Source organism: Eschscholzia californica, unplaced genomic scaffold (assembly GCF_041429995.1).
Source record: "Eschscholzia californica isolate CP2 unplaced genomic scaffold, dmEscCali1.0.p SCAF_1, whole genome shotgun sequence".
Taxonomy (NCBI): Eukaryota; Viridiplantae; Streptophyta; class Magnoliopsida; order Ranunculales; family Papaveraceae; genus Eschscholzia; species Eschscholzia californica.
The window spans coordinates 49,451,411-49,739,768 of NW_028238198.1; the positions used below are offsets into that span (position 1 = coordinate 49,451,411).

At 35.7% G+C, this 288,358-nt stretch overlaps 15 protein-coding genes, 2 long non-coding RNA genes and 1 pseudogene across 46 annotated transcripts; 8 read left to right on the forward strand and 10 right to left on the reverse strand.

Moving 5' to 3' along the window:
• Window positions 1–1,150: 1,150 nt before the first annotated feature.
• LOC147567353 (transcription factor ICE1-like) lies at window positions 1,151–5,862 on the reverse strand. The gene is made up of 4 exons (XM_086653977.1): window positions 3,942–5,862; window positions 3,238–3,462; window positions 2,332–2,502; window positions 1,151–1,518 (listed from the first exon to the last, which is right to left on the reverse strand). The coding sequence occupies exons 1-4, from the start codon at window positions 5,085–5,087 to the stop codon at window positions 1,435–1,437; spliced, it is 1,626 nt and encodes a 541-aa protein (XP_086510103.1). The 5' UTR covers window positions 5,088–5,862; the 3' UTR covers window positions 1,151–1,434.
• An 8,718-nt stretch (window positions 5,863–14,580) lies between these two features.
• LOC147567354 (RAN GTPase-activating protein 1-like) lies at window positions 14,581–74,498 on the forward strand. Of its 5 annotated transcripts, none has more exons than XM_086653983.1 (3): window positions 14,585–14,689; window positions 71,839–73,484; window positions 74,346–74,498. In XM_086653983.1, exon 2 carries the CDS (start codon window positions 71,845–71,847, stop codon window positions 73,462–73,464), a length of 1,620 nt encoding a protein of 539 aa, XP_086510109.1. In that variant the 5' UTR covers window positions 14,585–14,689; window positions 71,839–71,844; the 3' UTR covers window positions 73,465–73,484; window positions 74,346–74,498. The 5 variants fall into 5 exon arrangements, with proteins under 5 accessions (XP_086510105.1, XP_086510109.1, XP_086510108.1 ...); XM_086653982.1 differs by lacking the exon at window positions 74,346–74,498 and adding an exon at window positions 73,580–73,773; XM_086653981.1 differs by lacking the exons at window positions 14,585–14,689; window positions 74,346–74,498 and adding exons at window positions 71,381–71,485; window positions 73,580–73,773.
• LOC147567355 (polyubiquitin-like) lies at window positions 36,555–39,015 on the forward strand. Its single transcript, XM_086653971.1, has 2 exons — window positions 36,555–36,643; window positions 37,273–39,015. Exon 2 carries the CDS (start codon window positions 37,273–37,275, stop codon window positions 38,875–38,877), a length of 1,605 nt encoding a protein of 534 aa, XP_086510097.1. The 5' UTR covers window positions 36,555–36,643; the 3' UTR covers window positions 38,878–39,015.
• On the reverse strand, window positions 40,063–42,726 carry LOC147567356 (uncharacterized). Its single transcript, XM_086657408.1, has one exon. It carries the CDS (start codon window positions 42,724–42,726, stop codon window positions 40,063–40,065), a length of 2,664 nt encoding a protein of 887 aa, XP_086513534.1.
• A 21,162-nt stretch (window positions 74,499–95,660) lies between the features above and the next one.
• Window positions 95,661–104,285, forward strand: LOC147567357 (ATP-dependent Clp protease ATP-binding subunit ClpA homolog CD4B, chloroplastic-like). The gene is made up of 10 exons (XM_086653985.1): window positions 95,661–95,838; window positions 96,412–97,030; window positions 97,321–97,436; window positions 97,523–97,645; window positions 97,764–97,949; window positions 98,498–98,713; window positions 98,877–99,094; window positions 102,166–102,241; window positions 102,354–102,443; window positions 102,747–104,285. The coding sequence occupies exons 2-10, from the start codon at window positions 96,442–96,444 to the stop codon at window positions 103,929–103,931; spliced, it is 2,799 nt and encodes a 932-aa protein (XP_086510111.1). The 5' UTR covers window positions 95,661–95,838; window positions 96,412–96,441; the 3' UTR covers window positions 103,932–104,285.
• A 1,133-nt stretch (window positions 104,286–105,418) lies between these two features.
• Window positions 105,419–113,541, reverse strand: LOC147567358 (dual specificity protein phosphatase family protein). Of its 8 annotated transcripts, none has more exons than XM_086653994.1 (11): window positions 113,292–113,541; window positions 113,162–113,212; window positions 112,910–113,052; window positions 111,466–111,665; window positions 110,983–111,159; window positions 110,723–110,883; window positions 109,131–110,220; window positions 108,479–108,625; window positions 108,170–108,397; window positions 107,707–107,864; window positions 105,419–106,151 (listed from the first exon to the last, which is right to left on the reverse strand). In XM_086653994.1, exons 4-11 carry the CDS (start codon window positions 111,577–111,579, stop codon window positions 105,728–105,730), a joined length of 2,499 nt encoding a protein of 832 aa, XP_086510120.1. In that variant the 5' UTR covers window positions 111,580–111,665; window positions 112,910–113,052; window positions 113,162–113,212; window positions 113,292–113,541; the 3' UTR covers window positions 105,419–105,727. The 8 variants fall into 8 exon arrangements, with proteins under 8 accessions (XP_086510120.1, XP_086510116.1, XP_086510115.1 ...); XM_086653990.1 differs by having other exon boundaries at window positions 110,980–111,159; XM_086653989.1 differs by having other exon boundaries at window positions 111,466–111,670; window positions 113,162–113,209; window positions 113,292–113,539.
• Window positions 113,542–115,583: 2,042 nt separating this feature from the next.
• On the forward strand, window positions 115,584–117,952 carry LOC147567359 (chaperone protein ClpC1, chloroplastic-like). The gene is made up of 4 exons (XM_086669350.1): window positions 115,584–115,693; window positions 115,779–116,183; window positions 116,286–116,503; window positions 116,595–117,952. Exons 1-4 carry the CDS (start codon window positions 115,613–115,615, stop codon window positions 117,682–117,684), a joined length of 1,794 nt encoding a protein of 597 aa, XP_086525476.1. The 5' UTR covers window positions 115,584–115,612; the 3' UTR covers window positions 117,685–117,952.
• A 268-nt stretch (window positions 117,953–118,220) lies between these two features.
• On the reverse strand, window positions 118,221–124,927 carry LOC147567360 (V-type proton ATPase subunit C-like). Its single transcript, XM_086653984.1, has 11 exons — window positions 123,332–124,927; window positions 123,164–123,232; window positions 122,954–123,081; window positions 122,767–122,866; window positions 121,359–121,426; window positions 121,035–121,176; window positions 120,661–120,777; window positions 120,322–120,447; window positions 119,522–119,605; window positions 119,372–119,451; window positions 118,221–118,550 (listed from the first exon to the last, which is right to left on the reverse strand). The coding sequence occupies exons 1-11, from the start codon at window positions 123,449–123,451 to the stop codon at window positions 118,448–118,450; spliced, it is 1,137 nt and encodes a 378-aa protein (XP_086510110.1). The 5' UTR covers window positions 123,452–124,927; the 3' UTR covers window positions 118,221–118,447.
• Window positions 124,928–128,958: 4,031 nt separating this feature from the next.
• LOC147567361 (GDSL esterase/lipase At5g03980-like) lies at window positions 128,959–131,369 on the reverse strand. Of its 2 annotated transcripts, XM_086653997.1 has the most exons (6): window positions 130,922–131,369; window positions 130,471–130,683; window positions 130,122–130,270; window positions 129,565–129,838; window positions 129,183–129,429; window positions 128,959–129,131 (listed from the first exon to the last, which is right to left on the reverse strand). In XM_086653997.1, the coding sequence occupies exons 1-5, from the start codon at window positions 131,181–131,183 to the stop codon at window positions 129,209–129,211; spliced, it is 1,119 nt and encodes a 372-aa protein (XP_086510123.1). In that variant the 5' UTR covers window positions 131,184–131,369; the 3' UTR covers window positions 128,959–129,131; window positions 129,183–129,208. The 2 variants fall into 2 exon arrangements, with proteins under 2 accessions (XP_086510123.1, XP_086510122.1); XM_086653996.1 differs by having other exon boundaries at window positions 128,959–129,429.
• Window positions 131,370–138,877: 7,508 nt separating this feature from the next.
• LOC147567362 (phytyl ester synthase 1, chloroplastic-like) lies at window positions 138,878–150,606 on the forward strand. The gene is made up of 15 exons (XM_086653995.1): window positions 138,878–139,499; window positions 141,655–141,706; window positions 141,853–141,908; window positions 142,903–143,061; window positions 143,542–143,646; window positions 143,971–144,080; window positions 144,228–144,349; window positions 145,395–145,503; window positions 146,311–146,441; window positions 146,951–147,320; window positions 147,929–148,042; window positions 148,207–148,295; window positions 148,900–149,009; window positions 149,136–149,346; window positions 149,423–150,606. The coding sequence occupies exons 1-14, from the start codon at window positions 139,100–139,102 to the stop codon at window positions 149,324–149,326; spliced, it is 2,118 nt and encodes a 705-aa protein (XP_086510121.1). The 5' UTR covers window positions 138,878–139,099; the 3' UTR covers window positions 149,327–149,346; window positions 149,423–150,606.
• Window positions 150,607–151,517: 911 nt separating this feature from the next.
• LOC147567363 (putative inactive shikimate kinase like 1, chloroplastic) lies at window positions 151,518–154,894 on the reverse strand. Its single transcript, XM_086653998.1, has 10 exons — window positions 154,212–154,894; window positions 153,352–153,392; window positions 153,185–153,239; window positions 153,029–153,101; window positions 152,825–152,912; window positions 152,423–152,505; window positions 152,235–152,340; window positions 151,999–152,077; window positions 151,843–151,907; window positions 151,518–151,753 (listed from the first exon to the last, which is right to left on the reverse strand). Exons 1-10 carry the CDS (start codon window positions 154,456–154,458, stop codon window positions 151,685–151,687), a joined length of 906 nt encoding a protein of 301 aa, XP_086510124.1. The 5' UTR covers window positions 154,459–154,894; the 3' UTR covers window positions 151,518–151,684.
• A 1,857-nt stretch (window positions 154,895–156,751) lies between these two features.
• Window positions 156,752–162,934, reverse strand: LOC147567364 (uncharacterized protein At2g33490-like). The gene is made up of 11 exons (XM_086653999.1): window positions 162,428–162,934; window positions 161,254–161,326; window positions 160,643–160,717; window positions 160,230–160,291; window positions 160,046–160,114; window positions 159,847–159,875; window positions 159,560–159,767; window positions 159,229–159,465; window positions 159,004–159,057; window positions 157,641–158,652; window positions 156,752–157,042 (listed from the first exon to the last, which is right to left on the reverse strand). Exons 1-11 carry the CDS (start codon window positions 162,536–162,538, stop codon window positions 157,029–157,031), a joined length of 1,944 nt encoding a protein of 647 aa, XP_086510125.1. The 5' UTR covers window positions 162,539–162,934; the 3' UTR covers window positions 156,752–157,028.
• Window positions 162,935–165,578: 2,644 nt separating this feature from the next.
• Window positions 165,579–173,235, forward strand: LOC147567365 (uncharacterized). Of its 13 annotated transcripts, none has more exons than XM_086654012.1 (9): window positions 165,579–165,972; window positions 168,893–169,056; window positions 169,263–169,416; window positions 169,905–169,969; window positions 170,240–170,341; window positions 170,484–170,639; window positions 170,941–171,066; window positions 172,860–172,980; window positions 173,050–173,235. In XM_086654012.1, exons 3-9 carry the CDS (start codon window positions 169,344–169,346, stop codon window positions 173,163–173,165), a joined length of 759 nt encoding a protein of 252 aa, XP_086510138.1. In that variant the 5' UTR covers window positions 165,579–165,972; window positions 168,893–169,056; window positions 169,263–169,343; the 3' UTR covers window positions 173,166–173,235. The 13 variants fall into 13 exon arrangements, with proteins under 13 accessions (XP_086510138.1, XP_086510128.1, XP_086510126.1 ...); XM_086654002.1 differs by having other exon boundaries at window positions 165,605–165,972; window positions 169,263–169,438; window positions 172,851–172,980; XM_086654000.1 differs by having other exon boundaries at window positions 165,605–165,972; window positions 168,902–169,056; window positions 169,263–169,438; window positions 172,851–172,980.
• Window positions 173,236–177,457: 4,222 nt separating this feature from the next.
• LOC147567366 (uncharacterized) lies at window positions 177,458–179,388 on the reverse strand. Its single transcript, XR_015237663.1, has 3 exons — window positions 179,101–179,388; window positions 178,256–178,454; window positions 177,458–177,880 (listed from the first exon to the last, which is right to left on the reverse strand). It is a non-coding gene; the product is annotated as an uncharacterized LOC147567366 (long non-coding RNA).
• Window positions 179,389–198,535: 19,147 nt separating this feature from the next.
• Window positions 198,536–233,161, forward strand: LOC147567367 (ATP/DNA binding protein). 5 transcript variants are annotated; one of them, XM_086654017.1, is made up of 5 exons: window positions 226,267–226,521; window positions 226,796–226,983; window positions 227,072–227,316; window positions 227,371–227,470; window positions 228,239–233,161. In XM_086654017.1, exons 4-5 carry the CDS (start codon window positions 227,440–227,442, stop codon window positions 232,984–232,986), a joined length of 4,779 nt encoding a protein of 1,592 aa, XP_086510143.1. In that variant the 5' UTR covers window positions 226,267–226,521; window positions 226,796–226,983; window positions 227,072–227,316; window positions 227,371–227,439; the 3' UTR covers window positions 232,987–233,161. The 5 variants fall into 5 exon arrangements, with proteins under 5 accessions (XP_086510141.1, XP_086510139.1, XP_086510143.1 ...); XM_086654015.1 differs by lacking the exons at window positions 226,267–226,521; window positions 227,371–227,470 and adding an exon at window positions 198,536–198,659 and having other exon boundaries at window positions 226,811–226,983; window positions 227,072–227,282; XM_086654013.1 differs by lacking the exon at window positions 227,371–227,470 and having other exon boundaries at window positions 226,165–226,521; window positions 227,072–227,282.
• On the forward strand, window positions 204,291–205,708 carry LOC147567368 (protein MOS2 pseudogene; annotated as a pseudogene). The gene has a single exon (XR_015230745.1). The product of XR_015230745.1 is annotated as a protein MOS2 pseudogene (transcript).
• A 5,990-nt stretch (window positions 233,162–239,151) lies between the features above and the next one.
• Window positions 239,152–240,966, reverse strand: LOC147567369 (NAC domain-containing protein 83-like). Its single transcript, XM_086654018.1, has 3 exons — window positions 240,363–240,966; window positions 239,962–240,251; window positions 239,152–239,569 (listed from the first exon to the last, which is right to left on the reverse strand). The coding sequence occupies exons 1-3, from the start codon at window positions 240,547–240,549 to the stop codon at window positions 239,285–239,287; spliced, it is 762 nt and encodes a 253-aa protein (XP_086510144.1). The 5' UTR covers window positions 240,550–240,966; the 3' UTR covers window positions 239,152–239,284.
• Window positions 240,967–263,510: 22,544 nt separating this feature from the next.
• On the reverse strand, window positions 263,511–266,252 carry LOC147567370 (uncharacterized). The gene is made up of 3 exons (XR_015237664.1): window positions 265,258–266,252; window positions 265,000–265,181; window positions 263,511–263,619 (listed from the first exon to the last, which is right to left on the reverse strand). It is a non-coding gene; the product is annotated as an uncharacterized LOC147567370 (long non-coding RNA).
• Between the last annotated feature and the right edge of the window lie 22,106 nt (window positions 266,253–288,358).

Below are 288,358 nucleotides of genomic sequence, written 5' to 3' on the forward strand. Positions count from 1 at the left end.
GGAGAAAATAAGCTCCAACACGGACTAATCTCCGGTGGAGCTCTGTTGAACTGCGGTTATATCATTCCTGAGAACACATGGTTGGTACTTAACCATAGCTAAGGCCAATTCACGGAAACGGACTTCCAATATAGCTCTGTTAAGTGAACTGCAAGTTTTTCTCAGGTGATACAATGTATTCAAGGTCGAGTTAACCATTAATATAGGTATGTTACCACAGGGCCAAGCGTCGGCTCGTGCCTTTGAGTATACTGGTATTAAGGAAACTATGCCAAGCTCGGATGCAAGTTGGTAATCTCTCCCGGAGAGGGTTTCAACTTAGGGCATCATGGAGATGGAAAAGTTAGAGGAAACAGAGGCACGAACCTGCTCAAATCCCTTCGAGTGCCTTTATATACCAGCATAAGAGGTCATTGTTCTCACAACTCCAACTTTAACGGAAGAGATGGAGTTGTTCTGAAACTAAAACTAGTTGTGAAGACTGAGGGATGCCTTAGCAAGAGCCTTAAATACTAAAGAAGTGGATATTGACTGTTTATGGAATCTTGAGTATGGGATCGTCGCAGCTAGGAGATTCAATGATTTTCAGAAAATGGACACCCCATGGTAACTCACCTGTATTCAACCGCCTGACGTGGAAATCAAGTTAGATGAAGGAGAAAATGCTATTGTGCATGTGTGATGGCATTCTATTGGCATGGTACCGAAAATAATGTCTTCGGGTGCGGCCTGAGAATGCTCTCTAATAGTCGCGGAAACGTCAACCTTGTCAGAAAGAAGACACTACATTTGTCTGTTCGACTAGGCCTGTCTACGAATATCCAAAATCCAAAATTCGATCACAATTCGTATTTGATAAGAACAAACTTATTCAAAATTTTGGATTTCAGAATCCGTATCCGGGTGTTGTTATCCGATGTAATCATCGATGTTAAAGCTACCATTTTCCATTGGAGTAGAATTCAGACTTCCCAAGATTTTCTTTCTTTTCAGGCATTGAGAATTCTTTGATATATAACATGTAAATCAATCGCCTGTAGTGGGATTTCGTTCTTATTATAAAGATACTTCGAACACATAAAACGGAAGTTTGAGAGAATCTTTTTCGAGGAAAGGAATGAGATAAATCAAACACATCTTAAGAGGATAATGAATCTAAAAACACGAGAATTTTATTCTAAAGTTAAAATTGCTGAAATAAGGTGTTTTCTGTGCTTCCAGGCTCTCTCTGATCAAAGGGAAAAGCTTCCCTATAACTACCACAAATTCAACCTACACAAATTTAAAAGCTTTTGACATCCTACTTAAAGACTTAACAGAGGAAGATTGCTCTTACATACTAAACTTAAGATAAAACCATCTTAGACTATTACTGCTTTTTCGGTATGCTCCTCTTTAGTTCTCTACGATTTCTCTGATATATGCCGACGAGCACTACATTGTACCATGGAAGCCGGCCGAATTCAAGAGTACTGCTTTGATTTCTTCGGGCGGGACATCTAATCCTTCTCTGCTTTGCTGTCGAATGATAAAAAAAGAGATATGCTTAGTTTAAAAGACATGAATCTGCAAAGTCTAATTCAAGATAAGAAGCTGAAATTCTTAGCAATCAAAACCTCTTGGAGTAATCCCACATCTATTATGGAGGGGGCATGGCTAGTTCATAAGTGTGCCGGGAGGGGGGGGACACTTTACCTCTACGACTATCTTTTTAGGTGAGAGAGGTCTAAGACCTCCCAGGCCTAAGAAGTAACAAGTCTCGGCACAATAGTCTATCAAGGTTTAAAAATTGATACGTAGAAGAGAGATTGTGTCCACATCGATTTTGGAATGCTAGCTTTTAGGGTGAGAGAATCCCAAGAGTACATAACCATGTAAGAAGGAGTTCGTAAAGGTATATAGAGTTGGTCATGATGGCTACAATTATTGGAACAAACCCAACATATGGTGGTACCACCACTTCTAATATTCACTGAAGCAACTTTAGTTTTGATGTGGACAATGATCTATAAAGAGGCCAAGGGGTTATTCCAATGCTTTAATAATGTAAGCTTTTATGAAAAAGTTGCAATAGCTGTTTTTGCATTGTAACAGTAAGGGCATAGTTATGGGTTTATGCGGCCATGGACTGCTACATTACAATTTTACTTTCTCTCAAACAGTGGACTAATCCCCCACCCACACTCTTCGAACTCGCTTTTTCGTCAGATAACTTCATAATACAGGCTGTTTTTCTCTATTTATGTCTTTGTTCAGCTTTCTGGTTAGTGGGAGTGGGACTATCTCCTTCTCCGATTACTTTTATATGCATAAGAGTTTAGAGTGTGTTACCTCAGCTCGAAAAACATCCAGAGCAAACCCATTAAAGCAGCTAATAACAGCTTGCTGGATATCTATCCCAAGGCCATCTAAAGCTCTCATTGTTGAGAGCAACAGACCTGGTTTCCGACCACAGAACATGTGAATATTGACAGCTCTTCCTTCTCTTACCCTCACTTCAACCTGCAAATTCAAAAATCAGAATTATTTAACTAAATAATGATGTTATCATGCAAGATAATTTTCGAAGGTATTATGCAAGATAATTACTCGACAGATTTGCCAAAAAGAACTTCAAAACAAAAAACGTAATTCTATCTAAAAATAAAAACAAAGAGAAAAGGAAACTTGTAAAAGATATATTGATGGAACATGATCAGATGTTTTTGTAGAGGAACAAGATCAAGTGATTTTTCAGCTGGCTTTGGTATCATACTGAGAGTTTCTTCGAGTGCCTCCCTAACTATGCATTATAGATAATCAGCTTAAAGAAAAACAGCTAGGAAAAGCACGATCTGATCTGATCTGCTTCCTCGAATCTACTTTGAAAAGCATTTGCTTATAAAGAAAAGCACATAACTAGACAAGTTTGAAATGAAAAAGAACAGAACTAAAACGTACTCTACGCATAATAACAATCCCAAACTCAATCTTAATAATATATTACGGTTTTGTACTTCTCTTTTTTTGTTACAAAGAGTTCATCAAGAAGGTGAACCTCACGATGAAATTAGACATATATGTACATATATAGGAAATTGATAGCATGGCTGTTAAAAGGGACCAAGATCCTCACCACCAAGAATATAAACAACGTTCAGTGGAAAGCTAAGCAACGCATGATACCATCCAACCAAGTTGGAATTTCTAAATGCAAATACTACTTTTTTTGCAGAAACAACATAGGTGGGAGATTACCCTTGGAGCTTGGTTGTTTGGGCTTGGCAATGAGCTTGGACAGAGTTCCTCTTTGACACGGCAAGGAAGGGTTGGTGGTGTTGGCGTCAAAGGGTTGAAGCTCGAAGAAGGTGGCAATGAAGAACCAGCAGGAGTTGACTCAAGTTCATTGTGAAGGTCATTGATCCTTTGGAGAAGTTCCTTTAAGTATTCAATCGCATCACCCAAGATCGAAGCTCTATCCATCTGTTGAAGTATGTTAATCAAACACATAGTACAATCATTTAATCGAGGATGAAATCGACCAAAATAAAGCACCCATTAAGAGACATAAAATGCTTAATACACCCACATAAAATGAAGCTATTAACACCATGAAAATTATTATCATGGATCAAGGATTCAATTTAGACATCTTGTGTCTTGTCTTCAAGTTTTCCGCGCAAGTTATTTTAAGTTATAGATTCTACTTAGCTTGATTTAGGTACTAAATAACTCATCTCATGGGCAGGGCAAGAACTTATAGAAACATGGAAAGGAAATAAATTTTGTCCTTGATTTTTGTTGAGATAAGCCGAAATTGCTTTTTTTAGATAGATCACATCACTAAGCACCATGAGATATACTGAAAGGAATACTACAAGCTTGAGAGAACAATCAATTCAAGTACAGAAACAACTTATGATAAATAACATTATGAACTACAAAACATGGAAGATTATTACCTTGCTGATTTTCGGAACGACAGACCTAAGCATGTAAAGTCTATCATTAAGCTTCTTCCTTCGCCGCCTTTCAGCCATTAAATTCTTTGCTGGAAGTCCTTTCTTCTTCCCCTTTTGATCTCCACCAGTAACAGTACTATTTGGGTTTGAATTGTTTCCTCCATTCTTTTTACTTTCACCAATCTTATTACTATTTTCCATTGCTTCATCAGTATCATAATTCAAACCTGACCCATCAATACTAATTTCATCCATTTCATCTTCTTCATTAATCATTCTCCATTTCTCTTCCATCTCTCTCTTCCCCTTATTATCTAAACTCAGAACCCCTAAATTCCCACCTTTGTTATCTGAATTCTGTCTAAGAGCAGCTCTCTTTTGGAAAAGTGTGGGTTGTGCACCAATAGGAGGAAAAATCTCTAAAGGTCTCAAAACTTTAGACCTATTATTGAGAAACATAGAATTTGCAGGATTTTCAAAACCAGTAAAACCCATTGCACTAAAACTAGTACCAACATTACTGCCATTTTCATTCCAAGGTATCAAACGGTTATTTGCAAATTGGGTATTAGAGCTTAAATCAGGAGTACCCATTTGTGTCTGTGAAATTAAATTATTGAGTTCTGTCAAATTTGAAGTTTGATTTCCCATGAGAAAACTAGGTTCACAACCCAAATCAAAACCATTATCAAAAGGGTTGTTGTTGTTGTTGTTATTGTTGTTGCAAACAACATTTAGAAGTGAACATAAACTAGATTTGGGTGGTAAAAACGATTGAACTTGTGAAGGATCTAGATTGAATACTGAAGATGGAGAACATGAAGAAGATGAATCAACAGATTGTAAGAGTAGGTTTTCAGGAGTAATGGGGTTTGGAGAGAAGGTTAAATCTCTAATATCTTGGTGATTTTGAATGGTTTGAAAATTATGATGAGATGGGTTTTGGTTACTGTTTAGATACCAGTCATCTTCAAGCATTGATTTGAAGGTTGAGAGAGAACCCATGTCATCTTCTTTCTGATTTTCACCATTACCTCCATCTCCTCCTCCTCCTCCTCCTCCTATGCTGTTGTTTCTTGTCCATGAAATGGCGTCTTCTTCTTCTCCTCCTTCCATCCAAACACCTTCATTTATCCTTGATAGCATCTTCTCTCTCTCTTTCTCTCTCTGGGTTTTCACTTAAAGAAGTAAACAAGAGAAGAACAAGAACAGAGCAGAAAAATGATACCCTGAGAAAGAAACCTATATATATAGAGAGAGAGAGAGAGGTACCAACAGCAAGACTGCAAAACAGTAAGAGGTAGTGAGAGAAACAGATAGAGGGTATGCGTCAAACAGTTTTAGAGAGAGAAAAGTTGAATGGCTTTTCAGAGAAAGAGAGAGAGAAAGAAGGATAGCTTTGAACGTTACTCTGAGAGATTCTCAAGAACTTCTCTCAATCTCATCTTTACTGGCTTTTGTCTCAGCTGGTTTTTATTTCCAACACTTTACGTTATAACAGTCTTAGCTAAAAGCCCTTCTTTTTCACTTGAATTACAAGCCACTTTTCCTTTGTTTTGGTTAGTGGTGTGGTATGGCAGGAAATTGGAATTTTGCATAGGATAGCCAAACCAAGTACAAAGATGATACATGTACCGTCCAAGCTCACCCTCCAATATAAGACAAGGGGTAAAAGTCATTTTATAGGTGCAAAAACTCTTTATTCTATTACTCATGTAGGATATGAGCATGTGCTAGACGGTCTGATCGACGTGTCACGAACCATTTTCAAACCAAGTAACCAACTACGATTTCCCGTTTGAGACTTGCATTTGTCTATCTCTTTTGAATGGGTAATTTGGGTTGATTTGTTTTAGACAATTAAGTTTTAGATAATGAGAAAAACACCAGTTTCGGAGATTTACTATTGGTGTGTTGCTTTATTGAGATGGGGGGTAAGCATATGTCAATACGTATCTATATGATGTTAGACAAGGAGTTGCAATTTTATCAATTTATTTAACATTCAAAATTTGAAAAACTGTCTGATGTGAGTCGGATATCTTAGCAGATTAAACGGTTAAGACTAATAAAACAAGATATCATCTATAACCTTACAAAAGAGAGCAAGAAACAAAAAACAACTCAATGAATTGTAAGACAATTGTGAGTTTGTACGTTCATCTAACTTTCTACAATTCAAAAAAATGTCTGACATGAATGTGAGTTTATTCGTTCATTTACTTTTCTATAATTCAGAAAATCGATTTATATGTATGTCATAAATAATAATTACGATGATGAGTGAGACTAATAAAACAAAATATAACATCTTCACTTACAAAAGAACATGCAAAGCACCATCCAGATGGGATGTAGGACACTTTGGAGATATTGTTTTTTAAACGGAGTAAACATTAAAAGAAGAAGGAAATGTGATTTTCTTAAGTTGAGAAAGAGGGATAAAAATAGCACTAATACCAACTATAGTGAACTTTTTGCCTAAAAAAACTTTGCAATAATTGATTATTAAAATTTGGCATTTTCTACAAAGAAAGACAATAAAAGTGTTTGGAGGGGAAGGGCAATGTCGGTTTAATCAAGAAAATTGCAGAACCTCCCGAATGGGCAATTTCTTATGGGTTCCTACGAAATGATGTAGGGTTTCACGTCCAACAAGTTGTCATGTTCTCTCATAGTTAGGTTTTTTCACTAATAAATCTGTCCATTTTCATATGCATTTAGCGCTGTCTTGGATTATAAAACTAAAGTTCTTTCAATAAAAAAAACAAAAATTTGTTATAAAGCAATCCCACATAGGTGGTGAGACGGAGTGGGTGCTCCTCTTAAGAGGTTAAGCACACGTCCCTAGTAAGACTTTTTAAAACCGTGAAGTCCAAGTATGCAAAGCGGACAATATCATTAGCAACCCAGAAGGTTGATCCCCATCATCCTATAACACATTATCAGCACGATTCACTCTACTGCGTGTTCGCAAAAACGGGTCGAGTCGACGCAGCGGAAATATAAGTTTTTCCCCTTTGTGTTAGTTACGAGGATAATATAGATGAATAGTATGAGCATTAAACAAAGAACTGAAAGTAAATAAGACAACGATTTTTAACGTGAAAAACCTCCTCAATATGAGAAGTAAAAACCACGGGACTCGTAGTCCAACCAAATCAACTATAATAAGCAAAATAGTTACAGACTACGTCCACCCGAGACCCAGACTTCAAAAAAGGAATCAATCTCAAACATGAAGAAACATGGAGAAACCCTCACAAGAAAGAACAAAACAACCCAGAAATTTGCAGTCCAAAACGACCCTCAATTCACTAGGATTCCGGCCACCAATCAACGATCCCACGGCACAAATACTAGATGAATATGTCAAGAACAGTTCTGTCAAATTTCAGCTTAATCGGAGAAGAACTCACCGTCGGATTTTCTGAACAACGAAGACTGTGCGTGCTGAAAAAAGTTTTGTCCCGCTCTTTTCGGCAAACTCCTTCTCTTCCCTCTTCTCTTGTGCGTTCCTAATTGTGCTCTCTACTTCTAATTAAGATTAAGGAAGTATTTATAGACTTCCCCTTAACTCTAATTCCACCGTCATAAGTAACCGACCCAAAGAAACTCGACTCGGGTCCGGGTTTGTTTCCTAAACCAAACCCAACTAAGTGTCCCCAGTAGGAGGAAAACCCAACACTGCGATGTGGTCTTAGGAGGGTCTGTTGCAAAACAATCCCACATTGATGGTGAGACGGAGTGCGGTGTTCCTCTTAAGAGGTTAAACACCCTTCTCTAGTGATGGGATGGGGAAAAATGAAAATAGGGGTGGTGACAAGTTGTGGTGGTACGAAGTTGTGGAATTGAAGTGAGGTGAAGGTGAAGATGATGATGAAAATTAGAGAGCAAGAGACAACTTAGTAAATGTTTTGGGCCAAAGTCTCGACCTTACTTTTTAGATATTGATCACGATAGTCATTACAATGACATTGATACAATAATACAATGTATAAGCACAACAACTACGAATTTATACCTTTATAAAGATAGGGCTAAAGTTCAACTTAACTACATGTTTACTCTCATAAAATCCAAATACACCAATTCATGATGCATAAGGTGTAAGTTTGAATCTTCTTACATTAATCGGCTCACCAATACACTAATTGGGGCCCACTCGAAATGTACACATGTTGGTCTGTTAGTGGATTATAATCACCAATATCAAATCTAAGACGAAGAGGAGGAAGTAAGAATGGTTTTCTTTTGCACTTTTAAGTCTAGGAATAAATTAGACATTGGCATAGAGAGAGAGAGGGGTATAAGTATATGCCCAAGTTTCTCGTGAACCTTTTCTTCTAATTCACCGCACCTAAATAAAAACTTCTCCTATCTACTTTCTAGATCTTCTTCTTCTACTACTTCAATACCAATACTATTCACTATCAGAGTTGTTCAAAAGTTACTTTCCATCCTTACACTTGTCTATATTGTTCCCTGTTAATTCAGACACTCAAAATAAAATAACCTTTTGGTGTTTGTTTAGACAAATAAATCATGAATCGAAGATTTTACTTGGTGTATTGATGACAAAATTCTTAACCAAACTTTGGGCCGTAAGCTAGCAATTTAGATCCAGTAAAAATGAAGGGAAAGTAACCATAGAATTTAGGATACCTGAGTTCCTACAAAGTCCTACTTTCCCCAAAATTCTGTGTGGACCTTCAAGATTTAACCATATTATAGAGCTAACTTTTCACCATTTTTGAAGTTCTTTTTGTATGGATGTTATTTGGTTTGATGGGTTAGTATATAAAAATGGGTTGATCTTCTTAGAATTGTCTTGTTTATAGTCTTGAATTTTAGCGTAAAATATAAATTTATTTATTTTTAATATTGGATTCCAAGAGTCATTATATAAAAGAGGTAAATATTTTTGTACATGAAAAGAGTTTGTCGAAGCGGTTGTAGGTCGTTTCGGGAGAACAACGTATGAAGATACAGGGGCTGCATTAGCAAAATTGCGACAAACGGAGTCCTACTATGAATATCAAGAAGAATTTGAGTGTCTTTCAAATATGGTTAAGGAGCCCGAAAAAGATAAGGAGAAGACAGAGAGAAAAACAACCAAAGTAGAGGAGAAGAAAGCTCAAAGAGAGAACATAGAAATCTCAGAGGAAGACGACATCGATGCCATCCTGTTGAATATACAAAAAGAAGAATCGAAAAAGAAGGAATTTCACATTGAAAAAAATGTTCCTAGACCTTCTCCTCGATCAAACTGTTCGATGAACATCAATCCACTAAAGGAAACAAAACTGATCATATATGGAGGATATTCCAACCAAGTAGCATCTACCAAGAGTAACTGCTCTGAGAAGGGAAGTTCTACAGTAAGAAGGGTGTCTCTGAAGTTATCTCCAAAGTACTATGGTCCATACAAAATACTAGAAAGAATCGGTCTAGTAGCGTATCGTTTGGAATTGTCAGAGGGAACTAAAATTCATCTTGTTTTTCATGTTTCTGTTTTGAAGAAGGCACTTTTCCTCAATATTGCGATTGATGATGAAATACCAATTGTCGAAGATGAGGGAGACCCGGTGTTAACTATGATCGAGAACATCCTTGAGGACAAGGATACTGTCAAGGGAGGAGGAATGTTAGAGAAAGATATTCTCTATATTTAATTTAGGAGTTTCTATATTTTGGAAGATATTCTATAGTTATTTAATATTAGGAGTTTCTATCTTTTGGAAGATATTTCATAGTTAATCTTAGGAGTTTCTATATTTTAGAGTTTCTAAGTAATTTAGGAGTAGTTCAACAAAAAAAAAAAAGTAATTTAGGAGTTCCTATACTTCTATATTTCTAACTATTGAATCCTAGTTGAAGTCTAATTAGGAGTCCTAGTTAGAGTCTAATTTGTCTGGTTGTAGCCTATATATATGGCTGAGTTCATGGTAGTTAGGATATGAATATAAATCTTGAAGTTATTAATAAAATTTTCTATTAGTATTACGTTTATCTTTGGTTGGCCTAGAGAATGACTTAGGTTCTTATCAGATACATCATGAATATAATATGCAATACATCATGAATTTGGATGAGCACTTTAACCGCCATATTAAGACATCTTGAACCCTAAAGGCCATACAAAGACCTTTAGAGTCATTGGCAGGGGCCTGAAAGCCCATCTGTTCCTAGATCAACTTTATTTATTGCTTAATTACATTGGATAAATCTTGGTGATAAATTATTTTCATCGAGACTCGATCCCAAGACCTCGTGGGCTTAAGAGGATGTCCAACCGCTACAACGAACGGTGGTGGACGAATTCTTTTTTCAAAAGAACTTTGACAATTAAATCCGTAAACAGGAGCTTGATATGAATGTCCTAGGTGTCTTAAGCTTTGTCTTGACTTTAAAATTAACCAGGTCAACCCCGGGAAGAGCTCTGTTGTAATAGTAAGGGAGGTCTATTGGAGTTGGTCCGACATCTTAAAGTCCCGTCTTGCCAAACGGCCCGGGAAGGTGGAAACGCGCCCAAATTTCCCAACCTATGCCCAGACCAAAACTGAGGCCTGGGGTGGAGAAATTGATTAAGCAAACACAGTTTGCCGAGCTTCAAGCAAAACCTGACAAGAGCTAAATGGCGTGGAAGACTAATTCACGTCAGAAACCCGCTTTCCATACACGATCAACCAATCAACAGAGGATTTGCTAGTGTCAGAAGATACACGATCTTGGGAAATTGTCCTCCTAACGAACACCAACACGTGGTTCCATCTAAGTGGGTCCCTTAACACCACATCATCTAGTTGCTTATCATAGTGGAAATTATCTCGTCATTGTCGTCGTGGAGTATGTCTCACCAACCGAACCATGTAAATCTTTTGTGTTCTGTGTGGTTAGTTATTTCCTAATGCTTTTCTTAGTTTACTCGATTCTGTCGCAACAACATATGAATATGTACACCCATTAACTCATATTCAAACATAAAATGAAAGCTTATTAAATTGGATTTGTTTGTTTTGTATATGCATTGTAGTTAGTTCATTTTAGCTCAAATTTCCTAAGTTAGAAACCAATGTTGTCTTGTATGGTTGATTTTGTGACATATAATCAATTTGTCCAGAGCATTGGAATTCAGCACTATCTGTGAAGGAATCTTTCCCCCTTACCATCTGATATCTGATCAATGAAGATCATTATCTGATGGTTGGATGTGGTTTGCATTAGGGCACGACCCATTTTAATGATCATGATTCGATGCCCTCGTTTTTAGTGGGTGTAAATTGTAATTTGTGAGTAGAACTTTCAAATCAAATATCAACTTGACTCTTATGGTGCCACGAAATGAAAGATATTAGTTGTAGTGGTACTATGTGAGAAATGTTATGTTTCCTACAAAAGTTTCAAAAAATGCTTTCAAAGTGTAGGTACACTTCATGTCATGTAGAAAAATATCAATAGCATACAAAAGTTGCCTCAACAATCAATTTTGAAGTTTATGGGTTATAATTGTTTGTCCACCTTTTTCTATTTAAAACCATTGGTCGATCTAGGGTTTACATTGAGGAGAAGCTAAAACTTCAGCCGAATTTACTACAAAACTTCATTTAAATTTGACTTTTTTACGACAAGTTTAATATGTCATAATCAATCACTTCAATATTTTCGATGATTCATATTTGGTCATTAGCGAAAAGCCAAACCCACCACTTGAACCTCAAAGGAAATCAAAATCACACCATTGAAGATGGCTAATCGAAGATCACTTGTGTTTCACAAAGAAAATTTCATACTTCCAGAAAATGAAGAAATTCCATCAACATTCGCTGTTGGTAATTTGTGCCTTAATGAGAAACAAAAGGAAAAGAAATAAAAGCTCCAAAATCCTAACATATTTTATGATTAACGAAATAAATCAAAAAAATGATTTCAAAAAGAAATTGAAAAAGAGAATTTGAGAGTCTTCATCGACAAAGTGAAGACCTTAAATTTTCAATTTCTTTGTTGCAAAAAAGCTCATAGTTCGTTTAGATTGTAACATGTAAACCCTAATTTAGAGCGGAATAGAATGTATATAATTTTGTTTAAATTGCATCTTAACTTAGAAAGAGTAAAGAAAGATAAATAGGCCAGAACTAAATATCCTTAAAAACTAAATTCTATCCTAGAGAAAGAGTTAAGAGGGAAGAAAAGATTTACGAGAAGTAACGGTGAAATTGAACTATTTAGATCTCCAACTATGTATACAATAAGTTCATAAAAAAAAGATTTGTCTCGAACTTGTGAGCTCACACTTCTTCCAAAATATAGTCGGATTCCTCAACAATTGGAGAAATATTTGTATTTTGTTATATTACATACACAACATTATTAATTCACTTTAGGGCAAACTAAATTTCTATCTCATTAAGAATTTTGTAAAGTCAGGGGCAGTTATAACCTACCATAGTGGTAAGGTAGATCCATCCCTGTCTATAATTACTGGAGAGAGTGACAACAAGCTACTTGAGTCGTTAGGGTTTGTTGTGGAATGTGGAGGACATAAGCAATGAGATTTGTCTAACAAATTAACCAAAAATTATTCTTGGACTATTCTAATATTTCTTGAATTTTAGTGTTGATTTATAAACATGTGGGCATAAACCATACAAAATACTAATTGTTGGGGTTTTTTTGGAAGTCAATAACACATAAATGTTGATGGATAATCAAATATGAATATGATTGTGAGAGTTTGGTTTCTTAAATATTTCTCATGTAGCTCGTGAAGCTGGGCCGAGGACTGACACTTTTCAGGCCTTACCCCACACTCATTAATAATTTGAAAATGGTCCACTAATATCATTTATTTACATTTAGTACACCCCTATTGACTTTTGACCCCACCTTTAGACTTATTTTCACCCTTCTTTTTTTCTTGGTGTGTTAGGATTATAGTTCGGTTTATTCTAGACCTTACAAGAATCCAAGATCTTATCTTTGGATTCTTGAATACTCCAATTATATTTGCCAATTTTTGAGAAGCATTATCATAGTTGTTCAGTTTGTTTTTAACTTCAGGACTCAACAAAGAACACAACCCAAATTGTCTTTATGAAAAAAGTACCACGACATATTGGCATGAAGACTAATTTTACCCATTGATTCTAGGTATAGTTACTCAATATAATTAAATAATTTTATATTAAGATACCGTAATTCGTTAGATCTGATCGAAAACAAAATCTCAACATAAACTGAATGGTAAGGTATATCTCTCAAGTAACTGACGATCTGTTTTAATATATGAGAATACGTGTTATTACATTGTGAGGTATATCTAAGGGTAATGTAGTCATACAGGTGCAATAAACGATATATTGAGTGATTTTGAACGAGTTAAAATGAATGTGAAAATTAGTATTTTAGGAAGTTCTAAACGAGCCAGTATTAAGGCGCCTCCTTTTCTCACATTTTCTCTCCAAAATTATCTTGGGGAGGTGCCTTTAATATTTTTTGGGCGTCTCTAAAACTTAATGGAGGTGCAAGTTAGGTGCATTCTAATGTTTCCAAGCGTGTGATTTTAATATATTTCGTCTAAGTTAAGATGCAGCCTCTCGGGCCAGTATTATCTTGAACTTGCTTATGCGGGCTAAGGGCTCATTTGAGACGGGCCAGACGGCCCATATAAAACCCTCAACTAATAAGAACAGAGAGATTTAAATGCACTCATTGTGTTGTTACAGACACTCACATGTAAGGTTCTTTTTGTTCAAGTCAAAGGAAATGTGAGTGTGGCAAGTAGAAATAATAAATTTCCTATATGAACATCCTTCCCTTCTTAAAACCATAATAAGTACGTGAAAAGGCCAATGTTTGGCTTCTTAAACCCCCAACGATTCTCCATTGTCTCGGACGTGTTGAGATATGTTTTGAGGCAATCTTAGATCATCTCGGATGCAAAATTTATAAAGTTGTTTTGTTTACTTATGTGACATAATCATTTCTATAAAGAAATAATTATTTAGTTTAAAGATACATGAAGACTGAGTTTTGATCTAAATATTAAAAACGAAAAGTTGGAAAATCAAATATATCTTACTACAGACATTTATATTTAACTATCGGTACATCATCTTAGAGATCTAAATTGAGTTTTGCATTCCAGAATTTTTTAAGAAAAAGTTCTTAAAATTTTAAGGATTTATAAAATTAGGTGTTGCATGTATTTTGTTAGAATTGTGTAGATAACCAAACTTTTGATTGATTGTTCATACTTGTATGATGGGAATTAGGGTTTTGGTGTGTGTGTTGCCTGAAAGTGTTTTGTTATATTGTTGCCCTAGGTTTTCCAACACTAATGTGTAGTTCGTCTTCTACTGTTTTTTTCCTCCATCCAACTACAATTCCATTTTCACTTTCTTTTTTCCAACGCCTCGGCGCTGCCAAGTTCTGAAAAGCGGCGGACCGCCTTCTTTGGAGGCGAGTTCCCCTAGTTGGCGAACCGTGGCCTGAGTGAGCTGAGCGCCTTTGCTCGGTGAGGGGAAACTCCGAGGAGATGAGAATTGAGGAGGGACGGCAGGGTGCCTTGAGCAAAATGGAGAATTTAGGTCCCAAGCCCACTCAAATATAGAAATCAGACTCCCTCTCTTCACTTTTGCCCTAATCGTTCAAAGAGAATAGAGAGAGATTCTTGTTCGACGGTCATCTTCTTCTACTTGTTCTTCTCCAAAGATCCAAGCTCCCAAATCAGTTCTCCAACTTATAAGGTTATTGTTGTTTTCCGTTTTCTTCTTCTTCTCTTTATTTTTTTTTTGTTTTTCTTCTCTTCACTGTTCATGGTCGACTGAACCCTCAAACTGCACCTAATATGTCCATTGCACAGTGAAATAACCTAGAAACCAAGTAGTTCTTGTCTTCTTGATTGAGATAATATACAAGGGTGATGCTTGTCTTATCGTTGTTTCTCGTATCTCTTTTTCAGGTGAACATGGAGAAAAAACCCCAGAATTTTGAGCAACAACGTTCACTTTCAATTAAATTATGGCCACCTAGCCAGAGTACAAGGTTGATGGTTGTTGATAGGATGACCAAGTTCTTGTCTACCCCATCTATTATTTCCAGTAAATATGGTCTCTTGAATAGTGAGGAAGCCAAGGAAAATGCAAAGGAAATAGAAGATGCGGCTTTTGCTACTGCAAGTGAGCACCATGAGAGGGAGCCCTATGGGAGTTCAGCACTACAACTATATGCGAAGGAAGCGAGTAAGCATATGGTTGAAGTTCTCATCCGAGGGTCCAGATCGAAAGAAGATGGTGAAGCCCCTAAATCTGAAAATGTTCTTGCTACATCGTGAAGATGTGATAAGCGCGATTGTCGCCTAAGTTAAACCAGTAATGAGAGAGGCCGAAAGGCCAATAACATGAGAGAGGCCGAAAGGCCAATAACATGAGAGAGGCCGAAAGGCCAATAACATGAGAGAGAGGCCGAAAGGCCAATAACATGAAAGAGGCCTAAAGCCGGACAAAGTTATTACATTGTTTATACTTTAATAACGCAAGTTCAATAAACCATACATTCCATCTCCTCCAGACAAAGTTATTACATTGTTTATACTTTAATAACGCAAGTTCAATAAACCATACATTCCATCTCCTCTGAGAATCGAACCTAGGAGGATTTTGAGGTTTATGTCTATACTTTCAACCACTAGGCCTAGTAAGTGTTGACAATACTGAGTGATCTTGAACAAGGTTAAAATGAATGTGAAAATAGTGTTGTGGAAAGTTTTGAACATGATAGTGTTAAAGGCGCATTTTTTTCTCACATTTTCTCCCCAAATTATCTTATGGAGGTGTCTTTAATATTTTTCGGGGCGTCTCTAAAACTTTATGGGGTTGCTAGTTAGGTGCATTCTAACGTTCAAAGCTTGTAATTTAGGCAAATAGATAAAGTAGAGGTAGGAGTAGATGTGTTTTCAGTTCCTCTGACCTTGGGGTTCTTTATATGACCTTTAGGGTCCAAGATGTCTTAATTGACGGTTACAGTGTTTATGTAAATTCATGATGTTTTGCATATTATATTCGGTCGCGTATCAATGCCACTGAATGTAATGACTTTTAAGTCCAATCTGAAAAAAAATCCTTCCAGGCGTGTGGCTTTAATTTTTCGTCTGAGTTAAGATCCAGTTGGGCCAGGATTATCTTGAACTTGCGTTTACCGGACTAAGGGCTCATTACGGCCCATACGAAACCTCAACAAATATGAACATGGAAATTTTAAATGCACTAACTGTTTTCTTATAGACACTCACATCTACGGTACTTTTTGTTCAAGCCAGAGGGAATGTGAGGGTGGCAAGTAGAAATGGTAAGTGTACGTAAGTTTTCCATGTGAACATCCTTCCTTTCTTAAAACCATAGTAAGTACATGAAAAGGCCAACATTTGGCCTCTTGAACCCCCATGTTGTCCATTATCTTATACTTGTTTTTTTCTTTGAAATCATTATCTTATACTTGTTGAAATATGTTTTGAAGCATCCTTAGATCGCTTCCAATGCAAAATTTCCAAAGTTGTTTTATTTACTTATTTGACACAATCATCTATATCTATATAATAAAACAGTAGGGAAACGCTGACTGGGACAAACATCCTTTTTTAATAAAGGATATTGTCTAAAGCCCTCCCAAATTTTCAAATATAGTCCTTCCTAGAAATAAAGTTACCTATTTAAAAAAATAAATATGTCATTCCTAGAAATAAAATAACTAAGTTAAGAAAAAAATGAAACAAAAGAAATTATAAGGGTTAGAAAAAAAAAATTAAAATCTCTCTCTCTCTCAACAAAATAACTAATTTAAGAAAAAAATAAATGACAAGATTTAAAAAAAAAAGTAAGTAAAAACGGAAAATATGTAAGCGCAGTATAAGAATTTCACCGTGCCACGGGCTATACCTTAGAAATAAATTATAGTCCTTCTTAGAAATAAAATAACATAAAAAAAATAATCATGTCCTAAATAAAATAACTAATTTAAGAAAAAAATGAAACAAAATAAAATGTAAGGGCTAAAAAAAGAAATTGAAAATCTTTATATATCTCTCAATAAAATAACTGATTTAAGAGAAAAATGAAACAAAAGAAAATAAGTAATAATTTGATTGATAGAACTGTCGTGCCCTAGGGCACATTTTTCGATCAAATCAACCAATTATGAACGTATTGTATATTCGTCTTTCCATTTCTGTATATCTTGTAGCATAGTCATTGCTTCAATGGGGTCGAAAAGCAAAACCACAAAAGAGTCGACATAAAATTCATAACTTTATTAGCCGAATTACAAATCTACGTGACCCGGCGAGCTAATTGTCCGGGTTTTCTGATTTCTTTGTCTCTCTTGTTATGCCATGTTGTTAATCGATTACAAAATGATCGTGGTCGGGATGAACTAGGCCCAAATACGGCCCCGGTTGGAATGGGAGGATTTGGAAAGCAAGAATGAGTTGATGGCTGGTACCAACCTGAACTCTGCAATTATTTACTATGACCAGCTTGTATAGTAAGAGGTGGTGTTGGATCTTGAAGCAATATCTTTGAGAGGCTGGGCGAAAAAGCAGAAGCTAGAGGAACACAACAACGCTGTGAGAAACTGTGAGCAGGTTGCTGCCGATCTACGACAGTGCTTCACTAACCTCTCACCGTAGTGTTGTGCAGTCAGTCACGCAAGGGGTATATTGAAAGATGCTATGACCAGAAGTTGGAGATTGCTTTTAAGTTGTGACTTTTATTGGTGAATTGAGTTCCGAATTAAACTCAGACTTTTGGAAACACCAATTATAGCTAATAGTGATTGTAGTGAATTTTTGGTGGATTGAATTGTTTTTTAAATAAATAAAAAATCACTACACTCTTCTTAATTTCGTGGTATTATTGAATTTTTAATATGGAAATTTGATTAGGTAATCTATAAATATTTTAAACATTGATTTCTTAAAGTATATGTTTTTTTTTAAATATTTCCTTAAAAGTATTCTATATTTATTTTTGGACTCCTTATTCAAACCATATACAATTTTAAATTTAAACTTTAAGAGTATCAGTAGCGTATCAAGGATTTACTTTAAGAGGTCTAAAAATCATTTCCATAAATTACAATCAAAGAAATTTAAGTTCTGACTTTTATTGGTGAATTGAGTTTCGAATTAAACTCAGACTCTTGGAAACACCAATTATAGCTAATAGTGATTGTAGTGAATTTTTGGTGGATTGAATTGTTTTTTAAATAAATAAAAAATCACTACACTCTTCTTAATTTCGTGGTATTATTGAATTTTTAATATGGAATTTTGATTAGTCTATAAATATTTTAAACATTGATTTCTTAAAGTATATGTTTTTTTTTAAATATTTCCTTAAAAGTATTCTATATTTATTTTTGGACTCCTTATTCAAACCATATACAATTTTAAATTTAAACTTTAAGAGTATCAGTAGCGTATCAAGGATTTACTTTAAGAGGTCTAAAAATCATTTCCATAAATTACAATCAAAGAAATTTAAGCGAATAATGATATTTTATTGATAAAATTAATAACCATAAATAATTGATACCAAAAGATTCAAAAACTTAATCTTTTAGATAAGTTTCATACTTTTATAACCTATATATTTATAAAGAAAATATTGAAAAAGAAAATCATGAGATTAGAAGATTAATTAGGATATTTTTATGAAATTTAATATTTTAAATCTTAATGATTTGAATACTAAATAGAATATATTTATAAAATTTAATATTTTAAATATTAATGATTGTTGTTCCAATTTTAATTTTGAATGATTGTTGTTTTAATTTTAATATTGAATAGGGCAAGTATCTATGCCGGTGAGGTATTGTTCATTTTTTTTTTGTTGAAAGATGATATATATTAGATAGAAATAAGAATTCTATTACAATACAATTTACAAAGAAAATAAGGTACTTGTTTCCAAACCTTCGATCTGTTTTTCTTTCTTGCCCATTTTGCCAATTTGTCCGCTGCTTGATTAAATTTCCTGCTTGTATGAGAGAATTTCACTATTTCTAATCTCTTTTTTATTTCCTGGATTCTTTTGATATGTATTAGGGATTGCCATTGAATATTGTTCTTTCCTTTCTGAAGATATTTTATGATATTAATGTTGTCACTTTCGATAATGATTTTTTTATATTCATGAGATTCTGCCCATTGTATTCCTTTGAGGATTGCAATAGCCTCACCTTCCTCCGCGTTTCTACTTCTTGAGGTGTATGATGCCGCTTCGACCAACTTAGATTCATTATCATGGACGATAAGACTGATACCTGTGATACTTTGTGTGTTTATAAAAGATGCGTCTACATTGATCTTTAAAAAGGACGTTCCAGGGGGGATCCATTTTCCTTGTTTTGTTTTGGTTTTTGTTTCATTCACTATTTGAATTTGTGGGAAAGTCGTAATGATGGTACTAATTGTATCTAGCGTGTTGATTTCGTGTTGAAAGCAATGGTCACATCTAATTTTCCATATGTTCCACATAATGGTAGCGTAATGAATGTTGTTAATTGTGTAAGCATTCTGGTCATTTATTTCCCAGGAGAAAATACAATCTCGAACAGATATAGTATTTTCAGAAATTATGTTAAAATAGAACCAAATATTTTTTGTCAGGGGACAGTGAAGGATAGCATGTTCTATGGATTCTATCTCATTACAATTCGGGCAGATTCTGTTGTTATCAATGTATTTTCCTATCCTATCCCTAACTGGGAGTGCTATAGTACAAATTTTCCATAAAAACATTTTTACCCTGGGAACAACCGGTAGGGACCAAAGGAAGTTCCAATTAGGGGATTGGGGTTGGGGTGTATTCATACTGATACATAGGTGTTGGTACATGGATTTGACACTAAATTTTCCTGATTTGGTAAGAGTCCATTTCCTTTGATCTTCACTATCTATAGAGATCGGGATCGCTAGAATAAGATTCTTAGTCTCGTTATCGAATTCATTGTTAAGGATGTTTTCGTTCCAGTTACCTTGGTCCATGAAATGTATTTTCCTATCCTATCCCTAACTGGGAGTGCTATAGTACAAATTTTCCATAAAAACATTTTTACCCTGGGAACAACCGGTAGGGACCAAAGGAAGTTCCAATTAGGGGATTGGGGTTGGGGTGTATTCATACTGATACATAGGTGTTGGTACATGGATTTGACACTAAATTTTCCTGATTTGGTAAGAGTCCATTTCCTTTGATCTTCACTATCTATAGAGATCGGGATCGCTAGAATAAGATTCTTAGTCTCGTTATCGAATTCATTGTTAAGGATGTTTTCGTTCCAGTTACCTTGGTCCATGAGCTGAGATACCTTATTTAGGTTAGAATTCTGGTTATAGGGAATAGATGGGAGCGTGGGGATCCAATTGTCAGTCCAAATATTTATACTTTTTCCGTTGTGTACTTCCTACATCGTGTAATTTCCTATTATATTGAGATATTTATTAATATTTTTCCAAATCCAGGAATGATGGGATTTCGCCGGGCCTGGGTTATCTGTATTATCAAAGTACTTGGCTTTCAAAAGCTGAACCCACATGGACTCCGGTTCAGATTTAATTCTCCAAGCTAATTTGCTCAACATCGCTTGGTTATCCAGCTCTGGGGGGTGGATTCCAAGACCACCCATGTATTTTGGAAGACATATCGAAGACCAAGATTTGGTACATATGCCTTTGGACTTACCCCACCAGAACGACTTTTGCAAAGTCGTAATGCTTTTGCATATGCCCTTGGGAAGGGCGAAGCATTGCATTTGGTATCGGGGTACGGTCGCGGCTATAGTCGAGATGACTATAGTGCGACCCGCTTGAGAGAGAAAACTGTGATTCCATTTGTCTAATTTCATTTTTATTTTATGGAGAATATCATTAAAAATTTGCTTTTTATTAGCACCTATGAATAATTGTGTTCCTAGATATTTCTCCGACGTGGAGGCGTATTTTACTTTTAGAGAACGCATAATCATACGTTTGAATTTAGGATGAGAGTTTTTAGAGTAAAAAATGTTAGATTTTGCGTAGTTGATCATTTGTCCAGACGCGTTGCAAAAGGTATTAAGGATAGTCTTGAGTGTATGGATATTATCTAGAGAGTTACGACCAAAAATAATGCAGTCGTCTGCGAAGAGAAGATGAGAGATGGAGAGATTAGGGTTTTTTGTAGGAAAACCTTTGAAATTATTTCTATCCTGTTCCTCTTTAAGCAGACGACTAAGCCCCTCCATAGCTAGAGTGAACAAAAAAGGGGAGAGGGGGTATCCTTGTCTGATTCCTATAGAGGGGTGGAAAATGGGACCAGGACGCCCATTGACTAAAACCGCCATTGAGGAGGTTGTAATGCATTGGGCAATCATATTGATCCAATGATCCGAGTAACCCAATTTAGACAAGATTTCTGTTAGGAAACTCCATTCTATCCTATCAAAAGCTTTGGACATGTCCAGCTTAAGTCCAAAGTAACCCGTAGCACCTTTCATGGTTTTGAGAGAATGGATGATTTCCTGCCCCATGATAATATTATCAGAGATTTTTCTACCTGGGACATAAGCCGCCTGGAAAGGGGAGATGATATTATGAAGCGAGTGTTTGAATCTATTAGCCAATATTTTCGTAATAATCTTATAGGTGGTGTTTAAAAGGCTAATGGGTCTATAGTCGGCTGGCGTTTGGGGGGTTGTGGTTTTCGGGATGAGGCATATATGAGTATGATTAGTGTCTTGTGGAAGCTCAGCTGTCTCAAAAAATTCTTGAACTAATCTGTAAATATTGGGACTAACAGTTTCCCAATTAGATTGGAAGAAGTAGGGGGGATATCCATCGGGACCCGGTGCCGCTTCTTTTTTAAGGCTACTAATAGCACTATTAATTTCTTCCTGGTCGGGGATTTTATTAAGCTCTATGTTTTGTTCTAGCGTGATAATTTGTTGGAAAAGATTGAGAATGGAGTGATTATTACTATGACCCTGAGAAGAACTAATAGTGAGAAGATGTGAGGTAAAAATAGCTTGGATTTCTTCTAATCCTTCCTGCCACTCACCATTGGTATCTTTAATGGCTATAATTTTATTTGTCCTATTACGTTGTATGGCTTGAGAGTGGAAAAATTTGGTGTTTCTATCTCCTACTGAGAGAAAGTTGTTCCTAGATTTTTCTTTCCATAAGGATTCTTGAAGCCTATACAATTCTTCCAGTTGATTATTTATTACGTTGAATTCTTTTTTTGTAGTTATGTTATTAAGCTGTGTGATTAATTCTTTAATGTTATTCTCTATGTTTCCAAAGACCGTTTTGTTCCATTTCGTAAGGTGTCTACTGAGATTTTTAAGGTTAACTTGAATATTCTGATGATTAGTCCATTTGTCCGAAATAAACTTGTGACAATCAGGGTGGGACATCCAGGTACGAATAAATTTAAAGGGTTTAGGTTTGTTGCAGCTTAAGTCTGTGTCTGCTAAGAGAATTGGTAGGTGGTCGGAACCTACAGTTTCCAGGTGAGAGATACTAGAAAGATGGAATTTTTGAAGCCAGGGGAGGTTGGCTAGGGCTCGATCTAATCTTTCCTGAATAAAGTTTTCTCCAAATTGTCTATTATTCCACGTATAAGGATAACCTTTAAAACCCATATCTGTTAAATTAAGGTTGTTAATATATGATTGAATTTTGTGAGTGTTAGAGTTCGAGGTCGCCTTGCCTTTATCTTTATCCTGGACATCCAGGATAACATTAAGGTCTCCAATGACAACCCAAGGAATCTCATCTTGAATTTTGAGATTATTTAAGATTTTCCATGGTTTAAGTTTGTTTTTATGGTATGGGCTACCGTAAAATCCTGTAATACTATATTCAGGGTATTTATTGCTATTATAGATTTCCGTGTGAATCATATTATTATCCGAGTATAGGATTTTAAGGTTAAGGTTGTGATTCCAAAACATCGCTAGGCCCCCAGATTTATTGGTCGGCTCAACGAAGAAGTGATCATAGTGTTTGTTAATTTTAAAATATTTTTTGATGTTATATGATTTTGTTTTTGTTTCGGCTATGAAGATGATGTCTGGGTTATGCCTGTTGATCAGGCTCATAAGGTGTTTACGAGTACTAAAAGTAGAGATTCCTCTTACATTCCAACTAAGGACTTTAGGCCCTAAATTATTGATCATCTTAGTCTACCTAGTAGTTGTACTGATACAAATTCTCACCCGGCTCCTGAACTAAGTGAGACACTAAAGGCACCTCGCGGGGTCGGCCAGGAGACTAATGAAATTTGGAGGAATTCTAGAGGCACCTGCTTGTTTGACTAACCCTAATAAAGCCCAGATGTCTAAGGCCTCAATCGAAGAACTTAAGGATGAGGTTAAAGAATTAGCGATTGTAAGGAAATCTAGGGGCGCCCTCTAGCAGGACTAACCCTTATAAAGCCCCAATTTTCTAAGGCCTCAAGCAAAGAACTTATGGTCCCCTACCCTAATTACTGCACTAAGTGAGATGCTAAAATCACCTCGTGGGGTCTGCCAGGAGACTAGTAAAGCTAGTAAGGAATTATAAAGGCACACTCTAGATAGACCAATCCTAATAACACCCAAAAGTCTAAGGCCTCTATCAGAAACTTATGGTCCTCTACCCTAATTACTGATGAGAATTAAAAGTTATTTCTATGTCCTATTAAAGCTAATGGTGGTAAGCTATCTTCTAGTTAGAGTGAAAGAACGCCTGGGTATCTAAAGGCACCAACAGTAGAGGTTGAAGAGGTTAGCACTAAAGAAACACGTTATTTCATGTATCTCTCCAAAAACTCTAAAGTTGTTACGATCCTGAGTATAACAGACAGGTCAATGAACAAAGGAAGTACTAAAAGCTTAGATTTTCAACATAAGCATAAAAGAAATATAGCTAAACAGATGACAAATATGGTTAGAACATTAATATATCTACTAATTACTTCCTTACATACTAAGTTGTTACTCTAGCATATACTAATTATCAAAGATCGAAATTACAAATTACTCTAAACACAGATAGTATGCCTCACATAAGCTACTCTAAGATTGATACAAAGGTTGTAAAAGGGACACAAGCAAGCTAAGAAAAAATGAGCATAAAATCGTTCAACGGGATGAACTAAAGAAAAGAACACTAAGAAATAACAAGAAGAGGCACTCGGAGAACTAGCCTAAGAAACAAAGATAACTATACTAATGAAAACACTAGCATCAAATCTACAGGCATGCAAGATTGAAGATATGAATTAGGCCCAAAGTTAAACAAAACCTAGAAACAGGTGATAAAAGCTAGGAACTAACTAATTAACTTTTAAAACAGAAATAAACATGTCTAGATTACGTCCCTGTCGTCGTCGGTGATTCAACGTTGACGATGAAGAACACTAGCTTAATTTTAACGACATGCAAGACTGCCGTCGTCTAGGAACCGACTTTGTCTTCTACTTGAAATTACCCCTTATTGCTTCATGGATTTGAGTTCCGGCAGATGATAGACTATACTTAAGGGTTTTAATTAAAATATGACAGTGTTCGGTGGAAGATGAGGTTTTATTAAAGATGAGAGTAGGTTTAGAGAGGTTTAGAGAGGTTTGTAAGTCAAAAAAGAAGATGAGGTTTTGGATTAAGAGAGATGGGTTTTATTAAAGACAGATTTGTTGTTGGGGTAAATCGATTGGATTTTGTTTTTGGATCTGGTATGATTTTGAGGTTAGGGTTTCAATAGGGAAAATAATGATATATAGAACTGTTAATGGTTGTAAGGTGATGTTCTTTTGCACATAGAAGTTGAGTTGAAGAATGGATTGATCTTTAGGTTGATTTTGAGAAGGTTTGAGAAGATTAAAGGCAAGATTTTTGCTGGGATTGAAGGCGAAAGGGAGAAAGGGAAAAAAAACGTCTTGAGTTGTATGACGTCACTCTGGACCCTCTCTCTCCTCAAAACCCTCAAATATATCTTCTTAAATTTTTTCCAATAAAGGTAAGGTATTGTTCATGTTATCTTTATATGAATTATAACGGTAATGGAACCAGAACGCTCATACTCGCATGATTCAATAGGTCAATTTAATTGTCTGCAAAAAAAAATATGACTAGTCATCTTATCATCTATATAAAATCAGTACAGAAAAAAATAATTTACAGAAACAATACAATGGGATATGGGGGAGATTCACTATTAGAGAAACAACTTTTGTTAGTACTAACTGAAATTTACTTTTCTAGTGTTTCATTTCTTTTTGTAAAATGTTTGATGTGTTCTTTTTGAGAATTCAGAACACAATATTAATAGTAATAAATGAGAGTTTCTTATCTTCTGTTGCATTTCTTATCTTTTGTCGTGTTTCATATCTTATGTTGTATTATTGATTACAAATACAAATCTTAAATTTAAGACACGAAGGTCCATAAGCATTTTAAGCAGAACTAATTTGCTAATTATGATGAGGTTTTTCAGATAAATTCTTTTCCATATTAGTCAATCAATTTTAAAAACTTTTGTCCTGTACAATTCAGTTAACGATAAAGGATACGCTATTATATATCTATTATATAAAACGCAATGTTTTTTGCTGACTGGGACAAGTCGAAAGACAAATCCGGTCGTTCGTTGCGTTTTCGATAGCATCTTGGTGGTTTGATCTATTACCCACCTAAGAAAATGAAAATTCGTTCACCCATTCAATGAAACAATGTAACAAACCCCAATTTCAGATCTATCCAATAGTCTCATCTACTTAAGAAGAATACGTTTTTATTCCTCTTTATTTATTGTTCTTTAAGAAATTTATTCATCTTTTTGGAGTTATCAGTTTTTTTTTTTCTAAAATTCTATTATATAAAATGCAATGTTTTTTGCTGACTGGGACAAGTCGAAAGACAAATCTGGTCGTTCGTTGCGTTTTCGATAGCATCTTGGTGGTTGGATCTATTACCCACCTAAGAAAATGAAAATTCGTTCACCCATTCAATGAAACAATGTAACAAACCCCAATTTCAGATCTATCCAATAGTCTCATCTACTTGAGAAGAATACGTTTTTATTCTTCTTTAAGAAATTTATTCATCTTTATGGAGTTATCCGTTTTTTTTTTAAATTTATTATTCTTCAAGAGATTTCATTATGCTAATCAGTTCTGAAATTCAATTCTGGAGTTACAACTTTTGTTATTTATTCTTTTTAATTTGTCATTTCATTTATTCTCTATACTCTCTTCCATTATCTTCTTCGCCATTTCATTTCAAGATTAACCCAAAAAAAGATGACTCCATTTATGAGTGGCTAAAGTAAGGGAAATCAATCGAGAGACCGCTTATGAATGTAAGTGCTCATGAAACTTCTGAAAAATAGTAATAAAGAAATTTTGAAGTGTTTTTCTTTCTATGTGTTATTCTTATGAAATATCCTATATTACTCATGATGTGTTCTTCCATAACTCTATTTCCTATTGAATGTAATTTTGATTCTTAACCGAAACGTACCACAACATGTTTTATTTAATTTTGCTTGTTAAAAATTGTTGTTTTTGCAGGTTCATTCTTATGAAATATCCTCTCATTCATGGCACACTATGAGCATATTTTACTTAATTTTGATGTGTCTTCATGAGATTCCGTACGAATATTGTTAAAATATCGAATCTTAAAAAATTTAATGTGTTGTGAATGTGTGCCCCATGTTCTAGGTCTAATTGGTTGTCATGTCCATTCATGAGGAATATTTTATGGGATTTTTGAGTTTAAGATCCAAAAATAGGGGGGTAATGAGTCATATATCCACTCCTAAATCAATAAATAAAATAAAACCAAAATAAACCGAAAATGTAAAATAAGTCCAAAAATTAACTATTTGGTGGGCCCCATGCATCAATCTTTTAATTATCTCTCATTTTTGCCCTTTCATAAATATTTTTTAACCATTTGTAAACCAAAGGTTTGTACTAGTTAAGTTAATAACTCTTTCCATAAATATTATGAAAGAATATTTATGTTGGATATTCAATACCAATCTTTATTTCCATAAACTCCATAAATATTTAACCAAATCAGTGGATATTTAACAAAACGAGTTTCCCTCTAAAAAAACGAGTTTCTATCTATGTAACTCTATATTCTTTGAATTCAAGAAAGTATATTATTTCTAAATCCGTTGCATTTGATTAAAGTAACCTACCAAATCAATGGATATTTACCTAAAACGAGATGCTCAATCCCAAAAACGAATTTCTCTCTCTGTAACTCTTTGTTCTTTGAACTTCAAGAAACTATGAAGTTTCGATTTGCGTTTTATCTCTACCTCGATCTAATTAGACATCTACAAATTCGTTTGTGAGGTATGTCCAACTTAAATTTATCGTTATGAAACTATAAATCTCTATTACTACAATTTCTATTACTACAATCTTCTTAAAAAAATTATTTATTCTAACAAAAAACTTATATGTAACATTTTTATCACTTTTTGATAAAAAGTGAATGTTGAAATCTCTATTAATTCAATATTTTTTTCATAAAAAAAGTTTTATAAAGTGAAATTGTGTTTGCTAAATTTTCTGTATTCTACTAGCATTTTCTACATTCTATTAGCATCTGTTATGAATTTGTTACAATAGGTTAAAATGCAAATACTATTTTGTTAGCATCTTATGAATTCTAATAACATTTTTTACATTCTATTAGCATCTGTTGAATGTATTTATTATAGTAGGTTAAAGTGCAAATACTATTTTTCTAGCATCCTATTGATTCTACTAGCATTTTCTACATTTTATCAGTATCTGTTGAATGAATTTGTTACAGTAGGTTAACAAGTACTTTTTAGTAATTAAAATGTATAAGGTGAAATTGTTTTTGTTACATTTCCCGTATTTTACTAGCATTTTATTGATTCTAGTGACATCTATTATGAATTTGTTACAGTAGCTTGTGTATGAGGTATGCTCATTTCCTACCCACTCTGTCAATCTCATTGATCTCACATGTAGTTGCGGTAGGTAGTCGATAGATGGTATCCCTTGTCAACATGCCATGTTGTGCATCAAGAATTATGATGGTGATACGACAAGTTTTTTTGATCATTTTCACCAAACAAGCGTTCGTCAACACTTATCAATATTATGTCTACCCAATTCCAAATTATGATGAGCCAATGGAGTACAGCGATGAAACAAGAAAACTAGCTCCGTTAACAAAGAGAAAACCGGGAAGACCAAGGACAGTAAGAAGAGAGAGATCAGGAAACATACCCAAAAAAATGAGAGTTTGCGGTCGGTGTAAAAAACCGGCTTATCACAATAGTGCCTCATGCACGACAGCTATATAATAACTAACTTAAATTTTGATTATGCAGGTTTACTTATTCTGCTAGAAACATAAATATTCTACTTATGTCTTTTATATGTTTAGAGAATTTGATCAATGTTACCAGATTATCGTATTTAAACAAGAGGATTTTCCTATTTTCCTATTTTCCTATTTTCCTATTAAATTTTATCAATGGTTACGATATTATTGTAGTTATACTCATATGTATTTGGATCAATGTTTCAGTTGGTATTATGATTTGGCTACAGTAAATTACAAAATGTCGAAAAACTGAAAAAATGCTGGTAGTGTTGGTGAAATTTTGTCAACATCTTACTGGTATCTTTATACCCATTGGACCATGCTAGAAAAATTTGTTTGATGTTTCTACCAATTTAGCAATTTTCAATACAATCAAAGCAGGCTGGTGTTAGCCTTTGTTATATTTTAATCAAAATATCTAGATTTTTGATACATTTTTGTACGAACTATTTGTTTCCTTAGTTATATATGTTATCAATGGATTCAACATTAAGTGTTTGAGTTCATCATGCCTTTGCCCTACCACGTATTATAATTGTATAGTTTCAATAGTGTCCAAGAGATTTGAGTAACATCTTTATCGTATCTATAAACCTGTTGAACGACATCTAAAATATAATATAATTGTGGTATTATAGAACATTGATAAATAATCTCATAGTTGCTTAAGATGTTATTCAAACTTAAAACATAAACATGTTTGCTACGTTTTATCACATAGCCTGTTACAAAATACAAGTTAAAGTACTTAAACATTTTTTCTCCATATATCCTTCGATTCATTCAGCAACAACCAAGTTAGTTCACCCCTCTTGTTTTACGCTAGTTTTGTCCAATCATCTTTTGGCATCTCGTTAGGAAAATGTTTATAGTTCGATTCGATATAAAGTTCTTCCATCTGCAAAATCACATACAACCGACAATCAGGCCTGTCAAAGTTCAAACAACAAACTAATTCAACATCTTTAGGTTGTAACCATTTATGCGTTTCTATAAGAAACTAAAAAATGCTAGTCAAACAAGTCATTTTTCTTATGAAAACAGTTTTGAACAGTAACCATTTCAAGGTTCTATGATAAACTTCAAAAATGCTAGGCAAAAATATGACATTGTTTTTACAATCCAATTTATTCTCTCATTTTTTTCCCATATTACACCATGTAATGTTCTATGGTTGTCAAAAAACCAGGTTTCACAAGTAACCATTGATAAAGTTTTATAAGAAACTTAATAATGCTAGACAAAATATTAAGTTTTTATGGAAAGTAACTATATTTTAGATCTAACACTACGCTTGAAAGTCTACAATACAAAACCCTAAATTAGATAGAACCCTAAATTGTCGGTCTAAAATAAAAAATTTAGGCAGAATATGTAGTAGTAACTACAATTTATAAAGAGATCAAGCTTCATATGTTATTTCTTCAAAGAAATTACACAACAACAGAGACAAGGTAACCATACAAATTTTTTGTTGCATGCAAAAAAGAAACATACTCTTCACTTTGAACTGATTTAGGGTTTTGAAAATAACTTCCATTAAACCACTTCGAAACAACTAATTACCCTAGAAATTTCTTATTAACTAATCAATTTCAGAAAAATAAATCATAGTTAAAGTTGTAAAAATCAAAACCTAATTCGTTTTGTGTTGTAGAAATCAATCTAAATCATAAACAAAGTTGAAGGAACAACAAAATTGATGAAAACCAAAATAACTTACTCTTTACTTTTGATGATGATGAACGAAGCCAACAATGGATTCTCCCTATCTCCTACTTGATGCTTTCTCTCTCTGTTAGGTTTATTTTGGGCGTGTTTAAGATAAGAGTTTCCATCTCTCTTTCTCTTCGATTTGATATTTGAGGAAAAGACAACTTTTTTTTTTTGGTTATTTTTTTGAAACAGAAAAAGCTACTTTTTTTGTTATGCTAAACGGAAAAGACAAATTTTTTCGGGGAAAGAAAGTTTGTTTTTGAAGAAATAATTTAATGAATCTCTATATATTATGGTATCTTTTATTTTGTTTTTTTTTTTTAACTCAGGATAGGTTAGGCAGTAAAAGAGAATAAGAGGATAGACATGTAATTTACTTTGAGTGGATTTATTTTCTATTTCAGATTATCTTTGGTCTCTAGACTCGTTGATCATGCGATTTTGGACTTAAATCCCATCCCCCGTATTTTATGTCCATCAAAGGTATACAGCTCAAGAACCATCTCATTTTGAGGAACTATGACAAAATATCTTCTTTATTTTCACATTTCATGGACATTCCCAAACAAAATATCTTTAGCCAAATATTTACTTTATTGTTGCTTTTCTTTTGATGTTTTCAGGGAGAAAATATTCAAAGTTAGAACAAGAACATTTCACGATTAACCCAAAAAACAGAGTTTAACAAATTTTTATGAATGTAAGTGTTCATGAAATGTCTATTTGGAATTCTTCTGAAAAATGGTAATAAAGAAATTTTATAATGTTGTTCTTTTCATGTGTTATTCTTATGAAATATCCTCTAATTCATGATGTGTTCTTCCATTACTCTATTTCCTATTGTATGTAATTTTGATTCTTCACTGAAACGTACCATAAAATGTTTTACTTAATTTTGTTTGGTGAAAATTGTTGTTTTTGCAACTTCATTCTTATAAAATATATATCCTCTAATTCATGGTACACTTTGAGCATATTTTACTTAATTTTGATGAATCTCCATGATAAATTTGTGCCTTCATGAGTTTCCATACGAATATTGTTAAAATATCGAATCTAATAAAATTTAACGTGTTGTGAATTTTTGCCCCATGTTGTAGCTCAAATTGGTTGTCATGTTCATTCACGAGGAATGTTTTATCTCCATCAAAGGTATCAACTCAAGAACCATCTCATTTTGAGGAACTATGAAAAAATATTTTCTTTATTTTCACATTTCATTGACATTCCCAAGCAAAATATCTTTAGCAAAATATTTACTTCATTGTTGGTTTTATTTTGATGTTTTCAGAGAGGAAATATTCAAAATTTGAGCAAGAACACAAGAATGACTTGTTTGAGTTTTTATTCATGTGCTTTTCTGTGGAAGGACTTTTAGTTATGACACTTTGAGATAGAGAAGCTCATGTAGTTTATTTCCTACTTTCTCTTTCACAAAATACAAATTCTCGTATGAATATTATAAGAATTTTTTTTACAATTTATAATAGAGGAGGTTTAGGTTTCAACTTTCCTCTTTGTGAGCATGTATCTCTAATTAATTTGTAAAACTGATCATTCTAAAAATTTAGAGAAGCTAATAGCTAATTAATTTAATTATAGTATTTGCTAAGAAAATCAACTAAAAGTGCATGAAGATATTATTTTCGGGAGTGCTACGTGTACAAAATTTTTGACAAAATTCTCGACTTAATGACTCATTTTCACTAAAAACCCAAAAAATTTCAAAGTTTGACTTTGATCTGCCCGTGTGACTCATCGAGTCAAGAATCTTGTCAAAGATTCTGTGTACACTTAGCATTTCTCTATTACTTTTATCTAAAAAATCAAAATAAACCATTAATTTGAATTTATTATTTTAGAAGACCAAAATATTCTTCTTGAGACTAACTATTGAAATGCTTTTTTGAGTTTGAAACATACAAAATCATTCCTTAAATACATTCTCCGCAATTTTACCATTGCATTGAAATCCGCACGAATGAATGAAATAATTGAATTTAACTTGTGTTTACTATCTTTCAAACTCACAAAAGCATTCTAGATAAAAATAAAAATTTTATTGGATAAATTCTTTCAGATAAATGAATCTGAATGTATTCTACTATATCTTTATGAAGCTTCTCACTCTCAAATAGTATTTTGTTTGGTTCATTTGCAATAAGAGAAGATCCAGTAAAGCATGATTAGAAAATGTCAATTTATGCCAAACAAATGTTAATTACTTTTGATAATTGACCGTTTACCACTATATAGTGCTTAAAATGTTCACCGAGAGCAACCGTGCCGGAGGCACGGGTTTACCACTATAATTGACTGGGACAAGTCGAAAGACAAATCCGGTCGTTCGTTGGCTTTTTTGTTAAATCTAGGCCACTAGATCTATTACCTACCTATAAAAAAATATTTAGTTCACCCACTCAATGCAACATAACTTTGTTCACCCTCGTGAAATACTAATATCAATGCACCTCATGAAATGAAATTGAATACCATTAAATAATAAAGGTGACAGTTTTTTTTTTCAAAGATTAAAGAGGGCTATTGAGGCAATACTTGGAAGTAAAATATTTGAACCATAACATTTTATCATACCATCTTATGCACATAGTTATACATGATGTTCATTTTTCTTAACCTAAAAATAAGAGTCTTAACAAAGGTTTAGTCCACGTTCTTAGAAACTCCATAACTTTATAGCCAAGTATATATGTTAATACAAAACCACAAACCATAAAATACCCTATTATGTATAATACTCACAAATCACATACCTTTATTATTCTTTTATCGGTTTTCCCTCTACCGGCATATATTGAAACCAAAATAAGAAGAAAAGAAGATTTGAGATCACTTGAAATGTGAATTTTGAGTTGACAAAAAAGTTCTTTCAATTATTCTTACAATCTTATGAAGTGTGTAACTCCTTCACACAATAGATACATCAAACTCTGCGAAGACAATCACAAATTTGAGAAAGTGTCTAGTCAAGAAAACTTGTATAGAATTTCTAACCGCCGTTGAATATATTGGTGAAAAGGATGAAGTTCACCTGTTATCATGAAAAGATAAATACTCAAATTAGAGAGAACTAAAGATGGTCAAGTTGAAGAACATAGATACAAACCTTCAAGTTGTTAGAAAGAAAAATAGATACGAAATATATTAATAAATCTCTCCAGACGAAATTATTAGATAAGATACAAGTGAGGATTTTAACTAACTATTCAGAACCAAATCTTCTTTAATTCGTAATTCAAGATAGATAGTGGTGTACTTACATACAGTAGTCTTTTAGGAAGAGCTTACCAAAACAATATTTAGAGACTCAAAAGATATAGAGAGGACCTACTGTCCTGAGACCAATATCCAAAAATTTTGATAAATCAAAGGAAAGAACTCAACCATGCAATTATAGAGAAGATAACGTCTTGAGCACAAGAGTCGTGGACAGTTGTGAGTATTAATGCTTAATTTTAATTTAGCAAGCCTTATAACTGAGAAGATGAGTAAAAGACAAGATTTAAAGGATAGGGTTTGTGTCAAACGGAGAGTTACAAAAATGGTCATTAGTATCGAATTAATTGGAAGAATTTTAACTCCCAATACACCATTAAACTCCCACATTATTTCAGGTAATTAGTGTTGTAATTAGATATATGGATCTAAAGACCACAATTGAAGATAAATCGAGATGGACGACTATGATATCATGGGTGAACGAAGTTTGTACAATAGATTTTAATGAGAGAGTGAACGAATTTTCATTTTCTTCGATAGGTAATAGATCTAATGGCTAAAATTTAACAAAAAGCATAACGAACGGCTAGATTTTTCTTTTTCTTTGTCCTAGGCATAACCCGTGCCTCCGGTACGGACGCTTCTGTTTATAATCCTGCGGTCACCAAAAGATTCGCGTAAGTTGAACCATAAAAAATAGTGTACAATCTAAAAAATCACCTAAGTATTAGATTGCTATATTCAAACAAAAAAAATTTGAATTGCTTACTACCATTATACAATTAAAAAAATTATAAAAACTATAAAATTTGTGACAATCAGATAGTCTTCAGCAATTTCCCCGGATTTAATTCTTCAATTGTTACAAAAATCTCATTCTGTGCTGCCTTATAAGTTCTTTTAGAACCTCATTCTTCAATAACTTAGGGACAATATTGAATTATTGATTCATGTTTTTATAAATTAAGCACTTAACGAGAGTTGATCACCCATGTAACTCGAGATAGGACTCAAGATGAGGGGTTGTCTGAATTGATCTCTAGTGGACTTTTAAGATTAAAAACTTTGTGAAACTCAAAAGAGTTATTTCCTTTTTGGCCCCCTACTCTGTGACCAACTTCCTTCTTGGCCTCTTATTTTTCATAAATTCAAATATAACCCATTTTTTTAATGTAAATGCCATAATTACCTTTCTTGTAAATATATTTTCAAAATAAAATTAATTAGAAAACATATCTTTCCACGTCACCTCTTTCTCCACCTCACCTTTGAAAATAGATTTTTCTAATTAATTTTATTTTGAAATTAATAAAATTAATTTTATTCTGAAAATAGATTTATAGGGAGGATGGTTATGGCATTTACAGTTTACACTAAAAAAAAGGTATCAAATTTGAATATATGAAAAATAGGGGGCCAAAAAGGAAGATGGTCACAAAGTAGAGATCAAAAAGAAAATAACTCAACTCGAAATAATTCGAATTAAATTTTTACGAAATACTAGGATTACTCATTGGATTTTTGAGAGGATGACCAGTCCACTCATATAGGTGAGTTGGCCTATGAAAACATATTTTAATCAAAAATTCAAAAGGTCACCTCAGCTATACAAGCGAACTAAGATGTTTTGATATAACCAAGTCATGTTTGGGTCGAATTGCTGAACTCAAATATGCCGGGATAGAGTATCATTAGCCTCTGGCGTTTTTATTTGCCCCAAATTTGCTAACTATTTTTCTTCTTGGGCAGGTCAAGCATGGGATCAATAATAGTTATATATTTCACTATATATATTGCAAAATTTGGTGGGAATGAAAGTGCTCTCCTTGAGTAGTTTTAAATCTAAACCTTGGAAATATTTGTATTTCATTTTAGTCTTGGTAAAATGTAAATAAATGGGTTTAGGTATGACTTGACAGAACTGAAAACACAAGTAAATTCATCAATCGGATCACTAGTTCGGATTTAGATTTGGATTCTTTCGTCTTCCCCGTTTTCTTAATTGTTGTTGTCGTCGTCTATTTCAGTGAAACACATGATTCACCAAGTACGCAGTTATTAAATCTTAAAATAAAGCATGCCTGAAAGGCCTCGGTATTGTTCCCGCTTATATTCATTTATATAATTCTACACGAGTTGTATTGTAAATGTTCCGAGCCTTAGCAGTTATCGATATTGTTCTCGCTTTGAGAATTTAAGTCCAAGTCTAGAAGCCCACTTGAAAGGCCTCGGTACTTACTAAGTTTGAGCGTACACTTATAGCCCAGTCTCCGGACACTCTCGCGAGCGATGTAGGACTATCATAATCCCCCACCCTCATCGAAGAGTCGTCCTTGGCTCTAATACCACTTTGTAACGCCTCAAGCCTTAGCAATTATCGATATTGTCCCCGCTTTGACCACCCAGACCAAAGTCCACAGGTACGGAGTTTTTTTCTTGGCGAAGGCACCACGATTATACCCAAAAGGCCTCGGTACTTACTAAGCTTGAGCGTGCACGTATAGCCCAATCTCCAGACTTTCTCGCGAGCGATGTGAGACTATCACATGCATATAGTAAAGTTTGCAAAAATTCACATATATTATACAAATTTACACGCAGATTTCTTAGAACAAGTTTAAACATAATTGCAGAGTTTACTCTAAGAGATGAACTGGAAATATCCACGAGTATACTTAACCAATACGAACAGATATTTCGACCTACTTTCGCTGTGGACTATGGTTCATTTATCTTTTTAGACACCCCAATTAGAACATTACAAATGAAACTTTGGGCCACAAATTTAAAACGAGGCAATAATCGTTGCAGAACTAAGATCGACTCTGTCTCTTACTGTGTTCTCCAAATATCAGAATCTTTCAATACGACTACGATCAGTAAAACATATTTTAAATTATTAACCGTTACAGTTTATACCTCTAAATACATACAAATTACAATTGACTCTTATTTATTTCTATAATAATCAAATTTCAATAAATCAGATTCAATCTTCCCTTGGACCACTAAAATTTTCGAGAAATCTATTACCAATTGAGCTAGTAATTCTTGGGTTAAACTACAATAATAGGAAACCCAATAAGGTTACCTAAACTTAACCTAATAATAGAAAGAGAAGTTTCTAGGTATTTGGATGTGTGGTTAGGTTAAGTGGATCCCAAGTCATATACATCAAACACGTCCTAATCCTAATCTAATTAGGTTTTATCGTGGTTGTTAAACCGACTTAACAACCCTATATAATCCAAACCTAGCCTTATTTTTCTTCATAATTCTATTCATCGAACCAAACTCTCTCTTCCCCAATCTTTTTCAGTCTTCAAAAACTCTCTTTCAAGGTTAGCAATCTATTCCTCTATCTTTTTTTGTTCTATTGTGTTTTATCTTCTTGAAATTCTGTTTATGGTATTTGATCGGTTCAAAGATATTACTTTATATTTTGATTCGAATTTGATGATTTAGGGTTTCTATTGTGCTTTTTCTCGTATCTGGTTGTGGTTTTGTGTTCATGTTGTTGTTGTAGTAATCACCTCGCATAGAGATTTCTAGGTTTTTTTGGTCTTAATCTTCTTGGAGTTCTGTTTTGAATCCACAAAGTTATTAGAATCTTTGTTTTGATTATCTATTTTGCCGATTAGTGATTCGATTCTTGCTTATAGGTTTATAGTATCTGATCGATCCCATAGATTTTGCTTTTATTTATCTATTTTGATTAGATTTTAATGATTTAGGGTTTCTGTTGTGGTTTTCTCTTTTCTGGTTGTTGTTATGTGTTCATCTTGTTGTAGTAATAGAGACTTCTAGGTTTTTTGTTAGAGATCGACCTTGGATTTTGAAAATTGATTAGGTCTCACGATGGTTTGTTCTTGGATCATCCGTCGATTTTATTTTCATTGTGTTGTTTGATCCCAATTTCGTTGAATTAGGGTTTCGGTTGATGGAGATCTGACCTTGTGTTTTGTTTCAGATGCAGATCTTCGTTAAGACTCTAACAGGAAAGACAATTACCCTAGAGGTTGAAAGTTCAGACACTATCGACAACGTTAAGGCTAAGATCCAAGATAAGGAAGGAATTCCTCCCGATCAGCAGAGGCTTATCTTTGCTGGAAAACAGCTCGAAGACGGCCGAACTCTTGCCGACTACAATATCCAGAAGGAATCCACTCTTCATCTTGTCCTCCGTCTTCGTGGAGGTATGCAGATCTTTGTGAAAACTCTCACCGGAAAAACCATCACTTTGGAGGTTGAGAGCTCAGATACCATTGACAACGTTAAAGCTAAGATCCAGGATAAGGAAGGGATTCCCCCAGATCAGCAGAGGCTTATCTTTGCTGGAAAACAGCTCGAGGATGGAAGGACTCTTGCAGATTACAACATCCAGAAGGAATCTACCCTTCACTTGGTCCTTCGTCTGAGGGGAGGGATGCAAATCTTTGTCAAAACCCTCACCGGAAAAACTATCACTTTGGAGGTCGAAAGCTCAGACACCATTGATAACGTGAAAGCAAAGATCCAGGATAAGGAAGGAATCCCCCCAGATCAGCAAAGATTGATCTTTGCAGGAAAGCAGTTGGAAGATGGACGAACCCTAGCTGACTACAACATCCAGAAGGAATCTACCCTTCACTTGGTCCTCCGTCTTCGTGGTGGTATGCAGATTTTCGTTAAGACTCTTACTGGAAAGACAATTACTCTTGAAGTTGAGAGCTCGGACACCATTGACAATGTCAAAGCAAAGATTCAAGACAAGGAAGGAATTCCCCCAGATCAACAGAGACTTATCTTTGCAGGAAAGCAACTAGAGGATGGCCGAACACTAGCTGATTACAATATCCAGAAGGAGTCGACTCTGCATTTAGTCCTTCGTCTTCGTGGTGGTATGCAGATCTTTGTGAAGACCTTGACCGGAAAAACTATTACCCTTGAGGTGGAAAGTTCCGATACGATCGATAATGTGAAAGCAAAGATACAGGACAAGGAAGGGATCCCACCGGATCAGCAGAGGCTAATCTTTGCCGGAAAGCAGCTTGAAGACGGCCGTACTCTGGCTGATTACAATATCCAGAAGGAGTCGACTCTTCACTTGGTCCTCCGTCTTCGAGGTGGTATGCAGATCTTTGTGAAGACCTTGACGGGGAAAACCATCACCTTGGAGGTTGAAAGTTCGGACACAATCGATAATGTCAAAGCCAAGATTCAGGACAAGGAGGGTATCCCACCTGATCAGCAGAGACTGATTTTCGCAGGAAAGCAACTGGAAGACGGTCGTACTCTGGCTGATTACAATATCCAGAAGGAATCGACTCTTCACTTGGTGCTTCGTCTTCGTGGTGGTATGCAGATATTTGTGAAGACATTGACAGGGAAGACAATCACTCTGGAGGTGGAGAGTTCGGACACGATTGATAATGTGAAGGCAAAGATTCAGGACAAGGAGGGTATCCCACCTGATCAACAGAGGCTTATTTTTGCAGGGAAGCAACTTGAAGATGGTAGGACCTTGGCTGATTATAACATACAGAAGGAGTCTACCCTTCACCTTGTCCTTCGTCTCCGTGGTGGTGGGAACTGAGTCTACCCTTCACCTTGGTCATTTGGTATTTGGTTTTTTATGAATTCTGGAAGTAAGTTTGAATATCTGTAGCATTAGTAAATGTCTGCAGTTGGTATGTTTTTAAAACTATAATAAATACAGTCCCATCTTTTATTAGTACCCTGTGTTACCTCTTTGTTACTATGTGATTGGTGTGGTGATTAAGTATTTTAAAGTTAAGAGATAGAGAGCAGGGAAGTTGGATAGTTTTTGCCTTGGTGTCTTCTCAAGTAGCATTCTCATTAGGAGGCACCATGATAGCCTTACTGTGACCCTTCACAAAGCTTCGATCAAGAATACGCTTAAAACGAACAATGACGTCGATTCCTCCCTTCTTTTGAGTAGTCTTTCTCTGGTTTTATAAAAACGAAAGAGTAGACATAGTTCATGAGCAATTTATTGGATCCTCTCTTCTAAAATACCTAGGAGTAATTCGTATTTCATCGTACGAGAATAAAATAATGCTTTTATAAACCTCTGCAACTAAATTAAAATCGGTAATTGAAATACTCCTAAAAACTATCCGTCTCCTACCCTTACGAGAACGAGTTCTGACTGTTAGAGCAGCAATTACATCAGTTGATAAATTCACAGAATCTATGGAGTACAATTTTGGAGCCAAAAGTATTTTTTTGTGTATAGTCAGTGTGCCTAGTCAAAAATGTATCTCTAGAAAAATTTAGGTATTTTTCCAAAACAGCTAACAGTTTTAAATTCGGCAAATCACTAGTTTTTTTTGTTAAGAGGGCAAATCACTAGTTATCCCTGGAGAATTGTTTTAAACCATTTTTATTATGTTTAATTCGTATATTATCAATTCTTCATATTTTATTTTAAGGAACATAAAATATATTAATATATTTAGTTTAAACTAGTGGTATAAATGACAATGATTTCTCTGAAAGTTTCGGAGTGAAAATCACAATGGATTAAACACAATGTCTTCAACCGTTTTTATCTCCCAATGTTTTGTGCTGACTGCAGGGCCGTGGCTGAGAATTCGGAGGCCCAGTGCAAAAAAATTTTTTGGGCCCCTTACATATCAAATGTAAAATAATATATTCTAAAAGGAAAGTAACAAACAAATTCAAAATAATTTAACCACAAAGAGATAATAAATTATTTATTTATCAAGTAACAATGTATTTTTGAAAGTATTTGTTTTCACTTGAAAACTTTTCTCCTTGCATTTTTTGAAGCGAAATCATCGATTAAACCTTCGTAATCAATTTTGTCTAAGAACCCACTTTCAATGCTAAGCAAGGCTAATCCATTTAGTCTGTCTTGCAACATGCTTGATCTCAAGTATGATTTTAAAAGCTTTAACTTTGAAAAACTCCTTTCTGCTGATGCAACTGTAACTGGTAAAGTTAATAATATTCTATAAGCAATGGTACTAGCTGGAAAACAATTCATCTTCTTCAAAAAATCTAATACCTCATTGGCTTTTGTAATTTCTACTGGCAAAATTGCTTGTAAGAGTTTTAGTTCCACAAATAAATCATCTGCTTCCACATCAGAATGGTCCCCTTTCTTCAACCTACTTGAAAGATTATGACAACAAGCTTTTAAGTCATCTACATTATACCTGGATAATTTTTCTGGTCTCATAAAAAATCCAAAATTTTTCTCATATTCTTGATATTGCTCAAATCTCTTCTCCAATGAACCAATAGCTTGATCTACTAATAAAATAAAATAATGAACTCTAAAATTTTCCTCACCCGATCGTGAAATCAATTGTGATGAGCCATCACCAGTCTCATCAAAATGTCTTTTTCGACGAATTTCACGCTTCTCGGAAAAAACCGGGTTAATTTGCAGTTCAGTAGCCATTCTCTTAGCTTCAACCATGGCCTCTTGAAATCCAGTTTCTCTATGCATCTTTAGATAAACAATCAAACCGTTTATCAATTCTATAGCAACATCAATGTGTATGTCCTTTGTCTGCAAACGTTTGCTAACCTTGTTAACTGCCACTAATAACTTGTACCAAATAGTAAGACTTAGTAAAAATTCGAAATTACCAAGTTCAAATCTTGCTATTGATCTTGCTTCACTTTTTATTTTTAGTTCATTGTCATTCTCTGCCAGTTGAAATAAAGCTTCTCTTATTTGTAGAGGTTGCGTTATAATCACTTTAATACTATCAACACGGCTCTCCCACCGTGTAGTCGACAATGATTTCAGCGTAAATCCTTTCAGATTATCTTTTAAAATCTGCCAACGTTTTGTGGAATTTGCGAACAAAGAATAAATTCGTTGCACTACTCCAAATAAATCTTTAGCTTTACCATGACAACTAGCTATATCACACAAAGTTAAGTTCAGACTATGACAACCGCATGCAGTGTAGAATGCTCGCGGATTTATATCTAAAAATCTTTTTTGTACTCCTTGTTTGCACCCTTTCATATTCGATCCGTTGTCATATCCTTGACCTCGTACATCATCAATCTCAAGATCAAAACTCTTTAACGCTGATTGTAATTCTTGAAAGAGTCCAGATCCAGATGTATCATTAACAATTAAAAATTGCACAAAATATTCTTCTATTTTGACTGGGCTAGCAGACATATCAACACACCTCAAAATCAAAGTCATTTGTTCTTGGTGATTGCTATCAGGAGTGCAATCAAGTAAAACAGAAAAATACTTAGCTTCTCTAACCTTTTTAAGGATCGCACCTCTAACTTTAGAAGATAATAGTTGTATCAACTCATTTTGAATAACATTACTAAGATAATGATATCGAATCTCACTGTTTTGAATTCGACGGAGATGTTCTTTCATCAATGGATCATGTTCTGCCAACATCTCAACAAGTCCCACAAAATTTCCATTGTTCTCTTGACCAATTTTGTGGTTGGTTCCACGAAATGCAAGATTAAACTTTGAAAGGTATTTTACTATTGAAATCAACCTTTGCAACAGTAGTCTCCAATGTTCTTTTTCTTTCTGAATGGAATCTTGTACAACTTGATCAATAGTACGATTCTTTTGAAATCGAAGCTGCAATCCAATCCAAGTGGCCATATTAGCTACATGGTCACTGCTAACTTCATGTTCTCTAAGCCTCTCAGTAAGATGTCTCCAGTCTCCATAACCATCATTTGCTAACTGGTTTTTTGATAGTTTTTTCTTAAACAATTTGCAGCAAAAGCAAAACACTCTATCAATATCTTTTGAGTACACAAGCCAAACTCTATCATGTTTCTCTCCATTGGATAATTGTCTAGTGTAAAATTCTGACGAAAATCGTCTATTTGCCTTATCTTTGGGACCTTTTTTTATTGATAGGTCTCTAATTGGACCTTTTTCAGCCAAGAGATCTCTTAATTTTCCATCAAGAGTATCCCAAATTCTTGGATCATAGATATTATCTGGAATTTCAGTAGTTGGTTCATCAACGAAGTCATTGAAATCATTATTAGGAATACCACAATCAACCACATTTTCAGCAATCCCCCCATGAACTGTATCATGATCATCATTACTTTCGTTTTCTGCATGGATTTCAGTTGATTCTTCATTATTTTTCTCAGTTACTAACTCTTCAATTGGGACATCACCATCACTTTCTTCGTGAACAATGGTATTTTCAGAACCCTCCCCATGAACCATATCATAATCATCATTACTTTCGTTCTCCACACGGACTTCAGTTGATGGTTCATTATTTCTCTCAACTACTAACTCTTCAGTCGGAATTGGTTGTTCTTTAATAATGAATTTATCGAGAGCTCCTCTTTGTGATTGAATAAATTTTTCTTCTTTTTTCTTCTCCTGCCTCTTCAAATTACCATATTTGTATTTTTTTGGTGCCATTAAATTGAAAAAGAGAAAAAGAAATCTAAAGCCACACCCAAATTCAAATTCACCGAACTAAAATTCTAACGATGTTGTTTCTTCTCTTTTGTAATGGCTATGTAGGAATTTGTAGATTGGAGAAGACTATTGAATTTCAAGATGAACAATAGCTATTGTTATATAGTAGTATAAACTTAATATTTTTTTTTCAAATATAGGAAGAATAAATTAGGGATTTAAGTTACAAGAATTTAGAAACACAATAAATTTAAAATAGTATGGAAACATTAAAAAACGCCTAACATAAAAAAGGAATCTGCACAAAAAAAAAAAACATAAAAGAAGGAGGATTTTGATAAAGGTCTCTACAGTGCTCTTTAAATTAAAAAAGAAACAAATCTCCCCATTAAACTAAAAAAGAAACAAATCTCTACATCTATATTTAATAGGTACTTCTAAAGGTGAGAGAGAGAAATAAATTTTGAAATTACCTTTTGTCTTTTCAAGTTTGTAATTGGTCACAGATTAGTACAACAAGAATTAAATTCGTGGGCCCCAACATCACTACCTTCAATTTCTATTTCTAAAAGTAAGAGAGAGAAACATCTCGTTTAATCCTACCTGTAGATTTTCCTATCACCTTATCTACCTCATTCCGTCAGAACTCAGAAGTTTATACAGACTTTGAAATCCGTGGGCCCCATTGATTTGGGGGCCCAGTGCGGGCGCCCCGCCCGCACTGGGCAAAACACGGCCCTGGCTGACTGGGACAAACCGTAATACAAATCCGATCGTCCGTTGTGTTTTTGATAAGATCTACACCCTTAAATCCGTTACACATCCTAATTTAATCACCCACCAAACGAGGGAAAGTAAATAAAATCTTTAATCTCTGACGTCAGCTACAGTCAATCAACCTTTAAATTATCTTAATTATGATTAACGTTGAGAATCTGTTATATAAATCATGACCGTTCTTTTGGGTACGATAAGAGGGTGGCCATTGGATTATACCAATAATCCCTTGGTAACTCCTGTCATTAATTTAAATAATCTCTCTCTCCATCTTAATATCAATTATTTCTCTTTCTAATATCTTCCTCTCCACAATTTAACCCCTTCACAGAAATCAATTTTTTTTTTTATGAAAACACAGAAATCAATTTAACCCTCTAATTTCTCTCTCTAATAACTTTTATTTCTCATGACTAAATTGTAGAATTTTTGGGTTTATAATCCAAAAAACGGATCCTAATAGGACTTTTAGTCCTCTCTAATCCTATAAAGGGTTTCAAAACCAAAAAAATAATACAAATGGATATCTAGTCCATTTGGTGTCATCTAGAGAGAAAACACAAATCCCTAGAATACCAAATAATTTATAATACCTAAACTAACCTTCCATATATATATAAGATCTAATTTAAGCTCAAATCAACCAATATTCGTTTCCCTTATTTAGCTCCCTGTTTCTCTCTCCAATTACCGACTTTAAAGGAAGAAAGAAATCATTTATCTTCCTTAAATTTCTAACCGAAACCTTCTCGTCCTATCTTTCTCTCTCTCTACATCTTCATCTTTCTGAAACTATCCTCCATTAAAACAAAAAACTTTGTAACCGAAACATTCTCGTCCTATCTTTCTCTCTCTCTCTCTACATCTTCATCTTCTGAAACTATCCTCCATTAAAACAGAAAACTGAGTTTCTAAGTTCAGGTAAAACTCAAATCAAATTTTTATGTTTTCTGATTATGTTTCGATTGAAAATCTTCCATTAACTTGTTTCATTATCATTAGAGCTATTAAAAATCATCATCTTAATTGTTAATCAGGTAAACAATTTTCTTATTTGATGATTCCGTTTCAGATCTAGAAAGTTATTATTGTCTTTCTCTCTCTAAAGTTTGTATTAATGATCACGATCTTCATGAGATTAATACTTCATTTCTAAATCTTACAAATCGAGTTTACTTATTGTTTGCAATCAATCAACATATCAGTTATCAATAGATTTGGAGTTTATGCAAAGTATGATATTCAAATTTTCTCCAGATCTGATTTTTTTCCGTACAGATTGATGAAACGTGATTCTTTCGCACGGTTACTCATAACAGAATTAACATTATATATACTTTAGAATAAATTACCATAATGTAACGTAAATTATATAAACTTTTCCCTGCGATGTTTAGCAAATTGAGAACATGATATATGTTCTGGTTCTGCAAATTTTTCACGAATAACATTAACATTATATTATTTTGTGTAAATCATACGTAATTTATGGAACATTATGTATGATTTAATATCAAAACAGTTCTCGTTTCATTATTAGAACATCTTTGATTTACATATGTAAATCCTGTATACTTTTTTGTAAAGTACATGTAATTTATTCAAATGTTCATATAATTTACTGCAAATAATATACTTGTATATATAATTTATTTGAATTAATCTATCTCACTTTGTTATCACAGATGGAGTTCCAGGCAGAATCATCAAATCAAAATAAGGAAATCAAACTGAAATCAGATGGTTGGGATAAGATGTTTACAGAACTAGGACAGTTATTTCCTGGGGGTGCAAAAGCTTTTCGATATGCTCTTAGGCAATATTGCATCAACACCGGGCATGATTTCAAATTCATAAAGAATGATTCTAAGCGTGCTACTGCTGTGTGTCCTGTTGAAGATTGCAAATGGATAGTGCATGGATGGTCACCATTGAAATGCGATTCTATGTTCATATTGAAAGACATGGAAAGGAAACATGATTTCATTATTTGTGATAAATGTCTCATTATTTTTCATAAAGTTTGCATAATTTATTGTAAATTATACATAATATCGTATTTACAGTTTAGGTATATAACGTTTAAAATTATACTTTATCATTATTATATCAGAATTTGCGGTACATCATTAAATCCCATTGTAAAACATACTTATTGTATATCAGTATACAATATAAATTCCTTCATATAAATGACCACTATCAGAAATTACAAGGTTTGATCAATTAAAAACTTTTAAATTTTTGCTGTTATCATTGGTTATTTATCAAAAATTACCGAATCCTGTGGTAAATCACTGATACTTGTGAATAAATTATACATACTTTACAGTAGTTTAAGTTATACCAGACAGAAATTGACATAATTTATCAAACAGATCTCTAAAAATTGATTTATGACGAAGCTTTGAACGTCAGAAACTATGTCACAACAGAAAAAACCATAAAAATCAACCCAAAGCTTTGAACATTATTTTCAGTACATCATCTTGAGGAATCAACTAATACAAGGTTTTCGTATATTTGTTTTGTTTTAGAGTAACCACATCCCCATTTAGGGGTTTGTCAGGTTTTAATTTTTAATTTTTTACTTCTTTATTGCAAGGTTAAATTTGTTTGAGTATGGTATGTTTGTCTTCTTCTTTCAATAATTGAGATATCTCTCCTTCTCTATATTACGTGTTAGGGATGAATCTAATTTCGAATAATTTCTTTATGGTAAGCTTTGGTTGCAAAGAAGACATCTTTTGTTTGATCAACATATGTTCGATTGATGTAGCTGGTGGCTACATATAACCAATCTTTTCAAGGTAATTGTCTGAATATATTATTCTCTTCTCAACTTTCATACATAACCAACTTATATTTTGTTAGACTTTTATTTGTTTTTTTAGTGATTGGTCGTTTGATTCTCCAATATAACGCTCCATATATAGAGTACTTAGTAAATGAATTTGGTTAGCAACTGATTTTGGTTTTTAATTTATCAGTTTGTGGTCATTACTTGATGTTTATTTTTGTTCTTGTAATATTGATTTTGGTCTTTTCTTATTACGTGTACCTTAGAGATATGTAACTTGTTATGTAATTGTACTCGCTTTTTCTAGGAACAAACTTTGTACTCTCGAGGGGAACATAGTTGCTCATAGTTTACCCCTTGGAGTCCTCTTTGACATTGCTTATCATGTGTAGTTAACTTAGAGATATGTAACTTGTCATGTAATTGTACTCGGCTTTTTGTAAGAACAAATTTGATCTCTGGAGAGGAACATAGTTGCTTATAGTTGACCCCTTAGCCCTCTTTGACATTGCTTATTATGTGTAACTTGTTATGTAATTGTACTCGGCTTTCCGAGGAAAAAATTTGTTTCTTCACATGTGCAATCTGGTAAGTTTGCATCGGTGATTTTGAGGTGTTTTTGTTTGTTGGTGACTAATAGTTTAATGAGACAGAAAGCGACAAAGTGTTGGACGTGAAGTAGAGATCAAATAATGTATCCACGTGATACTAATGTTGTCTTAAATCTTATTTTGTTTTCACTTTCTCTAATTCTCTCTATCTTTGATCTGTCGCTCTGTATTAATTAATCAGAAGGTGAAGAGTGCCTAGCTATTTTACTATCTCGGCTTTTTCACTATTCTAGAAGGTATATGCTTCATTCTTCATCTTTAGTTATTGGTGGTTGGTTCACATTACTCGCCATAACTTATATTTTGAGGTTCTTTCATCTCATATTAAAAAATAATTTTATGTCTCGTAACAGTTATAAGTTTGCCTTTCTATCCACGCTATTGGCCTTCTCCGCTCCCAATGTATTTCACCACTTAAGGATTGAAACATGAAGAGATAACAGAAATGATAGCTAAATGAGCTCTGATTAGTTGTTGACAAATATTCTCCTCTTTTTTTATCTACTGTCTTTCTCAGTAATCTGTCTTTTTGTCTTCTTTCCTTTTTGTATCTATTCTCCGAAACTAGGAAGTGCTTTTTGTTAGGTAATTGTCATGTTTTCATTTGTGGCTAAAGTGTTTGGTTAATGTATTGTGGTTTAATATTAGGCAATTGTCACTTAACATGGATGGTATCCAAGTGTGAGATTATATTGTACCTCTGCAACAACTAATGTGTCATGTCTAGGTAATGTTTCGTAATCAATATGACACATGAAACATTTTCTTTTCGCGCTCTTGAATTTATATCTTTAACGCCGCCACTCAAATAAATGCAATGTTACAGTTTCTTATTTCTATGCTATATTTCACGTGGATGCAATAAAGAAGACCTATTTGTTAGTTTTCAGGAGTCTGTTTGAATTTGTGAGGACATTCTTTGTATGTTAATTCAGGTTTTCACAGGTTTAAATTAAATATGGCACAGGAGTATCATATGTACAATTAGTTTTACCTTTTGGTATAATGTTGTTTTGTTTTTGTACTTTCTTTTATTCTTATATATCTTGATGATGTAAATTTATGGTATTAATTCATTTTTATTTGGATCTTCGTTTTGTTACGATTTCTTAGAGATGTGTTTGACAAAACTACCCGTGCCCTATGGGCACGGGTTATTTCTAGTATATATAATAAAATAGAAGGGAAAATGATGACTGGGACAAACATCATTTTTTAATTAATAACTAGGTTCCCACTGCGTCCTACGGACGTGGTAGATCCCTTTTGGCTAACGCCGTCTCAATAATTATGAACATTAAGATCAAAACAATTGATAAGAAGAAACTCATAAACATAATCTATATATTGATTAACATGGAAGAAACATTAAACTATTGGCAAAAAAGTTAAAACTTACACAAAAAAGTTAAGAGTATAAAAACTATAAAATGAAGCAGATGAGTAAAATGGCTATAATTTCCTTTGTTAATATTTTTTATTTTCAGATTGCCTGTAAAAAGAAAAATGAAACATATGAGTTATATCTATATGGTATATAACAAATATAACAAATGAAATAAGAATTAATTAACAGATATATTAACTTTTAAGATAACTTACCAATAAAAAAACCTTTCTCTTTACTGTTTAGAAGAAGATATAAAGAGCATTTGAGAGACATGAGAGAATAATGAGAGAAAGTCGAGAGACATTTAAGGAAGTTATGAAAAAAATTGGTTGAATTTCAGTGTGAATGAAAACGTGGGAGAGTATCAAGGCAGTTAGAATTTAGTGGATTTCAAATTGAATTTTAGTGGGATAACCGTGAAAGAGTGAGTAATTAGAGAAAATGAAAACTAACCGTGAGAAAATAAAGGAAGTAGTTATATTCAAATTTTTTGTTTAATTATTGACTTTAATACCCTTCCTTTTGAGTCAATTTACATAAAAAGATTTTATATCATCCGTCGAATGTTTTCCCAACCAAATCTCTAAAATATAATGGACGGTCAGACATATAATTAGCAATAAATGATTAAAACGGATAAAATACCAACAAAAGTAATTAGCAAAACTACCAATCAAATTACAAAATAGTCGACATATAATTAGCAATAAATTATTAAAACGGAAAGAAGTTAACCGATAAAATACCAACAAAAGTAATAACTCATGGGGATTGGAATATTTATTTGTTGTATTTGATAATCTATACTGGTGACTGTAACGAGTATACAAACCTAGATTCATTAGTGAGATAAATTAATAGACCCATGTTTCAAAAGGTCGAATTACAGATTAAACATTAGAAATAAAATAACTTATTTGAAAAAAAAATAATCATGTCCTCAGAAAAAAAAACTAATTTAAGGAAAAAGGAAACAAAAGATATTTCAAAGGTTAAAAAAAGAAATTAAAATATCTCAATAAAATAATACTGTAACTAATTTAAGAAAAGGAAACAAAAGAAAATAATATTGAATAAAAAACATGGAAAGTCGGGACTGGGTTGGAATTTCGTCACATTTGATTAATACAACTGTCCGTGCCTTGGGACACGGGATATAACCTAATTTTTATAAAAGAACAATTATTTAATTTAAAGATAACTGAAAACTTATTTTAATCTAAATATTAAAATGATGAGTTGGATAATTAAATATATCTTACTTGAGGTATTTATATTTAACTATCACCACATCGTCTTCCAGATTTAAATTGAGTTTTGGATTGTAGTATTTTCTTAAGAAATAACTTTAGAAATTTTATGTAACATTCAGAGTTTATACAATTATGTGTTGCATGTGTTTTGTTCGATTGGTGTAGATAATCAAGCTTTGATTGATTGTCCATACTTGTATGATGGGGATTAGGGTTGTGGCGTTTTATATTTATATTTCTAGTGAGTGTGTGTTGCCTGGAAGTGTCCTACCATATCATTGCTCTAAGTTTTCCAACACTACTGCGTAGTTCGTTTTTTACTTTTTTTCTCCTCCATCTCGCTACAGTTTCATCTTCTTCCTCATTTTCTCCATTAAAGTGCACTATCACTTGTCTAGGAAATGTGCTTATGCACTTTGGATATACTTGTCTAGGGTATATCTCGTGCCCTACGGCACAGACACTTGTATCAATCAAATGTTACAAAATTTATTGTTATATTTTGTTGAGAGAGAAAGATTTTTATTAGTTATTATTTTTTGTATTTATTTTTTTTTTGTTTCTTTTCTCTTAAATTAGTTATTATTTTATTGAAGAGAGAGAGAGGCTTTAATTTCTTTTTTTAACCCTTGAAATTTATTTTGTTCATTTTTTTCTTAAATTAGTTATTTTATTTCTAAGAAGGAAACGATTATTGTTTTTTAAATAAGTAACTTTATTTCTACGAAGGACTATATTTTAAATTTTGGGAAGGACTTCTAGACAATATCCTTTATTAAAAAAGGATGTTTGTCCCAGTCATCGTTTTCCCTTCTGTTTTATTATCTATATAATATATTATCTATATAATAAGGGAGGAGGGTATCTTTCCCCCTCCTCCCAACGGCCCAAATCTCTTCTCACAGGTTATATCAAGTGGTGGAGAATTATTTGAGATTTAGATTATCAAAATCGGATGGCCTACATTAGATGGCAAATCATTAAGGGCCCGGATCATAAGAAACAACATCTCCCGAAGATGCCCAATTTCAAAAGTTTGGGATTTAATTTTTCCCTTTTTTTATTTCTAATTCTAGCATTCTTTCCCGCTCATCTCCTTCCGCCTCTCTCATCTCCTTCCGCCTCTCTTATCTCCAGGCCCGGCCCTGAGCCCAAAGCAGGCAAAGCCTTGCTTTGGGCCCCAACATTTTAGGAGCCTCCAAACTCCACAAATTTTCAATATAAATCTATTTTTATTATCTATTATATTAAAACAGGTCAGTCGGTTATCCAGGGGATAAGTCTGACCGTTCATTTTATTACCTTTGATTAGATCGAACGACTGATATAAAATCTTCTTAGTGTAATTTGACTTAAACCATAAGGGTATTAGTGTAAACAATTAATTATTTTTGGTTATTTAGTTACAATCTCCCACTTTTATCTCTCACGATTGATTATTCGGTTACAATATAAAAAAAAAACTACCTAATACCTGCGGCCAAAACTACCCACCTTTGCACATTTCTAATTTCAAGTTAAAAAGTTCCTTAATTTTCTCATGAAATCAAAACCTCCAAATTTGTTTTTAACTCTGCCTAACAAATTCTCCTTAATTATAGCTACCATAATACTCTCCACCTTCTTTCACTTTTAAATCCAAAATATCATAACTCATTTAATTATCTCAGAGAAATGTTTTTAATTATCTCAGAGAAATCGTGTATTCTCGGTTTAACCTACAATTTATTTATGTTCTCCTCGAAGGCGTTAGCCAAGAGGGATCTTCCCCGTTCGTAGGACGGGGAGGGAACCTAGTGAATTTTAAAGGCCCCTCAATTAATAACTTAAAGATTGGGCCACATTTTTATTACCCAGTCAACTGTTTTACATTTCTGTGGGCCCACCAACTCAATAAAGTAACCCTATAAATGCTTCCCCACGTACTTTTCTTCCCTCCCATTATCCTTCCTTCCCACACTTTAGAAACCCCCAATTCCCAGCCAAACGTGAAATGCAAACCCACCTGAACCGAGTTCTCCATTAAACTATTAGAGGCTACCATTATTTTTCACTCCACTATCACAACATCAAGTCAACACAAATCATCACTAAGAGGTAATTTTTGTTCACTTTCTATACATCTCTTAGTAATCTACTATTATATAATGGGATTGTTCAACTATTATTATTATTTGATTTCTTCAAGACCTAGGTTTTGACAGTTTGAGTTTCCTCTTTCACTCTCTCTCTCTAGTCTCTAATCTTACTAAATATGAAATATGTGTAACTAATGAGTTGTTTATAGTCTATGTATTATTAGATGTTTCAATTGTCACTAGTTAATTTAATATTTGACAAAACCTAACTAACTATTGTTCCTATTAAGTTATTATTTTTGTTATTATCATGTGATATAGTTTTTCTCATGCTTCCAAATAGAGTACGAAAGTATGTATCCGGATCCGAGAAAAGAAAAAAGAAGAAAAGAGAAGAACTAATTCAATCCCAAGTTGGTGCCCTTGATCGATTTATTAGACACAATAGAGACGTAAACATTGAAAGTGCGGGAGACGTTACAACAAATGATAATAACATGAATGAGGACATTGTAGATGATATTGAGAGAGAGAATACAAGTCAACCCTTATGTGACAATACAAATGAAGATCTCGTTAACGAAAAACTCATCAATGAAGAACACGGACCTAAAAATATCTTTGATCCGGGAAATTGGGACATCATTGATCAAATTTTAAGGGACTTTTTGGTACAAAAAGGTCCGACAAGAATTACTAATTTTGATTTTCCTTTGGATGAACATGGTAGACGTTTTTCTCCGACATATTATACTCGTACTACTATAAATGGTCATAAGTATGACAGGATATGGCTTGTATATTCAATTTCGAAAAATAAAGTATATTGTTTTTGTTGTAAGTTGTTCGCTTGTGGAAATACTAGCCAACTAGCACTTGAAGGATTTCAAGATTGGAGAAATCTTACGGGAAGACTTAAAAGTCATGAATGTAGTAAAAATCATTATGAAGCTTCGACTAAATGGCATGAATTAGACGTTAGATTGCGAAGAGTCGAAACTATTGACAAACATATTCAAGAACAACTTAACAAAGAGAAGGAACATTGGAAAAAAGTTTTGAATAGGATAGTTGGTCTTGTGAGAACTCTTGCTAGGAGAGGTTTAGCCTTTCGTGGGACTAGTGAGAAGATTGGTGAAGAAAATAACGGGAACTTTTTGGGCATTATTGAATGGGCTGCGGAGTTTGATGAAGTACTAAAATTACACCTTCAACGCATTAAAAGTGACGAAATTCATTATCATTATCTTAGTCACAAGATCCAAAACGAATTGATATTGATGTTAGCTTCTGAGACTAAGAACATGATTGTTAAGAGAATTCAGGATGCCAAGTACTACTTCGTTATACTTGATTGCACTCCTGATGTAAGTCATGATGAACAAATGTCGTTAGTAATAAGATGTGTCAATGTTGCAACAACTCCCATAAAAGTGGAAGAATTTTTCCTTGGGTTCTTAAAGGTGGAAGATACATCCGGACAAGGTCTTTTTAATGTCCTTAAGAATGAATTAGATAATCTCCATTTGAATATCAATAATGTTAGAGGACAAGGATATGATAACGGATCTAATATGAAATGTAAACATAAAGGTGTGCAAAAAAGATTGATTGACATAAATCCAAGAGCATTCTACACGCCTTGTGGTTGTCATAGTCTTAATCTTTTACTTTGTGATATGGCTAACTCGTGTCCTAGAGGGATTTCTTTCTTTGGAGCGGTGCAAAGTATTTATGTATTATTTTCATCTTCACCAAAGCGTTGGCAAATCTTGAAAGAGAAAGTACATGGTTTTGATGGTATCACACTAAAATCTCTTTCACAAACTCGATGGGAAAGTCGAGTTGAAAGTGTCAAAGCAATACGGTATCAAGCTCCACAAATACGAGAAGCTTTACATAAATTGGTGGAAACAAGTGATGATTCAAAAACGGTTCATGATGCTGAAAATATAATAACGCAAGATTTTGGGAATTTTGAGTTCTTGTTTAGCATGGTTATTTGGTATTATTAATCATGTTGTAACGGTCACATTCATGGGAATGAAACCGTTTTGTAACGGCCACATTCATGGGAATGAAGCGGTAGTAATTAACTCGCTATTTAGTATAGCGGTTACAATGGATTAATTGTTGGCTATTAATCTTTGTGATTAATTGTAGCTATGAGAAACTATATAAATAGGTCTCATTTGTGTTCTTGAGAGACACACACAAAAACTACACTAATAATCTCATTCAACATACTCTAGTATTACATGGTCTAACCATCGATAGACAAGGATTTAAGGGGTGGATATTCCGATTGCTCTAGTAGTGATTCGGACACATAGATTGTAGCAAGTCGGCGACGATCGTGGGCAGATTAGCGGCAATTGGACGATCAACCGCTTCCGCACAAAGGTATGAATTAACCTATTATGACCAACAGTGGTATCCGAGCCGAAATTGTTCGCTCCTGCCTCTTGTTCGTCGATAATGGAGTTTCCAATTATAATTTCATTTTATTTATATAAAGAAAAATTGAAATTGGAAATCACTTGAAATGTGAATGTAAACTTATGATTAAATCTATCGAGTAGTGTCATTAGCCAGATAATAATATGATTTGATTGGGACTTAAAGAAAAAATTATTCGTAGAGTCCATAATCAACTATGTCTCTCTTATTTCCATCCCCATACATGAATACAGAAGATATTAAATTAAGGGTCTCTACTGTTAGGACCTATTATTGTGTATGGACACATTTGTTTTTTGGTTGACATATCAAATAATTCAATTTGGGTAACCAAATTAAATTTTGGCTACTGGGATTAGGTTACTATAGGCATTTTTTTTAAAGGGTAACCCAACCCAAATAATAACAAACGACCAAGATCTATGTGATCCTGTTGTAACTCGTTTCCGAATTTGTTTTAGATTGGATGGGATGTTATTATTTCAAATGAGTTAATACATGTGTGTATTTGTTTAATATGCATGTGTAGCATATTTAATCATGATATAACTATGAGAGTTCATGTCTATATGATTTATATATGTCTGTGTGACCTATATAATTTATAAATTAATTTTTTACGAATATGATTTGTGAAATCAAAGGGTCTCATAGATGTGTTCTATGAAGTAATTAAATTATGGAATTTCTAGTTTATATCATGAATGATGATAATGAGCTTAGCGAAATTTTCGAGTGATTGATACAAATGATGAAATCTCGATAATTTAGTTAGAAATAAAAATAGTGCCTAATTAATATCCATTACATTGTGCATAATTGTAGATGACAACTAAGAGTATGATTGGAGACTTGTCCACGAATGAAAAACTAGATGGTACTAACTATGACATCTGGCATAGGAAGATTAAATATCTCCTTAATGAACGCGAGGTTTTAGACAACTTATCCATTGTTATGGTTGAACCTAAGGATACCGAAAGTGATCGGTATAACCAAGAATTAACAACATACCAAGAATGGTCCAAAAAGGATCGTTCGGCGCGCTATACTATGTTGTACTGCATGCACAACGATTTGATTGGGGAATTTGAGAATTGTCTCACGGCTAAGGACATGTGGGATAAGCTTAAGGTCAAGTTCGGTCAAACATCTGCTACCAGGCTTCGTGGCTTGACTTTGAAATGGATGAGATACACTATGGATACAAGTCATAGTGTGGCTGAACATCTTCGAATCATGAGTGCTATGATTCGTGACCTGAAAGCTGCTGGGCGAGAAGTTGACGATGAGGAGCAGGTTCTCAATGTGATCCGTTCACTTCCTGATGAACCTGTTAGCTGGGCTAATTTTAAACTCCTCATGGCTCATAGTGAGCATGTCAAGACATTTTCTGAGATTGCTAGACACCTTGAGATGGAGGTGGAGCGTCAGAAGGCAATTGCGCCTTCACATGTTGCTTTTGTAGCTCATAGACGCGAGTCGAAAAAGGCGAAACATCGATCTAAGCAATCTAAGAAGGCTCGTTTTTCTCAAAACCATGGACCTGAAGGTGGTGTGGCTAAGCAACCAAAGGCAATAGGCCGTAAAGAGGTTAAAATTGCACTTGTGAAGTGCTTCAACTGTGGAAATAAAGGTCATTTCGCTCGAGACTGCTCGGAGCCGAAAAAGGTACCTTACCATATTGTTACTCATGAAACTTATGTTTGTTCCCACGCATTAGTTGCTAATCACCTTCCTAATTAGATTGTAGATACGGGAGCCAGCAAGCATGTAGTTCATGATCGAGCTGGGTTTGTGGAATACCACAGTGTGCCCGTGGGTTCACAGACTGTTATGTTGGGCAACGGAACCAAAGAAGATGTTCTTGGTATTGGTACATACAAGCTCAAGTTACGAGGAGGCAAAACGTTACTTCTTCATGATACCCTCTACGCACCTGGGGTGCAATGTTGCTTAGTTTCTGTTGTTGCTTTATTAAAACTTGGTTTTTCCTTTTATTTTCAACTAAACATTTTGGATATTATGTATCATGGCGATTTGTTCGGCCGTGGGTGCATGAAAGACAGTTTCTTTGTACTTGATTTAGATTATGATTCTGACAATAATTCTATGCTTGCGGTTGCTTCTAACTTTGATATTCATTCTGAATCTGTTAAATGGCATGCTAGACTTTGTCATATAGGGCAAGATAGGATGAGTAGACTTGCAAAAGGTGGTCTCTTAGACCAGCTCACTAAGGTTGAGCTACCTAGGTGTGAGCCTTGCTAAGCTAGTAAAGCTACTAAGAAACCTTTTGGCAAGGCAATGAGGGTGTCGGTTCCTCTTGAGTTAATTCATTCCGATATTTGTGGGCCTGTTAATGTTAAGGCACGTCATGGCGCTGTTTATTTTCTCACTTTTATAGATGACTACTCACGATATGGGTATGTGTACCTATTATCGCATCGCCACGAAGCCCTTAATATGTTTAAGCGTTTTGTAGCGGAAGTAGAGACCAAATTAGATCGAAAAGTAAAGACACTTCGAACTGATCGTGGTCGTGAATACCTTTCTGATATGTTTAAAGGGTTTTGTGAGGAAAAAGGTATTCAAAGACAACTCACGATTCCTTACACTCCGCAACAAAATGGTGTAGCGGAGAGGAGAAATCGTACGTTACTGGATATGGTTAGGTCAATGATGGCGCAAGCCAATCTTCCTATCAGGTTTTGGGGAGATGCTTTGCTTTCATCAACTTATATTCTTAACCGTGTGCCAAGTAAGAGTGTGTCTACCACTCCATATGAGTTATGGAATGGAAGAGTGCCTTCCTTGGATCATTTACGACCTTGGGGTTCGGCTGGCTATGTGCACAACCAAAACCACAAGTTTGGTAAACTTGGTCCAAGAGCGACTAAGATGGTGTTCATAAGGTATCCTGAACATTCTAAAGGTTATGTAATGTTCGGTGAACAACCAAACAGTGGCTTGACAGAAGTTGACACCCGCAACGTTGATTTTCTTGAGGATGAGTTCCCAAGTATTGGTGAAATTAAAAAGGATCTTGAGTTGTATGAGTTACAAAATGACTTGGAACTATCACTTGGTGAGTGGGAGAAATTAGGTTCTAACCAAGGCACCAAGGATAGTGATGTTCCACCAAATGACCGAAATATTAGGAGTAGTCCTATAATTTCGGATGAGGGACGTCTGTCTGCTTTAGGTGATCAACCAGAGATCGAGGTAGTCCCCGTATCTCAGGTAGAACAAGAGGTGTGCCCTCAAGTTTCTGAACCTACTAATCTTAGTGATAGTGGGAGAGATCAGTCCAACAGTCAGATAGTCAGTCAAGATCCTATAGTACGAAGAAGTGAGCGTGGAAAAGTACCTCGTCGATATTTTCAGATCGAAGAGGGAGTATTCGTTTGCACTCCTTTGGATGTTGAGGAGCCCACTTCTTTTACTGAGGCTTTAGATTCACCAAATCATAAAGAATGGATGGATGCCATGAGAGAAGAAATGACCTCGATGGAAAAGAACCATGTCTGGGAACTAGTTCAACTCCCTACTCATCGTAAATCTATTGGAAGCAAGTGGTTTTACAAGATCAAGAGAAAAGCTGATGGGTCAGTTGATAAGTTTAAGGCTCGATTAGTGGCGAAAGGTTTTACCCAGATTGCTGGTATAGACTTTGATGAGACATTTTCTCTTGTGGTGAGATTTGCCTCTATTCGTCTGCTTCTAGCTTTGGTTGCTCATTTGGACTTAGAGTTGGTCCAAATGGACGTAAAAACTGCTTTCCTTAATGGTACACTTGAGGAAGAAATATATATGGATCAACCTATTGTGTTTGTCTCGAAAGGTCAGGAAGACAAAGTGTGTCGACTTAAACGATCTATATATGGTCTTAAGCAGTCATCCAGGCAATGGTACTTCAGATTCCATGAAGCCATTACTTCTTTTGGTTTCACGATGGTTGATGAAGATCATTGTGTGTATGTTCAGAAAACATCAGAAGGAATCACTTTTATTTCTTTGTATGTTGATGACATACTGTTGGCTGGAAATAACATGGAGATGATCAACACCACTAAAGAGTGGTTGTCCTCTGTCTTTGAGATGAAGGACTTGGGTGAAGCAAGGTATGTCCTTGGCGTGGAAATTATAAGAAACCGTTCTAAGAGACTTCTTGGGTTATCTCAAAAGTCTTACATTGGGAATGTCTTGGAACGATTTCGAATGCATAACTCCAAACCTGTTGATACTCCTGTCGAGAAGGGTCTAATTTTGAGTCTTGATCAGTGTCCGAAAACAGATGAAGAAAGAAAAGAAATGAGCAAAGTTCCTTATGCTAGTGCAATAAGGAGCTTAATGTATGCCATGTTATGTACAAGGCCAGATATTTGTTTTGCGGTTGGCTTGGTAAGTCGTTACCAAAGTAACCCAGGACCTGCTCATTGGCAAGCAGTCAAGAGAATCTTGCGTTATCTTCGTGGTACAAGTGATCTTGTTTTATGTTTCCAAGGTGGAAATATGAGGTTACAAAGATACACAGATGCGGATTTCAGCGGCGATTTGGATGAGTCTAAATCGACTTCCGAGTATGCTTTTATCCTTGGTGGAGGTGCTATATCCTGGTGTAGTAAGAAGCAAGATTGTGTTGCTTTATCTACAATGGAAGCAGAATACGTTGCATGTTGCTTACCTGTGCAAGAAGCTATTTGGTTGAAGAGTTTTCTACATGATCTCAACGTCACTCCTAAGGTTGATGAACCTGTAGACATGCACTGTGATAATACTGCTGCTATACGGTTCGCTAAAGATCCAAAGTTTCATAAAAAATCCAAACATATTAGGAGACGCTTTCATTTTGTTAGAGAGGCTATCAGAAAGAAAGATGTTGTCATTAATTATATACCCACTAGCATGATGGTTGCGGATCCCTTGACTAAGCCAATTCCTAAGAGTGCTTTTGTAGCCCATGTGAAGAACTTAGGATTGCGTAGGTTGTAGTCGTTGTTTATTAAGGGAATATATTTGTAATGGACATGTGTTGAGCATCAATGAAATAAATTTGTTTGTTTCTTCGAAATGTTCAATTGTTTAATTAGGCACTTGAAAATGTCACCAGGTTTTATGATCGACCTATTCACACAGTTGATCACCCTGACACTTGTGTAGTGTGCAGGATGAGACTTAGTCGTATTGGCATTGTGTGTGTGCAATATGGACTACCATCATACATGTGTTGTAGAATTGATAGGTCGCCTTAGTATGTCTAAGATGAGACTCAGTGGGAGTCGAATGTGAAATTTCCCGCTTTCACATTAAACCTTAAAGCCGAATAATTGAGTGTCAGATCGTACATTGTGTATGTAGATCGAGTGGCTCAGGTTAGACACTTGTGTAGTATCTAGACTTAATATTCGCATAACATAGAAGAGTGACACGCCCATCTAAGTGGGAGCTATGTTATGGCATACATATCATACTGTATGTGCTTTATGACGACCAATAGGGAGTAACAAAAGAATCCCTACTTTGTCACTGTGTGAAACCTATATTGGACGATGCCCGTTGACTTAGAACTATGTTTTGAAGTTAAGGTTCGATGATGCTACTTTAACATGTTTCCAAAGGGTTACGAAGTGTCGATCCAACGGCACATGTTAGGAAAGCAGACAAGCTAAGATGGATTAACATGAGTGTCTAAGGGAGAATGATTCCTATATCACCACCATGACCTGGCCAGAGGTTATACTGTGTGTATAACTAAATGAAGCAATATTGCGTATAGGGACTGTGTATGCAATCGGTGATGGTCGGATAATTCGGGGTATCAAAAAGAATGAAAGTGTTATGTTAGTTAGATGGTTGCTTAACGTAACATTGCTTGTTACTTTGTGGTCGCACGCCTTATTTCCTGTATGAAATATGTGATACGTTCTTGTATAGATTGAATGAGTACGGTCTGTATGACCATGAATGAGTACGGTCTTTGTGATCGAGTTAATGTATATGGCCTGTGTGACCGAATGGGAGTTATTAATCATGTTGTAACGGTCACATTCATGGGAATGAAACCGTTTTGTAACGGCCACATTCATGGGAATGAAACGGTCGTAATTAACTCGCTATTTAGTATAGCGGTTACAATGGATTAATTGTTGGCTATTAATCTTTGTGATTAATTGTAGCTATGAGAAACTATATAAATAGGTCTCATTTGTGTTCTTGAGAGACACACACAAAAACTACACTAATAATCTCATTCAACATATTCTAGTATTACATGGTCTAACCATCGATAGACAAGGATTTAAGGGGTGGATATTCTGATTGCTCTAGTAGTGATTCGGACACATAGATTGTAGCAAGTCGGCGACGATCGTGGGCAGATTAGCGGCAATTGGACGATCAACCGCTTCCGCACAAAGGTATGAATTAACCTATTATGACCAACAGGTATAATATTTTGTTTGTGGTAAATTCTATTAGCAAAGCACTTCAAACCGAAGATATAGATATTAATGTTGCATTAGATAAATTGGAAGGACTCATTCGTTATCTTCAAAGTTATAGAGAAGTGGGATTTGAAGAAGGCATGATTGAAGCTAAAGAGATTGCAACTACAATGGGGGTCGAACCTATATTTTGAGAAAGACGTATCATTCGTAGAAGAAAACAGTTCGACGAGAATGTAAATGAAGATACATCACTATCAGCTGAAGAATCCTTCAAAATAAATTACTTCCTATACATATTGGATCATGTCAGTTCTTCATTTAAGAGTCGATTTGAACAATTTCAAGAGTACAAAAGAATATTTGGTTTTTTGTTCGATTTGAATAAGTTAAACTCTATAGATGATGGTGGTTTAAGAGATTCATGTGCCTCCCTTGAAAATTTTCTAAAGTTTAACGAGTCATATGATATAGACGGACTTGATTTGTTCTCAGAGTTGAAAGTGTCGAAACATCTTGTACCAAGAGAGGTAAAATCACCAATTCAAGTGTTAAATTTTTTGAAAGAAATGGAAGGCTTCTATCCAAATGCGTGGATCACATACAGAATTTTGTTAACTATACCCGTCACCGTTGCATCTGCCGAAAGAAGTTTTTCAAAGTTGAAGTTGATCAAGTCTTATATTCGATCTACTATGTCACAAGAAAGGTTAAATGGGTTAGCTATCTTGTCGATTGAGAAAGAGATGACTGAAAATCTTGACTACTCGACAACTATTAGTGATTTTGCATCTAAAAATGTACGAAGAACAAAATTTCAATGAATATAATCATTATTATCCTTTTGAAATATAGATATAATGAAAATTTTGAAGTACTTGTGTATTTGTTTTTATAATTATGATTTGCGTATAGTATAGGGGCCTCATTTTCGGATCTCGCTTCGAGCCCCCAAAATGTCAGGACCGGCCCTGCTTATCTCCTTCTCATCTCACATCAATCTTTCTCCATTTCTCTTCCATCTTGCAAGGATCTCTTTTTCTCTCTCACTCACAATCTCTATTTTCTATCTGTGGATATAGGGTTTTAAGGGTAGCAAGTACTTTTTTTCTTAATACTCCTCTTTGTAGAAAGTTGAAATAAAATTTGATGTGTTGGTTTTGATATTTTTTTACTATGTTTGGGTTAGTTTTGATAATTTTTATGATCGATTTTAGGTTAAATTGGTTCAAGAATGTCTGGGTTAGTAAACTTGTTGGGTTTGAAAATCAGTACAACTAACCCAAACAGTTTACGGTTAGTAAACTTGTTGGGTTTAGTTGATAATCATTTTTTATGATTTTTGATAATGGTTGAGAATGTTTGAGTTAGTTTTGTTTGGGTTAAATATGAGAGTTGATAATAGTTTTGTTTGATTTAAATATGTGGTTCTTTATTAGTAATCTTTAGTGGTTCCATCTTAATCTTTAGTTGGTTTAACTCATTTCGATCCATAGAAGGAAATCAAGTGAGTTGAATTAGTAAGACTCGGATATGAGAGTTGATTCCTTAATGGAGCAATGTGGTTTAGTTTGTGCATCAAGTAGGTTAATGATTTGTATTTTGGATTTAAGAAATGACCAAACTTCGTGAGTCTCTGTCTCTCGGTTTTATTTATAGGGAAGCACGAATAATTAGTTTCGGCTTTTGGGTATGATTCAAATGTGGCCTTCCTGTAGTTAAGGTGTTTGAAGAACTGTATGAATCAAATTTCTTAGATTACTTTCTTTCTTGAATTGTATCATTACTTCATCTCAGTCTTTATTTGTTAAATTTTCCTGATTCATAAATTTGTTTAGCAAACATATTATGTCAACTAACCTCTTACGTTAACTAAAATCGTAAGTCAAATATAAAGAATAAATCTGATCGGTCATGCTTATGTGTACCAGGTTATGCCTGATTTTATATAGTTTTGACTTTTATTATTTTTTGTGATATATTGGCTCATTAGGTGATATGGATTTGGATATAGGTTGGTTCATTAGGTCTTTTTTGATATCTGTGTTAAAATTGATATGGATTTGGATATAGGTTGTTCATTAGTCTATTTTGATGAATTTGACAGAACTTTTGCTCTGCATAGACAAAAATCGTCAGAATGTCGAGGTTATTTCAGAATGTCTCAAGGCTGGGATATCTAGTGCGCTTTAGGGTTATGGACTAATTCGTTTAGGGCTTCAACACCGAACAACTACTGGCAGGTATGCTTTTCTCACTAACTTATTTTGTAATAAATCAATTTAGGGCTGACCTTTGAGTAAATGGTATGTATTTCATAGGAATGCATTTTAATCTTTTGAGTATTACCACATGATGCGAACGTCGTCGTAATCGCACGATTTTAGGCCCTCATATAGGATATATATGCCTTTTTCATGCAGCTTCACTGACTCTCATTCCCGCATGTTTCCATCTTTCTCACGCAACTTTCACTGACTCTCCCCCTCATCCCCCATATTTTTAAAAAACTTCCCTCCCGCTCATCTCCTCTCACCCATTCTCATCGTCGTCAACATCTCATTGCAGGTATATTCTCTCGCTCACTCAATCATTTTAGGTTTTTAGATTGTCTGAGTTTAGGTTTTTATTTAGGTTTTCATTTAGTTTGAGCTTAGGTTTTGATTTAGTTTGAGTTTAGGTTTTGATCGAGTTAGGGTTCTGATCGGTCTATGTCTCTTCTTCCTAACAGGTTTTGACACTTTCTCACACTCCATCTATGTCGCTATTTGTCTCCCCCTCTCTCATCTTCCTGGCAGGTATTATGTCTCTTTTTCACTCACACTCACTTTAGGATTTTATTTTCTTTGAGCTTAAAGTTTTGATTGCATTTGATTGGGGGTTTCATTTGTCTGAATTCAAGGTTTGGATTGAGTTTTGTGCTATCTCTATCTCTTTCTTTGACTGAGAATGGTAACTGGTTGCAGTGAACTGAATAAAGGAATCGATTTCAGTTGAGAAAGGGTTTTCATCAGTCCACTGCAACCTTAAGAAACCCCTTTATTTAGTCACTGCAACATTAGTAACGGTTTTAATTTAGTTCATGCTTTCAGACTAGGGAAAGAAGTAACAACACAAAGGTCTTATTCAAAGTTATGATTAGGTCTAATTGTAACAAATGTTTGACCAAATTTTGTGAGCAAAATTTGTAGTAAAATTTGGGGTCAATTCGAATTTCGCCTAAACCAGTTTCCCCCCTTTACTGAATGGGCGTTGCTAAATTTGTTTTGCCCATCTCGATCAAATATTTTTCGTCAACAAGATGGACGAACAACTGGAGAATTAACTTCTTTTTTCCTTCGTGAAATAGTGATAAGGTAGTTTATATTTCGAGAACCCATTTTGAATAAAATGATTTCGATAACCTATTTTGAATAACATCTGGTACAGTTTCTTTAACTCCCACCATAAAGCCTCGAGAGACATGTCTACTTATTGGATTTTATACAATTTTTTCTAATTGTCAGGGTTTTGATCAAATTGTTTTGTTTTAATATGATCTAATTGCTTGGTTTTTTGGGTTTGTGAATTGATTATTGAATCGAATAACCTCCTTCTGTTACTTCGCCAATTGATGTTTGGTTAAAATGTTGAATTCTCACCTTTCCTGTAAGCCTAATAATAGCTCAATTACTAATTTGCCTCGAAAGTTATACCAATTTCAGATAAGAGTTTGAATAAGAATTGTCAGATTTTATGTATAATTTAGATAACCTATTCTGAATAAGATAATCTCGATAACCTATTTTGAATAAGATTGGGCACAATTGTGATTTTGCTAATTTAAGTTTAGAGATACTACTAATCAACTCAATTGTGTTTAAATGACAATGAGTAATATCACTTCTCTCTCTACATAGTTTGCTAAATTTTGTGTGATTTTGGTTGCTAACCATGTTTGCACCAAATTAGTCTAATAGATAATATAACTTCTCTCTCTATATAGTTCGCTAATTTTTTTGCCTCTTTCTCTTTACAGTTTTGGTGAATTCTTTGTCTGTTACGGTTTAATGGTACTTCGTCCTTCATTGCAACTTCTGAAGGTAATAATTTTGTCATTATATATAGTTTTTTGTATTTTACCGCCTCTTTCCCTCTACATTTTGCTGAATTTTTGGCCACTTAATGTTCAGTACGGGAAATTTGAATAAAATATTGTCAGGGTTTTGGTTCGACGGCTATAAAAGTTTGTATAAATCTGATATTGTTAAAAAAGTTATACAAAAGATTTGACACAGTTCATCTTAAGAATGGTATCTGGTTGTAATTCCAAATGCTACCTTACACGAGATTCAACAATGGTAAAAAATGATTGGTCAGTGACCGTTAGATCTGTCTCTCAGTTTAAGGAAACCACATCGTACACCCAAGAGTTCTTCACTTCATGCTCTTTACAACTTCTTATAGTTATGCAGACTAATCATTTTATCCCTATATATTAAAATAGCTTTAGATTTTGGGGGACTTAAGACCCATCCTACGTAAGTAATAAAACATCATATCTTTATTTCAATCAGCAATGTTATAAGAACATCTCATATGTGACATCTTGAAGCTTAATATGACCTTAAGATCATCCTTAGTTATAGTTACTTGAACATGAATGTCATAGACAATCTCCCTGAGAGGTGCCATTGTTGAAGACTTAGCTTCGATAACCTATTTTGAGTAAGATTTTGGTGTTACTAACAGGGATGGACCTATTTTGAAGAAGAATTTATACAGTTCCTTTGACTCTCTCCATACAGTCTTGAGAGAGGTGTCAACTTTTTGGATTTTATACATTTCTTTTTAGCGTTGGTGGGTATATAGACCAAAATAATGTTCAAAAAAGGTTTATGATCCAATCTTCCCAAAATATGGATATTTAGTCCTTTTACATTATGGACATAAAAACCCTCACTTTCTGAACACATTACTGTTAATGTCCCACGCTCAAATTTCGCGTGGAGATTTATTAGCAAAAAATATGGAGATTTATTAGCAAAAAATGGACAGAAACAAATCATAATTTCTCTCTACTCTAAACAGATTTAGAAATCAAATTTTTTCTTTCCTATTATCCGAATCAATCAGAAATCAAAATCCTAACCAAAACGAAATGCCATCAATACGAATATTTTCCAAATCAATTTTCTCTTTCTTCTTTAAAGATTTGGAAACCAAATCAATTTTCTCTATCTTACTATGTAAAATTTTTTTTTCGATTCAAATCAATTTGATCTCACTTAACTTTCAAATTTGGAAAGAGTATATTTTTTTGGATCAATTTAACGTGATTAGGGGGTTAATATACAAAATATATATAGCACTTTCTCTCACTTAACTTTCAGATTTGGAAATACTATATTTGTATGGGAATATTAAAGCAACATTTGTGTTCGTTTTTACTCGTACATAAATACACATCGAAAACAAATTATGAAACAAATACGTAAATTATGTGTTATTTATGACGAGGAAACCATCATTTGTCAAGTATACAACGTAATTTATCAAATGTATGTGGGTCTTGTTCAATAAATTACACATAATTTCTTTTACATTACACATCGTTTACATTCTGTCACAAAAAAAAACGTACAAACTCTTCTCTGGTTCAAAAATGGTGCCCATCCATGTACTCTCCATTTGTAGTCTTGAGCAGGGCAAACAACAGTTACACTATGTTGTCGAAGAGAATATCCAAATGTTTTTGCATCACCAGGAAACAACTGACCAACTTCAGTAAATATTTATACCAGCCATCAGGTTTTAGTTTCGTTGACTTACTTTGATTTGATGATTCTCTTTAAAATTCCATCTGTTATATCAAATCTACACACATAAATACACATACATTAAACAAAAAAAATAATACATTGTACTATAAACTACATGTACAGCTCCGTAAATTATGTATAATGTTTGTCAAATTTTGACAATATTTGAAGGTTTTGAGTAGTTTGGTAAGCTTAACGAGGCTACTGTTTTGGGTGAAAAGTATGTAAATAAAGCATACATAATTTATGTGCACTTATACGATGTTTTAAAATTTATTATAGATTATATATAATGTATAACAAATTACGCGTATTTTACATTCTCTTATAAAAACATGGTTCAGAAGATGTTTAATGTACTAGAAAATATGAAAATTTACTGTAAATTACCTATATTGTAAATTTTGTTATGATAAACGTAAAGAATAACACCTGGTTCATAAAATTGTACGAAACCAAAGATCTGGTTCATTAATACATATACATTTAATAGAATAATAAATTTTTTTTACTATAAACGACGTGTATAGTTATGTAAATTATATATAATTTACGTCAAAGTACACGAGATTTTGTGTTGAAGCGAAGTTTTTTCAGCTTGAAATGAGTACTGTGTTAGTTTAATAGTACACGTAATTGTCAATAAATTACTCATAATTTATGGACATTAATATAATGTTTTGGATTTTCTTGATAAAGTATGGATAATTTGTTACAAAATACATATATTATGTTTTTTGTTATAAAAACATCATACGGAAGATGTTTCCGTAATTTACTATAAATTATGGGAAGTACTGTAAAGTACAGGTAATGTAAATTCTGTTATGAAGAACCGTCGGAAAACCGTTTGTTTCATATATTTGTATGGATAGAACAATGAGATCTGAAGAAAAAATGTGAAAAATCATTAAGCTTAAACTACTATCTAAAGAATGATGATATGATGATTGATTGAAAAAAATAACATACTCGATTTGAACTAATCAGATCTTTTAAACATCAAGATAAAAAACATTAATAAAAATTTAAGAGAGAAAATAAACATCAAACATTATAAATTAATGAAAAGTAAAGAAATCTTTGATACTTTCACTCAAAATCAGATATGATTAACTTTAGAGAGAGAGAATCTGTTACAATAACCTGAAACACAATATAAAATCTTATCAATGGAACGAAAAATTACTTTTGTAATGTGTTTTACCTGATAAAGGATGAAGAATATGATTTCAGCTGCTCTAATGAAGAAGAAACTAGATTTCTGAGATTAATGGATGATTACCAAACGATTCTAATTTAGAGAGAGAGAAAATTAGAAAGTTTCGGTTAATGAAGACCACAGTTACTTAGTTTGGGAACGTGATTGGAGAGAGAAATGTGGAGATAAAAATGGAAAAGATATTTGGTGAATTTGAAGATAAATGAGTTTTTATATTTAAGGAAGATTAGTTTAGATATTAAGATTTATTATGTATTCTAGGGATTTGTGTTTTCTCTCTAGATGTATACAAATGGACTAGATATCCATTAATATTAATATTTTGATTTTTAAACTCTTAATGAGATTAGGGAGGACTAAAACTACTATTATGGGCCGTTTTTTAGTCTATACACTCAAAAATTCTTTTTTTTAATTGTTAGGATTTTAATAAGATTGTTTTGTTTTGATATGATCTAATTGCTTAGTTTTTTTTGGTTGATTATGGAATCGAATGATCTCTTTCTGTTACACTGCAATTAATGTTAGGTCAAAATTGCATCTTTCCTGTAAAGATTATACAGTTTGTCCTTAAAATTAATACCAGATTTCCCGTGTTATTAGTTATGGAGGGATTTTAGTCGTAGACCTATATATAATGGTCATGAGTTCATATCGATAGGCAATCAGGGGTTTTTCCTGTTGTAGTTAGGTTTATTTTATTTTGTTTGTTGTAATTGTCTGGATTTCGATTAGATTTTTTTTATATGATGTAATTTGGATGTTATAAGTCAATCGTTTGGATTTTGGTTGCTGGGTTGACTATGGACTCAAATGATTTCTTTATGTTACTTTCGGATTGATGTTATGTTATGATTCAAATTCTTTGTAGGCGTCTCTAGAGGATCTTTACAATGGTAGTCTCTCTCCGAAAATGTCATCACTCCAATGGTAGTAGGTGAGTCTTTGGAAACATTGATTTGTTTTTGCCAATAGTGTTATTTTGGATCATTTTCTTCATAGTATCTTTCCGTCTTTAAGATTCTAATTATGAAGTTTGGACTGGTTGAAGTTTTATTGGCCTACTTTTGGTCCCTTTATGATCCAACAGACGCAACATCCTTGCAGTGAGTGCAAGGGAAGTAGGGAGATCATTAATGATAAACACCAATGCCCTTAAGGGGTTATACCATTCATTCCATAGAAGATAATGATGTCCGTCTTTGTGGGTGTTTGTATTTTGTTGTTAAAGTGCTATGTGTAGTCTTCAGCTTCTATTATTAAAGTTTGAGTCAGGTTACCGTACACAAAAAGCTCTTAATTCGGACTTTCTGAGTCAATTTAGTTCTACAATTGCATTTTAGATATGAAACTAGAAAAAAGAAACATACAACATTATCTTCTATGAATGTCGATTCTCGCAATGATCTGAACTTCTTTTTGTTTGTTCTAAACTTGAGACGATCATCAAGGAGGTAGTGTTTGTGTTGTCACAGAGGGGTCGCCCTAAGTTCAAAAGACAGGGTGAAGACATATTTGTCGAACACACATTGACTACGACTAAAGCCTTTTGGGAGTTTTAGTTTGTTTTGTCCCATTCAGGCGATAGGCAATCTACTCATCAAAGCTAACCATGGGGAAGTTGTGAAGCCTGGTAAGATGCAGTTCTTCATTGATATAAAGACCTAATAAACTGTGATCATGATATTTGTGTGATGGTATTGTTAAAATTAATAACAATATATATGTGTAGATTCATTCAAGGCGTTAAATGATGAGGAATATCGATGTACTGGAGTATGGAGGTCATTCATAATGGAAAAGCTATACTTACATTTCACTGTTAAGGTTCCTGACTCTTTAAACCTGGAGTAGTGCAAGGCACTGGGGCGTGTGTTTTTACTTGGGCAGTGACCGTAATGATACTATGATAGACATGGAGTTGGACGAATGGAAGGAAACAACAATGTTTCATGTGAACAATATTAGATTGTAAATTTAGCTTTTAAATGCATTCAAAAGAACTGTCTGTGCCCCATGGGCACGGGTTGCGCCCTCGTATAGATATATATATATATATATATATATATAATATAATAAAATAGAAGGAAAAATGATGACTGGGACAAACATCATTTTTTAATTAATTATATTGTCTAGAAACCCTTTCAAATTTAAAATATAATTAGCAAAACTACCAATCAAATTACAAAAGAGTCGACATATAATTAGCAATGAATTATTAAAACGGAAAGAAGTTAACCGATAAAATACCAAGAAAAGTAATAACTCATGGGGATTGGAATATTTATTTGTTGTATTTGATAATCTATACTGGTGACTGTAACGAGTATACAAACCTAGATTGATTAGTGAGATAAATTAATAGACCCATGTTTCAAAAGGTCGAATTACAGATTAAACATTAGAAATAAAATAACTTATTTGAAGAAAAAAATAATCGTGTCCTCAGGAAAAAACTAATTTAAGGAAAAAGGAAACAAAAGATATTTCAAGGGTTAAAAAAAGAAATTAAAATCTCTCAATAAAATAATATGGAATAAAAAACATGGAAAGTCGGGATATAACCTAAAACAATATTATGGGGTGACTCTAGAAGCACTGGGTTGGAATTTCGTCACATTTGATTAATACAACTGTCCGTGCCTTGGGACACGGGATATAACCTAATTTTTATAAAAGAATAATTATTTAATTTAAAGATAACTGAAAACTTATTTTAATCTAAATATTAAAATGATGAGTTGGATAATTAAATATATCTTACTTGAAATATTTATATTTAACTATCACCACATCGTCTTACAGATTTAAATTGAGTTTTGGATTGTAGTATTTTCTTAAGAAATAATTTTAGAAATTTTATGTGACATTCAGAGTTTATACAATTATGTGTTGCATGTGTTTTGTTCAATTGGTGTAGATAATCAAGCTTTGATTGATTGTTCATACTTGTATGATGGGGATTAGGGTTGTGGTGTTTTATATTTATATTTCTAGTGAGTGTGTGTTGCCTGGAAGTGTCCTACCATATCATTGCTCTAAGTTTTCCAACACTACTGCGTAGTTCGTTTTTTTACTGTTTTTCTCCATCTCGCTACAATTTCATCTTCTTCCTCATTTTCTCCATTAAAGTGCACTATCACTTGTCTAGGAAATGTTCTTATGCACTTTGGATATACATGTCTAGATCTTTTGCTGATTCGTAGTATGTCACTGATCTCATAGAATCACGAGTAGGAAAAGACCCACAGACATGTCTCACGTTTGAGTCCATGGATTCTTCTCTTTTTTCCTACTACTTTTTTGCCATCGAAGTGGAATATCATTTTTTTTACAAATATATATATATATATTCTATGCACTTTGGTCTTAAATTTCAATTAGTAATTCTTAATATTTTGTTGATTTGTAGTAACTTTATGGTCACATGTCGATGATCTTTTGCTAAGGCCTACATAAAAGTTTGTTGATATGCACTCACTTGTTTTGCTAATACACGCATAAATCCGAAGTAGGAAATGACTTTACCAAACATTACGTGAAATCAAAAGTTTGTTGATGACTTGCACTCACTTAAACGACGTCTAGCCCTTAGGCACTGCCAGGTTCTGAAAGGGGCCGGCCGCGTTCTTTGGAGGCGAGTTCCCCTGGTTTCTGCGGTTGGCGAATTGGCTCGCCTAAGTAAGCGGCGTCGCCTGCCGAAGGGAACTCCAAGGAGATGAGAACGGACGATAGGGGCGCCTTCGGAGAAAATGAGAATTTAGGGTCCAAGCCCACTCAAATATAGAAATCAAACTCCCTCTCATCATTTTTGCCCTAATCGTTGAAAGAGAATAGAGAGAGAGAGAGAGATTCTTGTTCGACTACTTGTTCTTCTCCAACGATCCAAGCTCTCAAATCAGTTCTTCAACTTCAAAGGTAATTGTTGTTTTTCGTTTTCTTCATCTTCTATTTCTTCTTGACTGTTCACGTTCCACTGTGCACTCAAACTACACCTCAAGGAAAATGATCCGCTGAAACATTGCATATTTAATGATAGATTCTGCTTAAATCATTACTAGTATCCAGATCAAATTTATTGAGATCGTGATGACAAGAGTTTCATTTGGAGTATTTTCACAAGTAAAGTAGACAATGAAATAAACTAGAAAGCAAAAATGTACTCAACTTAAGTAGTTCTTGTCTTCTTGAATCTTGATTGAGATAATATACAAGGGTGATGCTTGTTTGATCGTTGGCATTTATCGTTGTTTTTCGTATCCCGTTTTCAGGTGAACATGGAGAAAGAACCCCAGAATTTTGAGCAACGTTCATTTTCAATTAAATTATGGCCACCTAGCCAGAGTACAAGGTTGATGCTTGTTGATCGAATGACCAAAAACTTGTCTACCCCATCCATTTTTTCCCGTAAATATGGCCTCTTGAGCAGTGAGGAAGCTGAGGAAAATGCTAAGGAAATTGAAGATGCGGCTTTTGCTACTGCAAATGAGCACCATGAGAGGGAGCCTGATGGTGATGGGAGTTCAGCAGTACAGCTATATGCGAAGGAATCGAGTAAGCTTATGCTCGAAGTTCTCAAAAGAGGGTCCAGGTCCAAAGAAGATGGTGAAGCTCCTAAATCTGAAAATGTTCTTGCTAATCGTGAAACATTTTTTGATATATCTGGAGGTCGTCGAGCCTTTATTGATGCTGATGAGGCAGAGGAACTTTTAAGCCCGTTAGCTAAGTCTGGAAACGCATACACCAAGATATGTTTCAGTAACAGAAGTTTTGGAGTTGGGGCAGCTCGTGTTGTGGAACCCATCTTGGTATCTTTGAAAGATCAGCTGACAGAAGTTGATCTTTCTGATTTTGTTGCTGGAAGGCCAGAGGAAGAAGCTCTCGAGGTTATGAACATATTTTCTGCGGCTTTAGAAGGATGTGTTTTGAAGACTTTGAATCTCTCTAACAATGCCTTGGGTGAGAAAGGTATACGGGCATTTGGGTCATTATTAAAGTCTCAGAGTAGCTTAGAAGAGCTCTATTTGATGAATGATGGTATATCCGAGGAAGCTGCCCAAGCTGTATGTGAATTAATTCCTTCCACAGAAAAGCTCAAGATCCTTCATTTCCATAATAATATGACAGGTGATGAGGGTGCCATTTATATTGCCAAGGTTGTTAAGGGTTCGCCTTTGTTGGAAGATTTCAGGTGTTCATCAACAAGGGTAGATTCTGAAGGGGGCATTGCCTTAGCAGAAGCACTAGCTACATGTCCGAATCTGAAAAAACTTGATTTGAGGGATAACATGTTTGGCGTGGAAGCTGGTATTTCTCTATCTAAAACCCTTTCGTCTCATCCTGGTCTAACTGAAATCTATCTGAGTTACCTTAATCTCGAAGATGAAGGAGCAATTGCTCTTGCCAATGCTCTCAAGGAACATGCACCATCACTTGTAGTTCTTGACATGGCTGGAAATGATATCAGTGCTTTAGCCGCTCCTGCTTTAGCTTCTTGTGTAGCAACCAAACAGTCCCTTACCAAACTAAACTTATCCGAAAATGAACTCAAGGACAACGGTGCTATTCTGATTGCCAAAGCACTAGAAGGTCACACCCAATTGCAGGAACTTGATTTAAGCACAAATGCCATCAGAAGGGCTGGGGCAAGAGTTTTAGCACAGACAGTAGTTCATAAGCCAGAATTTAAACTACTCAATATCGATGGAAATTACATATCTGATGAAGGAATAGACGAGGTGAAAGAGATATTCAAGAAATCACTTGATATGCTTGGCCCATTCGATGAGAACGACCCAGAAGGAGAAGATGATGAGGAGTCTAACGAGGAAGGTGACGAGAACGAAGATGAATTAGGTTCGAAGTTGAAGAAACTTGAAGTCAGCGAAGATCACTAGAAAATGATAACATAAATCAGGTACATTTATGTTCTTTTGTATTCTCTCTGCCAAACCCTAACCTCTGAAAAGTTGGAAGCAATTAAACGAATATTGTTTTGTATGTTCATGGCAGAAACCAGAGCGACCCATTTTTGCGTCCTACTTGTTCGCCAGACCAGATATTATTAGACTCTTTATTATTTAGGATTGATGGTATTAGCAGTTAGGAAGAACCTTGGTGTACTCTTTTAGTTTTAATGAAATGTACTACTAGGTACTGTATGGCAATGCCTTTGTGAAAGTTAGATTTGTTTCGGTTTTATTTCATCACTTCTTCAGTTTTTTATATTCTATGATTATCGATGAAGTCATATTTATTTAACATCCTAACAAGGACGACTTCTCGTGGAGGAAATATGAGTTCAGGAAGCAATGACCCCTTTTTTTATGTTCTGTGATTAACGATGAAGTTTCATTTTCAAATCAAAATCCCCGCATACTTTTTTTTTTTTTAACAGAGTAACAAACAATGTGATAAGCTTGGGGAGAAGGGCAGTGGATAGACCAATTTGAGGATCACTTTCTATATACAAAATAGAGAAGTGTTAGGGGCACAACCAGTTTTACAATGGGTGTACTGTATACACAGTTTAAAGATAGAATTAGGTCTCTCATTTGAACCCTTTCTCCTCGAGGCCTCAACAATGTTCTTCCACACACTCATAGACATAATTCTTTTCTTCTCCAACTACGATTCACATTACTCCCCTCTTTCTAACTATTTCTTCTTGAACTCTCTGCTCTCTGTTTCTATCTCTCTCAAACTCAGCTTTCTCTAATGGCAGCTCTGGCTCTAACCTTCTCTAACTTTATTGATGCAACAATCTTTTGGTGAACAGTTGCCCGGAAGTTCTGTCTCTTTGTTGTCTGTTTGTCTTCTACTTTAGTTTGGTGTTTGCGCTTAACAAAGATGTTATGACGAAGAACAAGCAAATCATGGAAAACAATTATGGAAGTAAATAATCACACAAACGCAAGAGATTTACGTGGTACGGCCTGTGAGAATCATTCAACAATGAAGCAATGCTTTTCACTATGAAAAAGAATTAAATTACATGTATTCAAGGAGTTTTAGTACTTGTAGCTTACTAAAACCTTAATAATACTGAGACGCTTATAACATTCTCTCTTTAAAACTGAAAATAAGATATTTCATTTACATCAATAACAATCCCTTAAAAGATCAAGGCCAAATAATTAAACTGAACGGGCAAAATTGGGGGTCGGGGTAGCCTTAAATCGATTTTTTGAATTGCAAAATTGACATATACATCGACACATGTTCAAGGTACTACTAACAATTCTCCACCTTAACTTGAGCAGACCGCAACTCTTCATCAAAATCAACACCTTATCGTCTTCTTTGCCATTGCCTTCCACTGAATTCCACTGAAAAGGCCTGTAACATTTGTAGATTCTAGTCAAGTGTAAACAATGCTTAAACATGAAATTAGTAACTACCTTGATAATATACCAGCAAGATTTTATAATCTACTGATATCTTCTTCAATGTTTCTAACCTTCTTCAATCACATCCCTCGTAAAATACTACATGACATCTATATGTTTAGTTTTCTCGTGATACATTTGATTTTTGGTAAAATGAATTGAACTCCGGTTATTGCAGAAGATATTGATCGCATCCTACTTCGAACTCAAATTAAAAACTGAACCGCTTATCCATTGGTTCATTCACTGCCTCTGTTGTTTCCATGCACTCCCCTCAGTTGTAGATAATGCAACTAGCAACTGCAGTATTTCTCTCTAGTTTATGTCACTTCCACGAAGAGTGAATCTATAGCCTATTAATGATCTATTTTTGTCAAGATCTCCCAAAAATTTGAATCCGCATATCCGACTACTGATCCAGAAATATAGCGACTTACATTATAAACCAAAACAACATCTGCAACACAACTTAGAATTGAATATCATTGTGTACATTTCATAGCCTGTCAATGACCTATCCTAAATCTACCATGTAGTTGTTAGCTAGACGAACATCATATGAAATATTCAACCTCGTAGGAACCATATCATTGATGTTACCAACTGCATTAGCAGTAGCAAAATTTTCCCTCTGTGTCTCTATACTCAAAATTTTCTTTGATGCACCAAAGTCTCTCATCTGAAATTCACCACTTAAATGACTCTTCAACTTCTAAAGACCAAGAGCTCCAATCGTCGCTCCTCTACTTGGGACACCGAACGGTGTATTTAATCTCCCTCCTTGAAAGCTTGCTAGCGCTCCAATGGTGGTTTGATAATAAGAAGACCTTCTTCTTGCTTGACTAGAAGATAGCTTGGGAATTAGCTCACTTTCTCCTCTCTACTTGATGTGGTAGAGTAAGAAAGCTTAAGGAGAAATTTCACACCTTATTCTCTGCCCTAAGAGTGTTTATATAGAATCCTAATGAGAATCCACCTCTTTTTAGGTTTCCTAAAACACTATTTAGAATAAGATTTAGGGAAATTATCGAAAATAGCAACTAGTTGATATTTTCTCAATTCCCTAAGGAGATGACGTCCAAACCCAGCCAAAATTGGCAAATTTAATGTTCATAACATAAGGAAACGTCCCTCCAAAAATCAGCCCAATCTGAGCCCTAAAAGTGTCCGAATCGGTTTAGGCCCAAAACCCTTATTTCGGCCTTTTTTTTGCTATCTTTTGCCCAAATTATATTTAGGCATGTGAGATATGTTTATGGGACATTCCAAATGTTATATCACACTCTCACTAGTCATATCATCCGATTAAATACCCATTCTTATGTGTAACCCGATGTAGGATCCGATCGAAGTTAGTCGCGAATTACTTCGTAATTCGACGATCGTAGTTGCTTCCTAGCATAAACTCTATGACCCCTAAATCAATCGGACTTGATGATCTTCTTCATCAGTTGTCCTAGCCGACAAATTGCTCGCATTGCGATCTTGGTCGAAGGACATCTCCTTCAACTCCTTTAGACTTCTACTTGGACTTAGACCAAGTGCAATGCTCGATTCCCGTGTCAATTCGGACTTGATACGTCATGTCATTCAGACTTTCTTGATATCCGAGTACAACTGTAAAAGATAAACGATTAACTTTTAATCCGTTTGAGCGCAACCACGCATTTTTCAGTTGCTAACTCATCAAGTGGCCTTGAGACACTTTCAACCTCATGTCATTAGGATGACACAATCCATTCTTGCGCTCCCACTTAACTTCATGTCTATCCTGTCCTTCCCAGTATCTTCCTTTATAACCTCCTTTTACGGCGCGGCGTTTAACGGAATGAAAGTCGGACATTCCTTACATAAGATGAGTGGAACACTCATGTTTTGAGGAATCTCTCTAATCTTGTCTTTATGAGAAGAGTTTGACGTTTCATCACGAGTGATGTACTTTCTCATTTGAGGGTTATCCAGTGTATAAACCTTTTACACACCAACGTAGTCGAATTGAATACACTATTCCTATAGCCCATGAAACTGCGCTATCTCTTCGACTCCCGTGCTAGTCTTCATTAGTCGTTTGTTGTCCAAGCAACGACCTGGACTAGGGAGATGATAATAAATATTCCAAGTTCACTTAATAGGTTTCATTCATCAGATCACGTATCTGACAAACTTATTTGGAATGATTCATTATCTGTGGAATGTCGTTTAAATACTAAACCAAATTTAGACGACTGTGAAATAACTCTATTATTTCCGATAACGAGAGTTGTAAATCTGAGCCTCTTTCGTAAAACTCCTTTTACCCACTCAGTTTTACTTGTCGAGGTTTATTTAAGATATACCTCATGCCTCAGTTTTGCAATGTGTGACATTTTCAACTTTTCTTTTTCACTTTGCACTAATAACTCATCATAATTACTTCCCAAGCTCTTTAGGATGTTCTTTAGTTGTGGTTCAGATTATCTTATTTGAATTCGGATGACACGGTCTCATGATACTCCCTAGGGGTGAGCAACGGTCGGTTTTTTTCGGTTTTGGCTCGAGCCGAAGCCGAACCAATAAGTGACGGCTTGACTAAATCGTCGGCCGAAGTCGAGCCGATCATTCGGCCGGCCGACATGGTTCGACTCGGTTTGATTCGGCTCGGTTGAGTTCGATTGATCGGTTTAACCGATCACAATTTAGAAAAAATTGTAAACTAATGTCATTCATTTCATTGCATACACCGAAAATAAAAATTAAGAACTCATCATACTTTTCCACCGTTACATATGCTGAAAATAAAAATTAAAAATTTATCGTACTTTTCCACGATTACAAAAATAAATAAATAAATAAATAGAAGTACGAATACAAAATCTATAATTTTAAGTTATTAACTAAGAATAGGCTGTGGTAAACAGAAAATCAGTGAAGACTTACCTTTAAAACCTTTCAATCAAGTTGAATAAGTGGTTGATAAAGCCGACAACAACAACTAGGGAGGAGGACAGATAGTAGTATGCAAGATTCGATTAGGGGTTTTCTAATTTTTTTACTTTTTAGTTTAGCACTTTCTAACTTTACAAAATTATTATTTCATTTTTCCTTAGGGTTCGGTCGGTTCGGTTTGGGCGGTTTCTAGAAACTCAAGTCGAGGCCAAACCAAGCCGAATTTGGGTTGTTCGGTTTTTCGGCCGAACCGAGTCGAACGGTGATCGGTTCGGCCCAAAAATCGGTCGGTGCGGTTCGACTTGGTTTGGTTCGGTCTTTGCTCACCCCTAATACTCCCAGTATTCGAGATCTCTCAGATAAATGCTAATCATGTCCAACATGACCGATCTTATGCTCGAGGAATAAACATCTTTCTCATGCGTGCTTGCTGATCAGGTCCTACCAGTGGACCATGAACTTGAGTTCTAATATGGATAGACAGTTATAATCTATGGTTAATAGGTCGTTGGCTCGACATGGTGCTCGATGCAAATGCGAGTTCTTTATTATGGACCACTTACTTCCAGTTTGAGAAGTAACTTACCAACTAAAGTTGGCACGCCTCCTACATAATTGTGATGTGCGATTATCGATAGATGGCGTAGTTTATTAAAAAATATTAATTCAATGCAGGCACGGGTGAAAAGTGAAGCTATCACGTGAACCTTAAAATTGGTTGTAACCCATTAAAAGGGGAAGTTGTAATGTATAATTATCTCCAAACGTGGTTGACTTTTTGTTGGCCAAAAAGTGGTAATATTATTAGACCATGTTATTGTCTTTCTTATGTTCGATACTATGTTTTGTTTTTGGATTGATCTATTTAGACCTTAGGTATTTGAAAATCTACTAGTTGGGTTATGACATTGTCCACTATTTTTCAAGTGAGAGAGACCCGGGATTGACACCAGTTTGATCTTAGTTCATCTCAGACCTTCGTTCGTAGTTTTCCCTTTCGAAATTAGGTAGTTGTTTGGACTTCTTTTTCTTAGATTCGTAGTATTTCCTTTCAGTTTCTTTTACCAACTAATGTAAACAGATATTTCAGAGTTTATGATTCAATTTATTCTTCGCTACTTTAATTTATGATTTCTTATGTGCTCCATGATATATTTGTTTGTCATTTATTTGGCTTTCATATTTACTATCCTCCTAAATCAAGGTGGTTGCAACAGCCAGGATAAACCTAAAAATGGATTCCCACGTTCGTTTAAATAAGAAAAAACAACCCAACCTACGTGAGTAGCCCATCTTATTCAAATCAGGGTTTCACTTTAGTTGAAAGACTAAGTCGACCTTTAGTTCTTTAAGTATGGTAGTCTGAGGTGACTTTTGGGAGAGGTGAACAGGGGACTCGAAATCAGCACTAATTTTTTAGGCAAAACTTAGAGGAGTATCCAAGCGGTAGCAGCAATGTAAAAGAATACATACGGAGGCAACGATGAGCAAGACAAATAGGCAACCGCGAGCAATCATCGTTGGAGGCGGACGAAGATCTACATTGAAGCATCATATGGGTGGTATCTTCTTATTTTCATTGATTCAACTAATTTGATTGTTGTAATGGATTGCTAACTCTTTCATATAGGGTTAGGATGAGCCCATAATTTTGTATAAGTGACATTTTTTTTATCACAATAGATATCTTTTATATGATTTCATGTTGCAAAGTTTAGTTTCTTCGCATTCGAGTCATGATTTCTCTTTCATTAGTTATTCTTAAGTTTTGACGTTCATGTTTAGTCTCATTGTCTTTAATGTTTCATGCTTAGTATTTCATAGTTAATAATTGTAGTGTCGTTTTTCTCTTTGTTTTGAAATTGGGAGACAACGTTGAGCAAGCAAAATAGGCAACCGCGAGAAATCATCTTTGGAGGCGTACGAAAATCAACATGGAAGCATGATATGGGTGGCCTCTTCTTGTTTCTCATTGCTTCAACTAATTTGATTATTGTAATGGATTGCTAACCGTCTCATATAGAGTTAAGATGAATCCTTAACTTTGTATTAATAAGTGATCTCCTTGTCATAATAAATATCTTTGATGTGATTTAATGTTGCAAAGTTTAGTTTCTTCACATTCGATTCATGATTTCTCTTTCGTTAGTTATTCTTATGTTTTGACGTTCATGTTGAGACTCATTGTTTTTAATGTTTCATGTTTAGGGTTTGATAGTTAATAATTGTAGCATCTTTTTTGTCTTTGTTCTTAATTAAATCGTTCCACACTGTAATGGTGAACCCATGACTGTACTGATAGATTCTTTAAGAGCCTCTCTTGTTCCAGTAACTTATGACTTTGCGCAGATAGAATCATATTTTTTCACCACCTTTACATTCTTCATGTATTTGAATATCTGAACCTCTCTATAATCCTCATTTTGTGTGTCCTTCCTGAAGTTCTGGTCACACCATTGTGGTCATAATACTTCTTAAGTGGTTTAGTCAGTAGTTTCTTTATTACTCGATGACATTTCTCGTATTACCGGTTCACCTAAGTTAGCTATTCCTAGCCAATGTTGTCAAATCGTGAATCGCATCGCAAATCGTTTTTCAATTTTCTAAATCATATCTGTAAATCGAAAATTGTAAGATTTATATATAAATATATATATTACTTCATAAATATAATAGCTGTAGTTCAATGTATCTTTCACTCAAAACATAGAATTGTGTATCATAAATTCATTAAAAAAACAAAATGTAAGATGTTCTTCTCCATTTTTCATTCTCTATTCTCCATTCTCCATTCTTCATTCTTCATTGTCATTATCAAGATCAAGAATATCTAAATCAAGGTCTTCATTAGGTGCATCATTATCCGACTCCGAAGATTTATCTTCATCAATAAGTTCTTTCTCCTTGCCTTTTCCTGTCGTTGACTTTGTTAAGTTTTTTGGTCCTGTACAAAAAATAAAGGTGTTCGATAAGTTGATTTGTAGATGTGAACCAAATACCAATCACAATTGTATTTTAACTTACGTCGACGTCTTCGAAGAGTTTCTCCTTCCGTGTCAACAAAACAATCTCCAATCTCCATCCATTTTGTGTCTTCTGGGAGTGCAGGGCCCTCTTTCTCAGTTATCCACTCATTATCGGACTCCATGTTTGATAAAGAAATAGGATCTGTTCCTTGTTCTCTTTCTATTTGTAGTTCCTCGAGTCGAAGATTGTACTTCACATATATAAGAGCATTCAAGCGTTTTTGTTTCAACTTGTTTCTTCTCCTTCTGTGTATCTAAAATCATATACGTGAGTGAGTAAAGATTCAATTCAAAATATAGAGCTATAATTTAAAACTTATTTGCTATTTAGCTATTGTGAACATTGTATTACCTGTTCAAATGTGCTCCAATTTCGCTCACATCCCGTAGCACTGCAAGTTAAGCTTAGTATTATAATTGCCAACCATTGTAGTTCTGGACAATGACCTCCATAACTTTCCCACCATAGAGTTATATACGAATTTCTTTCTTTTACATCCTAATTCTTTCACTTACCGTTTTTACCTCTTTCTTTAGATTAATATTTCGTATCTCGTGATACGAAGGTGGTTTAAGTCCACGACCAAAGCAATTAACCTCATCTAGCATTTCTTTGAAATAGACGTATTTCACAAGGTTAAATGGGAGAGCATTAGCATAAAAGAACCTGGATATTTTGGCACAACATTTATCTCTATCACCCTTCTTCCAAATTGCATTAATAGTGTTTTGTTTTTTGACAACTCCATGACCCTCCATAGTTGCTTTCCTTTTTCCATTAGAATCAAGTATCTCTATATCAGGCTCAAATGGTTCATCTTCTTCAATCCCCTTCCGTGCCTTTTTTGTTGCTTTATCACTCAACATCTTCTTAAATTTTTGATACACTTTTTCTGGATTTTTACTACAAGCAACGACGTTCTTCTTAGTTCTTCCTAGGTGGTGTTTCATCCTATAAACTCCCCCCAGAATCTTTAGCACAATAGTTGCACTTGACGTGATTCTTGTTTTCATCTACATGCATACAATGCTCCCATGTAAGATCAACATTTTCCTTTTTTTGCTTTCATATTGAACTACCTACCGTGGATATTAAACGTATCACTATGAGTCTATGAAACTATTCACTGTTATATTATATTATAATATAAAAGAAAAAAAATATTATTATAAATTATTAACACTTAAGAGTTAAGAGATACTATAAAAATATTTTGTATACAAATCTTTTTGTTCTTTTGTTGAAAGTTATTCTATACAAATCAGTAGCTAGTAAAGACAGTAAAGAAAAAGACAACTGGTTAAGTAACATTATTTTATTGAAGTATTATTCTATTGAAAATTGAAGCATTAAACTATTATAATAATAACAAAAGAGGTAAAAGCTTAAAGATAAGAGTACAAGAGATTACTGGTTCTAGAGAGTGGTTCTAGAGAGAGAGAGAGAGAAACAGAAATATTTTAGAGTGAGAGAATCAGAAAATGGTTTTTAGAAAGAGAGGGACGAACGACAATGTCAGACGATCTAGAGAGAGAAAAGAAGAACATAGATTAGAAAATAGGATGATTGAAGGTTCTAGGGTTTTAGAGAGAGGAGAAGAAGAAATATGAAAAAATCATACCTTGTTGATAGTTTTTGGTGTTGGAAACTCTGGATTGCTTGAAGGAAGATGAAATTGAAGGAGGTAAGTATTTGTTCCTTTTCTTGGTTGTTTCTTATTTATTCAAAAACTTTCCTCTTAACCTCCAAAACCCTTCTAACTCTCGGTTCAAATCTTAATCGTGGGATTCATTGTGAATCCCACGATTCACGAGTCGGTTTGCGATTTTGTAATAAAATTACACAATCAATGAATCCCACGATTCACGATTCGGTTTGCGATTTTGTAATAAAATCACACGATTCAATATTTTTTGCGGTTTAAGGTCCGATTTGAATCGAATTGCAGCCGATTCGATTTAACTCGTACGATTTCTACAAGACTACTCCTAGCAATGCCTTCATATGAGAGTCACCTGCTCGAGTGACTTAGTCGCACAAAATTTTGCCACAAGTCCATCAAAGTCGAACAAGTTGACCACATATGTTAATCCTTGCCCAAATGAACCAATATCTGAAAAATTGTTTAACATTTCGTTGTTGTCGATCGTTGTAAACTTAAGTATTGGCAAGTACCAACAACACTTAACCTCCTCATACTCTTTTGCCTTCGATACTTCCACAACATCAATATGTCAACTGTCTAAAATTTTCCACCAAAACCTCTTAGACCTTGATCATCCTCTCATAACATTTTGACCAACAATGAAAAAATACACAACCATCTCAGACCATCCGCCGAGTCTTTCTGCCGCGAGTAAACAAAGTAAACAACGAAAATCAAAAGAAACAAATACATATATAGCATCTTTTATTCTTGATAGTTTTTAACCTTGAAGATTTTTAGACATCTAGTCTTTGCCATTTTTATCTTTCCCTAAAGTCTAGAGTATTCAATGCTCTACACTATACACGACTTATCGGTCACCAGAACTAACTGCTCTGATACCAACTGTGACGCCATGTGTCCCAAAATAGACACGACCACCCCCCGATAATTCAAAAACGAGACAAAATTCTGACAAAGTCTCCTCTGTAAATCGAACCGGTCAGACCTGTAAAACTTGTCGTGCAAACCATACGTTCGCATACACAAAAATAAACTACGGAACGCAAGCTAAACAAACTCAAGATTACTTCGGGTCGAAACCCGAACCACAAAAAATAAAGTACAAAAGCCTCTTAAAACAACCATACAACTCTAAGTGTTAAGTATTTACATATTCGAGTTTGGTTTCTGCAATAAATACATAAGTTTTTGGAGAGTGAAATAAAGTAATTAGGTTGGGCTTGGTAGCCGTCTAAATTTAGTAGGAGTAAAGTCAAAGTTTTAGTAGTATAAGGACTTGGGTGCCGTGAAAATTTAAAACAAAAGGGTGAATTAGGTTAATTTTCTAACTTTTCCAAACAGTACATACACTGGTTAGTTTTTTCCTTTATAGGTGCCTTTTAAGATGTGAGTTTGGGGCCCTTGCAAAACTGAGACCCAAAGCAGCCGTTTTGGGCCTGGGCTGCCCCTGACCTTAGCATCATTATAATTTTCAATAATTGAAAGAATAATTGCGTTATCAATAATGTATTCTTCAATTGTCGTTGCCTTTCCTCGTTTCTTCTTTTTATTTCTGAACTTAGGACAATCCTTCTTGAAACTTTTCCAACACTTAAGGCCGTTGGGTTTTCTGGTTAGATTTAAACCTATACCAACCTTTTCCATCACCTTCCGATTGTGGTCATTTTCTTACAACCAACCCATCACCTGATGTGTTACCTTTCATTGATCTCCTTCTCAACTCTTTAGCATTTAATATTGCTTTTAACATCTTCCATGGTTGTAAGAGTTCTTCTTGACAAAAGAAAAAAAAAACTTTTATATGATGGTCGTCGAGACGGAAACAATAATATTGTTTTATTTTCGTATTCAAAATTGACATCAATGTCTACAAAAATCTATGAATACTCTGTGAGTTATTTTGATATAGTCTTCTAAGGCCCTTCTTGCATTTGTAAATTAAGTAGTTTCTTCGTCAAATACAAGCAGTAGTGGGGGACTTCATCATATGCCTTTGTCCCCCTTACAACATAGCACATTAGACGTTGTTTCGGTCGCAACTTATCGTAAAACCTCATTGTTCGAGCAACAAAATATTTTTAGTGTGCCTACCCAATTAGTGGGGTGTGTATAGCAAAACCTCTTAATAAAACCCCAAACCTTACTCCCCCTTATTCTTTTTTTCTCTTTTCCTTAGCTCAACCGTGAGTTTCTAAGTAGAGTTTGTGTCGATGAGGTTGTTTTAGAGAGATTAAGCCAAGAAGAAGAAGATGAAGGAGAGATTAAAGTTGATGATTCTTTCTCGTTGATTTTTCGCGTGGGATCACTTTGCTTTGGACTTAAGGTAGGTTTCTATCTTTCTATGGCTTGAATAGTCATTTTCATAGAAAAATCTAAGCAATTAAGAACACCATAAGACGCTTTAGTATGTCGCGAATTATTCCCTTTAAAAATCCAAGTTTTAGGCAACTTTAATTGTATTTAGATGTTAAAATATTGAAGAAAACTTACCTTAATGACATGGATACTGAAACGTATAATTGTACCGTGATGTTCATGCTATAGTCATGAATAAAATTCTAACTAGTATAATAGTCATAAATTCAGCAAGTAATTTAAATGATAATGACGACTTAAGAACCTTTAATTGACATGACCTAATAACTATTGAAATTTGGCGTCTCTTGCCAATAAACAAAATCATTGTATGTAGATAGGTGAAATCAACATGATATGCATATATATGTTGTTTAGGTTATTAGTATACATAGATCACGGTGAGGGCCCGAAATCGCGGGTCAAGAGGACCGGGTCGTTGGCCGGAAGTCGGACCTTCACCTGTTAATATTTTTATGGGCACCGACAACGTCTTTGGGCTTATACCTTGACAAGAGTCAAAACACACGCGACCGTAAGATCCCTGGGCCACCGGGATGGTGCCGACCTAAGGTGGCTCCGACGGTCAAGTCAGTAAGCTTGCAAGAGAAGTAATAAATGCGTGAGTGATATCTCTGAAATGTTACCATTGAGGAGAATGGTCGGAATTTAGGGGCGACCCGTAGAGTGGTCGGAGCTCGATCTCTGCAGGTAGACTGACTTGGTTGGAGAGATAATGTGACAGCCTGTGAGGTTTGTCTTTAAGTGAAGTAGCCCTCGTGAGGTTTGCCTTGTTCAGGGGTATATACTGTAAATAAGAAGAAAAGCTTCAAGGGTCTGACCGCGTAGATAATCACGTGGGTGAACTAAGGAAGGTCTAGCCTTTAGGAGAGATAAAGTAGCTTGCCTACTTTAACCGTCGGGAGATAGAAAGATAGGTCGCCCTTCTTTGATCAAACGATCGTTTGGTCGTCTAGGAGAGAGAAAGGTAGGTCGCCCGTCCTTGATAGAATGGTTGTTTGGTCGTGTAGGAGAGAGAAAGGTATCTCGCAAGAGGTTTAGACGATCGGCGAAAGAGAAAGTGATCGGTTGATTGCCTGAGAGTTGGATGTATTAGGCGATCACTGGATATGTTTGTCGATGATCAGATGCTCGAGTGTTTAGTCGGGAGCTGGATGATCCCGTCTTCCTTTTGGTCCGTTTATAGTGTTGGTGGTCGACTATCACCTGGCGGTGGACTCTCGTCTTCAATGTGGTAGCTAATGGAGTTGTCACCATTAATACAGGTTGTAACCACTTAATGGGTATATTCGGGATCTCGAATGACCGTAACGCCCCCCTACGGATATACTGAGGGGGGTATGCTGAGGAGGTGATGGCGGACCTCTTTATCCAACGCTGGATGCACTTCTGTATTTTGACGTTACTTCGGAGTGCCCGAAGATAAATGGGTTGGACCCATTAGCCATTAATTCATAGGCTTGGTCACCGTGTAAGCCCATTAATCGTGGATTTCTGGGGGCGCTCCTGGTGACGTATTTTGGCCCATACAACCACCCCTTGCCTGATTGAAAGAATTCAATAGATACGGTAAAACATGATGGTTGTATACTGATCCCTTGTATAACATTTATACTAGTAGGGTTTACAACTAAACGGAAACTTTAAATACTAAGGGATACATATAAAGAAAAGACTTGATATACGAAAAATGCAAGAATATCTCTAAGGATATTGCCAAGATTATTACTTGGGTGGAACTCTAACCCAGCCCCACCGGTTCACTATCATTACCCTCCCGCAGATTGAACGCCGGACTGGATCGGAGATTTAGTTTGGGACAAAGATCCAAGAAACGCCAATGAGAAAGACTTTTCGTGAGAATGTCGGCCAACTGATCCTGTGACAGAACAAACTTGATAAGAAGATAACCATCCGCCACCTTTTCTCTGACAAAGTAGTAATCCAACGCAATATGCTTAGATTTGCCATACTAAACGGAAACTTTACATACTAAACGGAAACTTTACATACTAAGGGATACATATAAAGAAAAGACTTGATATACAAAAAATGCAAGAATATCTCAAAGGATATTGCCAAGATTCTTACGTGGGTGGAACTCTAACACAATCCCACTGGTTCACTATCATTACCCTTCCGCAAATTGAACGTCAGACTGGATCGGAGATTCAATTTGGTACAAAGATCAAAGAAACGCCAATGAGAAAGACCTTTTCGTGAGAATGTCGGCCAACTGATCCTGTGACGGAACAAACTTGATAAAAAGATAACCATTCGCCACCTTTTCTCTGACAAAGTAGTAATACAGCGCAATATGCTTAGATTTGCCATGAAACACCAGGTTTGCAGTCATCTGAATTGCATTCTTGTTGTCACAAGTAATTCGAGCAGGTGAGGTTACTGAGATACCAAGTTCCATGAGAACAAAACCTATCCATGTCAATTCAGCAGTCGTAGCAGCAACAACTTTATATTCACAGAGTTCGAGCGAGAGACTAGGGTTGCTTCTTCGCATTCCAAGCAATTAAATTTGAGCCCAGAAAAATAGAAAAGTTGTAGTGGAGCGACGAGTGTCGGGCCACTTAACCCAATCAACGTTAGAGTACGCCAAAAGAGAAATACTGGAAGAATCCTTATAAATTTGTAAACCAAGATGAATAGTTCCCTTCAAATAGCGAAGATTTCACTTCACTGCCTGAAAGTGATCCCGAGTCGGAGCATGCATAAACTAGCATGACATGTTAATGAAGAATGCGAGATCTAGTCTGGTTAACGTGATATACTGAAGAAAACCAACAATTTTACGGTAGAAGGTGGGATAACTGAAGGAGCCCCATTTGCAGCAAGACGGCAAGCCGGAAGACAGAGGAGTCGGTGATGGTTTGATCCCTTCCATATTGAGAAATTTAAGAATATCTAGCGTATACATAGACTGGGTAAGTAAAAGACCCTTCTCATTTGGAGTTGCCTCAATACCAAAAAAAAAAATGCAAAGAACCTAAATTCTTCATATCAAATTTTGAGTTTAAAGAGGATATAATATCGGAGATGACAAAAGAATTCCCACCTGTAAGTATAATATCATCGACGTATAAAAGTAAGTAAACAAATCCAACAGCGGTAGATAGAATAAACAGATATGTATCAGATTTGCTCGTCTTAAAACCAAGACGAGTGAGATAAGTGCTGAAACAGTCATACCAAGCACGAGACACCTTCTTGAGGCTATATAGAGCCTTCTTAAGGCGACAAACATATCCTGGGCAGGATGGGTCAGTAAAACCAATCGGCTGAGTCATATAGACCTCCTCTTATAATTCCCCGTGAAGAAACGCATTCTTCACATCCAACTGAAACATAGGCCAACTATTGGAAACTGTCAATGAAAGAAGGATACAAATGGTAGTGAGCTTGACAACATGGCTAAAAGTTTCATCAAACTCAATTTCTAGTTTCTGGGTAAAACCTTGAGCCACCAAACGAGCCTTATATCGATCAATAGTGCGGTCGGATTTAAGTTTTGTCCTAATAAATCCATTTACAACTAACCACATTCATAGAGGGGGTGCGAGGCACAGGTGTGCATGTGTCCTGTCTATGAAGAGTTACCATCTCTTCTTCCATGGCCAATTGTCAGAGGAAGAAGCCAAATGATAACCTCGAGGATCCTTAATAGCCGAAAGTGCAACAAAGAAACAAGAACCAACATCACCAAAAATAGTAGAATTACGAGGAGGAATGGGGTAACGACATAATACCTGTGAAGCAAGATAAGACTGGCCAACAATAGGAGACGTTTCGTCGAGCAGCTATTGCACACCACGATATCCTCGTGGGCCATGACATGCGAAGATGGGTTAGTTGTGGGTTGCACAGACAAAGGCACCGAGACCGAGCCAGACCTGGTAGATGAGATAATACAATTTGAACCACATTCAGACTAAATCGGGGAAGATACAAGGGACGCGATGTCCGAGGAGAGGGCGGGTCTTCTCCATGCCCATGAGGAGCGTACTCTGGTTGCGGAATGGTTGGGTAAGTATCCGAATCCAACCCTAAAATATCAACAGCTAAGAGTAGTGGAGCTATATTCAGACTCTCAATATTGGCCAAGTCAGGTAAAGGGACAACCGAGTCAATGTGAACTATGCGAGGCGGTGATGGCATCTCAACTGAGGCAGAGGATGGACTCAGATCTGTGTGTAAGGGTAAATTCGGTAAATCATTAAAGCTTAAGAGGTTTGTGGAGGTGGAGGAAACATTACCATTGTGAAACGGGAGAACATACTCGTCAAATACCGTGAAGGGAGATATAGACACGTCCCGTAGAGCGATCAAGACATTTGAAACCCGTGTGGTGAGGGATATAACCTATAAAGACACAAGGAAGACTACGAGGCGACAATTTGTTAGAAGCATAAAGATGTAGATAAGGAAAACACATACAACCAAAAGTGCGTAGCATTGAATAAGAGGGAGACTTACTGAATAGAGTGGAGAACGAAGAAACATCCTGAAGAACCGGCATAGGCATGCGGTTAATGAGAAAAAAAATAGTCTAAAAGGCATCGACTGAAAAGGAGGACGAAAGTTTACTATGAAAGAGGAGACTGAAATCAGTTTTTGTGATATGTCGATGCTTTCGCTCAACTCTAGCATTTTGAGTCGGAGTGGAGGGACAAGACAAACGTCGAGCAATACCACATTTATTTAAAAGGGCAAAAAATGTAGAGCTTAAAATCTCTGCCCCTCCATCGAGCTGAAGAGTTTTCATAGTCGTAGCAAACTGATTTCCAACTAACGATTTGAAGCTAATGAAGACAGATAAAAAATGAAATTTTAAACGAAGAGGGTAGAACCAAAAAAATCTACTGAAGTCATCAACAAAATTAATGTAATATTGAAAACCATAAGAATACAGAATTGGTGCGGGTCCCCATACATTAATATGAATAAGTTCAAGATGTGAATCCGCACATTTTTCATATTTATTAAACTGAAGATGGTGACTTTTACTCATTTGACAAGGAGTACAAGTTGTCGGACTAGACTTAGACAAAAACTAAATTAAACATTGTTTTTCTAGAAGTTCTAAAATGCGAGAAGAAATATGCCCTAAATATGAATGCCAAACTTCTAGAGGTGCCTTGAGAGAGCTGGAGGTTGATCTGAATAAGGAATAGTGGTGTGAAGATTGTAATATGTAAAGATTGTCGCATCTACTGCCGGTTCCCAGTGTCCTTCCGATCACCTGAAATAACACAAAACCATTCTTAGAAAAGACAATGAAACGGTCTAAGTCATCAATTAAACGACTATTAGAGTACAAATTTTTATTGAGCGACAAAACAAGAAGAGCATTAGGTAAAGTAATGGTTCTACAAGAAGTAGTGAGAATACCTTTTTGAGAGATAGAGAGAGGGGAACATCACTAATTTTGACATGACTCTGACCAGTATAAGGAGTAGTACGAGTGAACATACCAGAAGAAGACATGTGGTTAGAAGCACTATTGTTCGCATACCAGGCTGGGTCTCGAGGATCGATGACTTGAAGTGTAGTTAGGGTTGCGGTAACATCTTCCGAGGACGTCTGCTGAACCACATGGGTTTCACTGGAAGACAGATGACGAGCAACAGTAGCACGGTGAAAGGAGTCTCGTTGTGGGCGGCAATCAAATCATAACATCGGTCGACAGTATGACCGTTACGTCCACACCATTGGCAACGATACGTAGGACCTGCGGGTTTGGCCGGACCTGGGTCCCTCCTATCGACAATGGGAGGGGGTCAAACCTGTGGTTGTTGTCGTCGATCGTGATTTGAAGCTCGATACCGATATGTAGACTATTGTCTCCGATTTTGAGGGCAGTTAGAAGTCCGAGATGTTTGAGAGTAATACGCACTTCAATGACTGGTTGAGAAGATCAAAACGATGTCCGAAGTGCTTCCTGTGACTGAAGCATAGGGATATTTTCCTTAAAGGTTAATAGATGACTCTTAGATAATATAGATTCAGCAAGAGAGGCATAGTCGGGTCCCAACCCTTTGAGGAAATAAAAAACCTTCTTCGGGTTTGGTAAAGGTTCTCTGATAGCTTCAAGAGATTCAAGATGTGTACGAAAGGTGCGAGGGAAGTCAGTAATAGAGGCAGTACCTTTACGTAGATTCTGAATTTCTTCTTGAAGCTATAGAGAACAAGTAACACTAGGATTGGCATAAGTCTGAGCCAAGTGAGACCAGACCTAGGCTGCCTTTGTAATGCCCATGATTTCAGTCATAGCACTACAAGAAAAGATGTTATTGCCGACGTTAACTGTCGACGGCAAAACAAAAAAACGTCGGGGAAAACTACACTGCTTACGGTTTTCCATATATCCGTCGGAAATAGTTGACAACTGCTGACGGATTTTTAGAAGACCGTCGGCATAGGTCAACTTGTGAACGTCTACACACTTTTTTACTGACGTGGTTTCCCGACGGATACATTTTCAGTCGGCAGAGTGTAGTTGCCGACGGTGTTTTGACCTCCGTTGATAGAGGAATAGTATTTGCCGACTGAATTTTGTCCTCTGCCGATGATGGTAATTTGGCGCGGATGAATTTTTTGGCGGAAAAACCCACTCCGCGAAAAGATATTTTCTGCCGACGGAAGTATGTTAATTTCCCGACGGCAGTAGACCATAGAAAGCCCTAGTGGAGCTAAGCCGCAACTTCTTCATCTCTTTCTGGTTTTCCCAACTCTTTCTCTCTCTCTATGCAGTTTTTTCTTTCTTCTTCTTTGATTAGGACCTAAAAAACCCTAGATCGACCTTGAGACACTTCAGCCTTGATGCTATATAGCTTCCGAAGTTAACGAGCTATAAAGAATCGAGTACACAACTCGATCGGTCTTTCTCCAAGACTCATGTATAGGGTTGATAGCAAGAAACCCGTCAGTTGTCTGAATAGTTGGAGAAGGGGGAATAACCGAGTTGTCAATATAGGGCAATAATTGGGATGATAACTTAAGACTGATCATGAAACCAATTTGCGGGAAGGATACCAGAGTGGGTGTAGGAAATGAAGAGGAACTAGTTGACATAATCGACTCAACAGGAGTAATCATACTGAGAAATAGTAGGCAAGTGATACAAATAAATAGTACCAAACAACTAATGCAAGACGAGTACTTGAAACCAGACAAACAACCGATATTAGAGATCGAAAAAAAAACGACAATACTTTATGTAAAATTGTTTACGGGTTTAATACCATGAAAGAATTCAATAGATACGGTAAAACAGGATGGTTGTATACCGATCCCTTGTATTACATTTATACTAGTAAAGTTTACAAGTAAAAGTACCTTTACATACTCAGAGATACACACAAACGAAAGACTTGATATACAAGAAACGCAAGAATATCTCAAAGGATATTCTCACGATTCTTACTTGGGTGGGACTCTAACCGAGTCCCAACAGTTCACTGTAATTACTAATATTTTCGGTGTGAAACTAGTAGGTCATAATAACATATTGATGAGCACGATTATAATACATGTATGTTGTGGTTTTATGTTATGATGTGTGCACGATGTGACACAGTTGGTGCAAAGTTGTATGTGGTTGGTGGTTGTTTCGACCCTCTCTACAATTGTCTGTTGCGATGACTAATGGGTTCGCTTGGTATAGGCGTAAGGAGCTACGACCTAGGTATAGAGCATATGGAGTCAGCGGTAATACAATGGTAGCCTTGTGGACCACACTCTCATATAACGAGTGTTATATGGAGGCTTCAGATGTAGGATCTGATTTTCCCGGTGGACACCAACTTATCATATCGCTTTTGGTTGTTTGTTCGAAGTGTGATTTCCTTTATTAAAAGTGTCACAACTTAAATACACATTTGAACACCTTTATTACATTATGGATTGTGGTTTTTTCTTGATAGATCTTAAAATTGTCTATTAAGGCTTTAGGGATTTGGAAATCTACTTGTTGGATTCTGACGCAACCTATTGTTTTTTCAGGACAAGAAAATCAAGAAGGGTCACCTGCTTGAATCGTAGTTAGCCCTTGCAAGAGTTTTCTTAAGAATTTTCTTTCTTTTCTTAGGTAGTTATTTGGAATTGCATCTCCTAAGTAGTTATTTTTCTTTTATTTATTCTTGTCCGACCTACGTGCTGATTATTTAGAGAGACCATTTGAATTTTGAAAGCTTAATAAAGTTTCGTTACTTGATCTATTATCACATATGAGCTTCATTTTCGATGTTATTCGTCTCTCTGATGAGTATGTCGATTGTGTCTACTGTTTTGCAGAGAAATCCTTTAAGGTTAAGTTTTCATGACGGTCGACGTGAAAATCTGTACTTGGGTCGTTAGAATATTTCCATGAGATCTTTCTTCTCTTATTATGACAGTTTTTAGTGTCACAAACCGGGTTACACATCAACTATTTCAATGAAAGACTTGGTTCAAGTATTTGGATCAAGAAATAGAGAGACAATGTGTGTTATTGTAAAATCTGAGTGCCCTTAACGCTCCCTTCGCAGAAAATAAACACGTTGGTATGCTATAGACGATCTTAACACGTTGATAAAAATCTCTCTCTCTCTACCTGCTCAACACAATAAGTCTAATGTTTTTAATGGAGACGAGATTAGGTTATTTGTTGTTAGTGATGGATAATATTTCTTATTATCTATTTATTTGGATTATACTTGAAATCCAACGTTGAATCATTTACTTGCTTATATAATCTTGTATCGAGACATCTCTACGGTTATGATGTTCATTTTTCTAATTGTGAAATTTCAAATTAAGTGTCTGCATATATGATGCATGAAATGCTTTTGGGTGCAAAACATTAGAACTAATAAGCAGTTTACTTTTATTTTATCTTAGGAAAAGATAATGTGTTTGAGTTTCATTATTTTTTTGACAAATCTATAACTTTTTTTCATTGATGTCCATCGATTTTATAAAGCTTCAATGGATTCCAAATCTTAATGTATTCTTTTTTGAAAATTAATCTTAATATATTAGTTAGGCCGCGACATTGGGGAATAAAAGAAATTCTCCAGGGAATAAGATGTAGTCAATAAATATTGGTTCTGTGACATATTTTATTTTTAATCCAAAACTTGACTTGATCAAACGTTGTCCCCTAATCTGTCTCTTTATCGACAATTCAATCATGTAAATTTGCTATCCTTTTTTCTCTCTCCCTCTCAACAATTCAATCAGTAAGTTTTAACACTATCCTTTACCATATTTACTACGATAACAAACTTAATTGAGTTTTAATAATTTAATTGATTTATCATTTATAACTTCTTTCTAAAACGAAAATTGTATAGGAATTATAATCATTCTTCTATCCCCAAAATTTCTTTATAATGAATTGAAGTTTACTTTAATCCTCTTCTAAGATTCCTTTCATTGTCCATACAAAACTTCATGTCTTCCCATCTAGTCTTGCTTGTGTAAGTCCAATACAAGCATCAACAAAATCATCTTCAATAAAATCAGTAGAATAAACCTGTAATCATTTGTCAAACCCCGGGAAAAGTATTGAACTATAAAAAACTTCCATATGCGTGTATCCTATTTGTAACAACTGGTTTCACACACACATCCGAGTTATCGGGTTGTGGAGTAACAATGTTTCTACACATTTCTTTTTGTTAATCTGGCTTTGGTTTAGGGTATTGTTCTTTGATTATTGGACAAAGGGAGATCTAGAGTGAGAAAGAGGGAGAAAACGAAAGCAACAAGAGACAGTAGGTAACAGTGAGTTAGAGAGAAAAGAGAAGAGGTGGCAATGGTGGTCGAAATGGTGGTGGTGGGAAGTTGTGGTGGTGAAGGTGATAAAGAATATGAAGATTAGGGGTCAATGTTTGATCACGTGAGTTTTTGGACTAAAATAAAATATTTTCCCGAGAATGTACAAAAAAACATGGATTCTCCAGAAAATTTATTTTTCGAGATTATTTTTTATTTCCCAAAGCGACGACCATTAGTTATAGTCTTATACAAGAGTGTCAAAATCATTGTTTTTGAAATATTTATGGTGTAAGAGCAACTCCAACCCCAACCTGTCTTAGGTTGAAAAACTCACTTTTTCACCCAAAATTTTCAGCTTCGGCTCAGTCTCAAAAATTCAACTCCAACCTCAGCCTCTCTTGAGGCCGAAAATTTGTGCATGAGGGAAACACATGTGTGTTTTTTTGTGGGTGTATGGAAAACGTGTGTGATCTTATGTATGAGCGAAACATGTATTTGAACTATTTTCGAAATAATTTTTTTTTTCCAAAGTCGGAGAATTATACGGAGACCGACACGTTGGTGGGATGTATTTTAATTATTAATGTACAAAGTTTCAAAAAAATATGGAAAACGTGTTTGATCCAACGGCTAGGATCACCCCGACATGACCGTTGGGGTTCCCCAACGATCATGTTGGGAAACTTCAGTTTAGGGTCGACTGAAGTGGTGGCGTGACTGGAGTTGCTCAAATGTTTGGCCTCTGCCAGGCAGGCACCCACTGGAGTTGCTCTAAGCATTCATTCATACACAACCAGAATGTCTTGTGCTTCACGTATTTCACAAAGAGAGTCTGGATCGGTCTTCGTAAGCATGTAAAGTAGGTAAGGGTAATTTAGGTATTTCACCTGTTGTAATTTTCATTTAAAATATGACAGACTCTACCAGCAAGGAGGAAGCGGAGAGCAAGTGAGCAACTAGTTCTACTAGTCTAGGGTTTATCTTTAATCTTCACTTCCTCTCTCAAATATTTCTGGTGAGGGCTTATCTTTAATTGAAGACAGCAAGGAGCCGAGCTTCTGGGCAACTAGGGTTTTATCTGAAATCTGCACATTTTCTCTCTCAAGGATTCGGTTAGTATAATTTTGCTCATGTTTCTTAAATCTGAATGTTCTAACTCATAGAGGTTATCGATTCTTATTCCGTGTTTTAGATATAATTTTGCTTTTCTGTTTATGAAATTCATCAAGAAATTAATGAGTGTATTTGAGATTTGTGGATATGATTTAGGTTGTAGACCAAGTGTTTGATGAAATTCCTCTTTTAAGTTTTTGTTTGCAGATGACTTGAAGGTTTGATATTGCAAATTAAAGATTTCAACAGATTGATGGTTATGATAAATGGATTTTTGTGAACTATTTAAATTTTTTTTGTCAGAAAATTCACATAAATGTGATGTGAAATGTGTCCTTAAGAATGTATCATTATCACTACAAATTACCTTTAACCAACACTTTTACATGTATTACATGCATCATAGGTATAAACCTACTTATAGTGACTTTTAGTAAAACATTTTGGCTACTGTTAAGTTAAAGCTTAGCCTCGTCGAAGTTGAAATCCTGGCTCCACCCCTGGTTGTGAGATAATTAGCTTATATCTTGAATCTTGATACTTGGTATGTGCTGATTTTGTTATATTTATAGGTTACACAGTTGTTCTTGGGGTCGAGAAAGATGGCCGGCGCTCTAATTCAGTCAATTAACTTCAATGCCTCCACCCTCGGCAAAAAGGATGGCCAACATAAAAAACCTGGACAGGCAATCAGAAGGACCGTCAAAATGCAATATAGTGTCAAATCACAGAGCTTAAGACTCCAAGCACCATCTTTGGCAAGAAGGGGTTTTAGTGGACTACGAGGAAATAATGCCTTAGACTCTTTGGTACTTTCTGGCTCTGATTTTCATTCTAAAGTGGCAACTTCTCTCTCTGTTCCTCGTGGAAGGGGAAGCAGATGTGTTGCTAAAGCTATGTTTGAACGCTTCACGGAGAAGGCTATTAAAGTTATAATGCTTTCACAAGAGGAAGCTAGAAGGTTAGGTCATAATTTTGTTGGCACGGAACAACTACTATTAGGTCTAATAGGTGAGGGCACGGGCATTGCTGCCAAGGTTCTCAAGTCCATGGGATTCAGTCTAAAGGATGCTCGTGTTGAAGTGGAAAAGATTATTGGTAGGGGAAGTGGTTTTGTTGGTGTTGAGATACCATTCACACCTCGGGCAAAGCGTGTTTTGGAACTTTCTCTAGAGGAAGCTCGCAACCTTGGTAATCATTAAATATCCTAAATTTCTATTTACAAGCTAAGTTGCCCATCTTTCTCTTACCTGCCGTTCCTTTCCACTTGAGAGAATTATTAACATCAAAACATTTTTTTGGCCTTCTCGTCTTACTCTATCAAGTTCACTGTATTCATTGTGAATATCTTATTAAAGAAAAGGGGTTACAGATGTCATTATACGTATATAGCTAGTTATCTTAATTTTTTAACTTGCGAGTAAAAGGTTTTTTATATCTGTTCCCTTGAAGACATTGTTAGCTTTTGTTGATTGTTGCAGGTCATAACTACATTGGGACTGAGCATTTGCTACTTGGATTACTTCGTGAGGGTGATGGTGTAGCAGCTCGTGTGCTTGAAAACTTAGGTGCTGATCCAAGTAATATTCGTACACAGGCAAGTCACATCCCTTGAGTAAACAAGCCGTGTTCCAAAACGTGTATATGTGTTTTGAAAGACATGTATTTCTTTGATCCAAGTAGGTCATTCGGATGGTTGGTGAGAGTACTGAAGCTGTTGGTGCGGGTGTTGGAGGAGGCAGCAGTGGAAATAAGATGCCTACGCTTGAGGAGTATGGAACTAATCTCACAAAACTGGCTGAAGAGGTACTCTATTATTTATTATGTATGAACTTCGTTGTGCTAATGGCCAATGGGGTGTAGTTGTTCTTTTTTTCTTTGCTTATTTGAGAGGTAAGAGTGAGCTATTGTTATTGCTTGACAGGGAAAATTGGATCCTGTTGTTGGAAGGCAGCAGCAAATTGAACGTGTAACACAAATTTTGGGTAGGCGTACAAAGAACAACCCTTGCTTGATCGGAGAACCCGGTGTGGGAAAAACAGCCATAGCAGAAGGGCTCGCTCAAAGAATTGCGAATGGTGATGTTCCAGAGACCATTGAAGGAAAGAAGGTGATTTAATCACACTTTGATCTGATCTCATCTCGAACATCCGTCGAAGTTGTCAAACATGAGACTTCAATCCTGTGAATGCACTTCAATGCTCAGAGTATAATTATGCAAATACAGTAGTTGAACTATATACTTTTCTTGATTGTTTTAAAAACTATACTTCTCTTAATTAGAGAACAAAAAGGATTGGGATTTTAGTTCACCGTTCAAAGTGTGAACCAAGTGTGAGTAAGGTTGAAGGAATCTACGCATTATGGTTTAAGTAAAGAAGTCCGTACGACAATTAGGGTTGTACACTTTCAATAAGCTTCCAATACCTTATCTTATTACTAAGAAGCACATAATGTCTTATCTTCTTAATTTGTTTTGGCAAAACTTGAGATAACATCTTCTCAACTCATTGTTATATTTTACTTTTTGTTTACTTTAAATTTACCATTTTCATAAGCTTATGATTAGTTTCAAGAGGCACCCTGATATACAAACGTTATATATACAACGAAACTACCTGTCAACAGAAACTAACGTCCAAGTTTTATTGCTTTCAGGTAATTACACTAGATATGGGTCTTCTTGTAGCTGGTACAAAATATCGTGGAGAGTTTGAAGAAAGGTTGAAGAAGCTAATGGAAGAAATCAAACAAAGTGATGACATAATACTGTTCATAGATGAGGTGCACACTTTAATTGGGGCAGGCGCAGCAGAAGGGGCAATTGATGCAGCTAACATCTTGAAGCCAGCTCTGGCAAGAGGCGAACTTCAGGTAGTTCTGATTTCTTTTTCTGCTTCTGCATGACCTCCCATTCTTGTACTGTCTTGGAAAATAAAGGGCAAGCTTAAATAAAACTCACATGTATTGAGTGCATATGCAAAAGATACAGAAGAGAATAAAATGAATTTAATTTCTATAATGCATAACGGTGCAGTGTATCGGTGCAACAACACTAGATGAATACAGAAAACACATTGAGAAGGATCCGGCTTTGGAAAGAAGATTTCAACCAGTAAAAGTTCCTGAGCCGTCTGTCGACGAGGCTGTACAAATTTTAAGGGGTCTTCGGGAGCGATATGAGATTCACCACAAGCTTCGTTATACAGATGATGCCATAGTTGCTGCTGCACAATTAGCACATCAATATATCAGGTAAAATTGCGCGCACTGTCTCTTTACTTTCATTGGTTGCTTATTATAACCAATTATCCATCACTAGTAGAATTCTCAATTATTCAAGTTGAAAAAAGAGGTTCTATTTGCTGCTTCGTTCATGTAATCTTTATCAAGAACGTTTTCCTTGAAGTTGTAGAATTCTGAATATTCTTAGGGTCCGTGGGTATATAGACCAAAATAATATTCAAAAAAGATTTATGATCCAATCTTCCCAAAACATGGATATTTAGTCCTTTTACATTATGGACATAATAACCCATTCTTTATGAGAGAACTACCGTCCATGTCCCTCCTAAAAAAATCACGGGATTTTTAATTTTCCAGGGTGAATTTGGAATGTTTCTAATGTGGGCGTGATTTAGGGGATTTAAAGCAACTAACGTATAAATCCGAAATTGATTTATCTCTATCTTCTAACCGTTTTGGAAAGCAAATCTATTTCCAAATCAATTCACAACAAAAATCGTAACAAAATAATTTTCTCTCTCTTTACAGATTTGGAAACCAAATCAATTTTCTCTCTCTTACTATGTAAATTTTTTTCGATTCAAATCAATTTTCTCTCACTTAACTTTCAGATTTGGAAATAGTATATTTTCTAAGGATCAATTTAGCGTGATTTGGGGGTTAATATACAAAACATATATATCACTTTCTCTCACTTAACTTCAGTTTTGGAAATAGTATATTTTTCTGGGAACATTAAAGCAACAAATGTTTTCGTTTTTACTCATACATAAATACACATAGAATACAAATTATGAAACAAATACGTAAATTATGTATAATTTATGACGAGAAACCGTCATTTGTCAAGTATACAACATAATTTATCAAATTTATGTGGGTCTTGTTCAATAAATTCCACATAATTTCTTTTACATTCTGTTACAAAAAAAAGAGTACAAAATCTTCTTTGGTTCAAAAATGGTTCCCATCCATGTACTCTCCATTAGTTTCGTTGACTCACTTTGATTTGATGATTCTCTTTGAAATTTCATCTGGTATATCAAATCTACACACATAAATACACATACATTAAAGAAAAAAAAAATCATATATTGTATTATAAACTACATGTACAGTTTCGTAAATTATATACAATGTTTGTCAAATTTTGACAACATTTGAAGGTTTTGAGTAGTTTGGTAAACTTATCAAGGCTACTGTTGTGGGTGAAAAGTAAACGTAATGGTAAATAAATAATACATAATTTATGTGCACTTATACGTAAATTATATACATAATTGTAAGAACACGAAGATATACGTAAATTATATATACTTTATTGCAAAGTACACGAGATTTGATAGTAAAGCGAAGTATTTCTACTAATAAAATGAGTATTGTTTTGGTGTTAAAGCACGGGTAATGTTCTATAAATTACCTATAATTTACTATAAATTGTGGTAATTTACAATACAATACATGTACTGTAAATTCTGTTATGAGTAACCGTACGAAAGAACAAATGTTTCATAAATCCGTACGGATTGAAAACCAGATCTGAAGAAAAAAAATGAGAATATCATTAAGCTTAAACTACAAATCTAAAAAAACATAAATGAAATCAAAAACGATGATTGATTGCAATAATGATTGATTGCAATAATGTCAAACTCGAGTTGAAGGATTAAACATCAAGATCAAAAACATAAATGAAATCTTAAGAGAGAGAAAGAAAATAAACATCAAACATTCGATTGATGATTGATAATCTGATCTCACGAAATATCAGAAACAACAGAAGATTAAACATAGATCTAAAGAAATATGATATTATCACTGGATGCAAACATAACATACTAACTTTGAAGGAATCATTGAATAAGGAATAAACATAAAGATCTTAAACAGTTATGAAAATTTTAGGGTTTTAGTTATGAATCATTGAATAAGGAATAAACATAAAGATCTTAAACAGTTATGAAAATTTTAAAGAGAGAAAATAAACATCATACATTCGAAGTTAATGAATTAGTAAACAGATCTTATAGATATGTATCATAAATCTGATACGTTTTATAATAGAGCGAAATAATTAGGGTTTTAGTTATAAGAAGAAATATTAGATATTAACAATGGTGTTTATAAAGATTTCGAAAGTATTAAACCTGATAAATGATGAATTTGGACAGCAATATAATGTAGAAGTAGAAGATTTTCTTAGTTTAATGGAGGTTTGTCAACTAAATCGGTTTTAGAGAGATCAAATAAAGAGTTTCCGTTACTGAAAATAATGAAGATATCCTTACTTTGAATAGAAACATGATTGGAGAGAAATATGGGAGAGAAATATGGAAAAAGATATGCATAGATTTCGAAGATAAATCAGTTATAATATATGGAAAGGTTAGATTAGGGATTATGAAATAATATTTATTATAGAGATTTGTGTTTTCTCTCTAGATGAGACCAAATGGACTAGATATCCATTTATATTATTTTTTTGGTTTTAAAACCCTTTATAGGATTAGAGAGGATTATATCTACTATTAGGACCCGTTTTTTGGACTATAAACCCAAAAATTCATATTCTTATAGGTTGAAGCATTCTCACTATATGCTAGCCTTCCACTGAGCACCACTTTGAAGTTTGAGCTGATCTGGTTATATCAGCTCACATCCAAGTCAGAAGGGAATGTTACTTTCCCTAATATAACAGTGACATAATGATGTGGCACTCTTTTAAGCCACATTTTCAATGTTCACTTCCTCACGCTGGAACTGTATCAAAGTCTGATGCCGCCTCAGTTAGTAAGTTTTGGTGAGAGAAACAAGCATTTTCTGAGTGTAGTGTTTGGTACGAGTTAATCAAAGCACAAATTATTTTTGTGGTTGTAGACTGCAAATGTTTCATGTTGTACTTGAGTAGATATTGTAATGCATGAATTTAATGTGTCCATACTCGGTTTCCTTTGTTATCTAGAATTTCATTAAATAGGTAAATGGTTGTTTTCAAATATCTCTGGTTATATTGGCAGTACCTATATGGATCATGACTAAATTTCTTACGTAAATTGTTTCTTAAATGTTGTGTAAACCAGTGATCGCTTCCTCCCCGACAAAGCAATTGACTTAATTGATGAAGCTGGTTCTAGAGTTCGACTTCGTCATGCACAGGTATGAATTTTTGTTCACATTTCATGACAATTTTTTCATTCCCATTTTCCTTTTGCCTTCTCCTTTGCCCCATTAATATCATTGATTTGATTGTTTTTTTTGTTCCAAATAGCTCCCTGAAGAAGCCAAAGAGCTCGAAAAAGAGCTTAGGCAACTAACAAAAGAGAAAAATGAAGCAGTTCGAGGCCAAGACTTTGAAAAGGTACTTCACAGTTTCTTCACGACTAGTGCAGACTGTATTAATATTTACTACCAATTTTTGGGAAGTATATTAACAAGAACTGTTTTCTTGAGAAAAAAGCAGAAAAGATAAAATGATCATGTTTATGGTATAAAAAGAGCGTATAAAACCACGAGACTCGTACCCATGTATTTGGGGTTTCTTTCCTTTACTCGCCATCCATGCTTAAAATGTTTTTGGAAGGATCTGTTGTACGTTTTCTTGCTCTTATGTGATTTATAATTGATTTTTCTATTAAGCTTAACAATGCACAACTCTCTACAGGCGGGCGAGTTGAGAGACAGAGAAATGGACCTCAAGGTCCAGATAACAAATATTATCGACAAGGGCAAAGAAGTAAGCAAAGCCGAGAGTGAAGCAGGAGATTCAGGTCCAGTTGTAACCGAAGTAGATATCCAACACATAGTTGCGTCATGGACTGGGATCCCAGTTGACAAAGTTTCAAGTGACGAATCTGTTCGCCTCCTGAAGATGGAAGACACACTCCATACAAGAGTAATTGGTCAAGACGAAGCTGTTAAAGCTATTAGTCGTGCAATCAGGCGTGCCCGTGTTGGGCTTAAAAACCCTAACCGTCCAATTGCAAGCTTCATATTTTCGGGCCCAACTGGTGTAGGAAAATCCGAGTTGGCAAAATCACTAGCTTCTTACTACTTCGGATCCGAGGAAGCTATGATCCGTCTCGATATGAGTGAGTTCATGGAGAGACATACCGTCTCCAAACTCATCGGATCACCACCGGGTTATGTTGGCTACACCGAAGGTGGTCAGTTGACTGAAGCAGTTCGTCGACGACCTTACACGGTAGTTCTCTTTGATGAAATAGAAAAAGCTCATCCTGATGTCTTCAACATGATGCTTCAGATTCTTGAAGACGGAAGATTAACAGATAGCAAAGGTCGAACAGTTGACTTCAAGAACACACTTCTTATAATGACATCAAACGTAGGAAGCAGTGTGATTGAGAAAGGAGGCAGAAGAATCGGGTTCGATTTAGACTATGACGAGAAAGACAGTAGCTATAACAGGATCAAAAGTCTTGTGCAGGAAGAACTAAAACAGTATTTCAGACCAGAATTCTTGAATAGATTAGATGAGATGATTGTGTTTAGACAGCTAACAAAGTTGGAAGTTAAAGAGATTGCCGATATAATGCTCAAAGAAGTATTCGAGAGGCTTCGAGGGAAGGACATTGAGCTTCAAGTGACCGAAAGGTTTAGAGAGAGAGTAGTCGATGAAGGATATGATCCAAGCTATGGAGCGAGGCCATTGAGGAGAGCAATAATGAGACTTCTTGAAGATAGCATGGCGGAGAAGATGCTTGCCGGAGAGATTAAAGAAGGGGATTCAGTTATCATCGATGTTGATGGTGATGGAAAAGTTACAGTGCTCAATGGAAGTAGCGGAACCGATCCCAGTGAGATGTTATCACTACCACAGTTGGTGTAAAATTAATACCACTCTACAGTAGGATGAAGGTGCTGTTGGTTCAGTGTAGTTCTAGGGTTTCTGTTTCTTTGGGGGTGGGCAATTTGACCCAGTTTTGAAGATTAGTTATGATATTTTTCATATTGGGATTAGATGAAGTTCAGTTAAATTCAGCCAGAAATTAATGTGGTTTTATTGAGTTTTATAAGCTTACATTTCGATAAATTTAACAGAGTAACAAGTGATGTTTGTTTTTAGGTTATTTTTCGAAAAGGTTGTGGGTAACCGTCGGGTTTTTAAGAAGGGGAGTGACTTTTTTAATAATTTCTGAAGTGGTTGTCGAATAAGGTAAATTTTAACTTTCATTTTGTTTAATATCTCTTGAATCAGTAATTAGAAGTTTGTGAGAATGAACTCCATTAGCTACAATTGAATTAGGAAAAATTTCAACCACTATTTTTTAGGAGTCTATTCACAAATATTTTCTATTAAATATCTTTGAGACTTGAGTCTTATGGAATTAACTATTCAATCCAAACGGTAAACGTTTTATCAGATGATGCTAAAATTTCCGTTCACAAATTAATAAAAGTCGCACCCCTTGGCAGAATTCGATAATTGTCCGCGACCCTTTCGCAAGTAATCCTTTACTTTTTGTTTAGTATTATCTTAATCAGACCCGAATTATATTATTGAGTCTGATTCTTCTGAATCTTATTGGACTTCAGTCTAATATAATGGAGCCAAAATCAACTATTTACACGATCCAGACAAATAAACATTCTACAGTGCAGGTGGTATGAACTCGCGAATGTCTCAAACTTCAGACTTGAAAAGTGGAAATCAACTTCATGAGTCATGACCTCTCCTATCTGGGGGTGAGCAACGGTCACTTGTCGACCAAATCGTCAACTGACTTCTTTGGATCCGGTTCGGTTCGACTCGACTTGGTTCGGTTGGTCGATCCGGCCGAACTCACATAACCAAATAAAACATAAGAAAAAAATAGTGAACAAAAGCAAGAAGAATGAAAATTCGAATTCAATGTCATTCTTTAAACTATTAAAGATTTGAATACCTAAAAATCTATTTCTTAGTTTACGATCCATATTAAGTAATGATAATTCATTTATAGTATTATATAATGTATATATAATTAGATATAATGCATATATGTGTAGATCCATATTAAGAAATGATAATTTATTTATAGTATTATATAATGTATATATAATTAGATATAATGCATATATGTGTAGTTCGGTCGGTTCGGTTTTAGCAATTTCAAAAAACTTAAGCCGAAGTCTAACCAAACAATGATCGGTTGATTGTTTTTCCAGCCGAGCCGAGCTCAACATTGTTCGGTTCGGCCTAAAAACCATTTGGTTCGGTCTGGTCGGTTTGGCCGACCATCGCTCACCCCTACTCCTATCAAAGGTTGTTGGCAGAATTGTCTCTTCTTTGCCCTCTTAGGAAATTAAACTGCATAAAATTTCTGAAACAGGGACTTCACTGAAATTTTTTCATCATTGACTATTATCTTATGATTATAATAAAAGAAACAACAAAATTCCGATTCCAAGAGGGAAAAAAACGCAATAAGCACAAATCAGTTTACAAAATGGTACATGACTACAACAGAAAGCTGCTCTTCGTCCTTCCTGCATACGTACAAGGATCCTGGGATTCGACCAATCTCTCTTCGACCGGCATACCTTGCTTCTCTTCAGTATCTTTGAAGTTTCTATTAGACGTCAAGTTCTTGTTCAGAAGATCAGATAGCTATCAAAATTGATTCTGGTAAAATTAGTAAGATTTCATTGATCCAAATCTAATAATCCATCGAGCATTGATTGAGATTGTTTCTCAGTCGGACTGACACTTCCTCCTCTGCTTATTTTTATAGCATCCAAAACCTTGTGTATTTCTAAATTCATGGCACTATCAACACTTCCTGATGAAAGCATTCTATGTGTCTTAAGAGCATTATCTGCACTCCCTGATGAGATCATTCTATGTGATTTCTGCAAGTGAAGTTTCAATGAACTACTACTTAGACCTGCATTTTTCCCACACACAGGGCATACTTTCATCTTTGGTCTCTTCTGTTGCCACTTCATTGAGATCTTCCCATGGAGTTTTTCATCGAGATCCAGAAGTGTTTTAGCAAATCCGTCATTGGGTTGAGCCCTTCGATGGGTCTTTTTTAGGGTATTCCATGCTTCTAACAATGTGAACTTCCTGCAATGGGCAAAGAGTGTTATGTTCATAAAGTTCAAGTTCATTGATTTCAAACTAAATTATAATGAACTAAACAATCAAAAATATGCAAATATAGAGAATAGAGGTGCAAAAAGATTAACAAGCATCACCGTTTAGGTCAGGGGGACGCTAGGTGCCTAGGTTGACTGTCGCCACAAAATTTTCAGACTCATATTTTAACACATTGTCATCTAATTATTCACAGTTCACCGGCACATGCATCTTTAAAACTTGAAATCAGTCAAAGCAATGGTCAGATTACTGCGTTCATAACTGTATCAAATCAAAATTGTGCCAACCCAGAACTTTTATATTCAAAAGCGTGACAAAGCTAAATGACTCTTGGGTTGGAGTTGGTCTTAGCAATTTCCGGAGGCAATACCCTAGGTGCTACTTGGTGACTGCAAGTCAGCGAGGAAAGCCTGCCAAGGTCCAAACACAAAATTTTGGGCACAACCATGAATCGCTTGATTTTCCAGAGCAATTAAGTTTGCAAATTGCAACCACTAGATATATATGTAATGGACATGCTGAGTTGACGTAAGTATTTTAGACACATTTCAACAACAAAAAAAGTATTTTAGACACATTATGACAGGGGCCCAGCTAACATGGATCAGGATATGGCACAACGAAACCTTATTTGGAGTTTCCTATTGTGTTATATAGGATATAAACCAAGATCAGAATTTCTATATTATGACATACCTAATTATAAGTTTAGTTAAATCAGGAATCCTTAATAGTTATCAACTAGCCTCCTGCCTCCCTATAAAGGGACTGATGTTCTTACTTTCTTTTCATCTCATGAATCATAATCAAAACTTGGCTGCCTTACATTTATCTTCTTTAAATTCTTGTGCATTTATTTTCTTTTGGCTTTCTTTACTGTTTTCCTTCAATTTATTGAAGTTTATTTAGCTTCCGCTTTGCTTAAATCACATTATTTGACATAGGGTCACGTAATAATTCATTTTTCACATTGTATGAGGTCGTACATCTTAGAATCTCGAAAACAGTAAAAGCAATTGTCAGATGACCCATGTTCATAATAGTTTCAAGATAAATTGTGTTGACCCAACATTATTGGTAAGTAATGTAGTACAAGATTCAGATAAAATTGATTTTGTCCTATTTTTCACGTAAAACCTTTCCACCACATCCTACACAATCCGCAGGAATGCAATTACAGACTTCCCTTAGGCCATGTTTGGCACGCGGGAAAGGAATGTGATTACCAGGAACAGCAATCTCATTGTGTGATTCCTGGTAATCGCAATACCTAATTATATTATTTGCTTTGGTCAGGAACAGGGTTGGAAGATATGAATTATGTCTGTAGATTATTAAGTTGACGACAAGCGAAGGGGAATCACAAACCTACCAGTTTGGGATTCCCCCCTGAAGAGGAATAGCATTCCCCCTCGAAATGTGAGTATGTGACTCCATTAAGGAAAGCGATCCTGTTAATCGCATTCATTACCGCGTGCCAAACATGGCTATAGTAAATCAAGTTGGGGTTGTAATTGCTTACTTCTTTAGCATCAAGTACGCAAGAACGACTGTAGCACTTCTACTTTTCCCTTCGAAACAATGAACTAGAACCTTTCCGCCTGAGCGTTCAACCCTCTCGATGAAGTCAGAAGATTCTTCAAATATATCACTGATATTTGTATCCTCTTTATCATATATCTGAGCACATAGGGGCAGAAGGAAACTTTAGCAACTAAAGCAGACATAAAATGGTAGAAGGAAAACGACTAAGCAAGTAGTTATCAAGATTCTGGCCCTTATTTAGGTCTTATATCTTTTTATGATTTTCTTGCCATTTGGCAGATTTAATAGCTTTTGAAAAAAGAATTAGCCGGCTGTTATACTTATACACAGGACAAAAATCTGAAAAAATTGGAATGGATTCTAAGAAGTCCTAACGATGGCCTTTCTCAGTTAACAAGAGATTAAAAAGTACAAATTCATAGAGAAAAACGAGTACCAACCGAGAAATTCTTGTACTCAAACAGGTCAGGATACTGAGAATCTGACTGTCCAATTTCATTGGAGCACAAGCATACTATATGCGTGATGCCTATTTGTTGAAGAGTATATCGTGCTCTTGCAGCCAGAGCCCCACCAATGAAGAGGCTCGCAGTAATAAAAGACGGTTTCTCTGTACTTGCAGCATCTGATATCAAGGCTATCCTCTCCAGTATGTGTTCAAGTCTGACCTGTAAATGATAAACCTCTATTTTGTTTCTCAAAGACATATACTCTCAAAAAGATGTACTAGAAATGGAAGAGATCCTTACCTTCAATTCATAAGCATCAACAACACCGTTATTTTCACTACCTTCAAAAAACCCCGTATTGAAATTATTATCCTGACACAATTTGATTACATCTGTTCTAAGCATTTCATTCCATTGTTCCAATTCTCTGTGTAGTTCACCATCAACCTGAAATGAAAATCCTTCTTGTTACGGACCTTGTGGTAAATAAATTCCTTTTTGCATATAAGAATGACAAAAGTACACGGTGTTTTTTTTAAAAGTTTGAATTAATATGGAGAAAAAGAACACAATGAAAGATAGTACACGGTATAATAACTTAATTTCCTTACTAACTGAAATGTGATTCAACCGGAACTTTGAAGTGTTAGGCGCACTAATCTAGATCCTATAACAAGAAATATTATCACATCTTAACGGCAAACTGTCGTATATAAAGAAAGATATGTTCCACAAATTCCAGGTCATGCTGCCCTATACATCAATCTCAGAAAAACTATACTCTCATGTTAACCATAAACTCTTACCAAATGCAAGAACATGAACAGTTATTCAGTAGCACGTGGGCTGTTAGAAACTGGGAGCGCATATGAGTTTCACAGTTCACGCGGTACAGTATGCAACTAAAGCATTGACGTAATCAAAGTAAAATGTCTTCAAGAATGTCTCATACCTTAGTATATTTGTTGAAATCACGGAGTTTTGTGGTCAGGCGTAAGTTACGAAGATGATCACCACTACCTTTATGGTATTTCCCATGCCAATTCTCTCTTGAGATGGGAGATATTGAATCGGGGCTGTCTTTGGGACATGAAGGTGATGAAAACTTTGGATTTGATCTTTGGAATTCCATATCACTTGAATCAGCATGTGTATCATTACTCCGTTCTTTACTTACAGGTGATAAACAATTAACACCAACTCCAGTGGCCTGAGATAATGGATCAGAAACCGCACAATCATCTTTATCTAAGTCCCCGTTTGAATTTTTATCGATAATTGTCAAAAATATTCTTAAAAGGCTATCCAGTTTTTGGTATAGTGTAAGAAGGAAAATATGCAATCCTTGCAAGTCCTTGAGAGCTGCACGAAACCCACTACGGAACTCACTTACAAGTGCTTCAGTATCCGTTGAACTAAAACCAGTCTGCTCACTGGCCTCCTCTGATAAAGGGCACCCTACTTTTCCACCCGTAATGTCATGTAGGAGGCTTGATGAATAGTCAGAACTATTGAGAAGAAGTTCAACTAGCTTCGGATAATTAGCATTGTCATTTCCACGCTTCCCAGCTGGAGGGCGGCGAGGAACGCCAGAGTCTATAGCAACGACATCAAAATCACCATTTTTTGATTCGTTCTGTTTCTGTTCCTTTGAGCTCCAGTTGGTGGATTTAGGCAATAGTAGGTAAGAAACATCTGAGCTCTGAGATATAATTTCAGGATCACATGCATTTAATCTACCATCGACTAAGCTGGCTCTTCTCTCTTTTTGGAGGCTCTCACTCACCCTCGGTTCATACCTTCTAGTTGCAGAGTCAAATGCTTCATCCTGTATATCCGCGTCTTCAGAGATTGCTTTGGCAGAATAAAGGAGATTTGCAGAATTTCCTCGCCATCTAAGCGCAGGGCAAGGAAGTCTATCTTCGTTCCTAATTACGAGGTCTAACATAAGGATCCGACCAAAGGCTGCGGCTGTCTTTAACGAAGCTTCCTGTGAATTGAAAGCACTCGAACTTTCTAGGAGCAGAGACCCATGAACGTAACTGTAAAAACGACAAAACAAAGTTAAGTATATGGAAGCGACTCACCTACATTTAGACTCAGTCACTCAGATACTAAAGGTTCTTCATGTCAGCTTGACAATAAGATCTTACCTATGCAAACAGACCGACATGGGCTTGTGTCCTAAATGAGATGAACATTAGTGCATGTGATACAAACCATTTATCAGTCCCTAGAAACAGTAGCTTCTTGTGATTCTATCTACTAAAAAGGATAAATGCAGTGCTTGAAGCATAAGGTGTACATGTAGGAGGCTGCACCATTGGATAAGAATGTCTTTGGGATATTTGTAGGGTCCAAGAAATAAGGCCAGAAATATTATGTGGAATTCTTTGTTGATGCTTATTGGTTGTGTGGTCTCTTTCTCACATCTTACATCTTCTGTGAACACACTAAATGGAAGGACGTGAAAATGTAGAAGTAATTTGTCGATATATTATTAAACAACACCTCATTCAGAATAAGATTAAGTTAGGTTTGTACTTCATCAGGAAAAGGCATCTGCTCAATTCAAGAGCCTCCAAAAGCTCTGAACATGTCATGTCACCAGCATCATCTCCCACCAAAATGGCTGCACCTCTTGCTTTTTCTGCAGCGATTTTTATCTGTTGCCATTCGGTGCTGGAATTATGTACCACTCTAGCCTGCAATTGTACGATATATTTTTTAAAGTTAGATTCAAACTTCAACAAAGTAAAGGAAGTACAAGGGATAGCTGAAATAATAAGAGTATAAGACACAACTTGTGGTGCTTGAACTCCTAGCAGTCTTGCAAATTCATAACCTAGCCTTTCTGACTGTGTGGCCATCCTTGAAGAGGAAATTTTGATAACTGCGGCAGATTCCGGTTGGAGTGGTTCATTTTTGATAGAATTGTTGAATAAGGCAAAGAAAACAACTCCACCAGAATTTACTGTGACCTGTATCCCCAAACAAAATGCCACAGGTCAAAGAAGTAAGAACCGGAAAGAATAAATAATATGGATCAATTACTTAGAGAATTTATATCCCAAGAAAATAATTGAATATGGTCTCCCTTTTCTTAGAACTCAGATGTGAAATCTGAGTGAATGAAATAATAAGCATTTCAATTTGTTATTGGATAAATGGTCTGAAAAGTTGAGTTGAATTTCATTTTAGTCTAATCTGAATTACCAAAGGGAAAAGGACAGATAAGAAAAAGCTATATTAGATTTCAAACTTCTCAACCCAAAAAGGCAGCATACTTCTAGAGCTTTATTCATTTCATCCTCTGAATGCTCAGTACTACTACTTTGCTCAGTACGATGTAGTGAAGACAGCATATTCCAAGAGAAGTCAGTGGATTCAATGTCCAACATAGTAGCTTTACCAAGTCTGTCCCACAAACTGATCTCCGGTACTGGCTCTAACTGCTGCGAGCTTTTTGACTCTCCAGTTGAATCTCCTGCACTACATTGAGAAGATCGTGATGTAAACGACTTAACATGGATATGTTGCTAAAAGAAGGGCATACTCTCTCATCCAACATTTCCAGCATTATTCTCACATAAATAATAAAGTAGCTTTCAGGATGAGATAACTACTGAGCTACTAGACAAGTGTAATCAGCTGTTCTTGAAAATCATGTACGTTCATAAAGAAAGCATGCAGTAAAAGATTCCTTTCAGATTTATACAGCTTGACACAATATTTAGCAATATCATCAAGACAAAACATAATTTGAGTTTTAATGATTTACCAGCTTACAAAATACAATCGTATAAAATGCAGTATCTGCCGTTACATGTTTTATTTTTGCTCGAAATGAACCTAGTGACCTTTTCCTCTGAAATTCCTAATTTCCTAGTAGTGCTTAATGGGGTTTCCCGGAAAATGAACTATGGAAGTTAACTTTCATGGAAGATATAACAAAGAAATAGTATGGACTAATTTAGGCACGGTCCGTCGATTTTCTGGAGTTTAGAGATAGTCATCACAGCTGTTCCGCTTCTCTTTCTGAAGAACTTCTGATTCTAAGCAACTACCTTTCATCCATTTCTCTTTTGAACGAAACATCTAAATAAGGAAAATCTAAGAAGAGAAAGAACAGACTCGTCCTTTACTCGAATTAACTAAATGTGATTCTCCATCAAAACACAACTAATAAGGGTAAAAGTGGTACTTAAGTCAAGTATTCCTACCCAAGATACAACCAAGGAAATATTCTAATATATATCTCCATAATATGGATACACTAGAATTAGGATTATTTCTATGTTTACGTTATTTCTTTCCATCCATTGTAATTCTCTTCTAGTATAAATAAATATGGAGGTAGTATATGGTTTTCCTCATCCAAAACCTAAATCTTTCAACAACCCATTCAACAAAAAACATCTTTCTATTTCATTACAAAACTCACTAAATGAAATCGAAGTAAAATCTTATCAATTGTATTAAGTTTCCTATCCACAGAATCAATTGGAACTAAAGAATACAAACATGGCATATATTTTATCCACTAAACTTTAAATTTTCTAACACTAATCAAATATTAATACTAACAAATCATTTAACTTCAGGTTCATCCAAGTAAATCAAGAAATTCACAAACCACACACTAAAGATGGAAATTTTTTAATTTAATATTTTAGTACTAAAGAACAACTCTAATCATTAAAACAGAAATAAAATGAATTTTAAACAAACCTAATTAGCATTTTATCGAGATTTCCAGGGAGATTCTTAGAGACAGAAGAATGATATTTCCGACTTCTTTTACGAACAGAGTCGAGCCATTGAGCAAAACGATATCCAGGACTAGCCGTTATATCTCCCAACAGGTATAACACCTGAAATCCATTCATTCATTCGTCAATAAACACAATACCTTTTCAACAAATACAGATCTCTCACTAAAAACACCTCTTCATCTAGAGAGAGAAAGTCAAAGAAACTCACACGAGAACTAACAGAAAGATTAAGATCTTTATCTTCCTGATCTGGTTCCTGCTAAAAAGAAAGAAAAATTAAAGAGAATGAGATCGATTGATCTGGTTTGATTGATGAAATTAGGTTTAAGTTGTAATACCTGATTATTGGTGTGTTGTTGAGTAGGAGTGATGATTACAGAATTTTCTTTTTCGTTGTTCTGATCCATTTTCTCTCTGTTTCTTTTTTGTCCAAATTCCCTTTTTTGTGTATTTTAGAAGAAGAGATGTTGAAATTTCTAAAGTTGTTATTTTGGTAGACTCGTACTAGTAGAGTAGAGTTTTAGTCGTGTGCTTCCCTCCACTTTTTTAGTGGAAATGTAAAATGTGAGACCTTGTTCTTTTCCCTATAGAGTATGTGTTTGTTTGTGAAATTCTATATGGTCAAGTTTTTCTACTTGTTTCGATCCTACTAACGGAAAATTTCGTGCAATTTTTCACATGGGGGACTCTAGGTTATCCGTTGATAAGAGACGATAACCGGCATTGTTTGAATTAAATCCGAAAATTCGATCTTTCTTTAATGTTTCAACATTGATACTCATCTTGCTGATAGAAAATCTCTCTGGGTTTCTTTGGTAACACGTATATCTACTTTATATGGACTAAATCAGAAAGATGTTTTCTATTTTGTTTTTTGTTCGTCGGTACTCATTTGGCAGGTGAGAAACCGAAAACAATTAGGAAGACAAAGATGTAGATCAAGAAGCGTAAACTTTTAATTCATGTGTTATTTGTCTATTGTAAAATATTTACTTGTATGTATAACTTTGATCATAGACAAAATACCACAAAATCGTAGACATTTTCTGTTGGCAACCTATTCGACTATTATGGTCTCGCAATTTCAGAAACTAAAGCATTTGGGTCGAGGAACGACTCCACTCACAACTACGTTTTAGTCAGGATTTTCTAACCATTGAAGGAGTTGCTTGAATTGCTTACACAAACGACGAACTTGTGTTTTCCACCAATTCCTTTACATCCATGTTACAAGATACTTCCCCACTTTCAAACACTTCATTTGTCTCAAAAACTTAAGAAGATTATAAACACTAGGACCCTTTCGTTTAGTCTAGCTACTTGGTTTTCATCTATATGTGGCGAAGGGTGTGTCCTTCGAATGAAAATGACAATACATAGTCGGAAGGAGAATGTGATGAAGATCATTAAGTCCAGTCAGGAACATTGAGCTAGATATCAATTACGATCATGTAGGTCAATTGCTGGATATGCGACTAACAACGATTGGATCCTACAACTGATTACACACTGAGATCATTGGACTTGATCAGAAGAATCGAGTAGAAAAATAAAGATGCAAGTCTTTGTCCATGTAGCGGAGAGTCAAGATATTGTAAGGTTCTGGATAACAGGTGCTAGGAAAACCTACATGGTCCGACCTGGGCGAGGAATCCCTTGGGATGGGACTCCACCCAGTCCCGCCAAAAAGTCCCATTCTATGGAACTGCACCTGCCCGGATCGAGGAGTCTCATTCCTTGGGACTCCATCACTCCACCAGGGTGTGGGTTCCATCATATGAAACTCCACCGGCTCATTCGTATTTACTGTTTTTTTTGTAGTTCTAAAATTTCTTTTTGGAGCAATCGAAACCACACCAAGTGAATCATCGTCAAATTGTTGTATCAATAGTTCTTTTAATAACTTAATGCAGCTTGCTAACACATAAGAAATGTAAACAACCTATATCCACTGGAAGTTACACAAAAAATCATGTTAGAAACTCGACTTGGTTAGGTCAAAGATGAAGTACGAGCTCGTATCTCTTCAAATTCTAAGCAACAGAAATTAATTGTAAACTCGTGAAACTCACTTTGGTTGACTGATCACACATGAATTTCTCCACTAAATAATGTACTTCATGCTTATGGGAAATGATAGAGTGACTTAGAAATTGGTACTTAGAGGGTGGCATATTTCTTCATTCAGAAACAAAAGCGGTCCCCACCGTAGTCAAACCTTGTCTTTTAGTGATTCCACGTGAGCTGAGCACTCTATCATCCCCTTGCTTATATCCAGAGCTCCCTAGTGTTAGTTAATAGTATCAATATCAACCTGTACATGACTATCTCTTTGAAAGAGCTTCTCATTTTTGAAACTCTTTGATAACTGTGCATTAAATCTCATAGAGAGAGAGAGAGAGAGAGAAAGAGAGAGAGAGAGAGTGTGCTATTTTCTAGTTATATGGAATAGGAATGAGTAGTGCCTTTCCAGTTCTCCCATTACTAACCTTGAGTTCCCACACACTGATTACATAAACATAAATACACTTTTAATACTTCAAGAGGTCTGAATTCTCATATAAAAGGGTTTCACTCACTCTACAATTTCCTCACACCCCAAATAGAAAAGGTTTTACTATATAGAGTATTAAAAAGAAAAAGAACTCAAACCAAAACCATGGAAAAACTTGAACCAAAAACCAATAATCTAGTAACACTAGAAAAATATGGCACTAATTTAACCACCCTTGCCAAAGAGGTAACCTAACTAAATCTACTACATTATTGTTAATTTGTTTTTGTTTAAGTTTGTCTAATATATTGGTCTGTCTTTTTTTTTTCAGGGTAAATTGGATCCAACAATAGGAAGAAAACTAGAGCGACAAAGAGTGATACAAATATTATGCAAGAGAAGAAAGAATAACCCATGTTTAATAGGAGATCCTGGTGTGGGTAAGACAGTAATAGTTGAAGGATTAGCAATTGATATTGTTAATGGTGATATACCCATGAAACTTAGAGGAAAAGAAATTATATCTATTGATACGGGACGTCTAATTGCTGGAACCAAACATCAAGGAGACTTTGAAGAAAGATTAATAGAAATTGTTGATGAGGTAAAGAAATGTGAAGGTAATGTAATTATCTTCATTGATGAAGTTCATACACTAATTGGAGCTGGAGGAGGAAGTGGTGCTCTTGATGCTGCAAATATTTTGAAGCCTCCCCTTGCTCGGGGCAAACTCCGGGTACGCGTTACACACACACACACCTATATATATATATATATATATATATTTGTATATGTATGTGGAAATTGCATGCATATAAGTTTGTTCTATATGTTTTAGTGCATTGGTGCTACTACACTAGCCGAATACAAGAAATATATTGAAGCAGACTCGGCATTAGAAAGACGATTTCAACAAGTGAAAGTCGACGAACCCTCAGTGGATGAAGCAATAGAGATCTTGAATGGAATACATAATCGCTATGAGATCTTCCACAATGTACAGTACACAGATGATGCTCTTTCTGCTGCTGTTCATTTATCGGATAGGTACATAAGGTATGTACCGTTCTACCATAAATTGAAGCCAAAATTTTTGAACCCTTTGTTTCTTCTGTTATATACTAATTGAAGTTTTTATATTGAGTAGTGATAGATTTCTGCCTGATAAGGCCATTGATTTGATTGATGAAGCTGGTTCTCGGGCTAATCTTCGCCGAGAAGAAGGTTCTAAGGATGTTGTATATGTGACAGAAGATGAAATTCGATGTATCGTTTCTACTTGGACAGGAATTCCTGTAGAGAAAATCACTAGCAAAGAATCTGAACGTCTCCGTAATATTGAGCAGATACTACTTTCGAGAATTGTTGGTCAGAATGAAGCTGTGAAAGATGTTGCACGGGCCATTCGTCGTGCCCGTTTAGGCCTAAATGACCCGAATAATCCAATTGGAACCTTCTTATTTACTGGACCAACTGGTGTAGGAAAGACTGAACTAGCCAAGGTATTGGCAGTTGAGTGTTTTGGATCTAAAGAAGCAATGGTAAGGATCGATATGAGTGAATTCTATGATCAACATACCGTAGCGAAGCTTGTCGGATCTCCTCCTGGATACGTGGGCTCTGATGAGGGTGGGCAACTAACAGAGGCCATTCGTCGTCGACCACATTCGATAGTTCTCTTCGACGAGATTGAAAAGGCTCACAAAGGTGTCTTCAATATCTTCCTTCAGATGTTGGACGAGGGACGACTAACCGATGGTAAGGGACGGACTATCGATTTCAAGAACACTATAATAATATTTACATCGAATATCGGTAATGAGATAATTGAGAAACAAGAAACTTCATATGTGTTTAACCAAATGAAGATGAAAGTGGGTGAAGAACTGAAGAAATTATTTAAGCCTGAATTCCTCAACAGATTGGATGAGATAGTGTTTTTTAAACATCTAAGTAAAGATAATGTGAGAAAGATAGTTGATATTATGATAGAAGAAGTTTCTGATAGACTGAAAGAAAAGGATATTACAATCGAAGTGACAAACCAGTTCAAAGAACTGGTAGTTAATGAAGGTTATTCCCCTAATTATGGAGCTAGAGCATTGAGGAGAACGATCGTGAGACTACTTCAGGATAACTTGGCTGACAAAATGCTTACCGGAGAAGTTGAGGAAGGTAATTCAGTAGTTTTTCATGTCGATCTTGATGGCAAAGTGGTGGTGGTGGTGGATGACTGAGGATGGTTGAATTTCGTCGGGGATTTTATGAAGATGTTCTGTTTGTGTTGGCTGTTTTGGTTTTGATTATGTTTATTTCTATCATAATATGAGTTAATTATAGTTAACTTAAATGATCCTATTCGAAACTTTGAGCACCTTTAAATGACATTTATGTTTAAGATAGAACATGTTTTTTTCAAAATCACATTTGAAATTTCAAATCCTAATACACATTTCGACATTCTTCTTCTCTAACAGAGGAGAAAATCCCATTCTTTCGAGCAAATGGTACATTTCTGTGGCCCTCAAAAGGAAAAGAAGCTTATGCGCTTTTTGTTTGCTCGATTGAAATGGATCCAAAATCTGAGAGAGTGGATTTAGAGTTTAGACTGAACCTCAGCCAGTGCTTTTTCTACTCTTTAGCCCAAGATGTTCTTTCCACCATAGAAACTTAAAACCAATGTAGTAGTTGAAATATTTTTGACAAAATTAATATTCATGAATCCAACAAAAGAAGACTCAAACAAATTCTAACAAATATATAAGACTGGATAGATCGAAAATCATGATGTCTGATAATATTAAGATCAAGACGTTAAAAAAATTGAGTATGATATCGGAATACAAGCCTCATAACAATCAACAGATTTTTTGGAAAAAGAATTGGGTAATAATTTACTCTAATATACAGTATTTTATTTCCCATTTATTGCAGGTTTAAGATACATACTCCTCTAAAACCGATATCCAAACAATAGGGAGATAGGGAAGTCGACCTAAATCAAATGAAATTGATGGTAAAGGAAACATATGGATGAGTATCGGCGTCTCCTCCTAGACCAGCCATTCCTCCTCCAACTTCATCATCTGATTTCCAGTAGTTACTGTAAAAATATGAAATCATCAAGAACAAGAACATAGACTCTAAACTCAGACAAAATCAAGCAGACATAATGCATCTGCAAGGTTATAGCACGCAATTCACATAAATTAAATATTGTTGACGATAAAGTTAAGGAAAACCCAAGTAAGAACTTCGACAAGTACAAAAACAAAATGATTCAAGTGATAGTTTGAGTAAGGTATGTCTATGGAGGACATCTGGGATAACATGATGGGATCTGTTAGGTACCCTAACCGCTTAAGTATGCAGCACACTAGGGGTATGCCTCGTCAGTGTTCTACTTTGGGTAGCAAATATCTGGGACTATTTTCCACGACAAGTATTATCTTCGGTGGGCATTGAATACAAAAATTTACCCTTCAAACATTCTATCTCCACAAAACTTAAAACTTGGCTAGTTAACTGGAAATTCTGTAATAGTACTCAATTAGTTACTCCTAAATCTTTTGCAAAAAAAGATAAAAATGGGTTAACTAAGGCTGAAGATGAAAATGGGCTGAAGTACCCACAAACATTATGGGGAAACAGGTATGCGAAACACAAGGTGTGGGGGTCGAGTATCTGGTGAAATTGGGTAGGAGAAGTGGTCCAATTCTAAACTTCGGACACGAATTTCAGGTTTATTAATTCTAAATCCATAGCTCGTATCATGTCGAGTGTCATCCTAGTAATTATGGGAATGTCAGCCATTCTTTATTGTGTTTTTTTCGTGTTTGACGCCGTTCTCTTGGCTGTCTTTGTTAGGAGTAAGACAATAGCTGATGCAGTGGTAAAAGAAGATACATTATGATTCTTTCATACCTGTTTCGACCGTCACACAACCCTTCAAGGATGGATCGTACTTTTTTCTCGCCTTTTGTCGAAGGAGCTAATACTGCAGCCTGAATTCAACTCCACATCTCAGATATTGGTCAAAACTTTAGTTATAGAAGGTTAGAAAGTTTTGCCTACCAAGAAAGAAGGCGGCAATCCATATCTTAGAATGCTCTCAGCAAAAACACGGACAGCACAGAAGTGCATCCAAGAACTGAATACCTGCAGGTTAAATATATAAAAGTAAATAAAACCAAACAATAAGAAATGATAACATGATGTGCCATTTACCGACTGTATATGCAACATTGATAGTTGAAGAAATCGTAATAAATTTGTGGGATAAAAACTGAAAGAGAAAAACTTCCAAGACTTGCTCTGCTTGGCCGATTTCATGACTTTGTCCAGTTTGGGTTCCTAATCGTTCACTTTCTAGTGTTCTTTTCGATCATTGAGACCTTCCCACACCATAAACCACATAATGCAACCGTACCGCAAAATGCCCTCTCGTCCCAATTTGCTATTGCTAGTAAGAATTGCCTAGGTCCTTGCCACGATTTGGTTGAAACAGTTCATCACACCTAGAGTTTCAAGTTTAGTTGTCAATGGTACTAACTTCTAACAATGGCAATTCAATTATTAAGCTAAACAGGATAATGATTTTCTTCTTTTTAAATTAAAATTCAATCATTCTTCCTGTCTACTCTTTCAAATTCCATTTGTTGTCCTCGTATTCTACTTCTGTTTTTAGCCTTGTTTATTCATCTTTAGTTTCTCCTGTTTTTCATTATATACATTGTCTCAGGTGAATAAATGGATAAATTAAAATCATTCCACCATCCTCTTCTAGCTATACCATAGAGCAAGCTTGCTAGTTGGTTTCTAAATACAATGAGAATACTCAAAACAAGGGAAAGGAGACGAAAAGGAAGACAAACCTCTCCGTAACTAGTATAACACCACTGCAGAAGTGAGCTTCGCAAGTTTTCCTGGTCTTGCACCAATCTTTCCAACTCACTTTTTCGGCTTTCTTGTGCTTCTGAACTATATTCAAAATCACGAATCTGAAAATAAAAATACCAGGAAAATATTTAAGAACATATGAAGACGAGACCAACTAGGAAAAAAAAAAACCTCCTCCACTGACGGGGCCAAATTAAGTGCAATGGCATTCTATATTTCTATTCAAGCATAAGAGGTAAGCTATTGAATGAAGTGGCTTCATCAACAACCATTTAAACTTCAAATGAGTGAGTAAAAGCAAATCGCAAGCGCACCTGAAATCCTTTCTCACGAGCACTTGTTTTGAAGTTGTCGGCAACACGACCAAAGAGCGTTACAGTGAAAAGAGCATATTCGTTATCCTCATGCAACTTCTTCGAGGATCTGGGGACCTGAACGGGTAACAGTAGAAAATACATCAGAAAAATTAGCCAAAACCAAAAACATCATTTAGTTTAACTAACTCAGAAGGTGAATATATATATATATATATATATATGCACGAAACTATTCTGAAAATATGTAAATTAGACAGGTTCTACAATTTAAGGTGACTGGTCATTCGTTCTACAACTTAGCAATGACCCTGGTGCAATACAAATCCAGAAAATATTTAGCATGAGATGAAACTATGAAACAAAGAAGTTACCACATAGGAAGTTAATGTTTCATAGCTTGATAACCACTCCTTTTGTGAATACTTGGAAACCACTGCAAGGAGCGTAACTAGATGTTCTGAAACAACAAGATCCTCTGGCTTCACTAAGTTGGAGAGATCTCGGACAGCCAAGCTGTAACATACAGGAGCTAAATCAGCGAAAAAGTATTTGAAAAATACTGATATACTTTAATACATACCCAAGGGGAAAAGGTCAAAAGCAGACGCATTATACATATGATTATAGAACTACAAAACGAAAATTCCATCAATCGAATCCCAGATGGATTATGTTTGACAACGAGTGGCTCATACCTTCCACTTTGCTTTCTATTAATTGCATTAAGTTGACTTCGCACGTTGTTGTACTCAGCAACACGAATCTGTCAAAAATTAGGCAGGAAAAAGTCAGGTTAGACAATAAGCCTCCAATTCAGTCCAGCTATGAATGATAACCAATAATGAGTCCATGTAGAGGAATATATTTAAATATATATGCCAGCTCTAAAATTATGCCGTATAAGAATAGCTAGATCCCAGGTAACAATATCCTAACAAGAACGTAGACACAACAGCAACAGTTCATCCTCAACCATTCCAGTGATCCCTTTTTTTTTGGAAGGCCAAGCGGTTGTATAAATGTGGTTCTTCACCATACAATATTGCAAAGTTGAAATGATTCTTGCGTGTGATGTGTATGATGCACATTCCACACTTAAGCAAAAAGGATTAAAAATCAAATAGAGCACACCCAATTCAGTTAAGTTAAGCTCGAGCTGCACTTCCATGGCGTTGCTTGCAACCTCATGGGAGTTCAGGCAGCGGCCGGCCAGTGAGTCTGAACCCTCAAATTCCAAAGATGGAGCAAAAGGCCTCATCCATGAAGTTGAGAGGTTTTTTAAAAACTACGGGGGATGAACCAGTTGAAAGGGACTATAATGCGCACAATCATCTTAAACCAACAGGGTCTAGGAAGAGCATATAATTCTAGAAAAGTTGGCAAACATTTAGGCTTTACGCTTTTGTGCCTACCGACCTTGATGATGATCATAGCCTATCATATTCTAAAATTATGAGTTATGACTCAGTAAGTTGAAAATTTAATAGGTGTTGAACTGTGACACTGAGATATGGACTCAACGTGGAATACACAAGGGCAAATTTCATACTTTCTAGATCCACTACCCAGCCCTATCCTATCTACCTAAACTTAAACCCCATTCTGAGGCATCTAGATCATCAACATATTTTTAATCAACTAACCACCTCAATTGCTACTAGCAAAGCATAATAAATCAAAGCCAAGCTAGTCAGCGAGGGCGTAGGGGATTCCAAATTGACAAGTAAAATTGATCACTTATTTTGTATACCAGTTAAAGAGAGGCAAGCAATCTATTGACGTAGATAAAACTTGTTACTTGTCCACATAATTCTTATCTGTAAGAGAACAATCTCATATTTCACATATTCAATTTTTAACCATCTCCCTTTTCAAAATGACAGGAAGTAGGAAACAATGTCGAGTCATGAAACTCCAAAAACTGTTAGGTCATGCATACATCAATAAAATTTCCTTCGCTAATACTTCAACAAGCTTATCTGAAGAACTTCTCAAACTTAATCTTTTTAAATACTATCCGTAATCAAAACAACACAAATGTTACAGCTAGAGAGATGAAAAAGGTATTGCCCAAATGACTATAAACAACAAAAGAGCCATTACCTTAAGATCATCCTCAATTTTGGCCACTTGAACATGAATCCCATCCACAATCTCCCTGAGAGGTGACATAGTTGGGTATTTCGCTTCATCCCAAGCAAATCTATCAAATTTGAAAACCACAAAATCAAAATCAGCTCTACCCTCCTCCTAAAAGACCAAACAATAAGATTATACTAAATGTCATTACCTAGTAAGGTAAGAATCAACTGGAACTCCATCAACAGTCAATCCAGTACTTTCAACTCCTGAAAGCCTCTCTAATTCCTCAATCTGACGTCTTATCTTATGTGAAACTCCTTCAACGAAATTGTTTGACTACAAAAATTTATCAAAACAATGAAAACCTAACAAACAAAAAATTGACCAAATTCTAGTTTGAATATCGAAATTTTCTTACCTTTGTTAGATCATCACTAAGAGAAAGAAGAGAATCTAAAGTTCCTACACGTAGATCAGGCGTATTGAACTGAAAGAATTAAAGAAGAATAAAAAGATTTAGGAATTAAAATTCAGATCTGATTGAATAATACAAGTTAAAGAGGATGAGATTTGGATTTGGATTTACCCTATAGAGAGGTGTGTCAAATGATTGTTTGGAGACAGATTCTTGTACACGACTCCATAGAGATGATGCTGATGATTGAACGGGAAGAGAGACCACCCAATATCTCGTCGCTGTGGCCATTGATAATTCTAAGAACAGTTCTTTCTCTCTCTAGAAACTCTGGTTAAGACAGTTGAAGAAAAACGAGAACAAGTGGTGGAAATGGAGGAGAAGATCGTAAAAATGTTAACAAGGGGAAAACTTGCACATTTTTTTAGTTTATAAAATACTTTCGTCCCTGTAAGAATTATTATCATGTGATCCATTAGACAAAATAAATGTACATCACATTAGGAAAATGAATATTGCAAAAATAATTTTTTCTTCTCTTGCTAAGAATGGTAAATCTAAGGGTGGGAATCGGCCTGGACGGGGCCGTTCACGTGGCGACTACCCATCCGGTCCGGGCTGAACAAACACAATTCAAACTTGTCCATTCGGACAACTGGACAAAACAGACGGGTGTTTCGATTTTTCTCTAAAAAAGTTCGTCCGTGTACATTTTTCTAGTCGGCATCGGATAATAACAACTTATAAACACCTGAGGTAAAAAATCGCCAATTAGAAAGAAACTTCTCAGAGAAAAATCAAAAGAAAGGAAAGCATCGATTATGATCAAGGATGAGGATTTCGCCTTTGAGAATCAGAAGAGACATGAGTGGGGAGAGTCGAAGAGAACAAAAAAGAAAAGGATTAGGCTTATTCAGATTTTGAGGGTTATATGTCAAAGCCTAATCTTATCTAACACTACCATCTTACCCTAAACATTTAATGGTTCATATTTATTATGGGAAGGTACTGCGGAGGGGGCAAACAGACGATCTCGGGGGGTACACTGGTTAGGCCCCCTTGCCCGCGTACGCCCACTAAACATATAACAAACAAGCGGGTTTTGACCGGCTCGGTCATCAGGCGTCCACGACCGTTCGAACGCGAGCGGGCGTATACGGGTACCGGACCACGAGCCAAAATCCCACCCCGAAGTAAATCATTTCTAAAAAAACACAAACAATGACAAAGAGGTAGATTAGTTGGGAAAGTGAAAAAGGTCAAAAGACCAATCTGAGGGTTTTTATGAGAGAGAAGCTTCCGCTTGACGTAAGCTGGCGAAAAGTTCCCCCTCTCATTTCTTCCCCAAAACTAACCCTAAACCCACTTCTACCATTAATTTCTACGCGACACCTATCCTAAAAACCATCGGATCCGACATGCACCATTAGTAATCCCTTCCTCTTCACCCACAAATACATATTTCAAAACTTATACTCTGAAAAACAACAAGTTATACCCCAAAACACAAACAATAAATCTTCACAACCAAACCATAACAATCACCCAGATATCCTCCTGATTTCTCAACTTAAAGCCAACTCAAAATCAAGCAAAGAAAAATCAGCAACAATTTATCCCCTAACACCATCAATTTAGCTAGCAGATCTAGGGTTTCACTACTAGGCGATTTTAACTTGAAGAGGTTTGGGGATCTTTTGCCTTTCTGTTCTCCCCTCCTTAGCAAGTTAGATTAGAGCAATACTTGAAAACATCAGAAGATCCACTAATAGTGAACCAAAAGGTAAAGGGATAAAAAAGTTCATTGTCCAATAAAGAGAGTTGCAGAAGACTGGTTCAAGTCATCAAGCTCCATAATCGGTTTTTTGTTCTTCAACAACAGTCGAGAAATCGGTTTAGTGAGGCTTAATCACAGCCAAGACATTAACCGAATCCATAACATGGAAGCATATCAAAACTCCTCTAATTATCCTTATTCTCTGGTTTGGATTTATACATAATTATATCGAGTTTCCGTACGTTGCTGCATGCTCCCTTAACCATGAGCAGTGTTCAGCTTGTTTTCATCCTGATAATCTGTCATATGGTATGCTTCATCCATGGGGAAAATATACTTTCTAGTTTCACTTCACCTTTCCTTAGTCATTCCTTAGATAGAACTAAGAACAACAAAAATCATGGTAGAAAGCCTTGTACATCTATTTTTCAATCTGACCTCGAATCTATCTGCCTACCAGTCAGGTTGTACCTTCACGAAAACTTTGATTAGAGTTCTTTTCCTCGGCCTATAGTGATACAATGTTATCGAACGAATTATGATCAGTTTGATAGGATATCCATTCTAGTTTCACCCATTTTGAACCGAAAACAGGTTAGGAACACTAATCGTCCAATAGATGGACTCTTATGCCGATCAATCAGACTAGAACTAAATAGCATTCATCTCAATTTTCCCTTCGACCCTAGTCGAAAATCTATTTCGCACATTAATCTACATCTTTGTCAAGCAGTTTATGTTGTTTATCTTCCAGCTCAATTTTCGTTGATTACATTAGTTCTTGGTGATTTTATAGATTTAACTCTGAATCCTAATTCCGTAACATGTTCACTTCCACCCCTTTTCGCAATTTTATTGCGATCGTTTGTCGGATTAGCTGAGTATTTATACTCGGGCTATGACGGCGATCCCATTTTTCAGGTGTCTGACCTGTTTCTACGTCGTAGAATTCGATCGGATATGGTTTCTTTATATGGAGAATACTAGCGGGATAACCCGAAATCATCTTTTGATTCCATCTTGCATACATCTCTGTTTCTTCTCGAAATTTTGGATATATATTTAATCCATCTTAAGTGTTACACAAGTTTCATCTTTAAATCAACCAGACGGACTCTCAAGACCAGAAATCACAGCATTCTCAAGAAGAGCTGGCAGACACGCAAGCTACAGAACGAAGACTGTGTTACAAATCGAAGCTCTATTATGCACTCCTTAAGTTTTGTTATTTTCTTGTACTTCTTTACTTATTGTAGTGTTGTTTTCTTAATTGGTTATTGTAATAGACTCTTTTAGTTAATGTAACGCCTTTCAACAAAAAAAAAAATATTAGTTGGGTTTTAAGTCCATTAGAATTTAGAATAGCTTTTAAGAGCATAAATCAAACAAGCTAGTTATAATACCCCATTCAATTCATAAATCTTGATGTATCTTTGTATTATTTATTCATTATGTATCGATGTCTTGCAATAATGACTCTTATAGTCCATTTTCAAAAATTAGAACTCAGAGAATATGAACCACGGTTAGATGAAATACTAACATAAATGTGTAAATGGGCTGATTTGTATCAAACAAAGACAATTCAGAAGAATATATATTTCCTATAGGAAAGAAGTTGTTTTGAGAGGTAGGTCTATCATATCTTCACGAACATGGAAAATGAACATACGTGAAAAAATGATTCCAAATATCATTAGAAGCACATCCGCTTACTAACCTTCAAATGTACATAGAAATAACGCAAAAAAAAAAAGAATTAGATAGATGACGAAGAATAAAAAAATTAAAAGAGAATCCACCACATTTAAGCCTTGTGAATTATCGAAAGAAGGAAAAAGAAAATCTTCCGTTTAAAATTACAAAAACTTGAAGTTCTTCAAGATCCACATAAACTGACAATACTCAATTCAAGAATCAAGAACATAGCATCTAAAATGTACTCGGGGTCGGCCCTGGTGTACAAGCGGGCAAAGCCTCGCTTCGGGCCCCTAAGACCAAAGGGTTTCATGCGAAGGCTAAAAGAAAGATCGAAGGGGGGCCCAATTTATTTCATCTTTATAAAAAGATTACCAAAATAAACATGTTGCCTACGTTAGCTCAATTGATAGAAGGCATGATAGAGAGTCCAAACAACCCAGTGCTCAATCTCAAGCATAAGCATTTTCTCTTCTTATTTTTTTAATTAATGTAGTCAACACTTTTACCACTACCACCATTACTAAACCTACACAATGTACCTCCACTACCACCACCACCACAAACCTCTACCATTGTACCTCTATCACCACCACATTATTCAACTTCAACACCACGACTACAACCATGAAATTATTCTTTTCTTAAATGATTTTGGTTGATACTCTACCACCACGATTACTAAACCTCCATCGTTGTACCTCCACTACCAACACCACAATTACTAAGCTTCTACGACCGTACCTCCACACCACAACCACTACCATTGCTAAACTTCCACCACTACAACCATCATCAAACCACAACCAACAATATCACCATAGCATAAAAAAAAGGCTAAAATTTCATTGAGTTTTTTTATCAGAGAATCATTTTCTAATTTCTTTTTTTGGTTAAGAAAAATAAACAGAACAAGCTATTGCCACAAACCGAGCTTCGAATTTGTTGAACCACTTGATTGGAAGATCGACTAAGGACAGATGAGGGCTCCCCCCGAACCCGAGCCGATTGTTTAGTAACTGAATCAGAACGTCCGATTTAGACTGCAAGTTATAAACACAATTGTCATGTTTAAACCTCACATTATATGCAAAGAAAACGTACAAGGTTCCGATATACAATTTTTTCTTGTAAAACTCGTGTAGGGTCACATTTTTAAAACTCGCTTCGGACCTCCGATATTTCAGGACCGGCCATGAATGTACTTTGTCTCAAAACAATACTTATGATGAGGAGACGAGAACTAATTAAAAAAATCCAACTACAAGGACATACCCAGAAAAAGAAGAAAAAAGAAACTAATTTTTTTTTCAAATGCTATAATAACCCTGATTCAAATTCGATGGAGATCCACCGAATCAAAGAGAAATAAATGAATATGGAGAGTATTGATAGTGTAAGAGAGAAAGAGACATGAGAATCCAACTATTATAAAACTCAAAAAATCGATTTACTTTTGGGGTATTACATCAAGGAAGGAAGAAACTCTGCAATTAACTTCAAAACTCTATGAAGTATCTTTTCATGCAGTTTGTGCACAACCAGAACAAAAGGTTAGACCCTTGAAATATGTATCTGAATAAACCAACCAAAAAATCAACCTTTCACATAGACTCGAGTCATGTCATACAACTAAAAAAATCAACATTTCATATAGACTCGAGTCATTCAATATGACAGGGATACATTATGAACAGATATATGAATTGAGTAAGCCTTATAACTACCATTATTATAGACATTTTGGGTCCTAAAGGGCATATAGAGACCCTAAAGACGATCCTAGGAACATGAAAGCTCATTCCTACTTTTAGCTTATCTATATCTCTTAACACAAGTCAATAAAGATGAATTCCACTTCCACCGTGAATTGAACCTGTGACATTTCAAGTTTTTGAGTAGATATACAACCAACTGGCCAAGTAGTTGTTGACGTGATTGTTACTACCGTCACTCGCTCATTAGTCAAACATAGTCGAATTAAAATTACTGGCTCTTTAATGAAACACGCGGACGGGTAGAAAGATCATCGTGGGATAAAGGGAGAAAAAGTGGGAAGGGGTTTTTTCCAAGTTTACCACATTATGTATCGTGCATCGTTGGATCTCATCTATAATAAATTTCAATAAAAATGAATAGTCATATTTATCTCAAATAACCGAAAGAGTTGTTTTAAAATATAGGACTTGTAATATATGACATATGACTCGTATTTCCTTGTATTGATAATAGACAGCTAGAGATACAAAAGATCAATGAAGTAGCCATTTCATACTCAAGAATGCATAGCCCGGAAGTAAATGGTGAAAAAGAAGAGTTAAAATTTGACTGGAAGAATAATTTCTTTAATTCCAAACATAAAAATGTTATACTAAACCCAAATGGGAACTACCACAACTACTAAAAGGAAAAACCCAATCAAAACCAAGAAATACTATTACCACCTCAAAATCTAATCAAATAACTTAGTAACTTAGTTCAACAAAAAAATAATAACTTAGTAACTATATTGTAAACTTTCTCATAAAAAAAAACTATATTGTAAACTAATTTATGTTCTACTATTCCCACACCTAGAAGCATTTTAGTTTAGGAAAAAGATTCAACATGAGTCGTATAGCCATATATTCATAAGCTTTTTGCGTCAAATGGATTCCATCCCAACTTATTCGTCTTTCAGGATTAGGGCACACTTGCGCAACACCACCAGACGTACCACACATTTTTGTCATGTCAAAATTATATTCGCCTCCACTTCCACAACATGATTTCTCTACCGATTCTTCCTCAAATCCTGCTCACCAAAAAAAAACAGAAAACAAATCAGAGTTTTGTAGCTGAACGATTAAAAAGATTTTAAAAAAAATTAACTCGTTTTTCTAATATAACAGTATAGTATAAATTAGTTGTATGTGTTGGTAAAACTTACCAAGAGAAGCAGCATTCTTAAAGATAGAGTGAAAAGAAGAGTAGTAATCAGCATAAAGTATTTCTACTTGAGGATACTCTACTCTTAGCCGTCGCAAGGCCTTTCGCAATATAAAGTTGTGAAACCTCGCAAAGTCATTGAAATCTGTTAGACAATTATATTCATTGTAAGATGCAGTATCATTATTTTTGAATGTTGTAAGGTATATAGGCATGCATCCGATTGGGAAATTTCCAGGAATAATCACACGAGTTGCACCAAGATCCATTAATTCCTGCATTAAAGAATAAATTCTTCATTAGCCAAATTTTGCCAGAAACAAAGTGGGTTTGGGGTTTGTCATTAAGACAGTGCCCTGAGTACTTTTTTAGTATAACATAAAAACTTAAGTTAATTTTTTATTGGCCCACCAAAAACATTATTGACGCCCCCCTCAAAAGCAAATCTTATGAGGGAGAGTACGAGAAAAAAAGGGCGTCAGTAACACTTTAGGAGTGGGTTTCGATGAAACTATTTAATACTGTTATAATATGCAGGAAGAGGGAGAGAGAGTTTACTCTAGCGACATCCGCGATCTTTCTAACGACTTCATGCACCAACTTCCTGGCATCTAGGATGGTTTTGCCCTGGAGAAAGGCATAGTTGTAATCGTTACCTCCAATTTCCCCAACCATGAAAAGTGCCTTCTCAAGGATCTTCTTGCATTCTAATTTAACAAATATATAAGCCAACAGTCAGTATTCAACTTCAAAAATACTACTGTTGGCAGGACTTTTTACCTCGTATCTTGCCCGAAGATGACGTGGCATGTTAACGTCACGCTCGGGCCAGATCTCGAGCAAAAATATGGGGCCAAGTAGTACAGCTGATTCAACATAATGTGGAGCCTGGAGTTGAAAATTGTACCTGTTTGAGAAGAGCAAATAGATTTGAGGTGGGTCTTGAACCAGTCAAGTTGGACAGTAAGAGAACTGTTGGTAACTGGGTTGAAGATGTTTCTTTCAGCAAGAAAAGAAGAGTTAAGTGCAGTTGATCCAGCCACAGCAAAATTTACTCCATGACTGAATGAAGCATTCTTCTCCAAGTAAGGGTTCAGCAAGGGTAGACCAAGCCCATTAACTGAAATTTATATCAACCCATATCAAATATATATTCCGAAACACCTAAATTCGCTTTAGTTATTTCAAATACTAATAAAATTATAACACACATAAGAGAATTGGGTACCTGTGGAATATTTTATCGATATTCAATTATTTATTTGATTCAGATACAGTCATATTTGATTAGATAGTAGTAACACTAGTATCGAAAATAATGAAAAAAGAAAAAACTACAGGTAATTAAGGAGGCGTACCGATGAAGTCAATCATGAGAAGTCCATTGGAGCAACCACCCGTAGATCGATTAAAGAAAGTCTGACCATAGGGAAGATGAGCGAATGGAGTGAATTGTCCGAAAGGACTTTCACGAATAAGATTTCCTGTATCGGATATTGAATCTCCAAATTGATAGACAGCATTGATGTCACAATGCTTCAAAGAAGAAGCACCTGGACAAAATTGAAACATAAAAAATAAGGAAATTACGAAGAGGGAAAAAGATTTAGACTTGGCCATTGTCGTTGTTTATTGCTCAAGAACAGATTATGAACAATAATTTAGTAATGGTGTATGTATTTATAGACTCAGATTTTGTATTCAGAGTTCTTGTACAAATAAAACTCTAGTTTGAGTAGAATTCAGATTGTTGGGAATATTATTAAGGAGTTTAAATTTTGAAAGAAATTAATTAGTAGGAATTAAAACCGACTAGGACTCTGAAGCATTAGATGGATGACTAGGCATGGAAGCTGGACCTGGGCTGCAACCATTTTTTCTCTAGTCCACTACTATTTTTTTCGTAGGGTAAATTTAATAGGGTCTAAGCCCGTCCCAACATATGGTTTCGAAAAATAATAATTTCTTTCTACCCAAGGACTATGGTGGTGTTTTTTCTTTCTCATTGTCTCAAACTCACTCGCCTAGTTTGTCTCAATCAAGTTGACCCAAAATCAAATTGAAACCGTATTTTCTTTTTGGTCCCTTAGCTTGTGAACACCTTCCTTTTTTGTCCCATGTTTTCCGTAAGTATAAATTTGGCTTCCTTTTGTTAACTCTATCAGTTAACTTTTAGTGGTTAATCTTTTTGTTGTCATAGTTACTCTTTTTATAAAAATGATTTCTCTAACCTCCATTTCTTTTTTATTTAAAATATGGGTTAATTGCAAAAAAAAATCAACTTTATTAGACTACCTTAGGAGTCACAATGAAATTAATTCGAACAAATTTAAAAACATTAAGCCACCTCATCTCCTACACTTCACCACATTTCACCTCCCTCTCTCTCTCCAAGTCACACTTTTTTCTCCTGCGGAAGGTCAACGACTAAATTTTCTAGTCGTCGACCTTCAACCATAAAAAAAAAAGTTCCACTTTATAAACACTCCGGTGAAGGGGTTCCCTTTGCCAGAGGTTTACTTCACCAGATCCGACATGTTCATGGTTATTAGGTCTACCATAGTGTCTTGCTCCTCTCCCAGCTCTAGTTCTCTGCATTTAGCATCTCCTCCATTGAACTTTTTTTTGCTGAAACACTGACCCATTTTGCTATAGAATCAAAGTCAACCCGAACTTATTGTCTGAAAATAGTAAAATCCCAGATCAAGAATTTCGATATTAAAAATAATAAGATCGTTGGGACGAAGTAACGAAAACATAGGTCAAGGGTTCGAGGCACACTGACACTTCAAAACAAAAGTAAGAAAAATCGAGTTCGGATTTTCACTATTGAGGATATTTCAAAGAAATAAACAGATGTAGATTTGGAAAGTAGATCGAGCTGAAGATCAAGGAGAATGCAGATCAAAACTTGGTCTGCTAATTCAAAACATTGGACTTGTCAGAAACTCAAATAAGATCAGAAGTAATTAGATAAAGGGAAATTTGGCCAAAACTCCCTAAAAAATTTGAGTTTTGGTTAAAAAGGATTTATCAACTTCTTATAAGCTTAAGCTCCCTATGGCATTTTTGTAAATAATCTAATATAGAGAAGACGAAACTGACCTTATTGCAAACCAGATTGCAAACCAGTTTGCAAACGAGAGTGCAAACTAGTTTGCAAACACGTTTGCAAATGAGAGTGCAAACGAGAGTGCAAACAAAATTGCAAATCAGTTTGCAAGACAAATCAAATTGCAAAGTAGTGCAAACTAGTTTGCAAAGCTCTGCAAACCAGATTGCAAAGTGTGTGCAAAGTCATTGCAAGGCAAACCAGATTGCAAAGCAATGCAAACGGGATTGCAAAGCTCTGCAAACCAGTTTGCAAAGCTCTGTAAACCAGATTGCAAAGCACTGCAAACCAGTTTGCAAAGCTTCGCAAGCTAAGATTCCAAGGGCAATTTCGGCATTAGAAATGAAAGTGTTTTTAGAATTGTCCTTCAAGCCTATTTCCAAACTATATAGGGGCCTAAAAGGACAAAAAGATAACTTGTCTTTTTGACAAAAAAAAAACATGAAATTGGGCCTTCGACCCAATTTCCTGTTAGAGGATAAATAATTGAAGATTCAATATTAGGGTGTTATTAGTTTAGAAAGGGACTAAAAGGTATTTGTTATAGGGACAACTGGTTGGCTTACAAGGGTACCAACTCTATAAGGACAACAAGTATTTTGGTAAGTAGTGTTTAGAGAGAGAAATAATTTCGTTTTTGGGTTGAAGGTCGTGAAGTGGAGAGAGAGAGTAACCTTCTGCTAGTAAAGAAATTGTGAGGTGGAGAGAGAGGCTTAATGGATGAGGTGAATGGATGAGAAATAAGGAGATGAGGAGGCTTAATGTTTCTCATTTATTTTTTTTGAATTAATTCCATTATGGCCTCCAAGTTAGTTATAAAAAAAAAAGTAGAATTTTGTTTACGAATTAACGTTGTTGATGTCAAAATTTGTCAACCTTGGTATCAGTCAGAAAAAAGTGTCTCGATGCAAGATCTCGTTTGAATGAGTGGTCTTGCTTCTTTAATTCTCACTTCGGCTAAAACGTGGGGGAAAACCTACAAAGAGTTCGGAAACCTCTCTAACGCTCAAGACAGTCAGATTGCCCTTTATAATTAAAAATTAAGTATTGGTTGAACCTTGGGGGAATGTATTCAACAAACCTTTTCGAGGTGATTTGGTGTCTTTTATAGGTTTCTTTGGACCAACTGTTGATAGACGGGATCGAGTCAGTTGAGATCCATCCTTCGGGATTTAGACTACTCTTCGGTAGCTAAGAGATTTAGGGTTTCCGATTTGAGTTTATCTCGTATCTTGGATATATAGAAGTTCCTATGTTTAAGGATCCTTGCTAGATATTTTTCCGAGGTGAGAGATTCTCCAGGAAATATTTTCTCATTCGAGACTCTTGAAACCCAAGTTAGATCTTGGCCGACTGGGATCTTTGGGAATATTCGGGATTAAGTCGGTAAACGTGTGGCGCGCTTCTGCCTTCACATGTTCAGGACTTAAGGCAACGACCTTGCTTATGTGGACTCCATGCTCTTCTCGCGAATCCCAGGGAAAACCTAGTTGTATTTGAGGCAAGGTAAGTCTAAAATGATCTTGCCGACCTCTTGATTCTGGCTTAGGTGACAAACCTCTTTGGGCTCAGCGGTACTATTCTCTTGAGACGGGCTGACCTGTTAGGCTTTTGGTCTTTTCTCGACTTATTCATCATTTTGTGTATCATCAAACTCATATTTAAAATAGAGAGAGAAAGGAAGTTAGAAAAGTCCTTTCAATAAGAAGGGTAATTATGGCAACAAAAAGGTTAACCACTAAAGTTAACTGATAGAGTTAACAAAAGGGGACCAAATTTAAATTTGCGAAAAATAGAGGGCCAAAAAAAAAAAGTTGGTCACAAACTAGGACCCAAAAAAGAAATAACTCATATTCTTAAAATCTAATTCGAGCAACCTCGAGTAAGATTTTGAATCAAACTTTGAGAAAAAAAGAAAAACTGCCTAAGCAAAAACACACGACTCGGGAAATATTTTTTAGTTTTTCTCGTTCATCGGTTAGCAATACTATCACTATTAAAAAAAAGTGACATTGACGAAAAAGACCAAAATCCTGAAAGTCAATAAGTTTGGGATCCCCTACCAAATTGGAAGGAGGCGCGTGCCCTTGTTATCATCACTGTCTTAGGTGATCAAGGTGGAGATGTCATTAGAAACTGCTTTTTCATATGAAGTTTCATATTCCTAAACAAAAAGACACTGAGAATAACAGAAAAAAGTTGAAACGGGTCAACAAGTAAAATTTGTGATTAATACAGGAGAAATCTTACTAATCAAAGCTGAGCAGAATATAGATTAAAGAAGTTGTTTGAAGGGTTATTGGAAGAGATGAAACTAGGACAAAAGACATTGGTAAGAACACACTCTTCGTCATGAACCAATGCTTACGAGTATCACTGATTATTTGTCAACACTCGGTTGCCCAAGTAATCAATAGTGTTGACATAAACTCCAAAACCCTAAGATCCCATGTTTGATTCTCAAACAAAGTGAAACCCATGGTTATCGAATTTGAATTATTAAAAGGTATAAATAATAAGTTTGTTGGGATTTAGGTGAAGGAGATGTTCTTCAACCAAAGATACAATGCGAGCAATTTGTCGGATAGGACAATTGTTGAAGAACTATCATAGTTGATATCTAGCTAGAAACCAAATATGATAGTCGAATCACGGGGTGATTCGCTGCTAACTTCATCTGGATCCTACATCGGGTTACACCAAAGAGTGTTGATCTGATCGGAAGATATGACTAGACGGATGTGACATATATGCACGAATTGGATCCGGAAATATGTCCAAAAGGCCAAGCAAAAGGGCTAAGACAAAAATAGTACGAAGGCCGGAACTAAAGAGTTTTGGGTCGGGCACTTAAGGCCCATAAGTGGGCCGACCAAGGTATGGTCGGCCACACTAAAGGAAGCCAGCCAGACTTGGCCCATTAGGGCATAAGGTGGTCGACCATAACAGACATAATAGATGTTTCTATTCCGTGAAACCCCAAATATGTTTATATTTTTGACTTTTAGGAAACCTAATTAGGGTTCGACTCTAACTTTACGGATTCTATATAAAGACCTTATTAGAACAAAATTAGGTGTGGAAAATTCTCAGAGAGATTTCTCACTCTACAACATCAAGTAGAGAAAGAAGAGAATAATTTCCAACTATCTATCAAGTCTAAAGAAGAAGGCGTTCTTCGTCTCACCACCATTGAAGTTCTAGCTAAACTTGAAGGTTGGAGATCAAGTTGATTACTCGGTGTCTCCAGTAGAGGAGCTATGATTGGAGCTCTTGGTATATTCAACCGTTTAAGTCTGTGGGAATAGCGATAAAGGTAACAATCTTTATATTAACTTAGTTCATATTAAGCTTATGTATGAGATCCTGGCAGTACCGGCCCTGACTTTTGGGGGGCCCTAGGCGAACGTATCGACGGGGCCCCTACACTTTAAGTCGAAAAAATATAAAAGCTAAAATATAATTACAAGTCGTGGGAGTCGAACCCCTGACCTTAGGTTAACTGATAAACTACTCTACCAACTCTACTACCCAAACAATTATAATGCACATGTGCATAAAATAACAGACATAATAATATTATCTATATATATATATAATGTTACTTAAATAGGGGGCCCTCTAATTTTGGGGGCCCTAGGCGGCCGCCTGGGTCCAGGACCGGCCCTGGATCCTGGGGATACTAGCCTTCGACATTAGATGTCTGAGCCTCTTAGAACACATGGAGACACCATAACCCTACATTACGAGTATCACTGATTATTTGTCAACACTTAGTTTCCAAGTGGTCAATCGTGTTAACATAAACTCCAAAATCCTGGAGATCCCAGGTTCGATTCTCAGAGGAGGTGGATTCCATTATTATTGATTTTGAGTTATTAAAAAGATATAAATAATAAGTTTGTTGGGCTTTAGGCTCTTGTTGGGCTTTAGGCCCCTTTGATTAGTGGTTTAACACAAGAGGTTATCGTGCTTATAACATCTTGATGATGTATCAATGTCATGTAGTGACTAACGTAGATCGTAGTCCATTTTCACAAAAAATCATCAAAATACCCTTAATTAAAACAAAATTCGTCACAGTTTAAAATCAACATTTTTGGAAAAACAATGCTTTTGGAATCCACAATGCATTAAAATTTTCCCCATGGATCTTTTAGGAAAACTGATAATAAATAAAAATAACAAGGAAGATTTTTTGTAGTACCTTCTTGAAGGGATTGGTTCCTTGAATGGTTGTCTCCTATCTCCCTGTACTTGTGCTTCCTCCCAGAACAACTTAGAACAATATCCACAAGGATTTTCTATTAGTTGCGTCAGATGGCTCTACATCCAATGAGGAACGCATCTTTGAGACTCATATAGTCATTCTGAAGCGCTCGACGATCTTACAAAATATTTAGTTCTCTGTTCTGACGAATATATTGAGTTTTTCTTTTGTGAATATATAATTTTTATATGTTTTTCTTTTGGAATAAAATTCTTGAGTTTTGTTTTAGTTTTTTGAATTTAGGTTTGCAAGAGGTTACAGTGAGTCTGCATTGGTTTACAATGAGTTGTATGGGACTACAATCGTTACACAGTGGGTTGCACAGGGTTCTAATGGGTTTGCACTGAGGTACATTGGGGGGTAATATGGTCAATTTTGGGTTGTAGTGGTGATGCATTGAAGTTGAGAAACATTTTAGAAAATTGTTGGGGCCAAACTTCAGCATATTTGGGTTTACTGTTCTAACAAATAACCCAAAAATTGGATCTTCCGCCTAATTGCCTCAGGTTTAAAATCAAAAGATTTAACAACTTACATGCCAACTCATAAGTTTTTATGTACTCACTCCATATCATTTTCTTTTACCTTTTAAAAAATTTATATCCGAAAGGAGAACGGTTGGCAACGAAAAATATTTTCGTTAACACAAATCAAATAAAATGAGGCGAAAATAGGTGCCTCTAAAGGCACCTTATCTTTTTACTCTAAGCCCGTCTCTCTTAGTACTCTCAGCGGATTTTAGCCTGAGCATCCTGGGGCCCACGGATTGGGGCACCCACGGATTGGGGCAGCTCGGGACTCTCCGACTGCGCCTAATGCGTGGGACACGGAGAGAGGAGGCCCAAGAGTAAAATGAAGATACCCCTATCACCAAAAGTATGTCAAGTTTGTGAATAGAGGCTTGTTGTTTTTCTTGTCCAATCGAGGTGTCATTGTAAACCTCTAGGGCTCTACCTAACACCATCGTATACTGCACATTAATACATATTAAGGAAAGGAATCGTCAACTTTCTAACTTTCCTTTATTGTCTGGTTTATATCCATGTTAAAGAGTTATCACACTTTACATACCACCTATTCTCTCTGGAACAACACCTCACAACAAGGGAATCTTTCAAACCAATGTCAAATCATAAATCACTTTCTCTAAATTCTCTACTGACCTTCTCCTACTTTAGGCAAAAATATTTTGAGTGATTTTATTATTGACCCCGGCATTTTTTTTTTCAATTATTACGACTACGCTATTATTTATTTACAAAGAGTTGATAGTTGATACTATTCTTTGCCCTAATTCTAGTTATATTGTGATCGAGAAGTGTTGTCGGACTAAATTTGAGAGAAGAAGTGTTTAGCCCCGTAAATAGGCTGGTATAACACCATTTGAATATTTTCTTCAAACAACTTAATAATAACGGGCAAAAAGACAACTAGGAAGTGTGTTAATAAGGTCAAAGTGGTCTAGTATTGGTACAGTGGTTGGACACCCTTCTTAGGTCTATGAGGTCGTGAGATCGAATTTCGGTGAAAGCAGTTGCCATTAGAATTTATGTCATGTAATTTAGGTTGTAAATAATGTAATGAACTTGTCGGACTTTAGACCTCTTTCATATTGTTGGATTTTAAGCCGCTTTCATTCATGGTTTAAATTAAGCCGTTATCGAATTTATTACATCTTCATGATGTATCAATGTATTGTAACGACTAACGTAGATCGTAGTCGAATTCTCCGAAAAAAAAAAATTAGAGAGATGCTAGAATCACAAAAGATTTTGACAAAAAAAAGTTCCCAGCTGATGTGGCGGTTGTGATTTTCATCTCTCAACGGCCTAGATTTGGTCAAAGTTTGAAACCGCACCCGCCACATCAGCTGAGAACCTTTTTTTTGTCAAAATCTTTTGTAACTTTATCATTTCCCAAAAAATTAAGCCCGAAGTGTACTAATAAGGCGAACTTGGATAAAATTAGAAAGAAGTTAATAGGTGAAAATATAAACAATTTTTTCCCAAGAAACATGAGTAAGTGAAACAATCATTGTACCACTAGTCCAAGTTATAAATTCAATGTCTCATTGTGTTTTAAGGGAATCCATAAATCTCTTACATTATAAAATTTTGAGAGAACAAAAAAAGTGAGTTGTTAGAGAGGTTTTTGATGGCTAGCATGGTAGGAACTGTTAGCACACTCAATTTCTTACCAGTTTCTCATTTAAAGAAATCATCATCATCATCATCAGATGCAGGAGGAGGAATCAAACCTAAAAAGATCTCAAATCTTCATCAAAGATCATGTATAGAAGAAATGAAGTCTACTAATAAGGGGAAACTAATGAAGAAAGAGAATGTGATAAATGGTAAAGAAGCTTATGAATTGAAAACTAAATCTGATCATAATGGTGGTGATCAGATGCACAGTTCGAGATGGAATATGAAGGATTACGTAGAACAAACCAAGGATTTGATTGTGAATCCGGACGGAGGACCTCCTAGGTGGATTTCTCCTTTGGATTGTGGAGTTCGTTGGAGTGATTCTCCTTTACTCCTCTATTTGCCGGGTATGTACGTATTATCCGAACAATAGTTATGCCCTTCCCGGGCACTATCGCAACCGAATTCTGGTCAAGACATTTGTGCGGAAAGGATTTAAAGATAAACTCTAAATCTTGTCCGAACACATACTTTTATTAGGCTGGGATTTGGCTAGGCTAGTGCTAAGGGAAAGAGACATTTTCTTTATTTGAAAATGCTATACTACAGACACTTCTCACATGATCACAAGTTAAGTGGTCTGAGTTACCGAGTCCTCTCTCGAGTTTGATAAGAACTAGCATGCCTCAGTCATTCAGATGTAACTACGTGAGATGTGAGTCTCGCGTCGAGGATTACATTAAAATCAATTTGTTTCTAACATCAGTGGATCGCTAACGAGTATGACCCGAATAACTACTTGAGTTAGTCGTCAACTATAATGAGATGTGACTCAAGAGTTAGGTAGAATTAATCGACCATACCTATGCATGGTCCCACATTTTGTACGTGAAAAGTATGAATGAGCCTTTTATGAAATATGTTTTTCTTGTTCGTTTTACCTTTTACTTTACTATCTATAAAAATTTATGTTGTGTTTGGTAACACGAAAATACATTTGAATTACGTTTTATTTCAACCAAATGTGATTTTATAGAAAAACAAAAAAAATTCGATGCATGTCCAATTTCAAGTTTTTTTAGTTGGAAAAACACATTATGTTTTATTTGGTTAAAAATTCATATATTTGTAGTTTGATAGGTTAAAATCCAGTGTTCCTATTTTGTTCAAATGTATATATTTTTGTTTGGCTAATGCTACTTGGGGCGAAAGTTTATAGCGAACATGTAGCGACCCAATAAAGATGAGACGCGTGGCTACTCTTCAAATTTCGAGAATATCGGAGTACGGTCCATGAAATCGAAGAGTTTCTAGATAAGTCCTTTTGCTTAAATCCGATCTGTAACGTTGAATACCAAATCTGAGTAAAAAGTGACTTCCCCATTTCTTCCCTCTCGACACAACTGATGAGCGCTCTCTCTCTCTCTCTCTAAAGCAGTCGAAACACCAAGAACAACCGAGTTGGTCATTGTTATAATAACAAATTAACAATACAAAAAGTGTTGGTGATAGTTATAATGACAATACAAATTCTGAAATGGTTTCTAATAATCTTCATCATTTCCAATTTCCTTTTGATCCTTTCTTTTCTCTTGAAAATTCTGAATCATCACTTAATTCTGAGATGTTCTCCAACAAACTTCAATTCTTGATCCAAGCTAACAATTTAACAATGATCAATTATCTCAGATCTATCTGATTCCCCCTTCAAGTTATGAAATTCAATTTCAATAATTACCTAATCCTGGTTTTTATGAAGAAAGTACAAATTTCTCAACTATGACTTCATCTGGATTGAAATTAGGAAATGGGTATGCTTGTTTGATTCTCTTTACTTCTCTCGTTCGTGAAGATTCCACCTTTGATAATTATGAGAAATGATACAGATTTTCTCTTCCAATCCAAATAAATTCTCTTCCTGAAGTTTCAAATTGTCAAAATCAATTGGAGTTCTCCTGAAATTTATGAACCCAATGAAAAAATGAGAAGGGTTTCAAGCACTTGTGACATACAAGTTAATATTTTTTTTTCTATCTCCAACTTTTTAACTCTGTTGCGTTTGAAATTGTAATGAGAATTTGAACTCATGTTTTTAGTTTCTCTATCTAGAAATTTGAAGGAACAAAACCAAACCAAACCATGGGTTTTCATCACCGAGTTCTGTAGGTGTAGAGAAATCAGTTTTAATATTAATGAAGGAAGTAAGCGAGAGAACGAAAAGAGAGGGTTTTTGCAACTCGATTGTTCTTGGTGGTTCGGTCATTTTAGAGAGAGAGAGAGAGAACACTCATCAGATGTATCGAGAGGGAAGAGATAGCGGAGTCACTTTTTACTCTCTTTTCGTTTATGATCTGGACCGTTGATAGGTTCAACGGTAGAGATCTGATCTGAGCAGAGGACTTATCTATAAAGTCTCTGGTTTCGTGGACCGAACTCCGATATTCAAGGAATTTGAAAAGTAGCCATGTGAAAGCCACGCGTCTCCTTTTTTATTGGGTCGCTATGTATTTTGAATTTCTAAATTTCAATCTGCTTCTTTTTTTCTTTCTTATAATTTTGAAGGTCTAGATGGGGTTGGACTTGGACTCATTTCGCAACACCAGAGATTGGGGAAGTAAGTATTTTATTGGGGTAAACCTAAAAATTCTAATGTTTGAATTCAAATTAAGTTTTTTTCTGAAATTATACTAACTAATTCAGGGAACTTAATCTTCATTGAAAGATGAAGCTAACCAGGAATTTTCTGTTTTGTGCACGCAGGGTGTTTGATATTTGGTGTCTTCATATCCCAGTTAAGGATCGTACTCCATTCAAGGGTAAAAAATTTATTCCATTTTCTCTAATTTGTTTCTTAGTAAGTGTCAATACTCAATAGTGGTGCTTATCGGTCCGGTCGGCCCGTTTAGAGAGGCCAGGCCTTGACTTGGTCTCGATGTGAGTCTGGCGGGCTAATCTGGCCTAGACCGGTAAAAAGCCCGTGTTGGACAAAGCCCATGGGCTTTCGAGAAGGTCTGGTGCCAAATTTTATATCTCATGCAATGCAATAACAGTGGCGTGACTGAGAATTTGGGGTCCAGTGCCAAATTTTACTTGGGACCCTTTCTCCTATAACGCAAAGCAATATTTTCTCATACGTTAGCAGCATTGCAAAGTGATCCAAGTTTAACTTGAAGCTAAATGATCATTTCGTTGTATATTCTTTGCTCTGGATATTTACAAGCAAAAGCCGTACTTATTGACCTACATTTCATCCATGAGATAGTTAAATTGACTCACTTTGGAATCATTATTTCAAAAAATAACAAGTAATTGAAACAATAAATATTGAACTTTGAAGCTTATAAACACCAATTCTTAATCATACAAACTAAACTAAATATGATTTATTATCGATAGTTATTATTGCCACTAATAGTCCGGGATAATAATGAGTTGAAAATAAACAAAAAATTAATGAGAAAGAACATTGAACTTGTGACCACATGGTTCTTACGCAAGATGCTTATCAACTAAGTTACATCTTACTTATTGAAACAATTTAGACTGAGAAATTATTAAATTTATTTTGTTATTTAGAGGCCTCGAGATCTTTAAGATAGCCTTGTGATTTGAGGGGGGCCGGTGCGACGACAGCGGTGGCGCCCCCTTAAAAACGCCTCTAGTGGGTAAGTTGATTGAGAGTGAAATTCAAGCATATCTACCTATGTGTCTGTGTTTATATTTGTGTATATATGTGTGTTTGTGCGCGCGCGCGTGCGTGTGATAGTACGTTTATCGATATTTGATTTGTCAATCTTTAAATTTTTGCAGAACTGGTGGAGTTGGTTGAGGTGACAGTAAAGACAGAGAGTTTCCGTTCACCGAACAGACCAATATATCTTGTTGGTGAATCTATAGGAGGATGCCTTGCCCTAGCCGTTGCAGCAAGTAATCCTACTATCGATCTTACATTAATACTGGCCAACACAGGTTAGATTTTTCCTGTTTCGAACATTTTATTGATGATTTGTTTAGCTTAGTGAGTTCTCGTTGTTTACCTTTTGATCCTTTAAATCCATTCTACTCTATGCCTTCGCTCAACATGGTATGGTCTTGTAACGACCCAGACCCCAGGAGTTATCGATATTGTCCCCTCGTTTGTCATCAAGGCCAAGCCTAATGGGTACGAGTTTTGTTCTCCACCAACCCTTCACGAGCCCACCAAAAAGGCGTTGACAAATGACACTTACGGAGCTAGATCTGGTACCTAAAGCCCAGTCTCCACATGCTCCTCCAAGCGATGTGGGATATAATAGTGGGCATGGGTTTTGTTATTGGCGGAGCTCTAAGACTATTCAAGTCTAACTGTTGATCTTCAGTAATTTAAGACCTAAAATAGTTCTCAAATTTGAAATGCATATTTCTTGGTGGTAAATTAACTTCTTCTACTGACTAACTCTTCCTTGGCAGCCACATCATACAGAAAATCACCTCTTCCGTACCTTGTTCCATTCCTAGAAGCCATTCCAGAACAATTCGATACTATCTTTCCATATCTCGTAGTTCCTTTTACAGGTTTGATTCCCTATTGTTTAAATATCTCTGTTTACTGAGAATCTTGAGACAAAATCTGTGTAGGAAAGCACTACTACTTGCAATTTCCAGTGCCATTTGAAATATTATGTAGTCAATTAATCTTTGCTTAATAGTTACATGGGGTTAACTTTTTTTTTTTCTTCTGAATCTCTGTTTCTGGTTAAATTTTATTGTTGGGTACATTCATATTTACGAAACCGTTGATCTAACCAAATACTACAAAAACGGCATTTGTTTTTGCTTTACTTTCAAGAAACGTAAAATTATATCTCAAATGACAAAAGTATTTGTAATGTGAATTAGGTAATCCCTTACGGATGACAAGAACTCTAGGACAAAGAGATCTTCCTTTTCTTTCACAAAATGTTGAAGAACTATTAGAAAATCTCTCTTCACTACTAACCCCTATCTCTGTAAGTGCAAATACAGAATATTATTGTCGTTGAATTTAGTGACTTCCTTTTATACTGCTATCAGAATGTAAACTCTACCAAGGTCACTACCAAAACACGAGACTCCATGTCAAACCTTGAAAATTTGTCACATGGTTCAACTCGCAGGTTTTGGCTGATATTTTACCTAGAGATTCACTTCTGTGGAAGCTAAAACTTCTGGAATCAGCTTCATCATTTGCCAATTCTTGTATTCATGATGTTAAAGCTCAGACTCTGATCCTTGCCAGGTCTTAATTCATCTTAGCTCTGATTCTGTTTATTATAGAAAATTAGATGTATATTGAGCTGTCATTGGTGTCTGTGAACTGTTTTTCTGTCCTTTTATTGGTGTACACTTAGTGCACCCTTGATGAACCTTGAACTCAGCTTCTCTTAATTTGTTCACTTAGTATCGAAATCATATGTTTGTGTATTAAATTTGAGATCCTTCTCATTTGTTTGAAGGCTTAGTATGTGTCCGTGAGTTTAACACTAGTGCATGTTCCACTATGCTAATATATGTTTGTATTTATCTCATTAAGTGGGTACTCTTTTTTAGTAAACTTCATCCCACTTTGGACACTATGACGCGTAGGTGCTCAACTTCGTGCAAATCATACTTGGAAGCTCTCGTTAAATTGAGTTGGTTCACTATGAGATACTGTAGGTTCTTCTCTGGATAATGTAAAAAATTGTGCGTAAAAACTAGAAGACCTAATAATGAAGACTACGAATTATGTATAAGTAAAGCCTTACCCGTTTTGGCATTTCTGAATTCAAAGTTGCTAATACTCGAGAAACTCTGTTTCCTTTTTTAGGAGATAGAGAAGCATAGTTAGCAATTAATGCCAATGACAAAATACAGGTAAAATGGATATACGGTATACCTTATCATTGCTGTAGATGAAGTTTAAATGTAATTACAGTTTCCCATGATATTCCCTCTCAACCCTTAGCGTGTGTTTACGTGCTCAAGTTATACAGGATGTTGCATAAGTTCACTTTACAACAGTCACTTTTGAGAAATTTCAAATACTATTTAGCTTAACATGTTTTTCATTGTATGGTATTACTGTCAGAAGTCATTTGAACTGTGAGTCTTATTTCCTAGATGAGCCACCACTAATATTGTTGGATAAGGTTTTACGTGCAACAGTTACCTTCTATTTCCATTATACCACCTAGATTTGGGTGTGCTCAATCGTTCATTTTCGATCAGCACTCGTAGAGCTGTTATTATATCATGATTGGGGGTTCAGATAATGAAGCTAAAATTACTTTCAATCTTTTCAGTGGAAAGGATCAGTTGCTACCAAGTCTAGAGGAAGCTGAAAGACTTTACAAGACGCTACCTACTTGCCAAATTCGGAAGTTCCACGATAGCGGTCACTCCCTTTTTATGGTAGGAAGGCGCAAGTTCCTTCTCTTGGGATATTAGTAGTAGTATTAAACCTTTAAGGTTTCTATAAAATTTACCAGCATATGCATGATCCCAGTTTCCTTTCTGCTGCAGTATTAGCTAGTTATTCATGCAAAATGGACTACCAATTACATGTAAATATTTTATCCCCCTGTGTATGTAAATATTGTATCTCTCCAAAAGAGAAGATACATAGAGACGTAATGTGAGTGATGAGTATTTTACTTGCTCATATGGACCTCTTATCAAGAAAGAAACTGGTGACACGTTATGTTTAGAATTGAGGATTGCAACAAGTTGCTCATCCGAAAACGAGATGGAGTTAGTCTTTGACTCCAGTGTCATGTTCTTGCTATAGGTTGTGTTTTCCTGTATCTTATAAATGTGAACACATATATAATCATAACCCACGTGAACAAGATTAAGGACTAATATTTCATAATACGAGGCTGCCATTGTAGTCTTAAAACTTGTTGTATATTCACCATTACTTTGTAATTTCATGTGCCTTTGAAAACTCATTAATTGTGGCACTCTTTCGTATCAAATCATCTTTACGTTTCAATATGAGATGTTAGGTTTAAATATAGACTGCATATAATTATTTCTTATGTTGGATTTCTTAATATCTATACGAGTTTCCTGTACTGTTTATACGATCCATGACAAGTAACAGATGCATAGTTTCAAAATTGTACTCTATAAGACTGCTCCAAGAAATTACTTCAGAGTAAAATTAGCTTTCTACTCATGTTTATGTCGGTTGATAGTTCTGTTGACAATAACCAGGAAGATGGCTTTGATTTGGTAACTGTAATTAAGGGTGCTGCTTTGTATCGGCGTAAAAGGAATTTTGACTACGTATCAGATTTTATTATTCCAACTCCTTCTGAGATGGAACTGGAGTACGCACGATTCAGGTACCACTACGAAGTTCTAATAAGTGCAATATTCTTATTCTTAACAATCTTAGTCAGAATGAACAGAGTGTGTTTGATAACCTTCATTTACATGGAAATAGGCAGTTTTTAAACAATGAAGCTACTCTCTATTGTTTGACTATAATCTTATTTACATGTAAGCTTATGCCTGTGTTAAAACTGTGATAAAAAGTGTGGTTTTAATACATTTCCGTGGAATGTACTTCTCTACTTCCGCAAAAGAGGAGTCACTTCCTAGGAACTGGTGGAAATGAACAGAATTTCACGAAACACATTTCCTTTCTATCAAACAAAACCTTGAGCAATCTCTACGTCAACCCACAATTGTATTAATTCAATAAGGAGTATTAAAAACAAAATCCCGCCTATTTGTTGCTTGAGCATATATAAGTATGATATATGACCCATATTCTTGGATTTCCTCATTCTGTGACATTTAGCTATTTCCCCTTCAATTTTAATATCAACACTGCTGTATTGATTTCTAGGTGGCTTGATGTAGCAGTTGATCCCGTTCTGTTTTCAACTTTAGAGAATGGAGATATGGTGAGAGGCCTTGCAGGAATTCCTCACGAGGGACCAGTTGTGCTTGTTGGATATCACATGTTATTCGGGTTAGATCTGTTTCCAACTATGTCCAATTTCCTTATGAAGGAAAATATCTTCCTGAAAGGTTTAGCACATCCGGTGTTGTTTCAAAAGGAATTCGAATGCCATCTACCAGATCCATCATTATTCGATTCATTTAGAATTTTGGGTGGAGTTCCAGTATCAGCAAGCAACTTCTTCAAACTTCTTGCCACAAAATCTCATGTTCTATTATACCCAGGAGGTATTCGTGAGGCACTTCATCGAAAGGTTAGTAGTTGATCTAAATTACTTCGTTCATTCTTGTTTTCCCATTTTGCGTTTAAGCGAAAACCTTTAGTTAAGAACTTGGGCTGAGATTGGATTAAACTTGACCTGTAATCTATATTGGAGTAATTGAATTAGTTGCTATCGAGCTGATAATGGTAAGCTTATGTCAAATTTCATCTAGTCATTATGTTTAAGTGTTATCAGATATTGTATACCCAGTCTAGAAAAAGTGTCTTGATATGGGTCAATGTTGCGATCTGTAAAACCTTTTTGGACAACCAAAAATTTCACCTGACCCATGTACGTTATGTTGCCTTAGTTTTGTAAGGGCGGTAATCAATGTCTGGGGCAGTATCTTGTTCTTTCCGTTTTAAGGAAAGAGACGAAGCTTGAGAGTTTCAGGGTCATTGAAGAGAAGCACTTGAAAAGTCTCCTTAACACAGTTCTTCATACATAGTGATCATATTGTCGTTTTCCGCCGTGGACTAGGTCTTTATGACTGAACCATGTAATCTGGTGTGTTCTTTATGTGATCTATTATATTTATCATCTCATCTCTGTTTTTTTTTGTGATTCGATTCTAACACTTGAGTGTTATAACATTATAGGGAGAGGAAAACAAGTTATTTTGGCCATCAGAGTCAGAGTTTGTCAGAGTAGCTGCTCGATTTGGGGCTAAAATTGTTCCTTTTGGAGTTGTTGGATCAGATGACCTTCTGGATGTAAGTAGTAACTATAAAAAGCCCGGGTTTCTCACCCCGCTTTCCCTTCTTCATGTTTTAAGCACATATATATTCCTGAAGATACTCATAATCTAGTGAATGCAAACACAAATTGTGCCTCTTATCTTCAAGTTAATAACAACTAGGCTGATATTTTTTCTCAGGTAGTTCTTGATTATGACGATTTCATGAGGATTCCATTCTTCAACGCTTTCATAAAAGAATTAAACGATTCAGTTTTTACAAGGCTGAGGTAAAAAAGAAATTCTAGAACTAATTTGGGAACAACTAGAAAACTTTCTTTGTTACCCTAGTGTTTCATTACAACTGACCGAACTGTATACCCTTTTCACATCTCCTCGCGCCATATTTTTCTCAGTGGGGTTCTTTTTTAGGGTTATTCTGCAAATGGGTCATAGAAACATACAAGGTGATGGGTCATTCCTTTTTTTCCTGTTTTGGTCACAGACTAACTTTGACCACTAAATGTTGTGAAGTATGAAATCAACTACTCGTAAGTTACCGTTACTCTGTTAGTGACCCCAATGAGCAAACCGGTAATTTTTTTGGATTTATAGATGACCGGAACAGGCTGACACTAATAATAGAGATCAGAGAACAAAGCTATTCTTGCAACAGCTCTTGGACCGAAGGCTGGACTTCCGGTTGAAGGTTCTCGCTTCAATTCACTAGCGTCTACCAATCCACATTTTCGAGCCATATGACTTGCCCCGTACTTACCTCAATTCTCATTGTAGTAGTAAAAGAATTTTTTGTTAAAAGTGAAATTTGCCATGAATTTTTAGTAGCTCTTTTTCCACGAATAGTAGTTATTTTCTTCACTTGTATCTTCATAGGACTGATGCTGAAGGAGAGGTCGCAGAACAAGACATGCACGCCCCAGCAGTGTCTTTGAAACTTCCAGGCCGTTTTTATTACATTTTCGGGAAGCCAATCGAAACAGAAGGTAAAGTTACAACAACCCATTTCTCAGTAACATCAGAATCATTAAATTTACGTTTTTGAGACATGTAAGTAGCTATTAACGTTAAACAATCATGGAGATGGTGCCTGAAATTATTTTCATATGAAGGGAGAAAGAAGGAATTGAGAGACAAGGAAAAAGCTAAAGAACTGTATCTACATGTTAAGTCTGAAGTTGAGATGTCCATGAAATATTTGAAGGAGAAGAGAGAGAAAGACCCATACAGGAATCTTTTATCCAGGCTAATGTTTCAAGCTACCCATGGTTTCGACTGCGAAATTCCTACTTTTGAACTTTGATCCCTTATGACTTCCTCGAGGTAAATTTCTCTTTCAACTACTTGAATATTATATTTGGTTCAAGCTTAAAATTAGTTCCTTGTTTTATCTCTTCAGAGTTCAGAGCCACGATCCAAGAAGAAGACTTGGAACTCTAGGAGCTACAGGTTCCACTTCGACAACATTTAATAGAAAAACTTGTACTTGTGGCGGAAGTAGTTTTGCTTTAGAGAGGTAAAAGATTATGAAATTTTTGTGTGAAAAAATAGTTTCTTAGATAAAAAAAAATATTAAAAAATCTAGTTTAGCAGTGAGATACGACCTTGTTTATACGGTATATCTAGTTTTGGTGGTGAAGCAGGGTAGTAGGTACGGTTATGGGAGGTGATGGTGGAGGGAAGAGGTGATTGTGGACTGTAAAGGTGGTAGGCTGGTAGCACTATGGTTGGTTGGGTGGTGGTGGTGGATAAGGACTCCCCCATAAGGGCGGTGCCAGGGCTACCTAGATTGGCCCGTCGGTTGTGTGATTTTGCTCGGAGCAGGCCAGACTTGCGAGGAGCGGCTTGATTGACACCTCTAAACCATTATATAGACATATACATAGGTGGTGGACCTTAGGTTAAGTGGTGCATAATATAATATGGGTCCCAAGTACATGACAAATTTGCATTTATATACAAGAAAATAAGAGAAAGAGGAGAGATTTGAAATTCAGTGGGGTTAAACTTTATGGGGGATTCCTGTAGGAAGAGAAAGAAAATCATTGTTCAAATCGTGGAGTAGTCCCTTTTGACTCCCTCCCCTCCTTTATTATATGATCAATCAAATATTGCAAAGGCCCGATATCTAGAGTTCAGAATGGGACCATAACATAATGTTGGTCTATACGGCCACCATAATATTTGATTAGGGAGGAAGATCGGAATTGGAGATTGATCGAAAAGCAAGGATATGGGCTCGTGTGAGTAGGAAATAAAGAATATCCCTCAACCTGCATAAGATAGAGGAAGGTCTTTTCAATCACATAGTTTGGGCTCGTAGAATATGGAGTAGCAATCTATTGGATTGTATCAAAAGGTCCAATGAATTGGGATTGGTCTTTACTCTTATGGAAGGGTGAAATAGCAATAATTTGATACATAGTAGATTGTCCATCCCATTTTCTACCCGAGCAAACATGTTCGATTCAATATTCTTGTTTTTGATTGATCAATTTTGTAAGATCCCTTTGAATCAACATTATATCAACCTCTTCATCTTTTAATGGTCGTTCCAAAGAAACTTACTTCTATATCGAAAAAGCGTATCTAAAATTTAGAAAAGAAAGGGATTTTGGTCAACGATAAAAGTTGTTTATGCAATATCTCTTTCTACCGGTAATTTACAAAGCTTTTTTGTGCAACAAAGAAGGAATCGAGCCTTGGAATAATCTAAATCAATATGACTCAAGGAACTTCATAATTTGCGATTATTTACCAAGGTCTCTGCAAATTGTAAGACCATGTGTGGGGGTTGACGCATGCCGAGCGTCGGAAGGTCAAGGAAGTTAGAGACCTGATGACAAAGAAGTTGGCAACCGAAAATCCGGTGAATGTCAGCCATAGCTATAAAGGTCATAAGGTAGCGAAATTCCTTCTCAGATATCATCATCAATGTGATCACTAGTCGCAATCCATTATGAAACAAATAGAAGAAATGAAATGCACTTTGGCATTTTAAAAATCAAATTATTGTCGTAGTGCAGTTAAGTAATCACAAAAATAATGTTTTGTTCGAAATAAAATCATGGTTTTCAACACTACAAGTTTGCAGTAGACTGTCTTTTAGATTACAAAAAGTAAAATATGTGCATTGATTTGAAATTTTCATCAACGAAACTTATTGATGGGATCTTACAACAAAAAAAAACTTATTGATGGGTCGCAAATGAACGCAAGAAGTCCATACCTGGTTTATATTATAAGGACATCACAAAGAAACAACCATCACTATGTTACAGTGACTACTTTCAGAACACTGGTTTATATTATAAGGACATTGCGAATAACGACTTTGGACTCTCGACTTGGCGGATACCCAATATAGCTCATTGGAATCATGTTTTCACCTAAGGAGTTCTCTTGGTATATTTATGTTGTATAATTGATATTATCTAATCTCTGTTGGCACTGATAGTTACCAGACTGACAAATTCCCAAATCATGCCTACAAGTACAGAAAACTCGTATTTTTCATTACTGTACCTTGCTTAAAGTGTTTTGATTGTCATAATTTACAGCAACAAGAATATCATCATCGCCTTCATCAAGTGATTTGCAGAGACTCTATCTGAATGGGTAAGTTTTGGGGGCGACGAAAATATCGGAGATATGTTCTAAGCTAAAATGGTCTAGCAGCAGCTTCCATCATCTTTTTCACCCTCGTGAGCTTCTCAAGCTCTTTTAGTACCTGAAATATAAGAATAATCATGAAATTACATCCTCTCTCCCTATATATATAGAGGCTTCTCATCCTGTTTTACCATCGTATAACTATACCTCTAAACCCATGTCTTCTGTAGTCACTTTAGAAACATCCTCATATCCTAATTGATAAGCAACGTCTGCCCGAGAACAAACAAATGAGTGATTAAATATAAAGGATGAGTTTATCAGGAAATAAAATTGCAATTAAAATACCATAAAGTGGATTACTTTGGAGTGAAATCTTTCCATCTGCTGTGCCGTATCCATTTCTCATTTCCTCGTATACTTTAGTTAGCTTAGAAATTACCTGTTGAGTTTCAAGTTCATGGTTATTAGATTACGAACTACACTGGCATGAAGAAGGAACTCATAAAAATTCTGCTTCATTTTCTTTGTTCAAATAAAGATTATACTGAAAGAAAAAGAACACCAAAAAAAAGAGAAGATTTTCGGGAAAAAATGACCTCATCTGAGGTGGAAGGATCTTGCTCCGCTTCTTGTATTATATCAGCAGCTAGCATTTCTAGGGGTACATCGATCCAAATTGAAATCCCATATCTCAATAATGACCTACAAGAATTTCAAAAGCATGTCAAAGTAAAGCAAACAGATTTAGACATTAAAAGAGAGTAAAACACTTAAATGTTCGTACAGATTAGTTGAGCTCTGTACTGCACCATCCCCGGTAGAAACCACCAAGCGACCCATGGATGATAACTGCTTCAATACTTCTGTCTGTCAATGCCATAGAACAGTAACATATTAAACACGTTATAACTAACGCAGCTTTGCGATATCCGACGTCGCTTGGGAGCACGCTCAGAGACTGGGATATAGGTGCAACCTCAAGCTTACTAAGTGTCTAAGCTGTTTGGTTGGGCTCTCAGTGCCTTCGCCAGAAACAAAACCTTGTACCCAATCGGATTGGCCTTAGGTGGCAAAAGCGAGCTAACATCGATAATTTCTGGGTCGTGGGTCGGTACAAGATTTCACACCAATCATAATGAAGTAGGAGATCAATTTATAACACAAGATAAGTTTAATAAAACAGTACCTCGGATTCACGAAAGCCCTTCTCGTCGCTCTCTTTAAAATTCTTGGCAGCCGCCTCACCACCAGCAGCTTGCTCGACCAAGCTATCGCTGCATAACCAAAGAAAACTCGGATTTATTGGGGATAGTTGTTTAATTTATATATATGCGGATATATCTACTAGTTTTTATTAGATTAAATAGAGAAAGAGGATGGAAAAATTTACCAATCAAAGTAGTAATATCTTAATGCATCTGCTAGTGATTTCCCCAAATTGGTTTTGACTGTGCCGTTCATCCCTGATATGCATAAAATTCGAAACAAATTACTCTTTCCATCTCATTGAAAAACCTAAACTGATAAACCATCTGGTAGTACTTACCAACCAAAAATATGGAAGTTCCTTTTAATTCAGGTGAGATCTCCATAGCCTTATGCTGCATTAAGATGATAATACTTCAAAACAGAAATTTAAGGACATTTTGAACCGACTAAATATACCAATGCAAATTGACATAGTTTCAGTTAGGGGAGTAAGGAAATTATCACCTTCATCTCAAAAGAAGGGTCACGATCCATAACCTCTGTTCCTGCACCATAAATCCTAACATTTTAGAACTAAATGAGAATGAGTTTCGAATTCAATGTAAAAAAAACAATGTTTTTCCCCTCAAGGACCTGCTTCAGAATCCCAAAGAGGCGTATGTTAAGTTTGTGGTCATCCAACTCAAAACCAATTGGCAATGAGTGGAGAGGATCAAGACATTATATTCTTGGTTGCTAGATCACCCTTCTCCCTGTAAAGTTTGTGCTCATCCAACTCAAAACCAATTGGCAATGAGTGGAGAGGGCCTATACATTATATTCTTGGTTGCTAGTTACCCCTTCTCCCATGTGGGACTATTCTCACACTCCCATGTGGGGCTACTCTCACAGCGTACACTAAGTTTTTAAGAAGAAAAGAACGATACCACATTTGTACAAAAAGATATAGTCTTTTCACGATGCTACAATACTATAAGGACCAAGTGTTAAACAAACAAGATGTTTAATCTTATGTTGCATAATCTTAATATATGTAAGCCTCGAGGCAAAAATAGATCGATTCGCCTGGAGGCACTCCTCGAGGCATACCTATTTTCCAACATGGAGACTTCTAGTCGACATGTTAAAAGAGCCACATTCCATCACTAACTACCCCATATGCGCCTAAGACTATAAGATTACTACTACCCTCAGGCTAAAGTATAGAGGAAACAGAGTTGAATTTTGGGTTGTTAGTCAAAAGGAAGAATTTCATCGAATAGCTTGACTACAACCTAAACCATCTCCAAAATTCTCAAAGAAACTCATCAGTTTCTTTGATCAATTTCTTAAAAGGGGAGGCAACCCAAGTATAGTGAACTCACCAGAAATCTGAGTATCCATCTGAGTGTTGGAGCAGTAGCAGGTTGTGGTTGTGGTTGTAGATGTTCGAAACAGGGAATTGGTTTGTGGTTTTGTAGAAATAGTGTTTTTTCGAAATCCTTCATGATAGTGGTTGAGGAGATTTTTGGAAGAAGTGGGTAAGCTGGAAATTGGATTATTGAAACGATGGAATGAAGGAGAAGCTGAAAATTGCAAATTGGAATTGATAAGACTTATCTCCATTGCCATATATTACTAAGAAGTAAAACAGTTGCAGAGATGGGATGGTGGTGGGTGGTTTTGTTAGTGTTTTTTTTTTTTTTTTGTTAAGGGGTTTTGTTAGTGTAGTTAAATGTATGAATTCAAGGCTGACCACACGATTCTGAGCATGCTGATTTTTTTTTTTTTTTGATATGGACTGATCGTTAATAAATGGATGAATTGAATAAGTTTTAACCAAAATTTATACACACCCACCATTTTTTACCTACACTCTTATTTGGGTTTTTTTTTTTTTTGTTGAAATCTCTTATTTGGGTTGGTTACAAGTTAAAATTGATCAAGTTGATCAAACAATTATCTTAATTTTGGATCTTAAAAAATATAGTAGTTGTTTTAATTTCGTGGTTAGTTTGAACAACTAATACCGGATGTTCTAGTTATTTTACTTCTAAAATTTTGAAGTTCCAAGCTTTAAAATTGTAGTAGAATTTATAAATCTTTTGAAAATTCCAAGATTTTGATGTTAGGAAAAAGTTCTAAAAACATGCCTATACTTTCTTCATTTCTTGTTTTTCTCTTGGATAATAAAGATTGTGACCGGAAGGGAAATGATAGAGTGCCCAGTAATTTTGCCCATTAAAATGCCAGAGTGCCCAGCAATTTTGCCCATTAAAATGCCCAACTTTCCTTATTTAGAAATAAAAGCGGTCCCCACCGTAGTCAAACTTTGAAAAACCCTTGTCTTTTAGTGATTCCACATCAGCTGGGCAATTTAATGGGCTAAAAACTGGGCACTCTAGCATCTCCCGTGACCGGAATCCATCAGCAAATACATTTCTCTGACCCATGCTTACAATGTCTAAGTTGCGAAGTTTTATAAGACCTCCCCAATTTTGTTAAAAGGTCTCTCCAGTCTCCACGAATCATTTCACTTGGTAAATAATCATTGAGGAGGCTCTCTTAATCATTGACGGGGCCTATAAAATCTCCCTGTCAAGTTTTAGTAAGTGTCGTCCAACAAAAAAAATGTTTTAGTAAGGGTCAAGGCATGACATTTTTCACACATTTTATTTCGTTATTCGTGACTTGAAGTTGGAAGAGCAATTCAACAGAAATTTGATTCTAAACATAAGTAGGGCTAAAACTGAAATCTCATTGTCTGAATTAGTCGAACTTGGAAATTCCATTTTTATTATCTTCACTTCAATTGTCAACATTATCATGCTAGGAATTTACAATTAAATGCAATAGGATAGAAAATGAAAATTTTCTATTTTCACTTTGCTGCTTCAAATAAACTTTTCACTTATTCGATCGGCATTGAGAAAGAACACGAAATAACTTGACCTAAAGATAGATCACAAACAATGGAGTTATAAAGCAAAACAAAAAAGAAAAGGTGAGGTAAAAAGAAACTCTACCAATCACAAACACCAGATACACACAAATGCAATGGACAAAGTAGTAATACTGAACGTAACGATCGATTAATCACAGAGCAGAGCAGAAGCAGCTTCAATTTAGAAGACTTTTCTGCTTTAAAGTTAAGAAAGACGGTAGACTGCGATTCTTCTTCCAGGTTGGGGTTGACAGATGACAAACAGAAGCATTGCCAGTAGCAGAACCACTAGGAACCTGAAAAGAGTTTCTTCGATGGTGTCGTCTGAGCTTGAGCAGCAGATCTTTCCCATCTCTGCTTCTTTCTTCCTCTGCTATTACAAATACAGTAATTAATCAACTCTTTTCGGTTCCTACTAACAATGTAGAAGAAGATAAACGGAAGGCTGATAGATTTTGAATTATGTGGAGTATTGCTAAATTACAGAGTCAGAATAATACCTGTAAACTACCAAAAAAAGAAGTTTTCGCCGTGTCAAAGGAGGAAACATTCCAAAGCTTCACTTTCAGCTGATTTCTTCGGTTGAAATAGTCTCAACTTGGCTTCTTCCTTTTGTAAGGGTCAACTTGGCTTCTACCTCAAAAGTAAATGAAAAATCCACTCATCCGTCTTCTCTTACCACAAAGCTTGGCCTAATTGCATTACTCTCTTTGTCTCTCTTCATCCACTGAACACCCATACATCAAGCTGGATCGATTCATCTGCTGCATTTTAAACATTTTTTATACCTTTTCTTTTTTCCATCGTTGGATTCAGGGGAAGTTTCAGAACAGAATCACAATGAAGCCAAGTAGTAAGAAAAAGAAACTCATGCAATGGGAAACTACAATGTCAGTAATTAAGAATGTCAGTTCAGAATTAGTAGGTGCAGAAACAGGAAAAGACTAGAAAGCTACACGGACGTAACTTCTAGCAACCAAATTAGTACAAATATTTTGACTTCTTTTTATATATATATTGAGTTTTCATTGTAATCAATAGCTGGGCAAAAAGAGAAAAAGAAACAAGAATGAGTAAGACGGGAAGTATTTATGCGAACAAAAATTATATTCACATAGCTACAGTCTGCCAGACAGATCCCCGTATACAAGAAAACACTGAACATTTTTACAGCCAACTACTTGCGATAGTGGCAATTCATTATAACCTAGATAGTAGATACTACTCTTCCTGGATCGTGGTGTAACAGTGATATTGGTCAATCCCCGCTACCTGCACATAATAAAAAAAAACGTTAGCCCTTCATTGAAACTGACTAGGGATGAAAGTTATGGTGATCAAATAAAGGGTGATATGAAGAAAAAATGTGTATAATTTCTTAACACGATTGACTTCCATGATCTCTTACGTGGATATCAAACAAAGTTTATTGCTTTGTGGTTACTTAATCCATTTCACTGTTTGATTTTGACAAGCGACCGAAAAATATCCCGAGTAGGACCCTTGAATATATGTCAGAACTACCAACCATAAAGGATAAACACCCTGTTTAATATTTAGAGTATAAAATGATTGAGTGAAGATATGAATTTCAAAATGATTTGTCATACTGAAAGGTATCGATAAGGTTAGCAGTTGGCGGTTTATCCAAAAGAAAGAAGATAACCTCCAATGAAAAGGACGCCGAAGTGTCTCTACAGCAAATAGCTAAAGGAATAAAGAGATGCGACCATAGATCAGATAGAATAAATGCGGTAACAAGTGAGCTTCCCGATTTAAATAGACCCGAAGGCCGAAACTGGGTTATGATGTATCACATTATATATTCAAAATGACCTAAAAGAAAGTAATGATGGCTATTCTCAAGTACCTTCTGTTCGACCAGCATACACAACCACTTCGGATGTTGGCTTCGTGTTTCCAAAGAATATAGGTGTCAAAGGAGGTGAAGCTGCTTCTTCGGCCTTGTCTTTAATCCGAGGAAACTCCAAGAGTTTGGACACATGTAAAGCTGTTGCTCTCTGACCATTTGAAGGTATAGAGAAGCTTCGAGGAACAGACGGAGGAGGTTCAGGTAATGAAGATACTGCATGTGAAGTTCTCAATGGCGTTTTCTTCGTAGCTGAGAGTTCTGAACTTCTGGCCAAGGGGGCGGAATGACCAACTAAAGGTGTGTTTTTACTGGTAATTAAACTGACAATGGGAGGCCTAGGTAGTTCATGAAGCTCAGTTATTTTGGGTGCAGAAATAAGAGGAGGTGAAGAAATTTGAGATACTTTAGGAGATGAGGCTGAAAATACTGGAACACGTGAAAGTAACTGTATCTGAGGGGGCTCCATTGAGCGTAAGGGCCCACTAGAAGATAAGACTGGTGGAACTGACCAGGCTTTACTCGTAATTGGACCAGAGTAAGCATCTCTCTTTATTTTTTTAGCATCGCCACTGCGTGGATCAAGTTGTCGTAATGAAAACCCCTCGGCCAAAGGAGGGAGAATGCTCCTACTAGAAGCACTGTTAATGTTGCTCTCTTTGAGTACCGGCCGAGATTTGAAGCTATTTAGTCCCCCTAATTTAACATCTCTTGAATATTTCTCGTGCTCTTTTGGTTCTAAAGGTGATGAGTGCCAGAAGCTTTCAGTTTTTATCAAGCTTGTAGGCTTTCTGGGAGCTGAATTAATAGATGCCACAGATTTTGAACTCTTAGGATCAAGAGGTGTGGGTAGGACATATGCATGAAACTTCCTCGAAGACAACGGTTGGAGTTTCCGTGTTCTCTCATTTGTATCAAGCCTCTTCTCTGCAAAAATTGGGGCTGAATAACTGCCTGCCCTAGGTTCCCTACTTAACGTGTGAAGATTCACATAGCCTCTGTCAAGGTTTTCCTGTAAACATTAAGAAAGAGAAGCAACCTATTAAGCTTTAGTAATGGCTCTTTAAGTCCAAGACGGTTTCTAAAGTAGACAAGTCTTGGGCAACCTAGTCTCGCCAGCCAGTTTGCAAGGAGGGTTAGACCCAATTGGCGTTTAAGGGATCTAAATATCATTACGAAAATCTGACTGACCTCTTTAAAATTTGTCCTAACCAAATATGAAGGGATAAAAAAGATCAGGGAACATTTCGTTTTCGCTATTTGCGTATCACCCGGTATAGAAATTTTGTATTCCCCGCTCAAGCTCAGATATGTCTGTAACTATTTTTCGTATTGGACTATACGGACATTGTAAGCTTTTCACCTTAGCAGCTTCAGTTGTTGCTTCTTGGGGAAGAGAAAGATCCACTTGGTCCAGCTGCATGTTAAAATCTAAGTATCAGATTGGTACAAATGCCACAAGGTTATAGTTGTACTTTCAGTTCTTTTAGGAATGTGAGATTAAACTATTTATCTTTTTTAGGCGATGAAACAAAAGGAAACGATTATAAATCATATTTATAAAGTTTAGATTACATCAGATCATCACCTCCATTGACTTCCTTGATGTTGAAACTTCTAGCCTACGGTCAATCTGTTCATAGTCAAAACTCATCTCGCTTTCATCATTAATGTCAGATTCATGGTCGTCATTATCATCATAACCATCATCTGCATCATCTTCAAGGCCACTAAATTGGTAATCTATACGCTGATCTTCAGTTACAGATCTTACGTGTGGGTCAACTACCTCAAGAGATCTAAGTCCCTTGCTAAAGAAATTCAACTGTCCAAGCAAATAAATAAAGAAATAAAAGATATCAATATTATGAACAAAAAGAGCAGAAGTCTAGACGTCTGAAATTTGTTAGAGAAAGAACCTGGGCAGCGTGGTGCCTAGCTGCCTGAGTTAGAAGACTTCGAGTCTGCCCTTGCTTCAACGACTTCAAACGGAAAACAAACAAAGTTGCCTCATCATCGTATTCATCATGAGCTGTTTGCAGTTGTTCGGGAGAAAAAGTTTCACCCTTAAAAGCTCTTGACTTGCGTTTTTCCCTTTGTGTGGCCATCATGTCTTCATATACATTTCTGAAATGGATATACCGAAAGTGAGAACTAGTGAACAGCTCAAAGAAGGAAATAGAAAGCCAGTAAGGAGGAATAAAACCTTTTTTCATCACATTGTCGCTTCATCTCCTGCATCAGCAAAGAACGAGAACAGATTCAGAAAAAAAAGAATGCAGAACCTTTATCATTTTGTCAATCAGAAAGCCTTATGGTGATCGAGTAACAAATATGTCTACCTAATTATCTTAAGAGGAAAACAAAGAATGTCAAACACAGGCGAAATGGATCAGAGCACAAACCTCTACTGTCAGTAGCTCAGAGAGGAGGGACTCTGATGGTGTTGTGATTGTCTGGAAAATATGACCCCTCTGAAATATGCAAGAACATATTAAAAGTCGTTAATAGGCCAAAACCAAGGTACTAATTTCAAAGATGACTGCATAGTGACGTCTGACAGTACACATCATAGCAATCAGGACTCACATAGTTATCTACAAGTTTCTGAAGTTCAAACTGAACTTTCCCAAGCATTAAGAGAACCCTGCCTGCAGTAACAAGAAACATGATTAAACTTTAGATTACAAGTGAGATGCAAACTGCCCACTTAAACAACCATAATAGATGATATATAAATGGAAAGAAGTGATCAACCTCCCAAATTTACATGCTTTCTGTATGACTGAAAAAATATAACTCACAGAAGAATAACAGGTAGGAGTGCAAAATTAGGATTGCAATGGGTGGTAAAGCATACCAAAAGGAAGCAAACTAATAACTACATCTTACCTCGAAAACTAACATAATTTTAAATACGAACTTCTTTTGATAGAAGGATGTCTCATCATATATGACTCTTCGGGCCCAAATATAATGGAATGAGATATTGATTGACTTACCACTTTCTTCGTCATCACTCAATGCGGTTTTCTCAAGTAGACAAGCACCCATCTCCCGCAATGACTCTGAGAACTCTGAAAAAAGATGCAATTTAATGAGGATATCTTCTGGGGAGAGCAGTATAGCACAAACAGATTATAAAATTAAAAATAGCACAGAAATTTGACATAATTAACATGGTGTATGGTGTGAAGATACTAGCTTTCTTTCCGTCATATCAGTATCTCACTATATTCTCCACTAATCAGGTCTTAAACAATAAAGGGAGTCAGGATTAGGTCAAAGGGTCCCATTCAAGAAATATCAAGTATCCAGCGAGTGATCTAAGATAGAACGATGAAACAGGAAGAGCCAAACCAAGAACTGAGCTCTGAAAATCGATGTCTGACCATAACACGGCTTATATGAAGCTAAGATGCTGGTCATTATAAATGTCAAATAAACCTAACATCAACTAGGTATAATTCGGAAGGACTAAATTGAATCTTCAGCTCATACTAACTCCCAGTTCTTGAACTGTTCTAGCAGTAGTATAGCAGGAAGAACAAAAGGCTCTAAAAAGATTTTATAGTATAGAAGATGCAGTCATCAAAATGAAGTCAACAATTACCGTATGCACTATTTTCCGTGGCAGCAGCTGCTGAAAGCAAGCTATCGTAGCAATTTCTCATGTCGTGTATGTCCTGAAAAAGTATAACAAGATTGAGTTGAAAAACGAATGTCAAACTCCAAAGAAGGCCTTATACATATCACAAGCACAAAATTGAGGCAGAAACAAATTAAACTAGTTATAGAGTCTCAAATAGTTAGGCTGCAATAGGTTGTCGTTAGACAAACCACTTAACCGACGACCCAAGGATGTCATGAAATACTGAATGAATAGTTGTTCAGAAAAAAGTTCGAAAAGAAAGGTAAAAGAGTTACAAATCAGCAGTGAAAATCTCAACCACGGCCAGTCTTTCCCGACATTGTCATGAAGTAAGACATGTAACAAGTCATAATTTGCAAATACAGGGCCGTGTTTGAGGTAGTGTTGTATGATCGTATCACTCAACTTCATTCCTTCTGAGGTAGTGTCGTATAATGAATCCCTCCGTTATCTTGTACTCTCCACTATAGCTTCTTTACGAATTTGAAGGAGCTATAATGCTCAAACACTTATCAGCATGAAAAGATCCAACCATCAACCTTCTAGCGTGCATTTGTTCACAAGTCTGAGCTAATCTATCACATAAGGGTACAGAGTCAGTTCTCTAACTTACTCTTCTAATGGTGTACATCCATTTTCATTTTGAAAGAGTCTACTTCCCTTCCTCGCGAAGAGACGAAGAGTATTCGACCTAATTAATCTAGTGTCGGCATCTTTTGCTTTTTCCATTAAGACACTAACAGACCCTCCCAATGGATAATAAGATCGAACACCACCGATTATTATGTCGACGAATCCATGATATCACTGTTGTGATAATAAATGAACACCCAAGTCCTCTATATAGAACCCATAAAGATTTCCCTCTTCATGAAGAATCTTACATAAACTATTTTGTGTTAAAAGAACAAGCCAATCTATCTGGACAGTAGAATGATGGAACTAGAAATACCCTTTTGGAATAGAAAGTTAAAATCAGCAAGAAATCTAAAAGCACCAAAAAATTGTATCAATCTTTTTCTTGGATGAGGTAATAGATGAACCCAATTTGCAGCAAATAATTAGTACTAATTGAGTATCAAATTACTACTTTAGTTAACTTAGAGAGAGAGAGATAAAAGGGGGTAGGTAGTACCTTAGCAAGTTCATCTAGTTGAGCAGCAGAAGAGGTGAGATCTCTCCTTCTATCTATAGGGTCTTGCCTGTGTAGCGCAAATCCTCTTAGTTTCTTCAAAGATGATTTCATGGTTTCTCAGAATCCAAAACTTAAATTACTAGATGATCACTCTAAACTCTCTCTCTACCTCGACCTCTCTCGGAAATCAATCAAAAACGAAATTTAGACAATTTCAAGAAGAAGAAGAAGCTCTAGGTTTAGTCTTATTCTAGTTGGTCGTTAGTCCTAACTAAACAGGTCAAAATAAAACAAAAGATTTGTAAGAGTATAAAATATGGAGTTTTAGAGAGAGAAACACAGAGACCACAAAAATGATACTAATGGCGGAAGTCAATTAAGCAACCGACTGACTTTTGATCTCATTCTCGTTTAGCCCCCCATATATGACCAATCTCTCTTTTTGCCCCCACCACCGTCCACCTTTCCATTTGGATTCATTTTTAAACATTCTGTTTCAGAAGAGTTACTTTTCATTTTTCTTTTCCACCAATTTTTATCCTTTTCCTTGTATATTATCTACTAGGGTATATCCCGTGCCCTAGGACACAGGACACTTGTATCAATCAAATGTTACGAAATTTATTATTATGTTTTATTGAGAGAGAGAGATTTTTATTAGTTATTATTTTTTTGTTTCTTTTCTCTTAAATTAATTATTATTATATTGAGAGAGAGAGAGATTTTAATTTCTTTTTTATTAGTTATTATTTTTTATTAATTATTATTTTTTTGTATTATTTTTTTGTTTATTCTCTCTTAAGTTAGGTATTATTTTATTGAGAGAGAGAGAGAGAGAGAGAGAGAGAGAGAGATTTTAATTTCTTTTTTTTTAACCCTTGAAATTTATTTGTTTCTTTTTTTCTTAAATTAGTTATTTTATTTCTAAGAAGGAAAAGATTATTATTTTTTAAATAGGTAACTTTGTTTCTACGAAGGACTATATTTTAAATTTTGAGAAGGGCTTCTAAACAATATCCTTTATTATATAGACTAGGGTATATCCCGTGTCCTAGGGCACGGACATTTGTATCAATCAAATGTTACGAAATTTATTGTTGTACTTTGTTGAGAGAGAGACAGATTTTTATTGGTCATTATTTTTTTGTTTCTTTTCTCTTAAATTAGTTATTATTTTATTGAAAGAGAGAGATTTTAATTTCTTTTTTTTAACCCTTGAAATTTATTATTATTTTTTTCTTAAATTAGTTATTTTATTTTTAAGAAGGAAACGATTATTGTTTTTTAAATAGTTAACTTTATTTCTACGAAGGACTATATTTAAATTTTGAGAAGGGCTACTAGACAATATCCTTTATTAAAGAAGGATGTTTATCCCAGTCATCATTTTGCCTTCTGTTTTATATAATAGATTTTCTGGTAATGGGGGGCGGGGGGTTATTCGGTCGGAATTTTTATAAAATCTTCAAAGTTCTTTAAAGTTTTGAAATTAGCGGTATTGGTTTTGACCTTTTTTAAGAACTTTAAAGTTCTGTATTTTTTGTTCAAACCTTTATTTAAAAACTTTAAAATTTCGCGTTATTGGTTCAGATCTGTTTTTAAGAACTTCAAAGTTTAGTGGTATTGATTTAAAACTTTTTTTTTAAGAACTATGAAAGAAAGTATTATTCATTTTTATGATAAATTAAGAACTTTTAATCAAAGATCTGACCCAAGAACTTTTCGAGACAAATTTACTCATAAAATAATAATGTTCGAAGATCCACCTATTTTGGTGGATCTTTGAAATTCGTACTTTGGGTGTACAAAAAAATTATTGTCAATCCTGTGTAGTAGGGGTGTGAGACGTGCGCCCGCACTTGGTCCACACCACAATGGGTCATTTTTTATAAAGTAACAAGTTTCGTACTCTCTACCTCCACAATTTCTCTCTCTCACACACATAAAGTTTCCCACCATATAAATGTTTTTTTTTCTCTTATCTTTGTGTGTTGTTGATTTCTCCCTATCCCAAATATCTCTCTTTTCCCCTCGAACTCCTTATCTAATCTGTCTGTCTCTATACCATCCTCTTATAAAAAAGAAAATTATTTTTTCATATAAATAATTGATTTTTTTTAAAAATTCTTTATACGTGAGTCAAAGAAGTCTATATGTTTAGTATTTGTTATGGGAGTCTACCTTTTTATTTTCTTCTTAAATGGTAAAATAGTATCTTGTACATTGAAATAAAATCTTACAAAGCAAATAATTTTAATTTATTGGAAAATGATACGCCAATTATATAGGAACGCCATCGTCTTTCATTCTAAAATAATACTTTGTACATATAAATAAAAATCTTGGTGGTGATTGGTGAAGATGAAGAAAAAAAAGAGTGAGATAAAGAGGAGAGAAAGGAAGATAGAGAAAGAAAGAGTGAGGGCGTGAAAGAGAATGGCGGTGTTTGGTGAAGATGAAGAAAAGAAGTAAACAACTAACATTTAAAGTTCGGCTCTTAAAGTGATATAACTTTCTTTTTAATCTCAACCGTTAGTTTGGACGTCTTATATTTAAAACGGACCCTTTAAAATTATAACGAAAGTTTCAGACCTTCAAAGTCTTAATAAAAGGTTTCAGAACTTAATGATCTAGGACTTTTAATGTCTCGGACCCTTAAAAGTTTCAAAACTTTAAGATTCTTAAAAAAAAATTTAAACCACTAACGTTAAACTTTGAAGTTCTTGTTTGAACCAATAACGCGGAACTTTTAATTTTTTAAATAAAAGTCTGAACCAATAACATAGAACTTCGAAATTCTAAAAAAAAAAGATCGAAATTAATAACACTAACTTAAAGGTCTTAAGAACTTTGAAGATCTTATAAAACTTCCGAACGAATTACCCTCAACTTATTTGGCAGACTGCTTAAAAAATTTGAGATCTTTAGACGTCCGGAACGAAAAAGATCTAGTAAAAAGGTCTCGACTAATAATAGATCCTAAATTTCTCTTGCTTCTCACCTTTTTCAAACAAACTTCTTAGTTCACGTTATGTCTCTATCTGTCTTTATAGTTTTCTTTGTCCACATCTACGACTATTGTTGTTCTAATGGGTAAGCTACTTTTTTTTTTCTTCTACATCCATGTCCATTCTTTATTCAACTTCTTCTTAGGCAAGTGTGAAACTTCTAAAATTCGTGACATTTTTTATTATCAAGTTTTTAAGTCAACAAATATATTCTAACTCATTCATCTATCATCAATATTACTTTTTTTTTTTAATCCACTATCATCAATATTACTTTATCTTACCTAAAAGACCTAAAAACAATTTCAACATTATTGGTAATGGACAGTCTAGAATGGTCAAGACTATAGTCGGGCAAATTTGGAATTTATCATTTGAGTATCATATGGTCTTTGGTCAAAATTGAAAGACGTGTTTCTTGGTGCTCAAAATGACGGAAGAGAGAGAAAGAGAAAGAGAATGACATTTCTTCTTTGAAGTTTTTCAGTTGATTTTGGATGAAGATTATGACTCCAGCCTTTTCTGGTCAAATACTTTGTAAGTAGTTATTGATCTTTTAACCTTACCTATTTAATTTTGCTTTAATTCAAGTCTAGGGTTTTGAATTTTATGTGACCATTGTTATCATCTTGACTTTTAGACATTTAAAACCCTAAATTAATTGAATTCATAAAGTTTAGCTTTTATTATTGGTTTTGTTTGGTACGAGTTAAGCTACATTTGAGTTAAATTTTCATTCTAGGTATGATTGATGTCAGATAAATTTAGTAATTAGGTAAAACCCTAACTTTTGATGGCAAATAATAGATTTTTAGTTTGCCCTTTTGATGTTAAAACCCTAGAATCTCAAACAATGAAGTGTAAAAATTGTTGAATTCCTTTTGAAACAACAAGGGATGTGCTAAACCTCTCAGAAGATATTTTCCTTCATAAGGAAATTGGACATAGTTGGAATTGGAAGCAGATTTGATCCCAATAACATGTGATATCCGACAAGCACAACTGGTCCCTCATGACGAATTCCGACAAGGCCTCTCACCATTTCTCCATTCTCTAAATTTGAGAACAGAACAGGAATGGATCAACTGCTATATCAAGCCACCTAGAAATAAATACAGCAGTGCCAATATTAAAATTGAAGGGGAAATAGCTAAATGGCACAGAATAAGGAATCCAAGAATATGACTCATCTATCATACTTATATGCTCAAGCAGCAAATAGGTGGGATTTTGTTTTTAATACTACTTATTGAATTGATACAATTGTGGTTTGACGTTGAGATATTGCTTAAGGTTTTCTTTGATAGCAAGGAAACGGGTTTCGTGGAAGTCTGTTCATTTCTACCAGGTTCTAGGAAATGGCTTCCCTTTTGCGAAAGTAGAGAAGTACATTCCACGGAAATGTATTAAAACCACACTTTTTCTCACAGTTTTAACTTTAAAGGCATATACTTTCATGTAAATATGATTACAGTCAAACATTAGAGAGTAGCTTCTTTCTTTAAAATCTGCTATTTCCATGTAAATGAAGGTTATCAAACACTAACTCAGTTTATTCTGACTAAGATTGCTATGAGTAAAAATACTGCACTAATTAGAATTTCGTTGTGGTACCTGAATCGTGCATACTCCAGTTCCATCTCAGAAGGAGTTGGAACTTGGAATAATAAAATCTGATACGTAGTCAAAATTTCTTTTACGCCGATATAAAGCAGCACCCTTAAATACAGTTACCAAATCAAAGCCATCTTCCTGGTTATTGTCGACAGAACTATCAATCAACATAGACATGAGCAGAAGCTAATATTACTTTGAAGTAATTTCTTGGAGCAATATTACAGAGTACAATTTTGTAACTAAGCCTCTGTTACTTGTCATGGATCGTATAAATAGTACATGAAACTTATATAGATATTAAGAGATCCAGCATAAGAAATAAACATAAGGATTCGATAAATTTCAAACTTTACATCTCAAATTGAAACTCATACATGATCTGATATGATAGAGTGGCACAACTAGTGAGTTTTAAAAGGCACATGGAATTACAAAGTAATGGTGAATATACAACAACTTTTAAGAATATAATGGCAGCCTTATATTATGAGATATTAGTCTGCTTAATTTTGTTCATAGGGTTTATGATTTGTATATGTGTACACATTTATAAGATATAGGAAAGATGACCTATAGCAAGAACATGACACTGGAGTCAGACTAAATCCGTTTCATTTTTGGATGAGCAACTTGTTGATAAGAAGTCCATATGAGCAAGTACAACTAGCTAATAAATACACATCACTCAAATTACGTCTCTATGTATCTTCTCTTTTGGAGACATACAATATTTACATGTAATTGATGCCCATTTTGTATGAGTAAAACTAGCTAATGCTGCAGCAGAAAGGAAACTGAGATCATGCATAAGTTGGTAAATTTTATAGAAACCTTAATGTTTAATACTACTACTACTACTACTACTACTTATATCCCAAGAGAAGGAACTTGCACCTTCCTACCATAAAAAGGGCGTGACCACTATCATTGAACTTCCGTATTTGGCAAGTAGGTAGCGTCTTGTAAAGTCTTTCAGCTTCCTCTAGACTTGGTAGCAACTGGTCCTTTCCACTAAAAAGATATAATTTCAACTTCATTATGCTGAACCCCCAATCATATTATCATAACAGCTCTATAAGTGCAGACCGAAATGAACAATTTAGCACACTAAAATCTACTCCGTTATCATAGAAATAGAAGGTAACTGTTGCACGTAAAACCTTCATGCTACTAAAAAATACAGGTAATCCAGAACGAAAAGAAATTGGGAGATTTATCCCATTATCCAACAATTTTAGTGGTGGCTCATCTAGAAAATAAAACTTGCAGTTCAATGACTTCTGACAACAATACCATACAATGTACAAACATCTTAAGCTAAATAGTATTTGAAATTTCTTAATTGTGACTGTTGTAAGAGTGAACTTATGCAAAATCCTGTATAACCTGAGCATGATGTAAATGCATGCTAAGGCTTGAGAGGGAACATCATGAGAAAGGGTAATTAGATTTAGACTCCATTCACAACTATGATAAGACTTTAATGTCATCCATCAATCATGTGTGTTTTCAAAGATCAATTTTGTTATTAGAGTTTTGGGCTTTGTGGGCTGTATGAAGAAATTCTCCACAGTTGTTTAACGCCTTGGTGATGTAAAATCCCAATTATGGTAAAACTATATGTCACTTGATGCATCATTTATGGGCACGATTATACTGTTAATCTATTAATATCAGACCTTTTAGTAATGCACGAGATGAATTACTCATCACAGACAAATGACTCGTCCATTCCATAAAAAAACAACTGATTTGGAGTTCTGGGTTCTGTCATCATTGTATCCTTTTCTTCTTCTTCAACTAGATGTTTTTTTTTGTTGTTAACCGTGACTGGGTTCAGTTTGTCCAGATAAGTGCTTTCGAGGATAATAATAAAGTTGAAGCTTAGATCTTCATGCTTCCGTTTCTCTGTAGACGGAGTTTCACAATGCAGATAGATTCTTTCAGCATGAAGTCATTTTGTTCTACATACCCTTTGGTTCCTGTAGCACTTCCATGTCGAAGGTTTGCTTGTTGCACTTTTGATTCTGTTTTCTTTGGTAAATCATTTCATGTTCTTAGAGTTTTCCGTTTGTGTTGGACAAATGATGAGTTTAATGTGGAAATTAATCCTATCCTTATACACAAACTTAGATATTTATATATATCCTTACTAGAGGGACACAGTGAATGCGTTTCTGATCAGATTAAACATTGGGATTTGTTCATAGGCAAACTCACTTTTGGTACGTTGTACCTGATGAAGTGAAAGATGCATCTCTGCTAAACCAATATATGGAACTCTTGTCACCATGCGAGAAGAATGCTGTTTTACAAATGCGAGGCGAGAAACTTCAAAAAGGGGCTTTACTTGCTCGTGCTCTGGTGCGCACTACTCTTGCAAGATGTAGGATTTTATATCTTTTAATTATGTTTTATTTGTCCCTACTTAAATTCTCTTTTCTTACTCGAATGTCACTATGAGTTTGTAAACTGCTGTTTATTAGATGTTAGCGTTAGTAAGTTCTTACTCTTAATATTCTCTTGTCATGTAGTTGCGGCTCAATTTATTTCAGGAACCGAGTTTGTCTAGACTTTAGGAGTACTATTTTTACTATTAATGTTACTATTATCATATTATGTATCGTTATTTTCCACTAATCTATGATTATTTTTTGGGATTTTTAAGTGGTAAAAGCGAGAAACTGAAATTGAAACCAATCTACCTTTTTTTTCTTCTGAAAACGGACTCAGAATGTCCATTTTATAGAGCAACTTGTGTAGGAATATGAATCAGAAACAAAATGCTTATTTTTTCTGGTCTTATTTTTGTTTATGGTTTCTGATGGCTATCTTGGTTGTTGGTAGATCAGATACAGATACTCAAGTTTCTCCAAGTTTATTAAAGTTCAAGAAAAACCAATTCGGGAAGCCAGAGGTTAGGTTATTTAACTTTGTTTAGGTGGCATTAAAATTGCCAGTTGTTGCTATATCAGCTCAATGGGTGACTGCCTTGAACCATCCAACCCTTCAATATCATCATTTTGTATAGATTTGTGTTGCCGATCTCCAAAAAATAAAATAAAATGAGGCAGTCAAGAAGGGGATCGATGTAACCATCATTTTGTGGGCAAATATTATTACTATTTATCATTGTACTTGTTGTACTAGTTGTTCATATATTTGAAACTCGCTGGTATTTGAATAGGTAGAGTGGCATCAAGACGGAATCTGGGATCCACCGCCTTTGCGTTTCAACATCTCTCACACACCAACGTTGATAGCCTGTGGCGTGACTACAGATTTACCCGTAATTTCAGTCCTTGCTACTTGAAACACATAATCTCATTTTCCGACTCTACTGATATTTGCTTAGTCTTAGATTGTCGTTGGTACCATTCTTGTTCAGAATACCAAATGTATTTGGAGTTAATTTATATTCCTACTTGTAGATTGGCATCGATGTGGAAGAGAAGGAAAGGAAGACAAAAAACAGCCCCTTGTCCTTTGCTCGCCGTTACTTCTCACCTCATGAAATAGATCACTTGCGAAGTATCATAGATCCTGAGATTCAGCAGCACGAGTTTATTAGACTGTGGACCTTAAAGGTATAATGCTTCTTAGGATTTATGTTTTCATCTTTCAATTTCTAAATCCCAGCTCGCCGAATCAAACTCGCTCAGAAAGCCCAACTGTGCTCTAATTTGTCCTGCCAAAAAGGTAGTTGCTCTAATTCTAGTCAATGACTGCACTTGGAAAATCGAAAAATCGAAGCTAGTATTGCTTATAAATGTTTGTTCTATGTCTGTGGAGGTGGTATCGAAAAATCGAAGCTACAATTCAATTGAATTCATACAAGAAGTTTATACTTTAATATTTACTGATCAACTCTCTGCCTCTTGTTCATAGGAAGCATATGTCAAAGCATTGGGGAGGGGATTTTCGGCTTCACCTTTCAATACTTTTACCATCCGATCCAGATGTAAAACTAAAACTAACTCCATCTTACGTATTCCCCAGGATTCGAGATCTGAGGTATGTGAAAGACATTCTTAATTGCAAGATCAGTAGCGTGTGGTGGGGTTGCACAGGGACCCTCCCCCGTCCACATAGGGGGCCTTCTTTTATTTTATTTTATTTTACATGGACTCCAATAGTCATTACGACAAATGACATTGATTACATCATGAGGATACAACGTCAAGATTCAATATGATGATTGAAGAAGCCAATAAACCGCCATAACGACTGTTGAGCCCTCAAAGGCTATCAAAATACTAGTTAGGACTAGGAGGCGATAAAAGTCATCAAGGCGCTTTATTTACACCATACAAAATAAAGGGGTTAATTCAAGAGAGTAAACTGCAACCCTAGGAGTGGGACCGACGACCTCTCGGTAGCTATAGGTGGGTGCACAACCAACTAAGCTATTAGTGGATGTGCAAGCCCCTTATATACCGTTGGAACCGGTATTATGGAGGATTTTTTCAGTTTCTATGTGGCTTCAACTATGCTAATATGTCGAGTAGACAAAGTCTCGTATTTTGTGCTTATTTTAGGCCACGGCTTTTGGACATTTAAAATATTCTTCGGAGAATAAAGACTTTGGTCAATTAGATTTGACCTAGGAGCAACCTTATTTTTAGTCCAACTTGGCTTGTAGGTTTTACCCCCTAATCTTCATCTCCCACCTCTGACCACCACCTCTGACCACAACCATTTCTCTTTCATTTTCCTCTTTTCTCTCTCTCCTCACCGGAAGAGAGAGAAGATTAATGGTGGTAGTAGTGGTTGTCGGAAGTGGTGGTGGTTGTAGGTAAGGTTGAAAATGAAGATTAGGAGGTAAAAAACAAAGAAACTGATTTTTGGACTTAAAACAAGGTTGCCCCCCTAGGCAAATCTAATTGAACAAAGTCTTTGTTCCCCGGAGAATATTTTGGATGCCTCAAAGTTGCGGCTTTATTTGTCAATGTGAACTGACATGTATGACTGTAGGGGTGTACTCGAGTCGAGCTGCTCGAGCTTGGCTCGACTATTGCTCGTGTTCGACTCGAAAATTAACGAGTACGAGCTTACACACGAGCCCAAAATCATACTCGTTTGTGTAAACGAGCCGAGCTTGATCACTCTTTAGTGTATCCCGAGCTACTCGTGAACAACTCGTTTAACATACTATTATAATAGTGTAGTACATAATTACGTAATAGTTTTGAAACTTGTACATGGAATATCAACCATTAAAAAGGTTATTGGAATATGAATCATTAATCATTATTATTGTATGTGACAAATGATAATTGAAATATTTTGATAATTTAGGAAGTTGTTTTAATTTAAAGTATTTTAATAAACGAGCTTAAAACAATGCGAGCTCGAGCTCTTTCAAACATATACGAGTTGAGCTCGAGAAAGTGGACAATTGCTCGAACGAGCTCGAGCAAGCAGTCAAATACACGAACCGAGCTTGAACACCTTACTACTCGGCTCTGCTCGACTCGTGTACACCCCTATGTATGAGCTCCTACATACATGCAGGCCAGATTTGAGACTTCTCAACCGACATTAGGGATAAATACCCTGAATGAGATCCATTGGGTTGTCTAGGTAATCCAATTAAGTTGAATTTTATTTCGACCTTGACACCAGGTCCTGACATGGGTACGGATGAATCAATATTTTGAGTGGGAATAGCTCAGTCCAGGGATACAGTTATAAACATTCTTTTGTCTTAGTTATTAAGTCGTTTATTTCTTACTTACAGTTTTGTAACTTTTGTTTCCACCATTGTTACACTGTTCTTCTTACAATTATATTTGCAGGATATTGAGATACTCGTAGAATCTCCCAGTCACCCCTACGGAGATGCAACTAACTGGCAATTCGTGCTTTTTGAATTGGCTAGTTCGCACTATGTAGCCATTTGCGTGGGAGACGACAAAATAATCGAAAGTGAGATTCTTAACTTTTTAGTCAATCCTTTATATTATGTCGCTCAGGATTCTAATTCTTTAATTGCAGGTGAAGAAAATCACCCACTGAAAGTTAAAGTGTGGAGGACAATCCCATTTGTAGAGGACAAATGTGTTTCTCGAACAAATTCAGTTGTACCTATCAGTGGTTTAATGTGTTTATGAACAAAATCTTTGAAGTATTTTTTTTTTGTACACTCAATTATTTATAAATAAAGCATTGATATTCCTTTTATTGCTACTATATGTACCGGTTAGTTATGTAGTAATAGTCTCACATTTGGTCAGATTGAGAAGTATGGGGTGGTGTTACGTGAACATCTTTAAACCTAGGAATGACACCATATCATAGGTTACTACAAAGACATACTCCATTATATGTGGTCGTAGTAAGAGAAGAACAACCAAACTAGTCATGTTCGAGAGTGTCTGGAGTCTGGGTTATAGGTGCTATTAAATCTCCAAGGCTTTTAGGTTGGCCAGAGAGCTTTCGCTGTGCACAACACCCCTTATCTACTGGATTTGAGCCTATATGTGAAAAATATCGATATCTAATTAGACTTGGGATATCATTCTTACTCAAATCTCAGTAAACCCGGCTTGTAGAAAAAAGAAAAACAAGACAATTGTGAGAAAAGACCAACAGTGTGTAAAGATAAGAAATTTTTACTCAAAAGTCCAAAAAATGACCCTATAACTAGGATGTGGCCCACCATAAATTATTATGACTTACAAAATCCATTTTTTCAAAAATAATCCTAATCCAACCCAATTTCGGATCCCTAGGTCACTTTCTCCATCTCTAGGAAGCCCATACTTTAGTTAATCCCTATTATACCCTTTATATATATAAGAGAAGATGCCCAGGTTTTTCCTTCCATTTATATTCTTAGTTTCTCTTTCCCTCCTCAAAATTTTCTCTTTCTCCCCTCAAAACTTTCTCTTTCCCTCCTCAAAACTTTCCATCCATTTTCTCTCTCCTATATCTGCCCTCTCCTCCATAAGAGAAAGAAATCTTTCCTTCCATTTTTCTCTCTCCTCTCTATCTCCTTAACAACTACTAAGCTACACCGGATCCGGAAAAATTTACAGGTTAGAGTTTCCTTATCTTCATCCCTTCATCTTCATCATAAACCCTCATCTTCATCTTCTTTGCATTTTGCTTAAAACAACATAAACCCTCATCTTCATCTTCATCTTCATCTTCTCTTCATCTTCTTTGCACTTTGCTTAAAACATCATAAACACTCATCTTCATCTTCTTCTGTAAATTTTCGTTTCATAAACCCTCATCTTCATCTTCTTCTGTAAATTTTTATTTCTTAAAACATCATAAAACTTTCTTCTTCTTTATTTTTTCGTTTCATAAAACTTTCTTTCTTCTTCTGTATTTTTTGTTCATCTTCATGATCTTTATCATCAACACCATGATTTGTTCCATGAACCTTATTTAGTTTTTAGAGAGGGGTTGTGTTCATCTTCATCATCATTATCATCAACACCATGTTTTGTTCAACCATGTTTTGTTCATTGAACCTTTTTGTTCTTCATCTTCATTTTGTTTTCCATTTTTAAACCTTGTCTATTTGAAATTTCGTTTGGTTTTTACACTCATTTTTTGTGACACAAGAAGTTATGTCCTAAGAAAAACCCAATATGTTATCTGAAATTTCGTCTGAAATTTCGTCTGAAATTTCGTTTGTTTTTTTGTTGTTTTGATAAATTTCATGAAACATATTTCACTTCCACAAACTTCTTTGTTCAGATTATTTTCTGTTTTTGGAAGCATATGTTTTTTTGTTTTCACCTTTTGTGATTTCATGTTTTCTGTTTTCATAAATTTCATAAAACATATTTTCAATTCCGCAAACACAAACTTTTTTGTTCACCGTATTTTCTGTTCTCCAGCAACATAACGTTTTGTGTTCTCAGAATATAACTAATTTGAAGACATTTTTTTTCACAACATTTGCATATGGAGGTTGACCTACACCCAGATCAGGCACCATTAAGGGACCAACCACTAGTATCTGAATCTTGGGGCCATGTGTTTACTCATATTGGTCAAATATTTGATGGAGGTGTGAAAGCCTTTCGAGATTCTCTTGGAAGATATACAATAGCTACTAAAAACACCTTCAAATATATAAAAAACGAACGATTTCGTTACACAGCTTATTATGTACTAAGCAAAACCTAATCTGTTTTTTTGTGTCTACTTTTCTTTATATTTTTGAAGGAACACAGAAACTTTATTTTTGTTTTGCATTTATTTCATGAAACATTTTTTCACTTCCACAAACACAAACTTTTTTGTTCAGATTAATTTTTGTTTTTGGAAGCATATATTGTTGTGTCAAGAGAAACAAAAGTTTCCTTCCATTATTCTCTTTCCTCTCTCTCTCCTTAACAACCACTTAACTCCACCGAATTTATCGCCAACCTGAAAGATTTACAGTTAAGAGTTTCCTTATCTTCATCTCTTCATTGCACTTTCTTTGTCTAGATTCATCTTCATCTTCTTTGCACTTTCCTTTCACCAGCTCTATGTATTTCTTCTACTTCTGTATTTTTTCGCTTCATAAAACTTTCTTCTTCTTCTAGTATTTTTTCGTTTCAAGACCATGTTTTGTTCCTTGAACCATATTTTCATTTCTACAAACACAAACTTTTTTGTTCAGTTCTTTTATACTTTCCGAAGCATATATTGTTGTGTTAAGAAGTAAAAAATATTCAGTGGGGGTTTCACTTAAAAATTCTTCCTTTATGATGTAACAAATTTTTTTTTTTTCAGTTTTGGGTGTAACAAATTCTTTTTTTTCAGTTTTGTGTTTGCATGCACTCTTCCATTATTGAAGATGATAGCTAGGAAGTATGTACAACCCCAAGAATTGGGAGGTGGGGCATCCAACCATTCTTTGCAGGTTTGGAGAAAGAAATTGATGGGCTGAAAGCAAATCAGGTAATTTTCGAAACAATTTCTTTTTGGATGTCAACAAAAAGTTCAGGTGTGTTTCCATTAGTATGAGCCAATTTCTTTTTGGATGTAAACATATTCAGATATGTTTTGAAATACCGAAAATGTGTTACTTGCATACGAAACTTTGTCTGCATTAGCCAACATCTGTCCTGTTGTGCATGAAACATATTTTAGTATGTTCAGATAATAAGATATATATTTTGTTAAATATTTTACTTTGTTCAGATAATAAAATCGTTTATATGTTCTTCAAGATTAAGGAGGAGCTGGAACAAGAGAGCGAAGAAGAGACAAGATTGTTGCAATTCAGTGAAAAGTTGATTCATCAAGTGAATATGAAAAGTTGGTTCTTCAAGTGAATATGGAAGACAAATTATCATTTGTGATTGTCCACAATATTTTGTTATGAATATTTATCTATTTTGCCTTCTACCTAATTTTAAGATGTTTTAACTTTTATTTCTGAACTCCCTAATATTTAGTTTTGTGTTCGAGTATATTATTATAACATCAAAAATATTTCCCAACAAATTAGGTTTTGTTCCAACCAAATTTTCAACATCAAGAATGTGTTTGAACAAATCTTTGGTTGTTCATCAAAAATGTGTTTGAACAAATCTTTGGTTGTTCTCAATAATTTTGTAATTCCGAACAAATTCATATATGCTCCAACGAATTTTACAACCTCAAATATATTTCCGTACAAATTTGTTTTTTGCATGAAGAAAATTTACAACTTCAAAGATTTGTTTGGACAAATCTTGTTTGAACAAATATTTGTTTGTTCGCAATAATTTTTTCATTTTCGAACAAATTCAGATATGCTCCAAGGAAATTTACTACCTCAGAAATATTTCCGAACAAATTAGTTTTTTGCATGAAAAAAATTTTCAACTTCGAAATGTCGAAAATGTGTTTGAACAAATCTTTGGTTGTTCTCAAAAAAAATTTCATTCCGAACAAATTCTTATATACTTCAAGCAAATTACAACCTCAAAAATATTTCCAAACAAATTAGTTTTTGCTTGAAACAAATTGACAACTTAAAATTTTGTTTTGACCAAAAAAAAATTCGCAACCAAAGTTAAGCAAATATTAAGTATACGCTCCAACTAAATATTAAGTTTTTCATGCCAATATCACAAGCCAAAAATAAATAGCCTCATCCAAATAGAAACATATTTGAATTTGTTGACATGCAAAAAGAAATTGGTTCATCCAAAATGGAAAAATATCTGAATTTGTTGATATCCAAAAAGAAATTGCCCATCCAAAATGGAAACATATCTGAATTTGTTGACATCCAAAAAGAAATTGTTTCCGAAATTACCTGATGAAAAATTATCTGAATTTGTTGATATGCAAAACGAAATTGGCTCATCCAAAATGGAAAAATATCTGAATTTGTTGATATCCAAAAAGAAATTGCCCATCCAAAATGGAAACATATCTGAATTTGTTGACATGCAAAAAGAAATTGTTTCCGAAATTACCTGATTTGCTTTCAGCCCATCAAACATTATGAAATTAAAAAAATAGTCAAACTCAAACATAGATCTGTTGTAAAAAACAAACCATGCATTGCCAAGACATTTTAAAAAATGTTCAAAACTCATGAATGAAATGTTAGATCTTAAAAAATAAACATCCCAAAAAACACTTGTGCTCCTTACAAAAATATATATGTTTCTACCTCAACATCATCACTCTTAGAATACTTAACTTCTACTCTTTTTTATTGTTGTGGAGGTCCTTCTGTGGCTTCTGGATTACTTCTTTTTCGTGGACTTGAACGTGTCACCGTCTCTTCAGTAGCCTTAGATGAAGCAGATGGGGCCTTTTTGTTGATGTCTTCCACAATTACTTTATCTCTGTTGCCTCTAGCAGCAGCAGATGTCTCCTTACATTAGACAAATAACCAACTATCAGTACAATTACAAGCATCAAACAAACAATAACAGACAAGATATGAACATTCTACTATATGCAAACATCCAATTTTGTATGTCAAGGACACATATCGTTCAACCACAAACATATTTAGATATGTTTCAGACAAATAAGATTGTTCTATATTTTGCAACCAAAAATAATAAGAATATTACCATATGCAAACATCCAATTTTGTATGACAAAAACACATATCTTTCAACCACAAACATAGTTAGATATGTTTCAGACATATTTCTAATGTTTCAGACCATAACAATGTTCAATAGATAAACAAGTTAAATGCAACAGACAAAAACTGAAAATCAACCAAGATTTCTCTTACCTCTTTAGTATTTTGTTGGCCATGTTGAACAAGGGCCAGCTTTTGATTCTTTTGCCTTTTAGGAGGCAATTCCTGTGAAGCAGTGGAAGGTCTTTTCTTTGGGCTTAGCCTTAAACTTGTATCTTTTTTCGCTTTTGAAGAACCCACTTTTTTTGGACTTTCTATTTGTGTTTTTTCTTTACCCATCTTTTTTAAGATTCTGCATAAAATTAGATGTTACAAACACTTAAGAAAACAACATGCACAAAACCATACATCTAAACAAATCTGAAATTGTTTATAACACATCTCTATGTGTTCTAGAAAATATGGCTTTTCTCCATGTAAACAACTTATATGTTCACACATGTAAAACTTGTGTACACATGTATAGTGGTTTTGAAGAACAAACCAGCCAAAAGAAACAAAATTTGTAGATCTGAACAACAAACCAGAAATGGTTACAACAAAGTTACGCAAAAACTAGAAATGTTTACATCACAGAGATTTTTATATGTAGATCTGAAGAACAAACCATCCAAAATAAACAAAAATTTGTTAAAACATATCAAATGTGTTTTGGGAACACCTAAATATTTCTACATTTTAAATACTTTTGAAGAACAAAATCTAGATTTAAAAAACAAAGGAATACAAAATCAAAGATACATCTCTAATAAGTTTACACAAAAAACACAGCAAAACATGATGAAGATCTTAAATATTCAACAACAAATATTTATTTTTCTCCTAAAAATCGAGTAAAAAAACCCTAACTATGAAGTTACTTACACGAAACGAAACATTTGGGGGTTTAAATGCGAACAAAAATCTTGTTAATTTCAACATAAACAACTCTTTTATACCTTTGAGAGTTGCTTCTCAACCGGCGGCAAGTACAGAGGTGATTCTCACCGGAACCGACACAACCCTAGTTTTTTCATGTTAGAATCGATGAAGTTTGCCTTTTCGATCCGGAACCCTAACAAAATTTGTTAGATAATCTAAGTTTTTCTCTATTTCATTTGGTTTTTTGAGAGAGAAGATGGAGAGTTGAGCTTAAAATCGAAAAGGAAAGAGAGAGTGAAGATTGTTTTTTTAGAGAGAGAGAGAAAAGGAGAAGTGAATCTCTTGGCTGAAAGAGAAATTGGTTGAAAGAGTAAAGGGTGGGTCTTGGGTTATTAACCTGGAGTCTGACTTGATGGGATGGGTAAAAAATTGGCTCTAAAATTGGGCGGGAAATTTGGGAGGAAATTTTGGGCCAGGATAGTCATGTCCCTTGTTTATGTAAGTGAGGGTAGTTACGTACTTTTACTAAGTGGGTTTTTTTCTCAATATTATTTTAGACTGGGTCTGATCCTCTCTCGGGTCCCAACTTTTGGGCCTTATAATAACGGCCCCGTAAAGATAATGCCCGAATAATCATATGAATAATTACTTCCATGACTGCATAACTAACCCCTACATATAACGATACGAGGAACATAAAAAAAAATGACTTCCATGACAACACCGTATTAGTCATTTACTTATTTCACTATATTTTAAGTTGGTATCACGTCTTTCAACAAAAAAAAAAACGTGGTAACACGTTGGGACCTCTTAACAAGTCTACGAAGAAACATAGGCGAAAAGATTAGTGGTTTCAGCTATTTAAGGCAAAATAATGTTCAAAATAGGCCAAAAAAAAAAACATCTCATTTCGAATCAAAAGATGCAGAGTAAAGTAACATTTTATGTCTCAACAAAAAAGAAAAAGTAACATTTTATGTAACTAAGTTTTATTTTATCTTTAAACTTTGAATATATTTAATTTTTTCACTAAATGACGTATTCCGATAGAACTTACGTATTCATAAAAGATATTTTATTATTTTTCTAACAGAATTCACTTTTAATTAAATATTTAAAGAAAATCAAGAACTTCTTTTTTTTTTTTTTTTTTGTAAATCCATCTATAGAATGTAAATTGCAAAATCGGGGTTTTCATAATGCAAAATCGATTTGCAGATCTTACAAACTTAGTTTGCAAAATGTAAACGAGGTTTCTCGATCTTGAAGTTTCGGTTTGCAAATGAGGAACCTAGAAAAATCAGTTGAAGGATGGACTAGGAAAAGCTAGGTTTTACATTACAAAAGCAAATCCCACAAAACCTCTTGATTATCATATCCAAATTTTGGACTTCAAATATAATTCCTCACCTCTTTTTTCTTATAATAAAACATGCTTATCGACCCCAATCAACTCGGTTTCTCAAAATCACAACTCACATACCCTAGAAAACCCTCATTATAAAAAAGGTGGCACTGTAAAGTTAAAAGTGGCGGTGAGGACAATAACTAAATAGGTCAAAATAATATTAAAAATGAGTAAAAAAACATAAAACATTTGATAACTATTATTCACCTCAAAAAACACATAAAAAATCTATAATATCCTTTTGTCATTTTGTGTAACTAATTTTTTATGACCGTTGATTTGGGGAAATAAGAATATTATCCGGGGTGAAAATTTTTAAAGAGAAGTTGCGAAATTTAGAAGATTGTCTGGGGAAACAAATTTTAAGGGAAAATAAAATATTTCTTCTTCTTCAACTCCGACCACCACCTCCGCCCATCTCTTCCTTTCTCTTTCACTGTCTATCTCTTTCTCTCACACAATCTATCTATCTCTCTCTCCCTCTCTCTCTCTCTCTCTCCCTCTCTCTCCCTCTTACCATCTCTTTCACAATCTCTCTCCCTCTCACGATATATCCCTCTCTCTCTAAGTATCTCTCACTCGCAGTTCCTCTATCTCTCATGGCATCTCTTTCTCTCCCCCTCACTCTCTACATATATATATATATATATGTCTCACAGTCAATCTCTCTCTATTTTTCTCTCTCTCCCATACATAGTATTGGCGAAGGGAAGTGGTCCCTTCGCCGGAACCAGACCTCGAAGAGGGTTTCGCCAAACCCTCCTCAAGGGATTCGTTGCTGGTTGACCACGAAACTTTTCGTGGTTGGCTTTAAGGGGATATCCTTCGACCAAAGATGTAATGCGAGCAATTTGTCGGATATGACAATTGATGAAGAACATCATCAAGTCCGAACGATTTAGGGATTGTAGTGTTTAGCTAGAAACCAACTACGATCTTCGAATCACGGGGCAATTAGTGGCTAACTTCGTTCGGATCCTACTTCGGGTTACACCAAAGAGTATTGGTTTGATCCAAAGATCTGACTAGAGGGATGAGGCATATATGCATGGATTAGACTCACAAATATGTCCAAAAGGCCCAAGGAAAGATAAGGCAAAGATAGTAAAAGGCCTCGAAAACAAAAGGGTTTTTGGGTCGGGAGCTCGAGGCCATTAGTGGGTTGGCCATGGCATGGCCGGCCACACTAAAGAGGCCGACTAGACCAAGCCAGTTAGGGCATAGGATGGTCGGCCAGAGTAAGGGAAGGAAAAATAGAAACTAGTTTCTATTTGGTGAAATCCTTATTTTGCTTCTATTTTGGCTTTTAGGAAACCTTATTAAGGTTGGACTCTAACTTTGGGATTCTATATAAGGCCATCCTTAAATCAGAATAAGGTGTGGAAAATTCTCAAAGAGATTTGTAACTCTACAACATCAAGTAGAGAAAGAAAGAGAGAATAGTTCCCAACTATCTATCTAGTCTAAAGAAGAAGGTGTTCTTCGTCTAACCACCATTAAAGTTTTAAATAAAATTGAGGTGGAAGATCAAGTTGATTACTCGGTGTCTCAAGTAAAGGAGCTTCAATTGAGCAATGGTCTTCTTAAATCCAACCATATTAACCCATCTCAATCCGTGGGAAATAACGATTAATTTAACAATCTCTATTCAACTTAGTTCATATTAAGCTTATGCATGAGATCATGGGGATACTAGTGTTAGACATTAGATGTCTGAGATTCCGTTTAGAACACAAGGAGACACCATAACCCTACATAGATGGTCGTGAAATGTTTCGTGGTCAACCGACCACGAGATGTAGAGGGTGAGGGGGAGATACTAATCCACGAGGTGTTTCGCGGTCAATTGTAGCTGTTTCATTAGAAGTTCCTCCAGCTTCAACTACTACCCAGATGAGATTATAAGGTACATGCATTAATGAGTGAATTAATCCAGTGAGATGAAGTGTTTGAAATGTTCGAACATAAGTTGGGGTGATTACAATTAGGGTTTTACTAGTCTTGACTCCATACTGAACTCTTTGCTGAATCTGAACTCTTTTAATAATCTTATGAACTTTCATGACTTCAGTTGGATGAGGAGATGGCACTACTACTACTACTACTAAAGAAGATAAAGAAGAAGACGAGAAAATCTTAACCCTAAAATAAGACTAATTGAACAACAAAAACAGTGGAATACTAACCAGAAAAGCCTAGAAGGAAATTTAGAATTTGGATCAAGAGAAGAAGAATATAAAGGGTTTTTGAAACTATTACTGCGGCAATTGTTATTAGCATGTTGTTGTTGTAAAACAGAGAGAGAGAAAGAGAGGAAGAGAAAGATAAATGTCGATGGTGGTGGTTGAAGGAGATGTCGTTCGACCAAAGATGCAATGCAAACAATTTTTCGGATATGACAATTGATGAATAAGATCATCAAGTCCGGATGATTTAGGTATCATAATGTTTCGCTAGAAACCAACTACGATCCTCGAATCACGAGGCGATTCGCGCTAACTTCGCCTGGATCCTACATCGAGTTACACCAAAGAATGTTGACTGATCGGAAGATATGACTAGAGGGATGAGACATATAGACATGGGTTAGACCCATAAATATGTCCAAAAAGGCCTAAAGAAAGATAAGGCAAAGATAATACGAAGGACGAAACAAAAGTGTTTTGGGTCGGGGCCTTTAAGGGAAATTTGGGCCCATGAGTGGGCCGACCTAGGCATGGCCGGCCACACCTTAATTGGGTCGGCCAGATTTGCCCTTTTAGGGCATCCCTTGACCGACCATAACAAAGAAAGGGAAATATAAAAACTAGTTTCTATTTTTGACCAATTCCTAAATCTTATTCAAAATGGACTTTAGGAAACCTAATTAGGGTTGGACTCTAACTTAGGATTGTATGTAAGGATCTCACTATAGTTGGATAAGGTGTGAAAAATTCACAAGAAGCTTTCTAGCTCTATAACATCAAGTAGAAAAAGAAAGAGAAGTTCCCAACTATCTATCTAGTCTAAAGAAGAAGGTGTTCTTCGTCTAACCAACATTGGAGTTCTAGCTAACAACAAGGTGGGAGATCAAGTTGATTGCTCAGTGTCTCGAGTAGAAGAGCTACAATTAGATCTCTTGGTATTCTCAAGCGATTGGAAAGGTTCGAGGGAAAATTAACGATTAAGGTAATCACTAAACTAACTTCGTTACATTATTAGCGTATGCATGAGATCCTGGGGATACTAGTGTTAGACATATTAGATGTCTGAGATTCCGCTAACAACACTAGGAGACACCATAACCCAATAGTGGTCGAGGCTAGTGGTGGCCAGATTTGGCGATCAGAATGTAGGGTTATGGTGTCTTCCAGTGTTTTAAGCGGAATCTCAGACATCTAATGTCTAACCCTAGTATCCCCAGGATCTCATGCATAAGCTTAATACGAACTAAGTTAGATATAGAGATTGTTACCTTAATCGCTATTTCCCACAGACTTAAACGAGAACATAAGAAGACCAAGAGCACCAATTGTAGCTCCTCTACTTGAGACACCGAGTAATCAACTTGATCTCCCACCTCAAGTTTACCTAGAACTTTAATGGTGGTTAGACGAAGAACGCCTTCTTCTTTAGACTAGATAGATAGTTGGGAACTATTCTCTCTTTCTTTCTCTACTTGATGTTGTAGAGCTAGAAATATCCTTGAGGATTTTACACACCTTATTATAAACTAATGAGGGCCTCATATAGAACCCTAAAGTTAGAGGCCAACCCTAATTAGGTTTCCTAAAGTTAGAGGCCACGTGGGATCCGGACGAAGTTAGCCGCGAATCGCCTCGTGATTCGGCGGTCGTAGTTGGTTTCTAGCTAAACGTTACGATCCTTAAATCGTCTGGACTTGATGATCTTCTTCATCAATTATCCTATCTGAAAAATTGCTCGCTTTGCATCTTTGGTCGAAAGACATCTCCTTCATGGAAAATGAGAGATAAGAGAAATTTAAAAAAAAAAAAAAACATTTAAGGTTGCCGGCAATGGCAGTTTACCGGTGACCCTTGCCGGCATGGAGAAGAAATGGTGAACACAATTTTATTCCTCACAACAATTAGAAAATGTATTGGTCAACTGAAGTTGACTAGTTTTTTATAAAGTCTTTGCACCCCGGATAATTTTCTTATTTCCCCAAATCAGCGGCCTTTTTTATTTTTCTTATTTAAACTTCAAATCTATATAATTTTTTCTTGAGATGTCAAATTTCTATGAAACTTATAAATTAGAAAGGATTTTTCAATAGTTTTCTCAAGATCCACATTCAATTCCTTTTTCAAAAATAAAAATCAGGAAAAGCGACGTTTTTTTCTGACTGTTTTTCTGCAAAAGGGGTTGCAATTCTTGCAAACCGGATTTGCAAATATAAATTGCAAACTGCGGTTGCAAATTATAAATTACAAAATAGATTTACAAAATTTAAATTGCAATCTGGATTTGCAAGCTTTGTAGAACATAATCTCGGATTTGGTTTTAGGGTTTCTTTGGAGAAGAATGAAGAAGAAGAAACAAATAAGAAGATTATAAGAAGACTAAAAAGTTGAAGATCTGAGATGAATTTACACCCATTACTTACAATTGGAATTATCTCCTCTATAACAATGAATACACCCATTACTTAATTCCAACCCCTAATCAAATACACTCACAACCGGTAGATTGTAACAAACAGAACCAGCAATAAATTATTCATCAAAACATTCCAACCATTCTTTCATCAATAAATAAAAAACAATCGATTTTCTCTTGTCAACAACTTTATTATCCATTGAATTAGAAAATAATGACTAAACTCTAGTTTCCTTGATTACTATTAATCTTAATCTTGAAAACTCCTAAACAAATAAAATACCTTAACTTGGAAATACCTAATTCCTAAACCTAGGTGACTTGACCGTGAGATCCGACTATACCATGGCCGAGAAGCCCATCCTGCTAAGGATGGTCTCCATCAACAAGACTGTAATTTTGGACTTCCTCTTTGATGTGGAGAGATCGAACTTGAAGAAGATCGATTAGGAGCTGAAGATCTAGGGATGAAAGTGGAGACGATTCTTCAAAATCTTGTGCGAAACGAGTTCTCTTACATCTATCGATCCAAATAGGACATCCATTCTGGACTTCTATACCTAATATTATAGATGAAACATTATTGATCTCCAAAGAAGAAGGAGGATCGGAGAAGAAGAGGGATTGGAGAAGTAGAGAAAAAACCCTAAAGTTTCTTGAGAGAGAAAGTGGTTTTTAATATGTAGAGTATTTTGGGAAGAAAAAAAAAATAGAAAATGACATAATTACTAGTTATTCAAATTATTTTAACTTGATGTATCATTAGATATAATATTTTGACTACTTTTAGTTTTTTTTTTTTGTTGAATAGTGCATTATATTACTCAAACTAAAAAACTATTACAGTAATGTTTATATAAAAATAAAGGTACATTCTTCCAAGTTTGTCGCTTGATCTTCTTCCTGGCCCATTTCGCCAGCTGGTCAGCTTGAGAGTTGGGGCTCCTATTGGCATACTTGTAAATGACACTGTCAAAATAATTCCCTATATCCTGAATTTTATAGATATAAGCTGTTGACTGCCACTGGATTCTGTGCGTGTTATCTTGGAGGTGCTTTATAAGATTGTAGTTATCACTTTCGATGACAATGTTTTTGTATTCATTGTCCTTCGCCCATGTTAATCCTCTAAGAATAGCAATTGCTTCGCTCTCTTCACTGGTTCTGGCTCTGGAGAAATCTGCTTCTGCTTGTATAAATTTTGCTTCTGCACTATGAGCTATTAATCCTATGCCTATACATGTTTCTGTTGTAGTAAACGAAGCGTCTACATGAATAATTTTAGTTATATATTATGAATAATTTTTAGTTACTAAAAAAATATATTTGTTCTTTTAGTTATTATGAATAATTTTTGACCCAAACAACCATTTTCTACTTGGTGTGGTAGAGTAAGAAAGCTTATTGAGAAATTTCACACCTTATTCAAGTCCCTAAGAGACATTATATAGAGTTCTAAGTTAGAGTCCAACCCCAATTAGATTCCTAAAAAGTCCCTTTTGAATAAGATTAAGGAAATAGTGAAAAATATAAACTAGTTGTTATTTTTCCAATTCCCTCTATTGTGGGCGCCCCATGCATGCCATATTTTCCAGATCTGGCCGACCCCTTATGTGTGCCCATGGTCGGTCCACCTTTTGGGCTCAAAACACCCTTTTGGTGCCCGACCCAAAATCCCTTCTTTTGGGCCTTTTGTGCTATCTTTGCCTAAACTTCTTTTAGACCTATAAGACATATTTATGGGATTCTCCCGTAATTATATGTCTCATTCCCACTAGTCATATCATCCGATCAAATAGACATTCTTATGTGTAACCGATGTAGGATCCGGTCGATGTTAGTCGCGAATTACTTCGTAATTCGAGGATCGTAGTTGGTTTCTAGCCAAACACTACGACCCCTAATTCAACCGGACTTGATGATCTTCTTCATCAATTGTCATATCCAACAAATTGCTCGCATTGCATCTTTGGTCGAAAGACATCTCATTTACAAAGGAATATTATTCATCCACCTCCTCTGGGAATCGAACCCGGGACCTCTAGGGTTTTGGAGTTTATGTCAACACTTTCAACCACTTGGGAAAGCAAGTGTTGACAAAGTTTTTTTTGTTACAACGGAAGCTATAGTAATAAACTAGAATGTAATTAGAAAAAATAGGCTAAAGGTAAAAAAAACAAGGCCCTACTAGTGATAATAGTCCACCCATCCTCCAAAATGTATGAAAGTCCAAAAATAAATTATAAACCCACATCTAGTCCAAATGAAGATCCCAATGCACCAAATTCCACCTCTAGGCAATTTTTTATCTTCTTCCAATTTTACCCCTCTACATATACAAGTCATTTATGTATTCAACATTTCTAATAGCCCATAACCCAATTTTTCAAATGCTTAGAACATAAAGTGACTAACTAGTACGGATTACACACTAAAATATGCATTGTACAAACTACAAGATGAAATTTACAAACTTAAAAATGCATTATACAAACTTCCAGATACAATATACAAACATTGAATTATAAATGCATTACATCTAAGATTCATACGAATTAATTTTTGTACTCAATATTTCTAATAGTTTTTAACCTAATTTTTTAGATGCTTAGAACCTAAAGTCATTGAATAATATAAATTACACACTTAGAAATGCATTATACAAACTACCAAATACAATACACAAACATTGAATTAGAAATGCTTACATCTAAGATTCAAACAAAGTCATTTATGCATAGTTCCTAACCTGATTTTTCAGATGCTAAGAACTTAAATTAACCGACTAAAATGGTTTACACATTTGAAAATGTATTGTACTAACTGCCGGATGCAATATACAAACTACCTGATGCATTATACAAACTACCAGATGTATAAAATCTTTTGACTGAGGGTAGTTTGAACATTTTGGACAAAGGAGTAAATACTTATAGATCTTTATGGGTGGGTCTTAGACCGAATTTTCTCTAATTTTTGGACTTCCAACCCACGACCCCAAAATACTACGAGAAGCTAAATATTGAAAAAGTTTGAATATTTTTTTTTGAGATAACTAATCGTACTTGGGAGGAGTTGTTTTAGGAAAGAGGGTCCGAGATGACGTAAGCAAAAGCAATTTTTTCCCTCTTTCCTTTTTACTCTAACCCTAAAAACCCATCACTTTAATTTCACCCAAATTTCTTTCACTAATCGAATCTGCAGCTAAATCAGTTTGGAAGATCATATCAACAACAATCGATCCTTCTTAAACCACCTAATAATCTCTCCATACCAATCCATACCTGCGATCAAACATAAATCACGACCTAGTGTCACGGCCTTTTTGTCCCGTTAGGTCGACCCGACATATTATGCTCAAAGACACGGGTCGATAGTGCGGAATATCAAATCCTAACGTGCCGTGCGGCGTCATGTACTCCCTCCTAGTACATAACCAGCCTTCCCGAAAATATTCGGAGCATCTCGACTATCAAGTCACCTTGGTTCCCAACCAATAATGCGGCATGACACCATCGTGTCCCAACCTACGAGCATAGCTCGTGCCGTCCCGTATAACTCTTCCTTGAGTCATAGACTCTCGCCCACTATAAAGGATACCAACATAAGTGCGGACATTGGGCATAGGAGCATCCATCTCTAATAAGCTACCTCATGCCCAACATAGCACATCAAGGCTTGGCCCCTTGAGTAGCTCAATCCTCCTTATGGAATATGCTAGCACGACGCACGCCTCGCCATGGCATGAGAACATGTAACACGACTTCCAAAAGAACCCGCAGTAACCTATCTCCAGGTACTGTCCCGAGCCATTTCCTATGACAAGGGAACCCGTGCAATATGCTTCTCTCGCATACGCTAGGTCGGCCTCATGGGTTGCGCCACGAGGATGCTCACTTTCGTGCATACCATGCTAAGATGGGCGAGCTCCCATCCACGAGGTCTTGGTATATGCTAGATGCATATGAGGAAGGGAGACCACCCCCTCCTATAGTAGCAAAGTTCTTGTTTAGCCTACTTCCACAAGGAAACATCAATCTTTTAACCAAGCATACTCGCTCTTGGCAAGACATGAATGCACCTCCGTGCATGGCTCAAGAAGCTTCTGGCCCCAACGACCTCGTCTTTGGCCCTCCGGCCTATGTGCTCGTACGTGCTCTCCTAGCACTCGTCACGTCATATGCATGCTCAAGAATATGCACGTGACACTAGGTTCTCTTAACACAAACTCAGATCAACCAAATCAGAAAACTTCATAGAAAGAAGGATTCTACATATATAATCTCCTATTATCACTTTCTATGATCAAGAATCATCAACCGAGCTAATCACAACATACAAGTAGCAAATTTGGAGGTATAAGGTTTTGGCATCACTCTAATCATCATCAATCAATGGATTCTCTGAATTAGAGAAGACACACACAACAGAAAGCTCCATCAACTACATGCAAGGGGAGTACTTCTAATCTCTTTATTTTGCTCTTATTAATAGATTGGAGATGTAGTATCTTGCTAGAGTCAACCTCTTTCTGGTATTTGTAGTTCTTCTTTTACCCTCTAGCTTTTGTTCTTGTATAGCCTGAGTTCTTAATTCCTTTACTACTAATAAGAAGTAGAAATAGTTATTCATTTCTAGGCTGATTTTAGGTTCTTCTTGGGACAATAATATTAGTTTCTTATGTTTTTTTTTTATGAAAACACAGGTTATTGATAGTTGTTTTGTAGAATTAGCTCTACTTCACTTATCGGGAGAGGGGTTTTTTGAGAGGAGAAAGAAAGTGCGTCGTGACGTCATCAATTTCTTGAGAGTTCTCCCTCTTTCAGCCGTAACCCTAGTCTCGAATTTCATCCTTCAACCCTCAACAATAATCCGCACAACCTAAAACCAACCAAGCTAAATACTTTTGAAGGTGTAGTGAATGGATTAGGATTCTTTAAGGAGAGGCATACTAAGTCAGTTAGTTATTAGCTTACTTAGTCAGTTAGTTTTAAGGAGAGGCATCCTAGTCTCATCTTTGTATGATTTCTTGGCTATAGACTAGGCATACTTAGTCTGTTAGTTAATTAATTTGTAGCATCTCTGTGTGTTTCTTCTTGGGACAGTGATATTAGTTCTTTGCGTGAGGTTAGTTGTTGTGTATGGAAAATTCATGTATAATTTGTTATGATATTTATCTCTATTAGTCTATGCTTTTCAAGTAAATAAGTACTGTGTTATTAGCTTACTGTTCATGTTATTAGCTTACTGTTCATGTTATTAGCTTACTGTTTGCTTAGTTTATATTTTGTGTTAACAGGAATTTGCCTTGACTAGTATAAGATAGTCAAGTGATCTTAGGTTTGGCTTTCTCTACCATTTATTTGGTAGCTTTTGTCTTTGTGGTTAGTTCCTGTTAGATGGTTATCTTGCTGTGTATGTTTCATCCAAAGAGACAGAACTAACAAGATCACAGCTAGGAGAAGTCTAGGAATAATTTTCTCACGGAGATAAGAATACTAAATACTTCCACTCTCAAGCCATCCAAAGAGACAGAACTAACAAGATCACAACTATTAAAGATAACCACGGAGATCGGAAAGAAGACATTAAAGAGATCCAAGATATCTTCTCTTCTCATCTCCTCAATATTAGCACCACTATTAATCCGAAAGAAGATCCCTCCACTCTTAACCTTTTTAACTCGGCGATTACTCAAGACCAAAATTTGGAACTTCTTGCCATTCCGAGTAAGGAAGAGATTGATCAGGCGATCCAGAGTCTTAAAAAAGAGGCGGCCCCAGGTCCGGATGGTTATCCACCTTTTTTCTTTCAATCTAACTGGGATACGATCAACTCGGACATCTACACCCTGGTCCAGAACTTCTTCGAAACAGCCTACCTACCGCCGGAGATCAACCATACCCACATTTGCCTCATTCCCAAAACACCCATCCCTCAAACCCCTGCAGACTATAGACCTATTAGTCTCCTCAACACCACCTACAAAATCATCACGAAGATCCTTGCAGATAAATTTAAGCACACTTTGATCCCTATTATCACTCCTTTCCAAGCGGCGTATGTTCCTGGTAGACAAATAATGGACAACATCATCATTGGCCAAGAAATTATTCACTCTTACAAAAAGATGAAAGGAGAAACAGGATACTTCGGACTCAAGTTAGATATGTCCAAAGCTTTTGACAGAATTGAATGAAACTTCCTTACAGACATCATGAGAAACCTGGGATACGAAGATCACTGGATCAAGATGATACAGACATGTATCTCGACCTCCTCCATGTCTGTCCTTGTGAATGGTCGTCCGGGAAACACTTTCTACCCTACTAGGGGAATTAGACAAGGCGACCCCCTCTCCCCGTTTCTCTTCACTCTCGCTATGGAAGGTGTAAGTCGTAAATTGATGAATAGCAATGACAACAAGTTCCAGGGTTTTCCCACTAATAGAGCTGATCTGGAGATATCTCACCTTTTTTTCGCAGATGACTGTATCATCTTTGGTAGAAACACAATCGATAACATTCACATCCTCAAGAAGATTCTCCAAGAATTTTGTGAGGCCTCGGGACAAATGATCAACTATGCTAAGTCGAATATCTTCTACTCCAAAAACTCGCATCCTAAGTTCAAGAGGCTGATTATGCGAACTCTTAAAGTCAAATATGCTTCCACCTAGGAGAAATACCTGGGAGCTCAGCTATTCATAGGAGCTCAGAAAACCAAAGTTTTCAATGATATTCTCGACCACATAAAAAACAAGCTCAACAAATGGAACCACTCGTTTTTATCCCAAGCTGGTCGCACGGTGGTCATCTCGGCCATTGCTGCGGCCGTACCCCGATATCAGATGCAGTGCTTTGCAATACCGAAAGGAATTTGCAAACGCATCAAGTCCATTCAAAGGAATTTCTGGTGGGGTAAGTCGAAAGGAATTTGTACCAAAGCCTGGTCTTTTATCTGCAAGCCAAAGAATCTCGGAGGTCTAGGTATTCATCTTCCAGACCTAGACAACACAACCCTTCTATCCAAGCTGGCCTGGAAGCTTAAAATTGAACCTAACACTACATGGGCCAAACTTCTCAAGGCTAAATATTTCCCGCTCACAGATAAACCAGGTTCGGCGAAACCACATCATTCATGGAATTGGAAAATCATTAGGAAGCACTACAACATGATTGCCAACTTAGCTATGTGGGAAGTGCAATCAGGTAAGGACATAAAGATATGGGAAGATAACTGGATCCCAGAAACTACCGGTCATATAAATAACTACAATCACTCTGGCCTTAACAAAGTTTCCCAACTCATCACGAATAACGCATGGAATGACAAGGTCCTCAATGCTATATAACTTTGATATTGCGACTCAAAACCTTATCAAAGCCATCCCGGTGAACAGTGAAGGCAAAGATCAGATCAAATGGAAGCTTACAGATTCTGGTAAATTCAGTGTTAAATCTATGTACCAGCACCTTAGCACCAACAACATTAATCTAGATCCCGCAGAGCCGAATTGGAAGTTCATCTGGTCTATTCCTACGGTTCCGCGTATCAAGATCTTCATCTGGAAAATCTGCACTAAATCTCTATCGGTCAGAGTTAGAATCGGAAAATACATTGACAACAATATAAATTGTCCTAACTGTACTAACATAGAAACAATCGAACATGCTCTTTTACACTGTGCGCTTGCAAAAAACATATGGTTCCATTTTAATATTATATCGGAGAACATTAATTCAATTACAGACTGGATCTTTTCCTGGGAAAAGGACTCAAATCTCAATTATACCAGCGAAGATATCCACTTCGCGACCATTCTATGGATCATATGGAAAGTTAGATGCGACCACTGCTTTCAACATGAGGTAAATGACCTGAACAAAATTATCAAAATGATCGAATCATTTCCTAGAAACAACAAAATCTCGGGAGAAAAGAATAAAAAAACTATAGAAAAATGGCAACCTCCACCCACTCAATTCATAAAAATTAATGTTGATGCATCTTTTATTAATATAACATCCAATGTGGGAATCAGCTTAATAGCTCACAACACTGAATCTAAATTTATCGATGCACAAGTTAAATCTTTGAGGGCGAGAAACAGTGAAGAAAGTGAAGCAATGACAATATTATACGATCTTGAATGGGCAAAAGAACAAGATTTAAAGTCTATCATCATTGAAAGCGACAACATCAATATTATTAATCATCTCAACAAAAAGATGAACTCAGTCCACTGGCAATCTCTAATTCATATCAAGAAAGCGCGTGAAATCAAAAGAAATTTCGAGAAAGTCCTATTCAAACACACCAAACGAGCGCTCAGCTCCCATGCAGACAAGCTAGCCAAATGGGCCAGAAAGAAGAATAGAAATAAAAAGTGGATTGGTTATTTCCCAAATGGCCCCCAACTTTGTGACCAGCTTCCTGGGTGGCCCCCTACTTTAGTAAAAATACCCATATGGCCCCTTTTTTCAGTTACCGTTAACTTTCCGTCAACCAATCATCATTTCTCTCTCTTCCATCTCATTACCTCTCTCTGCCACCTCACTTTATCGCCAATTCATCATCTTCTCCGGCGAAGGTCGCCGGCCGGTAGATTTTCCGGTCGGCGACCTTCAAACATTAATTTTTTTTTTTTTTTCTCTCTCCTCCTTCTCTCTAATTTTTTTTCTCCTCTTTCTCTCTAAAACAGATCTTTCTTTGTGAGAGAGAAGAGCAATGAGATAGTACTTGGTAAAGACAAGAGAGAGAGAGAGAGATAGGAAATGAAATGAAGTGAAGAACATAAACTCCGGAATTACTTTTTCCAAATTACAACAACACAAGTAAATAAAAACAAAATACACTCTGCTCTAGATAAATACAACCAAGAAAAATCAAATCAAAAGAAGGTTTGGAGAAGAAGCATGACTTGGGTTGTTGAGCCAAATGCCCTTTTTTTGTTTCTTTTCCTATTGATTCTTATTATAATTCATCACCATGAAGGAGAGGTAGAAGGAAAACCCGATGAAGAAGATGATATACAGTTATTATTACCAAGGGCGGAGCCACGTATAGGCTATACCTGGCTGCAGCCAGGGGTCCAAGTGCTTATTATGGGATCAGACAGGCAAAACTAATCAAGTTTCTTTTGCTAAGTTGGTCAAATCTTGGTTTATCCACTTTCCAAGCCCGGGATCGAATCCTGCATGCTCATCTTTTGTGTTTTATTTTCCATTAACCCCACTTTGACCCTTTCTTTCCCTATAATTTTGCATTTGCCCCTTAATTTTATCCTAGTTTCCTGTTTGACCTTTTAAATTTGCCTTTTTCCTTGTGATCGAATTCTTTCCTAAGCCATTATTTTTTTAAGCTAGCCCACCCTGACTTCCAATCCTGGCTCCGCCCTTGATTATTACTATCAGACCCACCACTATCTCCTGAAGTATTTATAGATCTTGCATTTCTTAAACTCACTGAAACAGAGCTACCCTCCTCCATTGGTAATAAGTTCTTCATTGGTGTTAATGGAGGAGTCATTGGCAAAGATGATGATTTTTTTTTGAATAATATGATTGAATTGAGAGAGAAAAAAGAAAGGAGCAGAGAATTTACAAGCCTAAAAAGGCAGGAGCTGCGACAAAAGTCGCCACGGCATTAAAGCCGAGCCCAAAAAGAAAAAGAAAAAAGAACGCAAATCCCCACAGACCACAAAAGAAACAGCCCTAATTTATGCCCGAAACCCATAAGAGTAGCAGAACTACAACGATAATATGAAGAATACCCACTTTCATCCTCCTCCCAGTATTCAATTTCTAAATGAGATGGAGATGAATCTGGTGTTTCAAATGGTGTTGAATTCATTCCTTCATCATTGTCATTCCTACAAAGGGTTACATAGTCATATGGATAGATTAAAAAAAACCTGATCAAGTACCCACATTCTAAGCATTGATCCAATTTTAACAGAACATATAAAATCATCAGATCATGGAAGCCTGTCGTCCAGATCTCTCATCATGTAAATATTTCATATATAGCACACAATTCTAATAAAACCCTAAATTAAGTAACCAGATCTGTCTTCATAAAAAAAAAGTAACCAGATCTGATTTTCATTTAGGTTAACATATTTAATAAATACTCAGATCCAAAAAAACTAAACACAAATTTGATAATAGCACAGATCTGTTTGTGATGAACAGAGTTGAACATGAACAGACCTCTCTCTAGATCTGTTCTAGAGAGAGAAAAAAAAAATTAGAGAGAGGGAGGAGAGAGAAATAAAAAAAAGTTTTTTTTTTAATGTTTGAAGTTCGCCGGCCGGAAAATCTACTGGCCGGCGACCTTCGCCGGAGAAGATGATGAGTTGGCGATAAAGTGAGGTGGCAGAGAGAGGTAATGAGATGGAAGAGAGAGAAATGATGACTGGTTGACGAAAAGTTAACGGTAACTGAAAAAGGGGGCCATATGGGTATCTTTGCTAAAGTAGGGAGCCAGGCAGGAAGCTGGTCACAAAGTTGGGGGCCATTTAAAAAATAACCCAAAGTGAATCAATATTCCTTGTATTTTAATAGATAAATATTGTAATAACATTATGATCTCTTAATGAATAGTTTATTTCAACAAAAAAAAAAAAGATAAATACATTATAAATTTAGTTAATGATTGTATAGGTCAAAATATTATGTATAATAACTAAAAAAACAAGTATCTTTTTCTATTAATCAAAATGTGCTAAAATATTATAAGTAATGAGTCCTAAAGTTGAAAATAATATGAGTAATTATAAATCAGGTCTTTTTTTACTTTTTCCTTCCCTAAATACCCTTTCTTACTTAAATAACTCTCTCTAAGAAACGTGATATTTTTTTAGGATTATTTGTTCTTCATCTCGGTTCTTCTTTTTCATCTAAGTGCTTCTCCTTCATCGATCACATTAAAAAAATCAAGCAAAACCTAATATAGATCAACAACTTTGAAATCATTATCTTCTTCTTCATTAAAATATCTTCTTCTGAATTGTTTTGATCTTTTTTTTCTTGTGTAGGAGGGTTTAAAGGATACCACCTTGAATGTGTTTGTAGCTAGCAAAAATACCATGGCAAGTTAATTAGGGTTTCATTTTTCTATACATTTAATATAGGTTTATCATGTTATGTTGTTGAGATTAGTACTTCCTTACTCCAGGTTCATTCAGTAGATGACAATGATTCAACTAAGGAAGACAATTCCACCCCTAATTTTCACCAAGCTCTCAAATCTTGTTCACTTGCGAAACTGGGTAATCTTTCCTTTTAAATTATGTTTTTGGTATAAATTGGGATGTTTGATATTAAACTTCTTCAAGTTCCTAAATTTAACCCTAATTTGAGAAGAAGATGAATGAAATTATTCACACTTTCTTCTCAATCATGTCTACTTAGACTGTTTTTCTTATTACTTACTTTAGATGCTTCTTCTACCAACAATCGAAGATAGAAATCTTTGGGACTTCTTATCTCATTGGATCTAACTTGTAAGTTTCAATGGGTATGTAAAATTGGGATATAATGGTGTTGCACATAGGATATTCAATGAAATGCCAGTTAAAGATGTCATTTCTTGGAACATCATGATTTCTGGATACTTGAAAGCTGGGAATCAAGATGCGGATTGAAGCTATTTACACAAATGGTTAAGACGAGAATTAAAGAGAGTAAAAGGTCAGTAGTAAGTATTCTCACTGCATGTGGCAGATCAGCCAGGATAAAGGAAGGAAAATCGGGCCACGAATCACTTATTAAGAACTTCTTGAACTCAAGTTCAATTTTTAGCACTGCGTTGATAGACATGTATAGTAAATGCAAAAGAATTGAATGTGCAAGAATAGTATTTGAAAGTATGTCCAATAGGAATTTAGTTTGTTGGAGTTGAAGGTCGTAATTTTCTTTATCAAAAACTTGAAAAAATGATGGTTTATGGACTTCGATACAATAAGAATTTTGAAGGTTTGATTTTAAAGTCGACCACACAATTTCTTCATGAATTTTATATGATGCATGATTAAATCAATTCTAAACTCAAAATTTCGTAAATACACTCTTATTTCAAATTCTCGATTAACAAATCAAATTTGCAAGATATGCAACTCAAGATTATATTATACGAAACTTGCAAATCATGTTTGCAATCTACATTATGCAAACACAGTTTGCAGTTTACATTATGCAAACACGTTTGCAGAACAGATTTTTGCAAACACGTTTGCAGAAAAGATTGTTGCAAACACGTTTGCATGCCAGATTTTTGCAAACATGTTTGCATAACAGATTGTTGCAAACACGTTTGCAGAAAAACGTGAAGGAAAAAAACGCCGTTTTTTTTTTGGATTTTTTTTTTGAAAAAAAGTATTGAAAGTGGATCTTGTTAGAAAGCTAATGAAAAATCATTTCTAAATATATAATTTTTATAGAAATCCGACATCTCAAACAAAAGTTATGTCGATTTAAAATTTAAAGAAAAATAAAACAATTTAGTTACACAAAATGACAAAAAAGTGTAATTTAGTATTTGTACACTTTTTTGACCTCAATAATAATTTTCAAATGTTGTGTGCTTTTCTACTCATTTTCAATATTATTTTGACCTTTCTAGAAATTACCTCTTATAAATTAGTTTCTTATCTCATATGAGGCGATCCATAGACAATCTGTTTAAGTCGTACGATTTATACGTTAAGAATAGTAACAGTTGAATATGGGGAAACCGCACCACTTTTAGTATGAACGGGTAGAAACTAGAACATAGGGAGTGTGAACAATTAATCATCCAAAGGTCAAGGTACCAACCATTGCGAGAGAGAAAGAGAGACCTGCAATAATTCTCACTTGACATGAATTGACTTGACTTGACTCGTCTCGTGATAAACGAATAAAGGTGCGAAGAATTATTAATTCTAAATCGGCTGTATAGCAGTATCATATTAACAACTAGCGCCATTTAGTCTTCTTCTTGTTACTCGAAAGCTGTACGGAAAGAAGGAAGACGAATCAAAAAACTTTCTTCACTTTTCAAGTCAAGAATTAGTCTTCTCCATAAATTTTAAGACAAGGTTTCGTCTCGCAATGTGGAATCACTTTTCAAAAAACTAGCGCCATTTCGTCTTCTTCTTGTTACTCGAAAGCTGATGTGGAATCACTAAAAGACAAGGTTTTTTCAAAGTTTGACTATGGTGGGGACCGCTTTTATTTCTAAATGAGGAAATATGTCACCCTCTAAGTACCAATTTCTAAGTCACTCTATCATTTCCCAAATTTTAATTTCCAAAAACCTCTTCGCTAAGTATAACTATTACTATTGCATCTTTCAAAGAATCTCAAAAAGTTAAAGAAGAAATTTCTCAGGTTTTGCTTCTCCCTCTCTCTGTCTCGCATTATTATTGTGCTGTTTTTTTTCCTTCGTCACTAAGGGTTTTAACAGTGAACTTCTTTATAAAGTTGAATCAACCAACCTCATGTATATATAAATATATATGACTTCAGTAAAAGGGTTTTAGTGATTAAGTTACTCTTTCTAAGCTTAAGATCAAAAACTAATCTCAATTTTGTTGTTGTTGTTCTTAATAGTGTTGGAAATCAAGGTATATTAATCATGGTGTTAACGCCAAAAGAACATATAAAAGAAATTAGAAAAGTAAAGTTTTCAATCGGAGGTGAACCAAATCATTTAACAGAGGATCTTCACCAAGTTGTTAATACTGTTGAAGACTAAGAATTGTCAGATTCTCGTCGAGGATGAGGAGTTTCTAATACTGCATTCTCATCAGATTAGTTTTCTATCCGTGTTCTTTCTTTTAACTTATTTTATGTTCTTGTGTGTTTTATGTTGCATGAAATCTTGTTATGTTACTGTGATTGTCGATTCAGCTGGTAAAGTTTAAATTCATACGAGTGGTCAAACACGATAACAAACATCTGAAATCAACCCAAGTCAGACCATTGGGACTAGTCAGATCTGAACTTAAAGAAAAGAAACAGCACCTAAACCCTCTGAATTTTACTACAACTGTCTGCCCTTTCACATCTTTTATCTTCTTACTTTGAACTAGTTCTTTTCGTGACACTTCCTTATATGTCAAGGCTTTTTCTTCTTTGAGTTCTATCGTATTCTTTTTAATATCATCTAACTATAGTTTGAAAATCGACTAATTATCAACTGAACGAAGAATATTTCTTAATAAGAAATCTTTTCATTTGGCTGAGGTTTGTTCTTGGTGCTATTGCCAATTAGGACAAGTTTTTTCTTGAATTATATATTTTTCGTAGTCTAGGAACTCTTCGCCAGTAAAATGTATCAAACTGTTAAACCAATACTACTATCTAGTCTAACACACATTGCCTCTCATCGCTTTTAAGTTTTAACAGACGAAGGAGGTGTTGGATATTCTCAAATTCATGTATGAAATCTGACTGCAAATCTAAATTTGCTTCAGTCGAGTTTCATATTGTTTATTTTTACGTCTTGTTTGTGTTGGTCTTTGTAACCTACATCGGTTGGGGGAGAAGGTGGTGGTCATTTCATAAGTTAATTTTGTCAAGTGGCTTAGTGAGATCGATTTTTGTTTCCACCTTGACTGCACTATTTGTTGATTTTGTCCATCAGACTGGAACGTATCTTCTTAGTTGTCCACCTTGAGATCATCTTCTTGTTGTAGACACTCTTGGATATTCCTAATTTCAACTGTTAGCAATTCATGGTTTAAGCTTAAGGGTACTGTTTGTGAATCTGTTTCCTTTGAAACACATGATTTCTCTTGAAACACAGCTTCCTTGATTCAAAAAGCACATATGTTAACTTTATTGATATTTTAAAGTAGAATTTATCTTTTTAAGAAAAAGGAGTTTGAAGTATTTGTTGTAGTGTTGTTTAAAGCAACAAAAGAAGTTTGAAGTTTGAAAAAAATTAGTAATTGTTAGATAAACCATTTTCATGTTCCTAACTTGTTCTCATCTTAATCACCCAAGTAGCAAACAGCATCATCATTTGATTTTACTCTGATAAAGCTAGTTAGGCACACAAAAGTTATTTTGTTTTTCAAAAGTGATATAGATGTTCTTCCTTGTATAATATTGAAGTACGAACAAACAAATAATGACACGTTTTTCTTCGTTCAGTCGCGATAATCTAAAGATGCATACAGGGGGTTTTAAGGAAGCATCTCTGTAGTTTTATTGGCACCCCTTTTCCTCACAATAACCCTCCAAAATTTGCCTCGAAGGGGCGCCTTTAAAACTACCCTACATTATATAGAAAGGCAAACACTAATTTTTCTTTTAGAGGCTTGGAAATTGAGGATAAAATCTCAATAAAGATGGCCATTAATTATGTTCATGATTAGAGACTTGTAGAAGAAATAGTTGAGCTTGGAATCAGTCTATTTGACTTTTACTATCAAATATATAACAACTACATCATATTTATATCATGGATTTTTGAGTTTAAGGTCCAAAAATAGGGGGGTAATTAGTCATATATCCACTCCTAAATCAATAAATAAAATAAAATCAAAATAAACCGAAAATGTAAAATAAGTCCAAAAATTCACTATTTAGTGGGCCCCATGCATCAATCCTTTAATTTTCTCTCAAATTTGTCCTTTCATAAATATTTTTTAACCATTGGTAAACCAAATTAAGGTTTATAATGGTTGAGTTAATACAATTATTTTTTCTATAAATTTTATGAAAGAATATTTATGGTGGATATTTAATGTTAATATTTATTTCTAAAATTTATATTTTTCTAAAGTAACCTACCAAATCAATGGATATTTACCTAAAACTAGTTTCTCTCTCCCAAACACGAGTTTCTCTTTCTGTAACTATATGTTCTTTGAATTCAAGAAAATATTTTATTTCTAAAACTGATATTTGTCTAAATTAACCTACCAATTCAATGAATATTTACCTAAAACGAGATGCTCTCTCCCAAAAACGATTTTCTCTCTCTGTAACTCTATGTTCTTTGAACTTCAAGAAAGTATGAATTTGTGATTTGTTTTTTATCTCTACCTCGATCCAATTAAACATCTACAAATTCTTTTGTGAGGTTAAAAAACAAACTATTTTGCTAGCATCTTACTGATTCTACTAGCATATTTTACATTCTACTAGCATCTGATGAATGAATTTGACAAAGTAGTTTAAAAAGCAAATACTATTTAGCTAGCATCTTATTGATTCTAATAGCAATTTTTACATTCTATTAGCATCGGTTGAATAAATTTGAATACAGTAGTTTAAAAAGCAAGAATATTTTGCTAGCATCTTATGAATTTGTTACAATAGGTTAACAAATACTTTTTAGTAATTTTATGAAAGAATATTTATGGTGGATATTTAATGTTAATCTTTATTTCCAAAACTTATATTTTTCTAAAGTAATCTACCAAATCAATGGATATTTACCTAAAACTAGTTCTCTCTCTCCCAAACACGAGTTTCTCTTTCTGTAACTATATGTTCTTTGAATTCAAGAAATCCAAAACTGATATTTGTCTAAATTAACCTACCAATTCAACCAATATTTACCTAAAACGAGATGCTTTCTCCCAAAAACGATTTTCTCTCTTTGTAACTCTATGTTCTTTGAACTTCAAGAAAGTATGAATTTTTTATTTGCTTTTTATCTCTACCTCGATCCAATTAAACATCTACAAATTCTTTTGTGAGGTTAAAAAGCAAACTATTTTGTAGCATCTTACTGATTCCACTAGCATATTTTACATTCTACTAGCATCTGATGAATGAATTTGATAAAGTAGTTTAAAAAGCAAATACTATTTAGCTAGCATCTTATTGATTCTAATAGCAACTTTTACATTCTATTAGCACCGGTTGAATAAATTTGAATACAGTAGTTTAAAAAGCAAGAATATTTTGCTAGCATCTTATGAATTTGTTACAATAGGTTAACAAATACTTTTTAGTAATTAAAATATATTATGTGAAATTGTTTTTGTTACATTTTCAGTATTTTACTAGCATTTTCTTGATTCTGTTACCATCTGATATGAATTTGTTACAATAGGTTGATTCTAATAAAATTTTATGCTGGTAGAATCTTATCGAGTCTAACAACATTTTTAACATTTTATTTTAACGTTTGTTTTTTCTTACTCTTCATTACTGTAGATGATGAATGAAACCATCAATCGATTCTCTCTCTCTCCCACTCGATGCTTTCACCTTTTTCACTCGGTTTAATTTGGGCGTCGATGATGGATGAAATCAAAACCTAGTTCATGTATTAGAAAGTGACGATGCTCTCTCTCTCTCTCTTCGGTTTGCTTTTGCCTAATTCTAATAGAAATATAAAAGAAAGTATTCTGCTAAACGGTAAAGGCAACTATTTTTCCGGAAGGAAAGTTTGTTTTTGAGGAAATCATTTAATGAATCTCTAAATATTATGGTATATATTATTTTAGGTTATTTTTTTTAACTTAGGATAGGTTAGACAGTAAAAGAGAATGAGAGGATAGACATGTAATTTACTTTGAGTGGATTTATTTTCTATTTCAGATTATCTTTGGTCTCTAGACTCATTGATCATGCGATTTTGGACTTAAAACACATCCCCTGTTATATCATGGATTTTTGACCCTTCGAGTCAAGATTACATTTTTTTATGCTTAATTATTGTTTAAAATCTTGTTATGAACAACTACATCATATTTATATCATTTCCTTAGATTTGTAAAATTTCCACACTGACCGAAATGTTTATACGAAACGTTTCCACTTTTTGACCTACCGAAATTTCCACCGAAACCGAAATTTTCACCGAAACCGAAATTTCATTCCTTGCTTTAGTCGATTAGATTTGACCTAGAGAGCAACCTTATTTTGAGTCTAAACTTGACTTGTTTGTTATGCCCCCTAATCTTCATCTCCCATCTCCGACTATCACTCACCACCTCTGACTACCAACTCCGGTAACCACCACTTCCGACCACAACCATTTCTCTCTCCTTTTCCTCTTATCTCTCTTTCTATTCTCACCAGAAGAGAGAGAGAGAGAAAGAGGGAGAGAAGATAAATGGTGGTAGTAGTGGGGGTCTTAGGTATGGTTGAAGATGAGATCCATTAGGTTGTCTAGGTAATCCAATTAAGTTGAATTTTGTTTCAACCTTGATACCAGGACCTGACATGGTACGGATGAATCAATATTTTGAGTGGGCAAAGCTCAGTCCAGGCATACACGATTATACACATTCTTTTGTCTTAGTTATTAAGTCATTTATTTCTTAATTCAGTTTTATAACTTTTGTTTCAACCGTTATCACACTGTTCATCTTACAAATATATTTGCAGGATATTCAGATACTTGTAGAATCTCCTGATCACCCCTATTGTGATACAACTAACTAGCAATTGGTGCTTTTTGAATTGGCTAGTACCCACTATGTAGCCATTTGCGTGGGAGCTAGATGACAAAATAATCGAAAGTGAGATTCTTACCTTTTTAACCAATCCTTTTTATTATGTCGCTCAGGATTCTAATTCCTTACTTGCAGGTGAAGAAAATCACCCAGTGAAAGTGAAAGTGTGGAGGACAATCCCATTTACAGAAGATAAATATGTTTCTCGAACAAATTCAGTTGCACCTATTAGTGGTTTAATGTAATTTATGAACAAAATCATTGTACTATTTTTTTTTTTGTATTCTCAATTATTTATAAATAAAGCATTGATATTGCGTTTGTTGCTTTTTTTTTAAGAGTTAATTCCTATATGGCCCCCTACTTTGTGACCAGCTTCCTTTATGGCCCCCTTTTTTTCGTAAATTCAAATATAGCCCCCTATTTTCAAGTAAATGTCATTACTACCCTTCTTAATTTTAAATTTAAAACATTTAAAAAACATTATTTCCACCTCACCCCTCTCTCTTTCTCCACCTCATCTCTCTCTACAACTCACCCCTCTCTCTCCAATTCACCTCTCTCTCTTTCCAACTCACCTCTCTCTCTTCCAACTCACCTCTCCCTCTCTCTCCAACTCACCTTCATCTTCTCCGATTAAGGTCGCCGGCCGGAAAATTTTCCGGCCGGCGACCTTAAAAAAAAAAAAAAAAAATTCCTCTCATTTCTCTCTCTCTCTAATAGCTCCGGCGAAGGGGGTTTCCCTTCGCCAGAGCCGTGAACAGACCGATCAGATATTTCAATTGTTCTTTTTTTTTTTTTTTTTGAACATCAGATATTTCAATTGTTCAGTCGGAGAAAGTAGTAAGGAGTCCTGAGATACCTTCGAACGGGTCAAAATCAAATAAACCTTCGTCTCTCAACTCTTTCCTCTCTCTCAACTCTGTATCGAATCATGAAGCTTTCCTTTTCTCTCTCTTCAAAGCCATCATCAAAGCAAAACCCTAAAACATCTCAAACTAGTTTCGAAGATCCAAATCAAAACAATCAGAACACAAAACCACAATACGTAACAGAGTTTGATTCTTCTGTAACCCTAACCCATAAACACTCCAACCACATAATCCCTCCAATCGAAAATACATGGAGACCTATACAGAAGATGAACAACCTTGATCTTCCACTTAGATCTTCAACCGATGACCCCAATCTTCGATTCGAACTCGAAGCTCCCACCACCATTGGCGACACCGATACCAAAATTTCGTACGGATTGACTCTCAGGAAAAAAGAAGATGGAATCAGCAGTAATGGTATTGAGAATGAAAAATTAGGGCAAAAATCTGAAGTTTCAACAAGTCATGTTGAGAATTTGATGTTGAAGAGGTACAAGGAAGATATGGAGAATTTGCCTGAGGATCGTGGGTTTGATGAGTTTGCTGATTGTCCAGTTGAAGATTTTGGTAAAGCTTTTCTTGCTGCTTATGGATGGAAAGAAGGACAAGGAATTGGAAGAAATGCTAAAGAAGAAGTTAAAGTTATTCAGTATGTAAGAAGAGGTGATAAAGAAGGTTTAGGTTATGAACCTCAATTGAATGATCCTAAGAAGAATAAGAAAGGGGGAAGAAATTCGGGTCCTGATCTTGTTGCTCCTAAAGGTCCAGACGGGCGAACTAGACACGTAATTTCCATCGATGAAAAGCTTGTACCAAGAGAAGTTAAAGGGATTAATGTGGGGAAAATTGTTAGGGTTGTTGATGGAAGGCATTTGGGATTGAAAGGGAAGGTTTTGGAGAAATTTGGTAGTGATTCTGAATCTTCAACTAAGATTGTTTTGAAATTGTTAAAGAGTGATGAAGAAGTTCGTGTAAGAGTAAATGAAGTTGCAGAGTTGGGTTCTTATGAAGATGAGAATTGTGTGAGGAAGTTGCAGGAATTGAAAAATCGAATACCCAAAGATGATAGAAGAATTGATGATAAGAGGGATTCTTCCAGAAGTGGGAAGAGAGAAAAGAGGGATTCAGATAGCAATGAGAAGAGGATTGAGAAGAAGATGAAAGGAGGAAGTCATGAAAATGGTGAATCATTCAAGAAGAATAGAGAGAGTGAACCGATTTCGTGGTTAAGAAGTCACATTAGAGTGAGAATAGTTAGCAAAGATTTTAAAGGTGGGAAATTGTATTTGAAGAAGGGTGAAATTGTTGATGTTGTAAGACCTAAATTATGTGATATAACAATAGATGAGAGCAAGGAGCTTATTCAAGGTGTGAGACAAGACCTTTAAAGGTCTGCCGTGAACAGACCGATATGGTCTGTTCACGGCTCCGGCGAAGGGAAACCCCCTTCGCCGGAGCTTTTAGAGAGAGAGAGAGAGATGAGAGGAATTATTTTTTTTTTTTTTTTAAGGTCGCCGGCCGGAAATTTTTTTTAAGGTCGCCGGCCGGAAAATTTTCCGGCCGGCGACCTTAATCGGAGAAGATGAAGGTGAGTTAGAGAGAGAAGGAGAGGTGAGTTGGAAGAGAGAGAGGTGAGTTGGAAAGAGAGAGAGGTGAATTGGAGAGAGAGAGAGGGGTGAGTTGTAGAGAGAGATGAGGTGGAGAGAGAGAGAGAGAGGGGTGAGGTGGAAATAATGTTTTTTAAATGTTTTAAATTTAAAATTAAGAAGGGTAGTAATGACATTTACTTGAAAATAGGGGGTTATATTTGAATTTACGAAAAAAAGGGGGCCATAAAGGAAGCTGGTCACAAAGTAGGGGGCCATATAGGAATTAACTATTTTTTTAATGAAATTAGGCACGAGTCTTGAGTTTATTCATGAATTAGAAAAGAGTCAATGTTGGGTTTATCTGCCCGCGGGCTTACAATGCAAAATGAATCTGATTAGAGTTCCATACATTAATATTATTTAATATGAGAGCTTCTTTTGCTAGATTATGAGTCACACAATTATGATTTCTTGAGCAGTAAGTGAACTTTGCATCATGTAGTTTATTGAGTTCGGATAATATATCGGTCATTATTGGACGAGCTTTCCATGGCAAACTCTTCTTGCTTGATAAACAACTATTAATTACCACGATCACATCACCTTCGACAATAGGTGGAATTTTGTTCAATCATTTCACTAAATCCAAGGACAATTGTGTCGTATTTGCTTCAACATCTAACGAACAATATGCCTTAACTTACTAGTTTCAGCTGTTACAAAATTCTCATTAGAGTCCCTACACATCGCCCCTGTTGTTGTGTTTCCTTTTGTTGCTATATGTACGGTATTATGTAGATATAGTCTCACATTTGGTCAGAATGAGAAGTGAACATCTCTGAAGACAGAAATGGAATATTATGTAAATATAGTCTCACATTTGGTCAGGTTGAGAAGTTTTTTAGTTGAACTTCTTTTTACTTGCAAAAAAAGAACAAGACAATTGTAAGAAAACATCGGCAATGTGAAAGACAATGTCTGAATAATCATATATATGGATAAAAACTTCTTTCTACTTGTTCTCTGGATTTGCAAAAAAGAAAGACATTATGTTCTTTTTTTTTCTTCTGCAATTCGGTTTTCAAAATGGATACCCGATTTGCAGATCTTATAGCCTCAATTTGCAAATCTGAAACTTTTTTTTTCGTTGAACTGTGAAAGATAATTCAGCAACCAGAGTACTATTACAATACATATTAACTAAAAAGTAGGGAACATTTTTCCAAGTCTTTGATCTATTCTTCTTAAGAGCCCACTTGGCTAATTTGTCCGCTTGGATATTGAGCCCACGAGCACCAATGGCCAGCAAGTGAAACACTAGTGTCGGCCACCTCACCGGTCTCACACGGGTCACACCCGTGTCCACATGTCATCCTACCCTCAATGGCTACATGCCTGTAGGTTGACATTATCCGCAGTCGGGTACATACAAGAAAATTCCAAGTAGTTCGCAATCACAGTAAAAACAGTTCGAAAGCATTTCTCATATTGCAGTGAAATCATTCAACCATATTTCAGTTCATCACATAAATCAAGTTTCATGCTACCTAAACTCTAATTATAATGGCGCATATATAACTATAGAATCTAGCATATTCATTATCTATAAAACCATGCTGGATAAAGGATTCAGAACCCCTACCTCAGTCCTTGCATAACCAAAGACCTCCCGCCTACCAGTGACCTATTCCTCCTCATTCGCATACTCTGGGATAAGGAAGAATAACAAAAACGAATAGAAATGTTAAGTTCTTATACTAAGAACCTTCGTACAATAAAGACAATGATTAAGAGAAAACGATGAAAACTTAAAACATAAAAACAATCTGCAACACTGGAAGACTTCGAATAATTGAATTGATCTCCAACTTCATAGTCATGTCCATCAGATACTTGAAATGCATACAAACCGACCAATCGTTTTCCGATAAACTCTATTTTTCATTTTAGAGTCTTCATAAGCTGACAAATCATAGATTGAATTCGATACTATAAATTTATAGCTGAAACTGTCTATTTATATGATATATGATAAAGTTCGGGTAACCATCTCTATTTCAATTTATTCCAAAAACTAGTCCAAATATGAAATTCGACCCCTAAAATAATTCGGCAGAACCCCGTCTATATTTGAACACCCCGAAATAGTCTAGAATCTCCTAAACATGTTTCAGAACACAAATACTTCGAAGAAATTGAATAATAATCGTCTAAATAGCTCTAAATTTCGATCCCAAATGAAATTAGTAGAACTATACAGTTATCGATATAACCATCATAAATCTACCAAATACGGATGAAATTGAAAATTCTGATCGGATAGATATGTAAAACAAGTCGAATGGGATTACCTGGAACAAGTTTCGTTGAATTCCGACCACCGGACGCGAAGAAATCGACAAAAACCGAACATAAAACCTAAACCCACTTTTTCAAACACTTAATCCGTTCCCTTCCAGATTCCCCACAATAATTCTCAAAACAAATAAAATTGAGTTTAAAAAGTAATAACAAGTGGGGTCCACACATGTATAATATAATTCCCTCAAAAACGCGTCCTACATGCTCGGGCTCAACGCATGAACTCGGTAGAATGCAACTGAGGTGCCACTTGTCACATTCTAAAGTGCCCATTTTACTTATCCATTTTAAGTCTTTTATTTATATAGAGTTCATAAAAAGTCCATCTATATTTATATCCAACTAATTTGATCTCCACGAGGTTCTTTATGACCCCCGATTAAGCCTTTTTATTTTAAATGCCGAACAGTCCCACTTCTAACCGTAGTCTTTTATTTCTTTAACCGAAAACATGGGATGTTACAATCCTCCCCCTTAAAGAAATTTCGTCCTCGAAATTTGGATCAACTCGCTTCTTTTTGCCCTGTCCTTTCAACCAACTCTGAATTTGAGAGAACCTGACCCATTTCGAAAATCACAACCCCACTACATCTAACAAAAATCAATCTGGCTAAACTTTATAAACAAACTTGAATCAATGCTTCATATTCCGAAATTTTTCTACATAACCACACGACTCAAGAAGATTCAATAACAATAATTATCCTTCATATGAAGAGATAAAGAAAAATGAAGACCTCTATAATCTATATATAAGAATAAGTTCTCGTTGATCCCATATCTTCAAAGAAAATACCATTCTCGATAATATAAGAAAATACCGTTGTCTATAATATAATAAAATAAAGAATGAAGACCTCCATAATCTATCTATATGTATAAGTTGTCGTTGATCCCACATCCTCAGAAAATATCGTTCTCAATAATATAAGAAAATACCGTTGACTCGATAAAATAAGAAAATAAAGAATGAAGACATCTATAATAAATTCAAGTCAACATTGGCATTGACAACATAATCTCAAGAAAAATATAGGTGTTGTCGATAAGATGATAAAATGAAATTAGAAGACCACTATAACCAACTGTCGAAAAACATTCTTCAATAACTTAAGAACCCCCGATACTTCTTATACCCAACACCAACTCAATCCATATAACCTCTAATATCGAAACATTCCGTCAACCCATTAATCCAGACCCACACTTATATGTAATTAAACTGAAACAATACACGCTCGGAACAACCTGATCAAAGACAATCTCAACTATCTCTGAATGATCTGATCGAAGTTCATAAATGAAGGAATGTGTATAACGACCATGAGGTCTACAATACTCAGTCTGACTCATCTCCTCATCTACTATTGTCTTAGATACTTTCACAACATCGATATGTCGACTTACCCAAAATATACCTCTGAAACCTCTTAACCCTTGACTGTCTTCCCATAACATCTTGTACAACATTGCAAGAAATCTACAACAACCTTAAACCATCCGTCGAGTCTTCCTTTAGCGAGTAAAACGAATCAAGAAACGAAAATCAAAAGAAACAAATACATATATAGCATCTTTTATTCTTGGTCGATTTTAATCTTGAAGCTTTTAGACACCTAATCTTGTCCAATTTTATCTTTTCCTAAAGTTTAGAGCAGTCAATGATCTAAACTATACACGACTTATCGGTTACCAGAACTAACTGCTCTGATATAGGTCACCAGAACCAACTGCTCTGATACCAACTGTGACGCCCCGTGTCCTAAAATAGACACGACCACGCCCCGACAATTCACAGACGAGACAGAAATCCGACAGAGTCTCCTCTGTAAATCGAACCGGTCGCACCTGTAAAACCTGTCATGCAAACCATACAATCTCTGCTATCCTCTGTAAATCCGACAGAGTGCATGTTCAATAGTTTTTATTTCTGTGCAATTCGGGCAAACGAGAATGTTTCCTATATACTTACCGATTCTACCCCTAACAGGGAGGGTTTCGTACAAATTTTCCAAAGTAAAAGATGTATACAGAGGATAGCAGAGATTGACCAAATGAAATTCCAGTTTATCGGTTGAGAATCATTGTTGAGACTAAGATGCTGATACATGGATTTAACAGAAAAATTACCAGATTCGGTGAGAGCCCATTTTATTTGGTCGGTTCCTTCATTCTGAAGAGGTATAGCTTTAATCAGATTTTGAGTGGAGTCATCGAAGTTTGCATTGAGGGTAGCTTCGTTCCAACGTTCATTAGTGATTAGCTGCGAAACTTTGACCAGATTAGAGTTATTGGAGTTTGTGAGTGGGCTAGTAATACCAGGGTTCCAATTATCTGTCCATATATTAATTTGATCTCCCAGGTGAACTTCCCAACTTATCAGATTATCAATCTGATCGAATTGCTTTCTGAGGTCTTTCTAGTTCCACGAGTGGTGAGATTTGGCAGGCCTAGGAGAGTCAGAGTTTGGAAAGTATTTTGATTTTAAGAATTGAACCCAGATGGCATGGGGGTCTGATTTGAGCCGCCAGACCAATTTACTAAGGAGGGTTGTGTTATCCATGTGCGCATGATGGATGCCCAGTCCTCTTAATTTTTTTGGAAGACAAATATATGACCATGCTTTGGTGCATATATCTTTTGACTTTCCCACCAGAAAGACTTTTGCAAAGTCGCTATGCTTTTGCTTATGCCTTTGGGAATGGCAAAGCATTGCATCTGGTATACGGGAATGGCCGCTGCAACTGCTAAAATAACAATTGTTCGACCAGCTTGGCAGAGGAAGGAATGGTTCCACTTGGACAGTTTGGACTTGATTTGCTCTAGGATATTGTTGACCTTGGCTTTTTGCACGCCGATGAAGAGTTCCGCACCTAAGTATTTCTCGGAGGTGGAAGCATATTTAACTTTGAGAGTGCGCATGATGAAACGCTTAAACTTGGGGTGGGAATTTTTAGAGTAGAAGATGTTGGATTTAACATAGTTTATCATCTGACCTAAAGCGGCGCAAAAGAGATTTAAGATATTTTTAAGGTTATGAATGTTATCTATAGAATTTTTGCCAAAGATAATGCAGTCGTCTGCAAAAAGAAGGTGTGAGAGTGGGGTTGTTTGTGGGGAACCCCAGGAATTGACCTTGATAGGGGTTCGAGGTGAGGAGTCGGCTCAGACCTTCCATAGCCAGCGTGAATAGGAAAGGCAAGAGGGGGTCACCTTGTCTGATACCTCTAGAGGGAAAGAATTTAGGACCCAGACGCCCGTTGATGGGAACCGACATGGAGGAAGTTCAAATGCAGTTGAATATCATGTTGAGCCAGTGCTCTGAGAAATCAAGGTTTCTCATGACATCAATCAAGAAAGACCATTGGATTCTGTTGAACGCTTTAGACATATCTAATTTAAGACCAAAGTAACCAGTAACCCCTTTCATTTTTTTAAAAGAGTGTATGAGTTCTTGGCCAATGATGATGTTGCCCAAGATCTGTTTGCCCGGAACATAAGCGGATTGGAAGGGGATATGATGGGGTTTAGATTGAGTTTCAATCGCTCTGCAAGAATCTTAGTGATGATTTTATAAATGGTGTTAAGAAGACTGATGGGGCGATAGTCCGCAGGGGTTTGGGGCATAGGCGTTTTTGGAATATGGCAGATGTGGGTGTAGTTTGTGTCAGGGAGAAGGATGCCGAGTGAAAGAAGTTTTGAACTAAATTATACTCCCTCCGTCTCATATTAAGAGTCCCACTTTGGAACTCCAACTTTTTTTCATATATTTTGTTCTTCCATCTGTACCCTTATTTATTGTAGAAAAAAGTCTAAAATTTAAGAGAGTCTCATTTTTCCACCTCACTAAACATTAAAGTGCTTTTATTGCAAAACCTAATTCCAACAAATTTTAGTTGACTCAAGGTAGGGCATTGTGGGAAAGTAAATGAATTTTATATGATAAAAAAGGAAGTGGGACTCTTAATATGAGACGTCTCTAAAAGGAAAGTGAGACTCTTAATATGAGACGGAGGGAGTAGATGTCTTGGCTAATCGTATCCCAATTGGATTGGAAGAAAAAGGGAGGGTAACCATCAGGTCCTAGAGCAACATCTTTTTAAGCCATTGAATAACTAGATCAACCTCTGCTTTGTCTGGGATGCCTGTGAGCTCCGCATTTTGGGAGGGGGAGATGATGGGGTTGAAAAGATTTAAGATGGGAGGGTCAGTGATAGGATGAGAGGTGGTGTTGATGTTGAGGAGGTGAAGGTATTGTGAATGTCTTTCATGTCGTCCTGCCATTCTCCGTTATTATCTTTGATCGCAAGAATTTGGTTGTTTCTGTTTCGCTGGATGGCCTGGGAGTGAAAGTATTTAGTATTTATATCTCCCAAGGAGATAAAGTTGTTGCGCAATTTTTCCTTCCGCAAGCCCTCCTGATGCCTGTAGAGTTCCTCAAGACTAGCGTTGAGGAGTAAAATAACATTACTATTATGGTTGTTCTGGAGGGAGGAGATGGTGTTGTTAATTTTCTTTTCTATGTTACCAAAGACATTTTTGTTCCATTTGGTTAAGTGTTTGCTTAGCGAAGAAAGACTAGACTGAATATTATGAGTTGTAGGGTTTCTGTTATTCGGAGCCCATTTATTGGCTATAAATTCGTGGCATTCTGGATGAGACATCTAAGTGCAGATGAAATTGAAAGGTTTGGGTCGGGGTTGGGTTTGGTTGTGGTTGAAAGTATTGAGGAAGATCGGGTTATGATCCGATCCGACCGACTCTAAATGAGTGATACAAGAGCTGGGATAGCTTTGAAGCCAAATATCGTTAACAAGAGCTCTATCTAGTCTCTCGTGGATAACATTAAGAATTTTAGGAAGATGAGAGTGTAGGATTTTATATGTATCTAATACAACTAATTACTAGTGTTCGAAGCAGAATCTCAAACATCTATATGTTTAACACTAGATTACCAGGATCTATACATGAAAATATCAATGAACTAGAATAGAAATAAGATTACCTTTAATCGCTTTCCCACGAACTAAATCCCGACCCAGTATTCGGAAGATAATAGCCCCAATTGTTGTTCCTCTACTTGAGACACCGAGTGTATAACTTGAACTCCATCCTTCGAGTCAGCTAGGACCTTCTTGAAGGTTGAGATGAAGAACTCCTTCTTCTTGACTAGATAATTGAGAGAAACTCCTTTTCTCTCTCTCAGACAGCTCTCTCTCTCTGAGAAGTAGACACTTAACTGTTATGTTAGGGTTCAACTCTCTTTGTAGCTTCTCCTTTAGGTTGTCTAATTTAGTCCTTATATAGAAATCCCTAGAATAGGTGTTTGACCCAAACTAGGATTCATAAAGACCTAATTAGAAGTATATTCCCAAAATACCCTTTTAGGATTTCCCTCAGTGTGGCCGACCAACGTAGCCCCTTTATGGGCTTCCTTGGCCGGCCTACTTAGGGCCTAACCGGCCATGAGATGGCCGACCCCTTTCTTAGGTCGGCCATGACATGGCCGGCCCACCTAAAGCCTTCCCGGGTCTTCCTTTAAGGCCCAGAAGTTTGTATCTCTGTTCAGACTCCTCCGAACCAATTGGACTTACTAATAATGGATCCAATCCATTTATATGCCAGTCTATTACTAGTCAATTCTCTCCGTTCAAACCATCACTCTTATGTGTAACCCTTGTAGGATCCGGTCTATGTTAGCCGCGGATTACCGAAGTTATCCGACCATCGTAGTTGGCTTCAAGCGAAGAGTTACGACCCCTAATTGGACCAGACTAAAGATCTTCCGAGTAAGGTCATCATGATCCTATTCCCCAAATCGTACGCATTGACATCTTGGTCGAAGGACATTCCTTCGGAAGGATATCATTCCTTCTGACCGAGGAAATATATCCTTCAGAGAGTTGGATGTGTCTGTTCCTCCGTTTTTCTCCTGAGGATGAAGAATGCTATTTAGGTCCCCGATAACGATCCAAGGGTTGTTAGTCTTAGGATTTAGATTTTTTTAGCGTTTTTCAAGGGTGGAGTTTATTTTTATGGTAAGGACAGCCGTAGAAACCAGTGATGAAAGTATTATTGTTATTGTTGGGGTCGGGAGTCTCAACATGGATAATGTTGGAATCAGTGTAAAAAATAGAAAGGTTTACGTGATGCTTCCAATACATGGCAAGACCCCCAACTTTGTTGATGGGTTCTACAAAATGGCTATCATATCTCTTTCCTATTTGTATCTGTTTAGCCATATTAAAAGATTTATTTTTAGTCTCCGCGAGGAAAACAATGTCTGACTGCTTACGATTGATAAGGTTGAGTATGTGCTTTTTGGTGAGGTATGTGGAGGTGCCTCTCACATTCCAGCTAAGAATAGAGAGGCCTAAGCTCGGGTTAATATCTAATGCCGTGAGGTGGCATTAGAATTTAGACCCACACAGAACCGAAGGAATGACTGGGGTCTAGGGGCCCGCCCTCGAGAAGAACCTCTGAGGGTACCACAACTCCCTATCGAAAATATTGGAGGGGAGACAAGAGAGAAACTCCCACTAATCCTAAGGAGATGCAGCAGAAAACCCCAACAAAAAGATGGCAGACAAGACAAGAGAAAGGCAGATGTATCTAAGCACAAGAAAGAGAGAAAACACGATAAAAACAGGATGGAGAAACACAAAACTATAAGAGAGAAATAACACAAGTTAATGAATATAAGACAAGAACAAAAGAGAAAAGAAAATGGGGCAGACAAAGGAAAGAGATAAAAACACCTAATAGTGATGCAAAGAAAGCACAGAGAGCACCGAACTAAACAAATAACAGGAATATCTAATACACAATAAGGGACTAGGAATCAGAAGACAAACACTAACTAATACACCCACATAAAACTAAACAGATAACATGTAATCATTAACTAGACGCAGAGAAAAAATAATAAAAGTGCAACTATCTTTATATTAGTTCTTTGGGTACAATATTGCTACCAATGAGTCTCTCAGATACATTAACGTTAAACTATCAAAATATGCAAACCCAAAAGCTGGTGTTGGAGTACCAGAAGATGATATGAGTTAATCAGGTAAGCCAGAGAAAAGAAACCAAAAAATCAACCACCAGACCACTGCTAAGCTGAATGAAAAACTAAACTAACAAGACTAAACACCAGTAAGATAAAACCTAAAATAAGTCTAGTCACAACTGAGATGAAACAAAGGATTTAGTCGACTCTTCCAGGCTGATCATACTCCACTTCTTCCCTTGCTTCAGAAGAATGACTCAGGGATACCAAAAGAGAATCAACAAATTTGTTGAGTCTCCTTTCATCAGGGCTCACAATAGACTCTAATGGGGGAATAAACCAGTTAGGCTGCTGAGAATTTGATTGACCAATGGCCTCAGAATGATTACCTGCACCCTACTCTAAAGAAAGGCCACTAAAAGAAGAACTGCTACCAGTCTCTTTGTCTCTCTGTTTTTTGTAAGTCATATGATTTTGAGCACCAACCTCAATCTTGACTTCTTTTAAAGGTTCCCAGCCTTTCTCTTACCTTTTTGCTGAAAGATCAAACGGGGAAGAGTTGGAGAGAGGAAGAGAAGGGGACTGGATGACAGTAAGAGCCCAGTTTGGATCAGGCAAACCTTGGGTAGGGTAAGTCTCCATTGGAGTAACCTCCTGTTGAACCTGGGATTTGATGCATGGGGTAGAGGGGTGCTCTATAATTCGACAGATGTGACAGATGGCTTCAGGGAACTTACAATAACTGGTCTACCACAATCTGTGAAAATTGAGTTGAGAGTGGCTAGAAATGGAGTATGAACATCATACATAAACTGCATTCGGATGTAGGAGTCGGTGACCATATATACTGAAATTTCTCGGTTGAATTTGTATGATGTATCCCATGCAGGAAAATATGATATCTAGGTCATGCCTGTTTTGGATAGAAGGTTGGACACCTGCTAGACTGCACCACATTTGGCTCGAACATAAGCTCTTGAATTCCTTCATGAATGGGGAAATCAACTTCATGCATGACAATAAGCATTCCTCTTATAATCCATGGTCTGCCTTGGTTGATTTTATTTAGCACAATCAGGTTTCTAGGCTTAATGAGGATGTGATTAGGACCAGTGGAAGTGGTTACAACATTATATTCCCTGAAAAATCTAGATTGAGTAAAGAGATGCTTTCTGATGAAGGCTATGCCGAAATCATATGAGCAACAGAGTCTAGCCACAAAATCTGTGTCGATCTCTTGGAGTTCTTTATTCTCAAAAGGCTTAGGGTAAGAGATAATGAGGTTTCCATAGTCAGAAAGATTGAGTTGGATGACCATTTGGTTAGTGAGAGAATCTATTTGTTGCTTAGTAGAGGGGATCGACATGAACAAAACCAGAGAGAGGATGGTGAGATTAGGATTTCTCTTCCACCAGGATGAACGATCACTAAACAACAGTAATAACCAACTTATAAAGCACATATACCCAAAGGACAAAAACATAATTACAACTTCGAGAATCACAAATGGATTAAAACCATACGGCAGAGATAGGCATCATGACTGTACTAATGCCTACTAGGGAATGTAAATCAAGGCAAAAAGTCGGCCACTTGTTCGAAATAAGATCACTCGCCAGTCCAAGCAGGCGAAGAGTTAGAGATTGCGGTTTCATCGACTCATGCAAGGGATGAAGGGGAATAACCTAGTGTATCTCATACACCTAATTGTCTAGTGTTGGTAGCGGAATCTCAAACATCATATGTTTAACACTAGTTTCCAGGATCTATACATGAACATACCAATGAACTAGATTGGAAAGATGATTACCTCTTAATCGCTTTCCCACGAACTAAATTCCGACCAGTATTCGGAAGATAAGAGCTCCAAGTGTAGCTCCTCTACTTGAGACACCGAGTAATGACTTGAACTCCCTCCTTTCAGTCACCTAGGACCTTCTTGAAGGTTGAGATGAAGAACTCCTTCTTCTTGACTAGATACTTGAGAAAACTCCTTTTCTCTCTCTCTCTCTGAGCTGTATATTCTGAAACTCTTTCAGTTAACCCTCTCAGTTGTTGAGAGTTCCATCTCTCTCTTTAGGTTGTATAATTAGGTATATATAGAAATCCCTAGAAGAGGTATTAGACTCAAACTAGGATTCCATAAACCTAATTATTAGGCAACACCCAAACTACCCTCCATTGGGTCTCTTAAAGTGGCCGACCAACATAGCCCTTTATGGGCTTCCTTGGCCGGCCCACTTAGGGCCTAGCCGGCCATCACATGGCCGGCCTCCCTAAAGCCATTCCGGGCCTCCCTTTTGGGCCCGAACATGTTTATCTCTTCGGACTTCTCCGAATCTTTCAGGACTTACCAATAATGGATCCAATCCACTTATTTGCCATTATCCATCTAGTCGATTCTCTCCGTTCAAATCATTACTCTGTTGTGTAACCCTTGTAGGATCCGGTCTATGTTAGCCGCGAATCAACTCTTGATTCGACGATCGTAGTTGGCTTCTAGCTAAGCATTACGACCCCTAATTGGACCGGACTAATGATCTTCCGAATAAGGTCATTAAGATCCTATTAGCCAAATTGCACGCATTGCATCCTTGGGCGAAGGACACTCCTTCGGAAGGATACCATTCCTTCAGACTTCAGGCATTATATCCTTCAGTCTCCCACTTGTACTTAGAACAAGTGCAATGCTCGATTCCCATGTTTTTTCGTATCTCATCTGATATGTCATATTCATCAGACTCTCTTGATCCCGAGAACAACTTCCAATCCAAACGATTAACTCTTAATCCGTTTGAGCACGACCATGCATTTTTCAGTTGTTTCTCATCAAGTGGCCCGGAGATACTTTATCCTGATTTTACTCAGGAAAACATAATCCATTCTTGTACTCCCACTCAATTTCATGTCTATCCTGCCTCCCCCAGTATGCCGCTTTTATAACCACTTTTTACGGATGGCGTTTGACGGTACCAAAGTTCGACATTCCTTCCATAAACTGAGTGAGTACTCATGTTTTGAGGAATCTCTCCAATTTGCTTGAATGAGAGTTATGACATCTTATAACTTCAACTCTTGAAGTACTCTCATTCGGCGGGTTTCCAGTGTATCAACTATACACCCATGAAGTTGACCTTTGAATACTCCTATTCCCATAGCCCAAGAAACAGCGCTATCTTGTCAATCACTCATGCTAGTCTTCTTAAGTCATTATTGTCCAACTAATGACCTGGACTAGGGATAGTAGGATGATGTGCTTCCATGTTCACTTAGTAGGGTTTCTTTCATTAGATCACGTATCTAATAAACCTACCTGGAACACTCCATCCTTTTGGACTGTCGTCTAAATTCTAAACCACAATTTAGATGACGAAATAAACCCAGTTTATTTCGGATAACAAGAGTCTGTAAAATTTGAGCACCCGCGTGAACTCCTTCACGTTCTCAATTTTACAAGTCATCTTAGGATTCTCCTTCCTGGATCCTAATTCCTTAGATCCGAGCATCTCATGATCGTTCTAAGGTGACAGTTTAGTTTACTTTTCACTTCGCTTTGTTATTATCTTGCTTTCGAATTCTTCGCAAGCTTTTATGATAATTATCAGTTTTCTCCCACTGAAATTAGTACTTCCCAAGTTCTAATTTTACTTTCTTATCTAGTAGAGTTAAGTAACGACTCCCAGCATGGAAAACTCTTTCCCATCTGTTAGCCCTTCCTAAAAGATTCCTATCTTTATTTTCGGAAGATTACTTTTATGACTTTCTTCAATCTTCTGACTTGTATGGGCGACGACATCTTTTTGTACTCCAAGTACCTTTTAGATGTTCGGGTAAACAACAATCATCTCATGATCGTTCTTATGTTTTCTAACATAAGTGTCTCTCCCATGTTTATCACGGGAGTTGGGTAGAATTTCTCTCCAAGAGATTTTCTTATTCAGACCTCTCCAAAACTCCTTTTGAACGAGTCTTTATCATCCTCTGGTCTATCTCCATAGACTTTTGATGCCCATGGTTAATTCACTCTCGTCTTCTTGTCCTCTCGTGTATGTCTCCTACATACAGGACCTGAAACAACGCTTGTTTCACTCCCACTTACCTTCTTGTCTCACAAGATTTAACCATTCTTACTCTTATCTCTTTGGATTTCCGATCCAATTTCAGAGTGGTTTCTGCTATAGTTCTTTTGAATCTTCTCAAGACTCATTGGGGTTTTTGAGCAACCTTCTTAACTCCTTAAGAAGTTCCCAGGCGATCGTCCCTTGAACCATTCAAGTCGACATCCCTCGTCACGTAAGCCGAGTAACTCTTACTCTCTTTCGTTTTTAAGGCAAGTAACTCCTTACTTCCTCTTGTTGCTCTTTATCGAATCCCATTCGATTTTTCCTCCCACTTGTCTTCTTTGAAGGACCCTCCTTTTAATGAAGACACCATCGAGAGCAACAATCTCATTGTGTTTCGATGATTTGCGAGAAAACCCCGTTCTTCCTTAGAAGAACTTATGTCTAAGACGCTTTAGACATTTAGAATAATTGATAAATTTTAGATCTCCTTCTAAAATAATATCCATATTCAGATGGACTCAATTATTCACTATAGCTTTTCTAGGTTTTTAATGGTTTGGCAGATACGTATTAGACTTTGTGTTTTTGGAAGACCAATGACTATTAAACTTATGATCTCATCATATTCTTTAGTCACCCAGACCCACTTCTCGATTTTGGATTTGTTTCCAAAACTTCTCCACAATCAAGTTTTACGTCCATTCTAATCACATTAATCGCAGACTTTCATGCCTAACATTATTTTCTACGATTAACTGAACTCTTGTACTCTTACAAGATTTAGAATGACTAAGTCGGATCATTCGTTAAAAATTACTTAAAAGTTAGATAGGCTCTTTTAAGAACATCATAAAATATCTCATATTTTATTCACTCCCATAATCTTATTACAGAGTCAATGTTCTAAAAGGAAAAAGAAATACTAAAACTACTTTAAAGTATTGCCTATCGAGTCTATGATCCTTCTTGAGCTTTTCCAGCAACTCTTGCCTTCTCAGCTTTCGACAGGTTCATCTCCTCTTCAATAAATACTCAGCTCCCTCTTGCTCCTGTCATTAATAATGATAAGAGTCTTTTAGGTATCACATACCTTGAGGAATGTGTATTTAATTGAATAACTTTTAATAATTTTTACCTTGACCGGAACTCCCAGCTCCGTTCTTTCTGTCTTTCAGGAGTTTTAGACAGTTTCTTTTCCAATGGCCCGTGCCATCGCAATAGAAACACTTGGAATCAGAATGGGTATTTTTGTTCATGGCAACTTCTTTGCCTTTCACTTTACCCGTTTTCTTCCTTTTGAATTTCTGCTTCCCGTCCTTCTTAAATCCCTTTTCTTTATGAACCATTAGAACTTCTTTCTTTGGTTCAGCTATTACAATGTTCTCTTCGGCTGTTTGGAGCATAGCGTGTAGTTCTTCTAGAGATTTGTCCCAGCCATTCATATTATAGTGCATTCTAAATTGATTAAACCCACTATGAAGTGAATGCAAAATAATATCAGTGGCATAATCTCGGCCATTGTCGACTCCCAGTCAATTTAGTTTTTCAAAAAGACTAATCATTTTGAAAACATGTGGCCCTACAGGCTTTCCCTTTTCAAGACGCATATCTAATATCGTCCTTGAAATCTCATACCTCTCCATTCTTGACTTCTTTTGGAACAAATTCCTAAGTTGTCGAATCATGGTGTAGGCATCCATTTCTATGAACTTATCCTAAAGATTAGGTTCCATGGTTGCCAACATGAGGCATGTGATGGGTTCGGACCTCTTCTGAATGTTCCTTTCTTGCTCCCTTTCTTGTTCAGTCGAATCTTCATTGAGAACAGGAATAGGTGTGTCTAACACGTTTGCCTTATGTTCGGATCTTAGGACAAGTCCTAGATTCCTTTCCCATACCATAAAGTTGTCACCATTCAACTTTTCCTTTTCCAGAAGCCAGCGTATGCTGCTTGAGTCTTTTGTTGTCATAATTAAACTACATGTAAGAAATGCGAAAGTGATTAAACTTGTTATCCTGGCAATTTTCTCGATTTGCCTATATTATTCTACTTTTGTTGTCCCCTTAGAATAATATAATTCCAAGATCCCATTCCTTCGAAATTAAGCGTACTTTGGCACAGCCCTTAATTCGTCGTCCTGGGTGAGTAACTCCTTACTGATCATACTCCTATGACTCTTGGTTAATGATTTAAACATTAAATCGTCCTTTAGCCTCGAAGTCCAAAACCCTTTTGCTGACTCGTTTGAGAATAACCATTTAGACATGTAGACCTCTTCATAGATCTACCCGTATTGTCCCGAGGTAAAAGATGGCACCCTGCTTTGGCATGGCCCACCATCGATGAACAAGGGCTCAACAGGTGTCTTAATCTGGGTAGGCTTTACTCAAAATTCTTTTTGGGACTTATTACGTAATTTATCAAGTTGCGTTACTGTGAACTCTTGCATAACCATTCATGATTTATTACGTAAAAGTTTATGTGGGTTTGCGTAATGATTTGTTAAATCTTAGTATTACCCCTTAAAAGATCCCATCTTTTAAGTTTATTTCTTGTTCGCCTATGGTTCGATTGGATCCATATCCAAGAACCTCTATTGACTACTCCCACTTGAACCATGATCTCATCATTCAGTTCGTCAATAGATTCTAAGACCCTATACTCTAAGTATTATTCGGGCACAACTCCTTGCGCTTAGAACAAGAAACGATAATCCTATCTAAAGGTATACTATTCTACGCAATCACATACATCCATACATACAAAAATATGACAATCATAATAATCAAAGTATGTATCCTAGATTAGTCTCTAGGTTTTGCTATGTATCGTATAGCTATTCGTGGGATTTTGTGACATCTCTATGTCTAATGGCTCTAAAGTTTAGTATTCTCAATACTGAAACTAGAAGCACATTACGTTTCTTCCTTAATTGTTTCCAAAATCAATATAAGGAAAAACTCCGTTCGGGTTCTTCTCTAACCCGGGTCTATGTCGGAAAAAATTATGCTCGGAACCGGGAGAAAAGTCTGAAAAACTCCCTTTCAGATCATGGCCCAAAAAGCCCTTGAGTCACACTCAAAAAGATCTGAGTCAACCCTGGTCAAAGTCCCTTAACTGGTCTCTGGTCAACTCTTGACTCAACCTGGTCAAGGTCCGGTCCTTGAGACAGCACCTTCCTGTCGTGCTTGGTCTCTCAGGCAGACGCGTCCTAGCCTAGCTAGACGCTTCTGTCCTAGGACAGACCATAGACATCTCGGGTGAGATGTCTAGGATGCGTCATGGTCGCGTCCCAGACGCGTCCAGACCATCCGGTCACCTTACATCCCTATCGGGTGCTCAATCCGAGAGCTGTTGGTAGGGGTGGCAATGGGTACCCGTTTACCCGAGAACCGAACCGACCCCGAGTCTTAATGGGTAGGTACTGGGTATAGGTTTTAGATCCATTAAGGAAATCGGGTCTTAAATGGGTATACCCGAAAGGACCCGACTAGGAGGCGGGTCCTTATCGGGTATATCCGCCGGGTACCCGACGGGTAATGGGTACCCGAGATAATACGAAAAAATACCCTAGATTATATAGTATTCTTGTACGTCAGGGTTTTTCTCACCAAGTTACCAACTCACCAAGTTATGAAATTTCTCAAATCCTCTTTTGCTTGGTTGAAAACTAATTTATAAAACACAAAAGTGAGCGAGTTAATATAACATAAAGGTTCATTTCTTCTTTCTTGATTCCCCTAATCTCTAATCTCTTATACTCATCAACTATTGTACCCGAGATATTTGCTTATTTAAGGATCTATGTCGTTTATGATATTTCTTTTCACTAGATTCATGCAAATTCTTTTACTTTAAGAAATATTTGATATACTTTTGTGAATACCCAATGGGTACCCGATACCCGATGGGTACCCGAGAATTTTAAAGGTTCCGGTTCTGGATCCTTTGATTGAGGTACCGGTACCGGAACCGTCAAGAACCGAAACCGTTACGATTTATAGGTTCCGGTTCTGGATAGTTAAATACCCGAACCGGAACCGACCCGTTGACACCCCTAGCTGTTGGAACTCCCAGACGCGTCTCGTACATGTCTGGATCTGGGACAACACATGTGCCATCTCAGATGTTCGGTCCGAGATGCACCCGTGCTCCACTGTCGCGTCCCAGACGCTTCTGTGCACAGACGGCAAGGCCATCCTATCTGGGATGCCTTCTGGACGCGTCCAGACGCATCCTAGACGCTTCTGGATGCTCCGGTCGCATCCCAGTAACGTCTGGAAGCTTCCAGTCGCATTCGAGATGCTTCTGGTCGCTCCAGACGCATCCTGGATGCGTCCGGACACCCGTCCAGTGTCTCGGTCCTAGACCGAGACTCTAGTAGGTTCCCTCGAGCGCGTCCCAGACGCGTCAGGGATATCCGAGACGCTCCTGTCTCGGAATCCTATTCCGTCTCGGACTGGGATATCCCAGACGCGTCTTCCACGCGCTGGGACGTCCGAGACCCGAGAGTCTCGGACTCCTAGTCCGTGTTGGACTGGGATATCCCAGACGCGTCCTAGACGCTCTGGGACGTCCGAGACCCGAGAGTCTCGGACTCCTAGTCCAGCTCGGACTAGGATTCCCGGTCCTTCACGGACTGGGATTTCCAGTCCGTGTCCCTGTCTGTTTCGGACTGTCTCTCCGAGACGTGTCCGGCCAGTAGGGTTTCCAAACTTTTTGGAAATCCACCCGTTCCAACTGTTTCCTTTTTGTTTTTCTTTGTTCCAGCTGCTGTTAGGTACTGTTTTTGATCAATTCATCAACCAATCTTCATGGTTTTGATGATTTTTATCAAAATTCTAATACCCTAAAGCTTGTTTATGAAAACTCTTTTCATAAAACTATGTATCTAGTGTTTCTAGGTCATGAATCTCATTCAAAACCCTAATTTGATCTCATCAAACTTATGCTTGAATCTCTATTCAAACAAAAACACTAATATCTAGTTGTTCAAGTATGAATCTAATTCGTCTAGTCAAAGATAGTTCATGCAAACGGCTCGTGATGCCACTGAAGGGGAATAACCTAGTGTATCTCATACACCTAATTGTCTAGTGTTGGTAGCGGAATCTCAAACATCATATGTTTAACACTAGTTTCCAGGATCTATACATGAACATACCAATGAACTAGATTGGAAAGATGATTACCTCTTAATCGCTTTCCCACGAACTAAATTCCGACCAGTATTCGGAAGATAAGAGCTCCAAGTGTAGCTCCTCTACTTGAGACACCGAGTAATGACTTGAACTCCCTCCTTTCAGTCAGCTAGGACCTTCTTGAAGGTTGAGATGAAGAACTCCTTCTTCTTGACTAGATACTTGAGAAAACTCATTTTCTCTCTCTCTCTCTGAGATGTATATTCTGAAACTCTTTCAGTTAACCCTCTCAGTTGTTGAGAGTTCCATCTCTCTCTTTAGGTTGTATAATTAGGTATATATAGAAATCCCTAGAAGAGGTATTAGACTCAAACTAGGATTCCATAAACCTAATTATTAGGCAACACCCAAACTACCCTCCATTGGGTCTCTTAAAGTGGCCGGCCAACATAGCCCTTTATGGGCTTCCTTGGCCGGCCCACTTAGGGCCTAGCCGGCCATCACATGGCCGGCCTCCCTAAAGCCATTCTGGGCCTCCCTTTTGGGCCCGGACATGATTATCTCTTCGGACTTCTCCGAATCTTTCAGGACTTACCAATAATGGATCCAATCCACTTATTTGCCATTATCCATCTAGTCAATTTTCTCCGTTCAAATCATTACTCTGTTGTGTAACCCTTGTAGGATCCGGTCTATGTTAGCCGCGAATCAACTCTTGATTCGACGATCGTAGTTGGCTTCTAGCTAAGCATTACGACCCCTAATTGGACCGGACTAATGATCTTCCGAGTAAGGCCATTAAGATCCTATTAGCCAAATTGCACGCATTGCATCCTTGGTCGAAGGACCATCCTTCGGAAGGATTCCATTCCTTCAAAATCGCTAAAGCTTCTCCTTCCTCACTGTTTCTTGCTCTGCCCATATTTACGCTTGCACCAATAAACTTAGACCTGTAATCATGAACGATCAGACCAGTTCCTATTTTTTGAGCCACGTTAATAAAAGATGCATCCACGTTGATTTTCACATAGGATTGCATTGGGGGTTGCCATTTCGAGATTTCTCTATTATCTGGATTCACTCTACTTTTAGTAATTTTTGGGAATGATTTTATCGATTCTATTACCTTGTTAACATCATATGAAGTTTGTTGGAAGCAGTGATCACATCTCATTTTCCATATAAACCATAAAATAGTAACTAAATGTGAATTGCTAATTATGCAATTGGTATAATCCTGATTCTGCCAAGACATGATCCACTCAGCAACTGAAGGAATTTTTTCAGAAATGATATTAAAGTGAAACCAAATTCTCTTAGCTAAAGGGCAGTGTAAAAGCGCGTGTTCTATAGTTTCAATTTCTGTGCAATTTGGGCAGTTAGTTATGTTTCCGATGTATTTACCTATGCGTTGCCTTACCGGCAGAGCTTTTGAGCATATTTTCCATATGAACAGTTTAATTCTAGGAATCGTGGGTAAAGACCAAATAAAATTTCAGTTCGTGTCCTCAGAGGGAGGAGCTTGGTCTGTTGAACTAAGATGCCTGTACATTGATTTTACCGTGAAGTTACCAAATTGCGTAAGATTCCATTTCATCTTGTCTGTCCCTTCCTGCTGGATCGGAATAGCTTTAATAAGATTACAGATATTCTCCGGGAAAGTTTGCCTAAGGATGGTCTCGTGATAAACCAAAGCATAAAAGGCGGGAAGAATTATCACTCTGCGACATCAATACTTGAACCTTTCGTCTGCACAAAAAATGACACGTTACAGAAGAACTACATTAATGAATTCTAAATCGGCTGTATAGTAGTATTATAGGTATTAATAAGTAGCGTCATTCCATCTTCTTCTTCTTTTACTCGAAAGTTGTCCGGAAAAGAAGGAAGACGAATCAAAAAACGTTCTTCACTTTTCAAGTCAAGAATTAGTCTTCTCCATAAACTTTAATTTCCAAAAACCTCTTCGCTAAGTATAACTATTACTATTGTATCTTTCAAAGAATCTCAAAAAGTTAAAAGAAGAAATTTCTCAGGTTTTGCTTCTTTCTCTCTCTAAAACTCTTTAATCACTTTTTTTTCTCTCTCTCTCTCTAGCATTATTGTTGTGCTGTTTTTATTTTCTTCGTCACTAAGGGTTTTAACAGTGAACTTCAACCAAACTCTCTCTCTCTCTCTCTCTCTCTCTCTTTATATATATATATATATATATATATATGAGTTCAGTAAAAGGGTTTTAGTGATTAAGTTACTCTTTCAAAGCTTAAGATCAAAAACTAATCTCAATTTTGTTGTTGTTATTCTTAATAGTGTTGGGACATTAAGGTATATTAATCATGGTGTTAACGCCAAAAGAACATATAGAAGAAATTAGAAAAGTAAAGTTTTCAATCGGAGGTGAACCAAATCATTTAACAGAGGATCTTCACCAAGCTGTGAAGAATCTTTCTGCCGAACTTTACGCTAAAGATGTTCATTTCCTCATGGAAATCATTCAGGTTCTTAATCCTCTTTAATAACTTGTTCTTTTAATCATTCAATTTTGTGTAAGTTAGTGAGGTAAAGTGGTATGATTGATTTATGCAGAATGCCGAAGACAATGTGTATGAAGAAGGGATAAAACCCTCGTTGGAATTTGTTGTTACTTCTCAAGACATCACGGCTACTGGTGCTCCTGCTACGCTATTAGTATTCAATAATGAGAAAGGGTTTTCTTCAAAAAACATTGAATCAATCTGTAGTGTTGGAAGATCAACAAAAAAGGGTCAAAGGCAACGCGGTTACATTGGAGAGAAAGGTAACCAATTCTATGTAAAATCAGATACAACAAGGCTACACAACCCGCCTCCTGACCTCTTCGGACTACCACTTGAACCATATGTCAGAGAAACAAGGGGTTCTCTCTCCACGTGACTGAACATGTGAGAGAAGAGAGAAACCCTTGTTTCTCTCACATGCGGTTCAAGTGGGAGGCCCAGAAGGCGGGTTAGTATACTTTTTGAATCAGATATATTCCTGTTCTTGGTGATGGATTCAATTTTTTTGCAATAAAATAGTCCCACGGGTGATTGGTTTAGAAGTCACACGTGTTCCAAGTCACCCGAAAAGTAAAACACACGTGTTGGGGATCAAAGAACCTCACACGTGAAGGAACATGTGAGACTTAAATAGTTCCATAGGTGATAGGTTAAAAGTCACACGTGCTCTATGTCACCCGAATAGGAAAAAAAACGCTAGTTATGCTCAAAGAACATTAACTATACTCTATTAAGAAAATGTCCATTACCAGTAATCAATTGGTTAATAGTTCAGACAACAACGCTCCCTCAGCTTTAAGAGATCAGGGCTTCAAACCCATGGTATTAAGCAATTTCTCAAAATATTGTCATTGTAGCACTCCCGTTAGGAATATTATCTTTTCGTACTGATCCCTGGTTTGAAAAATTAAGTAAATTGTATGTTTTGTCTTGTAGTCTAAATGCACGAGAATATATATAGTGAATAGTCATTGATCCTAATCCTTCTAAACTTAGTTTAACAAAATAACTCAAAAACATATTTTTTATATTTAGCAGATGTTGATATTCATCTAGCGAACAAATATTGTGTTCAAATAATATATCGAATGCTTCCTTGATTTGTTGTGCTTATTTGATTTGTTGAAACATGTTATCTACAATTTCTAATTTATACTTTTATGCAGTACAAGTATACTCGTTTTGAAGAATCTCTACAATTATACTTCTTTTGCAGGAATTGGGTTCAAGAGTGTGTTTCTGATCACCTCTCAACCTTACATATTCAGTAATGGCTATCAAATTAAGTTCAGTGAAGACCCATGTCCTCATTGCAATGTCGGATTCATAGTCCCTCAGTGGGTAGAGGAGCATCCCACTGTTGCTGAAATACAACAAATATACGGAGGATCTGCTGATTCTCTTCCAACTACAACAATTGTTCTTCCTCTGAAACCAGATAAGGTGCATCCTGTGAAGCAACAACTTTCAAGCATCCACCCCGAAGTTTTATTGTTTCTTTCGAAGATCAAAAAGCTTTTAGTAAGGGAAGATAACAAGGACCAGAGGCAAAACTCAGTACGTGCAATTTCGATCGAGAGTGAAACTAATTTTATTACGCGGAAGAATGTTGGTGCTGAGTCCTACACTCTTCATCTCTCTGCTGAAGAAAAAAGTGGAGATGAGAGTGAGAAAGAATGCAGTTACCATATGTGGAGGCAGAGGTTCCCTGTTAACAAGGAAAGCCAGATAGACAGAAGAATGGAAGTTGAGGAAATGGTGATCACTTTAGCATTTCCCACCGGGCAGCGTCTCGACAGAGGGACGACTTCACCTGGTATCTATGCATTTTTGCCTACGGAGATGGTTACTAACTTCCCATTCATAATTCAGGCCGATTTTGTTCTATCATCATCAAGGGAAACCATCTTGCTTGACAACAAGTGGAACAAAGGAATTCTTGATTGTGTGGCCTCTACTTTTGTTGGTGCTTTCATCTCTTTAATTAAATCATCTGAAGCTCCTCTATCTACCCTCGCTCGAATGTTTGAGTATCTACCAGTCCAGAGTTCTTCGTATCCAACCTTGAACTCTGTAAGGGACTCGATCAAACAGAAACTGATGGAGGAAAATATCATCCCCTCCGAGTCTGATAAACAACAAAGGTTTTTCTACAAGTCTACTGAAGTTGGTAGGATTCTTCCTTCATTCTGGAGTATCTTGCTCAAGGCACGGAAACAAGGCGTAAGCTTGGATAATTTGTCGAGCCATGGGAAATACACTCTCAGTTCAGCACTTGATAAGGTGGAGTATGATAACATATTGAGTTTTCTTGAAGTGAAACAGATGGATAAAGAATGGTATGCCAAGTGTATTAGGAGTTCAAATCTTGTGTCTGGAGTCTCTGAGGATTTATACATTGACCTTCTCTTTTTTCTGTTCGATAATTGGGGGACATACTTTGACTATACAGCAATGAAGAACATCCCTCTAGTGAAATATGTTGGTCGAGATGGAAATGTGTCATTGTTGAGTATAAATCAATCATTGAGTACTCATATAGGCATTTGTTTATCCAATGATTCTAGCCATATTTCTTGGCTTATTGATTGGAACAAAGAATTCAGTTTTTCATGTTACTACTTCATGCCAAAATCTACACAAGAAGCTCTTCGATTATTTTCAAGGAGGGAAACAGTACAACAATGGCTTGAAGGCAATGCTGGGGTTTCTGTTTTGAGTGTTTTTCAGTACGCAAGTCTTCTCCCTAATTCAATTACAAGTGATGATAGAAGACCTGCAATTGCTTATGCTCACTTCTTGTACCACTCCCTGTCAAATAACTATCTATCCAAATATGAAGTTGATCAATTATGCAAAAAGATGCCACTGGTTGATAATTATGGTCATGTGAGTACGAAAAGAAGTGGGGTTCTTGTTCCTGCTAATGGAAGTAATTGGGTTGGACTGATTGGCTCAAATCCCTGGAGGAAGAAAAATTATGTTGAATTGGCAGAAGACTACTTTCGCCCTGGCTCTTTTGCAGGTTTATTCACGAAAAAGAAGCAACTTCATAAATTCATTACAACTCATGTTGGAGCTTCAGATATACCTAATCTCTGTCCTCCTGATGACTCTTTTCCAACTGTCTCTTCCCCATTAACTAAAGACAACACATTCCAACTACTAGACTGGATTCGGAATCTGAAATCTGAAAGAAAGCTGGTAGAAGGAAAGTTCTTAAGCTGCATAAAGGAGGGAAACTGGCTAAGGACACGTTTGGGTTACTCCGAGTGTTGCCGGCCGCCATCACAGTCATTCATACTTGACACAGAAAAGGGGAGCCTACTCCAAAATGGCTCTGACCTTGTTGATATACCTTTGGTTGATATTCAGTACTATGGGACTAGAATCATGGACTACAAAGAAGAACTAAAAGCAGTTGGAGTGATCTTTGATATCGGAAAAGCATGCCAATTTGTGGGGAATCATCTAATGTCTCTTGCTGCAAGCTCCACTCTATCTAGATCCAACGTTTTTTCCATTCTTAAATTCATAAGACTTCTAAGAGTTAATTATTTACCTCTCCAGGACTTTATAAGTAGTATTAAAGATGGCAGATGGTTAAGGACTCGTATTGGACACAAGTCTCCAGTTCAATCCATTTTATTTGATTCAGATTGGAAAGTTGCCTCCGAGATAAGTACTCTACCATTCATTGATCATAACTATTATGGAGATGAAATCTTGGGCTACAGGGATGAACTCATCTTGCTTGGAGTGAAAGTTGGATTCAACCAGAATTACCGGGTTGTGGTAGACAATTTCAAGATGCCTGTGTCTTTGACAGTGGATGCCTCCTTTTTAATTCTAGAATGTCTTCGGCACACTAGTTCATGTACACTTATCAGTTTACTCAAAGAAAGGAAATGGTTAACAACCAGTTTGGGATCCAAGTCGCCAAGTGAATGTTTTCTGTTTGATTCTGAATGGGGTTGCATTCTACAGATCTTCAATGACTTCCCAATTATCAGTGAAAAACACTATGGATCTGATATCGGTTCATACAAGGACGAGTTGAAGAAACTGGGGGCTGTAGTTGATTTTGAAGAAGCGGCGAAGGTGTTTGCCTGCAAATTTAAGCAACACACATCTTCTGTTTCCTTTGCAAAAAAGACTTTGCTCTTGTTTTTGGCATGTTGCAGGCAGCTTGAGAGTGCATCTTATCGGTTTCCATTGGAGCTTAAGGAGTGCATAAAAAAAGAGAAATGGCTGCAAACTTATCTTGGCCCAAGATCCCCAGGTGAAGCTATCCTGTTTGATCCAGATTGGGAACCTCTATGTCCAATTGCTTCTCTTCCATTCATTGACGAAACTGATGCTTATTATTATGGTATTCAAGAATACAAGAATGAGTTGAAGGTGCTCGGAGTGGTGGTTGAATTTGACGAGGGGATGAAGTTTGTAGTTTCAGGACTCAATATTCCCCAAAATCCAAGCAATATACTTCCAACCAGCGTTCTCTCACTGATGAAATGCATTCAAATTATGCTCAAAAAACACAATGGTTTGCTGCCAGAGCAATTTCTTGATCGTGCAGGTAAAAGATGGTTGAAGACCCATATGGGTTATAAAGCTCCAGATATGTGTTTACTGTACGACTCAAAATGGAGTTCGTTCTTGCAACGTGAAGATGGTCCATTCATTGACGAAGAATTTTATGGATCAAAGATTTCATCCTACTCGAAAGAGCTCATTTCTATTGGGGTCACTATGGATGTTAAATTTGGATGTGAGATTATCTCTACCCACCTTGAATCTCAGTGTCAGTTTTCCATTATAAATCGAATTTACAAGTACTTGTGTGAGTTCAACTGGGAGCCCAAAAACAAAGCTGCTAACTGGATCTTCATTCCGAATGGAAGTAAAAATGGAGAATGGGTCAGCTCTGAAATATGTGTTCTTCATGACAAGGAGGATCTATTTGGGTTGGAATTGCATATCTTAGAGAAACACTATGATAATCAATTATTGCAATTCTTCTACATGGCTTTCGGTGTGAAAAGAAGTCCTTCATTCGATGATTACTTTAAGCTTTGGAAGAAATGGGAAACTTTAAAAAAGGAGTTGACAGCTAAAGAATGTCGTGCTTTCTGGCTTTTTGTAGCGAAACACTGGAATTCATCAACCGAGAAAATTCTCTCAGATAAGTTAATCAAGTTGCCAGTAAGCACTGGTTCAAATACCAGTATTCTGCTAATGGACAAACAAGAACTATTAATCCCTGATGATCTACAACTGCAAGATATCTTCGAAAAAACTTATCCTGGTCCTCTGTTCGTATGGTATCCCCGGCCAAGTTTTCCTTCTGTGACAAGATCTAAACTCAATGAGATCTACTCCAAGATTGGCGTTCGTACTATTTCTGAAGCTATTCACAAGGATGAATCATCTGTTCTTACTGGTCCAGAGGTCGAGCAAGTCGAGTCCAGCAAAACTTTCATCAAGCGAGATTTCATAAGATTGATTCTTGCATTTCTTGCTGATCCTTCTTTGGACATTAATTCTGAAAAACGACATCAAATGGTCAAGTATCTTATTGATGTCATGGTCATTCAAACCGACAAACCAATAACAGTGAGTTACGGATTGAAATTATCGACAGAAAGAAGCAATTTTCAGGTGGATGTGAAAAGATTGATTCGTTGGGAGAGAGAAGATAGGAAGATTTTAACTCAGAAGTTTGATAGATCATCAGCTGGACAGAAAGATAACCTTGAATATGCAACTTATTTCTCTGAAGTGATAGCAGAGGGATTATTATGGGAGAAAGCAGATCAAATTTCAGACCTATCTGAACTTCTGAAGTTGGGTTGGTTACTTGATTTTGAGGAGGAAGCTATCAGTTTCTTGTTGAAGACTAAGAACTTGCAGATTTTCGTCGAGGATGAGGAGTTTCTAAATACTGCATTCTCATCAGATTAGTTTTCTATCCTTTATCTTTCGTACTTATTTTATGTTCTTGTTTGATACTGTTTCGTCGTTGGTTTGTTATTAACTATAGTTGCTTTATGTATTAAGTTTTATGTTTCATGAACTCTTGTGCAAGTTGTGCTTATGCTACCATGATTATCTATTCAGCTGTTAAAGTTTAGATTCATACGGGTGGCCGTCTAACACGATAACAAACATCTGAAATCAACCCAAGTTGTGCTTAGTTTGACATACCAACCAGTGGTTTCGTCGTATTTACTAGACTCCTCCTTTTGGTTTCTTTTACTCGTGGTTCCGTGTCCTGCCCCTTTACTGTTTACTTTTGTAATCTGCATGTTTGATACTCCATCTTCCTGTTTTTGCAATTGATTTGATTCCTCATTTATATTAATCTGGTCATCTCCTTAGTCTTTGTTGAGTGGTTGTTCTTGCTGTGTTTCCATGATCTTGCATCGAATTGGTGAGTGATCTAAAATTCTCCTTAGACTTATGATCAAGATTTTTTGGCTGACAGTTTTTTACTACGTCTTCCTTTCATTAACAATGTTAATACTGGTTAATTCATCAACTAATCTTCCAGAAAAAGATTTAGCAACAAAAACAGATCAGATAAAGATTCATAGAGACCCAATTTTACGTTTTTTTTTTGTTGAAAGGACCGAATATTAAGTTGGATATGATTTTTCTGAGTTTACTACATTCCCAACTAAACAATAGTTGCAAATGGGTTGTTTGGGGTGACAATTCACAATTCGTATATTAGGACTTTTAGAACGGTGGGATTTTTTCATCGGACAAACATTTTTCGTATATTCCATTTTTGTGGAAAGTAGCAACTTTGTGGTTTCTATTGCTTATTTGGATTAAGTCGAATCTTCTATGGAATTTGTATAATCAACTGTAGATGTTATTTAAATTGATATTTTACCACATTTTTATTTTCACAAAATCAAACTGAGTTTAAGTACAATGTATTTGGCAAAGTGTTGTTGTTAGAAGCAATAAAAACAATCTTGAAGTCTTAAAAGCATGATTGCAGAGAGTAATTGAGTAATAATCAGAAGAATCTTTTGTAAAAAAATCAAGTTTAAGTTGGAATAATCCATCATTGTATTAGGATTCTTATTCTTTGCTGTAATTGTGGCATCATATAATCATTTTTCCACACCAAAGAACACCTATATTACATGGTTCTTTCTCTTGTTCACATCAAGATAATTATACTCTCATAAAGCATATTATACACATTATTTTGTTTTTGGTGAGGATAAAATCTTCGTGAAGATGGCCATTATTTCCATGGTTATAGATTTGCAGAAGAAATAGTTGAGCTTGGAAACCGTCTGCTTTAACTTTTAATCTATATAATAAAGGAGGATGGTATTTTCAATGGCTAAGATTACATCTCGTAAATTCAACTTCAATATTTGAAATTACAACTCCCAAATTTATCTTCAATGAATAAGATTACGTCTCCTAAACTTATCTCCAAAAACTGAGAGTATATGGCTGAGGTATGTTCTTGGTGTTATTGCCAACTAGGACATGTTATTTCTTGAAGTGTATGTTTTTCATAGTCTAGAAATTGTGCATATAAAATGTCTCAAACTGTTAAACCAGTACTATCTACTCACACATTGCCTGTCATCTCTTTTAAATTTTAACACACGAAGGAGGTGTTTAATATTCTCAGATTCGTGTATGAAATCTAACTGCAAATCTAAATTTGCTTCAGTCGAATTTCATAATGTTTATTTTCGAGTCTTGTTCGTGTTGGTCTTTGTCCTACATTGGTGTTGTAGGAGATGGTGGTCATTTCTTAAGTTTTAGGAAAAACCTCACCTTTTCAAATAACTTTTGAGGCTAGATAGGTGTAAGATTACGCCCATTAACGGTTGGTGTTAGTCCCCCAATGAAGGTAGTCAATTTTTTTGTTGTTGAAAGGAGGCCTTCACTTTATAAATGCGAAAGAATTTTTTTCTTCTTTAGCTAGTTTTTCGGGCGAGAGACACTCAGAACCACTCAGAATTTTTTTCTCCGATCAAGATGGTCGAACAAAGGCTGATCTTAGATGCATTTGACTCTTACTTAAAATAAGTTTGAATTATATGTTTATCATCCTAAACAATGTGAAAAAAAGTTTCAACGACTCCAAATAAGTAGAGTTCATACACAAGACTTCTTCCTGTCCCTCTCTCTCTCTCTGGGAGTATAGAACTGGTTGGTAATCACAAACAAAAGAGAGGAGAGGATGACGTGAAGAACCTTAAAACCCCTAAATGATTCCAAACCCCTACAACAAGAAACATTGGTCGGCAAGTTTTTCATTAATTCCAATAAAAATATGATAGGAACCCAATTTAAGTGGCATAGTGTTGTTTAAAGCAATTAAAATAAAATTGAAGTTAGAAAAAAAAAGTAATTATTAATTACACCATAAGCATGGTTGCAGAGAGTAATTGAGTAATAATTAGAAGAATGATTTGCTAAACAAAAAATCAAGTTTAAGTTGGAATTATTCATCATTGTGTAACTGTGTTAAGTTGTTTATTCTTTTGCTGTAATTGTGGCATCATATAATCATTTTTCCACCCCAAAAAACAGCTATATGAGAATGTTCTTTCTCTTGTTCACATCAAGATAATTATACTCACATAAAGCATATGATTAGGCACACACATTGTTTTGTGTTTACATGCTTGGGAATTGAGGGTAAAACTCCATGAAAATGGTCATTATTTCCATGATTATATACTTGTAGAAGAAATAGTGGAGCTTTAGAATCTGTCTGATTTAACCTTTTAATATCAAATATAGAACAATTTATAAGTATCTTTTGAGAAAAAATCAATTTTTCCATAGGGGAGGAAGAATCCCCATGTAGGGGTGGGAATCGGGCGGGTATGGGCACCCGCGGGTAATTCTAAGTCGGGCTCGGGCGGGTCGGGTAAGTTTCTCCTCTGCCCACTCGGGTTCTCGGGCGGATTCGGGCGGGCTTTTCTGAAATCTCCTATGATCAAAGCCCGCCCAAGCCCACTAAGGCATCGGGCAAGTCGGGCTTCGGGCAAATCGGGCATCGGGTTTCTTTATCTGATATTTTTCTACCAGATCAGAAAACTCTAGAAATTTGATATTGTTCAAATAAGCTTCTCTAAACAAATTAATACCAAATCTTTACAAAACTTATAAATCAAGAATGAAAGAAATACTCAGATTCCGTAACATAAGAAATCAACAACTGATATAGATCTATATATGCAAACATGAGACTTGGTTGTCTCCCACTTTTTTCTTGTCTTTGTATGTTTCATTAAGTCTTCTTTGTTCTTCCTTCACATCAAAATAATCTTAGAATTTGACCACTACATAGAGATGGAAGATGATCCCAATAACTTATTTAATAGAGAAGAAGGTTGGCACAAGAAGGTCTAGTAAATAAGAGAGAAATGGTTAGAGAGACAACGTAGATTCTTTTTCTCTCTCTATGCTACCGAATTTTTCAGATTCAATGTGGTAAACTATTAGGGATGCTTCAATGTGTAGTTTATATATCTCGGGAGAAACCTTAAATCTACTTTGGGCTTTATAGTGAAGTATAATCGACACTCAAAGTGATTGGCATCTATAGGCACCCGTCGGGTGAGCATATCGGGCTCGGGTATGGGCGGGGTGGCGGGCAGAGCTTTTCACCCGAGCCCGCCCACGAAAAATCATCGGGCTGGGCGGGTAGTACCCATCTTCGGGCGCGGGCGTCCATGGACATTGTCGGGCGCGGGTAAATGTGACGGGTATCGGGCTTTCGGGTAGAAATCCCACCCCTATCCCCATGTGCAAATTCACTTTTTTTTTTTATAGTATTTTGGTACTATGATTTTTGTGTGCCAAATGGTATCTCTTGACAAAAGTTGAGACAAATCTCTCTCTCTCTCTCTCAAAGCTCACAAACTTCTTCTTCACTATGTTTTGACTAATAAGATAGGCCGCGGCTTTGGGGCATAAAACAAAATCTCTGGGGAATAAAGACATAGTCAATCAAAATTGACTTATAAGATATATTTATTTTTTGATCCAAAAATTTATTAAGTTGTCTCCTGCCCCCTAATCTTCATCTTCACTTCACTTTCTTCTTCTTGCTCTTCTTCTTTCTCTTTTTTTTTCTCTCTCTAAAAACTAATCTTGTTGGAATCGTAATAAAGAAGGGAAAACCTAACCTTCACTTTCATAACACCAAAACAAAATTAAATCTCAACCTCAATCCTCTCTAATGGCGGATCTGAACATTAATAGATATCAAAGAAGAACTCGACCCAATTTCTCGATTAGTCGGTGGGAACGAATTTAGTTGGTGTCGAGCCGTCCTGGAGGAACAGAGATAACAGTCATGGTTTTGAATTGGTGAACAAGTATGTGGTGATGTAGTATGGGTGAGGAAAACTAAATTGTAGGTAATTTCTGGAAACATATATAGGTCCCAGTAATAATGGCTGTTGAAGAAGGTAAGTATTAACAACCACAACACTTTTTCTTTCTTATCCCCCCGTCCCCTCAACTTCAAATCCAATCTTTTGATCTTAGTTCAACATCTAATCTCACTCAAAATCTCCCTGATTCTTTATCACTGATTCATCGAATCCTTAAACATGAAGTGAATCAAAACATCTGGTCAGGAACTGAATTTGAAGACCTTTTGGACAAGATCTCCATTTGTTCGGTGTATCACCACTCTATTCTTTGGAGGATCCATGGGTATTATCATTTAGGGTTCATACTTCAATTTGTGACCTTACTTCTGGGGTTACTTTACTAATTGAATTACTAGCTTTAATTTGAGAGAACTGGAAATTTTGGAAGTGGGAAATAATGGTAAGCTTACTTTGGGAATTGAAGATCTTATAAGTGGGAAAGCTGATAAACTATTTTGGACTCGTGGGGCAGATTTATTTGGGTATTCTGTGAATTCATTTAGGTTTTCGAATTTGGATTTCAAGATGATGAAGAAGAAAGAGGAAGAAGGGAGAGAGAGTTGGGGAGAGAGATGAAGATGAAAATAGTGGTGGTGATGGTGAGGGACGGAACCAGAACCAAAAATAGAGGGGGGCCGATATTGAATACTACTTTTTTAATATTTATGAAATTAAATTATAAAATTGATAATTTAAATTTCAAAGCGCAGTTAAATTCATATTTACAATTTGTTGGTCTTAAGAAGTGCAGTCGTTACAATGTACTATAATGTATAAGTTTTTTTTGTTTCGTTTTAGTTGTCCTTTCGAAAAACTAAAAGAAATTTTGGGTTTAAATTTTTACTTGAACAAAAAAAAAACATAAATAAACTATGAAAAATTTGTAATTTTATATGATTTTTTTCATTTATTGATTCATAAGGTAAAATTAACATCGATTAACAAGGTCATAACAAAAAGAAAAAAGTATTATGAATAATTGCTTTTGTTTGGTGTTGAATAAAGACAAATAAAAAAATCTTACGAAGTTAATAAAAGATGACAATTAGTTCAACAAAAAATAAAAATAAAAGATGACAATGCCCGGAATAAAAGATGACAATGCCCGGAGTTGAACCCGCATCCATCTAGTTGGCCAATACAAACAACTACCAACCCAGCCGTGCCCATTGACTGTTTAGATATGACTTTAAATACCACTAATTAAGTGTTAGGGAGCCATTTGTAGCACTCCTTCACCCAAATTTGCTGCCGTTCAAGGGGGGCCATGGCCCCCCTTGGCCTATGCCTAGAAACGTCCCTGGTGATGGTAGTCAGAAGTCGAAGTAGGAAGTTATGGGATTAAGGTGAAGATGAAGATTAGGGGGCAAGAGACAACTTGGTAAACTTTTGGGTCAAAAAATAAATATGTCCTATAAGTCAATTTTAGTTGACTAAGTATTTATTCCCTGGAGACTTTTCTTTATTCCCCAAACCCCAAAGCCGCGACCATAAGATATTAAGAAACATGTTTCTCATTCACTAATTATATTGCTATTAATCTTGGTTTTGCTTAGTAAACACCCCTTTCTGAAATCCAATTATACCCAAAATATTTTAAGGACAAATTGATTCAAGATCATCATATACCTCTTTTTAGTTTCTCTTACTTCTTAAGCAATAAGCACAGACAAGGAAACACAAACAAGAGCAATAAAAAACTAAGAGTTAATTCATTCGATTTGATTATTTCTAATTGGGTTATATGAATGTTCCCATAAACCCAATTCTTGATAAAAAGTACAACATTCAAACAACAAAAAGGAGAGAGAAAAGAAAAAGAACTTTCATGGGTTTTCCCTACAAGAAGATGAACTAATACTACAATTGGAGCTACTGTTTTCATCATTACCCGTAGCTGTGGAAGCGACATTAGTGATCCCACTAGACGCAGAGGAAGCCGACGAGGAAGAAGGTCCCCTCATTCGAGTCTTCTCTTCAATCCTCATGAAATCAATGAAACTAGGCCTACCATTGCTAACTCCATCACTAATCTTGTCATCGTTGTTAGAATTTCTTTTCTTGAGGAATATGCGACATACTACCCAATCTTCCATTTGGGTCATAGAATTCTGCATCAAAGTTATATCAGAATCACAACTAAGAATTTGGGTTTCCATAAATTATCCATCTTGATCTATGATTATGAAGTTTGGGTACTCAAATCAATAAACTACTATAAGTCAAGAAAAATATATAGGAAACTATAACTACATTAAAAAAAAAACATGAATTTTTGCAACTATTGACGTGAATTCATTGATCAAATATTTGTAAGTTGACTTTAAAAGATAAGCTAAGAAATGGGTTGGTGTTGGAATTCAGTTTCCATGGATTAGCAATCATGATTCATGGTTTATGAAGTTTGGACACTACACCATTCCAGAGAGAGAGAGAGAGAGAGAGAGAGAGAGAGAGAGAGAGAGAGAGAGAGAGAGAGAGAGAGAGAGAGAGAGAGGCATACTTGGATTGAGTTCTTGTTATGTGGTGAAATAGAAGATTCTGTTGGAGTAACCCCAACAAGACGATATTCATGCATGATCCAATCAGTTCTAGATCCAGATGGAGGTTTCCCTCTATAAAAAACTAGGGTTTTTTTCATCCCAACTACTTGATTACTTCTTGGAGCTACAATTTGCTTGTCTTTTCCAGTAGCTTTCCAATACCCAGAACCAGTAGCTCTGTTGGTTCTGTTTCCATTCCTATACTTAGCTTCTCTGGTACTAAAATAGTACCTCTCTTGCTCCCAATCACCTAAAACACAACAAAACCCTAATTTCAAAAACATCTATCTTCTTGAATTTCAAAACCCAAAAAGAATTTAGGACAAACAAGATGACACTTATAAGGGTTTAGGCAACAAACCTGGTAAATCCCAAGGATCATATTTAGAAACAACATCAATCACAGGTATGATAGAAGCAGGCAATGGGTAAGCAAAAACTTTCCTTTTTAAGTATTGAAGAACAAGTTCTTCATCAGTTGGATGAAATCGAAAACCAGGAGGTAATCTAATAATAACTCCATTTTTAACAAAATTGATCTTCTCCATTTTCTAGCACTAATCAATCTGTATGTAAAATCTGAGAAGAAATTAAAACTGAAAACAACAATTCTCAGCAAAATTGAGACAATAATTGATTAGACTACCCTAAACTAGAGAGAGAGAGAGAGAAAATGAGGGGAGAAGATATGAAATGGGGGTTTGGAAGAAGAAGAAAATGTGAGGATTTTTTTATAGTAGTAGTAGTAGTTTGAGGGACGACCCATTTTGGCGTAAACAAGACTCAAACGCATCTGTAACGTTCTAATGAGAGAGAGAGAAGGGAAGATTATAAATTTTAGGGTTTACTTGAGAGAAAAGATAACAATATAGAACCAAACACACGCAGACGAATCCATTCTCTTTCTCTGTAAATCTACGGCGACGCCTTTCTATTTCTTCCTTTCTATTCTTCCTTTTCATTGTGAAGTTACCATTCAGTCCTTAGTGTCCTTTATAATTACTCAATTGAGGTTAACAAAGATATTTACCTAGCTAGTGAGGGGTATTTTGGTGTTTTATAGGTAATCCAAAAGGAAGTTGTTGTGGGGTAACTATGAAGTCATCTCATGTCATGCTTACCTACTACTATATAAGAGTCAAAGATTTCATGGGCCAGGCAATGGACCCAGTTGGAGTCCATGGACCAGCCAAGCTGGGCTGACATGGGATTTTCAGGCAATTAGGTTTAAGTCCAACTAAGGTGCTGTTTGTTTTTTTATACATGTCTGAATCTGAATTAGCTGAATCTGAATTGTCTTAACTGAATTTGCTGAATCTGAATTTAGCTGAATCTGAACACAAGTTTGATGTTTGTTTTTTGAATCTGAATCATGACATCTGAATTAGGATAATGACGTTTATACCCCTCGTTGGTATTTTTGACCAAATAAATAAAAGAAACCTAAATCCTTGCCTCATCTCTTTCTCTCTCAACAGTCACTCTCTAACCCTAATCCTTCCCTCATCTCCTTCTCTCTCTCAACAACCACTCTCTATGAAACCCTAGATATTTCCCTCATCTCTTTCAAATAAAAGAAACCCTAGATCCTTCCCTTATCTCTTTCTTTTTTTCTCTCTCAACACTCATTCTCTAAAAAACCCTAGATACTTCTCCCATTTCTTTCTCTTTTATCTCTTTCAACAGTCCCTTTCTATATAACCTATGGCAAATTTTTAATTCAATTTATCTAGCTACTTTTCCTTCCAACAAAAATAACTTTGGTGGTGATGTTGTGGTGGTTATTTGCGGTTTGGTATGGTGTTCCGATCCGGTTGTGTGGTGGTGGTTCTGTTGTATGGTGGTATGTGGTGAATGTGTGTATGGTAGTGTTAACTGTGGTGGTAGTGGTGGTGTTAACTGTGGTGGTGGTGGTGGTGGTGGTGGTCTATTCCTGGTGGTGGTGGTGGTGGTGTGTTCTTGAAGAAGGGAAGATGTCTATGATTGTGTAATTTAAAGTTTATCAGGGGTATATGCTGTCTTTTGTAATTTTTCAGATTTTTGGTTCACTTTTCAGACTTGTTTTAAAGTCTGAAATGTATGGGCCTTTATTCAGCCAATTCAGACCTTGGCCCAATTCAGCCAAAATTTCAGAATTTCTTAAATCCTAAAAACAAACATCTGAAATCTGAATCGGATACCAATTCAGATTTCAGATCTGAAAAAATAAAAAAACAAACAGCACCTAAGTCTAGAAAAACAGTATTGGTCCTCCAATTTTTTCAATTGACCATGCTATGTCTGACCAATATCCCTACCGAATTTCATTCGGGGTATATGGGCGGTTCAGGTCTAGTGAAAGAAACTGTTTGGCTTTCTATCACTAGATCTGGCTCGTCCAAATACTCCAACCGAGAAACATAAAATTTTAAAACGGATGATTGGGTTGGAATGAAAATCGATTTTGAATCAGTTTGACTCGTCAAAATCAGGTAATTTATGCATCATTGTGCTCGTCTCATTGAAACTCTTGAATTTAGTCTTAAAATTTACTCAAATTCAAATTAGATGAATGAGAAATTGGTGATCAAAATTTCATGCAATTAACTGATGTTATGGTTAAATCTAATCGTAGTTAAGTTAAAATGGATCAAATATGAAGTAGTGCAGTTACTTTCATTCAAAAATTGGGGTTAAATTATCACTAAGAATGAGGAAAACTGACACAACATATCTTTATGAAGCCAAGGCGGGGTGTTCCATCCACCTTAATGAAGCAATCCAAGGGGCAACCTTAGGCTTGCCACTAGCACACCTTATATGCGCCTTGATCTTCAATCTAACAACTTATGTGCTTCGGGCACGAGGGTGGAAGATCAAACGAATGCGGCTAGAATCTTGAGATCTAACTATTGAAGATTCACATGCCTATGAACCATGGCGTTCCGTTAAAATTGTGATCAAACATTAAATGTTGTTAAATGTTATGGGAAAACCTACATGAATCCTTATAGAGAAAAGGTGGGTGTTGGGGACGCCACATGTGCAACTCCCCGATTTATTATGTTAGCATCAGAGGATGATGCCAAAAACCTTCATATCTAAGATTGGAAATGAAAGAGGTGTCATTCGATCAAGATGAGAATGCAATCATTTAGTCAAGACGAGAAATGATGAAGATCATTAAGTTCAGTCGCTTTAGAGATCGTAGTGTTTAGATGGAAACCAACTACAATCTCCGACTCAATCAGTTGACCAGTGACTAATGGAAATTGAATCCTACAACGAATTACACACGAAGAACATTGACTTGATCGAAAGAAATTACTTATGGGAAAAAGTGCATGGCTTGAGCCCCGGTTGAACACCGACCGAAAGATGCACAGGACCTGACAAAAATTGTCCTAAGATGCCTTGCATGGCCCCACCAGGGATCCTAATGGGATGAGGATTTGGTGAATCCTCGTTTGGAATCTCAATCAGATTGGATTTCTGATGAAATCTTATCTAAGGCTTTAGATAAAGTTTTGCTTTTCAATCTTTTAAGAAATCTTAATAAGATTGTGATGTAGGCGCAGCGGAATTAAAGAAGATAATAAAAGTAAAGCGAAGAACGATTAAAGAACTGGTAAATAACTGAATAAAACTGTAAACTTGATTAACTTCAAAGAGTTTTTTTTCTTCAACATGAATAATAAAGACAGACTGGACCTCCTTTTATAGGATATTAGACTTTCCTAGATAGATTCAAACCAAACTTTCCTAAATACTGAAATAACGCATCTTCCTAAACCTAGATTCAAAACGAATCTTACTAAACTGGGACTCTTCCTAAAACCCTAATGCTATGGCCAACTGGCCTAAGTTGTCAAAACTGCCGTGAGGCCCACGGACGGCGGGCCTGACTCGGGTATGTCCGCATCGACCTCTCCTTCTCGCACGAGGTCCGTCCCGAACTGTTTCGATAAAGAAAACAATTTGATGCTCCCGCATAAGATGAACCTTGTCATGGCAATTCGTGTTTCCCAATTTGCACGAAAGGTGCATGGAAACCAAAAGACACCAACATGGACTATATCATTATCTTCAATCTCATATTGCCAGGAATCTCGAAAGATCGATTGTGGGAAATAATCTTCCAAAAAATTTCTACATCTCCCGTCATCTAGTAAGTCGATGAAGAAGATTACACTCAACACCATCGAAAAACCCAAGTCTACACCCATCTTCTTCGTAATATCATATGTTGTCGGAAGTCTTCCCGAACGACATAAAGTACTACTAACAACAGAGTAATGCTCTCTAACTAACTCAACTATGAGGAGATCATTTATAGCCATGCAAATCTCTATGTCCTTCTCGACTAAACCACCATGAAGATAATCAGAAAATCACCAAGACCCACTAAACCTGAACCACGTTCTTTGAACGTCCCTGAATTATGATGTCCACAACCAAATATGATACTAGGAAGAACAATGGGCTTACCATTCATTGAATCGAAAGTTAACGTCTCAAGTGCTACATTGTCTTGAGTGTGGGATTGATCACCATATCAGTAGTAATAAATACAACGAGCTCTTGGTTCCCAAGGACTAATTAGTTTTTGACATTGATGCGAAGAACATGATGTCTCTTTACATGGTAAGCATTGAATCCAAGTTAAATTAATTCCAGTATCAGCAATAGCTAGTATTTCATGTGATGGTTTTCCTAATCCAAACTTCACTAGATATTTACCATCGTTAGATATAATAGTTGATCTAATGGTGTTATTCTCATGAGAAGACGATAGAGAATACGAGTATTTGAGGTAACTATGTCGATTAATTGAAGGTGAAATGATTGTTGGACTCGTTCGAACTTACTGAAATCTTCGTACAAACCAAAAACTACATCATCTTCGGAAACTTCTTTTATCTCTGGAACAAAGATTTCAACCCCTAAATTAGACAAATCCTTCTCAAACTTACTAAAATCGTCGTGCAAACCAAAAACTAGTTTTCGACTGATATTACCAACAGATATGTTAGTTGACTCGGTCGATGGCTTTATAGATGTCTCGTGGTCACTTTGATCAGAATAGAGGACATGCTGTTGGGTTTGAGTATCATAAAATTGTTACTATCATAAGAAAGACATGAAATTCCATCATAGTAGAATCCAGAAGAAGCATCGTAGTAGTAGCCAGACGCTTCATCCCAAACAACCCAGAGTGAGTTGGGGTTGAACCATCTCTTCGGACAGCAGGTTGTTTCTCATCAAGATTATAATCTCTTTCCCATTCATCTCTTTCAAAGCTTTTTCTGTACGAATTTCTTCTTCTTCAGTTTCAAGAGAGTTTCACAGAAGGAGATTTGTTAGAGAAAAAGGTGAAGTGGGACATAATTGATGCGGGGAATTTTTATGATTCGAAAGAAGGATGTCTTCTCCCGGCATATGCATCAAAAAATTCGGCTAGGCAATGGTGCTTCAGACTACGGTTTAGGTCTAACGAAGGAAAATTACTTCTTTCTTCCTCCTCCGTCGTCGACTGAATATCTTTCCTTGTGTCAAGAACTTTTCATTCAATATCATCGTTCATAGTGATCGAAGTAACTTTAGAGAACTGTCTTCTCGATTCAGTCTTTGTTTCTATATATGACAAATATTCATCGATAGGAAGAAAACCATACCTGAGGATACTTTTTAATGTAGCCCAATTATCTATGAATTGTTTACCTTGATCAATGAGTCTCCATTGCAGTGCATTGAATTGTTCATAGATTCTTTCGGACATATGTTGCTCAACCAAAAAAATCTTATCGTTGTCAAAAACATCTTGATTTCTGAACCAATCTTCCATGAGTTGAATCCAGAAATTTATATGGAATTGACCTTCGAAGAGTGGAATTTTATAAACTTGATGAATTTTTCTTTCATCTTCTCGATCAACATAAAACTGAGTTGTATCTCGAATAGGGTCCCAACATAAACGTGGAAAATTTTTCTAACATTCAAGAGGAGATGTATCCATAGGTATATATACATATATATATATATATATTTTTTTTGTGAGAAAAAAAATCTAGAATTTTGATGGCTCTGAATACCACTTGATGTAGGCGCATCGGAACTAAAGAAGATAATAAAAGTAAAGCGAACAACGATTAAAGAACTGTAAATAACTGAATAAAATTGTAAACTTGATTAACTTCAAAGGGGTTTTTCTCTTCAACATGAATAATAAAGACAGACTGGACCTCTTTTTATAGGATATTAGACTTTTCTAGATAGACTCAAATTGGACTTTCCTAAATAATGAAAATACTGAAATAACACAACTTCCTAAACCTAGATTCAAAACGAATCATACTAAATTGGGACTCTTCCTAAAACCCTAATGCTATGGCCGACTGACCTAAGTTGTCAAAACGACCGTGAGGTCCACGGACGACGGGCCCGACCCGGGTGTGCCTGCATCAGATTGGGATTTGACTTTAAAGTCCTTATAAAAAGGACAAGAATTATAGATTTATGTTTCAGCTACTCTAGCAGAATATAGAAAAGAAACACAATTTCTCATGCTTAGGTTTTAGTATTTGAGTCTGAAGTAAAAAACACCTAATTGTAACGAAATTCCACTACGAGTCATCAATTATGGCTGACATAGTTCAAAATACAAAAGACAATGGAATGTTCTTTTCCTTACTTATTCTCTTGATTACATTGGAACAAAAGTGTCTTTACATGGGTAATTTTAAAACCCAAAATTTGGGTTATAATAGGAAACCAAATCCAAATCTAAATAATGTTTGAAAAAAAAAATATTTTGTTAAGTACAATTTTACTCTGAAATCAACGCGAAAAACATTTTTGAAAAACTCATTAACCGACAAACAATATTTTGGTTAATGCATTGTATATGTTGTTAGCAACATAATTACGTATGTTGTCAACATTTTATAACAAGTCAAGGCAACTATATATGTCGTCAATATTTTATAACAAGTCAAGGCAACTATATATGTCGTCAACATTTTATAACTAAGTCAAGAAATTATTGCGTATGTTGTCAACAGTTCATGACAACACAATTATAGATGTTGTCAAGAGTTTCTAACAACAATTTATATATGTTATCAACATAAAAAGTTAAATAGGGGATTATGGAAAAAATATGATTGTCTTATTAAGAACATAATTATATATGTTGTCAACAACTTAAAAAGTGTTAAAAAATGGAGTTTTTTTACATTCTTATTTTTGAATGGTTTTTTTCTATTAGGATCTAGATTTTGGGCTTATCACTCATTTTTTCTTGGGTCCATGGGTATAAGGCCCAAAATAAAATCCAAAAAGGGATTAGGGTCCTCCTATCTTCCTAGAAAATGCGATTTTAGTCCACTTTGTACACAATTACTCTCATATGTATGAAAATTGTTCCAACCCAACACCCCATAACTCCCGCCCATTTTATATTGAAGTCGGACGACCTCAATTTGTACGACACAACAAAACACGTTGTGTATCTTCCAAACCCATTTATTCTAACAACACAATACAGAAAGTTTCTATCTCACTTTCTCTCTCTAAAACCCTAAAAACCGACTGACTCTATTTCTAAATGAGTTTTGTTATACACAAAATACGTTTTGTTAGATAAAAAAATTGTTTTGTTATATATATAAGATTCCTAATCTGTTAGTAACTCTAACATAAAAAAATATCTTAACAGAGATGGCCAGAAGGTAAATACGATTATAAAGAACAAGATGCGTTTTGTTATATACAAAATGTGTTGTGGTATATACAAAATACGTTGTGTATTAAAAATAAGTTAAGATTCATAATCTGTTAGTAACTTTGACATCAAAAAATATTATGGAGATAAGGGAATACGATGATGGAGAACAAATGAATTATGTTATTTACAAAATGAGTTTTGTTATATAGAAAATGAGTTTTGTTATGTAAAAAATGTATTGTGTATCATACATATGTTAAGATTCATAATATCTTAACAGAGATCGAGAGAAGATAATACGATGATGGAGAACAAAATGTATTTTGTTATATTCAAAATGCGTTGTTTATCACACATAAGTTAAGATTCATAATCTGTTAGTAGCGTTGAAAAATATCCTAACAAAGATGGAGAGGAGGGAATACGATGACGGAGAATAAAATGAGTTTTATTATATAAAAAATGAATTTTGTTACATATAAAATGAGTTCTCTTATATAAAAAATACGTTTTGATATATACAAAATGCGTTGTGTATCAGACAAATGTTAAGATTCATAATCTGTTAGTAACTCTAACATAAAAAACTATCTTAACAGAGATGGAGAAAAGATAATACGATGATGGAGAACAAAATGTGTTTTGTTATATTCAAAACGCTTTGTGTATCACACATAAGTTAAGATTTGTAATTTGTTATTAACTCTGACATCAAAAAAATATCTTAATAGAGATGGAGAGAAGGGAATACGATGATGGAGAACAAAATGAGTTTTGTTATATACAAAGTGAAATTTTTTATTTACAAAATGAGTTTTGGTATATAAAAAATGAATTTTTTATATACAAAATGCGTTGTGTATCATATATATGTTAAAATTTATAATTTGTTAGTAACTCGGACATCAAAAAATATCTTAATAGAGGTGGAGAGAAGGTAATACGATGATGGAGAACAAAATGCGTTTTGTTATATGGAAAATGCGTTGTGTATCATATATATGCTAAGATTCCCAACCTGTTAGTAACTCTGACATCAAAAATATCTCAACAGTGATGGACAAAAGGTAATACAATGATGGTAAACAAAATGCATTTTTTATTAGGGGTGAACATCGGTTGGATAACCGACTTTTTGGGCCAATCTAAAGTCCAAACCGAAGGGTTCGGTTTTTTCAAATCTAAATCCGAACCAATCCGTTCATGGTCTGGTCCGGTTACCGATCCGAACTATGCAGGAACGGTTTGGATAACCGAACCACCCGTGACATTTTACCATCTATAAAATTTCGCACTTTCGACTTTAAAATGTGGAACTAACTTAACTTGTGAATTAAGCTACAATTCTCCACGCCATTTACTTTCTGTTACACATGCATTAAGCTACAATATCAACAAACATGGAACTAACTTAACTATTAAATCTCAACCGTCCATTATTCCCTTTATATATATATATAATATATAAAAATAACAACAAATGGTTTGGTTCGGTTTGTTCGGTTATCCGTAAACCAAATCCATAAACCGATTCAGAACACTCGATTTTGCCATTTTAAAATCCTAACCAATCCAGAATACTTTTGGATCGGTATCCTAACCGTCCAAATCTGTTTGGATCGGATTGGATACTAAATGAACACCCCTATTTTTTATATAAAAATACGTTGTCATCATACATATGTTAAGATTCATAATTTGTTAATAACTTTGACATAAAAAAATATCTTAACAGAAATGGAGAGAAGGAAATGAAGAAGATGCAGACGATGAAGATGATGAAAACAGTGATGGTATACCCTTGAAAGTTATAGAGAGAAAAAGTAGGGATGAAAACTCATATTTGGTAGGTGCATGCGTCTCTTATAAATGAAGAATATGAAGATGTTGAATGAAGATGCTGCAACCGTTTAGTTTAGAGTTCCCATTTTTAGAAAAAAAATGTTTAGAGAAAGAAAGTAGGGATGATGGATGAAGAAATGACGCATGAAGTGGATGAATATGTCGAATGAAGATGCTGCAGGGTTTTAGTTTAGGGTTTCCATTCTCAGAAAAAAAAAAACGATTTTGAGAACGAAAGTGGAATTTTGGCGGTTACTTTAGAAAAGATGAGAGAGAAAATGAGATAATAAAATGGAAAGGCCGCTGATTTTGGGAAATAAGAAAAGTATCAGGGGTTAAAAAATTTAAAGGGATGATGGGAAATTTATAAGATTTTCAGGAAACAAACTTTCTGGGGTATCCTACATTAAATTTTACAAAAAAGTCCAACAATTTTTTTTTTTGGTAAACCCTTTCCATCTTCCTCCTTCTAAAAACAAAACAGAGAAAAACTTCTATAGAGAGAAAGAGACTTCAACAATCTTCAACAATTTCGAACAATCAAAGTATGGGGCGTTCAAATCACTTCATCATCAAACAATCCTCCTCAAAAGAGGTAATAATGTTTCTCTACTTCCCTTAATTGATTTTCATGCCTAAAACCCTAATAACTTTCAATTTTGTAATCTTGGGTTCTCAAGGTTTAGATTTGTATTAGTTTTTCTTCCTTAGAACTTATTGGTTGTTAGGTTTACATTTGTGAATTAGTATGATGAATCAATGACAGTGTGAGATGAATCATGATGAACACGAGAATATTCCGTGGAACTGTCGAGCGTTGAAATTTTTCGTGGGTGGGAAACTCCACGAATTTTTTTGTGGGTCAGTAGTTCCACGAAATTTTTTGAGGGTGTAAAATCTCACGAAATTTTTCGTGGGTGTAACATCCCATGAAATTTTTCAGAGTTGAGTGATAAAAAACTATCGTAACAGTAAGAAGCTACAAGTAAGAAAAGTTCAGAATTACTTCTCTATAAGTGAGTGCCCATTTACTGGTTTACTTGTGTAGGATTGTTTAGGAGATGTTCCAATATTTTTATGGATGAGATAGGTGTTGTCTGTTAAATTCTTGTTAGTGCTCAGTCTTCCTGTACTTTTGTTATGTTTAAAGTATTATCAATTACGTGAACGTGAAATGTTGAATTTGGATACGAATTTTGGAATATCTTGTATGTTCTACCCATAGAGTGTATCTTATTCGACCAAAATACTCATATAGTGTATACATCATTATTTTGCTTAGTTTGAGGATCTGGATTCATCAACATTCATATATAGAACTTGACCTTATCTTACTTTAGAGTTGAATTACATTCAAATTATTTAATGGTCCATTTTGGTATTAGTCAACATACTTATTTGGAATATTTTGTTATATACCGGTAGGAGGAACCCCCCTACTATGTATGAATGTGTCCGACGTGACGAGTTACGCTCCAAATGTAATGTTGAGAAAAGTTCATTGCAGAACCCACAAATTTTGGACGAGTAGTAGTCAAACGAGGAGTCGAGTGAGGAGGAGTCGGGCGAGGATGAGTTGGGGGAGGAGGAGTAGAGTTAGGAGTCGAGCAAGGAGTCGGGTGAGGAAGCGAGCGAAGAAGCAGGGGAAGAAGCGGGAGAAGAAGCATAAAAGAAGCAACGAGAGAAGTAGCGGGTAAGCAGAACTAGTCGTTGATGATGATGGTTTCCCGCAGGCCGATGCTTACTTAAGTACTACAAGTTTCACATTGCCAACAATATATGGCACGGAAAGGTAATTGTTTATCTTTGAATGATCAATTATTTTAATATATTCTCTTACGTATCTTGTTTAATTTTGGGTTAATAACACGTTTATTTCCAACTTCTGGATCGAATTTTGACCGTCAAACTCACAACTGGGTGGATTGATAAATGGAACCTCAACGAGGAGTGCAACTTCGTAAAACAAAAGGTTCAAAATTGTGGGTTTCAATCAATTATTGAACATGTGTATCGAAGGGCAGACAAGACACTTATTAGTGCTTTTGTGTAGAGGTTTTTTCAAGAGACCAACACCTTCCATTTACAGTTTTGGGAGATGATGATCACACTGAACGATGTGTAACACATCGTCAATCTCCCTATTGATGGAAATACATTATATGGTGCAACAAGTGCCTCAATTTACTTGGATGATGTGTTAGATCTGGTGAGTAGAACTCTAGGACTTAGACGTAAAGATGCAAAGGATGCATTAAGAAACGGGAGTTTGAAAACAGTGAAACTAGACTATCTAAAGTTTGGAAAGTCGAAGAATAATTTCTCGAAATAGAAGAAGGAGTATTGTGTAAGGGCATATCTACTTTACGTTGTCGGATCTTATACTTCCCCTGACAAGAACGGTAACAGGGTGAATGTTCAATATCTTCAGTGTTTTGAAGATTTGGACAAGGTCCGTAACTACTCGTGGGGTTCCGCCTGCCTTGCTCACCTGTTGCATCAAATATCAACTACGACCAGGTTCGAGGTGAAATAGATGGGTGGATTGTTTACCCTTCTAATGGTATGTGAGGATTTCGTACACGATAGTTTTTTTTTTATTGTTTATACAAATTGTTTACTAAATCTTTTAATCATTTTCTTAGGTTTGGATTTACGAGCATTTTCCTACTGTTAATGAGTGGAATGCTACATCTGATTTTCAAGAAGGGTTGTCATTGGCTGAAAACTGACTACCTAAGCCTGCTACGAATCTCCCAACTAGAAAGAGAACACTTAAAGCTTTTAGGGAGAAAGTTGACGGCTACCGAAGTAAGTCATATACTGCATACGCGTTTCATAAAATAGTTTTTGTTACTTCTAAAGGAATATTTCTCATTTAAGTTCTACCGAACAAGTTTCTTGAAATGCTTATGCGAAGTATGAAGATCATTATGCAGCTGACCAGTTGTTATACTACAATGGGTTTATTGTATGTTTCGATATCACTAGCTCATTACATCCTCAACGGACCCTCCGTCAATTCTGATTTGCTCAGTCAATTCCAAGACCACCTCATTTTCACAACCTAATGAAGTCTGTATTGACGACCAAAAGGTATGTAGCTTATTATGGTCCATCTGCTTCTTAGGAATGGGATAACAGAGAAGACCGCATCCGAGCTTTTTCATCTCGTGTCCCTATCACTACTCCCGGACAAACTGCAGATTGCATGTCATGGTATGAAACGGTGTCTCACCTGAAAGTATGTATCCCAATATATATAAGAGCGGAAGAAGTTCAACATCCTCCAACGCAAAAAAAAATTGAAGACACGTTGCGTAAAATGATAACTAATACAACCAATCGTGTTAATTTTTAACTATTTTACCGAACTTTATTACTAAATCATATTTCATATATATTCTTTTCAGAAATCTCATTTGAAAAAGTTTGCTAATGCATTGCGGACATGCATGGGTGGTCAAACTGAGCATATCTCTCCAAAGATCACGTAACGATGGCGCATGCAACAGAATTGATAGTCGATGAAGCAGAAGATGTTGGGGGTTAGACTTAGACAGTTGAAGACGCTCTTTTTCAAAATACTTTGTCTTTTTTTTTAAGCATGTCATATATTTTGAGAGGGAATTCAGACATTTTTAGACAGTCGAAGTGCTGACTGGAACAAAGTCTTGGACAAAGTCAAAGACAAACTCAGTGATAAATCTAGCCATCCATTTTGGGTTAGATTGGTTAAATTGAATTTGGCCATTAAACCATAAATCGAACCGTCCAATTCTTCATATTTAAATCTTAGCCTTTAATCTAATCTTTAAGTGGAAAATTTTGATCATACCAATGGTATACTAATGACTAATACATTGTACATTCATGACCATAAAACCAAATGGAATTGCAAAATAAAAAAGGAATTGTAATTACATTAACTCACTCATTCAAAAACATAAACTATTTTATACAAAACTTTTATTCCCTTTATGACGGTACACTAATGCTTCGTTAACTGTATACTAATAAGTAATACCATAAAATCAAATGAGTAATGACCATAAAATCAAAGACTACTGAAAGGGCTTTTATAAATTCACTAGTTATAACCCGTGCCTTAAGGGAACGGGCTTTTATGTCTGACAAATAACAAAAAATTAATAGTTTTGGATCGATGAACATGAAAACGAAGTATGTAACATTTACAAACAATAAGAAATAAAAAGAACATTAACGAACACGAAAAATTTGAAACAAAAGATTTAATATAAGTTAATAGTTTTTAAATCAAAAAGGTCTAAAATCGATTATTGGTGTTAAAAACAACACAAAAATTTCACAGAAGTTTTCAAGTCATCTAATGGAGGTAAAAAATAATTTACTTTTAAAAGAGGTAATTCAAATTGTTCAAAGAATCGATGAAAAGTTATATTTTAAGGAAATTTAAAGAAGAAAATCAAGAGAAAATTTATAACAAAGAAAATCTCATTAAAGAATCATTATAAAGATAGATGTGTACCTTCCGATTTACACAATTTGTAAAGTTTAGTTAAAAGATCATAACACTACCAGATACTTACTCATCTCAAAGAAAATTGAGAAGTAAAATAATAATTCAAATCATAAAATCGGGAAAAGAATAACAATTAACTCTTTAAAAGAGATGCTCTTCAAATCTAGAAGAAACGAAACATAAGATTTGAAAACAAAACTTCAAATAAATGATTTCCTCACTTGCGAAAGATTAACATAGAAATCATAAATATCATAGATTGATAGAGAAAGAGAACATGTAGAAAGAGAGACAGAGATTTATCATTTATCATAGATTATATTTACAATTAAACATTTCAGTAAACTTATGGAGTATACACAATATCAATAAAAAAATTATATATACTGAATTTTATGTATTAATCATACAATCAAAACGTCAAACATAAATGATTTCTTCACTTGCGAAAGATTAAATTAGAAAACAAAAATAACATAGATTGATAGAGAAACACGTATATAAGTAGATAGAGATAGAGATTTATCATTTATCACCAAGTGTATTTACACAATAGATAGAGATGGAGAATACCCAATAGAGATTTATCATTTCATTGAACTTATGGAGAATGCACAAAATAACTAATAAATATTAACAAAATTAAGAAAAACTATCAATTAAGAAAAACTAATTTCGAATCATTTTGTTGTTCACAGAGATTTCTTCTATTAACAAATGAGAAATGTAGAGAAAGAGAGCGAGAGAGAGAGAGAGAGGAAAAAAAATATAAGAAAGAAGGATTCTAGGAGGAAAATATATATAGAAAGAGGAGGGAGGAATATGATCCATTAATCTTGTTCTTTTATAACCGAAGGACACTTACTTTTTGGGAAATTATAGAGATTGAGAGGTTTTGAGAGAGATATCAAGGATCATGATTTAAGGAGATATTAGGGATTAAGATTTAAGGGCTACGATTTCATATCCTAAAACACAATTAATATTTAAAAATTTATGGAGATAATAAATTGTAATGGTTATATAGATGGTCATAAGTATAAAATTAATTTGTCACTAATTTTATAATAGCGGTTATAATTTGGGATAAAATTTAAGGATTTAGATTTAACAATGGAAATTGGACGGCCAAAATTTATCGTGAGTTTGTATAATAGATTTAGTGAATGGGTGAACGAATTATGATATTTCTAGGTAGGTAAGAGACCAAACAGTCAAATTTTAACAACAAAGGGAACGAACGGCTGAATTTATCTTTCGCTTTGTCCCAGTCAGCACAAAACATTGTGTTTTATATAATAGATTTTTATTTTTATTTCCTATACGATTTCATACATGTAACACATTTATCTTTTTTATTTGTTCATTATAGCAAAATATTTTTGGTTCTCAATAAATTCACAATTTTTTTCCTTTCAATTTTCTAATATTATTTTTAATTTATTCGTTTGCAGAAATAAGTAGCAAATTTAATGTTCTTGATCGGAACTAATTTCTTGAGACCGCAAAAGGTAAGATCTTAATTTATTTTCATTTTTGGCCTATTCTTAGATCTTTCTTTTCTAATATTTGAAATTACCGAAAAAAATTGAGTTCAACTTTTGTTTTTTCTCTGCATCTATCCTTCATTCATTTTCTGTTTGCATGAGTTTTTTACAACAATACTTACTTGCTGATGCGGGAGCTACTAGAACAACGAACAATAAGGTTAGTATGTAAGTTTTCAAGTTTTAAATGTGTAGTCAAAGTTGTGTGGTTCTTTACTTTCTTCTTCATTTCTATTTCACTTTTTGAAATTAATTTATCTATGGAGATGACATTTATTCTTTTTATATTCTGATGTTTAAAACCATTAATGTAAGAGTTTACAACAATCCTAACCAAATAGCCTCCAAACAACTTACACATTTGGAAAGTTACATTGTTTGTTGCATGCTCTTTGGTATTATTGTGACGAAAACAAGTAATCCAAGAAAAATAATAGAAATAAAGAACAATCACACAGAACACAAGAGATTTACGTGGTTCGGTTGGTGAGACCTAGTCCACGACGATAACGACGCGATGATTTCCCTTATGATAAACAAACAAGTTACACAAGAGAGTCGTTAGAATTCGACACAAATATCTCCCAGGGTTTTAGTTTATATAGCCACTAAAACCCTAATCCCACCGCCTCATTGACTCTCTCTTTATACATCTGAAATACACATGGATACGCTAACGCTAATAACCACCATAAGCTCTGCTCGGCATTCCAGCTCTGTCTCGAAAATCAGCTCTGCCTCAAAGCCCTACTTCGCATACCAGCTCTGCTAACGGGTCCAAAATTCCGCGCGAAACTAAGCGGGTTAGCGGATCGTAAATCGGGTTAGATATCAAACCATATTCAAGACACTTTAAACAGGTATCAGTAGAACTGTATTTTCATATCGATATCTGTAAATTAAGTATTCTAAACAATGAGAGAGTTATTTAATTTATTTGGATTTGGAAACTTTTTCTCTACTCTATATAAGTGCAACAATTATATTTCAGTTAATGAAAACTGGTAGAATATCATGATAAGAGATTAATTTTTTTTTTTTAATTATTATTTCTAGAGTTCTTCGATATCTCTTGTTGAAAATAATCTTCATGAGCAGGAAAGAGATCTCGAGACGGGCAACAATTTTGTTTAAATGATTCGCTGCATAACTTTCTCCATAATCAGTATTTATCTGTAACTTAATGAATAATTTTATGCGTTAATTATGATTTCTTCTTTCTTATCAGTGGGTGTCTGTGTTTGATGTTTGACTGCTTCATTTGGTATTTCTGAATTAACGGGAACCCGTTCATAGTATTAGACCATATAGAGGTCAGATGCTTCCCTAGTTCGATTGCTCGATATTCATGTTATCGTTTATTTGATCCCTAGATTTGTACTCTTAAGTTAATTTGAACTCAATTGATTATAATGTCAATGATTTTGTTGTGCATTTCAGAAACTTCATGTTGTGTGAGCTCTAATTGTTCGGACAAAAATCCTCAATCAATTGAGAAGTATTTGTACACAATTTTTTTTTTTTTGCTTTATGTTCGAAAAGGTAAAATCATATCATTGTGAAATCAAAACTATCTTATGACAACATGAGATCAAATCAAAAAGATATGAAGCTGGTATATCTATCTCATATCGAAAATGTGAAATCAGTGTCATTGTCAAAAAGATTGAAGAAACAAATTCAAATAAGTTGACGAAAAGTGTCTGATAGTGAATTTTGTTACAAATTGTTGCATATTGTTTAACAACTGAAACCAATTATAAGTTTTCAGTAAATTTTGATGTGTTTTTATTCTATAGTTTGATTTTAGAGATTCACATTCCCAAACATTCGGTTTGATTCGTTTCTGTTAAGATGAGATCAGATAATTGTGATAACAAAAGGTTTATTTTAGCAGATAGAAAAGGGTTATTTTCCAAATGGCCCCCAACTTTGTGACCAGCTTCCTGCCTAGCCCTTGCTTTAGCAAAAATACCAATGTGACCCCCTTTTTCAGTTACCTTTATAACACCGTTATCTAGTCATCACCTTCTCTCCTCCATCTCATCATCTCTCTCTGCCACCTCACCTTCTCACCACTTCATCGTCTTTTCCGGCGAGTGTCGACGACCGGCGACCTTCAAACATAAAAACAAAAAAATCTCTCTTCCTCTCTCTCTAACACTCCGGCGAAGGGAGACCTTCGTCGGAGGTCTGGTCTGTTCATGGACAGACCAAATCCGGTCTGTCCACGAACATACCAGATCTGTTCGTGGACAAACCTTGAAGGTCTGTCCCTGAACATACCAGATCTGTTCGTGGACAGACCTTGAAGGTCTGTTCGTGGACACCCCTAGACCGGCCGGAAAATTGGTTGGTCGGCGACACTCGCCGGAGAAGACGGTGAAGTGACGAGAAGGTGGGGTGGCAGAGAGAGAGATGATAGGATGGAGGAGAGAAAGTGATGACTAGATAACAGTGTTATAACGGTAACTGAAAAAGGGGGCCATATGGGTATTTTTGCTAAAGTAGGGGGCTAGGCAGGAAGCTGGTCACAAAATTGGGGGACATTTGGGAAATAACCGGATAGAAAATCATTTGTTTTGATAATAGGGGGGTCAACGACTTTATAACGTGCATAATGCTTAGCGGCGCCCGTGCCGGAGGCATGGGTTATACCTAGTTTAATAACAATAAGGCATGCCATTATTATATATCTTGTCAACAATTTATAACAAAACAATTATATATGGCGACGATGTCAATAGTTTATAACAACATATTTATATATATTACCGACATAAAAGGGTTAAAAGAAGATTATGGAAAAATAAGACAATCTTGTTAACAACGTAATTACAGACGTTGTCTACAGTTTAAAAAGGCCAGAGCTTTGGGGAAAGCAAAATAGTTTCCGGGGTGTGAAATTTTAAAGGGAACATGTAAAATTTTAGAAATTTTCCGAGAAAATAAATTTTAAGGGGAAATCAAACATTTCTTCTTCTTCTTCATCATCTTCAACTTCGGCCACCATTTCCGGCCACCATCTCCGGCCACAACCACCACTATTTTCTTCTTCCTCTCCCTACTCTCTCTCTTAAAGTTTGTCTCTCTATCTCTGCCCCTCTCTCTCTTACCGTCTCTCTCTTAGACCTTCAAATACAAACCCTAACTCTAAATACCGATCTCTCTCTCTCTCTTAGTTCTAAGGGGATCTTGACCATTTTGGTCTGAACAAACCATCTGGAGAATCGCCTCTCTTTAACTTGTAAAAACCTGGGGTTTCTTCATCAACCTCCTTTTCATTCCTCCAGGTACAATCATCTATCCATCGATATAAAAAAATCTGTTACTTGATCCTTCATTTTTACTTATTTCTTCGCTTGTTTCTTTAATTATTAGTTTCATTTCTCATTAATCAATGTGCATATCTAACTTCACTATTGTAAAAATATGAAGACCTAGGATTTTGATTACTGATGTGTTCTTTGTTTTGTTACTTGTGTAGTTACATTGAACAATGAATGGTAGTATTAATTAGTATCTAAGACAAGTTTTTAGAGGAAAATATTATTATTAGTTCCTTAGGAAGGTTTTAATCAGTTTTCATAAATGGCGTGGTTTAGAGCTGCTCATTGTGGTGGCCGGATTCCGACAACTGTTGCCGGAATGAAGAAGAAATGGTCAAAAAATTTGCTTTCCCCCTAACATTTAGAAAATATATTGGTCAACTAAAGTTGACCAATTTTTGACAAAGTCTTCACACCCAGAAACTATTTTGATTTCCCAAAGCGCTGACCTTTACAAAGTGTTTACAAAATGTTTTTTTTTACATTAATTTTTCTGGGTGGATTTTTTTTCTTATTTGGTTCCAGATTTTGGACTTTTGATGCATTCTACCTATTTCTCTTTTAGCCCCTCCGTGTGTTACTCGCATTCATTTTGACTAATTAATTTAAAAAAATAAAATTTTGGCACTCTTTGTTTCAAACCCACTTTAACATTTTGATTGTTTTTGTTTCACTACCTACTTTTCTTTTAAAAGTCAATTCTTACAAATGCTTAAGAAAATAACAATGTACCGGATACTAACCCATTTCTGTTTATTTACATATTAAAACTTAAATATATATATATATATATATATATATATATATATTTTTTTTTTGTGAAACCATATTAAAATTTGTTATGTGATTATATAGGTAAGTAGTAAGACGGTTTATTTGATAAGGTGATTAGAACTTGAGAGACAACTTTGACATAAAAAAAAGAAGCTTGGAAACGAGAGTCCATAAGTGCATACAATTGAATATGGAATATTATAAAATAATAATTAGATCATGAAATTAAGAACTTGCCTTAAAACCCTTCTCTGCTAATTTAGGAAACCTAACAGAGATAAATACAACCGAGTACAGGGATTTCTTAGAAAACTTAAACGGGGAGATGGAGAATCCTCCTCTGTAGAGAGAAAGAGTAATGCTGTTACAGAACCTACAGCTCTAGCCAATAGAGAGAGAGATAGGGATAGAAGTATCAATTCAGAAGATATCTTTTACCTAATTTCAGGTATAGATAGGGCAAATAAGTCTAGGGTTTAGTTGAATAAAAATTTGATCTTTTCCTTCAACAGGACAACATGATGTGAAAGAAATTTTCAAATATGTACACAAGGACATTATGGAATTCATGCAGGAAAAAGGTTTTGACTTTCTTACAAGAAACCTTTTAAGTAAAAAAAGAAAATCTCTCAGCAACACAAAGTTGACTTTAACAATTTCATGTCTCATTAATGGTGTTGATGATGATAATGAATTCAGAAGAAAATCTTTATTTGATGGTGTTGCTTTATATCTCTCTCTTTTTTGCTCTCTGTCTTGCGCTCTATGTTTCTTGTTCTCTCTGTTTCTTGCTTTCTCTTTTTCGCGAGTGGGAAAAATGTGTAGCTATTAGAGCTTATTTAAGGAGAAGGGAACCTGCTTCGTGATTCTAACAATCTCATTGCCACAAATGAATAACGACGGGTAATCGATGAACCCACATGGATATAATTAGTACAAAGGACATGCAACACGAAATACCACCCTTAACAACTATTATTAGTGAATTCAATTAATTTGATACTTATTTTAATAAATACATATTAAAATCTTCATTTTTATCAATATATATCAAAAACTAGGCATAACCCCCGCACTACGTGCGGGGGCAATGCCCCTTATGAAATTCAAATATTGGGGAAATGAAATTGAGATACGTAGAACTGGTTACAATTTTTATTTATCTAACACATTGTATGTAACTATGGATACAATACATTATATCATAAATGAGTTGAGAACTATTCGTTTTTGTGTTCCAACAATAAAAATATCATCTTGTCGAAACAAAGTTGTATATGTGATGTACATGATAAAACAAATACAAATTAGACAGTAAAGTAAGAATATCTATAGTTTATAATGAAATTCGAATCTCAAACGTAAACTCCAACCTCCGTATGCTTGAGAAATCCCCTAAATTTGTTTTTCTTCGATATATTTGAAACTACAAAGTTGAAAAAAGTAAATAATAAGAATAAAATACAAACATTTGCTTTACATTCACCTGTAGACATAATAAAATTGTGTTATAAGTTATGATCAGTCACAGTATTCTCCTTAGTTGTCTTCACACAAACAATTACTTGCAAGGAAAGTAAATAATTGTTAGGAGGTGCAGAAGGGTGGAAGAATGGAGAAGAAATTTAGCAGAATATACTTCAATGAAGAGGAAGGGCATACGTAACATGTTGTTAAGCAGCAATTAGTACAACCATGGGCGTTCCGAATTTGGAAAGATTACACGTTGCAGACTTAGGTACAACTTGAAACTCAAACACCACAATATTAACTTAAAGATATGCATCAATCTGCCATTAGCACGCCATAAATCGCCGAGGATGAGAGGCACACTTTCAAGTTATAGCAGCCATCCTGAAATTGTTCAACAAAGCTCATAATGATAGGTTTTAGAGTGAGAAACAATAAATCTGCGGAGATTTGTGCCCCCAATAGACATGTACAGGTATTTTCAAGCAAACTTGTCAACATCACCTCGTTCACAATAAGAACTAAAGACAGAAAAACCATTGAAAATAATTGGATTCACATTGCGTAATCCTGTTTACTTGGCCAACACCATCCTCACAAACTCCTCATAGTTTACTTGGCCATCCCCATCCACATATATTTCTCTGATCATCTCGCCCACTTCTTCATCAGTCAATTTCTCCCAGATTTGTCATCACATGCCTTAGCTGCTCCATGTTGGTATAAAAAACAAATACAATTTATTATGATAGGATATCTTCCAATGGTCGGAAAATATTTTGATAACTTAGTGTCTTCTGTAATACATATTATAAGTTTTGATGTAAGAGCTCTTTGCTCGATTGGTGCACTCTTTACACCATTGTCAATATATTATAGACCTTTAAGAAAAAAATGCAAAACCACAATGTACACAAAGTATGAAGAACCCAATTTTGTATTGTTTTTGTAATAATAAAATGAACAAATAACGATCATACAAATATATAAATGAATCAATAGGGCCTATCTCTGCAGCTGAAATGACACCATTACGATCCTTGTCAAAAACCTTGAAAGCTTCCCTGAGTTCTTCTTCGGAATCAGTATCCTTCAAGAGTAGAAATAGAAATTTTAACCATGTCAACATAATTATTCTGAAATTTTTAAATTTAATTGAAGAAAGAAAACGTGTATTACTTCTTCCAAACATTCATGATCTTAAATTTCAAATACACAAATAAATCAAGTGAAACAAATATAACAAAACATTAAGATATAATATTTTCATGAAGAAAGAAAAAGAGGCGAAATTTAATGGGTAACAACTATACCTATATGGGTTTAGAATCACTATTATGGTGTTCCGTGACAAAATGTTATAGATGAAATTTTTTTTTGGATTTGAATGAAAGAAACACCATTCGGACGCTAACCGATTAATATGTAGGGTTTGTAAAGACTTTGCGACCTTAAAAGTGGAGTCAAACTCCATATGGTTGAGATATTAGTTGGAAATATATTTTCTCCAATAATCAAAATTCAAAACTACAGAATTGGTAAATTAAATAATAATAATGAAATACATATCTATCCCTAGAAAAAGTTACATAAAATAAATTTTCAAGTGGATTTTGGAAGAAATCTATTCTAGCGACATGTAGACTGTAATGAGAACAAACAATCCAAGTGACGTTTCCATATCTAATGTTCTAGAAGAAGGTATTTAAAAAAATCCATTACCAATTATAAAAGGCATGGAGTAGTTCACTTAGCGTTAAAGTGACCTGTAGATATAAAGAAATCGCGTTATAAGTTATAGATTGCCCACAACACTCTGTTTAGTTGTGGTTCGTAACGTGAATAATTAGAGTATCAAGAAGGATAAATGTCAATGATTGTCAGATGATGCATAATTGTGGGAAAAGACGAAGAAATTTAGTAGACTACACTTTAACGGATAGAAGGTTATATGTAGCATCCCAATAAGGCGTAGCACCGGACGTGACCAGTTTCGAAAGATAGACATTACAGTTGAACATGTGTTATGTCTTGACGGAAACAATAAAAAATTTTAATTACAGTAATAGAGACCAAAAAAGTACTTAAATATACTAAAGATTCCATGTCTTGTGTAATAAAATACCTAATGACTTGTGTAGTTGAATAGTACTTTTGTTGTCCTATTGAGTTTGAAACGAAAACGCTTTAGTTATGTTCTTTACTTATGGTGATTGTAAACATCCATACAAATGCGTATGAAATTAAATTTAAGCGACAACCCAAAGAGACCAATGTGGCTATAAGACGACCTTGTTAACTATAGCTGAACTAAAATTAGGAGTTGCATTGATGGATTTATTGAGTAATTTGAAACTTGAACATAACAAGACTAAACTAAATATATGGATAAAAGAACCCTTTGCTGCACCAAATGTTTCAACTTGATTTTATGGCACCATGATAACCTACATTAAATTTAAGCGACAACTCAATCAGACCAATGTAGCTATAAGACGACCTTCTTAACTGTAACTGAACAAAAATAAGGAGTTGCATTGACGGAATTGTTGAATAATTTTAAACTTAAACATAACAAGACTAAACTAAATATATGGATAAAAGAACATTCACGATGTTCGTGGTAACCTACAATTTTTTTAAAATGAAAACAATTAAAGAGGTAAAAAAATAATATAACAGATAAGTAAAGTTAGTGTGTCGTACAGAAAATTAATGATTCAACCTTTGTGTGAAGCCAAGCAACTACAATAAGAACATTCACGATGTTCGTTAGTACGTTCCGATCAGGAGGAAGATATACATATCTAAAATGGGAAGGATGTTAATGAGGACTGAGGAGAACATGAAACTAACTTTTATGACAAACCAAATAATTTATTTCACTATTAGATGACTGGATCAAGAAATGAGGATGTCTTCACAATTTTACAATGAAAACTCATTACCAAAGAAAGGAGAAGGAAGTAACATACTCAAGATGAGGAAGAAATGTGTATTCCACGACAATCTTGTAGCTATAGGTTCACTAACAGGAAGAGACCCCATATTGACTCCCCTACTTTGGTTTCCAGTAAAGCCGACATCTTTGGTCAACTATGCAGGTAGACAACTCGAGTCCTTCACAACTTGTGCTTCATTTTGTTGATCCTTATTATCTGTTGATATTGGCTTAGTTGCTGAATAAAATTTGACTAATTTGCTTAATGTCAGGTTGGTACGTAATTTAGGGGGAAGACTTCTTTCCCTACTAAGTTACCAAAGAAATGGAAAACTAAAGAGAAATTTCTTCTCTTTTCCTAACCGTAAAAGTTAATCAAACAAAAATTAAAGGTAATAAGAGCAAAACATATATGTACTTGTTTAGTTGTCTTTTGCTTCATAAGTCAAGTTTTCATCTTTGAAATCCACAAATGCAATGTTCCTTAGCCTCAACATAACAATAAAGACCGGTCAAGCGGATGAATATTGAATGCAAAGTCCCACCTAAATAACCCAACCAGTAAATATATAATTTGCAGGCATGTATGGAAGGTTACCAATTTATAGTTCATGGATCTTATAGGAACAAAGGTAGGATTTCATTTTTTATTTATTTTTCATGCTCCTCTTTGCATTAATATGCTGGCGGTTTACTACAATAATCAGGACATCGGTATTCAGAATGACCACCAATATCAATTAGAAGCAAAATCGAACATCCATGTGAAAAATTAATATATTTGAACATGATTTACTCAAAACGGCTTACAAGAACAATCTAATTGATAAACAAAAATTTATAGACTAATTCGAACTATGAGGTTGTTATGGGAGGAGAGCGATACCTTCCTCCAGAGCAAAGACAGACAAAGGAAGCACCGTAGTGATCAGAAAAGAGTCGAGAGAGTTTCTCGTGATCAGGAGATACCGAAAAAAGGGTCCCTCCTAATAGTGAATCTTCTTCTTGTCCTCATGTCTACATTGGTGTTGTCTGCATCTGATGATGAAATTAATTCATTTGCTACCGCTGCAATGGAAGAAATACATCCAGGAGAGAAATCAATAATAAGCAGTTGATTAAAGTTAACAAAAGAAAGTCATACCAAATGAGAACGTGAAGAGATTGTTGTCCATTGCCATATATTATCCGAAATGAAATTTGATTGAAAACGTCGAAATTTTGTTCAAGTAGTTGTCCTGTTACACCATCAATGACTTCACATAAGAATAAATAATCTCGTAAGCAATTGATATAACTGGAACATAAGAAATTTAGGCAACAACAATCTGCGAGTATCAAACCTACAACCTCTTTTAGTTAGAATCGGTTGCACGCCCATTAGAGTACAACCCATTTGCTATATAAAGAAGCTTTGAATCGGTAACAATCAATTTTCTAATGTAGATCTGAGAGGATGAAGGATAAACTGTGTAAATTATAGCCAAGATACAGTTATAGAATAGTTCTATATTCAAACAAAGTTGTTCCATGGAGGAATTTGACCAGGTAGGTAGTTTGCACCTTATTGGAAATGTTGATTACGGTACATATCAAATAAAACACGGAACACTGTAGGAGCAAAGGTAACCAGGAAGCAAAATTTATGAAAATAAAATTCAATTGGTTGAGTCATTTCCCCAAACAAGTTGTGTCATAAATAAAAAGAACTATGGACAAGTGGAGGATGAAAGTATTCACTCAATCTCGTCCAATACTCGGTACTTCTTAACAAATAAAAAAAAAAGTAGATAAAGATGTCATAAAATCTAAGACAGTGAGAGAGTGAGACATTGAGAGAGGAAGGTGAGATATTGCGGAGAATTTTAAGTATGAAATAATTACAAAAAAATTGAGAGTGGGGGATGAAGAGGTAAGGAAGGAGGATTAGATGAAAGGGATAAATGGGAAAGTGAAAAAAATAGAGGATTTGAGAGACAGGGATGGACATTGACAGAGAGGAATGAGAGATATGACAAAGAATTTGAGAGTGCATATTCAATGAAGCGCTTGCACGAGAGGGGAGGGATTTTGGTGTTTGAGATTCACTGGGCGCGGTTAGGAGTTGATAAGGCGAGGAAGACAAACATGGAAGAATAGTTGTCTGTGTGGCTACCCAAGTTTTTGTTGTTGAGAGAGAAAAATGAATTTCTGAGAGAGAAGAAGGAAAATGTCATGTTTGGTATGCGAATGAGGTAATTGAAGGGACAACGAAGAGGTAATTGAAGGGACAATCAAGTGTAGATGGACAACAACAAAATGAATGGATTGTTTTGAATGAATAGTGTTTGTCTTAGTCACATGTATGTGTGGTCACCAAGTTACCCGGAGGAGCTTTCATTTTGTCCTAGAACTGGGTAGAGTTAATTCAACTGAACAGAGAGAAGTTCAAAAGATGAATCGACCCATAGGAGAGGAACATACCGTGAAAGATGGGCGAAAGCTTTTGGTTATTAATGTGCGATTCAATTAAAAGGTCTGGACTAAACGATAAATAAATCATATCAAATTTGACATCTGTTTGAACCATGAAAGAGGAAAGTTGCCTTTTTTTTTTTAGGAAAGGAAAGTTGTCCTTTTAAAATGTCTATGTGGCTATCAAATTATGTCTTAAGCATGACCCCCCGTCCTACTGGCGGGGTAATGCCCTTTAAACAACGCGAAAAAGTAGACATGATATTCGATTATTTTTTTTAATTAGTATCCTGATACCCTCTAAAGATAGGTGTAGTTGTCTAGAGGTATAAGATTTGTCGTTAGTTATTTAAAAGTTTTGAAATTACAAAACTTTTTTGATTTTGATGTTTAAATCTATTTACAATTTTTTTTTTTAAATATTTCTAGTTTTCTTTTATAGATAGCTAACTGCCCCCATATTATAGGTTTAAGTCCAATTTAATACAATCAATCTAGACCCATTTAAAAAAAAAAAATCAAACTCCAACTTAGGTGTAGTAGACATATGTTTAAGTTTTTTTAAAGTATGTCTTACAAAAGACATGAAAATTAGAATTGTACGATTCTAGCCACATAATATTCAGCAAACAAAAATTCGCTATGACATAGAAGGCATCTCCATCAATTCATAAAGGGGTGCTATTATAAAAATTGTAACTTCACTTTCCCTCTTTTCTTGTTTGTTGGATTATCAAACCAACTCCATATCACAACAATTCAAAGTGAGAACAAGAAAATATTAACAAAATTAAATTGTGAGATAAATTGATAAATACGTAACATGTTCTACCTTGTTATTAGAAACGGAACCAAAAATTTTGTTTGGAGTACAAACACGAAAAAATTTGTCAAAGTATAAGTTCTGGTATGAAATATAATTTTCATATATATTTTTCATTTTGATTTAAGAGGAAATGACTCAATATTAAAAGCATAATACAAGAGTGAACATGAAGGTACGAGAAGATACGAAAATGAGTCTCCACCAAGGCAATAAACCTAATCTTTCAATTATATAATCAGTAAAAGGAAGAAGGCAACTGTTGCACCAATCAGTTATACCCGCTTACTTCTTTTTTTTGTTGAGATTATATCCGCTTACTTGATTATCAATCTTGTATGAGCGTACCAGTATATGATACCACAAAATCACTTATTGCTCTTACTGTTCATTTAGATATTTCATCATCCTAATAGAAAAAAATCCAATAAGAATACTAAAGAACAAATACCCATCATCATTATTGATAGTTTGAAACTTTTCATCACTGAATGAAACATATGAGCATAACATTAATAAAATACTTGATCTGTATCAATTCTCCTTCCATGAATATATCAACTGTTGCTTCGACGTATGGGGAAATGGTTCTTTCTTATATATGGGAAAAATAATTTGGTTCATGAAAATGCTACGGAATTAGTAATTAGAATTGACTAATACTAAATTGATATTTTATGGACATAACATTTAACATAATTGTTCATCTTCCTAAATTTTTCTTTGAGAGGCTTAATAGGTTCAAGAAGCTACAATTAATTTAATAATCACCTATTAATCACTACTGAGATTTGTTCATCTTCCTAAATCGTTCTTTGAGAAGTTTAATAACTTCTGGAACATCAACTAATTTATTAGTTAGCTATTAAAATTTATTAAGATATATTTTGAATAAAATCAATACAATTGTTGATCTTCCTCAATGGCTCTTTGGGAAGCTTAATAGGTTCATGAATTTGAAACTAATTTAGTAATTAACTACTAATTATTAATGAGTGGAAGACTGATCTAAAGGTTAAGATTATAGATGAAAGAGAAGGGAGGACTATGATTTGTCATAATCTTTGTCCTAGTCAGCAAATCATATGTTTTGGTATGCCTAGTCACATTGTCCTAGTCACCATCTAAGAGCATTCATTTTGTCCTAGTCACAAGTATCTGTTTTGTATAATAGATAATTATTTTATTATATATTACAAATATTTACTTTAATAAAGATATATTAAGATATTTATTATGATAAGAACATATTAAAAAGACAATAAAAATGAATATATTTTTATTTAGACAAATAAAAAAGGGGCATTTGCTGTTAGAACTTCCTTTAGTATAACTGACTTGCTGTTTGGACTCTCTTTTTCCAGAGTTGCGTTTTGGACTTTTAAATATAACAGTTAAAAACATATGGGAGATGAAAATACGATTTTGCCCTCCATTTAACCTAACTTAACCTAAATAACTAACCCAACAACTCACGTGACTACTACCTCCTCCCCTTACCTCTTCTCATTCTTCATCAAATTCTCACAACCCCATTACTAAATCAATTCATTTCCAAACTCACATGATTGTATTGTTGAACTTCTAATCGGTGGAGGAGTAGCAGACAACAAGGAGACGCCATCTCCAATGTCCGAAACTTTAGAAACTTAGCGATTTTACCCTCCAGGGGGGATTATGCATATTGGTTGTGTACCATTTGAGAATAGGAACTTATTTTCTTCATCCTCGTCCTCAGATGAAGATAATAATCCAACCATTAACGAACATGTGAGTGTTCACGAGACACCTCCATGACAATATAGCAAGCTTAGGTTATTTAGAGTATGATTAATGATTATTATATGCCAATGTATAAAAAGATGATGGAAATGTTGATTAGTTAACTTGAGGATATATTGATGTATCTTGTTTAGGGAAATTGTTTTGTTAGATTTCTTAGACCATTTGATTATTTCAAATTACAATTTAATGAACAATAATTCCCAAAAGAACAACCATCATGATTGTATTGTTGATCTCCTCCATGAAATTACGTACAGAGATAGATAGAGAGAGATTGTGTGTGGTAATGTTGATTTTAGAGAGAGAGAATTGTTAGGTCTATGAGTATAAAATTAGGGGTCGAAAACGCAATACTGATTATATAAGGGTAAACTGGGAATTTGTTAAAATATAACTTTGGAGACGGAATATTATTGGACGATTCAATTATACGAAAGGGAGTCCAAACACCAAGTCAATTATACGAAAGGGAGTCCAAAAGACAAATCTCCCATCAAATAAATAAGACATGATAATACATTCTGAACCACAAACAACAAGGCCGTGTTTGGGCCCGTGCGGGCAGGGCGCTCGCACAGGGCCCCCCACCTATGAGGGCCCATTCTTGATAATTTCCAACAGTTAAGGTATATAAAAGTTAAGATACATTTCATAACATAACAGTCCCTTAGCTGAGATGGTTTGGGATTTTTAATTCCACCAAGGTCACGAGGGTTCAAAACTAGCTCCCCGCATTATTTTGCTATTACACTTCATTTTAACATGTCAATGGTACAATTGCTAATTAATTCTTTCTTTTTACTCTTTTACACTTTATTTTAACATATTATTATTTAGGGGGATATTTTGAAGTGTGTTTAGAAATATAGATATCTAAAAATTGTAAAAACTTCGAAAATATGTAAGTATATATGTACAAAATCGTGATACAAGACGTACTACATAAAAATTCGCTTTTAGGTTCTAAACTATATCTTGTACAAAAAAAACACACCTATAACAAAGAAACTATACATTGTTCATATTTTGTTTGTAATTTTTTTGTCTCCTTAAAAGGCCCAGATTCGAATTTGGCACGGGGCCCCTAAATTCTCAGGCACGGCCCTGACAAACAATTCTAGTAACTACTTGAAAATAGATTTTGGAACAAATGAGTCATTTTTCTATAAACCTTAAACAATTTCAATAAAAGTATATAAAAAAAATATTTATTTTAATAAAGACATATTTAAAAGACTTTAAAAGTGACGATAGACTAAAAAATAAATTTTTCATAAAGATATAATATTGATGTTAATAAAGTATTAAAAATATTTATTTCAATAAATATATATTAAAAGTATTTATTTTATAAAGAAATATTAAAAAGATAAAAGTAAATATGTTTTTATGTAGAAAATAAACAAGGGTTTATTTTCCAAATAGCCTCCAACTTTATGACCAACTTTCTGCCTGACCCCTTATTTTATCAAAAATACCCAGATGTCTCCTTTTTCAGTTAATGTTATAACTTTATCATTTCTTTATCTCTGCCTAGGAAAACCGGAGATCAATTCAACCAAGGTATGATTTAATCATTTATAGATTGGTTTACTTACTAAAGAAGCAATGCACCAATATTAGATCAAATTTGTATCTATACTCTTTGTACATTTGAACTACTAATTAATGAAGAAATGCAAAATCAAGAAACCCTAGTTTATATATACAATCATTGTGGATTTCAAACTCATGGATTAGATTTATCTTGAAGTTTACTAATTAATGAAGAAAACCCTAGTTTATATTTTTTAAATCAAGAAACTATAGTGATGATCTTTTGGTATTTCAACTCCGGTATCAGATTTATATTTATAATCTTTGTTCATTTTAACTGTTAATTAATGAAGAAATGCAAAATTTGAAAGAACTATTCTTCATTAATAATAGTTAAAATGCACAAAGATTACAGATATAAACCTGATACAGGAGTTGAAATACCAAAAGATTATAACTAGAGTTTCCTTATATAAAAGATATCTTTATTAAAATAAATATTTTTAATACTTTATTAACATCAATATTATATCTTTATGAAAAATCTAGTTTTTAGTCCATCGTCATTTTTAATGTCTTTTAAATATGTCTTTATTAAAATAAATATTTTTTTATATACCTTTATTGAAATTGTTTAAGGTTTATAAAAGAAAAGGCTCATTTGTTCCAAAATCTATTTTTAACTAATTACTAAAATTGTTTGTGGTTCAGAATTTATTATCATGTCTTGTTTTTTTATGGGAGATTTGTTGTTTGGACTCCCTTTCGTATAATTGACTTGCTGTTTACACTCTCTTTCGTATAATTGAATCGTCCAAGAATATTTAGTCTCCAAAGTTATATTTTAAAAAATTCCCAGTTTACCCTTATATAATCAGTATTGCGCTTTCGACCCCGTAATTTTATACTCATAGACCTTGTTTTATATTCAACAGTATATCTCTTGGGCATGATCGACTTTTGGTTAATTCAATATATAATTTCACCTCATCTTCTTTCAATCCATCCGCATATGCATGACCTGTGAGATCTTTCTCTATTTGGTGGTTGTGGTGTCCATCGATTACTTCGAGACCTACTTGTAATGAGTTACGCTATATTTTAGCTTTATACTAAACGGACAACACATTTAGAAGTACCCAAATGCTTCCTTTTACTTGAGACCTAATTATTCCCTTTGTGACTACAAAATACACCGCTTCGACTACACCGAAACAAGGTATATGACCCCTTTTCTTTATTGTTTACTCACTTCCCCCCTTTTTTTCACAATAACAAATGTGGTTTTTCTAGTAGTGTCGGTACACCAAACTATTGCCGCATCCTCGAATCAAACAACTGCGACATTTAAAAAAAATAGGTTTACAAGAATGAAGGAATTCATATATATGTATAACGATAACAAGACAAAAACAAATTACGTACCATGTCTGTTGGAAATAAATGTGATACATCGACAATCGTTGGAATAGGTTCTCCATTTCCAAACATTGTAGAAGCATTCGAATCAAGGTGGAAATTCTAAATAAAAAAAATATGAAAAGGAAAAGGGTTCATATGAAATGTGAAGGGAGCTCTGAAGCATTTCGTGGATGAATTATCACGTAACGTTTCGTGTTTGTTTAGCACAAGAAAGGTTTCGTGAATATTTAACTCATGAAAGGTGTCGTGACTAAGATGTGCTACAGGGCATGAAAAGATTCGTGGCCACAAAATATTCCCGATGTTCATAAACAACTGGGGTTTTGGGGTTCTGAGATATACGAAAAAAATAAAATAAAAAGGCTATTATCTCTTTAAAATCATCCAAACCCATCCATGGTCCATCAATGAAGCTATCTTGAACTATATTTACATCGACATCAAAAATACTGTTAGGTTCTTTGTCCATATTCCCAACCACATTATCAATATTGTTAGGTTCTTCGTCCATACTTTAGGGTTAAAAGAGACTGACTAATTCAATGACATATAATTGTAGAGAGATGAGGATGACAACTAGTTATGAAGGAAAAGAAAATTTGAAGAATAAAGAAAGAAAAAAAATCAAGAACCTGAGGAAGAACTTGAAGAACAATAAAGGAGTTGCCAAAAAGTTCTAATCCCTAGAAAGATTTAGCAGTTTGTTAAGTTTATTCGACTAATTATTTAATAACCCGTGCAAAATTTACAAATATTTTACAAGTCCCTAAATTTGTTTTCCCATAACAATTACAAAATAAATTGGTCATTTAAATTGACCAAAATTTCACCAAGTCTTTGTACCCCGAATAATTTTCTTATTTCCCCAAGTCAGCAGCCAATGGAATTTTTCTGTTTGTGATTGGTTTTGAAAATAAGCTTCATATCATATATAAATATATTATAAAGGGTATTATGGTAAAATAGAAATCATAGAGATTTGTGCTTTGTATGGAGATGGGAATTTTTGGACTAGATTTCTATTCTGTTTATTTTTTGGCTTTTTATCCTATATTAATAGTATAAAGGATTAAATGTGGGATTCTTTGTTGTTTTGGGACCCCAAACACAAAAAATATTTTTCTTTATTTATAAACAAAATCAAACTCAAACTCAAAACTCAAAACTAATTATTCTAGTAACTCGGTTCAGTGACTTGAGAAAATCAATCCAATCCTTTCATCAAAAACAACAAATCCTGTTCGTGAACTGTTTTCTTTTTAGGCTTATATAACTGTTAGTTTGATTTGGATATGTTAGTTTGCCTAATCACATATCTGATTAAGTAGAGATGTTCGTAGTTTTAAAATGATTTCTCCATATGGAATGTCTCCCCTATTATTTATTTTTTTGTTGACAAGTACCAACTAAGGAAAGAAAGAAACAAAAGCATCAAAATACACAGATTAAGAACGAAAAAAGCCTGGTAAGGAATTCCACCAGCGTGAACAGTTGTGAAGACGCAGCCAGTTTGTCCGCTAGAGTATTACCAGTTCGAGAGACATAAGTGAAGATCACATTTCTAAAATGCGCGGTGAGCTTTTGAATCTCTTTCACGTGACATATGGATTGCCAATGAGTCATAGCTTTGGGATTGTGTAGGTGATCCATAATACTTTTGTTTTCGCTTTCAATTTGAACATATTTGATGCGCCTAACTATCGCCCATTGTATTCCCCTAAGCATCTTGCTTTCACATTCTTCCGAATTTCTTCCTCTGGTTGTGATTGATGAAGCTGCTATGAACTGTGCTTGGGAATCGTAGATAATGCAGCCTATACCGACCCTTTCCGTAATCTGTTTGTATGAAGCATCCGTATTTATTTTGTAGTATGAAACTGTTGGTGAGGGCCAAGTATTCTTTTGCTTGTAGATTTGTTGGGTGCTTTCGTCCATGTTTCTTTCTGGAAGTTCCTGCATTATTTGAATAATCTGGATTGGAGCTCGTACTATTTTGTTGAAGCATTGTTCACATCTGGCCTTCCATATGACCATAAAATTTTGGAGTATAAACCTACAAGATTAGTTTCCATATCTTTCCATTGTAAGATATTATCCGATTTAATATTGAAGTAAAACCATATTATACGAGTATAAAAACAGTGTAAAAGTGTATGTTCTAAACTCTCAGTATTATTACAATATATGCAGTTATGGTTATTTCCAATGTATTTACAAATTTTACTTTTTACTGGTAAGCTATGGGTGCAAAATTTCCATAAAAATAGTTTTATCCTGGGGGAGGTGTTTGCTGATGTCAAAAAATGATTCTCCGTTAATCAACAAGAAATCGAGAATGCATGACAACGTTTGTTATGAATGGATATTCCATCTGGTTGATAGATACTCCTTCTTGCTCCTGCTCCTTGCTCCTTAGAAACCTGGGGGAAAACCTGCAAAGGGTTCGGAAATCACTCCGACGCTCAAGACAGTCAGATTGCTCTTTGCAATAAAAAGATTGAATATTGATTGAAACTTTTTGGGAATATTGATTTTACTCCACGTGCCTTGAAGAAGGCGGTGCGATGCCCTTTTATATGCTGAATTGGAACGACTGTGATAGACGGTGTAGATGAGGCGGTTGTGATCTACCGTTTGGGAAGTTTCAAACAGTTCGTAGTTAGGGTTTCCCTTTTGGTTTATCTCGTATCTAGGATTAATAGAAGTTCTTATGTTCAAGGATACTTCGTAGACATGATGCCGAGGTGATTGATCTTCTAGGAGATGTTTCCTCCTTTGAGACTCTTAAAGTCCAAGCTTGTTTAAACACTTATGATCGTTAACCGTCTGAGATCTTTAGGAAGATATGGGATTAAGTCGGTAAGCGTACGACATGCTCCTGCCTTCGTAATTTAGGGCGTAAGGCATCGACCTTGCCTACGTGGACCCCCTTATTCCTTTAGAGAACCTCAGCGCTGACATGATTGTGTTTTAGGCGAAGCAGGGCTGGAGCCCCTCAGCTGATCTTGGCCAACCTCTTAGTTCTGGGCGTAGGCAGCAGATCGTAGCAGGTCCAGTAGTCATGTTTCCTTAGGCCGGATTGACCCGTTAGACTTCTGGTCGATTCTTGACTTATTTACGTTAGTCACGACTGAACATTTTGTGCATCATCATGAGTCTCGCCACTCCTTAGTCGAAAGTAAAGAAACTAAGGAGTAAAAGTAACTCTTATGTTCTAAGCAATAAATAACTTAAATAACCCCGAAGACAATGGGTATACCTAGACCAGAGCTGTTTCGTGAAGCTCGGTCATTCTTTAGATATTTTATTTCCTGGGCTATGTGTTCTGGAGCTGATTTAGGTTGAGTTGTTTTGTCCATGACGAAGTTGATCTTCTCGCAGCTGAGCTCGTGTAGTCTTCGCTTGCTAAAGTTATTCTGTCAAAACAGGCTAGGTGGTGGATTCCGAAAGGCGTGTCCACGTGTTGATTTACGCGTGATACGTTTCAGTTTTGTGCTTTGGGGGATAAATTCCAGCTTTTCTACTTGATTTTGTGACGTCGCAGATTTGATCTTCTTATCGCGCGCTTTTGGCGTTGATCTTTTGGGTAACTGTCCAGGGTACCATTGTTGCCATGCGTGGGGTGCGTGTCATTTCCTGGTTAGAGAAACGAATGAGTCTTGTCGAGTCTCATTAACTTCTCCCCTGACTTGGTCAGCCTTCAGCCGCGATTTGACGCCCAATGATTATGACTTGGCACATTACCAAGGTACTTTATTCTTCTTTCTTTAATGCCTTTCTCTTGCTGAGAGGATCCCTTGATCTTCTTCCACTATAAATAGCCTCCTTTATGCTTGAGTTTTCTCCAAGAACAATTTTTCTAAAATCTCCCTTTCTTCTCAATATTTCTCTTTGGCTCTTGATTTTTGGTGAATTCACGATGAGGCCCCTGTTCGAGTTTCGGATTGAAGTCTTTTACAGTGATTTTTGTTTGTGACGGTGATGACGGATGGAGGGATTATCCGTGATGGAGATGGCGACCCCCACGATCCTCATTGTCCGACACGGCTTAGGCTGAGACATTGTCCTTGTTATGTGCGGAACATCGCTTCCCTTGCAAGGCTTTGGTTGGCAGCTGGTGATCCACTCGGGTAGTTTTCCTATTGACATTTGCCCGTTTCTCTTGGTGTGAACGGTCTGATTTCGATCATTTCCTTCTACGCGGTGATTTCGATGGTGATTGCGATTTTACTTTGAGGCTTAGGTGGGCCTTGAGTGAAGGTGTTGGGGAAATACTTAGCTTTGAGGAGTTTGACCCAAAGCGCATTAGAATCTTTGAGTAAGCGTTGGGCGAGCTTGCTGAGAATGGCCTGGTTATCTAGATTGGGAAGACGGAGCCCACCCACTAAGTTTTCGCGGAAGACAGATGGAAGACCATTTAAGAGTGTGGATGGTTTCGGTTTTTCCCACCAAAAGATTGTTGAACGGTCTCAATGCATTTGCTGGTGCCTTTGGGAAGAGCGGAGGACTGCATTTGGTATCAGGAAACGGCCGCAGCTATTATAGAAATAACAATAGTGCGACCAGCTTGGGATAGGAGGTACATTTGCCACTTAGAGAGCTTGAGCTGGATTTGGTTCAGTATTGAGGAGAAATTTTGAATTTTGGCTGCTCCTAGGAAGAGGTTTGCGCCCAGGTATTTGTCTATAATGGAGGATTGACGGACTTCGAGATTACAGATGAGCATTCTCTTGAATTTAGGGTGGGAATTTTTGGAGAAGAAAATGGTTGATTTGGCGTAATTAATCATTTGTCCAGAGGTATTGCAAAAAGTACTGAGAATCTATTTCAGGCTATAGATATTCTCAAGGGAATTAAGATCAAAGATGATGCTGTCATCTGCGAATAGCAGGTGTTTGATGACCATGTCAGAGTTGGGCACTGGGAATCCGATGAAGGGCTTGGAACTAGTGTTGCTTTCAAGAAGTAGGCTAAGCCCTTCCATGGCCAAGGTGAAGAGGAAAGGGGAGAGTGGACCTCCTTGTCTAATGCCTCTACTAACCTCGAAATTGTGGTCTGGACGACCATTGATGAGGACTATAGAGGAAGTGGAAAGGCAGGATTGAATCAGGGAGATTAAATGATACGAGACTCCTAGTCGTTCTATGACCTTAGAGAGGAAGACCCATTCAATGCGGTCAAAGGCCTTAGACATGTCTAGTTTGAGCCTGAAGAATCCTTTGGCCCCATGATGTTTTTTGACACAGTGAATTAATTCTTGGCTAATAATGATGTTATCCGTAATCTGATGATCAGGGATGTAAGCTGCTTGGAAGGGGATATATGAGCGCAGACAGCTGTAATTTGAGCCGGTTCGCAAGAATTTTGGTGATGATTTTGTAAGTGGTGTTGCGCAAGCTGATTGGACGGAAATCTGCTGGAGTTTGGGGGTTTTGGTTTTAGGTATGAGACGAATATGCGTATAATTCGAGTGTATCACAAGTTGAGCGTTGTTAAAGAAAGTATGCACCATACTAGAGATATCTTGGTGGACCGTGTCCCAGTTGAATTGATAGAAGAAAGGTTGGTAGCCATCCAGGCCCGGGGCTACATTAGCTTTGTTTCCTCAATTGTAGGGGTGGCCGGCCGTGAGAGAGTATTTTTGCTCTTCCGCAATCTGAGGATGGAACAAATCGAAGAATTCCTCCGAGACGTGGGATGCTTCCGAGGTGGAGATACCTTTGAGGTGGGAGTTAAAAATGTCGACAATTTCCGACCCTCATTAATCTAATCTCCATCTGTTTGCTTGAAGGAAGAGATATGGTTTATCCTGTTTCTATTGTCGCCATCAAGTGGAAGTATTTTGAGTTGCGATCGCCTAGAGTGATAGAGGCATTGCGAGATTTTTTCTTTCACGTGCTTTCTTGTTGGTGGTAAAACCGCTCTAGCTGATGACTAAGGGCTAGGTAGGTATGACGATCAGAGGTGAGTTAAAGGGTTTGGGTAAGTTATCTGATCTGAGTATCTAGGTGACCAAAAACCTCCTTGTTCCACTTAGAGAGATTTTAGGCTAGTTTGTTGAGTTTGTATTGGACTTGGGCCGAGTGAGTGGCTCAGTTATCGTTGATGAATTGTCACTCCGGATGAGACATCCAAGTGCGGATAAATTTATAGGGTTTGAGGTTTGTTTTGGGTTTGGTGGTAAGGAGAATAGGGTTGTGATCAGAGCCAACACCTGGCAGGTGTGTGACTAGAGAGCTAGGGAAGTCCAGGAGCCATTGGTGGTTAGCCATTGCTATGTCGAGTCTCTCTTGGATGAGGTTACCGTTAAACTGTTTGTTAGACCAGGTGAAGGGCCCGAGTAGCCCATATGATGTAGGCCCATATCACCAGGGAGTTGTTTGATCTTAGATGAAATGGAAGCGCTTTCCCTCCTCCAACCTGAACATTAGGGTGAAAGATACAATTAAGGTCACCAATAACAACCCAGGGATTAACATTAGCCAGTCCAAGGTCCGCTAAAACCTTCCACGGTCCCATCTTGTTAGTTCAATAAAGGCACCCATTGAAGCCCGTGAGAAGGAAAGTTTGTTGGGTGTGGGTGCCACTTGTATGGATCATATTGTGGTCGACATAGAGAATCTCAATAGTTATGGGATGGCTCCAGAAAAGATTTAGGCCCCCGGATTTGTGTACTGGTTCAACAGTATAATGGTTGAAGAGATTGTGGAGATTGAGGAGTCTGTGAATGTTAGTGGTAATGCTTTTAGTCTCTGACAAGAAAATGTAATCAGGATTTTTCACCCTAATTAGGCTCTAAAGATGTTTCCAGTTAATATAGTTGCCACAACCTCTAACGTTCCACGAGAGAACAAAGATGTCAGAGAGGTTGGTGTTCATGGCCAACGGAAAGTGCAAGGAAAACAATAATAAACAGAAAACCTCCAAATCCAACAAAAGCTACTAAAGAAGTAAACTACTACAGAGATAAACTAACTACTCAACAAAATAAAATAAACAAACTTACTAAACAAAAGTAATAAACAACCAGTCAGAACCAAGAATCCCATTAACTCTAATGTCTTATACCAGAAGAGTTAGGAGGGGGACAAAACTAACCAGAAATTGGGATCTACCCAACAACTAACAGCAAAAGCTTCCTATAAAGCTAGGGAACTACGGACAAAATTACAAAAATGTAAGAGAGGATGAGGATTAACAACACTCACCTTCTCTTAGCCAGAGAATAGCTAAAATAAAAAATCTAATAGGACTAATGCTGAAAACAGAAAGACAAAATTAAGAGACAGAAAACAATACTGAGACTAAGACTTCACATTGGTTAATCGGCATTTTCATTCTCCCCATATTTCGATGTTCAGGCTCTGAGAAATGAACATTGAATCTTCTAGGAGCCTCAGAGCTTCGTTGTTGTCGATCAACATCAAAGAAGTAGTATGAGGGTCTTCCTCAAAGTCTGAAGTGTTGGAGGTATGTAACCGTAGTCTGCCCATTACTTTTTTTGGAGGGGGTGAGTAGGGGACAAATTATCAGCAAAGGTCGAGGATATAAGAGAATCCTTCCTTTTACCCATAGATGGAAAAAAAGGAGATGATGGGGAATGGGGTGATCAACAGGAGAGGATGGGGGTGCTGGGAGTGGAGGGATGTCGGGTTCTGGGTTAGGGGAAAGGGCTATAGGGATATCCATAGTTTCCCTAGGGTCTCCTAGACTATCTTCTGAGGGAAGTGTGGAGCGACGGGGCAGTGACTAAGGGGGTGTTCAACAATTCTACAAGTTTGACAGATCGCACCTGGAAATTTAGTGTAACTAAACTTAATCTCTTTGTCTCCATCAGTGAATATAGGGTTGATCACTGCTAATAGGGGGTTCTGACATCGTATATGAAACGTACTCGGATATACTGGTTTTCTACAAGGCCAAAGTTTCTTAGTTTAATCTGAAGAATAGAACCTCTGCACTCGAATATGGTTTTGAAATCTTCTTTGTTCTCGAGGGCTTGAGGGACTTTGTGAAGAACACCACATGGGTTCAAAGAACAGGTCGTCTACGTCCTCAGTTAGGGGAATTCTATTGTTTTTTTCACCAGCAACATTCTTCTGAGTATCCAAGGTCGATCATAACTAAGTGCGTTGAGGATGAATGAAATTTTGGGTTTGATGATAAAGGAGTTCATCTGTACTGGGTATGTGAAGTATTCACATTCTTTGAAGAATCGATACTGGGGGGTAAAGGAGTCTCTTTATGTAGGATAGACCAACATCATAAGGACAACATCATCTTGCTACAAAATCTGAGTTGATGGGTTATAGTTCCTGTTTTGAGGAAAGTTTGGGATATTTGATAGTTAAGCGTCCATGTGAGGCTAGGATTAATTGAGTTTCCATGAGAGAAAGCTTAGTATTGTAAGACCAAATGATCTGGGATGAACTGAAGACTACTCAGACTCAGAGGAGATCCTAGAGAGAGGAGAGAAAGAAAGAAAAAAACGAAGAGAGAGAAAGGGGATAAAGAGAAAGAAAGAAGAAAACAAAGAGAAAGAAAGAAGAAAACGAAGAGAGAGAAAGGGGATAAAGAGAGAGTTGATAACCACAAAATTAAATAATAAGATACGATAACTTATCTGGTTACACCTGGGTTAGGTCTTCCTTTTGTGTGATTCACTATTTCCTTCGTTAGATTTGGTGCTGATTTCAATTGAAGGAGGTTTGTTGATGGGATTACTGCCCAATCTTCGTTATACTTGTCTTCGGAAGAAGTTGAGCGCGATGATGTGTTTGTGCTTTTTATTTTGATAGAGGACTTGGTGGTTGTGGTTGGTATAGCTAGGTTAATTAATGACTATTAGTTAAGGGTGATGCAAGATGGGAGCAAATGTGCGGTGGTTGAACGTTGTGTTTACCACGGCTGGTATTAGGGTTAGTGAGAAAAAGGAGGGAGATGCATTGCCTGCTGACATTAGGCGAGAGCTTGTCCCTTCTTAAAAACTCCTCCGAGTTAACCTATATGGTGTATTGGGACATTCATCTCCCCGATTCTATTTTTCCTTCAAACAGGGCGTGGAAGAGGGGGTGCCATAGGTGCGACGGCACCCTCCCCCCCCCCCCCCCCCCCCCCCCCCTCAAACGACAAGAAAAACCCAAGAAATTGGGGCCCCTCGAATAACTTATCTTGGTATAAATATTTGAAGGACTAAACAATTATCAATACTTAGTTGTAGCTTATTTGGTAACCTCTTTGTTTTACAAACAAGAGGTCAAGAGTTCAAATCTCACTACTTTCATTTTTTTTTTCTTTTCAAAATATCAATTACAAATATATGCCTCTAGGCTAATAATTCAAAGGAAGTTTAATAAGTATTGTTTTGGTCCTCTTTTTTCAAAAATGATTCTTGAAAATTTGTATAGAAATAATATTAATGTTTTTTCTCTTGAAGCAAATAATTGATTGACAAGTTATTTTGTCCTAAATATTTTTTTAAAATTGTCCTAAATACTTTGAAGCACCAAACATAATCAATTGTTATATTCATTCACATCCATCTAAAATATATCCAAAGTGGATTTAGTAACCAAAATTATTTTTTTTGTTAACTATGATATGTATAAGAAATTATTTTCGTCTTATATTATCGAAGGGTCCCGAATAGAACTTCGCACCGAGTCCCGTTTTTCTCAGCCACGCCACTGTAATCAAATTATATCACCATTTGAATTCGACCTCATTAAATCTTTTTTAAATTGATTTCAGTTTCTTATAACAATCTCTTTTCCTCCAATTGGGAATTTTCTACGTGATGAGTTTCATAACTTTCTTCGGGTTTCTCATTTTAGAAGCATTAAATTAAGTATCATTGTCAATACACATTCTATTTTGTATCTTTTGATGTTTGTGAGTGGTTTGGACTTGTGGAAGTTGAAATACAGGGATCAAATAGTTCTTGTAAGGAAAAAAACAAGACTTGTGTAGCTAAGATGTTTAAGAAGAGTGTTAATTAGGATATGATGTTTGTATGATTTCTTTGATTAAAAGTAATTGCATGTATTTCTTTTATAATAAAAAATTTGTATCCATTAAGAGTGTACTATAATAAAAAATTTGTATCCAAAACATTAATATGTTCCAATGATTTTAAACCACTAAGATTTTCAATAAGTGACCGTCATTCTGATCAGGTAATATTACATCAACTTCTTAGTATGACTAACAAAAACCTAGTATTTGACATAACCGTTTCTTCTCTAAAGATAGAAAACAATATTTTATAATTTACTGGAGGAGGGATCCTTCCGCCGAAATTTCCTCTTTTTAGTTTGTATTATCTTTTAAATCTATACTAAGAATTTGGAGTAGAGGGAGAGGAAGAGACGAGGAAGATCGTGACTCTATTAATAACAATTTCATTGTCGGGAAGTTTCGTAGAAAGAGAAATTTGCGCCTGGATTGGGTGGATTGAGATTCTCAGAGAGCTCAGTGACAACACAAAGATAACAGAAATTAAACCCTATATCCTTGAAGCCTATTTTTCTACATGTTTAGCAATGGCCGCGGCTTTGGGGCATAAAAAATAATCTCTGGGGAATAAATTCTCTAAGGAATTCATGTGTTTTTGTATATTCTCCGGGGCATATTATATTTTAGTCCAAAAATTAAATCGATCAAACATTGCCCCATAATCTTCATCTTCTCTATCATCTTCATCACCATAACTTCCCACCATCACCATTGACATCTCTTCTCTCTCTTCTCTCACTCACTCACTGTGACCCACTCTCTTGATCTGTCCCTCTCAAAGTTACCTATTTGGACATTAAAGTTTTGAGAATGATCTTGAACACACGTTCGAAAAGAAGTTAAAGAAACAAAATGAAAAGTTCATGACTTCATGTGTTAGGGGGTAGAGAGAGGGAGAAGCTTATATATTATAGGAGTACAGAAATGGTTACCCAAGAACTTGACCACCTTGATGAACTGTGAGAGACTAAACCCGCCCAACCAATACTTTCACCACCATAAATAAAATTCAACTTTCTTGACACCCAACAATCTAAATAAACACAGAAACAAATTTAATAAAAAAGGACACGGCGGGAGAAATTGATGATGGACATTAGCAATGGGTTTAACAAATTAACCAGTTGTTCCCTTGAAGAACAACAACACTATAACAATCACCACAAAAAACACATACACCCTTAAACCTTGATGATTTATTCACAAGTTTATCTTCCATCCTCTCTCTTTCCTTTTCTCTCTCCATGTATATATAGATCACTCTTAGGGCCTCACTCTTCTTTTTTTTTGATGAAAGGCCTCACTCTTACTTGGAGTTCAAAACTTAAAATTGGTACTACTCAGCCAATACCCATAACACACAACCATGACTTTATAGCAAGATTGGCAATAGAGAAAGATAGCAACATAAGAGAGAGGGAGGGAGGGAGAAGATGAAGATTAGGGGGTAATGTTTGATCAAGTAAATTGTTAGGAAAAATAACCTTCACCAAACCTATGGTGGATAAACTGAACAAAGAAACAAAGAAATAAAAATCTCTTACTCCTTAGGATTTGAACAAATCCTAGATTACTAAGGTGGCCAATACGTGGACAACCTTTTTTCTTATATGGACAACTATTTTCGGGCCCGATACAAGTCAACTATACTTGACTTAATTGACTTTGCTTTAATAGGCGGACAACTCTATAAGGTCTTAATACTAAAACAGAAATTAATCTGAGGACCTAAAGAAATAAAATCGATTAAAAATAGAAAACCTGTTGTTATTCTTCATCTTCTTCCCAAACACAAGCAGTCTTCTTGACGAAAAGACTAAAAATCTTCTAACCAACCTCACCTAGCCAAAGTAACAATCATCATTTTCAATATATCTTCTCATTTGAATAGGTAAGCAAACTTCTGTTTCAGAAAGTGTCAAATGAATCTCTGATAAAGATTCCAATTAGAACACGATTTTAGAATGATGGTGGGTAGGTTTTATCCTTTTCTGAAATTTTGGTATGGTTATTACTAATCTTATAGGCTTTGTATTAAGTTAGGAGAAACTAGTTTAATTAGCAGTTAACCTACTAATTATACAGATTGGTACTTAAAACAAAAATTTACTAACATTTAAATAGTCTCACTATTAGATTAATGGTGATGGTGGTAGTTGAGGTTACTGATTCAATGGAACATACTACGACCTAGTATCCCTGCAAGCTGAATGCATTAGGGATGGAAGAAAAGATGTGAAGCTTTCTGATGATTCTTTTACTCGGGTCACCATTGCTTCCAATAGCTCCGGTGAAGGTGCTCGCTGCAACTACAACTTCAAGAAAGAAAATTCAATTAGAAATTAAAATCCAAAATCACAGAATCTTTAGAAAGAGAGAGAAAGAGAAAGGGCTAGAGAGAGAGAGGAGATTGGTAGATGGAGTCAGCAAACAAGAGTGATCAAGCAACCCAAGCCAAAGTATGGAAGCATATCTATGGTTTTGCTGAATCACTAAGCCTGAAAGCATCAATTGAACTTCAAATTGCTGATACAATTTAAAATCATGGAAAACCCATGACTCTAACTGAGTTATCTTCTCAATTACCAAATCAACCAGTCAACTCAGACAGATTATACTGAATCATGTGTTATTTAGTTCATATGAAACTCTTTTAAAACAAGAATCATCCATTAATGGTGAAATGAATCCTCTTCCATCAATTTGAAGTTGTAAGCAAGAAAGTGCGACTCTATGAATCAGATCGTGCAAATTGGGGACTCGGTTTGCGATTATTTCTTTTGATTTTTCGACTATTTTCGTTGATTTTCTTGGTGTCATGATCAACAATGTCTTCAAACTTTATCTTTACAAGTTTTATTGGTGATGAAGAAGATGTAGAAGAAGGTTAGGGTTTATAGAAGAAAATGAGGACTTAAGAAAAAAAGTTCTAACTTTTAAAGGGCATGATTGAAAAACAATAGAGTGATGTCCCCTTAAAAACTGTTGTCCACATAAAATAGTTGTCCACATAAGATAATTGGTTGTCCATGTATTGGCCCACCATTACTAAAGGTTGAAGAGGATAACCACAAACTAAATTGCTTCACAAGATTAATAATCTTCTTTTCTTCAAACCAATATTCTGCTCTTTCAATCTTGAAACAACCACTTCAGAAATCTCTCTTTCTCTGACTTCTCTTTGTTCTGGAAGTTGTTGTGTATAATATCTTCCCTTTCATTCCCTTTTATAATGATAAATAGGGAGGTTTACCAAAAGAAATAGGAATTCATTTTTAGGCTTGAAAAAATAGAAACTTATATTTTTTCCCCAAACAAGGAATAAGGGAAATCCTATTCCAACTAGGAGTCCTTTAATTATAAGGAGGGACCCCAACAAACTCCCCCTCCCGACTTATGAAGAGGGACCTACCATCCCCAAACCTGCAACACTGCTACATAGCTCATGTTTGCCTTTGGATAATGGTTTTGTCATCATATCTGAACCATTGTCGTCAGTATGGATTTTCTCGATCTTCAACACCTTTTCTTCAAGAACATCTTGGATCCACTGGTATCTCACATTTATATGCTTGGACTTGGAATGGAAACTAGAATTCTTACTAAGGTGGATGGCACTTTGACTGTCGCAATGAATAACATAATTATCTTGTTTCATACCAAGTTCTTCTAACAGTCTCTTCATCCATAACATCTCCTTGCAACATTCTGTAATGGCAATATATTCTGCCTCTGTAGTAGATAAAGCTACACACTTTTGTAATTTAGATTGCCATGACACTGCTCCCCCTGAAAATGTAAATAAGTAGCCTGATGTGGACCTTTTAGAGTCTACATCTCCTGCCATGTCTGCATCTGTGTAACCGACTAATACTGGCTTATCATTACCAAAACATATACGAGCTTTAGACGTACCTCTAAGATACTTCAGAATCCACTTCACTGCTAACCAATGCTCTTTGCCTGGATTAGCAAGAAATCTGCTTACTACTCCAACTGCAAATGCAATGTCCGGTCTTGTACACACCATTGCATACATCAAGCTTCCTACAGCTGAAGCATAAGGAATTTTCTCCATTTCTTCTTTCTCACTTCTAGTTGATGGACACTGATCACGAGTCAACTTGAAGTGACTGGCTAATGGACAACTCACTGGTTTTGTTTTGTCCATATTGAACCTTTCTAGAACCTTCTCAATGTATCTTTCTTGTGATAGCCAAAGTTTTCCAGCTTTTCTATCACGAGAGATATGCATGCCAAGAATTTGTTTTGCTGGACCCAAGTCTTTCATATCGAAATACTTGTTTAGTTCCTTCTTTAACCTGCTAATTTTATTAGCATCCTGACCAACAATCAACATATCATCAACATAAAATAGAAGTATAATCAAATCTCCATCAGGAAATTTATGAACGAAAACACAATGATCTGAAGCCGTCCTGTGATACCCTTGATCCTTCATGAATGATTCAAACTTTTTGTACCACTGTCTTGGTGCTTGTTTCAGCCCATATAAACTCTTCTCTAACTTATAAACCAAGTGTTCCTTACCTTTAACTTCAAACCCTGTTGGTTGTTCCATATACACATCTTCCTCCAAGTCACCATGAAGGAAAGCGGTCTTGACATCTAGTTGTTCAATTTCTAGGTTCATACTTGCAGCCAATCCCAATACTAATCGTATAGAGGACATCTTCACCACCGGAGAGAAAATCTCATCAAAATCAATACCCTTCTTCTGCCCAAATCCTTTCACCACTAGGCGTGCCTTATACCGTGGTTGTGAATTTCTTTCTTCGGTCTTGATTTTGAAAACCCACTTATTTTTAAGAATTTTCTTATTCTTAGGTTTTTTTTCAAACAACTTAAAAGTGTTGTTCTTATGCAATGATTCAATCTCATCTTGCATAGCTTTCAACCACTCCTTCTTGTGTTCATCATTTAGGGCTTCTTCATAACGCTGTGGTTCTCCACTATCTGTAACCATCACATACTCGTGTGGAGGATACTTGGTAGATGGTGCTCTCTCTCTAGTCGATCTTCTCAATTCAACTGGTGGTTCATGTTGAACTTCCGTTTCTTGCTCAACATCATCACCCATAGGAACATCTTCATGAGCTTCATCTTCATGATTTTGTTCTTCACCTGCATTATCATGCATAACCTTAGAAGAGATATGTGGATCTAGATCAATGAGATCATTACTATGATTCTCATGCTTCTCAACTTTCCCGAAGTCCTCAATAGTTTGATTTTCAAGAAAGACCACATCTCTACTTCTAATAATCTTCTTATCGACTGGATCCCATAACCTGTACCCGAATTTCTCATCTGCATATCCTAAAAAGATGCATTGCTTGGCTTTATTATCAAGCTTTGCTCTTTGATCTTTAGGTATATGCACAAAAGCCCTGCAACCAAACACCCTTTGGTGTCCATAACTGTCTTCTTTCCCAGCCCACACCCTCTCAGCTACATCTCCATCTAATGGTGCTGAAGGTGATAAATTGATCAGATAACATGCAGTACGCATTGCCTCACCCCAGAAACTTTTAGGCAACTTAGCTTCTGAGAGCATACATCTGATCCTCTCCACAATAGTGCGATTCATGCGTTCTGCTACACCATTTTGTTGTGGAGTTTTGGGAACTGTCTGTTCATGTCGAATACCATGGGTTTTGCAATACTCTTCAAACGACCCGATGTATTCTCCTCCATTGTCAGTGCGAATGCACTTCAATGATTTTCCTGTCTCCCGTTCAACCATGTTGTGGAAATTCTTGAAAACTGCAAGTACCTGATCTTTGGTCTTTATAGCATATGCCCAAACTTTCCTGGAAGCATCATCTATAAAAGTAACGAAATACAAAGCACCACCAAGTGTTTTGACTTTTAAAGGTCCACAAACGTCAGAATAAACGAGTTCCAAAACACTGGATTTTCTTTCAGATGCATTCCTTTGAAAGGAAACTCTATGTTGCTTTCCTACTAAACAATGAGAACAAGTGTTTAAATTTATACCTTTTACGTTCGGTAAGTCTTGTCGTTTAGCAAGGATTTGAAGTCCTTTCTCGCTCATGTGCTCGAGTCTTCTATGCCAAAGATCAGTGGAAGAATCTTTTTCAACTGCATTCAATTCTCCTTTACACAGTTTTACTTGAGTCCTGTATAAAGTACAACACTTCTTCCCCCTTGCTATCACCATTGACCC

What these genes read in the sequence shown, in the direction of transcription:
- LOC147567358 (XM_086653986.1), bottom strand. Translation starts at nt 113,360, where the DNA reads ATGGATCAGAACAACGAAAAAGAAAATTCTGTAATCATCACTCCTACT. An exon ending in CTCGATAAAATGCTAATTAG is followed by an intron (nt 111,671 to 112,909) that starts GTTTGTTTAAAA and finishes TTCTCAATGTAG; the next exon opens with TGCAGGAGATTCAACTGGAG. An exon ending in TTGATGCTTATGAATTGAAG is followed by an intron (nt 108,398 to 108,478) that starts GTAAGGATCTCT and finishes TATCATTTACAG; the next exon opens with GTCAGACTTGAACACATACT.
- LOC147567354 (XM_086653979.1), top strand. Translation starts at nt 71,845, where the DNA reads ATGGAGAAAGAACCCCAGAATTTTGAGCAACGTTCATTTTCAATTAAA.
- LOC147567357 (XM_086653985.1), top strand. Translation starts at nt 96,442, where the DNA reads ATGGCCGGCGCTCTAATTCAGTCAATTAACTTCAATGCCTCCACCCTC. An exon ending in AGAGGAAGCTCGCAACCTTG is followed by an intron (nt 97,031 to 97,320) that starts GTAATCATTAAA and finishes TGATTGTTGCAG; the next exon opens with GTCATAACTACATTGGGACT. An exon ending in TTAGCACATCAATATATCAG is followed by an intron (nt 99,095 to 102,165) that starts GTAAAATTGCGC and finishes TGTGTAAACCAG; the next exon opens with TGATCGCTTCCTCCCCGACA.
- LOC147567364 (XM_086653999.1), bottom strand. Translation starts at nt 162,538, where the DNA reads ATGAAATCATCTTTGAAGAAACTAAGAGGATTTGCGCTACACAGGCAA. An exon ending in CTGAGCTACTGACAGTAGAG is followed by an intron (nt 159,876 to 160,045) that starts GTTTGTGCTCTG and finishes TTGCTGATGCAG; the next exon opens with GAGATGAAGCGACAATGTGA. An exon ending in CGACAATGTGATGAAAAAAG is followed by an intron (nt 159,768 to 159,846) that starts GTTTTATTCCTC and finishes TATCCATTTCAG; the next exon opens with AAATGTATATGAAGACATGA.
- LOC147567362 (XM_086653995.1), top strand. Translation starts at nt 139,100, where the DNA reads ATGGCTAGCATGGTAGGAACTGTTAGCACACTCAATTTCTTACCAGTT. An exon ending in CAACACCAGAGATTGGGGAA is followed by an intron (nt 141,707 to 141,852) that starts GTAAGTATTTTA and finishes TTGTGCACGCAG; the next exon opens with GGTGTTTGATATTTGGTGTC. An exon ending in CTGGAGTACGCACGATTCAG is followed by an intron (nt 146,442 to 146,950) that starts GTACCACTACGA and finishes ATTGATTTCTAG; the next exon opens with GTGGCTTGATGTAGCAGTTG.
- LOC147567353 (XM_086653977.1), bottom strand. Translation starts at nt 5,087, where the DNA reads ATGCTATCAAGGATAAATGAAGGTGTTTGGATGGAAGGAGGAGAAGAA. An exon ending in TCGTTCCGAAAATCAGCAAG is followed by an intron (nt 3,463 to 3,941) that starts GTAATAATCTTC and finishes ATACTTCAACAG; the next exon opens with ATGGATAGAGCTTCGATCTT. An exon ending in TGGATGTTTTTCGAGCTGAG is followed by an intron (nt 1,519 to 2,331) that starts GTAACACACTCT and finishes ATCATTCGACAG; the next exon opens with CAAAGCAGAGAAGGATTAGA.
- LOC147567360 (XM_086653984.1), bottom strand. Translation starts at nt 123,451, where the DNA reads ATGGCCACAGCGACGAGATATTGGGTGGTCTCTCTTCCCGTTCAATCA. An exon ending in GTTATACTAGTTACGGAGAG is followed by an intron (nt 119,606 to 120,321) that starts GTTTGTCTTCCT and finishes TTTAACCTGCAG; the next exon opens with GTATTCAGTTCTTGGATGCA. An exon ending in TTGTGTGACGGTCGAAACAG is followed by an intron (nt 118,551 to 119,371) that starts GTATGAAAGAAT and finishes ATATTTTTACAG; the next exon opens with TAACTACTGGAAATCAGATG.
- LOC147567367 (XM_086654015.1), top strand. Translation starts at nt 226,822, where the DNA reads ATGGTGTTAACGCCAAAAGAACATATAGAAGAAATTAGAAAAGTAAAG. An exon ending in TCCTCATGGAAATCATTCAG is followed by an intron (nt 226,984 to 227,071) that starts GTTCTTAATCCT and finishes TGATTTATGCAG; the next exon opens with AATGCCGAAGACAATGTGTA. An exon ending in CGGTTACATTGGAGAGAAAG is followed by an intron (nt 227,283 to 228,238) that starts GTAACCAATTCT and finishes CTTCTTTTGCAG; the next exon opens with GAATTGGGTTCAAGAGTGTG.
- LOC147567361 (XM_086653997.1), bottom strand. Translation starts at nt 131,183, where the DNA reads ATGGCCAAGTCTAAATCTTTTTCCCTCTTCGTAATTTCCTTATTTTTT. An exon ending in TATTTGCTCTTCTCAAACAG is followed by an intron (nt 130,271 to 130,470) that starts GTACAATTTTCA and finishes TTGTTAAATTAG; the next exon opens with AATGCAAGAAGATCCTTGAG. An exon ending in TAAGAATGCTGCTTCTCTTG is followed by an intron (nt 129,430 to 129,564) that starts GTAAGTTTTACC and finishes TTTGGTGAGCAG; the next exon opens with GATTTGAGGAAGAATCGGTA.
- LOC147567363 (XM_086653998.1), bottom strand. Translation starts at nt 154,458, where the DNA reads ATGGCAATGGAGATAAGTCTTATCAATTCCAATTTGCAATTTTCAGCT. An exon ending in GATGGATACTCAGATTTCTG is followed by an intron (nt 153,393 to 154,211) that starts GTGAGTTCACTA and finishes TTTATGGTGCAG; the next exon opens with GAACAGAGGTTATGGATCGT. An exon ending in AGGGCTTTCGTGAATCCGAG is followed by an intron (nt 152,506 to 152,824) that starts GTACTGTTTTAT and finishes TGGCATTGACAG; the next exon opens with ACAGAAGTATTGAAGCAGTT.
- LOC147567356 (XM_086657408.1), bottom strand. Translation starts at nt 42,726, where the DNA reads ATGGCACCAAAAAAATACAAATATGGTAATTTGAAGAGGCAGGAGAAG.
- LOC147567355 (XM_086653971.1), top strand. Translation starts at nt 37,273, where the DNA reads ATGCAGATCTTCGTTAAGACTCTAACAGGAAAGACAATTACCCTAGAG.
- LOC147567369 (XM_086654018.1), bottom strand. Translation starts at nt 240,549, where the DNA reads ATGGAGAAGATCAATTTTGTTAAAAATGGAGTTATTATTAGATTACCT. An exon ending in TGATCCTTGGGATTTACCAG is followed by an intron (nt 240,252 to 240,362) that starts GTTTGTTGCCTA and finishes GTTGTGTTTTAG; the next exon opens with GTGATTGGGAGCAAGAGAGG. An exon ending in ATAACAAGAACTCAATCCAA is followed by an intron (nt 239,570 to 239,961) that starts GTATGCCTCTCT and finishes ACTTTGATGCAG; the next exon opens with AATTCTATGACCCAAATGGA.
- LOC147567365 (XM_086654002.1), top strand. Translation starts at nt 168,947, where the DNA reads ATGCTTCCGTTTCTCTGTAGACGGAGTTTCACAATGCAGATAGATTCT. An exon ending in GCGCACTACTCTTGCAAGAT is followed by an intron (nt 169,439 to 169,904) that starts GTAGGATTTTAT and finishes TTGGTAGATCAG; the next exon opens with ATACAGATACTCAAGTTTCT. An exon ending in CCCAGGATTCGAGATCTGAG is followed by an intron (nt 171,067 to 172,850) that starts GTATGTGAAAGA and finishes TTATATTTGCAG; the next exon opens with GATATTGAGATACTCGTAGA.
- LOC147567359 (XM_086669350.1), top strand. Translation starts at nt 115,613, where the DNA reads ATGGAAAAACTTGAACCAAAAACCAATAATCTAGTAACACTAGAAAAA. An exon ending in TAACCACCCTTGCCAAAGAG is followed by an intron (nt 115,694 to 115,778) that starts GTAACCTAACTA and finishes TTTTTTTTTCAG; the next exon opens with GGTAAATTGGATCCAACAAT. An exon ending in TTGCTCGGGGCAAACTCCGG is followed by an intron (nt 116,184 to 116,285) that starts GTACGCGTTACA and finishes TATATGTTTTAG; the next exon opens with TGCATTGGTGCTACTACACT.